The sequence below is a fragment of the Oncorhynchus tshawytscha genome, linkage group LG09 (assembly GCF_018296145.1).
Source record: "Oncorhynchus tshawytscha isolate Ot180627B linkage group LG09, Otsh_v2.0, whole genome shotgun sequence".
Taxonomy (NCBI): domain Eukaryota; kingdom Metazoa; phylum Chordata; class Actinopteri; order Salmoniformes; family Salmonidae; genus Oncorhynchus; species Oncorhynchus tshawytscha.
Genome location: NC_056437.1, coordinates 81952964 through 82241321, shown reverse-complemented (window position 1 = coordinate 82241321; position 288358 = coordinate 81952964). Strand labels below are relative to the sequence as shown.

The 288358-nt window shown below is 43.3% G+C and overlaps 4 protein-coding genes across 10 annotated transcripts; 2 read left to right on the top strand and 2 right to left on the bottom strand.

Annotated features, from left to right (window-relative positions):
• The first annotated feature begins 49327 nt into the window (after positions 1-49327).
• On the top strand, positions 49328-58734 carry LOC112234987 (neuronal pentraxin-1). Its single transcript, XM_024403347.2, has 5 exons — positions 49328-49854; positions 50283-50490; positions 51592-51836; positions 52135-52314; positions 56631-58734. The coding sequence occupies exons 1-5, from the start codon at positions 49393-49395 to the stop codon at positions 56850-56852; spliced, it is 1317 nt and encodes a 438-aa protein (XP_024259115.1). The 5' UTR covers positions 49328-49392; the 3' UTR covers positions 56853-58734.
• A 38197-nt stretch (positions 58735-96931) lies between these two features.
• On the bottom strand, positions 96932-116329 carry LOC112258879 (SEC14-like protein 1). Of its 3 annotated transcripts, none has more exons than XM_024433518.2 (17): positions 116158-116329; positions 115183-115273; positions 105890-106039; positions 105539-105670; positions 103920-104048; positions 103328-103535; positions 103029-103138; positions 102676-102865; positions 100929-101017; positions 100740-100810; positions 100486-100657; positions 100192-100326; positions 99854-99988; positions 99399-99653; positions 97727-97905; positions 97337-97459; positions 96932-97246 (listed from the first exon to the last, which is right to left on the bottom strand). In XM_024433518.2, the coding sequence occupies exons 2-16, from the start codon at positions 115243-115245 to the stop codon at positions 97354-97356; spliced, it is 2124 nt and encodes a 707-aa protein (XP_024289286.1). In that variant the 5' UTR covers positions 115246-115273; positions 116158-116329; the 3' UTR covers positions 96932-97246; positions 97337-97353. The 3 variants fall into 3 exon arrangements, with proteins under 3 accessions (XP_024289286.1, XP_024289283.1, XP_024289284.1); XM_024433515.2 differs by having other exon boundaries at positions 97358-97459; XM_024433516.2 differs by having other exon boundaries at positions 97358-97459; positions 115183-115269.
• A 32935-nt stretch (positions 116330-149264) lies between these two features.
• Positions 149265-236169, bottom strand: LOC112258878 (alpha-1,6-mannosylglycoprotein 6-beta-N-acetylglucosaminyltransferase B-like). Of its 4 annotated transcripts, none has more exons than XM_042327647.1 (18): positions 236103-236169; positions 222287-222399; positions 199609-199756; positions 196812-196921; positions 193572-193645; positions 193076-193243; positions 191874-192038; positions 186315-186484; positions 171251-171382; positions 164526-164659; positions 161842-161972; positions 161034-161039; positions 159628-159783; positions 159377-159523; positions 159070-159186; positions 154699-154773; positions 150530-150801; positions 149265-150219 (listed from the first exon to the last, which is right to left on the bottom strand). In XM_042327647.1, the coding sequence occupies exons 1-18, from the start codon at positions 236138-236140 to the stop codon at positions 150021-150023; spliced, it is 2355 nt and encodes a 784-aa protein (XP_042183581.1). In that variant the 5' UTR covers positions 236141-236169; the 3' UTR covers positions 149265-150020. The 4 variants fall into 4 exon arrangements, with proteins under 4 accessions (XP_042183581.1, XP_042183582.1, XP_042183580.1 ...); XM_042327648.1 differs by lacking the exon at positions 236103-236169 and adding an exon at positions 224562-224672; XM_042327646.1 differs by lacking the exon at positions 236103-236169 and adding an exon at positions 224101-224662.
• A 25806-nt stretch (positions 236170-261975) lies between these two features.
• Positions 261976-268809, top strand: LOC121847247. 2 transcript variants are annotated; one of them, XM_042327645.1, is made up of 5 exons: positions 261976-262171; positions 262306-262384; positions 265195-265434; positions 265891-266199; positions 268031-268809. In XM_042327645.1, the coding sequence occupies exons 1-5, from the start codon at positions 262091-262093 to the stop codon at positions 268381-268383; spliced, it is 1062 nt and encodes a 353-aa protein (XP_042183579.1). In that variant the 5' UTR covers positions 261976-262090; the 3' UTR covers positions 268384-268809. The 2 variants fall into 2 exon arrangements, with proteins under 2 accessions (XP_042183579.1, XP_042183578.1); XM_042327644.1 differs by having other exon boundaries at positions 261977-262171; positions 265195-265503.
• The last annotated feature ends 19549 nt before the right edge of the window (positions 268810-288358 follow it).

The following is a 288358-nucleotide window of genomic DNA, read 5'->3' as shown; positions in this document are numbered from 1 at the left end:
CAATGAGGAGCCAATCCAAACAAACACAGGGTCAATCAGTACAGACACAATGGGACAGGGTTGTTAAGGCAAACATTTATTGGCATTATGTTACACAGGAAGCTCCCTGACAGCATAGGTTTTTGATTCATGATATACATAATTCTTTAACTTCCTGCTCTTCATAACAATACTGCCTATGCGATTGGAAATGGGCAAATACTGTAGTATTAAAACTGTAAATTCAAAAACAAATCCCCCCAAACTGCTAAGCAATAAATTGACTAGCCAACACCATGCAATATAAACGTATAATACAAACGTACAACAGCACTAGGCCACATGCAGACAATTTCTCCAAACAAACAATCTCTCATGGCTTTGTTTCATGTTTGCCAGAGCTCCAGATTTCACTAGTGTTCACAAAGACGTCATCCCTGTGTGTGAGCTGTGTGAGCTGTGCAGCCGTCTTGTCCAAGGGCATGGCAAGGACCATGTTCTCTGTCTATCTTCACCATCTGCTCCAGGAGCCTGTCAGGCTGCCAGCCCAGGGAAACAGGAGAGGCTCAGCCTGCCAAACATGCTGTAATACCACAGCAACAACCACCAGACACTGAGAAACACACTAACTGAGCTACACAACAACTACAGACGCTACCTATCACATCTCCCAAAAGCCTGTGGTGTTTCAAGGTTGGCTGTTAAATATGTGTGAGCCAATGAGGAGAAGAAACTGGAGTAGGTCAAACAAACAGAGAAAATTAGTTCTGTGACTCACCTGGCTGAATAAGGATACATAAATAAGCATCATGCAACTGTGAAAGCCCATGAATCATGATGGGATATACCAATTATAATTGATCTACAACAAATGTGTACAGAGGCTTGCGAAAGTATTCACCCCCTTGGCAATTGTCCTATTTTGTTGCTTTACAACCTGGAATTAAAATGTATTTTGTATCATTTGATTTAAACAACATGCCGACCACTTTGAAGATGCAAAATATTTTTTATTTGGAAACATACAAGAAATAAGACAAGAAACAGATAACTTGAGCGTGCATAACTATTCTACCAAGTCAATACTTTGTAGAGCCACCTTTTGCAGCAATTACAGCTGCAAGTCTACTGGGGTATGTCTCTATAAGCTTGACACATCGAGCCACTGGGATTTTTGCCCATTCTTCAAGGCAAAACTGTTCCAGTTCCTTCAAGTTGGATGGGTTCCGCTGGTGTACAGCAATCTTTAAGTCATACCACAGATTCTCAATTGGATTGAGGTCTGGGCTTTGACTAGGCCATTCCAAGACATTTAAATGTTTCCCCTTTAACCACTCGAGTGTTGCTTTAGCAGTGTGCTTAGGATCATTGTCCTGCTGGAAGGTGAACCTCTGTCCCAGTCTCAAATCTCTGGATGACAAACAGGTTTCCTTCAAGAATGTATTTACTGTATTTAGCGCCATCCATCATTCCTTCAATTCTGACCAGTTTCCCAGTCCCTGCCGATGAAAAACACCAAAAGTGTTTGCTTATTTTTTTCTTTAAGCAATGGCTTTAAGCATTGACTTTTTTCTGGCTACTCTTCGGCATTATGGAAGCTCTGTGGAGTGTACGGCTTAAAGTGGTCCTATGGACAGATACTCCCATCTCCGCTGTGGAGCTTTGCAGCTCCTTCAGGGTTATCTTTGGTCTCTTTGTTGCCTCTCTGATTAATGCACACCTTGCCTGGTCTGTGAGTTTTGGTGGCAGGTTTGTTGTGGTGCCATATTCTTTCCATTTTTTAAATAATGGATTTAATGGTGCTCGTGGGATGTTCAAAGTTTCTGATATTTTTTATAACCCGACCCTGATCTGTACTTCTCCACAACTTTGTCCCTGACCCGTTTGAAGAGCTCCTTGGTCTTCATGGTGCCGCTTGGTTGGTGGTGCCCCTTGCTTTGTGGTGTTGCAGACTCTGGAGCCTTTCAGATACAGGTGTATATATACTGAGATCACGTGACAGATCATGTGACACTTAAATATAGTCCACCTGTGTGCAATCTAACTAATTATGTGACTTCTGAAGGCAATTGGTTGCACCAGATCTTATTTAGGGGCTTCTTAGCAAAGGGGGTGAATACATATGCTCACACCACTTTTCAGTTGTTGTTTTTTTAGGATTCTTTGAAGCGAGTTATTTTTTTCATTTCACTTCACCAATTTGGACTATTTTGTGTATGTCCATTACATGAAATCCAAATAAAAATCCATTTAAATTACAGGTTGTAATGCAACAAAATAGGAAAAACACCAAAGGGGTTGAATACTTTTGCAAGGCACTGTACCTTTCTTTCTACAGCACAATACAAGGCCTGCCATTTTCTAATTTCTATAACTATGTCTATGTCTATGCATTCAGTGGGATAACACTGGGTTGCAGTCAGGTGGTAGAGATGAGTGGACAAGGTGGTTGGCTGACTCAGGTTGACAGTGCTAAATCAGAGGGCCTGAGAGAGACCTAGATGACGGGGAAAGGGCTGCAGTCAGCTTACGTTTATGTCTCCAAATTGGCTTTGTTTGTGTTTGTGTACGTCCATGTGTGTACATGTGTGCGTGCATGTGTTGGTGTGACTGTCCGTGGCCCCCTCGCTCAGACCTGTGGGTGTCTCAGCTGGTCTCTCTCAGCTGAGAGGGGAGGTAATGAAGTGAGACTGTGGCCACCAAGCACTGCCGCACCAGCCCACCTCTCTATTTAACTTCCTCTGCTGTCACAGCAACACACACACACACACACACACACACACACACACACACACACACACACACACACACACACACACACACACACACACACACACACACACACACACACACACACACACACACACACACACACACACACACACACACACAGGTGTTTGCCAACACACAGAGAAGTACTGTAAACACAACATGTGCTGTAGACAGGTGTGTATAAACACACAGAGTTACGTAAGCAGCAGCTGTGAATAAAGATGAAAACATACTCCCACACATGTCATAATCCAATTTACAAACATCAATACATGAACAGACACATAGCTGCTGAACAGATATGCTGTATACTGTATCTCAAAGTGTGCTAAGAGCACATTTAGACTACCTGCCACATTTGGCCTAGATATCAGCTGACATTCATCTCTTTGTAGAGGACATCCATCCATCCTGCAAAATGCCTTTAAGGCTGATAAATTAATGACTTGTCACAATGTTCAATAGATACAGGCCAATGAAAGCTCCATCATCATGTGACCCCATCATGTGACCCTTACAGTTGACCTTACAGGTGACTTTACATGTGCCAGCTATTGTTACAAGGCAGTCACAAACGCCTGTAGCTCCCTTCAGTAACCACGAGCACAACCGTTCCTTGATTTTGACTGTCGGCTTTATTCTGTAGTTTTAGTCAGAATTATCACCTTCCGTGAGAACTATAAAGTAAATGAAAAATACAGTTAAGCACACTCTTACAACCTTATCTTACGAGTGACTTATTAGCTTGGTATAACTCTGAAGTGCTTACATACATAACAGTTTAACCAGCGTTATAACGGGTTCAGATTAAACACATGAATAAAGGAAAAAATACCTCATTGGCTGCTGATTACAGAAGGGAGGAAATCAAACTTCACACTTATTATTCCTGGCATGAATTCACACTTCATCCTAACATACACTCTTCAACCTTTATGAACTACACCCGATGACATGAAAACTTAGCTAACGCAGCGCAGGATTGCCTTCCCTCCAAAAGTGTGTTGCTACAATAAGGATCCCCGTTACAACAGTATTAGCTACGTAGTTCCAATTGTATTATCATTTCCCCCGCACAGCGGATACGTAAACAATTCAAACAAAAGACAACGACATAACCTGTAAGTCTAACTGTCAGTTACACTCCCACCAATCACCGGTGATTTCTGTGAAAGGGGTCTGCAGGTTTCTTGATCGGCTTCCAGGAGGGTGACTGTCTTATGGATGGGCCTCTCCAGATAGGTGGGTTTGGTGATGCGTTTACCTCTCTCATCTAGGGTTGAGTCGCTGATCAGTAACTTGAATCTTCTCACCCGGCCATCCTGTCCCGGGTACACTTCTGTAACCTTTGCCAATTTCCACTGGTTGCGTGGTGCAGTATCATCTTGCAAAATGACAATGTCATTAATCCTTGCGTTTCTTCTGTCTTTACTCCATTTCTGTCTGTGTTGGAGGTTTAGGAGGTACTCTTTCTTCCACCTTGTCCAGAATTCATTGGCTAAGAATTGTACTCTGCGCCATCTCTTGTGGAGATAAAGATCTTCCTTGATGAACTGTCCAGGTGGCGGTAAGATAACTGTGGACTTCATTGTTAAGATGTGATTTGGCGTGAGAGGTTCTGGACCTAATGGATCATTCAGATATTCCGTAGTTAGGGGCCTACTATTTAAAATCGCCATGACTTCATAGAGAAAGGTACGCAGAGAAGCGGTGTCGAGTCTTCCGTCTGACTGATCAAGAGTGGATGTTAAGACACTTCGTATTGTGCGGATTTGCCTTTCCCAAACACCACCCATGTGACTTGAAGATGGGGTGTTCATGATAAACTCGCATCCAAGTTCCTTCAGTCGTGTTTGATCCATTTCTTTCAGGGCGTCCACAAACTCGCGTCTTGCGCCAATGAAGTTGCTGCCTTGATCACATCTGATTTGACGAACATTACCACGTATGGCCATGAATGAACGCAGGGAATTGATAAAAGCGTCGGTGGTTAAGTCGTCAAGCATTTCAATGTGAACTGCTCGGGAGCCCATGCAAGTGAGTAGGAGCCCATAACGCTTTAACTCTCTTCTTCGTCCTTGGCATAGAAAGGTCCAAAGCAGTCCATCCCGCAGTATGTGAAGGGAGGTGCGGTCTCCATGCGTTCCTTCGGAAGATCTGCCATCCTTTGCCCTTCTGTACATCTTCTGAATTTCCTGCATTTCACACATTTGTAGATGTGAGAGGAAACTGCATTGCTGCATCCTAGGATCCATATACCGTTGGATCGCAGCTCATTGATCGTCATTCCACGTCCTTGGTGTCGTACTCTTTCATGATAGTGCTTGACGAGCAGCACTGACAAGTGGCTATCTCTTGGCAGGATTGCGGGATGCTTCACATGGGAATGAAGAGTTGCATGAGCCAAGCGACCTCCCACCCTGAGGATACCTTGCTCATCCAGAAATGGACTCAATTTATGCAACTTGCTTGCTTTATCTTTGGTCTTGATGTTTTTCTGGTGCCTAAGGTTGTGTATCTCATGGGAGAAGGCTGCTTCTTGAACCATCTTTATAATGGTGAGCTCTGCCTCTCTCCTTTCTTCTATGCTTGTAGCTTCACTGGACCTCAATTTTAAGCCTATGGCTTCCTTGACACGTCGTTTGAGCCTGGCAATAGCTTTTACCACTCTTGCCCAGTCTGAGAACTTATGAAGGTGATCTAGTAATGATCTTTCTTCCTTTGCTTGGGTATCATGGACCAGGGATTTCAGCTCTGGATCATTGTCTGAGAACTCTTCCCCCTTGACTTGTCCTTTGGGAAGTTCTTCATGCCAAAGAAAGTCTGGACCTGTGAACCAGTTGGAAGCCATGAGCTGTTCTGATGTGAGACCTCTGGAAGCATGATCCGCAGGGTTCTCTTCAGAGGTCACATATCTCCATTGTTCGGTATCTGTGCTTTGCTTAATGCATTGAATACGGTTAGCTACAAAGACGTGGAATCTTCTGGCTTCATTGTTGATGTAGCCAAGAACTACCTTTGAGTCTGTCCAGAAGTATTCCTGTAGACCTTGTATCTCTAGCTCCTTTTTGAGCATGTCACTTGTTCGAACAGCTACCACCGCTGCTGAAAGTTCCAGTCGTGGTATGGTCGTAACCTTGGAGGGGGCGACTCTCGACTTCCCCATAACTAGGGCGCAATGAACTTCTCCTGCGGTGCTGATTGTTCTGAGGTATGAGCACTCTCCATAACCTGAGGTACTAGCGTCGGAGAAGTGATGGAGCTCATAACTCTGCACCTCCTTGAAACTTGATGGCAAGTAGCTTCGTTGGATCCTTACTTCAGACAAGTTTTGTAGACCTTGGAGCCAGAATTCCCACTGGGAATGTAGGTCATCTGGAAGGGGGTCATCCCAGTCGATTTTGTCACGACACATCCGCTGCAAGATCTGCTTCCCCGCCAGGACAAAGGGTGCCACAAACCCAAGCGGATCATATACAGAGGCTACTGTAGACAACACTCCTCTTCTTGTGAGTGGGCGTTCCTTGACAACTACTCTAAACTGGAACTCGTCTGATGCGACACACCACAGTACACCAAGCGCTCTCTCCATGTGTGGTTCACCCAGAGCCATATCCAGGTCTTTGGCACCCTTGGCACGTTCTTCCTTGGGAATTGTGGCTATAACTTCCTTGCTGTTAGAGATAAACTTGTGCAACCGAAGTTTGCCGATGCTGCAAAGCTCTCTTGCTTCTTTCACCAGCTGGGCCGCTTCAGCTTCAGACGATACGCTCGTCAACCCATCATCAACATAAAAGTTCCTTTCTATGAACTGGATAGACTTCTCGCTGAAGCTTCCTCGTCCTTCGGCAGCAAGATGTTTGAGACCATAGTTGGCGCAACCAGGAGATGAAGCTGCGCCGAACAAGTGGACCTTCATACGATACACTGAGGGTTGAGACTCTAGATCTCCGTTCTCCCACCAAAGGAACCGTAGATAATCTTGGTCTTCTGCTTTCACATGAAACTGGTGGAACATGCGCTCTACATCACACATGATTGCAACTGGACCCTTACGAAAACGACCGACGCCCAGCAATGTGTTTGTCAACTCTGGACCGGTAAGGAGATGATCATTCAAGGACGTCTCTCGAAACTTAGCTGAGCAGTCAAAGACGACTCGTATCTTCCCAGGCTTTTGTGGGTGATAAACCCCATGGTGCGGGATGTACCATGCTGGATGCTTGTTAATTTCCTCTTTAGAGACCTTCTCAGCATCTCCACAAGCTATAGTCTCTTCCATGAATGCTGTGTAGTCCTTGTAGTACTGCTTGTCTCTCCTTAGCCTCCTTTCCAGGCACTTGAGTCGGTGAACTGCACATGTTTTATTGTTCGGCAGATTGGGTCTTTCTTCCTTAAACGGCAGCGGCATCTCATAATGTCCATTGTCCTTACGTCTGATGCCCTCTTTCATTTTCTTCAGGAACCGGATATCCTCTTGAGATATGAGGTCCTCTTCTGCAGCTCTCTCGTTGAAGTCAGATTCAAGCGTCTTGATAATGTCCAGTGTTGTGATTACCTCTCTTACACGTGTTCTACAAACATAGTGTACTTGATTTGTGAGGTTGGAAGAAGATTGAAGGCTTGGCATCACCTGTCTAACGATAACCCGATGACTCACTCCAATAGGGTCGCCATAGTCGATACATGGATTTCCATAGCCGACTATGCTCCAGCCAAGATCTGTTCTCTGAGCAAAGGCTGATTTCCCTTACCAGACACAATTTCTCTTGGAAGGAGAGCCTGGGAGCAGTTGTAGCCAATTAAGAGACCGACATCACAGCTCTGTTGAGGAGCAATCTCCTCTGCAATGTGTTCAAGATGAGACCATGCTCTTGCAGTCTCTGGAGTAGGAATATGATCTCTGTTTGCAGGAATAAACTCTCTCGAGTAGGTCGTTGGCAGAGGGATTTTCTTCTCCAAGTAAAGCCCTCTAACCTGCAAACCAGACAGCTTCTGGCAGGGCACAATGGTATTCCTTGAAGCCATTGTAGAGAGTTTCAATTGGACTGGCTCCTTCCTTGTATTGAGAGCCTTTGTTGTCTCTTCAAGGATAAAGGTGGTGTCGCTCTGGGTGTCAAGAAGTGCATACACGAGAACTTCACGATCTGGCTCACTTGTGGTTGACACCCATACTGGAATGATTGTGGAGGTGTGAGTGTTGTTAATGTCCCTTACGACTCTGTTAGATATGGCCTCACTTGACGCTCTTGTCCCCTTATCTTGTGGGGTCTTCCTATCCCTTAACCTTTCTTTAGTACGATCTTCGTGCAGGCAGGATGGATGCCTCCTCTGACACGTGTCGCAGGTGTTCCTGTTATCACAATCTTTTGAGCGATGCCCAGGCCTTAAACAGCCAAAGCACAATTTATTATCTTGAACAAACTTCTGTCGCTCTGCGGTGGGCTTATCCATGAACTTCCAGCATTTGTGGAGACTGTGACCTGACTTCTCACAGAAGACACAACTAGTAACAGTATCTTTCTCATCAGAGTTAGTTGCTAATACCCTTGCTCCGGGGCTTTGAATCCTTGGCGTCTTAGGTTTTCCATCTTCGCTTGGTTTCAAAGCATGAAGGGATGTCACAGGATTGCAAGCGATCTTTGCTTCTCTCGTGAGAAACTTCACAAACTGACTGAAGCTTGGAAAGATCTCAGTTTCTTCTAAGATGTCTATGACCTTTCTATTCCATCTTGAAGTTAGCCAATCTGGAAGTTTAGCGAGGATCTTTTGGTTTTCATTGCAGTCATTAAGCACCTCCAGGCCCTTATTCTGAGACATAGCAGCCTCACAGCTGCGAAGAAAGTCTACAAGGTCTCTAAGTTCAAGACTGTCCTTGGATCCTATCTTAGGCCATGCATTGAGCTTATCTCTGAAGGACTTGGCGATGAGGAATTTGTTTCCGTACCTTTCTTCAAGAATGGTCCATGTAGCATAGTAGGCTGACTCTGTTCCTAACATAAAGTAACTTTTGATGGCTTTCTTGGCAGGCCCACCAATATATTTTCTCAAGTAATATATCTTCTCAGTTGCTGGTATGTTCTTCCTGTCTATCAGAGTCTGAAAGGAGACCTTCCAGTCAGTGAACGAGAGTGGTTCTCCATTGAATGTTACTGGTTCTGGTATGGGGAGGCGGCTTTCACTGATTGATTCCGCTAGTAACCTGAACATGGTCTTGGTGCCATCTTCTCGCTGTGTGCTTGTCACAGCATGTTGTGGTGAGAGACTGTGAAATGAGCCACTTCTGTGCATGACTTCTTTCACAGATTTGCAGTTAGAGAGTAGTTCTCTCTTCTCGTCCTCTGAGTTTTCATCTTGCTCATACACTTGCATTCGCGCCTTGGCAGCATTTAGTTTCTTGAGCACTTCTAGGCGCTCTAACTCTCTACGCTTATCTTCTAGCGTCCTTCGTCTGGCAGCATTTTCTACCTCTAACTTGACTCGCAGCCTAGCTTCTTCTAAGCTGCGTTTCACAGCCTCAGCTTCTTGCTCCGCTGTCCTCTTCTTATCTTCATCTTCGAGTCTCTGAAGCTCTTCTAGTTGGCGTTCTTGCTTAACCATTACTTCTAAAGCTGCTTGGATAGCAGCAACTTCCGCCGCAGCCTCTTGTCTCTTGACAGATGACACGCTTGAGCGTCTGGAGTTGACCTTTGAGTTGCTATGAGACTGTGAGGAAGCACTTGAGGGCTGATAGTTGAGACTTGACTTATGTGAGAGTTCGGACATGCACAAGGAATTGCTGTCCTTCCAGTGCAACTCTATCTGGTTACTTTGACTTTCTTCCCTGCCTTTTAAATGACACCTTACAGTCTTGATAATAGACATTGTAACTGCTTCACAAGTATCAACTCTGCGTCGTATATCGTTGTCGGGAATGTCGATTTGACGCAAATTTACATAGACAAGGTTTAGCTCTGTAGAGGTATGGCTAATCTTGTTTAAGAGGTCTTCTAGTAGGTCTTCAGAGCAACAGCCTGTCAGTGACAGTTTTGCTTCCTTTACCAGAGCCTTCCACTTCTCATAGCTGACCCTGAAACGATGTTCGAGCTGTCTCCACCTTCCGTTGCGCAATTCTCTGCCCTTTTCAGTTAACCTGCGGACCCTCTCACCTTTTCGTGGCTCTTGTTGTGCTATCTCGTTAGCAGCCTCTGTATCATCATTCACTGGCCGAAGTGACTCCACACCAGTCTGGGCCTCTTCCTGCTGTTCTGTTTGTTCTGATGAAGGCTCGAAGTTTGCGAGGTGTTGCTGCAGCTGCTCAACTTGACCCACCCCATCTCTATCACCTTTGGTGAAACTACCTCTTTCTGACATTCTAAATCAAGTCAAATCAATTCTAGCTAAGGTTTGGATAAGTGAGTAGGTAATTTATACTCTAATTCACTGTAATTTATACCTTAGTACGTGGTATAAACATGTATAATGCTTGTAACAAAGGCTTGAACAAACACCTTACCAAACAATTACACTATTAACTTACAGGTGAAAATAGAATTAATAGGTGTACGCTGACCCTTAATGTTTGTAACTATATATATATTTTTAGTAAGTATCAAATAATATTTTTCAGTAATACACATACCAGCAATACATTAAGATAGAAAGAGCAAATGCATAATACCAGAGTCTTTATGAAATAGACAACTATCTCCAGTCCTTACGAATTGTATTCTTAAAGTCTCTTATTAGCTGTTCACAAGGCTAGGACCACCTTCAAACACCTTGACTTGTACTTGCGTGTCTGACTTTCCTGTTAGTCTTGACCTTATGTTGCCTCACGATGCTTCCTTATGTGGAGATTTTCTTCTTAGTTTGCAGGTAGGTGCAAAACTCTTATCTGGCAGATGACTGGGTCTACCAGGATTTGGGAATCTTGTAGACGTTTTACAGCTGGATGAGATTCTTCTTTCTCTCTTGCTCGTGAAGAGCATTGAGTTCTCACTGTAGCTCCCTTCAGTAACCACGAGCACAACCGTTCCTTGATTTTAACTGGCGGCTTTATTCTGTAGTTTTAGTCAGAATTATCACCTTCCGTGAGAACTATAAAGTAAATGAAAAATACAGTTAAGCACACTCTTACAACCTTATCTTACGAGTGACTTATTAGCTTGGTATAACTCTGAAGTGCTTACATACATAACAGTTTAACCGGCGTTATTACGGGTTCAGATTAAACACATGAATAAAGGAAAAAATACCTCATTGGCTGCTTATTACAGAAGGGAGGAAATCAAACTTCACACTTATTATTCCTGGCATGAATTCACACTTCATCCTAACATACACTCTTCAACCTTTATGAACTACACCCGATGACATGAAAACTTAGCTAACGCAGCGCAGGATTGCCTTCCCTCCAAAAGTGTGTTGCTACAATAAGGATCCCCGTTACAACAGTATTAGCTACGTAGTTCCAATTGTATTATCATTTCCCCCGCACAGCGGATACGTAAACAATTCAAACAAAAGACAACGACATAACCTGTAAGTCTAACTGTCAGTTACAACGCCAATGTTGACAATGCAGCGACACACATACAAAAATACACACACTCACACAGATATCCACACAATGTCATGCTCTCTATTAGGGAACAATACAGCAGGAAATGGGTCTAACTGCTGTCCCTTCGAGGCCCCAGGACCACTTCAGCTACTATAGTATCATATTATGTGTGTGGCATCTCCTCTCTCCCCTCCAGTGAGCCAACTAAAGCTAGTGTCCCTCTCTCCACTCCACTTAGCCAGCTACAGCTACCATCCCTCTCTCCCATTCCAGTCAGCCAGCTACAGCTAGCATCTCCTCTTTCCACTCCAGTCAGCCAGCTACAACTAGCGTCCCTCTCTCCACTCCAGTCAGCCAGATACAGCTAGCATCTCCTCCACCCACTCCAATCAGCCAGATACAGCTAGCATCTCCTCCACCCACTCCAGTCAGCCAGCTACAACTAGCGTCCCTCTCTCCACTCCAGTCAGCCAGATAAAGCTAGCATCTCCTCCACCCACTCCAGTCAGCCTCCTCCACCCACTCCAGTCCGCCAGATACAGCTAGCATCTCCTCCACCCACTCCAGTCAGCCAGATACAGCTAGCATCTCCTCCACCCACTCCAGTCAGCCAGCTACAACTCCAGCGTCCCTCTCTCCACTCCAGTCAGCCAGATACAGCTAGCATCTCCTCCACCCACTCCAGTCAGCCAGCTACAACTAGCGTCCCTCTCTCCACTCCAGTCAGCCAGATACAGCTAGCATCTCCTCCACCCACTCCAGTCAGCCAGATACAGCTAGCATCTCCTCCACCCACTCCAGTCAGCCAGCTACAACTAGCGTCCCTCTCTCCACTCCAGTCAGCCAGATAAAGCTAGCATCTCCTCCACCCACTCCAGTCAGCCAGATACAGCTAGCATCTCCTCCACCCACTCCAGTCAGCCAGATACAGCTAGCATCTCCTCCACCCACTCCAGTCAGCCAGATACAGCTAGCGTCCCTCTCTCCATTCCAGTCAGCCAGATGCAGCTAGCGTCCCTCTCTCCATTCCAGTCAGCCAGATACAGATAGTGCCCCTTTCTCCATTCCAGTCAGCCAGATACAGCTAGTGTCCCTCTCTCCATTCCAGTCAGCCAGATCCAGATAGTATCCCTTTCTCCATTCCAGTCATCCAGATACAGATAGTGTCCCTCTCTCCATTCAAGTCAGCCAGCTACAGATAGTGTCCCTTTCTCCACTCCAGTCAGCCAGCTACAGCTAGTGTCCCTCTCTCCATTCAAGTCAGCCAGCTACAGATAGTGTCCCTTTCTCCACTCCAGTCAGCCAGCTACAGATAGTGTCCCTCTCTCCATTCCAGTCAGCCAGCTACATATAGTGTCCCTTTCTCCACTCCAGTCAGCCAGCTACAGATAGTGTCCCTCTCTCCATTCCAGTCAGCCAGCTACAGATAGTGTCCCTTTCTCCACTCCAGTCAGCCAGATACAGCTAGTGTCCCTTTCTCCACTCCAATCAGCCAGATACAGATAGCGTCCCTCTCTCCACTCCAGTCAGCCAGATACAGATAGCGTCCCTCTCTCCATTCCAGTCAGCCAGATACAGATAGCGTCCCTCTCTCCATTCCAGTCAGCCAGATACAGTAAGCGCCTACAGCCCAAATGATTCATGTCAGAAATTAGCTCCCGGCAGCAGCAGAACAATATACTGTAATTCTCTGGACTGCTCACATGTCCCTGCTATCCACTCCACTCCAACACAACACTGTCCACTCCAAGACAGTCCTGTCCACTCTGACACAACACTGTCCACTCCAAGACAGTCCTGTCCACTCTGACACAACACTGTCCACTCCAAGACAGGTCTGTCCACTCTGACACAACACTGTCCACTCCAAGACAGGTCTGTCCACTCTGACACAACACTGTCCACTCCAAGACAGTCCTGTCCACTCTGACACAACACTGTCCACTCCAAGACAGTTCTGTCCCCTCTGACACAACACTGTCCACTCCAAGACAGTTCTGTCCACTCTGACACAGCACTGTTCACTCCGAAACATCACTGTTCACTCTAAGACAGCAATATGTTACAAACCAGCTCTTAGCCCGCAACAAAGAGGGAGACAACACGGAGATAAGGAAATAACAAACATTTGTATTAAATAAAGTAACCTACAAGTAACAATGATGTGTGTAGTCAGTAGTGTAAGTGAATGGATGAGTGCATAGATGGTGATAATGCTGGGTGTTGAGAGGTGCCAAAACAAATGAATACAAAGAAACCCCAAATTGCCACAACCAAAAACAACGGTGTGTCTGCGTGGAGAGAGTCTCTTCAATGTATGGGGAAAGGTGTATTTATTCCCGGGACACACCCGAGCCCAGGTGTGTCCCATTGCGCTGATGTCCACCCACCGACATGCTATTAAGGAAAACAAGGTTAAAGAGAAAGAATTCGGCAGACAGAGTGGGAGGGTCATCACAACTGTCCACTCCGACACATCGCTGTCTACTCCAACACATCACTTTCCACTCTGCCACAGCACTGTCCACTCTGAGAAAACACTGTCCACTCTGCCACAGCACTGTCCACTCTGAGAAAACACTGTCCACTCTGCCACAGCACTGTCCACTCTGAGAAAACACTGTCTACTCTGAGAAAACACTGTCCACTCAAACACAGCATTGCGCACACATTTTCCACTATAGGACTCAAATCCACTCATGCACATCTCCTCCAGTTCTACATGACCTCTGGTTCAGCTCTCATTCTCTCTGGTGAGAACAAGAACTGGGCCTACCATCTCCTGGACTCTTGCACCTTCCATTGATATTTGATTACCCCTGACCCTGTGCTTCTTCTCATCAGCACAATGTTTACAGATCTGACACTGAAAGCCAGAGAAGTCCATACCCATATATTCTCCTCCTCATATCTATCTACCACAATCACTAACAATCTTCCCTCTCCCCCACGGGCTGCAAATGATTTGGAAAACCCAACAACTTGCTGAGCGGTAGTTTGTGGAGCCGTCAGACCCCCTTCACCATCTCCCCATTCCCCTTGACCCCTCCCCCTCTCTCAATCTGAGAGACCAAGAATCTCTCCAGCCAGTCTAATTGTCTTTCCATATTGGTTGTGTGTGCGACTGTCTGGGTCCCCTCGCTCTGGCCTGTGTGTGTGCCGGTGTTTCAGCTTGTCCCTCTCTCCCCCTCTCTCCCTCCCCCATCCACCCCTCTCCCGCTCTACCTCTCCCCATCCCTCCCTCCCTCCCCCTCCCTCCCTCCCTCCCTCCCTCCCTCCCTCCCTCCCTCCCTCCAGGTGCTCCTTCTTCCACCGTGATTTACACACCACCTCTGTGCTCTATATTTTGAAGAAAAACCTTAAATAAAAATAGGTATTTTTTCAACAGTGGATTGATAGATAATTCAGGGGCGAGGCTGACAGCTGCGTGGTGTGGCTGGAGAAAATCCATGAGGCTACTCTGTCTCCCACTGCCTCCCTCACAGCCCTGTGGCAGCTAGCCTCCCTCCTAGTCTCTCCCCAGCCACACAGCTGTCAACCTCCCACTGAATTATCAATTCACCGGCGACTGTCAAGGAAAATCTATTTGGAGGAATACGCTGCAGCACAAAAACCTGCAGGTTGTGGTCATGTGACACAACAGTAACTCAACAGTGGCTAAATGTGGTCATTAGTATTCTGAGCAGCACTAGTGCCCCCACACACAGCAGAAGTGAGGGATGCTGTATGGGTGTATCTGTTTATTGCACTAACGTTGAACTTAATGCATCTGTGAACACGTTAGAGTTGGCATGGACACAACACAACACAAACAACAAAATACAAATAAACCGATTAGTCACACAGTGCTACAATCTGTGGTTGTCTTCATCTAGTTTGTTTTGAGGTTTTGAGGTAGGGGCAATTTTTAATGTTGCTGTTTTTTTGGGATGTTTTTGTGTTCTTCTCTGTGTTCTTCGCTGTGTTCTTCACTGTGACTCCCAGAGACACTCTTCAGCCCCAACAGGCATCCTGGCCTCAGGGCAATTTGTAGGATTTGGTAAGTACATTTGTTTTCCTCCATTTAGTATGATATATTATGCTACATTAGGTTACGTTATGTTATGAATGGAATAGCAGTCATACAATATCCTACGAATTAGAGGATGTATAGTATCATACGTCTTACCCAATCATATAATATCAAACAAATTAGATGATGTAAGTTATCATGTGTCTTGGAGGATGTAAAGTGTCTCTGAGACCAGGCAGCTTTTGCTTCACAACAACAAAGGACAATTAAACAAGGAGAATTTTATGTTGCTGGATAGGAGAACTAACGACAAAGGTTAGGAGAATTTACGTAAAAGATTAGAAGACTCAACAACTAAGGTTAGGATCATTTGCGTAGCAGGTTATGTGAATACGGTTAAGCTTAGGAAAAGGATTAGGGGAAGGGTTAGCTAAAATGTTACAGTTGTCCCCGATGTGTCTCGAACAAACGTTCACTGTCTATGCCCACCCATCCTCCCCAATCATCATCCCTTTCGTTTCTGTCTTAAGTAACCATACCATTATTGCATGTGTAACATAACATAACATAACATATCATACTTATTGGAGGTTCACACATTTATGTAAAATAGCCTTTGTCTGTCCAGTGAGTCCAGTCTGCAACAGGGTGAATTAATGTGGGCTAGCCGCCGTCAAGCACATGTGGCATTGATGGATACATCTTCATAGAGCTAAAAATCTGGTGACTGAACCTTCGTTCTGGTGACTGAACCTTCGTTCTGGTGACTGAACCTTCGTTCTGGTGACTGAACCTTCGTTCTGGTGACTGAACCTTTGTTGTGTTTCTCATAGGAATCTCACTGTGGGCCATTGAAGGCGTACTGTATAGTAATTGGCTTGTGACTATAGTGTATCCTTTGGCTGGGTCCGTGCTCATACCCATCTCCTAGGTGACAGATATGCTGATGATCTATGGAACTGCTTTGAGAACGGGCCAAGGCTCTCACCACGCCTCTGTCATTGGCCAGCTACGAGACCTCATTCATCAGATGTGAGGTAGTAGTGTAGTAAGGGCTGACCAAAACTTGGCAAAACAAACCATATCAAAGACTATTAGGATCTTCATCTACAAATAGTCCTGTCAAACACCCTGATCGAAAGAAGAAACCAGAACACAGATATACTGAAGTACTGTTGTGCATTTGCAGGTTAATTGCTCTAACTCTAGTAATCCTCCCATCTGAATGGCTGATATGTAGGCCATTGATCCCTGCAGCTGGCTGGGGCCATGTGAAGATCTGGTGGCAGGGCCAGGCTAGAGGCTATAGCCACGCTGTACCCAGTTAGGATAGATTGCCTCACGTCAGCCTGTACCCTGCTAGGATAGGCTGGCTCACCTCAGCCTGTACCCAGCTAGGATAGACTGCCTCACCACAGCCTGTACCCTGCTAGGATAGACTGGCTCACCTCAGCCTGTACCCAGCTAGGATAGACTGCCTCACCACAGCCTGTACCCAGCTAGGATAGACTGCCTCACCTCAGCCTGTACCCAGCTAGGATAGACTGCCTCACCTCAGCCTGTACCTTGCAAGGATAGGCTGGCTCACCTCAGCCTGTACCCATCTAGGATAGACTGCCTCACCTCAGCCTGTACCCAGCTAGGATAGACTGCCTCACCTCAGCCTGTACCCTGCTAGGATAGACTGCCTCACCTCAGCCTGTACCCAGCTAGGATAGACTGCCTCACCTCAGTCTGTACCCTGCTAGGATAGGCTGGCTCACCTCAGCCTGTACCCATCTAGGATAGACTGCCTCACCTCAGCCTGTACCCAGCTAGGATAGACTGCCTCACCTCAGCCTGTACCCTGCTAGGATAGACTGCCTCACCTCAGCCTGTACCCAGCTAGGATAGACTGCCTCACCTCAGTCTGTACCCTGCTAGGATAGACCGCCTCACCTCAGTCTGTACCCTGCTAGGATAGACCGCCTCACCTCAGCCTGTACCCAGCTAGGATAGACTGCCTCACCTCAGCCGGTACCCTGCTAGGATAGACTGCCTCACCTCAGCCTGTACCCAGCTAGGATAGACTGCCTCACCTCAGCCTGTACCCTGCTAGGATAGGCTGGTTCAGACACCTGATGCATGGAGACTCGAGGGGGGTGAACAAATCTAAAGCACCACATGCTATTCCTCCCAGACAAAACCTGATAACACCTTGAAACTCATTTGTTTTGTTGTTCAGGACAGAGCCCCCCTAGGTACATTAGGCCACTGAAGGGCAGAGCAACAGCAGGCAGGCTAACTCAGGGAATAAAAACAACCTACAGGGTTCTGTGTTTTTGTACTTTGGTTGATTGTGTCTGCACAAAGGATAGGCTAGGAGAGGGAGCGATGCCTGTGATCACAGCAAACAGCTCACAGATAACGGGTGGTGTGTATGTGTGTGATCGTGTGTGTGTGTGGGTGCCACTCATTCTTCCTCCTCAGAGCACTTTTTGTCTGAAGGTCTCCCACCTAGCATCAGACCAGGGCCATAGACAAACACTTTCTACTGAGTACCCATTCATTTTCTCTATACCATAGATGCAATGCAGGGTTGGCTGCTTCTTTAGTACTGAACAATTTTGGTAAAGTACAATATCATTTCACTTTTTCACTTTGTATTATGCTAATTAGATAAACTTTCACTGCAATTTCATCGACCTGAATCTGTATGTGACATCTAAATAAACCTTCAATGACAAAATTCTTTATGTTGACACACACGCACACGCACACGCACACACACACACACACACAAATCTGCCGCATGTCTTTCTACTGTGAGACAGACAGATTGTAAGTTCTGCACTGATCCATCCCCAGGATTTACTGTGATGCCTGTGTGAGATACTGCATCGGTATGTAAATGGACAATGGAGAAAGGGATGTTCTAGAGGTAAACTCAACAGTGGGTGGTTTGAATCACACAGCTGTGTCCCTGCAGACTGAGATATATTTATTTGGAATCCTGTGTTTTGACTAAAATATATCCCAGCCAAAATATCAAGCCGAATCATTGGCACTTTTCAGACGTTTTCTCCAAATAAAAACAGAACATTTGTGCATGTTTGTTTTGCCTCCAGCTGTGTGTGCTTGATGCTTATGCATAGATGAAAGGTGGTGGAAGGGCGTTGTTCGCTATGGTGGATCAGAGTATCGGCAGAACACAGCCCACACACAGCTGTGCCGGCTAGGAGAGCCCTGTACACAGAACATCCTCTCAGGGTGGATGGATAGCATGTGGTACAGACACTGCAGGGACTAAGTCACAAACACACACACACACACACATACACACATACACACATACACACCGTACATACACACATACAGTCCCCATAATTCTTAGTTACAAGTACTGTGAAACTCTCTAAATCTCTTTGGGGGGAAACCTTTCTCTTACATAAACATGAAAATGCATAAATGAGATTTATGCTGCATGTGATTTCTTACACAACTGGGCACATACACACTATTTGGAGTGTAGCTGACTTCATACGGAAATGAGTTGGAAAGGTTGCTACTTAAAATAAAACACAAAAACTTCTGAGTCCCTAAAAACAAATTAATTCATTTTCACTTTCATCACCAGAGGGAAAATGGCTTCAATTCTAGTAGCAACATATTTGTTGAAAGGCAGTTACAGTATTTTACAATCCCTAGGACCCATTTCTCAATACTTAGGTCACTTTTTCAAAACCCTTCACACAGTTCTCCTAACTAACTTTCCACTTGGCACAGCAGTTCATTTCACGTTCAAAATGACCTAAAACTACCAAAACACTTCATACATGTCTCAAATCAACTCGTTCTTCCATAACACTAGAAACGGTTGTCACCCAACAAGCACACGTTGTCACTCATAAAGCAATGACCTAAACAGCACTAACAACAGGTATAATTACAAAACAAGAATGACACCTCTCTACTGTTTAGAATTCACTGCAGTATATGTTACAGGAATGAATCAGACATGATGCAATATGCTTCAATATGTTTTATGGCATTGAGTGATTCCAAAAGACAATAATTTGTATATACACCATCTACCGATACAGATACAGTAGCAATACTAGTCAACCCTGTCTTATGCATTTGGCCACAGGTTCTCATCCACATCACATCTTATGTCATCTTGGGCAATACACCTAGGAAATAATCTTTTGGCGTGCCTGGTCCATCCCTGGCAATCCTCTGCAGATATGTCCAGGCATCCAGCATTCATTGCGTCCAGGAGGGACATTTGATCATGTGGATGGTGGTCATAAACCTTCCACCTCCATGAGGAAAATAATTCCTCTATGGGGTTGAGGAATAGAGAGTAAGGAAGGAGGAAAAGTGACATCATCCTGGGATGGACTGCAAACCACTCCGTGACTGTTGAAACCAGCCTCATCCACAAAGATGAAAATGTGGGGTGTTTGCCTGACTTCAATCTCCATGACTCTCTAAAATTAATCCACAAGGCAACATAAGAGTGAGGCTATTACGGTAGTTTACATTATACATTATACATTGCGCTGTTTGGTTTTGTTCCAAACCAGTTCTGTATTTTATAGTCATCTTACCTGGATTTATTGGTTCCTGAGTTGCTTGACTCGTTCAGAGTTCCTCTCAAAGGGGACAGTGTAAAACTGCTTCATCCTGACTTGATGTTGTTTCAGGACTCTAGAAATATTTGTTATGCTTACATTGTCTGCCAACACTCGTCCCGAATCTCTGTGAGTTTTATGCCATTGTTTCTGATGACCATATCAACGTTAGTAGTTTTCTGCACAGCAGTGAAAATCCTACCTCTCCCTCCTGTAGGACGTAACCGTTGGGTCCTAAGCAGAAATACAAAAACGATTACAATTACACACACACAAGTAGGTTTGGAGGCTTTGCTCAGTTTATGTATTGATGGTAATGTAATTGAAAGACTAACACCTGTGTAGGTGTTCAGCTACAATGGGAATCAGCTGTGGTTGGTCTAATTGTTTTGATAGTATTTCATTTTTTAGATTTGGAATAGATTTCAATACAGTATTACTGTATATACAGTATTACTGTATAAATGTAGCAAATGTATGTCTTATTCAATGTTGTGTTATTTTAGATTTTGAACTTAAGTTTAACAGTTTTGAAAAGAGTATGTAAACATGTGCAAATTGGCCTGTAGGTACATAGAGTTTTGGTGGTGGTTGTGTCTGAGTGAGAAAAGAGTTCATGAAAATTGAAAGATGTAGTCAATGAATGCATTTTGTGCCAAATCAATGAAAAATGATCCATAGTTTAGCCCACATAGACTGCTGTTATGCTCACAAAAAGTGACCTAAGTATTGAGAAATGGGTCCTAGCGATTGTAAAAAAAAACTGTAATTTCATGTGGATTCACTTGTATCAAATTTAGCAGACAATGCACTGAGCATCAGGTTGGCTCAGCTCACATTGCGTTTTGTATTGATAGACATCTAATCTCCTACAGCACGTCTGCAGTTTGAGGTGGCATATTCCAGGAATTAGTTTGATGCCGATCCCAAGAATAAGATGAAACATATTGTTATGAGTGTGATAATGAGAACAACATTGACAGCCCTTTCATGAACCATAAGACTAAAGCTCCAATTATAGAGAGAACCTTGGCCCTGCAATAGGTTAGCCAGAGTACACTTCACATTCCTCCAATTAGAGAGCGGACAAATGTTCCAAGGACACAGTGATCTCTGTCAACCTGTACCATAAAGCCTCCTGGAAACAAGGTGTTCCTTTTAAAAACGACTATAGTTGACGGTTTGAAATTTGACCTCGGTGTGCCCTTTGAAGTAGTACAAACGCTAAAGGTTGCAGTTAAAGTGCTGATAGCTTCAATTATTCTCCAACAGAACAAGTATCCGCACCTATTATACCAAAGCCCAGACACTAACTAGACCAGAGCAATGCCGTAACCTAACATAAGTCACATTCTCCAAAAGTCTAAGTGCTGTTTTCTTTCAAGTTGGCAATGTCTTCTGTCCATAGGACCAGAATGCCCTGTCCTTTTGAGGCAACAGAGACAGGACTGAAGTGTTCCTGTATCCGGTCTCCAGAGCCTAGGAGGTCCAGGGGGTCCAGCAGGTCCAGTAAGTCAGACATACACAGATTGATAGGTTGGTACAAAATGGAGCAGGTCTTAGGTCTCTCCTTATCACACACAGGGTCTCTCTGGCACCCTGCCAGAAGTGGTAACACAAGCGCTCCCATAGTACTGCAGTACTTAAAGGCCGTAGGCATCACCTCCACTCAGGGCATGGGGGGCTAGTCTGTCGTCTTAACACATTAGATCCACATTGTCATTCAACAGTCATCAACAGCTCATCAATCAATCAATCAATCAAATGTATTTATAAAGCCCTTCTTACATTAGCTGTTGTCACAAAGTGCTGTACAGAAATCCAGCCTAAAACCCCAAACAGCAAGCAAGGCAGGTGTAGAAGCACTGTGGCTAGGAAAAACTAGGAAGTAACCTAGAGAGGAACCAGGCTATGAGGGGTGGCCAGTCCTCTTCTGGCTGTGCCGGGTGGAGATTATAACAGAGCATGGCCATCAGAGTTTTATTACCATAGCTTAAAGTACCCATCATTTTCACCAAGCACGATATCAGCCTATCATGCTGGTCTGTGTTGTTAGAGTGGGCAGCGTGCTGGCTGATCTGAGGCCCTGACTCTCCTCCACATGCTCACTGTGACCCTGGACCAATGGGGGAGGAGCTAGGACCACCCATAATGTGTTTTCAGAACCAACCCTCCCACCGAGACCTGCACCATGACCCCTCCTACTTAAAAAACACACACTTGTGACTGTGAGTCACCTACACTGGACTGGCAGAGTCAGTGATCAGATAAAGATAGTGAATAGTACTTAGTGATAGAATATGCCCACTGTATTGATCCTGGAACCTCCAGGCCTGTTCACTCCAGGTTTGTCTCTGGGTGTCCTACTCTTCCAACACCATCAATTCAATCCAACAAACTTTAATAAACTGTAGATCTGTGGGATGTTGATGGATCTGTGGGATGTTGATGGATCTGTGGGATGTTGATGGATCTGTGGGATGTTGATGGATGATAAAATACAGATAGGCAGGTTACGCTGTCACAAAACAGCAAGACTAGAAAGCTTGCTAAGAGTGAGAGACCTCTTTACACACAAAATTGACTGGATGAACAAGATGGATGACTGGATTGAGTGAAGTATGCCATGGATGGATGAATCTCATGCTGACTGCTCACCAAATAGCCGCACAAGGAGCAGACAGGCTCTGTGCTTACTATAGTAAAACCACCTAGCTCTCCTCAATAGAACCAGCAGCTCTCTCTGTCCCTTTCTCTCTGCTGAGTCTTTCTTAACCCCTAACTCTGAGTGTGTCCCTGCTGAGTCTTTCTTAACCCCTAACTCTGAGTGTGTCCCTGCTGAGTCTTTCTTAACCCCTAACTCTGAGTGTGTCCCTGCTGAGTCTTTCTTAACCCCTAACTCTGAGTGTGTCCCTGCTGAGTCTTTTTTAATAACTCTGTGAGTCTGCTGGATAACCCCTAACTCTCAGTGTGCTGAGTCTAACTCAGTGTTTCTTAACCCCTAACTCTGAGTGAGTCTGCTGAGTCTTTCTTAACCCCTAACTCTGAGTGAGTCTGCTGAGTCTTTTTAACCCCTAACTCTGAGTGAGTCTGCTGAGTCTTTCTTAACCCCTAACTCTGAGTGAGTCTGCTGAGTCTTTTTTAACCCCTAACTCTGAGTGAGTCTGCTGAGTGTTTCTTAACCCCTAACTCTGAGTGTGTCCCTGCTGAGTCTTTCTTAACCCCTAACTCTGAGTGAGTCTGGCGAGTCTTTCTTAACCTCTAACTCTGAGTGTGTCCCTGCTGAGTCTTTCTTAACCCTAACTCTGAGTGTGTCCCTGCTGAGTCTTTCTTAACCCCTAACTCTGAGTGTGTCCCTGCTGAGTCTTTCTTAACCCCTAACTCTGAGTGTGTCCCTGCTGAGTCTTTCTTAACCCCTAACTCTGAGTGTGTCCCTGCTGAGTCTTTCTTAACCCCTAACTCTGAGTGTGTCCCTGCTGAGTCTTTTTAACCCCTAACTCTGAGTGTGTCCCTGCTGAGTCTTTCTTAACCCCTAACTCTCAGTGTGTCCCTGCTGAGTCTTTCTTAACCCCTAACTCTGAGTGAGTCTGCTGAGTCTTTCTTAACCCCTAACTCTGTGTGTCCCTGCTGAGTCTTTCTTAACCCCTAACTCTGAGTGAGTCCCTGCTGAGTCTTTCTTAACCCCTAACTCTGAGTGAGTCTGCTGAGTCTTTCTTAACCCCTAACTCTGAGTGTGTCCCTGCTGAGTCTTTCTTAACCCCTAACTCTGAGTGTGTCCCTGCTGAGTCTTTTTAACCCCTAACTCTGAGTGAGTCTGCTGAGTCTTTCTTAACCCCTAACTCTGAGTGTGTCCCTGCTGAGTCTTTTTAACCCCTAACTCTGAGTGAGTCCCTGCTGAGTCTTTCTTAACCCCCAACTCTGAGTGAGTCTGCTGAGTCTTTCTTAACCCCTAACTCTGAGTGAGTCTGCTAGTCTTTTTTAACCCCTAACTCTGAGTGAGTCTGCTGAGTCTTTCTTAACCCCTAACTCTGAGTGAGTCTGTGAGTCTTTTTTAACCCCTAACTCTGAGTGAGTCTGCTGAGTCTTTCTTAACCCCTAACTCTGAGTGTGTCCCTGCTGAGTCTTTCTTAACCCCTAACTCTGAGTGAGTCTGCTGAGTCTTTCTTAACCCCTAACTCTGAGTGTGTCCCTGCTGAGTCTTTCTTAACCCCTAACTCTGAGTGTGTCCCTGCTGAGTCTTTCTTAACCCCTAACTCTGAGTGTGTCCCTGCTGAGTCTTTCTTAACCCTAACTCTGAGTGTGTCCCTGCTGAGTCTTTCTTAACCCCTAACTCTGAGTGTGTCCCTGCTGAGTCTTTCTTAACCCCTAACTCTGAGTGAGTCCCTGCTGAGTCTTTCTTAACCCCTAACTCTGAGTGTGTCCCTGCTGAGTCTTTCTTAACCCCTAACTCTGAGTGAGTCTGCTGAGTCTTTCTTAACCCCTAACTCTGAGTGAGTCTGCTGAGTCTTTCTTAACCCCTAACTCTCAGCAGTCTACTACAGCACAACTTTCAGCCTGGTCACTTTGAATTTGCAGAAATGTGCAATATTGCTTTTGTTTGAAACCTGGACAGCGGTTTCTTTGATCGATGCACGGAGGCTTAGGAGGCAGTGCTGCCTGGCACCTGGGAAGAACATTGAGTTTGAATTGAGCGGTGCTGAGCCATGAGGTGTCTGTGTCTCAGTCTCTCTCCACAGTGTGGGTGAAAGGCTGGCTGTACCAGGGAGAATCACATTTTAGTCTTTAGGATGGGAGGTGTCAACTAGATATCACTGGTTGTAACTCAGATTTTTGGGCGCAAATCTCATATATGTATTAATGCATAATGAACCACATTGTCCGAGTTATGATACAATGAGGGGATTCAGTCCACAATGTAGGGCAGCCCAGTCCCCAAAGTAACCCTTATCACTATGCAACACTATGCAAGAGGATGTATTGTCTGCTCAGGATTTCAGTCTTCTCCATGTTGCTCTTGCCAACCCCTATTCTGTTTTGCTGTGGTAACATCCTGTAAGTCTGATTGGATGTTAACTCAACAGTAATGCTGCTGGTCAACAACTCAGATTTTAAATCCAAATAACTCAGATGTTATAGAGTCTCAGATTCATAGTCTCTTTCTCTTTTGTTCCTGACCTGCACTGGTGAGATATACTCTTTCTTTCTCCCTGTCTCTCTCCCTCTCCCATGAGCCATGGTTTCTTTGTCTCTCTCTCTCTGATCATGCCTACAATAATGCCTTGTAATGCTTGTTAATGCTTTGTAACTTAGGCTTTATGCTTTGTATATGATTTCATTCATTTTACAATGTAATTCAATATCTGCCTTTGATATGGACAATTCTTAGTAATTTATTGACCTTTCTCTTATTATAACTCAACACTAGTCTCTTGCATATTGCTAAGTCATCTTTATGGAGTCAGATATTCCGTTTAATAGCCATAATCATATTAATTGCAGATTCTTATTATGGGTTGCATGTGAGGTATAGATAATATTGATACCTAGTTCCCCACTGCACAATAAAGCTGTGTGTTTGTGTAGTGCGGGCCGTTCTTGTACTGTGCTTAGATAATAGTCCGTGCTGGTGCTAGTGGGCAGGAATGTCCATAACTGAGGATCATGAGGTGAAGAGAGAGGCAGTAAAACACATGCCCTCCAGATCTATCGGCTGATGAAAGGAACCATCACAGGCGCTTAACCTCACTGCACCTTGTGACACATCACATGTCTGCTGCCTCCAGTCCCTAATTACAAGTACACTCAGCCACTTTTACACTCCTTCACGACAGAGACTGTCCATGATTTACCAGTTAGCTTTCATTACTGACTTTAAATGCAATATTAGGATGGTTACAGAGTCACTTCTGATAACAGGGTCTATCCCAGTGCTTAATGCACTTCCTCATAACTTGAATGAGGAAGTGAGTGAACTGAGCTGAACAAAAAGGAATGTGATGCATCAAGCAGTGCACACAGGACTACCTGCCTCCTCCCCAACTAGTTCAGTGTACCCTGAATAAGGAACATAGCTTTTAAGAGTAAACACAGTTTTTATGTGTGCACACAGATGCCCCAGGATGTTTATGATGACACAGTGCTGAAGTATGGATACGCACTCTAAAGGTCTGCAGGGACCATATAGCTTTTAGCATTCTGCAATGTAAAACATCAAAGAACTAGCTGAAATAGCATAAGACTGTGATGAAATTCCTCGCTTGCAGCTACCGTTGTCAGCTAAGCCTCTTCAGAACTTATGATGCAACCTGAGCTGATGGTGGGTCTGGTTGGGTGAATTTACTGTAAGTAATGTCTAAAGACAACAGAACACACTGTCAGTGCCCAGCATACTAATAGAGCTGTACTTGTTTACATGTCAACAGCGCAAACAACTGTGTCCTGAGAGAGGAGAGAGGGAGAGAGAGAAGGACAGAGAGAGAGAGAGAGAGAGAAAGAAAGAAAGATTGAGTAGTGGGACAGATTAGTTTGATGTATAGTAGTTGACCGACTGTGCTGCTATGCTCATTACCCAATGAACACACACAGGTGTCAGAGGTCAGTAAAACATGACCTTTAACTTACATTTAACTGGTTCCCTGCACCCCAAGATTGATAGGCAGTGATCATTCGGCCTGCTCCGGTCATTAAGGCCATTACCACTGTAGTCTCCATCGATCGCTGGACTCCGTCCCCCGTATCCCCAGTAGACGATGGATGTCCAATGGACAAAGTTAACACTCTCTCACCCTCCACGCCTCTGCTGCCTCTCCATCACACAGAAACAAGGACAAACAGAGATACTCACAGCAGGTTGCAGGCCACAGGGGCCAATAACAATCAGACACTGGGAAAAAATAGGAGAGAGACAAGCACTGGTCTAAAAGTATTATTCAAAGATGTAGCTGACCCTTACGTTTCATGCATTTGAAAAGAGGTTGGTTCAGATGTTTTGTCAAGGCAATGGGCTTTTCAAGGGTAAAGTCAATGTGCAATATGGCTATGTTTAGGTCTGGTTAATAGTTTGGACTTATACTGTAGAGCTGAGGTCTGTCAGGGAGTTATGATTGATTCCACTGTGGGCAGAGGTTACTGGCTACATTGATCTGATAGAAAAGATACAACTTACATCTGAAGGACACAGTGCTATTTTTACCTTGTTATCAAATAAATAAAGTACAATCTCACAGGAAAGAGAATTATTAGAAAAGTATGCCAGAAGAACAATTTGGGATTAGTAGTATGTCCTGAAATACATTAAGATTTATTCAAGCACTATTGTCTTTCAACATTATCTTTGTGATTTCACTGTAACTTTGAATTCTGATTTGAAAAACATATGTATATTCATTCATGTTCACTAGTTTTGTCTTATTTGATCACTTACTAATCCTAATTAGAGAAGGACTATTGTATCATATTAGCATGTCCACGTAAAGCCCATAAACCGAACCCATTGTCTGAGGAACCCATTGTCTGAGGAACCCATTGTCTGAGGAACCCATTGTCTGAGGAACCTGTTGTCTGAGGAACCCATTGTCTGAGGAACCCGTTGTCTGAGGAACCTGTTGTCTGAGGAACCCGTTGTCTGAGGAACCCATTGTCTGAGGAACCCATTATCTGAGGAACCCATTATCTGAGGAACCCGTTGTCTGATGAACCCATTACCTGATAAACCCATTACCTGAGGAACCCATTATCTGAGGAACCCATTATCTGAGGAATCCATTGTCTGAGCCTGCGATCAAGTATGACAGACATGGTAAACAGGAGAGAATCATCTCAACAGTACTTTAATTCCTTCTCCAAACATCATTATACTGTACCTCTGGGATCAAATAAGCAAACAGAATAAAATAATAAACAGTTATATCTGGAGAACACTGTGTACTAATGTTGCTTTGTTTATTCTACTGGGGTTGGAATGTTAGACGCAACAAGACAAACATAGTCAAATACAGTCAGCCTATAAGGTAATAGTGGGGGTTCCTCCTTGGGCTCTGTAAAAAGAGAGAAGTATTGCGGTTTCAGGTTGAACTAGGTTGAGGGTTGGCCTGCCTCCTCAGGTGTCACTGTCCAGGGTGGTGCAGTGCTGAGGGGACAGCCCTCTCACAGTCAGAATATTGAATGAAAAAATCTTGAAAATACTGCTGATCATATATCCTAGTATAATAATTTAACATGGCAAGCATATTTTTTTCCAGAAACATAGCAGAAACACAGTACTGTATGTCATCTCTGACACAGCATCCCACTTCCAATGAATTCCTATTATTAAAATAAGAGCTGCATGCATAGTTGAACTGCACAGCCTTGCCACACGCACCTACACAATGTCAAGGGCAAGCAGGGAGGGGGGCAGGATAGATAGGGGGCTTCCCTCATCAGAAGTATTTGTCCATTAGCAGGTAGCTGTGATCATTTTGAACAAGTTACTTAACAGGGACAGACCAGCAGGCCTAACTAAATTCAACTCTCAGCAAAGCACTCTTCTCCCCATCACTCTTCTCATACAGTCTACAGGGGTCTAAGGGGAGACATTAGCCTGACGTTACCAAAACGTCAACCACACAGCCAGCTAAAAGCACAATGAGGAGAAAGATAGGTAAGATGGACCCAACAACCCTAAAAGCCTCCCCCTAAAAAGCAGAGACTATTTTTACCCAGTGAATTGCTGATATGGAATGAATGACCGTGTGACGCATGAATGAGTGTGCTTTCCATAGACATCATCCCTTCCTTAAACACTTACACTGCAATTCCCACTCAGTCTCTATCATGCCTCTCTTGATGATGAATGAGAGTCCACTCACATTGAAATACATGAAGTGTCCTGGTTTAGAAACTGTTATGGAAGTGGAAAGGTCGTGGAGGTCAAATGGAATATTGGTCTTTTGTGGGAGGAAAAACCCTAATGATGCAAAGTGCTACACCATTGTGAGTGTGTGGTTTAAATAAAATGGACCCCAGAGAGAGTATAGACGATAGATGTGGAGAATAAATTGGCTGAAAAATGTGACAGTAAAGCTTAATTTCTTCAATCCCTAATGTGAGTCAGAGCTCACAAATAATTATTCAGATTCAAGGGTGACATACACTCACAACGAATCACATGAAATGAAAATGTGCAGATAAGGTCTGCGGTTAAATCCAACTATAGAAAGACAGTGAGTTAAGCTCAGCATTCAGTCATCTAATTACACCATGTCATTACTGAGCCCAGCACCATGCAGACAGATGGAGCTGACAGAGAGGGCTGCCTCGCTTCTAGTCCTTAGGAAACTTTGCATTGCTAGCCCAGAAAATCTTAAGTGTTATTACAAGCAGCCGGGAAAAAAAATAATTGTCACCTAAAACCATCACAAACTTTTACAGATGCACAATTGAGAGCATCCTGTTGGGATGTATCACCGCCTGCTACGGTAACTGCACCGCTCACAACCGCAAGTCTCTCCAGAAGGTGGTGCAGTCTGCACAACTGGGGGCAAACTACCTGCCCTCCAGGACACCTACAGCACCCGATGTCACAGGAAGGCCAATAAGATCATCAAGGACCGCAACCACCAGAGCCACTGCCTCTTCACCCCGCTACCATCCAGAAGGCGAGGTCAGTACAGGTACATCAAAGCTGGGACCGAGAGACTGCAAAACAGCCTTTAGCTCAAGGCCATCAGACTGTTAAACCTCCATTACTAACACAGAGAGGCTGCTGCCTACATACAGACTTTAAATCATTGGCCACTTTAATAAATGGATCACTAGTCACTTTAATAATGCCAATTTAATAATATTTATATATCTTGCATTATTCATCTCATATGTGTATACCGTTGAAGTTTACATACACTTAGGTAGGAGTCATTTAAACTAGTTTTACAACCACTCCACAAATTTCTTGTTAACAAACTATAGTTTTGGCAAGTCAGTTAGGACATCTATTTTGTGCATGACACAAGTAATTTTTCCAACAATTATTTACGGACAGATTATTTTACTTATAATTCACTGTATCACAATTCCAGTGGGTCAGAAGTTTACATACACTAAGTTGACTGTGCCTTTAAACAGCTTGGAAAATTCCAGAAAATGAAATCATGGCTTTAGATGCTTCTGATAGGCTAATTGACATAATTTGAGTCAATTGGAGGTGTACCTGTGGATGTATTTCAAGGCCTGCCTTCAAACTCAGTGCCTCTTTGCTTGACATCATGGGAAAATCTAAAGAAATCAGCCAAGACCTCTTAAAAAAAAGTCTGGTTCATCCTTGGGAGCCATTTCCAAACGCCTGAAGGTACCACGTTCATCTGTACAAACAATACTATGCAAGTATAAACACCATGGGACCACGCAGCTGTCATACCGCTCAGGAAGGAGACGCGTTCTGTCTCCTAGAGATGAATGTACTTTGGTACGAAAAGTGCGACTGCACATGGGGGCAAAGATGGTACCTTTTGAGGAAATGTCCTCTGGTCTGATGAAACAAAAATAGAACTGTTTGGCCATAATGACCATTGTTATATTTGGAGGAAAAAGGGGGAGGCTTGCAAGACGAAGAACACCATCCCAACCGTGAAGCACAGGGGTGGCAGCATCATGTTGTGGGGGTGCTTTGCTGCAGGAGGGAGTCGTGCACTTCACAAAATAGATGGCATCATGAGGCAGGAAAATGATGTGGATTTATTGAAGCAACATCTCAAGACATCAGTCAGGAAGTTAAAGCTTGGTCGCAAATGGGTCTTCCAAATGGACAATGACCCCAAGCATTCTTCCAAAGTTGTGGCAAAATGGCTTAAGGACAACAAAGTCAAGGTATTGGAGTGGACATCACAAGGCCTGACCTCAATCCCATAGAAAATTTGTGGGCAGAACTGAAAAAGTGTGTGCGAGCAAGGAGGCCTACAAACCTGAGTCAGTTACACCAGCTCTGTCAGGAGGAATGGGCCAAAATTCACCCAACTTATTGTGGGAAGCTCATGGAAGGCTACCCGAAACGTTTGACCCAGGTTAACAATTTAAAGGCAATGCTACCAAATACTAATTGAGTGTATGTAAACTTCTGACCCACTGGGAATGTGATGAAAGAAATACAAGCTGAAATAAATCATTCTCTCTACTATTATTCTGACATTTCACATTCTTAAAATAAAGTGGTGATCCTAACTGACTTCAGTCAGGGAATTTTGTTCAAAGATTAAATGTCAGGAATTGTGAAAAACTGAGTTTTAATGTATTTGGCTAAGGTGTATGAAAACTTCCCACTTCAACAGTACTGTATTTCATACAGTCTATAACATCTTGCCTATGCCGCTCTGTCATTGCTCATCCATATATTTACATGTATACATTCTTATTCCATTCCTTTACTCAGATTTGTGTGTATTAGGTAGCTATTGTGGAATTGTTAGATTACATGTTAGATATTACTGCACTGTCGGAACTAGAAGCACAAGTATTTCGCTACACTCACACTCACATACACTGCTAACCATGTGTATGTGACCAATAAGATTTGATTTGATTTGACAGCATCCAACACACATTGACTGGGCATAGGGAGAAATACTGGGAAAGTGGAGATGAGATGGACGGACGGACTGAAGGACATGGGAGAAGCCAGCTAGACAGTGGATGTGCAGAGCATGGATTATTTGGGGAACATAGAGGGAGGGTACAGTCGAGGAGGGAGGTCGGGGTGGGAGGTTGTATCCATTTGTGAGTTTGTTGTTCAACCTGGCCTCCCTAAAAGCCCCTCTTTCTCCTCCGTAAAGGAGATAGAGGAGAGAAGAAGAAGAAGGGGGAATGAAATATTCAACAAAAAGGATATCTATTTTTAGAAGCAGGGGGATAGCTTGAGTTGTATTATTGATGTTGGAGTGTGAGTGGGGCCTCTCGGGCTCTCTGTCTGACAGAAGAAGAAGAACAGGCAGGCCTGTCAGAGTGGACATGTGCATGTGTGTGTGCATGTGTGTGCATGTGTGTGTGCATGTGTGCGTGTGTGTTTGTGCATGTGTGTGCATGCGTGTGTGCATGCGTGTGTGCGTGTGTGTGTGTTTGTGCATGTGTGTGTGTGTATGTGTGAGCATGCGCTTGTGTGTACTCATGGACAGAGGACGCGAGCACAGCATGGGTTTGGTAAGTAGGCACTCCTTGGAATTGAGAAGGATAGAGTGAGAATTATTTTGTTTTTTTAAGATGTGGAGAGGGTGGAAGAGATAAATACTATAAAATAAGAGCAACAAAATCCAAGGAGAAAATAATAATAAGGAAAAATTAAGACAGGCTGAGAGTAAGGGAAATAAAAAAGAGTCAGATAGTAGAGAGAGACAGTGAGCATGTGAGAGACGGAGAGAGGGAGAGAGGGAAGAGGGAGAGAGGGAAGAGGGAGAGAGAGAGACAGTGAGCATGTGAGAGACGGAGAGAGGGAAGAGGGAGAGAGAGAGAGACAGTGAGCATGTGAGAGAGGGAAAGAGAGAGGGAAGAGGGAGAGAGAGAGAGACAGTGAGCATGTGAGAGAGGAGAGAGAGGGAAGAGGAGAGAGAGGGAGAGAGGGGGAAGAGGGAGAGAGAGAGAGAGAGAGAGAGAGAGAGAGGGGGAAGAGGGAGAGAGAGAGAGAGAGAGAGAGAGAGAGAGAGAGAGAGGGAGAGACAGCGCAGGGGCCTATACTGCCTGAGCTGCATTCCCTCCAGACTACACAAGTGTATAAAAAACATCTGCCTCCGCTTTCTGCCACAACATTGTGATTCCACACAGAAGTGGAGTGGGATCACCTGGGTTCCTCTGGTGGTTTGGGGAGACGGGTGTTTCATGTGGAGACATTGATCCTGATCTGTTTTCAGACCAGCCATCGGAGCTGGAGGGGGGAGTTTATTGGACTTCTACAAGACAATAGACAGGTCTGGCTTAATAGCACTGCTCTGAGCACAGTCTGTTAAGGCCAAGATGTTGATGGACAGACTGTCCGCGATCAATTCTAACCCTACTTCCATAAAGCCTTTTGTATTGTGCCTACATCTATTTAGGTTAAAACCATTATCATTTCCACAGTTATTTTCATGCTTTCCAAGCTCAAGGAAGTGAGTGTATCTGTGTTTCTATTCACTCTGGGGTGTACAGTACACGTAATGTATTTCCAATCAGAGAGTTAGTAGATAGTTGCCAGAGACAGAGACAGATGGCCCCTGGTGGTAAGTGGAGCTACCCCAGTGAATCAATTCACTCTCAGTCACTTCTTCCCAAATGATCTTCTCCTACGTTACATTCATATCAGTGAGTTTACACCATCGACTCACAGTCACCCAGGCACAATGAACAGATGCAACGTACATACAGCTCTGATCCATCTCACGCATGTTCAACAGTGCATTCAGTAAGATGCACTTTACACATACAGTACCAGTCAAAAGTTAGGACACACCTACTCATTCAAGGGTTTTTCTTTATTTGGACTATTTTTGCTTATTTGAGCTGTTCTTGCCATAATATGGATTTGGTCTTTTACCAAATATGGTTATCTTCTGTATACCACCCCTACCTTGTCACAACACAACTGATTTGCTCAAACGCATTAAGAAGGAAAGAAATTCCACAAATTAACTTTTAAAAAGACATGCCTGTTAATTGAAATGCATTCCAGGTGACTACCTCATGAAGCTGGTTGAGAGAATCTTTGGATGTCTTGTCTCATGCTTCCATGTCTTCTCCCTGGACCTCCTCAATGTCCACCTCTTGAACATCAGACTCTGAGGGCTCATCTTCACTGTCACTTTCCAACCATGTTGAAGATGGCTCGTTGTCAGACTCAAAAAGCCTCAAATTTGCCCAGATGGCCACCAATTTTTCAATCCTTGCATTGGTCAGCCTGTTGGGTGCTTTGGTGTGTGTGTTCCCAAACAAGGACCAGTTGCGCACGGAGACGGATGATGTTGGTAGGATTTGGAGGAAGATGGAGGCAACAAAGGAAAGAGCCTCAGATCCACAAAGTCCCTTCCACCAGGTGGCTGATGAGATATGTTGGCACAACTGCCATATTGCATCTCCATCCCAAAGTCCTTGCTTGGAAGTGTACTTTGCCAGACTGCCAAGAACCTTACCCTCATCCAGGCCATAGTAGTGATGACACCATGGGCCTTGTTGATCTCTGCACCAGACAGGATGCTCTTGCCAGCATACTTGGGGTCCAACATGCGCGCTGCAGAGTGTATGGGCTTCAGGCAGAAGTCTTCACGCTTTTTGATGTATTTCAGAACTGCAGTTTCCTCTGCTTGGAGCAACAGTGAAGTGGGCAGGGCAGTATGGATTTCTTCTCTGACATCTGCAAGCAGAGTCTGAACATCAGACAGGATGGCATTGTCTCCCTGCAATGGCTACTGCTATAGCTTTCAGGAGTTTCTGGCTGCTTACCACTCTCTCCCAAAATACATCATCCAGGAGGATCCTCTTGATGGGGCTGTCCATATCGGCAGACTGTAATATGGCCATTTCTTGGAGAAACTCCTTCCCCTCCAGGAGACTGTCAAACATGATGAGCAGCTGGGCAGCTTCAATCTGGTTGTCACTCCCTGACCTTAGTTATCTTTGTTTTCTTTATTATTTTGGTTAGGTCAGGGTGTGACGAGGGTGGTATGTGTGTTTTTGTCTTGTCTCGGTTTTTTTGTATATCTATGGGGTTTTGGGTTTGGCTAGGTAAATGTAGGTCTATGGTGGTCTGAATTGGTTCCCAATCAGAGACAGCTGTTTATCGTTGTCTCTGATTGGGGATCCTATTTAGGTTGCCATTTGCCATTTTGGTTTTGTGGGTTATTGTCTATGTGTAGATGCATGTCAGCACTCGTGTTATATAGCGTCACGTTTGTTTTGTTTAGTGGTTGCCTTCATTAAAAGAAGACTGTATGCTTATCACGCTGCGCCTTGGTCTCATCAATATGACGAACGTGACAGAATAACCCACCATAACAGGACCAAGCAGCGTGAAAAGGAGGAGCTGAAATTATGGACTTGGGAAGAGATTTTGGATGGAAAAAGATCCTGGACATGGGAGGAAATACTAGATGGAGCAGGACCCTGGATGCAGCCTGGGGAGTATTGGCATTCTAAGGAGGAGAAATACCGGAGAATAGAGGAACGGTGATGATATGAGGGTACACGGATATGAGGAAACACGCAGCAATCATTTTTTAGCACCAGCCAGGACGTATTGAGAATGGGCATCCAGCCAGGACGCCAGCTTTATGTTCTGGATCTCCAATGCGTCTCCACGGTCCAGTGTATCCTGTGCCTCCTCCCCACACTCGCCCTGAGGTGCGTGTCATCAGCCCAGTACCACCAGTGCCAACACCACGCACCAGGCTTCCTGTGCGCCTCCAGAGCCCAGTACGTCCTGTTCCTCTTCCCCGCACTCGCCCTGAGGTGTGTATCCCAAGCCTGGTACCACCAGTGCCGGCACCACGCACCAGGCTTCCAGTTCGCCTCGGCAGTCCAGAGCGTCCGGCGACAGTACCCAGTCCAGTGCGTCCGGCGACGGGCCACAGTCCAGAACATCTGGCGATGATCCACGCAGCGAGGGTCCCCAGCCCGGGGCCTATGGCGAGGATCCGCAGTCCAGAGCCTCCGACGATGATCCAATGGGTCTGTGCTACAAGAGCGGACTCAGTGTAAAGTAGGGGAGCGGCGTCCAGAACCAGAGCCGCCACCAAGGTTAGATGCCCACCCAGACAGCTTTGCGGCCGGGAGTCCGCATCTTTGGGGGGGGTACTGTCACGCCCTGACCTTAGTTATCTTTGTTTTCTTTATAATTTTGTTTAGGTCAGGGTGTGACGAGGGTATTATGTGTGTTTTCGTCTTGTTTAGGGTTTTTTGTATATCTATGGGGTTTTGGTATTGTCTAGGTAAATGTAGGTCTATGGTGGCCTGAATTGGTTCCCAATCAGAGACAGCTGTTTATCGTTGTCTCTGATTGGGGATCCTATTTAGGTTGCCATTTTGGTTTTGTGGGTTATTGGTTGTGTAGTTGCCTGTCAGCACTGGTGTTATATAGCTTCACGTTCGTTTTGTTTCTATGTTAGTTTTAGTGTTTTCCTTCATTAAAAGAAGAATGTATGCTTATCACGCTGCGCCTTGGTCTCATCAATATGAGGAACGTGACACTGGTGCTCTTTTTTATGTATTTTAAGCGGTGGATCAGCTTAATATTGCGGAAAGAATGTTGCTTCCATCAATGTAATTGTCTGCATCATTTCCAATCCCCCATATTTATTGGGATATATATATATATATATATATACACTAAAAAAATAATATACCATTATTATTATTCCCGGCAAACCCTACCACCAATCCCCCCCCAATTGGGGTAAACTAATAAACACCTCTGCTTTTACCTTCACTTTATACACATTTTACAGACAGTCTACTTTACAATAGTTCTCTCTTGTTTGATGTTAGTCCTTCCTCTATTTCTAATGTCCATCCAGTTTGATTTCTATTTGTAACTATGCTATTTCACAAAAGTTCCGAACCTAATATACATTTTACAGATCCCGTATGTTTTACATTGTTTATCTTGTCATTAGTTCCACCCTTCAGCTCCATTCAACCCCTCCCATCTATCTCTCAACATCATCCATTTTGGATTTCTATTTGCCATATATTTTTCAACTGTGCTGTGATGCTTCACAAAATAATTGAACCTTTCTATTCTCATAGCTTCTACAGATTGTAAATAAAAAAAATTGCTAAAATTATTATTATTGATTGATGGCTTTTCAAATCACCCAGTATTGCTATCTCCAGCGTTAGTTCTAGGCAAATGTTGCAATTCTTCAACTATTCCTGGACCTGTGACCAGAAAATGAGCTACATATGGACAATACCAAAATAAATGATCTAATGACTGCCTCTTCACAGCAGAATCTGCAGAGCTGGGACGATTGTATTCCCCATCTATATATAACATTCTATTAGTTGCAAGAATTTTGTATAGTAATTTAAATTGAAAAATTTGAAGTTTTAAATCCGGCGTTGTTTTGTGTATCATAAACCAATGTGGTGCTCTTATTCTTCTCACTTTGCTTGGTGAGATTGTTATAACTTGATGACCCTTCACATACCTAACCATTTCCCTGGCACTCTTGTAGAGTGCATCCATTGTTTTCAGTGCCATGATGTCCTTGTGGAGCAGATTCAATGCATGAACAGCACAGCCAATGGGTGTGATGTGAGGGTAGGACTCCTCCACTTTAGACCAAGCAGTCTTCATGTTCGCAGCATTGTCTGTCACTAGTGCAAATACCTTTTATTTATTTTACCTTTATTTAACTAGGCAAGTCAGTTAAGAACAAATTCTTATTTTCAATGACGGCCTAGGAACAGTGGGTTAACTGCCTGTTCAGGGGCAGAACGACTGATTTGTACCTGGTCAGCTCAGGGATTTGAACTTGCAACCTTCCGGTCACTAGTCCAACGCTCTAACCACTAGGCTACCCTGCCGCTACCTTCTGTGGTCCAAGGTCATTGACTGCCTTCAGTTGCCTGCAATGTAGAGACTGCCTGTTGTCCCTTGTCTGTGCTCTTGTAAAATACTGGTTGAGGGGTGGAGATAATTATTCCTTGCCCACGAACATTCAACCACCAACCAGAGATGATTGCATTACAATCTGTTTTCTCTATGATTTGCTTGACCTTCACTTGAACTCTGCATCCAGCAAATGAGTAGATAAAGCATGTCTGGTTGGAGGGGTGTATTCTGGGTGAAGAATATTCAGAAATCTCTTCCAATACACATTTCCTGTGAGCATCAGAGCTGAACCAGTTGCATACACAGCTCGAGCAAGACGTTCATCAGCATTTCTCTGACTACGTTCTTCCACAAAAAAAGGACCATGAGCTGTTGCTATCGATAAGGTGTCTGATTCATAATTTTCCCCTTGAATAGAAGTAGAGGGTCTTTTGTCAGAGGTTGCTTGTTGTGAGCGCTGAGGGAACTTTATGCACTTGGCCAGATGATTCTGCATCTTTGTTGCATTCTTCACATATGATTTGGCACAGTATTTGCAAATGTACACAGCTTTTCCATCTACATTAGCTGCAGTGAAATGTCTCCACACATCAGTGCCCATGGCATTTTCCTGTAAAGATTTGAAAGAAATTAGTAAAAAAAGCAAACACAATTCCATGTACAGATAAATAGTTAAGCAGTTAGATTAAACAACTCCTTTGTAAGAAATGTTTTGAAAATGAAACATTCATAGAAACAGGTGAATTAACACTCCTCAGTTAGCAGGCTCAAGCAAGCTAAAACCCACATGGTAGCAAAAGCTAACTAGCAGAAATTGATAACAAGTTAAATTATTTAAACACATTTTGCTGTAGGCAACTATTTACTAGTTAACAAAAAATCATGTATGTCATTTAAAATATACTCACCCCACCCAGTATTGTAATCAAAACTTACCAGAAAGCATGTAGTCCTTGGCTCAGACAGTATAATAGCGTGAGCTCAATAGCATCTCATTAGTGTGCAAGATCTTGAGAATCAGCTGTACATGTGATGGAAGAGTGCACTACACCTGTGATGGACGAATGCATTGTGCATGCAGAAGGTTGCAATTCCATTGAGTTGGGGATAGTTTAACCAAAATATGCCACAAGACCTAGAATTGCCTTATGTGTATCCCACAAAGAAGTTTCACTGTTATAAGCTAACATTTTTGATGAATATAAGCAAAATGACCTTAAATATGCTGGTAAAGTTTCTGACCCTTTTGCAGTAGTTATGTGATTGTGTTATTTCCGCGTTTAAAAAAAATACATTTGCAAAACGTTCAAAAAACGTTTTTTTGTCCTTATGGGGTATTGTGTGTAGATTGATCAGGGGGGAAAAACAATTTATTCAATTTTAGAATAAGCCTGTAACGAAACAAAATGTTGAAAAAGTCAAGGGGTCTAAATACTTTCCGAATGCACTCTATACCATCTGAAAAAACACTGTAACCTTCCCATGACCATCCACTTCTCTCGGGACCTCCAACAACTTGAGACAATGCTTTCCAAGGTAACAATGTGCACTTCCTGCGTTCCATCCATTGCCGCCAGAATATAATTTTGAATAATTGAGATGTAGCAGAAGTCATCCAGGTCAGAGCAAAGAGAACTCTAGAAAACCAGAGACACAGGTTAGTGGAAAACACATTCAGAAGCATTTCACAGAATCTTAAAAGCTACTCTGAATACATTTCTAATCAGCCATACTGAGGAAATCACCAATATGGGCTCTGTGCATTAGGAATCTTTATCTCATCAATACAGTGTGGGTGTTTTTGTATATCAATTACTTTACTGTGAAACTAACTTTGTTCAACATCTTTTTTACCCAGACTTTGGAACACAGTTGACGGACATGACTTCAGCAATTCCATCACATTGGGCACAAGTACCAGACAGAGTGCTGGAGGAAGCCAGCTAGTTTCATTTTGTCTGTCTACATCCATTCATTAAACTGGACCACTTGACAGCTCTGCATGCTTCCTCTGTCTCTCTGACAGGAGACTGCTACATGCCCAGACATGAGATTCCCACCTACACATAACCTGCTGCCAAGAGTTTACATGAGTCATGACTGTATATGAGTTTTGAAAGCATAATATACAACTTTACATTGTGCATACTGTGTTGGATCCAATACCCACAGCAGCCCACAGTATTGGATGTATTTTTGCTATTATGTCTTTTCTGATATCCAAATGTGTAAGAGAGGCTGATAGTGCCTAGAGCTGTGTGCTTCATATTCATGTGATGTGTTTGCACTGTGATCCACCTTTGCATATACTGTACATTACGCTGAACTCTCACCTTAGTTCGGGCGCTTCGTATGCAAAATCCAAAACCAATCGAGGATTACCAGGGTTTGAGCTAAAACTTTGTGAGCGGAGCGTGAAACGTTGGCATGGCTGGATTCATCTGGATTTGTCTAATAAAACATGCAGTTATACTTAGGTAGTCTCATTAGTAGCTGTAGGATACTACTTACACCATACCGTGGCCTACTGGCCTGTAGTACTACATAGTCAAAATATTAAAAAACACGTTTGATTTAAACCAATATCTTACAGAAGCTGCTTATGCGATTTTCGTAGCCAGGTTTCATCTTTGTTTGAGAGCAGTATGAGATTGAAATATAACACCCCCGGCTATGAGAATGAGAGAATGCCTGATGCCTAATTCAAATCATACCTGCAGGTTTAGAAAGATTATCTGACACGGTGTAATCATAAAAAACAAACATTACACAGCAGTTGTCTAAGTTTCTGACTACACTGACTGCTTCAGGGGTGTACACTATCTACAGACAAATCAACTCGTTTACATTCCCTTACAGGAATATGGGCAGGCCAGGGCCATATGATAAATACCATTATAGGGGTACAAGCATATGCCCAAGGTTCACTACACCAGGAAAAGGATCTAAGTCATGAAAGCTAATGATTCATAAATTCAAATCATACACAATAGCCAAGCGTGTAATCTACAGAGGCAAGCTGAGAACATTACTGGAAGTCTGTTTGCTTATTCATGTCAAAATACCACATCAGAAAAATGGCAATGAATAACTTTGTAGATCATGTACTGTACATGTCAGCATTACAAGAGAGGGAGCAAAGTAATGATTGATCATGGCATAGTAAAAGGAATGCATCGCACCGGTATCCCTAGACATTTAGATAACATTCTGCATCTCATCAAATTCCACCACGGCAATAAAAACATTCTGTCTTCCTCATCCAAGTTCGAGTGCATGGCTTAATGTTTCCTACTATCTCCATCAACCCCCCTCTGCACTGCAACACAGAAAGAATAACGTAGCATCAGCATGGAAACGACTCCAATAGCAGATGATGCCTTGGATCATTTTCGGGTGGCCACCTTGCGCAAAGAAAAATAATTCAATGATAACCTTTAATAAAACAAAAGGATACATGAAAAACGTCTTCATCTGAGTGCAGACCATGGGGGAAAGACCAAACAAGAATGAGAAATAAGTAATAACGGAAATGGTTTAATTAGCTTCTCCAAGGCTATTCTTCAGAGTGTTACTACAGACTGTCATTTCCACTCCTCCCATAAGAGGCTCAAAACTGGAGCCCCGGTGACCCCAAAATGACTGCTGTTTTACCTAGTTGGCTGTAGCCCGGTAACTGTCGAGGCAGCTTTAATTGTAGATTGTATTATAATAACATAGTCATGAAATACAGTCCAATAACTGTCTGAGACAATTTCGCTCAGTCTCAAATTGCTGAGGGTTTTCTTTTCAGTTCTCCACCCTCCCCAGCTGCCTGGAAGCCTGGTTCACAGCTAACACCTCCGTTTCCCCCGTCATCATCTGCTACAGTACATGTTGTAAGTGAAGGTATTCAGTAGAGAAGGGTGTGGTGCCCTTATTAATGCATAGAACATGAAAGACTTGATGTGAAATAAATAATGTCACCTAGCAAGCTGCCTGGAGGAAACTGTGGGGTCAGTCAATGTCAACCCTAACCTGGGTACCAGTCTGTGTCATATGCCACAGAGTACAAGCAGTGGAATGTTAGCTAAACAGACTGGTACCCAGGCTATGTCAACCCTCCAAGGCTCAGATTCACGATCTGTTACACTCAGTTACCCAAGGAGATGTACAACGCATTGTTTCCTCCAGTCAAAGGGGAACAGAGCGCCTCCGATGGGCCCTGAGGACTCACAACTAAACAGAGCACTGAGGAGGAGGAAGATGAGGAGGAAAGATAGGAAAGGCCCAAGGGGCAGTCAGTCTTGAATGTGCTTCATGAGGGGAGAGAGGCAAAGAGGAGGCAAAAAGCTGGGGCTACACAATTCCCTTGCCAAGAAGCAACTTACCACAGTGCTTACCATTCATCATCACCATAGACTGCCATCTTATGCACATCAACCTCCATTTAAAAACTGGAAAAAAGCAGAAACGTTGTAGGTGGTGGAAATAAAAACCTCTGATAGCACTGGGTGTGCTCTTTTTTAATCTAATGGCCTCCACCACAGCAGAAGGTGGGAAAGTAAGAGCGATTTGAGGCTGGGTGCCAACATTTGAAATTACAACCATTGATCTCCTGCCTTCCAGAATGTTTCCACGGTGTGTGAATGCATTATTGAGGAGGTGCAGCCTAACAGGTGGGCGGCGGTGCTCTGCTCTGGCAGAATAAGGCTCTATAGTGGTTCTCTACAGGGTGAAGGGAGGTGCTGAAGGAGGTGGTATGAAAGCAGTAAGCATCTGTCTGTATATCTGTATGATATTAGCATCTCCAATTCTATGCATGTTATGTCTGGCTCAATAAACTGCCTTCCAACAACACAGTCAATTCAAATGAGCCCTTTATTATTGCATGCACTAGTGGGCCATAACTAACAGCATTATAAATTCAACAACTGTTGTAAGCGCTTTTCCTCTGTTAAGAGGAGTCAGGATGTTGGCAGGTTTAACTTGATCCACAGGATGTGTTGAATAGAACAGATGAATTATTATGGAGCAACACAGCACTTAAGTGAAGGTATTGTACGCCTGCAGGAAGGAAGGGATGGTGAGACACGGGAGGAGGTCAAGTGATGAAGGGAGGGATGGATGGATGCGAGTTTTGGGGATACCTGGAGCACAGAGGAATGGAGGAGGATGTGGATACTGTTCCGGTGTGTGAAACATATGGGCCAGTGATTTGTTTGTGTGGGCAGCAGAGAGATGAATATATAATGAGTGTTAGGCTCCTGGACATTTAGCTATGCTGGAAAATTTAGTCAAGGGGTCCCAATGGGTACATTACATGTAGGTGTGGATAACAATAATGTTATACATTTTAAATAGAGTGGGCTGTGTTGTCCCTATTAGCTAAAGAATTGGACATTTCTGCAAGTAGCCTAATGTAAATTGGGTAAACAGTAATCAGACTTAAATACAGCAATCAGCTTTTATTTATTTTTCAACCTATTCGATTAAATATAATCACCCAAATCAAATCAAATACAATTTTATTGGTCACATGGTTAGCAGATGTTATTGCGAGTGTAGCGAAATGCTTGTGCTTCTAGTTCCCGACAGTGCAGTAATATCTAACAAGTAATCTAACAATTCAACAACAACTACCTTATACACACAATGTAAAGGGATTGTAGAAACGGCCCATGGAGTTGGTGGAAGAATCCTTTAATTCATGGCCACTTACTCAGCTGGGCCAGGGGCGCTTTAATTAGGTCAGGTGGAAATGTCCGACAGATCTCAACTCATTAAAAGGAGGAAAACGCCATTGCCCGACCTCGCTGCTTTCTCTTCCTTAACTCCGTCTAATCCAGAAGTTCTGTGCGTCCATGAATCCACGTAACTCCACCGAATCTTAACCTTTCATCTGAACTATCTGTTGCGATCGGGAGAGTGGGCCATCAGTTATGGTTTATAGTTATTACCGTGGAGCGAGGCTTGGAGCTCACGTTTCAAACCTATTGTGTAATGTGAATGGCCCTACAGATCATCACAGGCCAATTATGCAATCGATATATGGTTAGTATGTAATGAAATTACATGTACATATAAAGACACTTGAAAGGATGAAATATGAAACGTCATCGTTTACTGAACTGATCGATTCTGATATCAAACTAATGGGGATTAGAGATTGAATAACCGATCACTGTTTTTTATTTTTCTCATGATTATGATACATTTTTACGAGCATAAATGACAAGGATGATTCCTATTGACTTCTTAATGAACTGAATTGTTGAATTCCCTAATTATGTTAATAATGAATGATTGTTGTGATTAAGAATTTGATTGGATACATGTTATTTTGTTTCCTTTGTGATGCAGCACAGACTACTCAGTAAATATACCACTTTATGGTTAAAGGAATTCCTGCCTCAGTCTCATCCATTCCTCTGTCACCTGACCCGTGACCACCTGTTCACCTTCACTGTCAGTCATCCTACCTGTCCTGCTACCCACACAGATGCCACTGATCTTTCAGGGATGGAATAAGAATATGTATATACATGGATGAGCGATGGCCGAGCGGCATAGGCAAGATGCAATAGATGGTATATTTATTTATTTTTATTTAACTAGGCAAATCCGTTAAGAACAAATTCTTATTTTCAATACGGCCTAGGAACAGTGGATTAACTGCCTTGTTCAGGGGCAGAACGAAGGATTTTTACCAAGTCAGCTCGTGGATTTTATCTTGCAACCTTTCAGTTACTTGTCCAATGCTCTAACCACTAGGCTACCTGCCGCCCCATATGTATATACTGTATAATACAGTACATACATATGAGATGATTAATGAAAGATATGTAAACACTATTAAAGTGGCATTACTTAAAGTGAATAGTGTTCAATTTATTAAAGTGGCCAATGATTGAGTCTGTATTCCCTGGCTTAGGTCAGTTAGGATCACCACGTTATTTTAAGAATGTGAAATGTCAGAATAATAGTAGAGAATTATTTATTTCAGCTTTAATTTATTTTATCACATTCCCAGTGGGTCAGAAGTTTACATACACTCAATGAGTGTTTGGTAGCATTGCCTTTAAATTGTTTAACTTGGGTCAAACGTTTCGGGTAGCCTTCCACAAGATTCCCACAATAAGTTGGGTGAATTTTGGCCCATTCCTCCTGACAGAGCTGGTGTAACTGAATCAGGTGTGTAGGCCTCCTTGCTTGCACACACTTTTTCAGTTCTGCCCACAAATGTTCTATGGGATTGAGGTCAGGGCTTTGTGATGTCCACTCCAATAAATTGACTTTGTTGTCCTTAAGCCATTTTGCCACAACTTTGGAAGTATGCTTGGGGTCATTGTCCATTTGGAAGACCCATTTGCGACCAAGCTTTAACTTCCTAACTGACGTCTTGAGTTGAGATGTTGCTTCAATAAATCCACAAGTTTCCAGCCTCATGATGCCATCTATTTTGTGAAGTGTACCAGTCCCTCCTGCAGCAAAGCACCCCCACAACATGATGCTGCCACCGCTGTGCTTCACAGTTGGGATGGTGTTCTTCGTCTTGCAAGCCTCCCCCTTTTTCCTCTAAACATAACGATGGTCATTATGGCCAAACAGTTCTATTTTTGTTTCATCAGACCAGAGGACATTTCTTCAAAAGGTAAAATCTTTGTCCCCATGTGCAGTTGTAAATCGTAGTCTGGCTTTTTCATGTCATTTTGCAGCAGTGGCTTCTTCCTTGCTGAGCGGCCTTTCAGATTATGTCGATATAGGACTCGTTTTACTGTGGATATAAATCATTTTGTACCTATTTGCTCCAGCATTTACAAGGTTCTTGCTGCTGTTCTGGGATTGATTTGCACTTTTCATACCAAAGTACGTTCATCTCTAGGAGACAGAACATGAACCAGACTCGTGGTGGTCTACAATGTTTTTTCTGAGGTCTTGGCTGATTTCTTTTGATTTTCCCATGATGTCAAGCAAAAAGGCACTAAGTTTGAGGGTAGGCCTTTAAATAAATCCACAGGTACACCTCCAATTGACTCAAATTATGGCAATTAGCCTATCAGAAGCTGCTAAAGCCATGACATCATTTTCTGGAATTTTCCAAGCTGTTTAAAGGCACAGTTAACTTAATGTATGTAAACTTCTGACCCACTGGAATTGTGATACAGTGAGTGATAAGTGAAATAATTTGTCTGTAAACAATTGTTGGTAAAATGACTTGTGTCATACACAAAGTAGATGTCCTAATCGACTTGCCAAAACTGTAGTTTGTTAACAAGAAATTTGTGGAGTGGTTGTAAAACTAGTTTTAATGACTCCAACCTAAGTGTATGTAAACCTCCGACTTCAACTGTGTTATAGTATGTAAGAGTTAAACCTCCAATAAGAAAAACAATTGGGTGTGTTTGTTCTTGTATAGTGCCAGAGCAGAGAACAGGGATAAGTCACTACAAAGACTATTAGAGACAGAGCATTTACAACCAACAAAAGTAGAATGACAGTACAATGCAGTGTTCACTATCATCTTTAAAAATATGTATGTTTTATTATCACATACACCAGCTAGGTGTAGTGAAATGTGTTGTTTTACAGGGTCAGCCATAGTAGTACGGCATCCCTGGACCAATTAGGGTTAAGTGCCTTGCTGAAAAAGACTACTGCACTCATAGTTTGAAAAACATTTTGGTTTTGGTAAGAGGCATTAATGTGACTGTAAAATATTTACAGTGGCCTAGGGCTAGTTAACGGAAGAGCGTTAGATAGTTTTGACTTTTGCTTGAGCTCACACGAGGCCGAGCAGAAGATATGCTCCTCCATCTTCCAATCCATAAAAGTTTGGTGAAACATTTTACATCATCAACGACTGTAAATTGTGAATTCCAACCATTTCTCATGACAGCATTACTTCACCCTTTCCAGGTTTACCCCTTACAGCCTGTTATGAAGCACTCAGACAATTACATAACCATAAATGTAGTCGTCCATTCCATCTCTTGAACGCCCCAGAAGAGCTGAGAACAAAGATTTTTCCCTTGGCTTTTTTTGGTGGCAGGAATCAGTGGACACAGACGTTATTTTTATTATGGCCCCCTAGCAACCTTGTGTTTACACAATCAATAAATGTCATCCTACCCATTTAATTCCTTGTACACATCTGACTTATTTTCATCTAAGAACAGAACAATCTGATCAGAGGACAACCGCAATGGTCAATGAGGATGGAATAGATGCAGGAATGTCACATTTAGTTCAATGCGCAAAACCAAGAACAACTCGCCCTCAGTTCAGCCATTATACATATACAAGACAAAAGTATGTGGACACCTGCTTGTCGAACGTCTCATTCCAAAATCATGGGCATTAATATGGAGTTTAATATGGAACATTGCTGCAGGGTCTTGCTTCCATTCAGCCACAAGAGCATTAGTGAGGTCGGGCACTGATGTTGAGCGATTAGGCCTGGCTCGCAGTCTGCGTTCCGATTCATCCTAAATGTGTTTGATGAGGTCAGGGTTCTGTGCAGGCCAGTCAAGTTCTTCCACACCAATCTCAACAAATCATTTCTGTATGGACCTGGCTTTGTGCACGGAGACATTGTCATGCTGAAACAGGAAAGGGCCTTCCCCAAACTGTTGCCACAATGTTGAAAGCACAGAATAATTTACAATGTCATTGTATGCTGTAGCATTAAGATTTCCCTTCACTGGAACTAAGGGCCCTAGCCCAAACCATGAACAATAGCCCCAGACCATTATTCCTCCTTCACCAAACTTTACAGTTGGCACTATGCATTCGAGCAGGTAGCGTTCTCCTGGCATCCGTCAAATCCAGAATTGTCCGTCGGACTGCCAGATGGTGAAGCGTGATTCATCACTCTAGAGAACGTGCTCCAAAGTCCAATGGAGGCGAGCTTTACATCACTCCAGGAGACGCTTGGCATTGTGCATGGTGATCTAATGCTTGTGTGCGGCTGATCTGCCATGGAAACCCATTTAATGAAGTTCAGAGGCAGTTTGGAACTCTGTAGTGAGTGTTGCAACCGAGGACAGACAATCTTTACGCGTCCCGAGCTTCAGCACTCGGCGGTCCTGTTCTGTGAGCTTGTGTGGCCTACCATTTCGCAGCTAAGCTGTTGTTGCTCCTACTTCACTTCACAACAACAGTACTTACAGTTGACCGTGGAAGCTCTAGCAGGGCAGAGATTTGACGAACTGACTTATTAGAAAGGAGTCATTCTATGACGGTGCCATGTTGAAAGTCACTGAGCTCTTCAGTAAGGCCATTCTATTGCCAATGTTTGTCTATGGTGATTGCATGGCTGTGTGCTCAATTTATACACTTGTCAGCAATGGGTTTGGCTGAAATAGCCAAATTCACTAATTTGAAGAGTTGTCCACACACTTTTGTATATATAATGTACGCTTTGGCATTCAGGTGCAGCACTTACAGCATTCAAAGTAAGCACTAAACACATATAGAATCTTCATCTCAATAACTTGGACTGGGATCATTGCTCAGGGAACAAGTTGCCTGTAGGCACAAATCAAATCAATCAAATCAAATCTAGGATCACTTCCCGATTAAAATGTGTTAGTGGAATGAGTTTCCCTGGGGATAGAAGGCGTAATTTGTGAAGTCAGTGAAGGTGTTGTAGGTTTAATGCCTGTCCGTCCTCCATGTCCTTCCATCACATAGACTCACATTGTCCATTGCACTGTACACATTCTGCAGTTGCCTAAAGTAAATCCATTTTAATCTAAGCTCCAATATGTTTTCATCACTTATTCAAGTTGTTTTCATTTGATTTTCAACACTGATATAATTAATAAAGGCTGAGTAGGCAACCAAAAAAGTAATATTGCTCTCCCTGAATAATTGAAATAGCAAAAGGCTAAGGGATAGATTAAGTCAATTTTATGGACCGAGTTATTGAGATGATTACAAATTCTGCATTCAAATACTGCAGACTGTGTTGACACTTTGCAGTATTGTTTTGCTTTCACCCCCGCTCCCCACCCCACCCCCCAAAATAAAGTGTCATGGATGTAGCACACTCAGGGAATCAGTGCACAAGCCTAGAGGCCCGAAGGGCCTCACAGGCTGACACCCCATGGGACATCATTCTGGTTATTACCACTGAGTCACTTACAAACTACCATGCTTGTGTGAGGGGCCTGATTTAAGGTGGACCAGCTTGACAACAGATGAAGAAGATTAGGAACATATTAATTTAGAGCATTCAATTATTTTCAAGTTTCACCAAAATTTTACTGTACAAGAAAAATACATGCAATGTACCAAATAAAGAAAACCACTTAACAACATCCTAATAAACCTGGGTATGACAGTCAAAGAAGTGCAGCTATTGATGATAATACAACTGCTGCTAGTGTAATTATATTGATGTTAATGGCTGTGCTGGCTGCTGTAAACATGCAAACCATGTTATCTATTATAAATATTGTAACATGAGAAAATGTATATGGGGCTATCAGTGTGACAGGTCACAGGGGAATCAGCCATGCTGTGGAGGGTCCCTGAACTTCCTTTCGGTGTTCTGTCGGTTTTGCCTATATGCACAAAACGAACACAGCTGACTCTCCTGATACCCAGTAATGTCATTGCTGTTTACCAATCCACAAATGTTTAATGAATAACACACATTAAGAAATGACAAATTGTCGTCGTGATGAATGATTTAGCATCCGGGAGCCTCGAGTTTCATCTTTGAGCGTGAGGCTCCTTCCAACTTCACTTTGAGAGGCGATTAAGCTGTGAGAGTGCGATTCCTCCCCTCCTCTCCGTGATGGGGTGAATCTGATCAGCGCAGACCACGCGCCCTATATAAACCGGGCGCGCGCCACAGACGGATTACAACAAAAAGCGACAGCTCCGTGGCCCTGAAGTCACTCGCAACACACCACCGCTGCTCCTAAACCAAATGCAACACAACACACACGGCGAAATGCAGACCATTAAGAAGGCAATCTCTTGGAAACTTTTTATACTTTCTTACTTATTCGTGGAGGGTTCGTGCCAAGACTTTGGTGGTGGTCAGACTCAATTTATTTGCACGTCGGTGCCCAAGGATATGGACATATGCGCCGCTACCTTACAAAACAGTATGCCTGGAGAGGATTTGAAGACTACTGTGATGCAGCTCCGGGAGACCGTCCTACAGCAGAAGGAGACCATTATGAACCAAAAAGAGACTATCAGAGAACTGACTTCCAAGTTAACTCGCTGTGAGGGCCAGAGTGCGCCCGAGCCCGGACCTGGGGGAAGGAGAAAAGAGACTGGGACCAAAAATACTATGGGGGATGTATCAAGGGGTCCCTCGGACACTTTGGCGCAACTATCGCAGACTTTACAGTCTCTAAAGCAGAGATTAGAAAATCTCGAGGTATGTGGAGAACCCTAATCTTAACGAAATAATAGCCTTTATACATTTCACCAATCATTTGGGGTGAAAAACGACATGTTTACAATATGGCCTAAATCACGTTGCACTGTCTTGTCCAACTCGCACTGCCGCCCTCGTACTTTGTTTATCACATTTACTTCCAGGGGTGAACAGCCCTCCACCATATAGGTTAATACTCTGCACTAATCGTGAAATTTAACAAGTCATGCTGAGAACAGACACATTGCCGGAGACGAATTTATCTGCTTTATGTAGGCTACCATGTTGCTAACTCCACAGGGCAATAAACCTTAAAGAAGTTAATCTGGCATTAGCTTTACGATGTCCCTCAGCATATGGGTTGTAATGTTTCTCAGTATTATTTTAACGTTTTTTTATTTTTAACTAATCATTATTTCATTCCACAGCAATTCAGTCGGAACAACAACTCGGTCCAGGCGAACAGTCTGAAAGACCTGCTACAGAGTAAAATCGACGATTTGGAGAAGCAGGTGTTATCCCGCGTGAACAGTATAGAAGATGACAAGCCTGGGCTGCGGAACGAGACGGAGCAGCGCGGTAGAGTGGAGTCGACTCTCACATCCCTGCACCAGAGAATCACCGACCTCGAGAAAGGTGCGAGCTCAAAAACGCGCCAAATACTTGGCCAGCATAGATTAACTAATTAGTATCGCCGTTTAAAAAACAAAAACGAGCTATTCTGAAAGACCTTTCAAATCCAACTGAAGTGGTGTTTATTACTCATGAATAGATCCATGTCAATATACGAAATCAATTGGTAATATGGCTGGTGTCCATTGCATGGCAGGGGGGATGGGATCCAGCGAATAGCTGCATTGCTTTGCATATCCAATTCCACAAAGATGTGTGGCTTAAGGTGATTTACTGTTTAAGGCATCTGTAAAAAAAAAATAAAAAAAAAGGGATGGTGCAACCTTCTGTATTCAGCACTTTTCCCTTAATCAAAATGGTTAAATTCTATTGTAACAGCCGTCTCCACTTGCACCACTAGCCGTTTGAGCAGAGCAAAGTTCGCCAGGACCCTATGGCGTAACGCTCCAGCTACTTATAGCGGGCAACAAACACTGTTGTAAAGTTCCGCTGAGGGAGGGGTGAGGAGAGACCAGGACCGCTATTCCAACCCCTTTGCTCATGTGATGCCTATCATGCCGCAGAAAAAAACGTGGAACTACAAGAAACAGAATTTTGTTGTATAACTACATTGATCAGTCAACCTTCAGCAGCAATCCGTTGGAACCCTCCCCTGCACATTACCTGATGCTCAGCGACATATTTGACAACCTTCAAAAAAGTAAAACTCAAATCCTCACGTTCATCTTGACCTGACAATCACAGTTGGTTGTTAAAGACAGGACAAATGTTCCACCATTGATGTCCAACAAATTGGTGTCACTCACATAGCAGATATAAAAGGCTCTAACTTCTATACAGTGCTTGACTTGGTGTGAAATATATTTCTGTACTAATTTTGGGTGCTAGTACTGTTTATATTTAGGTTCAGGAGCACCACAATATGTCTTAGCTAATATTCTATAAGAAGAACAGGAGCTCAAGCAGTAGAACATTTGAGGTGCCAGTACTCAGTACCGGTCAGCTCCTGCCCAAGTCAAGGACTGCATCTATAGGCCTAGGCTAGCCCACAATAATTATTGTGACAGGTGGCATCTTTAACCTTGTCCTCTGTTTTGTTTACAGGTCAGAAAGAAAACAGGCCCCTGGATAAATTCCAGTTGACATTCCCATTGAGGACCAACTACATGTATGCCAAAGTGAAGAAGAGTCTCCCTGAGATGTACGCATTCACTGTCTGCATGTGGCTCAAATCCAATGCATCCCCAGGGGTGGGCACGCCGTTCTCCTACGCAGTGCCAGGGCAGGCCAACGAGCTGGTGCTGATTGAGTGGGGGAATAATCCTATGGAGATACTCATCAATGACAAGGTATACTCACATGTTATTTTACATGATGCATATATCACCAACAGTATACAAAATATTATTTGAAAGCAGAGTATTGTATCAAAATTATTCTTAATATATGAACATGCTGATTGTAGCATGAATGCCTGCACTGCAAAATACAAAGAAATGTCATTTTTGAATTAGACTACACTGCCTAAAAAAGCCTCAAGCGTTTTAATAAGTATGCAAGGTAATTTATTTTAGTTTGCTGCAGTGATAAAAATGTAAAACACTCCACCCATGCATATACTAAAAAAAATACTGAAATCCATTCCAGGTAGCTAAATTACCATTCATTATCAACGACGGGAAGTGGCATCACATCTGTGTCACATGGACAACTCGCGATGGAGTATGGGAGGCTTTCCAAGATGGAGTCATGAGGGGTAGTGGAGAAAACCTTGCTCCATACCATCCAATCAAACCACAAGGTGTTCTGATATTGGGACAAGAACAGGTATGTCCATTACAATTTTAATGGTCCGTTTTTAATCAATAAACTTTGGTACCTTAGGTCATAATATCAAAAGGGACATGGCCTATAGCATAAACATAGCATCAGTCAGACCTTGAGAGAGGAACAGGCTTATGCATTAATTAAAAACCTGAGCCGCTGACTCTCAGGTTCCATAATAAGATGGAGGAATTACCCCATTTAGGCATGAATTTGGATCAATTATCAAATTAAATCAATCAAATTAAATAATATTTGTCACATGCTTCGTAAACAACAGGTGTAGACTAACAGTGAAATGCTTACCTCCAGGCCCTTCCAATCAATGCAGAGAGAAAAAAAGAGAAATAATAGAAAAATAAACAAATAATAACACAAGGAATAAATACACAATGAGTAACAATAACTTGGCTATATACACGGGGTACCAGTACTGAGTCGATGTGCAGGGGTACGAAGTCATTGAGGGAGATACAGTGCGTTCAGAAAGTTTTCAGACCCCTTCTGCTTTTTCCATATTTTGTTACATTACAGCCTTATTATAAAATGGATTAAGAAAAAAACTTTCCTCATCTACACACAGTACCCCATAATGACAAACTAAAAACAGGTTTTTAGAAATTTTAGAAAATGTATTTAAAAAAACAACAGAAATATACATTTACATAAGTATTCAGACCCTTTATGCAGTACTTCAGCACCTCTGGCAGCAATTACAGGCTTTAGTATTCTTGGGTATGATGCTACAAGCTTGGCACACCTGCATTTGGGGAGTTTCTCACATTCTTCTTTCCTTCGATCCTGACTAGTCTCCCAGTCCCTGCCACTGAAAAACATCCCCACAGCACGATGCTGCCACCACCATGCTTCACCATAAGGATGGTGCCAGGTTTCCTCCAGACATGATGCTTGGCATTCAGGCCAAAGAGTTAAACCTTGGTTTCATCAGACCAGAGAATCTTGTTTCTTATGGTCTGAGATTCCTTTAGGTGCCTTTTGGCAAACTCCAATCGGGCTGTCATGTGCCTTTTACTGAGGAGTGGCTTCCGTCTGGCCACTCTACCATAAAGGCCTGATTGGTGGAGTGCTACAGAGATGGCTGTCCTTCTGGAAGGTTCTCCCATCTCCACAGAGGAACTCTGGAGCTCTGTCAGAGTGACCATTGGGTTCTTGGTCACCTCCCTGACCAAGGCCCTTGTCCCACGATTTCTCAATTTGGCCAGGTGGCCAGCTCTAGGAAGAGTCTTGGTGATTCCATACTTCTTCCATTTAAGAATGATGGAGGCCACTGTGTTCTTGGGGACCTTCAATGCTGCAAAAATGTTTTGGTACCCTTCCCCAGATCTGTGCTTCGACACAAACCTGTCTTGGAGCTCTACAGACAATTCCTTCAACCTTTCTGTTTTATATTTTAATACATTGGCAAACATTTCTAAAAACTTGTTTTTGCTTTGTCATTATAGGTCATTGTGTGTAGATTGACAGAAAATCTATAATTTAATCAATTTTAGAACAAGGCTATAACGTAACAAAATATGGATAAAGTCAAGGGGTCTGAATGCTTTTCGAATTCATTGTATGTACATATACAGTAGGTAGGGATAAAGTGACCAGGCAACAAGATGGATAATAAACAGTAGCAGCAGCATATGTGATGAGCCAAAAGAGTTACTGCAAAAAGGGTCAATGCAGATAGTTAAATAGTGAACCACTAGCTCCCCGGATTAACTATTTAGTGAACCAATAGCTCCCCGGACTAACTATTTAGTGAACCAATAGCTCCCCGGACTAACTATTTAGTGAACCAATAGCTCCCCGGACTAACTATTTAGCAGTCTAATGGCTTGTAGTAAGCTGTTCAGGGTCATGTTGGTTACAGACTTGGTGCATTGGTAGCGCCTTCCATGCGGTACCAGAGAGAACAGTCTATGACTTGGGTGGCTGGAGTCTTTGACAATTTTTAGGGCCTTTCTCTGACATACACAGCCTGGTATAGAGGTCCTGGATGGCAGGGAGCTCAGCCCCAGTGATGTACTGGGCCGTACGCACTACTCTCTGTAGCGCCTTGTGGTCAGATGCCAAGCAGTTGCCATACCGGTGATGCAGCCAGTCAAGATGCTCTCAGTGGTGCAGCTGTAGAACTTTTTGAGGATCTGAGGGCCCATGCAAATCTTTTCAACCTCCTGAGGGGAAGAGGAATTGTCGTGCCCTCTTCACGACGGTGTTGGTGTGTGTGGACCATGATAATTCCTTAGTGATGTGGACACCGAGGAACTTGAAGCTCTCAAGCTGATCCACTACAGCCCTATTTATGTGGATGGAGGCATGCTCAGCCCTCCGTTTCCTGTACCCACAATCAGCTCCTTTGTCTTGCTGATGTTGAGAGAGAGGTTGTTGTCCTGGCACCGCATTACCCCTAAGGTGCAATGTTGAGGGTCAGAGTGGTGGATCTGTTGTTCCCTACCCTTACCACCTGGGGGCGGCCCGTCAGGAAGTCCAGGATCCAGTTGCATAGAGAGGTGTTTAGTCCCAGGGTCCTTAGCTTAGTGATTGGAAGGCACTTTGGTGTTGAACGCTGAGCTGTAGTCAATGAACAGCATTCTCACATAGGTGTTATTTTTGTCCAGACAGGAAAGGGCAGTGTGGAGTGCAATAAGATTGCATAATCTGTGGATCTGTTGGGGTGGTATACCAATTGGAGTGGGTCCAGTGTGTCTGGGATGATGGTGTTGATGTGAGCCATGACCAGCCTTTCAAAGCATTTCATGGCTACAGATGTGAGTGCTACGGGGCAATGTCATACGAATTATAGGATGTATATTGTACGTCTTACCCTGCCGTACAATAGCATATGAACTGAATTTAGACAGGCTATTTCGCATTCTTGGGCACAGGGACTATGGTGGTCTGCTTGAAACATGTAGGTATGACAGACTGGGTCAGGGATTGGTTGAACATGCCAGTGAAGACACTTGCCAGCTGGTCTGTGCATGCTCTGAGTACACGCCCTGGTAATTAGTCTGGCCCTGCTGCCTTTTGAATTTTAACCTGTTTAAAGGTCTTACCCACATCGGCTACGGAGAGCGTGAACACAGTCGTCTGGAACAGCACGTGCTCTCATGCATGGTCCAGTGTTACAAGGCTTGAAGCAAGCATAGAAGGTATTTAGCTTGTCTTGTAGGCTCGCATTACTGGACAGCTCGCGGCTGGGTTTCCCTTTGTAATCCGTGATAGTTTGCAAGCCCTGCCACATCTGACGAGCGTCAGAGCCGGTGCTTTGCCTGTTTGATGGTTCGACGGAGGGCATAGCGGGATTTCTTATGTGTCCGGAATAGTGTTCTGTTCCCAAAAAGTGTCAGCTCTAGCCACTGGGAGTGTGGGAAATGATCCTTTTTACTCATGAAACCAACATAGTCTCGGGGCAATTCGTATTATTCTGTCGGTAAATCTGTGACACTCCATTTAGTATGATATATTACATTATGTACGTTACATTATGAATGGAATAGCGATCGTACAATATCATACGAATTATAGGATGTATATTGTACGTCTTACCCTGCCGTACAATAGCATAAGAACTGAATGAAGTATTTTATACTACACTTTGGGGGACGTATAGTATTATACGTCTTTCTCTGGGACCAGGTTGCTTATTGCGCCATAACAACAAAGGAGAATTATGGGGAGAATTTATGTTGGTGGTTAGGGGAACTAACAACAAAGGTTAGGATAACTTTTGTAAAAGGTTAGGAGAACTAAAATGACACTGGTTAGTGGAATTTACGTAGCAGGTTGGGTGAAATTGGTTAAGTTTCAAAAAAGAGTTAGGGGAAGAGTAAGTTAAAATGCTACAGTTGTCCCCAATGCGACTTGATCACACAACCTTTGGATTGCTAGACAGTTGCAGATTACTCCCATCCATCCTCACCAACCAATCTCCCTTTCTAGCTAAAGTAACTACACCATTACTAGGTATCATATGTCTTGGAGGTGCTCAGAAATGCGTAAAGTATGAGGCAAGGCTGACGAAACAGGGCAACCCCAATTCTGATTTATCAGCTCACACTGCAATGGCAAAATGAAAAGACGTTTGCATGGTAACGTGATTCATTAGTCAAAACAGTAATCTGGATAAATGAAAAAGTCTACTAATTTGATATATGAGCTATCGTTGGTTTCTTCTAACAAGCCACATGGATGGACGCATGGATAAATTATTTAATGCACAAATTAACTCCAAAGGTTAACTTGAAATATTGTTTTCCTTTGTGTTAGCACAATATCCATCTTCATGAATTCAATATTATTTTCCACAGGATACGCTTGGAGGGGGCTTTGATGCTACACAAGCTTTTGTTGGAGACCTGGCGAATTTTCATATCTGGGACCGGAAGTTGTCTATTGGAGAGATATACAACCTGGCAACTTGCAGCAGCAAAGCGCAGATAGGCAATGTGTTTTCGTGGTTGGAGAGCAGCATTGATATTTACGGAGGAGCCTCCAAGTGGACATTTGAGGCTTGTCGTCAACTGAACTGAACTGCAGGGAAAAGTGAAAAGCCAATGAGAAAGCATCTGTTGATAATGCGTCTGATTTGATAGATAAAGAAGCATTTATTTCAGTAAATGACATCTGGATTTGTTATAGATATTGAATTCTTTATGTGTGGACACTTACTAGATTTCTACCTGTCTAAAATAAGAATCTGACCTTGTTCATCTTGGATATTTCAGTTAGATAGTTTTGGCATCTGGTTGGATGCTTCAAAGCGCTTCGTTCAACTGGCCGGTTTGTTATCTCATGGTCTTCAGAGCAATTGACACATACAGGCCAGCATATCACCACAACGCAGTGCAGACGCAGACAGCACTCCCCGACAAAGGACCACTTAGAACGTCCACCATCAATAGAATTGGTGACCATGTAGTTGTCCCCAACGAGGAAATCAGGGAGGGGACTGGGGATCTGTCTCCGTCCGTTAGTACATTAGTGCGTTTGTACATTAGTCACGCGTGACATCTCAGACAGCGCTGGCCTGGTTGTGACAAAACGTGAATGATGCGTCTTGCGTTAGATATTTGGCATTTACAAAATTACACTGATTGGCCAGATGATGGCGCTATAACAAGAAATGTTTCAAATGCAAACTTTGAAAGGTCATGCCCATTACCCCATTTGACCTATAGTCATGAAATTCGGTACATATGTCCCTCTCCTCAAAAGAAACAAATTTGCCTCAGGGACCAATAAGCTTCACCATTCTGGATTTCCATTATTTAGAATTTTGTGAAAAACACTGAAAAGCTACTCTTCTAGCACCGAATGAACGATCTGCATGAAACTTGATATGTGGCATCCATGACAATATTTTCCAGACTAATACCTAAAACAACATGGCCACTATTGACCAATAAATATTCACTTGGGCTTGGTCTGGCAAAAATTAGTCAAGGATATTTGTATTGTAACAAACACTGTCAAGACTCAACATATGACTCAGAGTGATGAGTCTAGCTAACCCACAAGATATCTCAGACACCACTGGCCCGATTTTGGGTAAATGATGCCTCTTGCCATAGAGATCTAACATTCACAAAATTACACTGATTGGTCCAAGAGGGGATGCTATAGTAATCAACTTTATGTACGTTAGTCACACACGATATCTCAGACACCACTGGCCCGATTTTAACGAAACTTGGGTGAATGATGCGTCTTGCCATAGAAATCAGTCATTTGCAAAATTATACTGATTGGCCCAAGGGGGGTGCTGGATAATTTGTGGGGGACAACATGCTTACTGTTGCCTTGTTTTTATTGGACTGGGGAAACGCATTTCAACCAATCATGCGATTTTGTTTATATTCCCACTGCCTGGGATTTTCACTGTGAACGACAGGTAGACTTGAAAAGGAATGTATACTTACACGGTTATGAAACAGGCACAGCTTTCTGCTCTATCGCTATCGTTTCTCGATCACCACCTGCTTGACGCAATTTTGTGTAAAGAATGACATCTTTTTTGCCAACATACAAGCCTGGGTGCCTTGGGATGTTGAAATAACTCACATTCATTATGATTTGCAAAGTATTTTGTGTCGTATTTATTTTCCTGTAGGCCTACAACGAGATTTATTTCCAAAAGGGATGTTTATTATCATAACACATTGCGTTGGATAATAACATGATTATTGTACTTAAAAGCAATTCATTGAGGTGTTTGTACTTTAATGGGAATGTTATCTGTACAGTAACAGCATGACTTAACTAATTGCTGGAGCAGCATCAACAAAATCTGCTTTTACTATCCTCCTTTTGGGTTGAGATTTTATACTGTATTGTTATATGCTCAAAGCATGGCAACACTGAAATATGAAAAAGTTCTAATTTTTTTAAATAAAATTGTGATACCTGAATCTACCCCTGTGTGAGTGTGACATTCCTGTCACAGAGTAACCCATACATGTCACAGGACTACAAATGTTTTTGAAAGCATATGAGAGTCCTCTTACATTTCTCTATAGTCTCAATTAACATTGTGAAACCTATTGTCAAGAATCAATGGTAGGTTCAGAGACCTCTGTACACAACTCCCTTTCATTTCCTCATACTAGATACTGTATGCACAGACTGAGAGGCATTGAGAGGCCTGGGTTTCAGTGTGTGGCATCAGTGGATGAACCGGGTCGGTGGTGTAACAGCACCCTAACAGAAGCCTAAAAGTTGAACCCTAAACGTTGTGGCCAGGACCCGGAGAGGATAGAGAAGGTCAACACTATCTGCCTCCTCCTTTAAAGAAAAGCTAGTCCTCATTACCACTGGATAAATCTCCCGGCCACCGCGACCCAGACATCATCTCAAGGTGCATTCCATTGCCACCAAGGTGAAGGGCTACCTGGGAAATATTCTGTCCTCCTGACATAAAAATACACACACACACACACACCAGTATTCCTGAAGCTTGATGTCTATTAGCAATAGCTTTGAGTCGACGACAGGTAGAGAGGAGTGTAACTGAGATACGCAGACGACATGCCCATTTCCCTACATACATTCCTTACATACAAACACTTGACTGACATGAGAATAACGTCCAATTATAGTAAAGCATGACATCAGGTGTTCAGCAACATACCAAAGTGTAGAATAAAGGGGTCCACTCCATCAAAATAGCACTTGGTTGTTACACTTTGCATAAGTGCATAAGAGGGAGTGACGGCCTAGGAACAGTGGGTTAACTGCCTTGTTCAGGGGCAGAACAACCATTTCTTTTGACCTTGTCAGGTCGGGAATTAGATCTAGCAACCTTTCGGTTACTGGCCCAACGCTCTAACCACTAGGCTACCTGCCGCCCCATTGCAATGCATCCTGTATCCCATATACAATCACAGAAATACCATGTAAAACCGCTAGTATATGGTTCCATTGGCAGGGCTTGACCTATAGCTAGTAGGGTTCACGAACTCAGTAATGAGGCCAGGTCGATAATTCATGGTTAAACCACCTCAGTTGAGTGGTGGGTTTCCCATGATCCACCTCTGGGACATGGAACACATCTGAAGTCTTTTCCCCAGGTGCCATCCTGCTGTAGCCTATACATATCCCATAGCCATTACTGCCTGAGTGACCTCAGCCTCTGCGTGGCCCCTGGAGCACAGGCCAGAAATAGACCAGAGATATAATAGGTCAACCTTGTCTTCACCTCTGGACCATGTTTGTCTGGTCCAGATCAGGCTTTTTTTGGTCTGACCCAAATCCTGGCCCAGATGTTTTGAGGTGTATTTTTATCCTAGCTGGACAGGAGGGACTCTGGTCAGTACTACGTGGCCAATAGCACTACTATTCGGATGTAAGGTTCCTATCAGGGTCATCTCCTCCACGTCTGTTTGTCCTTATTATATCATGGTCTGAAATGTAACAACCAACTCCAGTCTTTCACCATATTCAGAGACACCTATTCTCTCTCCCTTGGCGTGATGCAGTAGGAGCAGTACGAATAACACTGGGGCGGTAATGAACAGGTAAAGGCTGGTAGCTGGAGGCTCCTGGATAACAAGCTCACAGTGCTGCACTGGGAACCCAATATCATACTACAAGTGTACTTTAGCATCTCATTGCTTGAACTTCAATCCACAACTCGAAGGTAACTGGCTCTCAACAGACGGTCAACAAACCAGTAATATCTACCATGCTCCACACAACAGTACGACATATTCAACTATATTGTACATTATAAACTGGGTGGTTCGAGCCCTGAATGCTGATTGGCTGACAGCTGTGGTATATCAGACCGTATACCACGGGTATGACAAAACATTTATTTTTACTGCTCTAGTTACATTCGTAACCAGTTTATAATATGGTAACCAGTGTATAATAGCAATAAGGCACCTCAAGGGTTTGTGATATATGGCCAATATACCATTGCTAAGGGGCCAGGCGTTGCGTCGTGCCTAATAACAGCCCTTAGCTGTGGTATATTGGCTATATACCACACCCCCTCGTGCCTTATTGCTTAAATATACCCTGTCCCTGACCCTTTGACTCACACTCCACACTGGCAAGTCATCCCATTCACAGCTAATAAAGCATTTGACAGGTGATGTGTGAGGACGAGTACTGCATACAGTTGGCCCACTCAGAATGATCTGCCCTAAATTATGAATTGTATTTGTGTTTGTACCACTATGTTATTCTCACAGATGCCTGGTCCGCTTGACCAGCTTGGCCGGTTTGCCTGTGTGACCTTGCCGTCTGCATCCAGCTAGCTATGACTGTATGAAGGTGGCAGCTAACAAGATCTCTCTCTCCTGCCATCTTCCACCTGCTTTGAATACATATTGAGAAAAGGCCAGGCACTGTCCCACCAGTGATCAGAGCCTGATGAAAAATGCATGACCAGGGTGGGTAAACAGCTCCTCAATGTGGGTCAGCAGAGAAGAAAGGAGGAAATTATGCAAAGGTCATATTGATGTTGAATATGATCCTCACTTCTTGTGATATTTAGAAAAACCTTGGGAGGTGCGTATTAGATTGTTGATAAGAATGTTGCTCCGTGACAGTACAAGTGGTTAGAGTAACAGAGCTTCTGATAGGTCAGCTGCAGAGCTTGGAAAAACATGACATCATCAGAAAGAGGTCATAGAAGCACTACATCCAGTATGACTCTCTGTCATTAGTCAAAGTATCAATACCCCATGTGGGTGGGATTGGCCTTAGACCAATGGGAGAGTTTCCTAGAGAGGCTGAATGAAGGGTGACCCTGAGAAGTCCAATATCACCAATTACCATTGATGTACACCCTCCCATTAAAGGCCTTGTGAAACTCCTTTGTAGTTAGTTTAAAACTCCTTCCCAGCTCATTTGAGCAAGCACAAGCAGTAGATCACTGTTTCAATCAAATCGTATTATGCTAAGCATTTCTGGTCAGCCTTATTAACTATGTACCCTATTCATAATTGCACAGCATTAGCAAACCATTCCCATTCATCTCTCTGGTAATTATTTAATGTTGGATTACAGCAGGCAGAGCTACAGTGGATCCCCACTGACTGTCCATAACAGAGGCCAACAGAGCCCTGTGGTAGACTGGCGGAGAGACAAGACAAGAGGCATTTGTAAGGCAAACTGAAACAGAATATACATGAGACACATCCATATTCACCCATAATCTCGCAGCCTTCTCTATGGCTGTCAGACTCATGCTCAACACTCCATGTCACTGAATGAATAATTTATTTCATCCCGGGAAGCAAAGGAAATTCTCCTCCAGATTTCTCTTCTGCCAGTGCACCATCCAGCCACTCAGATTCACTACTTCTTCCACCGCCGCAGTCGACGCTTTGCCTCTCTGGGGAAATACAAACACAAACATTAGACTGGGCAGATTCCTTTGAAGAACCCTCCCCGAGCTATCCCAGATAGGCAGGTATCTGATATCTTCTCTAGGGGTAAAGTCATTTTGGACTAGTGCCTTTAAAAGCTAGTTCAGCGTGCTTTACATACAAATTACCTGCTCTTAGCACCAGGGATGAATGTCACTGCAGGTTGTATGAAATCATCAGCACAAATAAAATGTGGGGAGTATATAGATGGTAAGTATCAAACTGCAGCACCCTCAGAAGACACCATTTGAGCAGTTCAGTGGGTTTTGGGTCGTGGCGTCTCTGGGGGCCCATACAGTTTGTCTTGTCTAAAGGATGACAGTGCAGATTAATTGGCCAATCCAGCCCACTTCCTGTTGTCTCTTCCTCCCCTGGCACTGTGCCACACTGCAGCTCAGTGCCTGCTGGGAGGCCACAGCTCCCTAGAGGGGGTAGCAGAGTGCTGTTGCCACCAGGGAGAGGGGAGGGGAACACATGTTATGTTGTGTGTCCCCCACCATCCCCCCCCAGTAGGAGTAAAAGGGTCTACTGGGATGGGTGTTTAGAGACCAAGTGTATTGTAATACCATACACTTGCCTTGATCCTAGATCAGCTTTGCAGAAGCCCCCCCCCCACCCCGACCCTCTGGCTGCCTGCCTGCCACTGAGAGGCCTTAGCCACGGGAGGTGTATGACAGAAGCCGACACCACAGGAATATTTTTCAAGACATTGCCACAATCTCTGCACCCTTTGGGAACGATGCCAGGGGCTGTGTTCCATAATCAGGTCAATCAGAGACAGAACACCTTCCCACCATCTCTCACCCCCACCCAGCACACCACCCTGCACCTCCTCACCATTCCTGGGTTTTGGCACAGAGCACAGCCTACTGGTGCCCTGCTATGTGTGTGAACATACAGAGAAGGTGTGACAGGGCTGGTGCCAGAAGGGGGGAAGGAGGGGGAGCTTCACACCTAACCAGGCAGAAACAGAAACAGGTGAGCTATACTGACAATTCTATGTGTCTGAAAAACAGGAAATCAACAGCAACTCTCATGCATACAAAAAAACAGAAACTATAAATTAGTGGCAGCAGGCAGAATGTGAACAAAGTTCAACATCTGCTACGTTGGGCACATTGGTCCTTTTCATAAGAACCCCAACAAAAATAAAATATGAAGATAAGAACAAAAGCTGCAACCTTAATCATTTTTCTAGGACTGAAAATTGGGATCTCGTTCCAAAGGATTACAACTTCAAATGAAAACAGATTCTGTTGGGAAATGTTTTCTAAAGTATGACGAAAGCTAGCTGCAAAGCCAAAAGAGAGAGAAAGAAGTACTCTAGTCTCTAGAACACAAGGGATGTTTGTACCACAGTCTCTTCTGTACTGGATGGAACTCTTTGAAAGAATTTAGAGATTTTAAAGATTTCATAGGGCTGAGTCACAATCAACCCAGCCCAGACAGTGTTGATAACTTGGATTAAATAGTGTCCAGGAGAAGATGTTGGCCAGAACCACATACAGTACCACTTCTACACAATGGAGGACAGACACATAAATGGAAGTACAGGGCAGGCAGTGTTAAAAAGACCAGCCTGTAGTTTCAGCACCCCTGAACTATTAGTTAGCTGTACTCTCCCAACACCCCTTATTTTCTTATTAGTGGTACCTACAAGTCACCCCACTTGTATCAGCCAGTCATAGTTCACCATTCCCATGCAGCTCACTGACCTCTGCTGCTGCCATCAGAGTGAGATCGTGGTCAGACGAGGATGGATGTCTTGGACTGTTCCTCACCAAGTGTAAGTACTGTTGACATGTCATTGGTATTTTAGTTGGGTGTGGCAAAGGCAGTCGAGATATTTACCAGTTATTCCTTTTCCATGTGTGTCATGCTATTCCTAGCCAGCTAGCCTAGTCATGCTAGCTCGTCTACGCTCCTCACGCCTTGTTTAGGATAGCCTATTCATATTATTATGTTCATATTGTCTGTGTACTTGTAGTCGTATTTATTCAAATCAAATCAAATTTATTTATATAGCCCTTCCTACATCAGCTGATATCTCAAAGTGCTGTACAGAAACCCAGCCTAAAACCCCAAACAGCAAGCAATGCAGGTGTAGAAGCATGTAGAGCCTTGTAGAGCCTTTATGTAGTGCTCCTGTGCACTAGTCTAACAAGTAGCCTCATTTAGCCTTAGCCTTCCTCGTGTGCAGTAACTATTCCACAGTGGTCTCGTGCTCATGCAGAATCTGGTTGCATAACGGTCATGTGTTCAGTTATATGCTTACCAGTATTTGAATCTTTATGCTGTAACTGCATTCCATTATTGTTTCTGTATTAGTAATCAGTAATTGAACATTGTAGTGCATAGATGTGTGTATTGATGTGCATACTACGCTAAGCCAGTCTATTGGTTGTATACAGGCCATACTACTATGATACGACAGGACAGGCCATAGTGTATGCTAAGCTAGTTTATTAGAGGCCATATATATCTGTGTATGATATTGTCCAACTGCGCTACTGCCAATGCTCTGTATGGTCATTACTGGAATCTATCTTAATTTCTTCATAGAACCACTCTTATACACTCACTTTTACTGTGAGCCATCATTACAGAGGAGTGCAGGTATGCAGGTATTATGAGAGTATGCTAAATAGACATTCATGTAGAATGCAGGTATTATGAGAGTATGCTAAATAGACATTCATGTAGAATGCAGGTATTATGAGGGTATGCTAAATAGACATTCATGTAGAATGCAGGTATTATGAGGGTATGCTAAATAGACATTCATGTAGAATGCAGGTATTATGAGGGTATGCTAAATAGACATTCATGTAGAATGCAGGTATTATGAGGGTATGCTAAATAGACATTCATGTAGAATGCAGGTATTATGAGGGTATGCTAAATAGACATTCATGTAGAATGCAGGTATTATGAGGGTATGCTAAATAGACATTCATGTAGAATGCAGGTATTATGAGGGTATGCTAAATAGACATTCATGTAGAATGCAGGTATTATGAGGGTATGCTAAATAGACATTCATTGGGGGTAAGAATTGTGAGATGGATAGAAAGGGATAGGACAAAATCATTCAGAGAAATTTTTTTAGATAAATGAAATATTTTGAAGAAAGAAGTGAAGGAGACAGTATTCACTCCTAACCTCATCAAAGCACAGAACCATTCTTCCTTACTCACACTTCAGATTTTCAATATTCAGGAGACTTATAACAATTTCTGTATTGTAGTAGTGGTGTGTTTTATAGAATGTAAGACTATCGAGAGGGCCAGTCAATGATCGACCAGAATAGACAACCTACCTTGAGACATTCTTATCTGTAAAGTGAAAGAGTAATGTATAACCATTCTGAATCACAAACCACAGGAGATTGCGGCATATGTACTGTTGGGTAACCATGACTGTCTAAAGGATATAATTGTAAATCTTAATAACACAGGGATATATTTTCAATGAGTTTCATCATGTAATTATTTTTAGATGAGTTTCCTTATCTTCTGCTGAAAGCCTGGTGCTTATTTTTGAACGGTGAGAGTAATGCAATCATTGAGAGATTACAAAGTTCCAAGAAGCAGACTGATGTTTCCAAAATATTCATATGCACCACAAACATCCACCCAAGTGATACTTCACTTCTCTGAACTCTGTGCGCACAACTGCCTTTTCGGGTGACTTGACGCAACCGGCATCATCATTGGCAGTCTGAGACACACACAGACTGCGTCATCACCGTCTCTCCTCTATGAATAATCCATGTCCTCAGATAATCATACCCCCCCATGCTACTGAAGTGGACGTGAAAACAGTCAAATTTACATTAACTAAAATTTACAAAAAGTTATATAACAGTTTTAGAGTTTACGACAGCCCTGAAGTTATCTACGTCAATAGGAAGATGAGAGTAGAAGTGACTGAATAATTGTGTTGTCCTTTTCCTCAGGGTCAAGGACACCTGGCCTTATGAGACAGAGACGGTGGCCCTGCTTAGCACTTAGCTCCTGGCCTGGTGACATCTCTGTCTTCTGATGGGAATTAGCAGAACACAGTGATCAACACTGACTCCCACAGACCCAGAGCTGGCCCAGAGCAGGCCCCTGTAGTCACAGACCCAGAGCTGGCCCAGAGCAGGCCCCTGTAGTCACAGGCCCAGAGCAGGCCCCTGTAGTCACAGACCCAAAGCTGGCCCCTGCAATCACAGGCCCAGAGCTGGACCCTGCAGTCACAGACCCAGTGCTGGCCCCAGAGCAGTCCCCTGTAGTCACAGACCCAGAGCTGGCCACTGGAGTCACAGACCCAGAGCTGGCCCACAGCAGGCCCCTGCAATCACAGACCCAGAGCTGGCCCCTGCAGTCACAGACCCAGAGCTGGCCCTGCAGTCACAGACCCAGAGCAGGCCCCTGTAGTCACAGACCCAGAGCTGGCACAGAGCAGGCCCCTGCAGTCACAAACCCAGAGCAGATCCCCTGTAGTCACAGACCCAGAGCTGGCCCCTGCAGTCACAGACCCAGAGCTGGAACCTGCAGTCACAGACCCAGTGCTGGCCCCAGAGCAGGCCCCTGCAGTCCCAGACCCAGAGCTGGCCCCTGCAGTCACCGACCTCAGTGATCCCACTGCTCCAAAGGGTCAAAGTCTCATTACTAACTTCCCAAGTCAGCATACATTTTTTGTCACGCTATGTGGAGACCATTATACGACATCCAATGGTGTGCTTCTGCTGGAATGGAAAATTATTTTAACAATGTCCCCTCTGTCCCTGAACAGTCTCTGCAGGTCTGGACAGGCACACACACTGACTCACTGTAACACAGCTAATGAGAGGTGTGTGTGTGTGTGTGTGTGTGTGTGTGTGTGTGTGTGTGTGTGTGTGTGTGTGTGTGTGTGTGTTAGAAAGAAAGTGTGTGTGAGAAAGAGAGTGAATGTGAGTGTACCTGCAGCTCCTCACAGACACATTGATTCCATCTCCCCTTGTCAATCCCCCCTCCCACCCTCTACATCTCCTGGCTGCATTCCCTCACACACTGCTCCTTTCCTCCACTGTCATTCTGCCTCCTCTTACTACAGTCAATAGAACAACATGGCTGCTCATTATGGGATTGCAATGGTAGAGAGTCTCTGGCAGCATGGACACATGGAACACCAGCCAGCTTCACAGATACAGCAGGTGAGCCTACATGATGTTTACAGTGATTATACTATATGCATTCCAAGACAATGTGGACACACTGGACAGGGATGTATACAGTGATGATGCTATATGCATTCCAAGACAATGTGGACACACTGGACAGGGATGTATACAGTGATGATGCTATATGCATTCCAAGACAATGTGGACACACTGGACAGGGATGTATACAGTGATGATGCTATATGCATTCCAAGACAATGTGGACACACTGGACAGGGGTGTCTTGATCGGTCTATAGGTTTGAGGACATGGTGACTGCCTGGTCCCATTTCTTAACTTAAGACCATTTACAGTGTGTGGGTAGCTATTGAGAGCCTGGGTGAAGTGATCCATTAGAGTGTAACTAGACTATGTCATGTCCATCTAATTGGCAGTTCAGTGGGAGCCAGGATGATCATTTTACTAATGTGCTGCTACAGCCATTAAGACACCACAGAGATAATCAGCTGCCAATTAATGCCTCTAATGAAGAAGGACTGGCACCACTAGAAATTACCCCAGGTCAACTCATTGGGGAAGAATACTGGGTAACATCAAATCAAACTTTATTCATCACATGCGCCGAATATAACAGGTGTAAACCCTACCGTGAAATGCTTACAAGCCCTTAACCAAGAGTGCAGTTCAAGAAGAAAATATTTAACAAATAAACTAAAATAATAAAAAAGTAAAACTATAAAATGACAATAACGAGACTATATACAGGGGGTACCGGTACCGAGTCAATGTCTGGGGGTACAGGTTAGTCGAGGTAACTTGTACATGTTGGTAGGGCTGATAATAAACAGTGAGTAGCGGGTCAGATGCTGAGCAGTTGCCATACCACGCAGTGATGCAACTGTTCAGAATGCTCTCAATGCTGCAGCTTTGAGGATCTAGGGACCCTTGCCAAATCTTTTCAGTCTCCTGAGGGGCCCCAGTGTTGAGGATCTGCGTGGCAGACGTGTTGTTGCCTACCCGTACCACCTGGGGGTGTCCCGTCAGGAAGTCCAGGATCCAGTTGCAGAGGGAGGAGTTTAGTCCCAGGGTCCTTGGAGGAAATGTTTTTGAGTGATGGTATGTTTGGCTACTGGAGGAGTCAGACAAGGAGAAGTGTCATTGTCTGTCCTTCCTATTGTAACAGTGTCACTCAAATAACGTCTGTGTGATTCTGTGAGTACAGTACACTCCACAGTCATTGTCCTTGGGATATGTATTTTTGGTCAGCAAAGAAACATCCAGACGTTAGTTGTCTCTAAACAAAACCCCATTACTGATTTTCTATACATTACTGATTTTTCTAACATTCACTCAAATATACAAAAACACATTGAAAACCATCTTGTAAGTGAATGAACACACATTTAATCTGCACAATTATGTGAGATGAATGGTGTGTGTGTGTGGTATCTAGTGTGTCAGAGTGCAGATGATTGGTGTGTGTGGTGTCAGAGTGCAGATGAGTGGTGTGTGAGTCCAGTGGATGATTCATTAGAAGACTTAATTACCTTGGTGGTTAGACACTGGGACTGGGCTAGAGCGTGCGACACTATCTGTGTCACAGCCACTTAAGCAATAAAGACAGGATAACTGATCGTGAAGCCTGTAGACGTCATCGCCGAGCAGCGCTGGGGGACCTGTGACAAGGATGGAGGGAGAGGAGAGGAAGAAGGATGGCAGCGGCTAACTGTGCCTCTCTTAAGAGCATACAGGACAGATGAGAGAGAGGACTGTGACATGAGTTGGTAAAGAATGAAACAGGCTTGGGTTGTTGGACCACAGAATAATAATGTACTACTCCTCATCCTCATTCAAACTTAACAGCCTCCCTGTGGGACATGGGAAATAGGAGACTTGAACAATTACATGCCCTGTTTGCCCTTTTCATCAGTGACTCTCATAGGGCCATCTTTCTAGAGCAATTGTCATTGTCAAGGAAATGTCAATAAAGTTAGGTTTCTATTGAGTACAGACCGAAGCCCCTGTGTGTTTCTCTGCAGTACTGCATGGAGCAAAAGATCAGTGCAATTAGGCATAGTCTCTGACACAGGTGGATGGAGAGAACACACTCTGGACTAATGATCCAGGAAAATGGCCTTTAGTAAAATTACTCTGTGTGTGTGTACGTGCGTGTGTGTATCCATACAAGGTGACTCAATCTATCCAAACACCACCCTGCTCTGACAGCAATACCCTGGATAGACACAGAACATATTAAATATCTCCGGGGCCAGAACCAGAGCTTCCCACCAACAAAGAGACATCAATCATCTGGAGGCCGGGTCTGGAGCCACCGGGCCAAATCCAACTGAGAGACTCCATAGCAACTCCATTACAGAAATATGGAGCAGTCATACTGTACCTTGCTAAACAATGCATACCAGCACAGGGATGACCTCAGCAGAGTATAAGTACCAGTTCTGCCCCACAGTCCTGGTGGTGTGAGTCATCACAGACACATCATGTAACAAAACATTTGGCTCCTGACTAAGATACGTAAGCCCTGTTTATACCTGGTTCTAACATGTGTCCTATGTTCTGATCTTGTCCACATTCTGATTGTACCAACATTTTTAGACAGGTGTAGATAATTAAGACGCATTGTGATCTGATTGTTATCAGATCTTATAAGTGTTAACAGACAAGATCTGATCTTGTCTGTTAACACTTATAAGATCTGATAACAATATGTTCACAATGCGTCTTAATTATCTACACCTGTCTAAAAATGTTGGTACAATCAAGAGTGCAGGAAGCGTGTACTATGTTTAAACGGGGAAAACAAAATCCAGTAGAATCAAAGTTCAGTAGGCTACGGCAGGTCAAGGTGAGTCAAATTCGAAAGATGTGCCTTTCAAGTCAAAAAGTGAGATGAATACATATGGACAGCCTTTCTAGGGATGGTGCCCAGTAGGAACCTGGGAGTAAACAGTGTTCACGTAATGCACAAAGAATGTGTTTGCAGTGACAACACAAAATCTCCATTGAAGATACTCATTGCAGTCAGAAGCATGTGGCCTAAGACAGATTGTTCTCTGTCTGATCTCAGTCAGCACTACTCCTGCTCTACATAAGCCAGGCTCTTGGACAGCCTCTTGGTTCTGAGAGGGACTTGACTGTCAGTCTCAGCCCACCAGAGGAATAGTGACAAAGCTGATGAAGGCTACTGAGAGCTGAGCTGCTGATGAGACAGATGCTGAGGGTGTCAGAGACCCAAACTAGTAAACACAGTTTAGAGATGCTCACATGGCTGCTGTGGAAGACGGGGAGAGTGGCACGAAGGCTGGCACTGAAAACTGGTTGTCTATTAAGCCTCTAAAAGTAATGTTAAATAAATGTAATAATACAATTCAGTATCTTTATTAAAGAGGCTTTTACAATGAATGAGTGACCCATTTGAGTTACTTCTGAAATGATTACATATGATCATTGAACTAGAGCACATTCAAAACACATTTGACATCAACCCTGCGCAGGTCCTAAAACCTGGCACAGTGATATTGAATAATCCCTGGTATGACACAGGCAGAGGAGTGGTGTGACACAGCAATAATCCCAGGACGTGGCTCTCACCCCAGGTCACCATAAGGACCAGCTCCTAATCCAAGGTCACTTTCTCAACCAACCAGTCTGGTCAAAACATAACTATGTTACAACAGGACAATAACTGAATACATGGGGAAATGTTCCATTAAACTGCTATCTTGGATTGTAGAGTTTGTTTACAATATCAGGCTACATACACTACAAACAATTTATGATAGGCTAAATCCATTTACAGCAAGACAAGAACACATTCCCCCACAGATTTATTGTGAGAGTCAAACTGTGAAGAAATACTGGACTTGAAAGTGAGAGACAGTGCCATAAAAATGCAAATCCAAGGTAATTGTAGAGAAGAAGCAAAACAAACCAGATTATTTCATTTTGGACAGAGTGAATTAATTCCTTATTGATGTTACAGAACTGACATCCCTGTGGCCTTTTACCAAGTTATGTGTAGTAGATGTAAGGACAGATGCAGTATTTGAGACTTTTGTTTTCAAAACATACTCTACTTTAGAATTTCATAGAACTTACTACTTGATATAAAATTACATCTATCACTCGTTGAAAAGTTCAGTCCTTTTGAGGAGAACTAGTTTTGCTTCATTGCATTTATAATGTAGATTCTGAATAGGTAAGTAAACCAGCTCCAGCAAGACCTGTGAAGAAATAATAGGCACAAGTACTGAGGATCTGTCCATAGCCCTGCCTAGGCAGTGTGGTGCTGAAGGACAGCCTTGACACTCATTGCTGTCCATGGGCCTGTGGAGGTGCTGAAAGGACAGCTCTAAGATGAGTCTCTGTGGTCCCACAATCACAATTAAATGTTTTGTTTTGAGTGACTCGGTGTGTTGTTTATTCAAGGTCAAAGTTCTGAACACCCTCCTATCTTGATCCCACTTTAGTGCATAATATCAACACGTTTATCAGATTTGATGGAGAAAATAATACAAATTTAAACCTTTAAACAACTCTTTTTTTATGCTGTCATGCAGCGTGTTTGCTGTATCGAGACGGAAATTCAGAGAGCTGTTATTCAATTTCAGTAAGATCAAACAAAGGCCTGGTATGAAACCAATCTCTCTCTCATTGTGGTAAATATCATTCTTCCCTGCCTCACAGAGAAAAATATTTTCAACCCACACCAACTGTAAATGAGGACAATCCATAGCAATTCACTTTCTTAGATGTGTGCAACACACTAACAAGTGTCCTAACCCCAGCCCCTCCACAGCTCAGTGCTAAATTGTGTCGTGACTGAACTAATCTCCAGCTCATAAATCAAATATTCATGAAAAAAACAGGTCAGCAACGGCCGTTCCAAATTCTATGGACGTAGCTGTTTTGATAATCCCACAATGGCTACAATAATTTGATATCGAAATGACATACACTTATACGAAAGGCCTGGAATGAGTCGGTGTTATCATGGAAAGTGTATCCTTACAGGCTTTACAAAGTAAACTGAACAGTGAAAACTGTTTAAAGCTTTTAACTAATAGTGGGTTTATAGAGATACAGACGTCTTATGACAGATAACCAGGCTTTGATACAGGCCCAGTAAGACCAACGCAGCACTCTATCCCACACAAGACGAGCCCTATGGGCTGGGTCAGGGGCCCATTTAATCCCTGATGGCGTGACTCACTCTAGTTATGTTATTGTCTCGTGGTGCCTGCGATGCCACAGCTTAACACTAACACAGGGATTATTGTTTACGTTATTTGATTCTTTCATAATTATTTCCCCGTGGGAAAAGCCTGACATGCTCCTCCAACCTTGACTACCTAGGTCAGCTTTCAATTCAGAGACTGAAATATATACTTCAGTTAGAGAAGAGGCTACCATCTGCATTTCACACAAAACTGAATCATTATTTTGAAGAAATGGTTCCATTTGAATCTATTTGCATTATATGCTCTAGTAGAGCAAGTTGCAAAGACATAGGATCAAACTCAGTGAATTACTTTAAACTGGACTTCACTGGCTCACAAACAGACAAAGCACTCACAAATGGCAAAAGTTTGTGCTGACATCAGCAAATGCAGTCGAAGAAGAGCAAACATTTTCCCTCCAAATCCTAGTAACCAATTTTGAAGGAAGGCACAAAAATATCATGACCCCACATAAACATTTAACTGACATGTTTTCCTGCTGCAGAATACCTGACATATCTAGCCTTTAGAGGGCCTCTGCTGCTTTAATATTGATCATGCTCTGCTGAGGGGAAAACTCATTTTGCAGAGATGGGGTGGGACTGTGCTCCCCAGGTGCCTGTTTGGGGGGGAAGAGTGTTTGACCTTGAAAATGGAATATGGCAGGCCTGGTAATTAAAAGAGCTTCTCCCCTCACTTAGTTTGGACAACAGAGAACTATTTCCAGAACCTGACCTCTCACTCCTGACTGGAGTGGTGAGGAGTCTACCATGTCTGGAAGAGACTTCCCCATACATTTTCTGGATTCAGGTTCACTCAAACATCATTTTAAGCTTTGTTTTACTATTGACAGTTACAGCTGATGTGTATATCAATTTGCTCTCCTTAAATATTTGCCATCTGAATTATATGTTTCAGTCTCTGAATTGTTTTAATCAAACTTTTCGCAGCCTGCTCTGAATATCAGTGAATAAAAACTACAATCTGTGTCCTGAATTAGCCTGGGTGTGCATGTGCACCCAGCTATATCCTGTCCCAAGCTTGTTTTCCCTGGCTAAACTAGCTGAACTACAGTGGTTTTCATTGCCAAACTTCATAAATACTGTACCTTCCACTTAAAAACTCATTTGCTAGTTATAGGATCATGTAACTAAGAAATTCGCTGGAAAGAGACTTGATTTATGATTTATTGATTTGTGGAATAGTCATGACTGGTTCGAGACTACCTGTTGTGTCGTAAGACAATGGTGGGGAAGGATATCATTGTTTCTTAACGTGAATCCAAGTACAGTTTTGCGATCCACCGCCATCATTGGCGTAGGTTTAGCTGACTGAGATACATACTGAGATACAAGCATCCCTCTCCCCACTTGGCTCCATGGGATATGAAGTGATTTTGCCAACACAGCCAGATATCCACACAGACTTGTACCCTTAACTTTTTTTACACTGACTATCTGATTTGTTGATTAAATCTGACTTTATTAATATAACGAGCAATCCAGGAATGTCATGAGTTCATTGACACGAGAAAACTAGAGAAAATAGCAACTCTACAGAGTGCCAATGGCTATAATGAATGGCTGAATTACTTTTGGACACGAAGGGTCCACGGAGCTCCTCCACCTCACCACTCTATGCCAGTCTGACAGGGAGTTGTTTAGGGTTAGTTTCTAGCTCGTCTAGAAAACAGACATCTGTCACTGAGAGGACATGGAGGGCAGACAGCTTGAGCTACAGTAAAATAAAAGTATGTGAGGAATTGCATGAATCAGTAACACCTCTAAGTTAGACTGTACTTGCAAAATGTTCATACTTTCTCTCTGCCATTTTCTCCAAACCCTTAATTCAAGACAACTCTTACACGTTAAGGTGAAGTAACTTTGCTGGCATGTGATGGCAGGCAAAGTTAACGAGGAAAGGCTGTGGGACCCAGAGACGGACAGCAGTACTGTATGTTAAACATGACACACTGTCAGATGCAATAGTCATTGTAGTCCTCTCTGCTGAGCTCTTGGTTTCAGAAGTGGGACAATATGAGAGTACTGTCCAAGGTAACATATCCTTGCTTGATAAACACTTCATGGCGCTCCTCATCAATCAAAGCCATTCTACCGTGTATTCACTCATGTTTTTCTTCTCTTCACAAAACAAATGGGAGTAGTGCTCTAACAAATGAATCTAGGCTGCAGAGGAAGGTGTGCTGTAAAACAATGAATCATATCGACGCCCACTAGACGTTACTTGTGCAATCACACTCAGACACATGCAGACGCAGACACACACCTAGATACATGTATGTTACACCATGGATGTCATTGGTAGAGGAATAGCATGAGTCCAGTGCCTTTAACTCACGGGTGACTCATACTGTACCTTGTAGGAAAGAAAGGGTACACATGCTGTTTTCCTTACAAATGTAATAGATGGGGTTATTTTTTCCCTTGAACCAGGCTACTGTGTTGTGTAGGGTAAACTAGCTGTGGGTAATGGCACATGTGGGAGGCCTTCTGAGTGGAGGCTGGTTACTGATACATAAAGAGGATTGCAGAGCGTGAATGTGTTCCTGGTGCCTCGTCATGGTGTTCGTTCATCGTTATGTCTGTGTGACTCTGGCATCAGTCAGCCCCCTCTCTGTTCTGCCATTCAGACTCTGAGTAATGGCCTGGGTGACAAAGCCTGTCTGGGTGCCATTTGTGGCCAGCTTCACTGACTGGAAGAAGAGTGAAGTGATGATTCTTCCCAAAGTGGGGGATATTTAAAGATCAGAGCTGGCTTCATAACCCATGGCCTGGCCTGGCCAAAGATGTGGGCAAGCCTAGGGTAGGGTACGTATGAAATCTACTGAGTTGTTTTGTAAATTATTGTTTTGTAAATGATTATTTATGCACTGACCTGTAAGGCATCTGAACCAGTCAAGTGTTACTAACATGTCAAAGAGAACCCTTGAGAGTTCACCAGTCCACATACTTTGTAAAACATGTTATCATACAACACCAATGAATTAAGAACCTTTCTTTGCCACATAACAAACTGCTATTTCTTCAGACTATTATAGACTGAAGGATAACAAATCAAAACACTGGTGTATGTTCACTACATTCAATGACCATACTTCCACCATCATTATTAACTACAGGCAATACAACAGCTCAGCATTAACCCTGCCATACCTCAGACGGTAACCATTAATAACCACAGAGGATTGTTCCTCTAATGGGAGGGATTTTAACTTAATGTCACTGGACTCCTCAGCAAAGTCAGGGTAACTATCAGTTCCAATCGCTAATGTTTCTAATGCCCACTGACTTTCTATCCAGTCATTAACCCATTTACAAAACATTAGAATTGGTGGTGTTTCTTGGTTTGAAAAGCAAGGCAAATACATACTGCAGCAACCCTGGTGAGAGTAAAATGTAAGACACAGGTAAGGGAGATCCTGTCCGATGATATAATATTTTTCAAAACGCAAATAGATAAGGACTATTTACTTTGACTGAAAGGAGGTGCCGATACTCAGCTCCGGTGAGTTCCTGCCCAAGTCAAGAACTGAGTATTTACCCGTTTATCATAAATCACATATGCTGGTGTTATCTACATAATTTGCACAACAGCAGGTGTCAGCTGCCAGCACAGTGTTCTGAAAGGAAGGTTTGACTCTCTTATATACCTGGAAGACAGCAAAGGTAATCCAAAGCATTCTGTTTACATCGCAGACGCATCTGTTTGTGTCAGGTGGATGAGACAGGTGGCTCCAGACATGTAGAGAGGGAGGTGTGGTGTGTGCGAATGTGTCCACAGAGGGTAGAAAGTTGTGCTACAATCATGCGATGTCATCTGGGTGGAGCAGAGCACACACAAAGCATCTGGTCCTCAGCACAGAGAGAGGTTTGATAGAGATCCCAGAGTCCCAGAGCAGAGTACAGCCTAATCTCTACCAGAAGGTACTGCGCCTGGAAACAAAATAACACAGATTGCTCCTCATGGACCCTGTATATACACGTTCACACATACAGTACATGAATGGAAATGAACAAAGATCCCTCCCATTCACACACACACAGTTTTCCCTTTGACGATACACAAATCACAATCTTTTCGGATGTGATGGAAGCACTCATCATAATAGACAAAGGGAACCATCGTAGCTACACTTAGCATGATGGATTTTAGCTCCACATTCATTAATAGAATGGCTGAACATTGTCGCGCCATTGTAATAACATATCTGCTGCTATTGTGCCAATTTAGTTACAGATATGCATATGATATTCTAATGCCTTTAGAGGCCTTGGATCTCTCTCTCTTCACCTCTCAGTGTGCAGCCCTGTCCTCCCCCTCCTCGTCTCATATTGGTATTCCATCTCATGTACTTCAGATCTTTGCCGTTGTTCTTTTTGTCACTGAAGATTCTATTCACAAAGGCTCCAACAATGCAGCCGAGGGGGAGGGAGGGGGCGGCGACAGCAGCCTTCATCTGTAAACTACTCAAAAGCCCCTCATACTTACAAGTGCTGAAAACATCAATGCTTCCATCTCTGGTTTGTGATAAACATCAAACATGTCCAAAAGCAAAATGTACACTGTATAAGTTCATTTATGCTTTGGTCTTCTGTAAACAATGCCCTCACGTCCGTCTCTTTCAAATGCAAACATACGATGCACACATGCATGCACACACACGCGCACAAACACACAGAAAGAAAAACATGTTAGTTGGTGTATTTCTATCTGGTTTACCGATCTGATGGTTGTTTTGTGTATCAACCATGTGTCATTTACAGTATCTTTATGCGATTGAAAATTCCCAACCATTTTGAATTCTAATATGTTTCTATGAGAAATGTATAAATGCTTATACAACGGCTGGCTTGGAATTCCCTTTGTTAGAGCCTCTCCTGCCCATGATATATGAGACAACATACACATGGCTGCATTCATAGTGGCATCGTTACCTAGCAACGCACTACGCTACTACTTTTACAACTACTAGTCTTAGCACCTGTAACTCGCCATGGATGATTTTAAAGTTACTTTTTAAACGTTTTATTATCCACTAACGTTTAATGAATGGTGCCAACAAGAAGAGGAGGAGGAGGATATTAAAGAAATGAAACAAGAAGAAGAGTTAGTAAATGTAGCATCACCTTTTGTTGAAAAATGGATAGTTTGGGAAATAATGTTGATCTTAATGCTGGTAACTCATTGTATAAAAGCAATAATATACTCGAGTCCGTGTGTTATGACATTTTTATCATGGTAACATGGCCTCTCATGTATTATTGCTTAAATAGATCATTTCCAGTAATAGCTTCCAGTAAATGTTCAGATAAATTCTGGTAATATTCTCTCCTATTTACAACCCTACTCCGTGAATCCTTCCTGACCTTCTACCGTTGTCCTCAGCTACCCTGTACTTCCCTCACTGCTGGCCTGGGTATTTTAATCAACCATCCCATTTACACTCCACCATCCATCCATCCTGTTCCCACTCCTAATGCCATTATAGTTGAGGACGTAGCAACGCTGGATCAGTAGAACAATCAAAAAGAATCCAGACAGGAGTCAACCCAGGATGTCTATCTTCTCCCTGTCCTCTTCCTCCCAACACCACGCAGCCTTAACACTACTCCACACAGTCTCCCCAGTAGGATCTGCCCATACAAAGAAGACATCTGACCAATTACTTGCATATAGAGGAGTAGAACTGGATATGTGATTGTTTCCACACACCGTGATGAGCAGAGTGATGCTTTCCTTGCCTGGCTGGTTGGAGGTAAAATATTGATCCATGGGATAATACGGCAGCAGGATACTGTGTAGGAAAACATGAGATGGCTCCCAAGTCAATAAAGCACCACCTTCTCCTCAGAAGGCTATTTACTGTGTAATGGTGCTGAAAGACACCTGGTTCCACACCTCATAGAGAGGGTGATGTGTTTTATAGGCTACGCCTCAGCCCTCAATGGGTGAAATGAAAACACACTCAACTGACCCACATTGAAATGCTGAAAGTGTTTCTGGGAAAAGCCCTAATGTAATGAAAATGCTGAGTTCATCACGGGTTTGAACAACAACTAATCAAACAGCAAGCACAGCTTATAAATAATCATGATGAACAAGCATATACTGTATGAGAGCAGTCATAAATTTTCTTCCATTAGTCTTGTTTTTGATATCAACAAAAGTGAGAACAGCAGGAATAATATTCTGTAATAATCTATACCAAACAAATAGCAACTGCTATGATGGAGCTCAGTTCAAACACAGATGGTGTATTAACAATGCTAGGACAGGTTAGAGAGTGTTCAAACCCAGACTCTACACCCTTGACAAGTCATTAATATCAAGTCCCCCTTCATTCATTGATATAAAGCGGTCTCCACCCCTCACATGCATTGGTCAGCCCTGGACCAATAGTTGGAGAGGTCAAAGTAACATATCTGCAAGGCCAGTTATTCCCAGAGTTGTAACCTTAACAGTACACTCTTAGCACCTTTTTTTCTATCTAGAACCTTAAAGGGTTCTTTCAGCTGTCCCCATAGAACACTTTGAAGAACCCCTTTTGGTTCCAGGTAGAACCCTTTCTACAGAGGGTTCTACACGGAACCCAAAAGGGTTCTACCTGGATACCAAAAAGGGTTCTTCCTAGAACCAAAGAACACTGGAACCCGTTTTTCTAAGAGTGTAGCTGTGAGACCAAACAGCACAGCCAGCCCTGGCAGTAGTAGCAGGCAGGTAGAGTTTGGTACTTAGACCTCCAATTAGTCAGGCTTTCAGTCAGGTAGTCAGTCAGTCAGCCAGTGTGAGGAAGAGTGAGCTGGGCACTGCCTTCAAACTGTCGTTCCAGCCTCACCCCACTGACCCTCATTCCCAGACTCGCCCAGGTGCCCGCTTGCATTGCTGTGCAATTGAACCCTGGTCTGACTAATTTGGGCCACAGGAGCAAAACCCATAAATCACCTTCCCCCACTCTGTCTGTCACTAAAAAAAACTTCCCCGCCAGCTGGGAAGCACAGCTTGGCTCGCAGGTTAGCAAGACAGGAGAAGAAAACAATAACTCCAGCAGGTATTACCATGTTATAGACTTGATAGGCTGGCAAGATTCAGAGGGAGGGCAGCAAACATGGGCGCCACTGATTGTTTTATTAATAGCGAATTGATTGTAGCTCATAAAAAAGATTGATTGATTCAGGTATTAAAAAGGCAGTTCACTATCCTCAACACAAACAATATGCCTATTGTTTGTTATCCAGACCTTGGTAAAGTATCTGTTAAACATCTGTACATTTGGCACATGGTCTTCAGTCTATAGGTGTGAGGTGGGAGCCACAAATAAACAATATAGGGCTAACATAGATAGGAAGCCTAATGTAAGTATCGAGAATACAGACCCTAGCCTGATCAATTCTAATATCCGTCACATCTTATCAGTAGATTGCACCTACGATTCCCACATAAGGCGCCAATCATGGCTCATGCTTGACTAAGTATGATTTATATGTGCACACTCGTGCCTACACTCCCCTTGGACACTCGTGCCTACACTCCCCTTGGACACTCGTGCCTACACTCCCCTTGGACACTCGTGCCTACACTCCCCTTGGACACTCGTGCCTACACTCCCCTTGGACACTCGTGCCTACACTCCCCTTGGACACTCGTGCCTACACTCCCCTTGGACACTCGTGCCTGGACACTGCCTACACTCCCCTTGGACACTCGTGCCTACACTCCCCTTGGACACTCGTGCCTACACTCCCCTTGGACACTCGTGCCTACACTCCCCTTGGACACTCGTGCCTACACTCCCCTTGGACACTCGTGCCTACACTCCCCTTGGACACTCGTGCCTACACTCCCCTTGGACACTCGTACCTACACTCCCCTTGGACCTACACTCCCCTTGGACACTCGTACCTACACTCCCTTGGACACTCGTGCCTACACTCCCCTTGGACACTCGTGCCTACACTCCCCTTGGACACTCGTGCCTACACTCCCCTTGGACACTCGTACCTACACTTCCCTTTGACACAGTGAGCACGGTTAGATGCACACAATAATACAATTATTGTGGATAGTCACATTCATATATTAGTTTGTTTAAAATGTTTGCATGCTTGGAAGAATAACAATTTCCCTAATATTACTGTTTACATGGACACATCTGAAATCAGGCTACTGATGGGACTTTTGATAAATGCAGAAAAAAAATCGACAATCAAAATAAACGTTCTACCACAGTGACCATTATATGTTTTGGAATACTATTTGATTCTGACTTTGGACATATAACGTTTGTATGTGAAAACAATTTCTAAGAGAGAGAGAGAGAGAGAGAGAGAGAGAGAGAAACTTTCAGCTTTTCCGAACTCACTTCAGTCGTCCATTAGAGGGAGGCTTGTGTTACCAGTGCTGGCACATGTACAGATCAAATATACCGCAGGAACCGCAACCTAGACTCACACATGCTGCTATGAGATCCTGTGGTATAATGGCAACAAAAAAAACATACTTAACTAATTCAAACAGATGACAGTGCATGGCATGAAACCAGCAATCCGAGCACTTGTTGTTAAGCAGGCTGAACATGTGTCATTCGGACAACTGCGATGACAGCAGGGGGAGAGATGGGGCTCCAGCTTGGAGGGTTCAGATCGGAACAGACACCTCAATAACATCATTGATTTAATGACACTTTATTTTAAGGGTCCGTAATAAACCATTTATATGGCATGTATAAAGTGTGTTTTAACCATTTATTAATCATTAATCGCATATTTATAAACAATTTACTAATCATTAGTAAAGTATTTTTGCAGCCCCTAATCTAACGTGAGCGCTGTTTATGCTTTATTAATACTTTATAAATGTATTGAGTGAAGTGTAATTTCTCACAAAAAGATGGGCATGCTATTGGTAGACATTCCAGCAGCACCTGGTCAAGGAATAAGCACACAACATAGGATATTTAAGGAAACATATATACATTTGTGAAGTACCTTACTAACTTTTTTTGCAGGAGTAATGAATAGTAAATGGTGAGCAAACTGTTGGTAAATGCCTTATAAATGGTTTATTACGGACCCTTAAAACAAAGTACTACCATTGATTTTCAGTGAGCAACAAACTGATTGGATTCGTAACTGAATCTTCAAATCAAATGTTTAAACGAGACAGGTTGTTAGCGGTGAACTGCCGTAGTTACACAGCAACATGTAGTCATTGAATGTCTTGAACACAAAGAACTGAGGTGGAAGCACCCAGATCAGGACACAACCTTAGTGTAATGGGGCTGGGCTAGATAATAACACTGGTAACTGTTCCTTTCTATTGCTCTGCACAAGGCAAGCCTCATAGGTCTGGGGAAACTATTCAAACTGAAATTACATTTTAGCACTGCAGCCCTCAGGAACATTACAATGGAATTCTGCAAATTTCCAACACTCACCTGAGGCAAAGACCATAATGAATTTTTATTGTTCTGTGCAGGCAATCAGTACAGAATTGAGTAAGGACTGTGAGCATTTAAAGCCACAATGGATCATTTCCATTTCTGCAGTCAGAGAGGGGGAAAAGGACAGTGGGGGTCCATTTTGAATCATCTCCGTTGTCACACAATGGGACGAATACACTAACCTCAGCACAGTTCAAGTCAACCAGGAAGATATCCCAAATCCCAAAACTTTTTATCAAAATCCTCTCATATATCAGGTGTACATCTGCATTGCAGATCAGTAGTGTACTACATCAGTCACTGTGCATGCGCCACTTTGAAGACTTCCTCTCTAGCTCTAATCACGTTGAGTAAGGGAAATCTCCAGCCTTGGCATGAGCACACCGTACACCGGTCCCTGCCACAGAGGGCCAGTCTGAACCCTTTCATCTACTGAGAGTGTGAGATGCTTTTAATCCGAACCCGGCTGCCCTTGATTCTAACTGACGCTAGGATCAATCAGATTACACTGAAGCATATGCTGGAACAAAGGAGAGGAACGCCAAGGAATCTTGTCATACTATTCGCTTTACAAGTACAAGTTATGGGATACAATTCTGACAGTACTGCTAAGAATAATGTAAACTGCTGCTTAAGTATAGGTTACAAACTTCCAGCAATTTAAAGTGATGGTACTGTACTCAAGGACTGACCCCCCTCACCCCTCTCTCTTTCTCTGTTGTGATTAACCAGGCATGGTCTAATTGTCTCAGTTGAAGATCCAACAGACTGATCTAACCATAGAGATCCTATTCAAATGCTATTATTATTCTAATTCCTAATTCTATGGTTCTAACCATGAACTTGTTGAGTCATGCTCAGAATGATTGAAATGCCCACCAATGGCACTCAGTCAGTTTGTGATCCAAAACAATATATTAATGCAGTGGATGACATGACAGGAGTGAGAGAACAGGGTCTGACAGCCAGACAGAAACGTTTGCGTCTGTAAGATGTGGATAATAAAGTGGAGATAAAAAGCTTTGTTTGACTACGTGGAAAAAGAAACCCATAGGATATGCATGAGGTTGTTGGGCTCACTGCTCAAGACATTTCTTATGAGAAGACTGAGGAGGGCTTAGAGACGACAGAAAAAGATAGATGGAGAGAGAGAGATCATGAGGACATACAGTATTGTACAGACACAAACGTGGGGTATGGTTGGCTGTGATGTACACAGGGCTCCTGTCTGGTGCAGAAAAGCAGAGAGGTGACATCTGGTCCAGACATTGCTGCAGTGCAGAGTACAGAGCTGCTGATGAAGGGAAACAGCACAACCAGGTGGCTGAAAAACAGATTAGCAGCTTGCTCAACCACAGAGCTGTAGTTGCTCCCAAACCCTAACACAACGATGGCATATCAATATTTGGCACATCTGAATTATATTCCTGTACTATCCAGTATATCTAACTGTGGCTTAAAATGTTTTGGATTAAAGCGTTGATTAATGCTGATCAATTATTTCCTCAGTTAGGCTGTCCTACATCCTACCAATAGATATCACTCTGTCGAGCACTCCATCACTACAGTTTCCCACTTTGATAACAGGGGGATTCACATGGAAATTGACAGGTGAGAGCATGATCTTATTATGCTATTTACAAGGTCACCTAGTCCTCCTCAACACTGGACGTTAACGAGCCTTTTAACTCCGTTTACTGTAATTCCTCAGCACTCCTGGATTTACAGGACATCATAGAAATCAATTGTCAAGTCAGACGTTTGCTCTCTATAACCTGGACGGGACCTGCACATTTCATAGCGAAATGCTTCCAATAAAAAAGCCAGAAAATGTGGTTGAGCGAGGCAATACTGGGGTATATTAATGTACTCCCTGTTTAGTGCAGTTCAACACGTTGTTGTGTTGGTCTGAGAGGAGGTCTGAGAGAGGAAGACTGAGAGCCCATTTGGATCTGCTTAGTTTTATCAGTGCATCAGGGTGTAATGGCAATTTAAGGGAACAGGCTTGAAAGCATTTGCCTTGAGATGCTGACAGTGCAGAGGTTCATCACTCAATACGCCCAGCCACAGAGCCTAGTGATGTCCAGTGAGGACACACACAGGGTGTCAACGAAATAGAAGTAGCAATGTGTTCACTCAGATCAATTCAGTCAAGAGGTAGTTGAGTTATTTCACCTGATCCAGAGAGCAAATTGAAGATGACAAGGGAACTTTATATGTTAAAGATTGGTCATGTGAGGACCAGCCATCCATAACATGTCTCTCGGTGCTCGTCTGCTAGACACACAGGCATGTTAACCATCAGGGTAACCATACAGCCAGAGCCATCGAACAGATGCACCATGTCTCCTATCAGACCTGCAACATTGAGTCCCACTATATGCTCACCGCTAAACCACACAGCATCCATCATGTCTGCTGTGGTGAGCCACTCCTCCTAGCCCGCCTGCTGAGAGTGACTGGGGGAATAGTAAATACTATGTACACACACTGACAAAAGGCCATTTCCCATGATCCATCAGACTTAGACGACTTCTTTAGATGGGATGCATGAAAACATGGAGTATCCAGACTAACGCTAATATCAGCTTTAAAGAGAACCTGGCAGCAAGATCAAGTCTCATGGGTAATTGTCTGAGATGTATATCTAGCGGTAAGCCCCACCCTCACTCTCAGGCTCTAACTGGCTTGTTGGGAGATAGGTGATACAGACACACTACCATGACCAGATGACCAGACTGGACACCTGCAGTTGTACAGCTCCGAGTGAAAATAACTCTCTATTGAACGCAGATTGTGTTTACAAATAACATATAATATAGAAAAAAGATTGAGCCCAGCTAAACAGTGATTAAACATGTTGAATAGGCATGTGTAGTAATTCTCTGTCTCCTCCGCCAGATCATCAATCAGACAGGATTGTCCTTTCCACAATAAGTGCATAATAGGTTTAGCCGATCAACACTGCACAAAGACTCTGGATGTACAGTCTTATCCTATCTTGACAGGCTATTTACAGCAGCCCGTTCAGGCTGCATGGTGATGGGGCTCAAGTCTTCATCCCTGTCAAGAATTCCCAGCCAGCCAATATGGGTAGTTATTGAGTGTGGAGCTTGTTCATTTCCTAAACAGGCCATTACTGGCAAGAACATGGTGGCAGAAATCTAATGTAATGTAATTCTGTGCCAGACAGATTACATTTTCCCTTCAAGCACTGCAGGGCCTGTCAGACTCCATCTACTGTCAGTCTGCTGTCAGAACCACTCTTCTCACAGTCCCCACGGACAGACAATAACAACAGCCCCATCTGCATCTCTGGGAAGAATGACTGTTCCTCTTTTGGACAGCAGAGGAAACGTTGGGTGCATCTCAATTGTCTACAATGGCTTCCTCTGTCCATCTCAGTTCCTTGCTTTGCACTGATTAGAATGAGCAGGGCAGGTGAAGCAAATTCCCAACAGACACCTTTAACTGTTAACCTGTGTTATAAGATTAGTTCAGTTGAAGGAGAGGAGACGAGGGGAGGAAGCCACTTTAGACAATGAAGATGTCCCCCCTGTCTCTATGAATATACAGCCCAATAACCCTTCCTGACAAGAGTCTACCCATACCACTACCCTGGGCTACAGCCCCTCAACCAAATGGACAATTAGTGTCACAGTGGATAGCAAATTGGGCCAACGGGCCTATCAGTCTCCTCCACTGGCCTTAACGATGTGTAATCAGGCCCAAACTGATGTTGTACTTACTGTCAGTGGGCCACATAAACACCAGAGGAAAGGCATCCCTCCATGGTCTGAAATGAATGATCTTAAATCAACAGTTATGATGAAGCAGTTTGTTCATACAAGCCAGGAAGACACGCGGGCCACAAACACAGACAGATTGAGTTGGTTGCCAGCGTGCATCATGGGAGCGGTTACGGCCTGGCTTACAGTAACGACCTCATCAGTATAGAGAGAGGGTGCGGACATCATCGCTGCCAAAAAGCGTTTACCTCACAGAGCTGTGCTGCTTCTACCTTCTCTCACTTCTCCCTCCCGGGTCTCTGCTTCATTACAGCTGCATGGAAAGTGCATCTAAGGGCTCAGTACAGGTAACTGCCAAAATAAAGGAAACACCAACATAAAATGTCTTAATAGGGTGTTGGGCCACCAGAACAGAGTCAATGCACCTTGACATAGATTCTGCAAGTGTCTGGAACTCTATTGGAGGGATGTGACACCATTCATCAACGAGAAATTCAATAATTTGGTGTTTTGTTGATGGTGGTGGAAAACGCTGTCTCAGGCGCTGCTCTAGAATTTTCCATAAGTATTACATTCGGTTAAGATCTGGTGACTGAGACGGCCATGGCATATGGTTTACAACGTTTTCATGCTCATCAAACTATTCAGTGACCACTCGTGCCCGGTGGATGGGTGCATTGTCATCTTATGGGGGCATAGCCATGGTAGCCAAAATAATGGCCTGCCCAGCATTTTTATTCATGACCCTAAGTATGATCGGATGTTAATTGCCTAATTAACTCAGGAACCACACCTATGTGGAAGCACCTGATTTCAATATACTTTGTATCCCTCAATTGCTCAAATGTTTCCATTATTTTGGCAGTTACCTGTACAGAACACTTCCAGAGATTGCAGAACACAGTTGAATACTTTTTACCCATAGAGACTGAGAAGGGGAAGAGTACTCTTTACCCATAGAGACTGAGAAGGGGAAGAGTACTCTTTACCCATAGAGACTGAGAAGGGGAAGAGTACTCTTTACCCATAGAGACTGAGAAGGGGAAGAGTACTCTTTACCCATAGAGACCGAGAAGAGGAAGAGTACTCTTTACCCATAGAGACTGAGAAGGGGAAGAGTACTCTTTACCCATAGAGACTGAGAAGAGGAAGAGTACTCTTTACCCATAGAGACTGAGAAGGGGAAGAGTACTCTTTACCCATAGAGACTGAGAAGGGGAAGAGTACTCTTTACCCAGAGACTGAGAAGAGGAAGAGTACTCTTTACCCATAGAGACTGAGAGAGAAGGGAAGAGTACTCTTTACCCATAGAGACTGAGAAGGGGAAGAGTACTTTTAGAGACTGAGAAGGAAGAGTACTCTTTACCCATAGAGACTGAGAAGGGAAGAGTACTCTTTACCCATAGAGACTGAGAAGGGGAAGAGTACTCTTTACCCATAGAGACTGAGAAGAGGAAGAGTACTCTTTACCCATAGAGACTGAGAAGGGAAGAGTACTCTTTACCCATAGAGACTGAGAAGGGAAGAGTACTCTTTACCCATAGAGATAGAGACTGAGAAGAGGAAGAGTACTCTTTACCCATAGAGACTGAGAAGGAAGAGGAAGAGTACTCTTTACCCATAGAGACTGAGAAGAGGAAGAGACTGAGAAGAAGGGAAGAGTACTCTTTACCCATAGAGACTGAGAAGAGGAAGAGTACTCTTTACCCATAGAGACTGAGAAGGGGAAGAGTACTCTTTACCCATAGAGACTGAGAAGGGGAAGAGTACTCTTTACCCATAGAGACTGAGAAGAAGGGAAGAGTACTCTTTACCCATAGAGACTGAGAAGGGGAAGAGTACTCTTTACCCATAGAGACTGAGAAGGGAAGAGTACTCTTTACCCATAGAGACTGAGTACTCTTTACCCATAGAGACTGAGAAGAGGAAGAGTACTCTTTACCCAGAGACTGAGAAGAGGAAGAGACCCTGAGACTGAGAAGGGAAGAGTACTCTTTACCCATAGAGACTGAGAAGAGGAAGAGTACTCTTTACCATAGAGACTGAGAAGGGGACTGAGAAGAGGAAGAGTACTCTTTACCCATAGAGACTGAGAAGAGGAAGAGTACTCTTTACCCATAGAGACTGAGAAGAGGAAGAGTACTCTTTGAGTACTCTGAGAAGAGGAAGAGTACTCTTTACCCAGAGACTGAGAAGAGGAAGAGACTTTACCCATAGAGACTGAGAAGAGGAAGAGTACTCTTTACCCATAGAGACTGAGAAGAGGAAGAGTACTCTTTACCCATAGAGACTGAGAAGGGAAGAGTACTCTTTACCCATAGAGACTGAGAAGAGGAAGAGTACTCTTTACCCATAGAGACTGAGAGATGAGAGACTGAGAAGGGAAGAGACTTTACCCATAGAGACTGAGAAGAGGAAGAGTACTCTTTACCCATAGAGACTGAGAAGAGGAAGAGTACTTTACCCATAGAGACTGAGAAGAGGAAGAGTACTTTTTACCCATAGAGACTGAGAAGAGGAAGAGTACTCTTTACCCATAGAGACTGAGAAGAGGAAGAGTACTCTTTACCCATAGAGAGAAGGGGAAGAGTACTCTTTACCCATAGAGACTGAGAAGGGGAAGAGTACTCTTTACCCATAGAGACTGAGAAGGGAAGAGTACTCTTTACCCATAGAGACTGAGAAGGGGAAGAGTACTTTACCCATAGAGACTGAGAAGGGAAGAGTACTCTTTACCCATAGAGACTGAGAAGGGGAAGAGTACTCTTTACCCATAGAGACTGAGAAGTACTCTTTACCCATAGAGACTGAGAAGGGGAAGAGTACTCTTTACCCATAGAGACTGAGAAGGGGAAGAGTACTCTTTACCCATAGAGACTGAGAAGAGGAAGAGTACTCTTTACCCATAGAGACTGAGAAGGGGAAGAGTACTCTTTACCCATAGAGACTGAGAAGGGGAAGAGTACTCTTTACCCATAGAGACTGAGAAGGGGAAGAGTACTCTTTACCCATAGAGACTGAGAAGGGGAAGAGTACTCTTTACCCATAGAGACTGAGAAGAGGAAGAGTACTTTTTACCCATAGAGACTGAGAAGAGGAAGAGTACTCTTTACCCAGAGACTGAGAAGGGGAAGAGTACTCTTTACCCATAGAGATTGAGAAGGGGAAGAGTACTCTTTACCCATAGAGACTGAGAAGAGGAGATCACTGGATTAACAGACAGAGGGCTAAGGAGAGTGGGACAGAATAGTGGCATTGTTGAGACACCCAGCCACTAAAACAGACATAGTCACAGGCTCCAAAACAAAAGCCCCTGACAGGTGTCCTGCATGAGACGGGAGAGAAAAGGGCCAACAGTCAACCTGCCAATCCCCAAGGATGCCCAGAAGCTAGCTGTCCTGAATCTCTCTCTCTCTTTATCATCCGACCTCCAACCCTTTCTTTTTCTCTATTTCAGTCATCCACCTTGTCCCAGAGTATTGAAGGCTGCCATGCAGCCCGCAGCCTGCCGATACAATCAGCCTGTGTTCACTGAGGCTTGGCAGGTAAGCCGGGGGAAGAAGGATGTCTTAGACACCGCCCTCTCCTCCCTTCCCCACAGTCTGATTGGCCCCGCTGGCAGAGACAGATCTGTCCAGGTAATCACAGCAGACTTTTCCCTCCTCTGCACCAACCATGGTTCCATCTAGACTGAGCTCATTCTAATGGGTCAGGGAACACAGTCTGATTGGCCCCGCTGGCAGAGACAGATCTGTCCAGGTAATCACAGCAGACTTTTCCTTCCTCTGCACCAACCATGGTTCCATCTAGACTGAGCTCATTCTAATGGGTCAGGGAACACAGTCTGATTGGCCCCGCTGGCAGAGACAGATCTGTCCAGGTAATCACAGCAGACTTTTCCCTCCTCTGCACCAACCATGGTTCCATCTAGTCTGGGCTCATTCTAATGGGTCAGGGAACACAGACTGAGAGCAGACTGCTCTGAGCTACACAGCTGGGCTCTCAGTCTACCCATGCAGTCCACGTACTGACTGTCCTCATACACAGGTAGCCAATAGCTTTTCAGCCACTGTTTTGTTACTGCTTTAAGTTCTGCTTTAGAAAATCACTAATCTGTTTACAGAAAATCTGCAAAATAATATTCTAGCTATATTGACTTTCATGTCTTGTCGTAAGTTCAGAATGTTTTTCAGTTAGTCAGTACCTACTGTAATTCAAAGAGTGTACATTTCTCTATTGCTATTTCACAACATACCAACCTGAGCCATTAATAATTGAAGAAACAATATATTAATGAGCGGAGCCTGGCATTCAGGCTGAAATTGATGGGTGCCCCAAGTCAGGGAAAATGGATGGCTTGATGTTCTCGTAACATTTAGGAAGGGCCAGCCTATACCTGACGCACCAGTCCTGCCCTCGGTTTAAGGGGTTATGGAACGGAAATGTCAAGTCTGGATGGCGGTCGACCAAGAAAACACACCAGAGAAATAACACCAGGACTGATCTTCAGGAACCAATAAAAAATGTGACTTAAACATAACAGAGACAGTTAGCTGCAAACAAGGGCAATGCTTGGAAAATTGTCCTAAATTGAGGATAGATTGATGGCACTATTGTTCCAGGGAAAGCAATGCAGTAAGCTATGAAAGATAGGATGAGGAATCACAGAGAAATTGACTTGACTGTATCTATCTTGTTGTGGACAAATTAATCAGGCCATCATAGTGTATTACAGAATATGAGTTTGGTTATTAGACAGCTTTTAAAACAACTGAGATACTCAATGTTCTCTGAGAATATGTGTTCACATGGTTAAAAACTGTGATCAGTATTCTCTTTTTAGACTAACCTCAATCAAAGAATCAGAGTTGTAGAAACTTTAGACACCGAATACTAACACGGCACATGCATTACCTTAAACATTTCTGTTCAACTTCTTCTTCCCTAAAATTATTTACCAGACTCATCCGGAATTCTCCTTTTCAATTAACAGGAAGGTCAGGCTTTTCAGATGGAAGCGAAGGAAACACATCCCTGGGTTTTAATGAGAAGCCACACTCTGGAGCATGACTTTCTAGCCGTCTGTCTGGTTACACTGTCTTAATATGGTCACATGGAGCACAGGACTGAGAGATGGAGAGAATGTACAGTGCCTTGCGAAAGTATTCGGCCCCCTTGAACTTTGCGACCTTTTGCCATATTTCAGGCTTCAAACATAAAGATATAAAACTGTATTTTTTTGTGAAGAATCAACAACAAGTGGGACACAATCATGAAGTGGAACGACATTTATTGGATATTTCAAACTTTTTTAACAAATCAAAAACTGAAAAATTGGGCGTGCAAAATTATTCATCCCCCTTAAGTTAATACTTTGTAGCGCCACCTTTTGCTGCGATTAACGCTGTAAGTCGCTTGGGGTATGTCTCTATCAGTTTTGCACATCGAGAGACTGAAATTTTTTCCCATTCCTCCTTGCAAAACAGCTCGAGCTCAGTGAGGTTGGATGGAGAGCATTTGTGAACAGCAGTTTTCAGTTCTTTCCACAGATTCTCAATTGGATTCAGGTCTGGACTTTGACTTTCTAACACCTGGATATGTTTATTTTTGAACCATTCCATTGTAGATTTTGCTTTATGTTTTGGATCATTGTCTTGTTGGAAGACAAATCTCCGTCCCAGTCTCAGGTCTTTTGCAGACTCCATCAGGTTTTCTTCCAGAATGGTCCTGTATTTGGCTCCATCCATCTTCCCATCAATTTTAACCATCTTCCCTGTCCCTGCTGAAGAAAAGCAGGCCCAAACCATGATGCTGCCACCACCATGTTTGACAGTGGGTATGGTGTGTTCAGGGTGATGAGCTGTGTTGCTTTTACGCCAAACATAACGTTTTGCATTGTTGCCAAAAAGTTCAATTTTGGTTTCATCTGACCAGAGCACCTTCTTCCACATGTTTGGTGTGTCTCCCAGGTGGCTTGTGGCAAACTTTAAACGACACTTTTTATGGATATCTTTAAGAAATGTCTTTCTTCTTGCCACTCTTCCATAAAGGCCAGATTTGTGCAATATATGACTGATTGTTGTCCTATGGACAGAGTCTCCCACCTCAGCTGTAGATCTCTGCAGTTCATCCAGAGTGATCATGGGCCTCTTGGCTGCATCTCTGATCAGTCTTCTCCTTGTATGAGCTGAAAGTTTAGAGGGACGGCCAGGTCTTGGTAGATTTGCAGTGTTCTGATACTCCTTCCATTTCAATATTATCGCTTGCACAGTGCTCCTTGGGATGTTTAAACCTTGGGAAATCTTTTTGTATCCAAATCTTGATTACACACAGGTGGATTGTATTTATCATCATTAGTCATTTAGGTCAACATTGGATCATTCAGAGATCGTCACTGGACTTCTGGAGAGAGTTTGCTGCACTGAAAGTAAAGGGGCTGAATAATTTTGCACGCCCAATATTTCAGTTTTTGATTTGTTAAAAAAGTTTGAAATATCCAATAAATGTCATTCCACTTCATGATTGTGTCCCACTTGTTGTTGATTCTTCACAAAAAAATACAGTTTTATCTCTTTATGTTTGAAGCCTGAAATGTGGCAAAAGGTTGCAATGTTCAAGGGGGCCGAATACTTTCGCAAGGCACTGTAGCCTGGGGTGCCGAAAGAGAAGAGGGAAAGAGGCAGAGAGGGACATAGAAAAGCAAACACATACAATGAGACACCCTATTGACATCAAACAGAATGAGGCACAGTAAATCAGGTATAGCTAGCTATTCAACATGAATAACACACAGCATACAGGAAACAAAGTGCAGAGTGGCAGCAGTGACATGACGGCATCACTCTACTCTATATCAATGGCTTCCTAAGAGATGTACATTTCAGCCAACTCTGGAAAGTGGCACATGGTATGGAATCATCCCCCCAGCACTATGCTCATAATAGATCAACAAATCAATATCAGTGACTCATCTTGGCAAGATGGCAGCACTCCCCAGCACTCCCAGCACTCCCCAGTCTGGACTGTGTGTGCATCCTCAGCATACGGTCTACAGAGGTCCACTCTAACCGCTGTAGCATGTCTATGGTTGAGGTGCCACTGCAACATGGCCAATGCATACGCAACCGTGGAGATGGTGGTTGACTTCAGGAAATAACCTTCACCATCTCTCCCCTTTAAAATCAATGGCTCATCTGTAAGCATGGCTGATACATTCAAATTCCTGGGGTCCATCATCTCCCACAACCTCAAGTGGGAGGACAACACCACAGCAATCGCCAAGAAGGCACACCAGAGGAAGGTTCAGGTCAATTATGACCCAAACCTCCCACCACCTGGTTCATGATGATCTTCTCATTCATGGACTATGTACCCTGCACTATCAACCTAGCACCCTGCCCTATCATCCTAGTACCCTGCACTATCATCCTAGTACCCTGCACTATCATCCTAGTACCCTGCACTATCATCCTAGTACCCTGCACTATCATCCTAGTACCCTGCACTATCATCCTAGTACCCTGCACTATCATCCTAGTACCCTGCACTATCATCCTAGTACTCTGCACTATCAACCTAGCACCCTGCCCTATCATTCTAGTACCCTGCTCTATCATCCTAGTACCCTGCACTATCATCCTAGTACCCTGCTCTATCATCCTAGTACCCTGCTCTATCATCCTAGTACCGCACATTGGTCTTTGTACTCTCTACACGTCCACATATGCACCAAACTCATAGATATTTCCCACCGCACATCATTCAGTACATTTAAAAAAGAAAAAAGGTAAACATCTCTTCATACATAATTTAAAATGTAGCTTAGTGTTTAGTGAAACTTGTAGTTCTTAGCTTACATAAGACTGCACATACCGTATGTTGATTTGTGTAAACTCTGCTTCTACAGGTTGTCTGTATATCTTGTATATTGTATACTCCGTGCTCTTACATTTATTTATTTAACCAGGTAGGCTAGTTGAGAACAAGTTCTCATTTACAACTGCAACCTGGCCAAGATAAAGCAAAGCAGTGTGACACAAACAACAACACAGAGTTACACATGGAGTAAACAAACGTACAGTCAATAACACAATAGAAAAGTCTGTGTGTGTGCAAATGGAGTAAGGAGGTAAGGCAATAAATAGGCCATAGTAGCAAAGTAAGAACAATTTAGCAAATTAACACTGGAGTGATAGATGTGCAGATGATGATGTGCAAGTAGAAATTCTGGAAATACTGTTGTGCAAAAGAGCAAAAAAGTAAATAAAACTAAATGGAGAAGAGGTAGGTAGTTGGATGGGCCATTTACAGATTGAGGTGGAGCTAGTTTGTCTGTATATCTTGTATATTGTACATATACAGTTGAAGTCAGAAGTTTACATACACTTAGGTTGGAGTCATTAAAACTCATTTTTCAACCACTCCACAAATGGATTGTTAACAAACTATAGTTTTGGCAAGTCGTTTAGGACATCTACTTTGTGCATGACAAGTAATTTTTCCAACAATTGTTTACAGATTATTTTAGTTATAATTCACTGTATCGCAATTCCAGTGGGTCAGACATTTACATACAGTAAGTTGACTGTGCCTTTAAACAGCTTGGAAAATTCCAGAAAATGATGTCATGGCTTTAGAAGTTTCTGATAGGCTAATTGACATTATTTGAGTCAATTGGAGGTGTACCTGTGGATGTATTTCAAGGCCTACCTTCAAACTGCCTCTTTGCTTGACATCAAGGGAATTGTAGACCTCCACAAGTCTGGTTCATCCTTGGAAGCAATTTCCAAACGCCTGAAGGTACCACGTTCATCTGTACAAATAATAGTACGCAAGTAAAAACACCTTGGGATGATGCAGCCATCATAACGCTCAGGAAGGAGACGCGTTCTGTCTCCTAGAGATGAACGTACTTTGGTGCGAAAAGTGCAAATCAATCCCAGAACAACAGTAAAGGACCTTATGAAGATGCTGGAGGAAACAGGTACAAAAGTATCTATATCTACAGTTAAACGAGTCCTATATCAACATAACCTGAAATTACGCTCAGCAAGGAAGAAGCCACTGTTCCAAAACCACCATAAAAAAGCTAGACTACGGTTTGCAACTGCACATGGGGACAAAGATTGTACTTTTTGGAAAAATGTCCTCTGGTCTGATGAAACAAAAAATAGAACTGTTCGCTCAATGATCATTGTTATGTTTGGAGGAAAAAAGGGTCGCTTGCAAGCCGAAGAACACCATACCAACCGTGAAGCACAGGGGTGGCAGCATCATGTTGTGGGGGTTGCTTTGCTGCAGGAGGGACTGGTGCACCTCACAAAATAGATGGCTACATGAGGGAGGAAAATTATGTGGATTTATTGAAGCAACATCTCAATACATCAGTAAGGAAGTTAAGGCTTGGTCGCAAATGGGTCTTCCAAATGGACAATGACCCCAGGCATACTTCCAAAGTTGTGGCAAAATGGCTTAAGGACAACAATGTCAAGGTATTGGAGTGGCCATCAAAAAGCCCTGACCTCAAACCCATAGAAAATGTGTGGGCAGAACTGAAAAACTGTGTGCGAGCAAGGAGACCTACAAACCTGACTCAGTTACACCAGCTCTGTCAGGAGGAATGGGTCAAAATTCACCCAACTTATTGTGGGAAGCTTGTGGAAGGCTACCCAAAACGTTTGACCCAGGTTAAATAATTTAAAGGCAATGCTACCAAATACTAATTGAGTGCATGTAAACTTCTGACCCACTGGGAATGTGATGAAAGAAATAAAAGCTAAAATAAATCTCTATTATTCTGCCATTTTTCACATTCTTCAAATTTCACATTCTTCAAATAAAGTGGTGATCCTAACTGACCTAAGACAAGGATTTAAAAAAAATGTTTACATTAAATGTCAGGAATTGTTAAAAACCTGAGTTTAAATGTATTTGGCTATGGTGTATGTAAACTTCCGACTTCAACTGTATATTGTATACTCCGTGCTCTTACATTGAGGCGGAGCTAGTACATTGAGGCGAAGCTATTTTGTCTGCCTGTATATTGTTTATTGTGGCAGTACCATTTCACCAAGTTAAATTCCTGTACATGTAAATATGTTTGGAAAATAAAGTTGAATACTAATGTTTATCGACAGCTTGGATATGAGAGATTTGGTTGAACCCAACTCAATGCGGCTGGTTACCCGATCAAGAGAACGGAATTAGACTGTAAAGGGCACAAAGTTCAATAATTAACTGGCCAATGAGACTTGAGGAAGTGTGGCCCCGAGCCGGAGTTTGTAGACAACATGTGTCCCAGGAGGTCATTAGAGCGGAATTAACTATTCAGCTAACATCCCCCTGGTAACAACAGACAGCACACTTCCTGTTTTACCAACACTGACAACCCAGCAGGGAGCCCAACAACCAAGCACTGTCAAGCAGGCCGCCTCTCAACCAAGCACTGCGGCCGCCAGCCATTTGATTGTGTACGTATCAGCAGCTACTGTATAACACAATACAGTCAAGGGCAACGGAACAACAAAAGGAAAAATAAATTAGTCGGTTTTAGCTAGAGGCATCTTATGAGTTTATGGAAATTAAAAGTTTTATGTAAATCACAGCCGACTGCAAGGCCTCGCGCAAAACCACAAAGTGGGCGAAGGAACGCAATACTGCATTTAAATTAGCGGGGAATAATAAACATGTAACAACCCAGTAGCCTGTACCACCTCGTTGACGCAAGGTCAAAAAGTGTTTTAGAAAAGACATGGCGGAGGTTTAGGAACCTCTCACAGTAATATCGCTGATCGCCATATCAGTTATAACTTATGTCTTTCTCTATTTCAGCAACACAACTTTAAAAGGTTGAGTACCAAAGGAAGGAGTGGCAGAGTGGCTGGTAAGACAATCACTGGCTGGAGAAGGGCTACTGTAGTATGGTTGTGTGTAGCACCGTTCCTCATGAACACACTGACATCCTATGGTGAATAAGGGTAACTTCAACAGTACCATCTGAAACAGTAGTCATCATTGTTATTACATAAATGCTGAAAATAGGAAGTGCTTTATTGTTCAGTTTCAATAAAATGGGAAACATTTCTGTCACTTCCCTTAAAAAAGAAAGAATAATGGTATTGAAAGAAAGAAGAGGATGATGATGGTTTGCAAGACATCTCCATGTGCATTTATTCATTCAGCAGATGCTCATATAGCAGATGTTCCACTTCCAGAGCAATCTTAATGTCACTAATTATAGATACAGATTAAAAAATGTACATGTACATTTTAATAATATATTCCAGTGCTTTAAATGCAAGTACTAGAAGGTGCTCACAGGTAGGAACTCCAGTGCTCCACCACATGGCATAAAGGATAGGCGATCCTTGTTCCATACAGTTCATAACACTTCTCTCATCCCATTGGGTAAGGTTAAGTCCTCATTGGCAGGTGTTGGTACAGCACTGGTTTTTCTTTAAGGCAACAGGGCAGAAGTCAACAGTATCAGAAGTCAGTTAGATCCTAAATGGGATCTCCATGTTGCAAAACTCAAACTCCTTCACCTCCTATTGGCTGGATGCTACCTTGATACGGTGGAGCTGGACTGTGATTGGCTAGAGGTGGTGGTAGCGGCACTCAGCTGGGAGAAGCCACTGTGACTGGATTCCAGACTGGTCATAGAGCCCCTGGACAGACAGACAGACAGGCAGACAAACACACAGACAATAGATTAAATATCCATCAAACACCTTTTTCGTAGAGCACTGTTTCCTTAAGAATCTTTATAAACACTCTTATAAATGATCACAAATACATTTTCCCCACACAACTACACACTGCCTAAAAAAACAAGCTGGCCTAAAACATTTACTCACTGACATGCAGCAGCCCTACACACTAGGCACCACCATAACAATACACTGTGTTATACAGTATAGTGAATGGTGACTGACCTGAAGTCTTCGGAGCCCAGCACCTCGGTGTAGAACATGACCTTACACTTGTGGGAGGAGACCTGCAGGGAGGCCAGCACGTCGTCCACCCGGGGCAGGCTGGAAGTAGAGCAGGCTGGGGAGCAGTGGAACCGCCACTGGAGGATGTAGAACCCGGGCCACCGCGTCACATGGGAGCCCTGGGGAGAGGAGGAGGGGACAGGTGAGGTCAAGGGTCAGAGGCAGCGTTTCCATTCAAACGCAGGCTATAGCTAATAGTAAATTCAATATCTAAATGACAGACTTTATGTAATAGAAACCCGTTAGAATTCCCTCACATGTAGGCAAATACTTTTGAAGGCGTTGCCCACTGCCGAATGACACCACATGGAAGTGACTGCAATGATTATTGAGCTACGCAAGGAGGAGGAATGATAGCCTACAAATTGAAAGTCAGCTCCTTTGCATGTCTCCCTCTGGCTACTGGACCAGGCATTAGATTAGAAGAGGGAAGCTAAATGACTTCATCTAAATTCTCCTCCTTGCTGGACTTTTATGACATCTCTGTAAATGGTCTATTAGAGAGATTCATCTAGCAAAATGTAATAAAACACTTGAATATTTATCCTCTGTATTACCACAGCTTTGTCTGTTAGACTCACTGGCACGGAAACTTAGCGGGACGGTACCAGTTGATAAAATGTTGCAAGTTTGCTAGTGAGAGTGTGAACTGAAGACAGACAGCCAGAGTAGACAGGTGATGGGATTGAAAGACAACCTGAACCAACTTCCATGCGTTGCAATGTTTTTAGTTGTCGGCTTTTAGGTATATGTCCACAAGCCAGCAATTACCAGCTAACAGAAACACTGGTCAGAGACACTGCCAAGGGATGGAGACCAGTTATGAGCACTGCACAGAACTCCTATTGACATCAGTGGATGTTTCTGTTACACTCACGTCTTAGGATTCAGATCTGAGGTTGGTGGTTAGTTTCCGCAGTGGTATATTGTAATTACTTCGCCACCATGGACTATTTGCCTACACTGTATATAGACTTTTTCTACTGTATTATTGACTGTGTGTTTTTACTCCATGTGTAACGATGTGTTGTTCTGTGTGTCGAATTGCTATGCTTTATCTTGGCCAGGTCGGAGTTGTAAATGAGAACTTGTTCTCAACTAGCCTACCTGGTTAAATAATTTTATTTAAAAAATAAAATAGTGGTTATCATGTTCGCCTCACACACGAAAGGTCCCCGGTTCGAAACCCGGCGGAAACATATTTTTTGGGGGCTCCCGATTGGCACAGCGGTCTAAGGCACTGCACCTGTAGTGATGCTAGAGGCGTCACTACTGACCCTGGTTCATTTCCAGGCTGTATCACAACCGGCCGTGATTGGAAGTCCCATAGGGGCATACAATTGGCCCAGCGTTGTCTGGGTTTGACCGGGGTAGGCCGTCATTGTAAAATAAGAATTTGTTTTTAACCGACTTGCCTGGTTAAATAAAAGGTTAAAAAAAAAATATACAAATAAAAAGTTGTACATGTTATCATGAACACATATATTCGGAAACGTTCAGAAACACAACCAATTGAACAGACCCACTTACACAAATCCAAATGAGGTACTACCAATCATCAGACCCACCTGTACCAGCTGTGGATGTGACGGTGGCTGTTTCAGTCTCTTACCTGAACACTCTCTCCCTCCTTGCAGGTGAGTGCTGTCTCCACCATACTGTAGTCTTGCCCCAGAATCCAGGATCTGTCAATCAACTGCATGTTGTTGGTGGCTGGCGACACGATGCTGCCATGGGCCCCCTGGACGTCCCTCTTGGGGGGCTGGGGCGCCCTCCGGGAGTGGTAGATGTTGAAGATGACGTCCCCTTTACACACGTCAAAGTCCCAGGTGATCACAGAAGAGGGCTCGGAGATTTCGATCAGCAGCTGGAAAAGGATCGGTAGTGAGTGAACACAGTAAGACAAAACTACAGACAAATGATCGTTAAAATCACTGTGATGGGTTTTTATAGCTTTTTGCTGTCACGTATTTCTCCACTAGGGGAAGCAACCTAACCCACTGTTTAAGCGCAGTCAACTGAGAAGCTGGAAAACACATACTGTAGTTACTGTTTAGATCAGGTTACCTCATGTGGGGCCCCTTTGAAGACACTGGCAGTCTTGTAGATGGTGTCTGTCCACAGCCGCAGCTCCTCACTTTCCAGCGCCTCTGCTGTCCTGTACAGAGATTTGGGGACCATACCTCCTTCAGGGATCTCACACTGGATATGACATGACAGAGGACACAAGAGACACATCAGCCCCCAGTTCTATCAGCACACATAGCAAGGAAAATGTCTAATAAGATGACCCAATGTTAACTGTATTATGTACTAGCAGCATTGGCAAATATGAATTCATATGCATGTAGAAGGGTACTGTCTACAACAGCCAGATGAGACTCCGGTCTGCCAGAGAGACTCACCAGGCAGTCTCCTCCCAGGAAGTCAGGGATGACCTCTCTATCGATGTAGTCCACCAGACCTCCAGGCCCCTGGTAGTCATTTGCAGCATACACCAGGAACTTCTTCCTGGTATTCTCGTCAATGAATGGACTGACCTGAGAACAGTGTACAGACAGTCGGGGTCAAAGGTCGTCTCATATGTTTGCTCTGCACATGCAATTGAATACAACTGAACGTGATCAAGTTGGAGAGAGAGAGCAAAAGCACTGTACAATGTAATGTACACTACAATGTGTGATGTTAAAGGCTCTCACCAGGGTCCAGAGCACAGGGAAGACCCGTGGAGCCCTCAGTATGAGCAGACATCCCAGGGTCTCTGGGTAGTTGGCCTCCACCACCTCTATGATCCTCAGCAGGGCTTTAACCCCCGGACGCCACAGGTGACGCATGTTTAACCCCTCCAGGTCCACCAGGCACGTCCAGCAGCTGACAGACACAGGAGGGTTATAGGACATACTGTATTCAGGGATGAGAGACATAAGAGGAGTGAGTGTGAAATGGTAGCTACCTGATGGGTCGGCCAAAGACTCTGGTGTTCTCTTCACAACGCCTCAGACCTTCCTCGTTGATTGAGAGGACCTGAGGGAGAGTGAAGAGGTGAGAGGTTAGGGGAAGGGAGAGCATTTGCAAATAGTATGTGTTTATGTATTTATGTGTGTGCTTATACCCAGCATCTGGATGTGTGTGTCATACTCACTTGTCTCAGAAGGGACTCCTCGCCCAAGGCGCGTACTAAACCCTTGGTATCCATTTGACCGAGTCGCAGAATATACAGAGGGCATCCATCTATAGACAGACGAGGACACAAACACGTGACCTCACTGTTAAAGCTACAAGAGGATCAGTAATGATCATGACATTAAACAGACGCTGAGAGTATTCAGGTAAATCAATAGAGAAACCGAGTCAGATTGTGTTGACCATAATCACATCAACAGTATATACATTTACAACTCACATTAAAGTCATTCATGTAAATATAGGTGTTTTACTACCAGCTGTATTTGCTTTTAGGTGGGGGTTGTTGTTATTATGGTTACTATGGGCCATTTCCTGGTCTGAGGTCCTAGATGTCCGATTGGCTATCAGCTAAGTGGAGATAATGGGTTATTTCCTCTGCCCAGATCTTACAATGCCTGGACAGGTATTTTACGTCTCTGCTAACCACATCATATGCTATAGCAATCTGTCAGTTGCTGACACAGCAGGAGAACGCGACCAACAGCTACCCGTCTGACTCATGCCCACAGACTGGGAGATTTCCCTTGACACATAGTAGGCAGGTTTCCATTGACCCAGGTTTATACAAATATAAAAACCTTGTGGCAGTGTAATGGAAACAGCAGCTGTAGGAGAAACGTTCTCAAGATCAACAACACTGTATCATCTGTTGGACAGGGGCTGATTTTTATTTTGTCCAACATTCTTTATTGTGACAAATGATAGAAACGGTGCTTTCAAATAAATAATGATTGCCCAATCATTTTGACGGTACGCGGGTCATGAGACGTCATCATGTAACTATAAATCTCCACTCCACATTTCACTCTAAATGCCTACTGCTTGCTAAATCAAAATGTTCAACTATACAAATAATGTTTCTTTGCAGGACAAGAATGCCTGAATTGCTTTGCCTTGCTTTTCTGGTTGTTTCACCATTCAACTACTTCTGAGCTAAAGGAGTGCACGTTTCACCATTCAACTACTTCTGAGCTAAAGGAGTGCACGTTTCACCATTCAACTACTTCTGAGCTAAAGGAGTGCACGTTTCACCATTCAACTACTTCTGAGCTAAAGGAGTGCACGTTTCACCATGGCACAGTCCGTGGCATACATTGGCACATGAGAAATATTAGTAATTTCTTGCATTCTATCCATGCTGACTTTTGCAAGCTACCTGAGACATGAAACGGATCGGTGGGAGTGGGCATACAGGCTTATTATTAAATGCACAATTTGCAAAAATGGATAATGAAAACAATTCAATCACTTAAATTTGTGTTCAACACTAGGTTTTTGCAAAATATCGTATTTTTAATTTTCTAGGTGTGACGTCATTACGTCCAGCTGTTTTTATCGACACAAAACAGTTCAACGGAAATGCATCATAGCAGGCAATTGTTGCAACTATTTTTTATGCAAAATGCCCAAAAAATTAACTACAAATAATCACTGGACAAGTTCATGGAAACAAAGCTAGTGATGTCACTTCCAGAGAAGCAACCAGACATTACAGTTAGTCATTACCAATACATATAAGAGCTGGGATACATTCACTAGAAACCAAGCGGAAGAAAACAATGTGAAACTGGTGGTGCAGTACTTCCTGAATTTGTGCAATAAGAACACTACTTTCACATTTCAAAATATATTTTCATCTTCTGTCTGTGCCGTTGAACACAACCCTGCCGTTAAAACCCGATCCTGCTCCGAGAGGAACATACCTCTGTCGTGGTGGTGCCAGCCCCCGGTGTAGTAGTCGTGTAGCAGCTGAGGTCTCTCCCAGGAGTCCAGCAGGAAGTCCACCTGGTGCTGCTTCCTCCAGGAGAGCGACTGACACAGGATCTCCCGGGCCTTCTCCAGGTTAAAGTCCCGGGCCCGCAGGAAACGCAGCACGTGCTGGTCCTTAGGGATCTAGGGGAGGGAGCGGAGATTGTGTTTATTCAGATGTTGTGGTGTGTGTGAGTCGGATGTGAGTTTTACTTACATCTATGTTGTTTGGATTCAAGTTTTGCTCTTGTTTGCAGCTATTTGAGTCAGAGTTTGAGTGTTAGGTGTGTTCATGCACGTGTCCAACCTTGCCCTTGTGGGTCTCCTGCAGCCACTGGCGTAGTCTTATAAGACAGCTCTCCTGCAGTGGCGTCAGGTCTCCTAGGTAACGCCTGATGTAGTCTGCATCCAACTTGTCTGCAATCGAAACACAGACACAGTCAATTCACACACATACCCAAATGCATACCCACAGTCTACCAGCCCAAGGCAAGGCCAGAATGTTGGCTTTCAGAGCCAGTGGAATGGGATTGGGACTTCAGCCATGACAGATCCTTCAGATTGTGTGTGTTTATTATTGTGTTGATTCTGACTCGGAACACTGACCATCTGGGGAGCCAGCCGGTAGATCTGTGGGGCTGGCAGTGGGGGTCTCTTTGGCAGTGGGCACAGGGATGGCAATGGAAGGAGCACTGGTGAGTGGCAGCTGGAGCCTGGCAGTGGGTGGGGGGGCCTGAGGGGGGCTCCAGCGGGGGACGTGGGTCACCCCCTCATCCTCCAACTCCTTCAGGTAATACTCTATGATCTCTTTGCCCTGGAGGACAGAACACATGACTGCATAAGGACAGTACAGGTAGCTAGTGTAATGAGCAAACACTGTGGGCAAATACTGCAGGTTTGTTTAGACACGAGCCTGGCCGCATAAGAGCACAGCCCATTGCGTGACAAAGCTGAGCAGGATATATGGCCCAACAGGCAAATGTGAGAAGATCCTGGTTAACACACTCAGTTTACACAAATCTGCCAGACTGGATCACAGAAGGCCTGGAAATAGACTGCGCAAGCATGCTCATATAACACTGGGTCTATATGGGGGAGCAGCATGCTGGATGATGATGGTATATCCTATAGCCTCATCCATCCCCCACACTGACATGATACTGTACTCACATGCTCACAGACTGACACATGAACACACCTTTTTAATACTGTTGGCATATTGCTTCATGGCTAGCTTCTCGGCCGCGTTCTCAAAGCCAAAGAAGGACTTGATGTCCAGACTGGCTGTCTGCTCGAAACACGTCCACTCCTCATTCTCTGGGTGAACCTGTGGAGGAAGCACAACTCATCACAAAACAGACGCCAAATGGATGAACCCTTTACACTGGTGGGAATTGGCCTATATGGATTGGGCTAAATTGAAATGTTTCTTACAGAAGCATATGCATAAGCATGGTAGCAATTGAAAGGGAACAGTTTGGAGATGGCGAAATTGTTAGGCCACAACCATTACACTGTTGATTTTACATTTACTATATTTTCAGCACATTTGTTGATCAAATCTGAAAATACGCTGGATACATTCAGTAACATGAGATTATTCCTGGAAAATGTGGGTAGGTGCAACATAAGAGGAAAAAAGTGACAAGGGTTTGAGTGAGAGGGCTAACTGACGTCTCCACGCGACCACACACCTCTCCACAGTGTGCAGTCCCTACGTAACTTCCATGCACTTAAGACTCAAATAACAGTCCTCAACTATGAGGCGCTTTATTTTGGCTCTCTTGGCAGTTGTTATGTAAGGAACACAACCCTGCATTCCTACCATCACAATGACTGTTGTTGCTTACACAATCCAAAAATGTCCCATTATAAATCGCAATCTCGGTCAGATGGGCATCGATTAAAAGCTTGTTCTATTGTCACCATGACTAGCTAAGTTATAAAATAGGATTTTACAGTGTTAGGCTTTCACAGGGTAACTCATAGAAAGAGATGGCAATGTTGGTACACATAGAAAAGAGTCACGCATGCATTCACGTACGTGTTCCACTGAGAGTTTTCTTCACAATAGAACAAACATCGTCTCATTCTGTTCAGAACAACCAGGGTATGATGCCATGTCATCTGGTAACTGTACATCAAACATAGTGATCATAAACACTGACACTGTATATGACATGAGTTTTATGATGAAACGTGATGTGCACATTTGGACTCACGGGTGTTTGGCTTGTATGACATCAAAGCAGTATGTATTACCATCTTCAACGTCTCATCCTTAAAATACACCGAGCCCTTAATTTACAGCATTTTCCTCACTCAGACAACTAAAAATTTGCACAAGTTGTCCAATTAGCAGGAGGGATGGGGGCAACTTCCTGTCGCATGCTGTGCTCAAGTTCAAAACCCATACTGAGCTGTGAAGTTCAGAGCCTGAGCTCCGACGTCATTAATAGGCGCTTATCAGTCCTCAAATCTGACTATTTCAACCCATATATGGGTACGAGTATAAAGGGCTACAAACCCTGTTGCAGTGATAGAGAGAGTATGTCTGTGTTTACACAGGCAGCTCAATTCTAATATATTATAATCACTAATAGCCTTCACACATTTTAGAAAGAGTGTCAAACACACACAACTACTATATGTTGCTAGTCTTTTGACCAATCAGATCAGCTCTGAAAAATATCTCATGTGCAAAGATCTGATGTGATTGGTCAAAAGACCAATGAGTGTAAAAAAATGATCAGATTTAGGCTGCCTGTGTAAAACGCAGCCCATGTAACCAATGATTATTATAGTTGTGGGGCACACCGTGTAGTTGCAGATCTCATGGACGATGACTCTGTTGGAGAAGGTCTCGTTGACGACCTCGATGTGCAGCGCCCTCTCCCTGCGGTCCAGAGTGTTCTTATGGATGAAGTACAGGTAGTCCACACCAGCCATCTAGACACACACAGTAGACCACGGTCAATCAACTCTGGACAACACTACCACAACAACATCAACACAACGTCCCTACCAGGATATTCAGGTCTGAGGGGAAATAATCACTAATAGCATTCACATTAGAAAATAAGAGAATCAAACAGACACTATTATACATTGCTAGCTTGAGTAGCTTCCCTGCTCAAGGGAAAAGTTAAAGGTGAAAAGGTAAGATACCCTTTTGAACAGCCGGGGGGCGTCTGCCTCCACCTTACAGCGCCTCTCAATGAACACAGTGGCTCCGTCATCACTGTGCTCCTCCTTCACCACCTCACTGTCCACAAAGATGGGGATCAGGGGGCAGTTTGGAAACCTCCGTACATAGGCCTAATGGGAGAGAGGGAAGGAGGAAGAAAATATACAATATTACTCACATGATGAAAACAAAACGCAATCCATGACATAAAGTACTTTCTGGGTTATAATCACTTTGATCAAAAAAATGTGTATAATGTCCACCCTAAGGCCACTGTTACTGTTTTTGTTTCCATGGCGAAGCAGAGGTGGGGGGAGTTGCGCATCAAGGTAAAACAAATTGCATTACATGCTGCTGTTCTATCACGCCTGCAATGATGTCCGACAGAAAAACAGTCTGTTGTTTGCAGAAACGGCTTCGTTGTTGTAATATTGCAAACGGACGTGGCAGTTTCAACATGAAGGAGTCCTGCTTTAAGTGCTGGTAATCAAACAGCAGTCGTCTGGCTCTTTAAAGTGTGCTCTCTCTTTGATTGCATGGCTTATATGACGACCAGGCCAAGACAGACCTACCGGGCTTCCTCTGTCAAGATTGGCCCCCGGACTGAGTGATATCTTTATAAATCTGCTGAGGCCCCTGGAGGACTCCCTCTGGACAAAGGTCACCAGATAAGTTAGTAGGTCATGTGACAATCACAGAGTCCAACCAGAGTCAATGTCAAGAGCTGACAAAGTTATGTCACACACACACACACGCACACACCAGGCCTGACTAATACAAAGAGCACCCATGTTGATTACACATGATGGTTCTCAACTGAACTCTACCTGTAACTCAATGAGTCCCACTGTAACTCTAGCGCGTTTTGGACTTCTACCCCTTTTAAACATGTGTTTCAGCTACAGACTACTGGGTTGTACCATTGGATTTGTCAATTTCTACTCTGTGGTAATAACCACGGGGGGGGGGGCTGGGTCTTTTATACAAAAATGGCTGTAGAGTTTGAATGGTTTGAGCTACAAACTATAAAAAGCTAAGACTCTCACAAAGATGTTTTGCCCTATGACGCTCACAAGCTGCACATGAGTCGTTAGATTTATTTCATGTAACCTTTACTTAAGGCAAGTCAGTTAAGAACAAACTCTTATTTACAATAACGGCCTGCACCGACCAAACCCTAACGATGCTGGGCCGGATGTGATACAGCCTAGAATCGAACCAGGGTCTGTAGTGACGGCTCCAGCACTGAGATGCAGTGCCTTAGACCGCTGCGCCACCCGGCCGCCCAGTGTCTACATAGTGTCTATAAAACTGTAATAAGCTCACAATGTTGTTGTCCAACTCCAGACTCCACAAAGTTGTCATTGACTTGTTGGATATTCATTTCAGTCTGCAAACAATTTCTGTACGTACAGCATTCGTATAAATTCATTTTATCAGGTTTTTGATTTGGCGGACCTTATTGTCCCCAACAAGGAAATTTGGGAGGGGACTTTGGATCGGTCTCTGTCCAGCCGTCTGTCCGTACGTTAGTCACACACAATCTCGACAGCACTGGCCAGATGTTGATTAAACTTGGGTGAATGATGCGGCATTTACAATGCATCTTTCGTGGAGGACAACATGTTTACTGTTGCTTTGCTATTGACATTTGTCAATAAAACTCATGAATGCAACGGTTTATTAAAAATTGTTTAGTGTTCTACTTGTATTATTATTATACTAATTGTTTAGTATCCCTGGTTGTCCTGAAAAGAAAATGGTCAAACACTTGACTGCGAGGTTAAATATAAGGGCTGCACATGCAGATCAATGAAAGTCAGATAAACGAAAATACCATTTTTGCTGGAATCTGATAGGGTGAAACCCCAAATTAGCACAATGGTGCAGAGTACACGGAGGTCAATCTGCTGACACACACATAAAAACACCCACCCTTTTCAGAGTCACTATCTAGGTTTCCGTCCAATTGGCGACAGATTTTCATGCAATTATTAGAATAGAACATTTCCCACCAGTGGTGTTTCCACCAAACTGACTTGTTGTTGTGGATAAAAATCAGTTTGTGATCACGTAGTGCACAAAACATGTATTTGTTTTGCTTAAGTTTTAATGTACCAAATAAAAATGTAAAGTTCAATGCATTTCTGTGGCATTTTCAACTCTACTAATATTTCTGTCACAAAAACTGTTGTATTAAATAGAAAATGTGTCTACTCTGGTCTTGGTACATGTGGTCTAGCCAACAGCTCACAGATACAGTGAGGGTAGGGTAGGCTACATGATGAGTTTACTATGGATAAGACCGAGAATATTTATATTTGTCATATGGCAGTCAAGCACTGATCATGTCACCAGAATGAAACCATCTATATTTCATCAATATTTATTGGAAAGGAGCATCAATCTCATCATGGTGTACTTTCACCCCCCTGTGAAATTCATAACTTATTTCATCTGTAGCCTAATAAACTGCATGGTTTCCCAAGTAGTAGTGGGAGAACCACATACCATAACATGGCGTGACTTCAATATGATGGTTATTTTATAAATATTTACGCATAAAGGAATTTCCAACGCCATTTCTCGCATAATTCATTTTACAGATACAAAAAGATCCCAACGAACAAATGATCTGAAGGCATTTATAAAATTGGACCGGTACTTCCTGTTTCCATCATAACGTGGTTAATGACAGTGCAACAGTGCAAGTCTTTATGGATCAAACAAAGCTGGTGTGCAGACTGATCGATAAAATGACGAGGCACGAAGACATCATCCGTGAATATTGATTGAATAACATGACAGAAGGATATACAGTTGATTACAGTTACACAACCAAGACATGTAACTACTATCTTCCAATGCTTGGGAACATAAGATACGGAGTCCATTTCCAAGCCAAAACACTAAAGTAGTATATAGGCGTCAATGCATAAACCAAGAAGCTTACAGTTAGATAGTTGGGTGCATTGTCCATCGTCTCTAACAGTGCCTGCATTCAGAAAACCAAACTGCCTCAGACGTTCTGAGCCTACATGCATATTCTAAATATTTAGGCCTAAATCTTGATTCAGGATAGATAAAACATATCCATTATTTTGTGTCTGGATTTTGTGTTATTAGCAAACGATATTGGCTTCCTGTTAAGGCTAGGGCTGATTTCAAGGTTTTACTGGTAACCTACAATGCATTACATGGACTTGCTCCTACCCATTTGGTCCTGTTGTACATACCTAGACGTACGCTACATTCACAAGACACAGGCCTCCTTATTGTTCATAGAGGTTCTAAGCAAACAGCTGGAGGCAGGGCTTTCTCCTATAGAGCTCCATTTTTATGGAACGGTCTACCGATCCATGTGAGAGACGCAGACTGGGTTTCAACCTTTAAGTCTTTACTGAACACTCATCTCTTCAGTAGGTCCCTATGATTGAGTGTAGTCTGGCCCAGGGGTGAGAAGGTGAACGGCAAGGCACTGGAGTGACAAACCACCCTAGCTGTCTCTGCCTGGCCGGTTCCCCTCTCTGCACTGGGATTCTCTGCTTCTATTGTGGGGGCTGAGTCACTGGCTTGCTCATCTCTCTCTCCCATGCCATCCCTAGATGGGGTGCATTGTGCTAGGCTTTTTTCCACTCTACCCTACTTGAATGGGTTGAGTTACTAACGTGATCTTCCTGTCCGGTTTTGCGCCCCCTCAGGCTCGGGCGGTGGGGGAGATCTTTGTGGGCTATACTCTGCCTTGTCTCAGGGTAGTAAGTTAGTGGTCTGTTGATATACCTTTGGTGGTGAGGGGGTTGTGCTTTGACAAAGTGGGTGGGGTTATATCCTGCTTGGTTGGACCTGTCCGGGGTAACTTTGGACGGGGCCAGTGTCTCCCCCCCATGGAAGCACATTGTTTTCATGACGTTGTCAGCTAACCCATCTACGGAACCCTGACCTGTTCACCAGACGTGCTACCTTGTCGTGCTGCTGATCCAGTTTCTGCTGCTCTGCCTGCGGTTATGGATCCCTGATCTTTTCACTGGTCCTTGAACCGGACCTGCTGTTTCCATCCTCTCTCTCCGCACCGGCCACCCCTCAGAGCCTGGTTCCTCTCTAGGTTTCTTCCTAGGTTCCAGCCTTTCCTGGGAGTTTTTCCTAGCCATCTGCATTGCTTGATATTTGGGGTTTTATTCTTATTCATTCCTTTACACTTGTGTGTAAAAGGTAGTTATTGTGAAATTGTTAGATTACTTGTAAGATATTATTGCATGGCCGGAACTAGAAGCACAAGCATTTCGCTACACAAGCATTTCGCTGGCATTAACATCTGCTAACCATGTGAAGGTGACCAATAACATTTGATTTGAATATGGAAAACAAATCTGTTTCCATAAACGTTCCCGAGAACGGAGGAATGTTGTCGTCAGTGATAAGCGGTAAACCAACATGCCAGGTTTGGTGTGATGATGGTGTCAGGACAGGAGTGATACTGTAATGGCTGTCAGTGGGCCAAACCAAGGATCAGTCAGTGGGACGGTCAGTCAGAGGACAGAGGAAGCCTCTAGTCTGGCTAGGCCCTCTTATCTAGTGTGAACTGCTGTCATTAGAACAGGCTTTTTACAGACTGTCAGTTGATTTAAAAGGTTGTGGGGCTGCCGATCTTTGAAGTGCCTTTGGATCACGCTGACAGTGTGTGAATGGAAGTATAACAAAAAACATTCCCAGATATTTAACAGATGTTGCTGAGACTAGAACTCCTGGGGGTCAAAGGTTGGGTTTTTTGGTATTTGGTGAAGCAGAGCCACGGCTGCAGTTAGAGAAAGAACAGAGCACCTGACTTCCACTGTAATCAGGTTGCGTAACACAGGACACTTACAAAATAAACCATTTCAGTGTTTTTAACGAGCTAAGCTTTTGTTCGGTAATGACCTTTTCCAGAGCTGACCTTTTTATTATACAATGTAACTTGCTTCTGGCTTAATAGATAACCCCAAAGAACAGGAAGTGGCACAGCGTCTCAAACAGAGCAGAAACAAGGTAAACAGATGCCGAGCCAAGAGCTTAAATTCAAGAGTTTAGAAAATAAAAGTGGATATGAATCATAAGATATACTGATTGCATTTTAATTGACTTTGGGCCAAGCTATTCACCGTAAAACACTGAGGCTGTGCACTGAACAGATGTGGGGGTTGATATGATATAAACAACCCTTCATACAGCGTGTTCTGTCTGAGGGAAACTGTACTAAGCCACAACTTCCCCCGGATGGAGCAGTCCTATCAGCCCTAACAGGGCAGACTAGCTGTGGCAGTAGGCCAGGCAGCAGACGGGACCAAGCACAGCGAGTAGAGGCCTAATGACACCCAGGGCTTAGTTCAGAGAGCAGCCAGTCAACCACAGCTAAGCAGGAAGTCACAGTGGGAGCAGCAGACACAGACAGTACTGTACAACTAGGCCCAGGGGAGAGACGAGAAAAGATAGAAATGAGAGAAGAAATGATAGGGGAGGAGGAGCGGCGACTGGAGTACTGCTTGGTCTGTGTCACAAGTCAGAATGCAACCCATAACAGAATGAGAAGACTAGCACATCCAAAATAGATAACCTTCCCAGGCAGCCACACCAAGGCATGCTCTTAAACATAAAACCCATACAGCATGATGGGGCCTCTGACAGATGATCCTGAGACAGACAGCTGGTGGCGTGGTGAGAGAGGCAGACTATGGGAGGCTCATACAACTGCATAGAGCCATGGCTACATGGAACTCTATTCCACATCAGGTAACTGGAGGTAACTGATGCAAGCAGTACAATTAGATATAAAAAAAACAGATAGAAATACACCTTATAGATCAGCGTGGACTGAAGAGACACACAGGCACAGACACATGATAAGACACGCACGTACACATGGATTTTGTGTTGTAGATATGTAGTAGTAGAGTAGTGGCCTGAGGGAACACACTTAATGTGTTATGAAAAGTGTTATGGAATGTAATATTTTAAATACTATATAACTGCCTTAATGTTGCTGGACCCCAGGAAGAGTAGTGGGAGATACTTAATAAATATCATGGTTAAAACATAGATTGTGTTTTGGGCCTGACTTCCCCTCCAGTTAGGATCTGACTGTTAGAACACTGTGCCCCAACCCACCCCCACTCTGTCTGAAGCCCTGCGATCTGATCTCTTCACTGAACTGGGATTAGAAGACTGCTGACTTCCTGCCAAGTCACAAGATACACATTTGTATTTATATATATATATATACACACACACACACGCACACACACCCGTTCAAACGTTTGGGGTCACTTAGAAATGTCCTTGTTTTTTAAAGAAAAGCACATTTTTCTAAATTAAATAGTACCCGCAAAACACCAGTCTCAATATCAACAGTGAAGAGACGACTCCGGAATGCTGGCCTTCTAGGCAGAGTTCTTCTGTCCAGTGTCTGTGTTCTTTTACCCATCTTAATCCTTTCTTTTTATTGGCCAGTCTGACATATGGCCTTTTCTTTGCAACTCTGCCTACTCCATCCCGGAGTCACCTCTTCACTATTGACGTTGAGATTGGTGTTTTGCGAGTACTATTTAATGAAGCTGCCAGTTGAGGACTTGTGAGGCATCTGTTTCTCAAACTAGACACTAATGTACTTGTCCTCTTGCTCAGTTGTGCCCTGGGGCCTCCCACTCCTCTTTCTATTCTGGTTAGTGCCAGTTTGCGCTTTTCTGTGAAGGGAGTAGTACACCGTGTTGTACGAGATCTTCAGTTTCTTGGCAATTTCTCACATGGAATAGCCTTCATTTCTCAGAACAAGAATAGACTGACAAGTTTCAGAAGAAAGTTATTTGTTTCTGGACATTTTGAGCCTGTAATCGAACCCACAAATGCTGATGTTTCAGATACTTAACTAGTCTAAAGAAGGCCGGTTGTATTGCTTCTTTAAAATCAGAACAACAGTTTTCAGCTATGCTAACATAATTGCAAAATTGTCAATTAGCCTTTTAAAATGACAAGCTTGGATTAGCTAACAACGTACGCCTATGTAGATATTCCATTAAAAGAAATACAGATAAAATTAGCCGTTTCCAGCAACAATAGTCATTTACAACATCTCAACCGTATTTCTGATCAATTTGATGTTATTTTAAATGGACAAAAAAAGTGCTCTTTCAAAAACAAGGACATTTCTAAGTGACCCCAAACTTTTGAATGGTAGTGTGTGTATGTATGCATGTGACATTGTGGATTGGTGTATTTCCTATGATTTTTGCAACCATCTGCAGAACTACTACTGTATCAGTACATCTATGCAGTGGTGATCGGTGACTGAAATCAAGAATGATGTATATTACAGCAGGGCAGGTGGAAAAGCTAATATATGGTATTGCATTTAACAGAGAGCATCTCTTTAGTCAAGGTGCCCGCAAAAATACTAAAGGCAAAAATTTACTAATTAAATCAAATCAAATTGTATTGGTCACATACACATGGTTAGCAGATGTTAATGCGAGTGTAGCGAAATGCTTGTGCTTCAAGTTCCGACAATGCAGTAATAACCAACGAGTGATCTAACCTAACAATTACACACACACAAGTGTAAAGGGATAAATAATATGTACATAACGATACATGAATGAGTGATGGTACAGAACGGCATAGGCAAGATGCAGTAGATGGTATCGAGTACAGTATATACATATGAGATGAGTAATGTAGGGTATGTAAACATATAAAAGTGGCATTGTTTGAAGTGGCTAGTGATACATGTATTACATAAAGATGGTAAGATGCAGTAGGTGGTATAGAGTACAGTATATACATATGAGATGAGTAATGTAGGGTATGTAAACATTATATTAAGTGGCATTGTTTAAAGTGGCTAGTGATATATTTTTTACATATATTTTTCTATTATTAAAGTGGCTGGAGTTGAGTCAGTATGTTGGCAGCAGCCACTCAATGTTAGTGATGGCTGTTTAACAGTCTGATGGCCTTGAGATAGAAGCTGTTTTTCAGTTTCTCGGTCCCTGCTTTGATGCACCTGTACTGACCTCGCCTTCTGGATGATAGCGGGGTGAACAGGCAGTGGCTCGGGTGGTTGTTGTCCTTGATGAGCTTTATGGCCTTCCTGTGACATCGGGTGGTGTAGGTGTCCTGGAGGGCAGGTAGTTTGCCCCCGGTGATGCGTTGTACAGACCTCACTACCCTCTGGAGAGTCTTACGGTTGTGGGCGGAGCAGTTGCTGTACCAGGGGGTGATACAGCCTGACAGGATGCTCTCGATTGTGCATCTGTAAAAGTTTGTGAGTGATTTTGGTGACAAGCAAAATTTCTTCAGCCTTCTTCACCACGCTGTCTGTGTGGGTGGACCAATTCAGTTTGTCCGCGATGTGTACGCCGAGGAACTTAAAACTTACTACCCTCTCCACTACGGTCCAGTCGATATGGATAGGGGGGTGCTCCCTCTGCTGTTTCCTGAAGTCCACGATCATCTCCTTTGTTTTGTTGAGTGTGAGGTTATTTTCCTGACACCATACTCCGATGGCCCTCACCTCCTCCCTGTAGGCCGTCTCATCGTTGTTGGGTTAGAGGCGTGCATGGCCACGCAGTCATGGGTAAACAGGGAGTACAGGAGAGGGCTCATAACGCACCCTTGTGGGGCCCCAGTGTTGAGGATCAGCGGGGTGGAGATGTTGTTATCTACCCTCACCACCTGGTGGTGGCCCGTCAGGAAGTCCAGTACCCAGTTGCACAGGGCGGGGTCGAGACCGAAGGTCTCAAGCTTGATGATGTGTTTGGAGGGCACTATGGTGTTAAATGCTGAGCTGTAGTCGATGAACAGTATCCTCACATAGGTATTCCTCTTGTCCAGATGGGTTAGGGCAGTGTGGTTGCGATTGCGTTAAATCGTACTCTTACGGTTTCATACTCAATAATAAATATGATAGTGTTATCTGCTGCCACGACTAATTAGGTTGGGTGAACAGAAATACCGCAGACTGTTTCCAAAACAAAAAGGTGGATAAACAATGATCTCACCAACAAAACACTAGAACATGACATAATACAGTGTATAGAGATATATTGTATGAGATGAGATAGGTTTCTATGCAGCCAAACCACACTTTGTTCCTGCAGCACAAAACACTGGCAGTCTGACTGCCTGGGCGTCTGGGTCCAATTTGCACATGAGCACTGCAACCTCTCACAAACATCCCTCACTACCCACCTACACATATACGCATAGACAAAGCAGCAGCCTAAACACACAAATGTACATAACTTACCGCCATTATCAGCTCAAAGGGGTGTTTGTAGACCCTTACAGGTGACTGGTATTGTTGCACCATGGCTGTAGCTCAACCTCTGGCGCTCTGCCTTGACATGTACAATAGACAAACCCTAGTGTTAGTTAGAGATCACTTGACACAGCACTAAAGAACTGTAACTAACAAAACATCCTCTGTACATCATAAGTTCACATCATCATGAAGCAAAGGTCAGAGGAATGGGATTTGTAAAGACAACAAAGAGAAATGCTGTATCATCAGCTCTAAAACCAACTAGACAGCTGGCCTGGTGCAAAACGCTTGATTGTCCTCAATTGCAAAGGCACTATTATTTAGGTCATAAACTGTAGTAGCTGATTGATCGGTTAACATGCTGAGATCAACGGTAATCACAGGATGATGACCATAATGATACAATCAGCTACTGAGCCAGACCAAAATCATTTACCTAGCTGGGATTTGAGAAAAGTGGCATCTATCATCTGGGCTAAGCCTACAAACTCACAGTGGCATTGTGTTATTTTCTTATTTGTAATGACGTTAGTCCATTTTATACAGTGAACAGCTGACACAGATACAGTACAGTAGACTAGCTGTAATTTGGACTTCAAAATAAAGAGTGACTTTGATGGCATAGATTTCTAGTTATAAAAACAAAACATTTACAATAGTACATTAGCTACACTAATCACACTTTCAGGAAATTCCCTTGTGCACGTTATATCCACTAATTGAGTTCATGAATAATTGTATTATAGATCATAACTATTACAATCCACAACACTAGCTTGCCTGTTTCTCGAGTGATAAGCGGCAAGTTATTTATGTCTCTTGACAACTTCATTTTGATGACAGTCAAATCGGCAAAAAATTATAATTTAGATGGTCGACATTTTCAGAACGAATTCTACTCCCTCAGACATTAGCGAAATGACTAGGCCTTACACGGCGAAAAATTTACCTAAAACTTACCAGATCGATGACTATCGGAGATAAGTCAAGTGAAGTTTGTCAGTAGACGATCTACTTATATTAAATCCATGGTACACTCCAACAAATACGTAAATAAAGCGACTTTCTGAGACGGGTTTGATGTTGAATCCAAGGCAAGCGGCCGGCGTAGCTAACGCCGCCTCTTTTGACTACGTCACATACTTGTGTAACATATTGTCATGGAGCAGTGTGTTTTTCAAGTGAGGATAGACATTACTGGGAATAAGCTAAGGTAACATTGTTGAAACCGTTGACAGAAAAGTAAAAGGTTGCAACATTGTATATGCTGTCATGAATAAATGAAACCATCATTAGTAGCCTATCCTAAAAAATATATGTGTTTGTATGGAAATATACAGATGTTAATCAATATAATTTCAGCTTTTGATGTATTTTGTTTTAATTAGTTAGTTACAGTAATAGTAAAAAACAAAGTGACTCAAATATGATCAAATGTAACTTGATCAAGGGGAATATACTGTGTGAACTGGTTACATTTTAAGAAAACGGTCTGTAGATGGCGCTAGAGATTCACTGTTAACACTGCATCAAGACAGTATAGCTGTTTCCATTCATTTGTCCAGAGATTTTTTTGTCAACATAAAAAGTTTGCATAGAGAATACACTGAACAAGAACAGCAACGTGTAAAGTGTTTTTCCCATGTTTCATGAGCTGATATAAAAGATCCCAGAAATGTTCCATACAAACAAAAATATGATTTTGCTCCAATTTTGTGCATAAATGTGTTTACATCCCTGTTAGTGAGCATTTCTCGTTTGCCATAATCCATCCACCTTACATGTGTGGCCTATCAAGAAGCTGATTAAACAGCATGATCATTATACAGGGGCACCTTGTGCTGGGGACAATAAAAGGCCACTCTAAAATATGCAGTTTTGGCACACAGCACATTGCCACAGATGTCTCAAGTTTTGAGGGGCCGTGCAATTTGCATGCAGACTGCAGGAATGTCCACCAGAGCTGTTGCCATGCCAGAGAATTGAATGTTCATCTCTATACCATAATCCACCTCCAACGACGTTTTAGAGAATTTGGCAGTACATCCAACCGGCCTCACAACCGCAGACCACGTGTATGGCGTTGTGTGGGCGAGTAGTTTGCTGACGTCAACGTTGTAAACACAGTGCCACATGATGGCGGTGGGGCTATGGTATTGGCAGGAATAAGCTATGGACAACAAACACAATTGCACTTTATCGATGGCAATTTCAATGCACAGAGATACCCTGACAAGATCCCAGGGCGGTACAGGATGTACAGTGACGTTGCGTAATTTAGAGCAGATGGGGCCGTTATTTTGGCATTAATACACATCACATATCAGTTTGCAAACAATGTTTACAAAAAGTTTACAAAGCCGCATACAAATATGGTTTCTTTTTTGCTTTCTTGAGTAAGGCATCACCAAAATGCAGATGTTTCAGCCTAGCTCAGTGCTTTCTGTGGTGGACAGCCAGCAGAATATATGGAGGGTACGGGTTGGTAATGTTCTCGAGTTGCGCAGTTATTGCCTCAGTGTTCTGGCACTCATGGGGACACTACGTCACCACAAAATTTACAGGTAGAGCTCGAAAATTCAAGCCCATTGGGTGCTGCCATAGACTTACATTAGAAGTGCCCATCCAAGAAGGCTCAAGGTCATTGGCCATAGATAAAATTACATCAAATCAAGTTATATCTACCGTAGCTTTGATTGCGTTGATCATGTCATACTTTCAAAAGCTAGCAAGCTAGACAAGCAGTCATCATCATGCATCATGTTGGCAATCTACTGGCAGTGGTGTAAAGTACTTAAGTAAAAATACTATAAAGTACTACGTAAGTCATTTTTTTGTATTTTTGACAACTTTTACTTTACTAAAGAAAATAATGTACTTTTTGCTCCATACATTTTCCCTGACACCCTAAGGTACTCATAACACTTTGAATGCTTAGAAGGACAGAAAATGGTTCAATTCACACACTTATCACGAGAACAGCCCTGGTCATCCCTACTGCCTCTGATCTGGCAGACTCACTAAACACAAATAATTTTGAATGTTCAATCAACTCAGAATTCCAAGTCTGAATTTCTTGCCTCTTTCTAGAGCCCACAAGAAGGACTGCCACACCATCTTCCTGTTCAGGTGTGCAAAGCACAACAAGGTGAGTCCAAAATGTATTTTATGCTGCTGCATAAATGAAGAAATATGCCAAGGAGAAAGTAATACCATAGTTTTTACATCTCAAATGTCAGTAGAAACCACATTTGTTTAAGCAAGTCAGCCATATCAGCTACAGTGGCAAGAAAAAGTATGTGAACCCTTTGGAAATACCTGGATTTCTGCATAAATTGGTCATACAATTTGATCTGATCTTCATCTAGGTCACAACAACTTTTGGAATTTTGGACCATTCCTCTTCACAAAACTGTTTCAGTTTAGCAATATTCTTCGGATGTCTGGTGTGAATTGCTCTCTTGAGGTCATGCCACAGCATCTCAATCGGGTTGAGGTCAGGACTCTGACTGGGCCACTCTAGAAGGCATATTTTCTTCTGTTGAAGCCCATCTGTTGTTGATTTACCTCTGTGTTTTGGGGTGTTGTCCTGTTGCATCACCCAACTTTTGAACTGTTGAACTTCAATTGGTGGACAGATAGCCTAACATTCTCCTGCAAAATGTCTTGATAAACTTGGGAAATCATTTTTCCGTCAATAATAGCAAGCTGTTCAGGCCCTGGGGCAGCAAAGCAGCCCCAAACCATGATGTTGGGAGGAGGTTGATGTACTGTGCCTTTTTTTCTCTACACACAGTGTTGTGTTCCTTCCAAACAACTCAACTGTAGTTTCATCTGTCCACAGAATATTTTGCCAGTAGCACTGTCGAACATTCGGGTGCACTTTTGCAAACTTCAGATGTGCAGCAATGTTTTTTTTGGAAAGCATTGGCTTCTTCCGTGGTGTCCTCCCATGAACACCATTATTGTTTAGTGTTTTAGTGTCATAGACTCATCAACAGAGATGTTAGCATGTTCCAGAGATTTCTGTAAGTCTTTAACTGACACTCTAGGATTCTTCTTAACCTCATTGAGCATTCTGGGCTGTGCTCTTGCAGTCATCTTTGCAGGATGGCCACTCCTAGGGAGAGTAGCAACCGTGCTGAACTTTCTCCATTTATAGACAATTTGTCCTACCGTGGACTGATAAACGTCAAGGCTCTTAGAGGTACTTTCCAGCTTTATGTAAGTCAAAATTCTTAATCTTAGGTCTTCTGAAATCTATTTTGTTCAAAGCATGGTTCACATCAGACAATGCTTCTTGTGAATAGCAAACTCAAATGTTGTGGGTTTTTTTATAGGGCAAGGCATCTCTAACCAACATCTCCAATCTTGTCTCATTGATTGGACTCCAGGTTAGCCGACTCCTGACTCCAATTAGCTTTTGGAGATGTTATTAGCCTAGTGGTTCACATTCCAACCTACACTGTGAATGTTTAAATGATGTATTCAATATAGACAAGAAAAATAAAATCAAATAATTTATTAGTTTATGTCTATGTTTGTCTATTGTTGTGACTTAGATGAAGATCAGATGAAATTTGATGACCAATTTATACAGAAATCCAGGTAATTCCAAAGGGTTCACATACTTTTTCTTGCAACTGTATATTTTTTAAAAAGGCAGTAAATGAGGCTGAATGAACTGTTTCGCTGCCAGACATGGCTCCGCTGATAGCCAGGTGTAGCGGTGGTAAGGTGTTGGGACTTGTGTAGGCCCTAACACTCTGTGGGCACCGCTTGTCACCATTATAGTGCAATTAATGTATTGTGTAGTGCTGTGTTGTGTAGTGGCTTTGCTGGTATGCATCAAAACATAAACGACCAATTTTCTTCAGTTATTAATTAAATTGTTTCAAGACAATACATTCACTTACTGGCTATGTCCATTGAGAACCTCTTTCATTGAGAACTGCTAGAGGCACCATTACTGTATCTGTATGCTTAGTTAATGTACCTAGACTATGAAGACCTCTGTACTGTCTTCTCTAAAGAGTAACAATAGTTTTCGTTGATATCACTGACGATTAACCCAAAAGTGATATTTTGTATTTTGTTACGTTAATTCTGTTTATTTTCTTTCCTTCTTAACTTGGTATAGATTATGGGAAGAACACAGCTGCAGAGATAAGAACTGGTTAATGTGGCAATAGCACTTATCTTGTAGTGCTGCCTTTTACAGCTTGTTTATATCTCTTAGTGAGGGTAGAGAGAAATACAATAACACCTCTGATTTCTGTGTCTTTTTTTGCCACATACACTGACTAAACATAATAAATTGACATAGGTCAATAGTTCATTGTATACCATTCATTTTGAGGTGATGAGGGTTCCATGTCCAGAAATTATCTACCAATGATATCCCGCCTAGCAACCAACCTTGTCCAATCCTCTCTAAATGTAAGAAAAGCTTGGCACAGTGAACCTCTCACCCTATCAGCCCCGTATACAAGAGCAGAGCTGCAGATCCCAGCAGCTTTTCACCATGTTAGTGCTCCACTGTTTCTTCTGTCTCTTCAGCCTTGCTGTAGGTGTTCTGTCTGGCCAGGATGGAAAGCTTTTCCAGGGCTCCTGCTCCATGGGCTGGTACAGCTCTAATGGCCGTTGCTTCAAGTACATTGCCATGCATGTTGATTGGGCCAATGCAGAGTCACACTGAGTGTCTCAGAAAGCTAACCTGGCCTCTGTTCACTACCTGGATTAACACTACATTATAAACAACCTGATCAAGATCTACGACCCAGCTGAGAGTCTCACCTGGATCGGATTGTGTAACATCCACAAGGAGGGCAGGTGGATGTGGTCTGACGGCTCCCAGGTTGACCCACTGGAACGAAGAGCAGCCTAGATAATGACCAAGACACTGAAGACTGTGTTCTCACTAACTGGCCCGGTGGAATGCAATGGAATGATCTCAAATGTTCCAACCTGTTTGCCTTTGTCTGTGCCAACTGACTGAACTAGATGGCCATAGAGGTGGAGGATACTCAGACTGTGTCTGAAATCTGCCTTAATTTTCAATAATAAACCCCTTTTATTGAACAAATGTTGTTTGTGTTGTTTGTCACAATAATGTCTTGAATTATATAACCCATTTTTTTAAATAGTCCTCATCATCACATTGCACTCAGTTGTAAAATGACAGCTCACCAAAAATGTACATAGTTTTTTATGGCTATGGTTGCAGCTGTCTTAACTGTGTGTGTCTGGACATTCTTTGCCTCAGCCTGGCTGTGGCCTTGGTTCTGGCTCTGGCCCTGGTTCTGGTTAGTAGAATGGCTCTTAAGGCAGCATCTGCAGAGGGATTCAAAGCTGCTGGATCAAAGATGTTCTGGCAGAAGCAAAAAAAAATATTTGCATAGAGCAGGTGCAGGAAGGGGGAATGGAGTTAAAACAGTTAGAAACTCTCTTCCAGTCAGCTCAAGTCTAAGTGTATAATGCCATCTTGTGCTACTAAGCCCTCCCAAAGATCTTCTAGACAAAAAGAGACTGCATCATAACATAACACTGTTTTGGCATTGAGGGGCTTTTATCTGATAACACAGCCCCTGGTTTTAGATCAATTGAGTGAAATTGTGCCATCTTTGGTATCAGTTAAGAATGCTTTAAAATACAAATGGCCAAAACAAAGGCAGAATATTACTTCTCGCCCAGCTAGCACATAACGTTCTGAAAACCATATGTTTCTTAGCGTTTGGTGAGAGCGTGTTTGTCCTATGGTTCTTTTGCATACAATCTTCCCACAACTTTCTGGGAATGGTGAGAAAGTTGTGTAGCTTTGGAACATTCTCAGCACATTTAAGGAACTTGACAAAAAAAAAGGTTATTTTCTTGATATTTCATTACTTTAACAGAACGTTTCCTAAAGGTTCAAAGATGGTTACATTTAATTTCAATTTGGTAATGGTCTAGGAAGTTTGTCCAACTGGAATGTTCTAAAATAGTTCAGAGAACATAAGGAATAACGTTCTTCTGTGGAAGTTTCAGTAATTCAGCATAACGTTTCCTCATGGTTCTATTTAAAGTCATATTCTCAAATTATTCCTAGAACGTTAAGAACACTTTCCATAAAAAACACAAAACTTCTGTAACGTTCTAAGAAAGTTATTTAAAAAGATACACATTCCATTCTTCTCAACATCAACAAAACTCTATCCTTTATCTTGTTAAGTGGGTTCAGGTTTGTTGGCTGCGTCCACTAATTGGTCACACCTGATCCTAATGAGTGCTTGATTCCTTTGAAATGAGGTCTGCTTGGATAGACTAAAATTAACAACTTTGTACGAGTTTAAAAAAAACATATCATGCTAGCTTCATCCTGGAGGCGCAGTGAACTAATTCCATGGATAGAGAACAGAATATCTACAATAAAAAATCTAAATTTGTTTAAATGATTGATGCCTAAGCAAATGAATTTCCATGTGTTCTATCTGTGCTTGGAGGTTAATCCAAACTAAGCTAGGAGTTCTAATAAAAGTCTTACTGAAACATGATCTCAGAAAGAAATTGAATTACCTTCAAGTAACCTATAATTTCCGTTCTCAGCACAAATGAATAAAACCTCTCAGGAAATCTTTCAGTGAACCACAGTAAAACATTCTCACAAACTCCCTAAAAATGTACATTCCCAGAACAGGTGAAATTTTCACTTCCGTTCTCAGAACATTTTAAAAAACGTTGCGTTTTACTGGTCAGGAACCATATGGCTTTGTTCCAGAACTAATGGAAAAACTCAAACGTACGTTCACACAACTTCCAAGAAACCAAATATTCTAACTGGGGCAATATGCCATGGTTTTCAGGAGGATCCTGGTTGGGTTTGTGTGTTGACAAACCTCCCTTCAACATACTGCACAAAATAAATTAGTGGAGGTTACTTAACAGCTGGAACAGCAGAGGAAAATGCAACAATGTATTTCACAGTCCTGTTTCAGACTCTATTGACCTGGTACTTAGTCATAAAATCACGTGGTACAGTAACAGTTTGTACATTGTTATTTACCAAACAATACAGAGGGCTATTTTCTCCATGAATCCCAAAGAAACCAAAAGGTAATTATAATAATCATAATTTTGACCTAGTCATCTTCAAAGAAAATTCCAGGTAAATGTCAGACTGTATAATAAAACACCGATGCATAAATGTTATTTTTAAACACCACTGAAGTGCACAGCTGGAGCCTGTGATGGGCTGGCCATGCCAATATTTGAAGTATGCTTCGGCATTTTTCTGCTATTACTCACACAACTGCATTTGCTTGTCAACACAGATAATGATCACTTGAAAGACGATCGTCTGAGTAAACAATAAAGCTCTATATCTCTAGAAATGTCATTAAGGTAGCCACAGCACCAACAGATCTATTCTCTTTCTCCAGCCTTCCTGTATTAACCCATTCATTGCACACATACGGGTATAGCCCCCATCCCTTGTTCTCTTTTATGTCGGGGTTACTGTTTCCTATCCCCATTTTGAAAGCAGCTCAGTGAGCATCTCTGTAGACAGTCCTGTCCAAAGGGAGGTTCCAGACCTGCAGTAATACACTCAGTTCCTCTCTCCCCTCCAACCTGACCTTATCATCCTCATCACAGACATATTATCTCTCCTGTCTGATTAGCTGTAATTCTGCAATTGGCTCTAATTGAATGTTGTCCTCCCCTGTACGCCACCTCCAGATCTCACACACATCCAAAGCGTCACGTCTCACACACACACACACACACACACACACACACACACACACACACACACACACACACACACACACACACACACACACACACACACACAGAGATTGTGTATTTTCTGTTGTCACCATCTTTGTTTGTATCTTTGCTCCGTGTAATTCTCCCTCATCTTTACCATTGTCAACAGAGGAATCATGAACATCTAGGCAATAGCAACCTTAACAAGTGATGTTCATGTCCTGGGTGACACCATCCTGTTTCATCTCCTTATTCTAGTCTTTAAGTTCCCTCTTTTAATTAGCAGCAGTGAGTCAGTGTGGTAGATAAGGCTTTCCCCTGGTGATTCAGTGTCACCATTGTGCTTTCTTTCAGCTCAGTATAGTTCTCTGTGTTTCTCTATCGTAGTTTTGGGGAAGATACCCTAAGGGAAGTCAGTTGAAATAATAACTAAAGCCCTCTCAGAAAACGAAAAATACAAAAGGTTTTGAAGGAATTTAACTCACTTCAGAACCAACAGTAAACTTGTTCCAAAAGCCTCACACTGTGGAATGGATCATTCAAAATCCAATTAAAATACCCCCTCACTCACTCTCAACAAACAGCCCAGGAAATCCCCTCATAGAAAGAGAATGTGTGTGTGTGTGTGTGTCCAAGATGAAAAGTACTAATGGCATCAGAGTGAGAGAAGTGTGCCCGAGGCTGAACTGACTCAGGATGATAGCCAGTTGATCTCTATCAATAGCTAATTAAAACAATTCCCGATAGACACACAAACACAAAGTCTAAAATGTTTTTGTCTCATTACAATCCCTTTAATTGTAGAGAGCTCTTTGTCTCAGTATGAAGCTGGAGCCTGTTTGTGTGGAGTGATTGACAGCTCGGTGTAGAAGGCACAGATCTAGTAATTACTTCAGAGAGATTGGGGTTTCTGGTTTGATAGCTTGCCTTGCTTTTAAATTATGTTCAGTCTTCAATCAGGTAATTAACTAGTTTCGCCCAGCCCTTCTTTGTTCTGCAGAAACAGCTTCTTCTACATAGATGTGATTTCTTCTCTGAGGTCCTTTTGAGTTCAAATATGAGGGAATTACTATTTAGTGCCAATAGCCAATGAGTCATTGAAGAAAGTACTGCAGCTTAAAGCTATGTCCAAGAGCGTTTAGAATAATATTTTTACAGTAGTGCGCACTGATGAACTCATAATTGAGGAAAGGCTATCTGACCATAGTAGGTAAAGGTTACACCCAATGCAAATACCCATGATGAAGAGAGATTCTAATGAAAGCAATTTCAGCCGTAATAATAAACAATATACAGTATGTAGGGGCTAGCGCATCAGGAAGATTACACTTCAGTGTGTGTGCAGTACAGGTCAAGATATATGAAGGAATGAGCAGAAGCAATTTATCAGTCCCTTAAACCCAGTCAGCCTTTTTTCTATGAGTGAGAGGAGTGAGTGATGGGGCTAATCTCTCCATTCAGCAGCTGGTTTGATGGGGGGGTGGCAGTGAAAGAAGCCTGACCAAACACCAATAGCATGGCGCTGTCCCCCGTCCGTCCTCCATGTCCCCTGTGAGACAGACAGCACACCATCGGTGATCAACTGGGTGATTGACTCAGGGTTCATTTATTGTACAGTGACTGTAGTTAAACTACAGTCCACTAGAGGTCCTTACACCATAGTTAATTTAGGACTCCCAGGCAGGTACTTTGTCAATGACAAAAAAAACTGCATAGTTACCATCTGAGAGATTTGCTCAGCCACACACACAAACTCACACTCACACACTCCCAGCAAGCTGGTAAACAAAACTATGATTCTTTCAGACTTGCAGCAGCAGTGTTCAAAGTAATGCACGATGCCAAAGACAGAGGCAGATTGTAGCATAAGAATGATCTTGTCTGGGTGCAGGAGGTTCAATCTCTCAAGGAATAGTTTTAATGATCTATTATCATTACTTGTATATTGAAGAGGCCAGAAAGCACTTACAGAAATAATCATATATTATAATTCCTCCATGGATGGTTCATTAAGATATGGCTGCAGTACAAATACTCTGTTTTTAAGCGGGATTATTTCTTCCCTCAGTCAGTGCCACCCCCACACTAACCTCTTACTGTACATGCAACATGATGTTCCAACAGCAGTCAGGAGTCTAATCTGAAGTGATGTCTGATGGGAAAGTAATTTCTGCACAAGGAGAAAGAGGCCAAGAATGAACACTTACATAAATTGCAATTGCTTGACAGATGTAATTAAGTTATTGATGTGTATAAGCCTACATTAAGACTGATACCCACTTTAAAAAGGTCAGGGTGGATAAGTGGTCTGGGAGGGGGGGCATTTACTGTATGTGTGTGGGTACAGGAGGAGACTTAGAAGACATGGGTGACATTAGCCAAACAACATGGAGTCCAAAGTACCAATACATTTACACTAATGGATGTGATGTGAAATGTCGCTACATATTTACAGTCATGGTACATTGGGACTGCTTGTCAAGTGTAGAATGGGTCAAATATATGGTGAAAATGTGTGAAATTGTGGGAGTAATAATTAAATAATTTATCAATTTCATTGTATTCCCATTGTGAATTCATGCAACATATGTAATTTGACTACATCAGTGCATTTGTTACGATAAATTAATATAAAGTACAGTAATTTGTTAAATGACAAGTATGGTATTTGTGAAAGTGAAACCATTGTTGAAATACAATAAAAGACTGAGATAATGGAAAATAGAATGAGTTGAGAGCTCAAGGGAGGCCTGCTTGGTGGAGAAGATGGCAGACAAGGAAAAAAGGATGAAAGTAGTAGAACATATTATGAATAAATATGGAGTGGGGATTGCACAAGGCTTCTGGAAGATCTGGTAAAGGAGAAGATAGTGCATAAGGAAAAAAGTGGAATATGTTTTGAGGGAATATGGAATGGAGGATCGCACAGAACTTTTGGAAAAGCTAGAGAAGGAAAGTGAACGTGACGAGTGAGGGTGAATTCATTGTAGTGGCAGGTGCAGTGATGACCGCTGAGAAGCGAAGCAGGCTGCTGAGGAAGGTTGGCTTCAAGTGCAAAAAGTAGGATACCTGCTCTAGTAGCTCAGAGATGGAACCTGAAGAGAGTATGGAGGTAGTATATGCGTTGAGGCCGCCGAGTTTGGGCCTCATCCAGAAGATGAAAAGGATGATTCTGGCCAAGTGGGAGTGAGATTTGTGGATCCTTGCATTTTGACTGATCCATATTGGGTGGAGAAGAGGTTGGGGACTGTTGAGTGGTGAGTGTAACTCGGGAGTGGACTAGTGATGATTTATTGTGTTTCTTCAGTCCAGAGGGAGCGGGTGCTCCGGATCACGTGATTAGGGAAAATAAATGTGTCTTGGTTTGCTCTTTGGAGCACGGCTCCATTGAAAGGAGCAATATTGGGGTGGCATTAAGTGTTAAGGAGGATCAGTTGAAATTGAAGAAATTCTTGGTATCTGTGATACCGGCCGTTTGGTGCGACACAGATCCGATGGAGAGTGTACGAAGAAGACATTGTCTGTCCTGCTGAGTTTTGATGTAGAGTCTTTGCCCAACAATGTCATGTACGTTATCCCGTGAGAGCATTGTTCAAAAAAATACTGGTGTTTTAGTTGTCAAGTTCATGGGCATGTTGCAGCAGTGTGTAGGAGGGAGATTCCTAGATGTGAAAAGTGTGCAGGAGGTCATGAGACGAAGGAATGTGTAGTTTCGGTGGAGAAAGTTGTGTGTGTTAGCTGTGGGGGTGCCCATGGGGCTGGACATTGGAGGTGCTTGGTGAGAGAAAGGCAGGCTGAGTTTGCTATGGTTAGACTTGTACAGAAAGTGTCATATGCCGAAGCAGTGAAGAGAGTGGTAGAGGAAGATTGGTACAGGGTGAGGGATACTTAGATGATTCCTGTGAGTAGGCAGAGACCAAGCAAGAGACATGGGAAGAATATGTGCTTCAGTAAGGTGGGCTTTTTAGCATTCATAGCCATGGTGGTCAATTGTAATGCAGAAATGGATCAGAAGTCACAGAAAATAGAGGTTGTGGTGGAAGAGAAGTACTTGGAATTGTGAGGATTTACTGCAGAATAGTTGCAGGGGGGTTTGAATGGTAGTGTTCTGTCCTCTCAGACCATTGGTCTCAAGTAGGATTAGATAGGGTTAAATAGTGGAATGGTGGTGGTGTTTTTTTAGAGGGCTAGTAGTTGGCAGGACAATTTTCCTTTTCCCCAATTTTGTATTACCAAATCAAGAATTTAATGTAAGTAGGCCGTGCGTGAATGGCCACACACACCAGTACAGTAGGTGGCGGTGTATGCACCTAAAAGTTGGATGCGAGCCGCCAACCAAATCCTAAAGAAGAAATAGAACGAGAGATATCTGATCTTGCTCTGTTTGAGGATTTGACACTCCACATTTAGAAGAGAGGGCAATTTTAGAGACAGGTGGGTCTTTCTGCAAAAAGTACAGATTGTCTCAGAAAATATTGTTTCCAAAAACCCAATCGTTAGGATTTTTACAGAGATTTAAGACAAACACAAAAAAGGCAAACACATGTCATTCCGGTGCACATCCAAGCGCTATCCACCCCCAGGTTTTTGTTTTTTGGCAACGGCACTTTTCAGTAGGAACTTGCCGATAGGCATCTCACAGCCCTCGATGAGCCAATGTTTTGGATGCAATCATCAGCAAAAGCAACAGTAACACATACAATTTCCATACACCATCGCACAACAGGTTGGTCAAGAGGGGTTTCTTTGCCAAGATGCCATGGGTTCCCAAATACGAACGGAGCGATAGACGGCACCCACACCCAAAACAAAATTACCATCACAAAACGGTTTCAACTATGTGAACAGAAAATTCTTCCACTTTTTATGTGCAGGTGGTGCGATGCGTAAAATACACTGCTGAGTGTGGTGGCAAAGTGGCCCAACTTGTTCTGCAGAACAGCAATGTTGGCCTACACGCCTACAGGAGAGAGCTGTTGAGGATGAATGGCTTATTGGTGAGTGTTGCCTTCTCATTTAAAGTATATTTTCCATTGCTAAAGCAACTTGAATCGTCAAATGGTCCTCTTTGTAGCTATGTTTTAATATTTACTGGTCAAGCCACAACTGCAGGGAGCCAATTAAAACATTTTGGTTGTACTCAATCTCTGACACCAGCACCTCTATTTCAGTCTCAGAAAAGTAAAAAAAGATATTTGCTTTTTTTGGTTGCGCCTTTCTATTTTATGGTACGGTGCTGTATATTCCGCACGGGCTTTAAATGGATGATTTGACAATATGTTTAATTAGGGGTCATGGTCAACTACTGAGGCTGAGAACAATTGGTATTTATCAATTATTTATCTTATTTACAATGACAGCCTAGGAACAGTGGGTTAACTGCCTGTTCAGGGGAGATTTGCACCTTGTCAGCTCGGGGGTTTGAACTTGCAACCTTCCGGTTACTAGTCCAACGCCCTAACCACTAGGCTACCCTGCCGCATATGAAGCATGTAGGATTGTTTGATAAATAACTTTCTATGTGTACGACTATTCTAAATTCCATTCGTAAGTAGTATTTTAGAATAGTTTAACAATATTGATAAATGAGGCCCATGGCCTGTTTAAATTTCATTGATAGCCTCAGAATATATTAATAGTGTCATGACGTTGGCCTGGGGGTAGGTTTATGACAGTCATAAATACCTCTTTCCCCCTTTTTCCTCTCTCTACCCTACTGATGTGAAATTTGAAAACCCCTTGGTTAACATAGAGATTCTAGGAACATCGGAAGGTGGGGGGAAGTTAACTATATTCTGGTAATCTGACCAATTGAACATATGTGGTGGTACTTAACGAATATGATGTCAGTTCGGTTGTCATCTGGGACATTCTCATCAATGATAGGATGACATAAACGCTACAGTGGAAAGTCTACACATCAGAGTTATCGGATTCACATGGAATTGTTTTTCAATTTAAATGTTTGAATAGAAAATTATTGGTGAAGAGATTAAATGTAATTTTAGCTTCCAAATGAGAGATGGGTTTTCATAAGGTTAGGGCTCTGCTCAATCAGTGGCCCGCCCCTGTGAAGAGACATAAAACTTTTCAGACACACCCTTCTCGCTCCACTATATAAAGCCTTGATGAAAATGTAACCTCCTGTTCCAAGTACGTGAGGTCTGCAGCCTCTGCGTTAAAAGGACTAACATGTCAACTACAGAAATAAGCCAACCTCAGCGTGAGCTTTGGTTTGCGAATGGTATGAACGTTGAACTCTTATTCACTACAGAAGTGATACCTCCTAGCCGTTGAGTTAGCAACAGCAGCTGCAAACGCGGGCTAGGAAAGAACAGACAGAGTATCCCGTCTACCACACAACGACATTACTACAACGTATACAATTGACCAAAGACATTCTTCAAAGGACAAAGGACTCAAGGCAACACGGCCTTCCATCTACCACCAACCTACCGAAGCGCAGCTCAGAGTAAATATTTATTGCATTTTCCTTTTACAAATGGGCGGTAATTTAGAATGCATAATATACTGTATTTACGATAGCACAGCTTCTCCCTTTGTCCCTCAGTCTTCCCGCTCTTTCACTCAAACCCAGCTCCTTTTCTTTTATGTAACCAGCTGTCATATCTGTTCCACCCGCTAGGGACGTTTTCCTTTATGACGTCATTTGTAATCAAGTTATAATTAATTCTGTGTATATGTAATTCTGTGTGATTAGTTAGGTATTTGGTAAATAAATAATTAAACCCAATTTTGTATTGCTGATTCAACTTGTTAGCCAGGGTTAGTGAAGATTTTACAACTTTCAGATGAGACTGCTATTGATGTAAAACATTACTAGGTCTTTAAGAGTTTATTCGGAAGATAACAGCTCTATAAATATGATTTTGTGGTGTTTCGACACTCTAGTTAATTACATTTACATGATTAGCTCAATCAGGTAATATTAATTACGGAGAAAGGATTTTATAGAATAGCATGTCATATCACTTAATCCGGCATAGCCAAAGACACGACAATAGTAAATCCATAATGTGTTGGTTTTCAAATAGCGAGATGATTCAAATTTGTTAAACTCAAAATTAAAATTGAACTTCCTTCAATCTCTTCCGGATCAATCATGATGAACGCACAAGTCCTTCCACATTCAAATGAGAAAGATGTAGCCTTCAAAGGGCTGCCCGGCCATAGTAAGCGAAGTCTGCCAAAAGACCAGAGAGAGAGAGATGAGCTCACTCCATGTCTGTCAGCTCGGCTTTATCTCATCAGGACATTAATACACTGGGCACCTGAGAGGAGTCAGAGAAGAGTCACGCATTGTGACCTTTTCTCAAACAGCGGCTCAAAGACCTCAATGCCTTTTATAATGGGCCACTCTAGTCTGCTCACCTAGATATCTACAGTAATGGAGAGCCTAGAAGATTTAGCTCTACTCACCATATTATTCCATTCAATATTTTAGTCTGCATAGTAACCCAATGTAACATGCCGGACCACAGGTAGTCACAAAGAAACAGGCATTGACCATAGCTAGATAAGCTTTCAGATGTATGTGTTTATCAAGTATCAAGTGTTTATCTGTGCTGGCTCTAATTAGCAGGCCCTGACAAGCTGGGTGACAGCTGTTTCTGCTGCAGCTGAGGCAGCCTTAACCAGCGCAAATGAGATCAATTAGGCCTGATCAAAGCAGGAGATTACAGCTGTTTGTGAGACGGGCCTGAGTCGTGCCATCCTAATTCATTATTCAGCCTGCCTCTGCTCTGCCACCCAGGCACAGACGCCCATCATTCAGGCCCTCTACGTCAGCGCAGACAGGGAACGGGTGAAGCATAACATTAACTGTTTTGTTTGTTTTTCAAGTTATCACGCACTTATTTCCTTTGGGAATAGTTTTTTAGAGTAACCTTATTTACAAACTTGGTGGCGTGGTTTTATATATTTTAATTGTTGGTTATTTCTGGGGCTTTGCTTGGCTTGCTTAAGTGACAATAGCAGATCAAAAACCGTCCACTGGGAATAAGTGTTTGAAACCAAGCGGCAATATTCATTTTCTTGAGGCGAAAAGGTGAATTGAATAGAGAGAAAGACAGAGCGAGACAGAGGTGTGTTGCAATGAGGAGAGAGACAATCCATAATCACACGGTTCACTATGTCTCCCCGGGAGATCCATCCTTAGTGAGATTGCTGCAGTCACTTCTAAAGCTTGGCCATCTCATTTGGAGAGATCAAAGGGGATCAGACAGTATCAGAGGCTGGCGGAAGCATCTCCACAATCAGAGCAGACGACTGGTGACTACTGATCATCTTTGCTGCGGCTTCACAGTCTACAGGAACACTGTCATTGTACTGAGGTTCTATCGAGTTCTGGATCAATCCACTACATGCTGAAAATCAAGGATAAATATATGCCGGGCATACAATTAATCATTAATTAAGGTAAGAGCAGTGAAAAACCTCCCCCCCCCCACTCCTAGCTAGCTTCCTTTAACTCTCATAGTTCAGGGGCAGCACGGAGACTGAATGGGACTTTTTTGTTTCACTCTCTCTCCCTTCCCTTTCATTGAATTGGACCCACAGCTGTGCCCTGTTCCCTGTGGCTGCACCATGTAAAGTGGGAGATACTAGAGTTCTCTTCTGCTGCGTTGCTGTGTCTGAGGATGGCTCTGGGGATATGCCTGCCAGTATGTAGTACAGCATATCCCTTCTCTCTCTCTCACACACACTGACTCCCCCTCTCACTCCATCAATCCACAGCATGCTAAATAACTCATGAGAACAAGTGGGCTGGAAACAAGCTGGCTCTGAAATTCACACAGGCTTTGATCTATACCAAGACTTTTACATCAAGGATCTAATTGGATGGATTTCAGAATTTTGCCATTCTGTGAATCCCGTTTGAGGCTTCTTTCCTTCATATATTCTGGATTTGGATCAGAAAACATCACTCACCCTGTGCTGTTTTCCTTTGAATGTGAAAGTTATATTGCTTGAAAGGGTTTCATGAGATCATTGTTGGGTAATGAGAGTATATTTCTGACCGGTCAGTTCAAGACAACCTGGTGTGCTGCCAATGGATCAGTGGTGCTGAGACTTTGAATAAGTCCAAAGCAATAGCAAATACCCACTGGACACAAACGTCAATTCAATGTCTATTCCATGTTGGTTCAACAAAATTGTATTGACATGATGTGGAAACAACATTGATTCAACCAGTGTGTACCCAGTGGGTAGGAGTGTCTTCAGTTTACCTCTCTCCTGTTCTCACTTATTCAGTCTAACTCTCTTCTTCCACTATTCTAAACTCAGCAAAAAAATAAATGTCCTCTCACTGTCAACTGCGTTCATTTTCAGCAAACTTAACATGTGTAAATATTTTTATGAACATAACAAGATTCAACAACTGAGCCATGAACTTAAGAAGTTCCACAGAAATGGAATAATGTGTCCCTGAACAAAGGGGGGGGTCCAAATCAAAAGTAACTGTCAGTATCTGGTGTGGCCACCAGTTGCATTAAGTACTGCAGTGCATCTCCTCCTCATGGACTGCACCACATTTCTGGACATTTCTCGGGGGAATGGCCCTAGCCCTCACCCTCCGATGCAACATGTCCCAGATGTGCTCAATGGGATTGAGATGTGGGCTCTTTGCTGGCCATGGCAGAACACTGACATTCCTGTCTTGCAGGAAATCATGCACAGAATGAGCAGTATGGCTGGTGGCATTGTCATGTTGGAGGGTCATGATGAGGGAGGAGGAAGGAGGATGTCTTCCCAGTAACGCACAGCGTTGAGATTGCCTGCAATGACAACAAGCTCAGTCTGATGATTCTGTGACCCAGACCATGAAGGACCCTCCACCTCCAAATCGATCCCGCTCCAGAGTACAGGCCTCGGTGTAATGCTCATTCCTTCGACGATAAACGCGAATCCGACCATCACCCCTGGTGAGACAAAACCGTGACTCGTCAGCGAAGAGCACTTTTTGCAAGTCCTGTCTGGTACAGCAACGGTGGGTTTGTGCCCATAGGCGACATTGTTGCCGGTGATGTCTGGTGAGGACCTGCCTTACACCAAGCCTACAAGCCCTCAGTCCAGCCTCTCTCATCCTATTGCGGACAGTCTGAGCACTGATGGAGGGATTGTCCGTTCCTGGTGTAACTCGGGCAGTTGTGGTTGCCATCCTGTACCTGTCCCGCAGGTGTGTGATGAGGACAATCAGTTGTCCATCCTGTCTCCCTGTAGCGCTGTCTTAGGCGTCTCACAGTACGGACATTGCAATTTATTGCCTTGGCCACATCTGCAGTCCTCATGCCTCCTTGCAGCATGCCTAAGGCACGTTCACGTAGATGAGCAGGGAACCTGGGCATCTTTCTTTTGCTGTTTTTCAGAGTCAGTAGAAAGGCCTCTTTAGTGTCCTACGTTTTCATAACTGTGACCTTAATTGCCTACCGTCTGTAAGCTGTTAGTGTCTTAACGACCGATCCACAGGTGCATGTTCATTAATTGTTTATGGTTCATTGAACAAGCATGGGAAACAGTGTTTATACCCCTTACAATGAAGATCTGTAAAGTTATTTGGATTTTTGCTAATTATCTTTGAAAGACAGGGTCCTGAAAAAGGGACGCTTCTTTTTTTGCTGAGTTTATTTTCCACATCTAAGTGACTATTTTACTCTTTTAATCCCTCACTCTTGATTTCTGTGCAGTTTATATGCCATTATTTTCATTCAGCCTCACGTGCCCCTCTTACTGTGTTCCCTCATTCTTTCTCTGCTTGTTTTCCCTTAGCGTTCTCCTTCTCATCTCCTTTCTCCATCAATACAAGTGGACTCAGACATTTTGGCAGGCCACTCAGACACCAGGATCATGTGAAGGGAATGTCTTGGGATTTAGAAACCTCTTGTCTATCTACCTGTATCTTCTCACTCTCTCTTTCTCTCTCTCGGCTCCACCTCTCCAGACAGTCAACAGTCACCACGCCACACTCTTTTCCTAAAATCCAGACCACAGATGCTCTTCAGTCCTTCAGCAGCACCTGATTTACCACTGAGAGTGGCTATACCGTCTGTGTGTCATGCTGCTAGATCGCAGTCTATAAACTCTGTAATTGTGTGACCTTTGCAGTGACAGTGTGTCTGTCAGAACAGTGACAGATGCAGCATGAATAGACTGGTCCTGGATCTGCCAGCTGGCCCGAGCTGCACAGACTCACCTGTTGATGGGTATGTCTTCTGTCCTCAGCTCCTTTCCACTGTCAGTTAGCACACACCTTTACGGTTTGAGCTCCAGCTATCATTCCACACACCTTTACGGTTTGAGCTCCAGCTATCATTCCACACACCTTCACAGTTTGAGCTCCAGCTATCATTCCACACACCTTTACGGCTTGAGCTCTAGCTATCATTCCACACACCTTTACGGCTTGAGCTCTAGCTATCATTCCACACACCTTTACAGCTTGAGCTCTAGCTATCATTCCACACACAACTATTTTGGGTGGGTAGCATGTGTGCAGGATGGCATGCACCACTGAGCCTGCTTGATCGGATAGCATGTACCATAGTATACGTCAGTGACCAGGCTGAGTGACATCAACCATAGATGACAACAGAAGAGGAGTGAAAGGGCATTTTGAGTGAGTGGGCTGATATTTGAGGGAATTTTCCTGGAGAGCCTATTTCCTCAGATCTGTGGAAGACTTTGCTGCCTCTCTGACTTTGGAAAATATAAATGTGTAAATATAATACATATAGCCCAGAGAGAGGTATCCAAAATGAGAATGATTGGTGAATATCCCCTTCCAGATTAGTTTTAGCCCATCATTTCAGGCCAAATGAACTTTAACAGTAGTTGTGATTTGAAAATCTCTGCACTCGCTACCGAGTCAATCGCCTTGGATATGACCCTGAGCAGGGAAGCAATTAAGTCAGCCAGGATGGAGACTGCATTAGCCAATGTGATTACCACCTTTACATATGAAAATAACCCCCATCCGTAGAGGTGAACTGCCCGAGTGTCCGGCGGGGTGACTGACAGATTGCTAATGAGGTGAAGAGGCAGAGACACGGTCGGGTCCAAACCCAACCTTCCTCTTTTCGGATGCCTCTAGGCAGACTCAGCACCAGTGGCCCAGATCTGGATGATACTACCCAGCTCGCACATTTGGTTCCTTGGGAGTTGTGGGAAAGTATGTTTTTGGTTTCCTGTTGGTTCTGGGAACAAAGCCATATGTTTCTGACCAGTAAAACGGAACGTTTTTTTTATACATTCTGAGAACGGAAGTGATCATTTCGGCTGTTCTGGGAACATTTATTTGTAGGTTGCTGGGAGGTTCTGAGCATGTTTTACTCTGGTTTCTTGAAAGAAAATTCTGGGAGGTTTATTAACACTTTGAGAACGGAATTTATAGATTATTTGGAGGTTTATGAATAACTTTCAATAACACAACTAGCTTATTTCCTCAGGCATTAATAATGCAAACATTTATTTTTTGTGACATGGCATCAGTGAAATTCAAACCTATAGTCATCTGTCCTCTATCCATGGAATTAGTCCACTGCACCACCAGGATGGAGCTAGAATGCCATTTCTTTGTTGCATACAAAGCTGTTCCTCTTAGTCATTAAACCAGACCCCATTTCAAAGGGAAACAAGCATTCATTAAGATCAGGTGTGGCCAATTAGTGGGCGAGGCCAAGCAACCTGAACACACTTAACAAAACAGAGGATAGAGAGATTTTTGTTGATGCTGAGAATGTTATTTACAAATATATACATTCCAATCTTAGAACGTTCTCTGAACGTTACAAAAATGTTCTTGTGGTCTTTATGGAAAGTTTTCTTAACATTCTTGGAACAATTTGAGAACATGACTTAAAGTAGAACCATGAGGCAACCAGTAGGAAACGTTACAATGTACTGAAATTCTGTTGTTCCTTAACGTTCTCTAAACTATTTGAAAACATTCCCAATGTCAAACCAGTTGGAGAATGTTTCTAGAACATTACCTGAATTGAAATTAAATGTAACCATGTTTTAACCTTTAGGAAACGTTCTGTTAAACCTTCTTGGCGCACCCATCCCGTAAGCGGGATCATTTTCGTCAACATCCGCTGAATTGCAGAGCGCCAAATTCAAATTAGATTACTAAAAATATTTAATTTTCATGAAATCACAAGTGCAATATAGCAAAACACAGCTTAGTTTGTTGTTAATCCACCTGGCATCTCAGATTTCAAAAAAGATTTACAGCGAAAGCAAACCAAGAGTTTATGTGAGGACATCTCTCTCAGCAGACAAAACATTACAAACAGCTAGCAGCCAAGTAGATTGGTCACGAAAGTCAGAAAAGGAATAAAATGAATCGCTTACCTTTGATGATCTTTGATGTTTGCACTCAAGAGACTCCCAGTTACACAATAAATGTTCCTTTTGTTTGATAAAGATTATTTTTATATCCAAAAACCTCCATTTGGTTGGCGCGTTGTTTAGTAATCCACAGGCTCGTGTAGGTCACGATGGGCAGATGAAGAATTCCAAATAGTATCCAGAAAGTTCAAAGAAACATGTCAAACGTTTTTTATAATCAATCCTCAGGTTGTTTTTACAATAAATAATCGATAATATTTCAACCAGACCGTAGCTTTTTCAATAGGAGAGAGAGAGAGAAAATGTCTGCTCCAAACTGTTGGCGCATGCAAAACTCTGCTGGTGCCCAGCCATCCACTCACGCGATGTGATCGTTCTTGCTCATTTTTTAGAATAAAAGGCTGAAACTATGTCTAAAGACTGTTTACACCATGTGGAAGCCATAGGGAAAGGAGTCTGGTTGATATCCCTTTAAATGAAGGGAAGGCATGCAATGGAACAGGGAGTTTTCAAAATAGGAGGCACTTCCTTGTTGGATTTTCCTCAGGTTTTCGCCTGCAATATCAGTTCTGTTATACTCACAGACAATATTTTGACAGTTTTGGAAACTTGAGAGTGTTTTCTATCATAACCTGACAATTATATGCATATTATATTTCTGGGCCTGAGAAATAGGCAGTTTCATTTGGGTACGTTTTTCATCCAATCATCAAAATACTGCCCCCTACACTCAACAGGTTACAGTAATGAAATACCAAAAAAATGACATATTTTTGTCAAGTTCCTTAAATGTGCTGAGAATGTTCCAAAGCCAAGCAACTATCCTGCACCATTCCCAGAAAGTTGTGGGAAGGTTGTATGCAAAATAACCATAGGACAAGCATGCTCTCACCAAGCTCTAAGAAACATATGGTTCTCAGAACGTTATATGCTAGCTGGGTATAGTCTAGAGCTGGTTCCCCCCTGTTTAGACTGCTCTCTCTCTACCTACCTGCCTGCCATGTGTCTTGCCTCTGGCAAGTACAGACGTAGACAGGGATTGTGTCTGCATGATCTGGGTCCTGCATTTTTATACATGCTATAAATGTTTTGGTGAGAATCACATTACTGTATACGTTATTGTCATATGTGGGTGTGCATGAATATGCAATATCCTAATTTGCATTTGGGGTATTTTTCTACACACAGACTTTTAATGAGCTCTGCCCCCCAAAAATACCAAATTTGGTTCATCAAGACCGGACCGAATCTGAATCAATCATATATTTCACAAGTTTGGACATCAAAGTACAGCACAGTAGAGCTTAGTACAGGACAGCGCAGCACAAAACAGAGTAGAGTTTAGTTTAGTACATTATAGTGTACTCAACTCTAGTGTTCTCTACTGTGTACTGTACTGAACTCTTCTCTATTCTATTATACTCTACTGTGCTGACCTCTACTGTACTGAACTGTAAGCTACTTTTCTTTACTCTGCTGTACTGTACTGAACTCTACTGAACTCTACTCTACTGTATTGTCCAATTGAAAAATGAAAAAAAATCCAGAAAATCCCCAAAAATCCAGAAAATCACATTGTAGGATTTTTTATGAATTTATTTGCAAATTATTATTTGGTCAATAGCAAAAGTTTATCTCAATACTTTGTTATATACCCTTTGTTGGCAGTGACAGAGGTCAAACGTTTTCTGTAAGTCTTCACAAGGTTTTCACACACTGTTGCTGATATTTTGGCCCATTCCTCCATGCAGATCTCCTCTAGAGCAGTGATGTTTTGGGGCTGTTGCTGGGCAACACGGACATTCAACTCCCTCCAAAGATTTTCTATGGGGTTGAGATCTGGAGACTGGCTAGGCCACTCCAGGACCTTGAAATGCTTCTTACGAAGCCACTCCTTCGTTGCCCGGGCGGTGTGTTTGGGATCATTGTCATGCTGAAAGACCCAGCCACGTTTCATCTTCAATGCCCTTGCTTATGGAAGGAGGTTTTCATTCAAAATCTCACGATACATGGCCCCATTCATGGCCTCTCTCATCTTTTTAAGTGGGAGAACTTGCACAATTGGTGGCTGACTAAATGCTTTTTTGCCCCACTGTATATAAAAAAAAATCTCCTTATTTTTCCAGGTAAGTTGACTGAGAACACGTTCTCATTTACAGCAAAGACCTGTGGAACAGTTACAGGGGAGGGGGGGTGAGTGAGTGAGCCAATTGGAAGCTGAGGATGATTAGGTGGCTATGAGGGCCAGGACACCGGGGTTAACACCCCTACTCTTCGATAAGTGCCATGTGATCTTTAGTGATCACAGAGAGCCAGGACACCCGTTTAACGTCCCATCTGAAAGAGACTGAACCCTACACAGGGCAATATCCCCAATCACTGCCCTGGAGGATTGGGATATTTTTGGGGGGACCATAGGAAAGAGGGCTGACTACTGGCCCTCCAACACCACTTCCAGCAGCATCTGGTCTCGCAATTAGGGACCGACCAGGACCAACCATGCTTAGCTTCAGAGGCAAGCCAGCATTGGGATGCAGGGTGGTGTGCTGCTGGCATATGAACTTCACATGTTGGGTCTTTTTACATGGAAATGACCAGCAGCAAACCACAGCTCATTAAATAACATTAAGAAAAACAGGCCAATTTCCCTCCCCCAATGCACGCTTTACTCAGAGAGAGCCAGACCAGTCACCCTCCATTAAGAAAAGGAACCAATTTCATTGTAGACGCTTTGCCAATTAAGGTATGTGAGAGAACACATACAGACACGTGAGTCAGATTCATTTGAGAGAGCAGGTGAGGAAGCCATTAGGGGTGTGTGTTGCATCAATCAAAAGGGAAGGCTGCTGGTATGGGACATGAGGAAGCAGCTTTAACCCCACTGTCACGCAAAGAAAAGCACCACAGAAACCAGAGCGAGGAGAAGAGAGTGGGAGGCCTAGCCAGCAGTTTAGATAAAGGTGATTAATCCTAGCCTGTGACTCTCTGTGGGGAAGTTGGCCTCCCTCGCTTTGAATCATGCCGTTTCATGGCCACTGTATGGGCTAATTCACTGATGGAGAAAACACATTCAACTGGTTGACCGGTGGCTGTCCACTCTACTTTATACTGAGCTTACATATTGTTCCTTACCTACAGTGCAGCCAGTACACCATGTTCTGTATCTCTTTTAATTTCTTTTATATTTCATACTGAAAGCCTTGGATTAAGGGTTCTGATTATTACTGATTACTATTACCATTATGTATTATCCTGTTACTAGTCACTTTCTACCTCTGTTCACATGTACATATCACTCTCAATTGCCCCAGTACCCCTGCACATTGTAATAATGGTACTGGCACTGACCTGGATATAACTTCCATTCTCCTGTTTTGTTTTTCTTCTCTTATTTCTTGTGTGTTTTCCTCATCTATATTATTACTGCATTGTTGGAAAGATGCTGCAAGTAAGCATTTCACTGTGCTGTTATACACCTGCTGTATTCTGTGCGTGTGACAATACAACTTTGAAACTGAAGGCTAGAACTATTGTATTTTAAGGACGGGACACGGACGCATACAAGAAGTCCTGCTACAACCTCCGTCAAGCTATCAAACTTCTGAGCTTCTGAGTTGACCTTTATATTTTCTTCTTATGCACACTCACATTCCAACACGCATACAAACTCACTCTATCCTTTGCTCTCACACACATAATATGCACATACATTTACACTGACTTTACACATGCCCACTCACATACAATCATCATATACGCTGCAACTACTCTGTTTTATAACATATCATGATGCCTAGTCACCTAGTGGAGCTAGGTGACAACTGTAAGCTCACAGAACGGGACAGCCAAGTGCTGAAGCAAGTAGTGAGTAAAAACTGTTTGTCCTCGGTTGCAACACTCACTACCGAGTTCCAAACTGCCTCTGGATTCAACATCAACAAAATAACTGTTAGTTGGAAACTTCCTCCAATGGGTTTCCATGGCCGTGCAGCCGCACACATGCCTGAGATCACCATGCGCAATGCCAAGCGTCGGCTGGAGTGGTGTAAAGCTTGCCGCCATGTGACGAGGGTGGTATGTGTGTTTTTGTCCTGTCTAGGGTTTTTTGTATATCTATGGAGTTTTGGTATTGTCTAGGTAAATGTAGGTCTATGGTGGCCTGAATTGGTTCCCAATCAGAGACAGCTGTTTATCGTTGTCTCTGATTGGGGATCCTATTTATGTTGCCATTTTCCATGTTGGTTTTGTGGGTTATTGTCTATGTATAGTTTCCTGTGTCAGCACTAGTGTTTATAGCTTCAATGTCCTTTTGTTAGTTTGTTTAAGTGTTCTTCCTTTAATGAAGAGGAATGTATTTGTATCACGCTACGCCTTGGTCTCCTCGTTACAACGAATGTGACATGTGGCAAGGCTTGCAGACTATTACAGATTACAAAGGAAGACCCAACCGTGAGTTGCCCAATGATGCCTCCTTCCCAGACGAGCTAAATGCCTTATGGCTCGTGTTGTTTACCTCAAAGCGAGCATAGGTGTGACGGTTCCCACTGTTCCCGGGCGACTATGCCATCTAGCTCTCTATGGCTCAAGGGGGGCAAGACATTTAGAAGGGTTAACATTTGCAAGACCAGGGACCAGACGCAATACCAGGGCATGTGCTCAGAGCATCCACGCCCCACGCCCATCGGGGCTGTAGTGGAAGTGCCTTGGTGTACACATATCTTAGTGAATATGGTCCATACACATCCACACAGTCGTGAAGAGGGCACAAGAGCACCTTTTCTCCCTCCAGAGGCTGAAAGGTTTGTCATTGGCCACCAGATCCCCAAGAGGACTTACAGCTGCACCACCGCAAGGATCTATAGAGAGTGGAGCGGACGGCCCAGTTCATCACTGGGGCCGAGCTCCCTGCCATCCAGGACCTTTATACCAGGCAGTGTCTGAGGAAGGCTGTTAGTATAATTTAATTATGCCAATGTGGTTTCATCAATTGAAAGCACTTAATCTATTTTTATGAGAATTTGTAAGATTTCTTGTTTGCATAAAATAGACGCAGACCAGTTTTTAAATAATAGGTAATAGAATTTATTCTCGGAGCGCGCTACCACTTAAACACATGCATCAGTTTATATACAGATCATGACGTCATTTCACTGCCTTAACCGAATCCCCTCCTCTCGACCGGGACAAAGTAAGGTGAAAAGTTCATTCTAACTTACTAACACACTCCCAGATAACTTTTGACCCCTCAACATTATCGATCACCACTGAACTGACAGTTTTAATTAACAGAAACCCTAGGAATGCACTCACTGCCTTATCTAAAAACCCCAGAGCTAAGTTTCAGTTGGGTCAACCATAGGCTAACGACCTTATGTTTTACACAGTCCACAACCCATTTGTTTCTGCCTAGTTGGAATGGTTTTTCATTAACTTTTTATTACTCCTTGTCACACAATCCCTTCTTATGAACTCATATTGTCAATCACTTATAAAACAATGTATAAGTTTACCTAGATACAATTCTATTTAAAATGGGGATATTGTTTATTCATTTATCAATAATAAATTCAACAAAGGCCCAGAAAATTGCAAAAGACTTCAGCCACCCAAGCCATGGGCTGTTCTCTCTGCTACCATCTGGCATGCAAGTGGTACCATAGCATGTTCCGAGACAGCTTCTGTCTCCAAGCAATAAGACTGCTGAACAGCCAATCAATGGCTATCCGGACTATCTGCACGGATTCTATGCGCACACTCACACTGACACACATGACGCACACATATTGACGCCACACACATAACACACACATACTGATGCCACACACACGATCACACATCATATACGCTGCTGCTACTTTTTACTCTTATTATTATCTATCCTGATGCCCAGTTACTTTACCCCTGCCTACATGTCCAAATCTACCATGTATGCCTGCACATTTAAATGTTATTGGTACTCCTTGTACAGTGCATTTGGAAAGTATTCAGACTCCTTGACTTTTTCCACATTTAGTTACGTTACAGCCGTATTAAAAAAAAGTCCTCATCAATCTACCCACAATACCCTATAATGACAAGCAAAAACAGTTTTTTAAACATTTGTGCAAATGTATTAAAAATAAAAACAGAAATAACTAACTTATTTGCTATGAGAATTGAAATTGAACTCAGGTGCATCCTGTTTCCATTGGTCATCCTTGAGTCCACCTGTGGTAAATTAAGTTGATTTGGACATGATTTGGAAAGGCACACACCTGTCTATATAAGGTCTGTTGAAAGTGCATGTCAGAGCAAAAACCAAGCAATGAAGTCGAGGGAATCGTCCATCGAGCTCCGAGACAGGATTGTGTCGAGGCACAGATCTGGGGAAGGGTACCAAAACATTTCTGCAGCATTGAAGGTCCCCAACAACACAGTGGCCTCCATCATTCTTAAATGGAAGAAGTTTGGAACCACCGACACTCTTCCTAGAGCTGGCCACCCGGCCAAACTGAGCAATCGGGGAGAAGGGCCTTGGTCAGGGAGGTGACCAAGAACCTGGTGGTCACTCTGACAGAGCTCCAGAGTTCCTCTGTGGAGATGGGAGAATCTTCCAGAGGGACAACCATTTCTGCAGCACTCCACCAATTAAGACTTTCTGGTAGAGTGGCCAGATGGAAGGCACCTAATGACTCTCAGACCATGAGAAACCACATTCTTTGGTCTTATGAAACCAACATTGAACTATTTGGCCTGAATGCCAAGCGTCACGTCTGGAGGAAACCTGGCACCATCCCTACGATAAAGCATACCACCATGCTTTATCATAGTAGAATGGTAGAATCATGCTTTGGGGATGTTTTTCAGCGGCAGGACTGGGAGACTAGTCAGTATCGAGGGAATTATGAATGGAGCAAAGTACAGACAGATCCTTGATGAAAACCTGCTCCAGAGCACTCCGCCCCAGTCTGAGGTCCTAAGGTTCACCTTCCGACAGGACAACAACCCTAAGCACACAGCCAAGACAACGCAGGTCATTGTTGTAAGAATCGGACCAAAATGCAGCATGGTTTGGGTTCATCATCATCATTTAACGTGAACCTGCAAAAAACAATAAAGAAGAAAGAAACGAACGTGAAGCTATGTAGTGCTAACCAGCAACTATACACAAAACAAGATCCCACAACCAACAGGTGGGAAAAGGCTGCCTAAGTATGATCCCCAATCAGAGACAATGAAAGACAGCTGCATCTGACTGGGAACCATACCAGGCCAACCTAGAAATAAAGAAACTAGAATGCCCACCCTAGTCACACCCCGACCTAACCCAAAATAGAGAATAAAGGATCTCTAAGGTCAGGGCGTGACAGCAGGAGTGGCTTCGGGACAGCTCTCTGAATGTCTTTGAGTGGCCCAGCCAAGGCCCGGACTTGAACCCGATCTAACTTCTCCGGAGAAACCTGAAAATAGCTGTGCAGCGACACTCCCCATTCAACCTGACAGAGCTTGAGAGGATCTGCAGAGAAGAACGTGAGAAACTCCCCAAATACAGGTGTGCCAAGCTTGTAGCGTCATACCCATGAAGACTTGAGACTATAATCGCTGCCAAAGTTGCTTCAACAAAGTACTGAGTAAAGTGTCTGTATATTTATGTAAATGTGATATTTCAGTTTCTCGCATTATAAATTTGCAAACAATTCTAAAAACCTGTTTTGCTTTGTCATTTTGAGGTATTGTGTTTAGATTGACAAGGGGAAAAATCTATTTCATCCATTTTAGAATAAGGCTGAACATTTTTAAAAAGTCAAGGGGTCTGAATACTTTCTGAATGCACTGTACAGTGGTAAGAAAAAGTATGTGAACCCTTTGGAATTACCTGAATTTCTGCATAAATTGGTCAGCAAATTTGATCTGATCTTCATCTAGGTCACAACAATAGACAAAATATAGTGTGCTTAAACTAATACCACACATTTTATTGTATTTTTCTTCACTATACTGAATACATCATTTAAACATTCAGTGTAGGTTGGAAAAAGTATGTGAACCCCTAGGCTAATGACTTCTCCAAAAGCTAATTGGAGTCAGCTAACATGGAGTCCAATCAATGAGATGAGATTGGAGATGTTGGTTAGAGCTGCCTTGCCCTATAAAAAACACTCACAGAATTTGAGTTTGCTATTCACAAGAAGCATTGCCTGATGTGAACCATGCCTCAAACAAAGAGACTTCAGAAGACCTAAGATTAAACATTTTGACTTACATAAAGCTGGAAAGGGTTACAAAAGTATCTCTAAAAGTCTTGATGTTCATCAGTCCACAGTAAGACAAATTATCTATAAATGGAGAAAGTTCAGCACTGTTGCTACTCTCCCTAGGAATGGCCTTCCTGCAAAGATGACTGCAAGAGCACAGAGCAGAATGCTCAATGAGGTTAAGAAGAATCCTAGAGTGTCAGTTAAAGAATTACAAAAATCTCTGGAACATGCTAACATCTCTGTTGACGAGTCTACGATACGTTAACACCAAACAAGAATGGTGTTCATGGGAGGACACCACAGAAGAAGCCCCTGCTGTCCAAAAAAACATTGCTGCACATCTGAAGTTTGCAAAAGTGCACCTGGATGTTCCACAGTGCTACTAGGAAAATATTCTGTGGACAGATGAAACTACAGTTGAGTTGTTTGGAAGGAACACACAACACTGTGTGTAGAGAAAAAAAGGCTTCAACAGAAGAAAATATGCCTTCTGGAGTGGTCCAGTCAGAGTCCTGACCTCAACCCAATTGCGATGCTGTGGAATGCCCTCAAGAGAGCAGTTCACACCAGACATCCCAAGGATATTGCTTAGCTGAAACAGTTTTGTGAAGAGAAATTATCCAAAATTCCTCCTGACCGTTGTGAAGGTCTGATCTGCAACTACTGAACATATTTGGTTGAGATTATTGCTCCCAAAGGAGGGTCAATCAGTTATTAAATCCAAGTGTTCACATACTTTTCCTACCCTGCACTGTGAATGTTTACACGGTGTGTTCAAGAAAGACATGAAAAAGTATAATTGTTTGTGTGTTATTAGTTTAAGCAAACTGTGTTTGTCTATTGTTGTGACCTAAATGAAGATCAGATACATTTTTATGATCAATTTATGCAGAAATCCAGGTATTTCCAAAGGGTTCACATACCTTTTCTTGCCACTGTATGAAGCTTCATTCTTGTGTGTTTAATTTCTCGTGTTTTTATTTTGTGTATTGTTGAGGAAGAGCTTGTAAGCATTTCACTGTGAGGTCTACCTGTTGTATTCAGTGCATGTGACAAATACAATTTGTTTTGATAAGACCTGTAAGGTAAGCTGAAGGAGGGAGTTCGGTGAGCCAGAACTACTGCATGGCATTTAAACGACCCTTTCTACGTTTGGTTCTTGACCATGACAGTTGAACTCTCTCCAGAAAACAACACACTTGTAAAATCAAAGACAGCCTCTTGAGAGTCAAGACGCTCCAACCTGTGCTGTTGGCTTTCTACAGTCTAATCCTCTTATCTCCTGACCAGCAGAGATGCACTGTAGCTTATGAGATAATAATACATTATAGACCTCTCTGCTTCTTCAGTCCACTTTCACCTCGCAAAGTTAGTTAATCACAGTTAAACCGCTGCTTAACACATGGTGGAGTTACACCAGCTGGGGAATGTGACCTGGCTATTACCTGCAGCATTAGAGAAACATCTATGGTCTGTAATAGTTATGTCATTGGCAATGGTAGTGTGAGGGGATTGGGTTTTTCTTTAGTGATTACAGAGTCAGGACCTCAGATGAACATTTCAATCAAAAGGACGGTTGGGCGAAGGGAGAGCCTCCCCACTGGGCACAGACGTCAGTCAGTCTAGTTTGGATTTACATTTGGTTAAACTAACACGAATTCAACGTGAACTCAACAAAAAAATATCACCATGTCATTGAATTTAGGTTCAAAGTTAGGAAAAGGAAGGTAAAAGTCAGGAAAAGCTCATCGGCTCCCTCGCCCCGTTCCCATCTCTATCCTCTCCTCCTCGCCATCCACCATCCTCCATCCTTCAGTTCTCACTCCTGTCTGTGCTTTTTCAAGCTAAAGTTCAACTTGAGTTCACAGACAGGAAAATGATGATTAGAATGGGCTTAAATGTGTCTCTCCATTAAACTCAGCTGACAATGGAGTATAAGCACCTTCATTAAGCTGGCAAATTCCAATCATCGTCTCTCAACATATCTCATTAAAACCTCTCTTATCTTGGCTAAGAGTGTTCAGCATTTCTGGAGCAGGTATGATGAGTGTCTTTCACATCACCTCAGCCATTTTGTTCATGTCAGGCTAGCGTGGTAGAAAAAGTTGGCGGATTAATTCTGGCACTATAAAATGTCATTAAATCCCCTATCACCTAAATCATGTAACAAAAACATAGCGTACAATATGCCGCACCAAGTCAACAAAGCAGTGTACTGTAGTTGTGATTCGAGTCAGTAGTAGATATATCTACTGGACAAAACATTAAATGAAGAAAGACCCAATTGGAAAAAGTTTCTCATTGCAGATTGAAATGCACTTCAGACTGCATATATTTCACCATTCCATTAAAAAATGTACACTGTTGGACAGAATGAGCCTTTTTAATATCTGGACGAACTGCCACAAAACACTTGTGCAGACATGACGTTGGCGATAAAAGTTTGATATAGCTCTCAGGACTATGCATGGCCTGGTTCCCAACTCTGTATGGTAGACACCTGTTTGAAGTTAGAGCTTGCAGGTTTGCCTGTAGACATCTTCCCCTTCTCTTTTCAGGCCTGAAGGTAGGTTCATCTTTCTCATTTCTACCGTCTCTATTTTCCCCCTGCAGAGTTTACGAGGCTCTCTGTTACCTCCAGAGAGGAGTGATACACAACCTGGTAATGGCATCTTAATCAGGACAACCACAGGAGGGAGAAGACCATTGGAGGACAAACAGGAGTTTGGAACGAAAACTTTGTTTGGTCATCAGAGCAGATTGTCTGATGTGTCAGTTAATGTCATTCTCTGAAATGATAGAATCAGTCATGTGTTTTATGAAGGAGTGATCTACTTGTCTATACCAGTGGAAGAATCGTAAAATTCACATCAGATGTTGTAGAAATGTCTCCGTCAGTTTCCTCACTAAATCCATATTGGTGCCTCTATATCAAAATCTATGTAAATGAATACGAGTACATTATTGGCAGCCTCAACAAGTGAATGATGACGTTCATTTTACACCCAGGTCAGGGAATGGGAAAAGTTGATGAGAGCTATCAACCCTGTTGATTGCAAAGGGATAATTGAATGATTGTCTACAGTATATGGGCTTTCTCAACATCTACCTACAGCTCAATCTCCCAGGCAGACTGGGGCATGGACCGGCTCCCCTGCAAACTCACTTTACTGGGTCTCATCATGGTATTGGGGTATGTCAACTGTGGACTATAAGTTTGTGTTTGACGGTTACTTCAGTAAATCATTGGTGTCTACAAGACTGAAAATCCTGAAGTCAGACAGACAAAAATAGCAAAGAACTGTAGAGCTTCTGGTTGTGGTGAGATGAGTGAGAGGTGGGATCTATTGCACCAAGAGCCATGGATAAGCCAACACTACTCTCCGTCCCAACAGAACTCACTAAGATCTGCACCATCTAAATGCAGCCTTCCACCCACTGGCGACCTTCTCACAAATTGTCTGTGGGTATTTAGGCACCACTCCATGAACTGAATGAGTCCAAGCCAACAGTGCCTGCAGAGAAATCACTAACTCTGAAAGAAGTCATTAGAACATTCTTTTCCATTTGGCTTTGTGAAATTGACCAAAAAAGATGGATGACAGCTTTACACTCAATTGCTTTTCTAAATCTACAGACTCATTCATGTCTCAAGACGTAACCTGGCTCTGTTTTAGAGTTGTACCAGAGAAGAGTTGTACCAGAATGTTTCAATTGTCTTTTTTATTAATCAACACATATGTACAAATATACTAATGTATGAGACATGGAAAATATTACATCTAGTAGTGCATCTACTGTACAAATATCCCAACTGCATTATGATCAAAGTATTTCACAGAACATTACATTCTATACAGTATCTGCATGTCACTTGAAGCAATGCAGATATTAGCAACTATAGCATTGTAGTACAATTATCAGGGATATCTTTTTGAATCCCCTCATTTCTGTGTTCCTCATAACTCCACCCCCCTAACATTCCTGTTGTTGGACCCAATGTAGTCCATAAAGACTATTGTAAAACGTTCACCTTATAGCAGCGTCATCACTTTAGCAGGGTACAGTACAATCATGCATTTCCCTGAGATGCATTATGTCAGCCACACGTCTTGTTTGGCAGCAATTTTGTGGGTTTGGCGACCGGGTATTCTAGTAATTTCAGAATTGCCAATGCACTGAGCCTCCGGTCAGAGCAGCAGATAGGGAGTCTCATTGTAACATTATCCAGCTGTCCAGTTCCGTGAAGCATTCCCCCCTGTGCTATAATGATACCAGCAGTGATCTTTTGTACAGCTGCTCCTCTACCCCCCCATGGCGACCGACCCTACTGGTTCCTCTGTGTCACCCACAGTGACCTCCAGCAGGGCCATCCTCCTCAGTGTCCCTCCCACCTATAAAAAGGGCCCCTGGGATGGCCAAGGCTGAGGGAGTGGTGGCAGGTCATCTTCCCCCAGGTGCTGGTCACAGTCATAAGCAGTCCCTGCATAGCGCCACCTGGCCCTTACGGTAGTCCCTGCAGGGACAGAGGCGGTGGTACTTGTTGTTGGCCCCGGCACAGCTGAACAGCAGAGGGTCTTTCTGGAGGCCACACTCACTACTCTCCACTGAGAAGGCTGGGAAGATGTGGTTGAGCTCAGCCTCCACCCCCTCACACTGCACCTCCAGCCTGGGCGGAGACACCAGAGAGATATTTCTTTATATATCATTATTCATATTAAGTCATGTGATTGACATTATAATCAATGTTTTAAAAAAGGCTTCATAAATGGCTATCAATATTCATTACACCAAAGCACATTGGGTAGTGCATTAGAATGAGGGAGGATATTCAGAAGAATTTAAGATGCTCATATTCATTGTTTGTTTCCTCAGTGATTGTGCTGTATAATATGCTGAATGTTAAATTACAAGATGAATATTGTGTAACAGATGGTGGTGTGATCACATGGTGGTGGAGGGAGGCAGCAGCAGCTCACCCACTGAAGGCCTCTTTGATATTGACGAAGCGGTAGAAGGCGGGCTCACAGATCAGGCCTGCGCTCTGGCACGCATCTATACATGACTGGCCCTCCAGGGAGGCCAGCAGCCTCAGGGCGCTAAGCGGGGGCCAGGAGGGGGGAGTGCTGATGTTGGAGGCCCAGGCCAGAGCACTAGAGTTGGGCAGCAGGACAAAGGGGCTGGGGGGGCTGCCTGGCCAACTGCTGGAGGTATTCGCTGAGGGAAATGGAGCTTCGGGTGCACAGAATTCCTGCAGAGTACAATACAACAGAATAACTACACAATCTGGCTATTGTGTAGTTAGTTAATCTGGCTATTCAGCATTACATTCATCAATCAATTCTACTGTAGCCTACATTCAGCATTGAAGCGGCAGGTAGCCTCATGGTTAGAGCGTTGAGCCAGTAACCAAAATACCCAAGCCGACAAGGTGAAAAATCTGTCGGTGCCGTTGAGCAAGGCTTAACCCTCATTTGCTCCAGGTGGGCTGTACTAATATGACTGACCCTGTAAAACAACACATTTCACTGCACCTGTCCTGTGTGTGATTCAGCAACTATACATTAATTTATTTGCTATACACATTGCCTTCCAGCCTCCTGGGATAATATGAATATACAGTACCAGTCAAAAGTTTAGACACACCTACTCATTCAAAAGGTTTCTTTATTTTTACTATTTTCTACACAAGTAAAATAATAGTGAAGACATCAAAACCAGGAAATAACACATATGGAATCATGTAGTAAACAAATCAAAATATATTTTATATTTGAGATTCTTCAAAGTAGCCACCCTTTGCCTTGACAGCTTTGAAAACTATTGGCATTCTCTCAACCAGCTCATGAGGTAGACACCTGGAATACATTTCAATTAACAGGTGTGTGTTAATTTGTGGAATTTCTTTCCTTCTTAATGCGTTTGAGTCAATCAGTTGTGTTGTGACAAGGTAGGGGTGGTATACAGAAGATAGCCTAATTTGGTAAAAGACCAAATCCATATTATGGCAAGAACAGCTCAAATAAGCAAAGAGAAATGACAGTCCATCATTACTTTAAGACATGAAGGTCAGTCAATATGTAAAATTAATAACTTTTAAAGTTTCTTTAAGTGTAGTCGCAAAAACCATCAAGCACTATGATGAAACTGGCTCTCATGAGGACCGCCACAGGAAAGACCCAGAGTTACCTCTGCTGCATTAGAGTTAACTGCACCTCAGATTGCAGCCCAAATAAATGCTTCAGAGTTCAAGTAACAGACACATCTCAACAACTGTTCAGATGAGACTGCGTGAATCAGGCCATTGTCGAATTGCTGCAAAGAAACCACTACTAAAAGGACACCAATAAGAAAAAGCGGCTTGCTTTGGCCAAGAAACACGATCAATGGACATTAGACTGGTGCAAATCTGGCCTTTGGTCTGATGAGTCCAAATTTGCGATTTTTGTTTCCAGCCGCCATGTCTTTGTGAGACACAGAGTAGGTGAACGGATGATCTCTGCATGTGTGGTTCCCACCGTGAAGCACGGAGGAGGTGGTGTGATGGTGCTTTGTTGGTGACACCGTCTGTGATTTATTTTGAATTCAAGACACACTTAACCTGCATGGCTACCATAACATTCTGCTGCGATATGCCATCCCATCTGGTTTGCATTGAGGGGGACTATCATTTGTTTTTCAACAGGACAATGACCCAAGACACCTCCAGGCTGTGTGAGAGTTATTTCACTAAGAAGGTGAGTGATGGAGTGCTGCGTCAGATGACCTGGCTTCCACAATCCCCCGACCTCAACCCAATTGAGATGGTTTGGGATGAGTTGGACCGCAAAGGGAAAGAAAAGTAGCTAACAAGTGCTCAACATATGTGAGAACTCCTTCAAGACTGTTGGAAAAGCATTCCAGGTGAAGCTGGTTGAGAGAATGCCAAGAGTATGCAAAGCTGTCATCAAGAATCTAAAATATATTTTGATTTGATTAACACTTTTTGGTTTACTACGCTTACATATTCTTTCATATGTTATTTCATTATTTTCTACATTGTAAAAACTGAGAAAAACCCATGAATGAGTAGGTGTGTCAGAACTTTTGACTGGTACTGTATATACACACATACCGGTATACATAATTTTGATAGCAGGACTCTGTAAAGTCCATTATCCCTCTGAAGAGTATGAATCCTAAGCAACCTGCCTACACATAGTTTGAAGAACAACATAGCTACTGTATGTGCTGGAAACCCTAGGTAGAGCATGGGTGAAAAAGGCAATGTGGTGCTCATGGGAATTTCCTTTATTTTTTCAGCTTTCAGACCAATGCCTATTCTCAATTAAAACCTTGTTTTTAAATTCCAAGGTTTTTACACTGGAAGGTGATTATGCAACATTATTACACAACATAATTAAGCAATAAGGCCCGGGAGGGTGTGGTATATGGCCAATATACCACAGCTAAGGGCTGTGCAACATCTCATCCATTATTTGTATCAGTTTGAATCACTTTCAATGGGGGCATTTATTTTGAAGGTAAACCGCAAATTCCACTATTGTGGCTAGCTTCACACAGGTGTACGAGACAGAGTTGAAAAATATCTAACACTTGGCAGAGTTGTTAGTTTGGCACTGTGTAAGAGTGTCCTGGAATGTATTATGGATATTAAACTGATGCGTTTCTCTGATGCTAGCAAACATGGATTTGCACCGCTTACATATTCTTTCAGAAATGCTACAAGAAGGTAGCATCTTTGGCACTTAACAGACAGAAATGAGCACATGAGAGCGATAAATGATAAATTGACAAAAAACTGTTACACCTACAAAATGTAGTCAATTTGGCATTTTTTAAATCCCGATGGTCGCTTTATGGACACTATAGTCCCGTTTTAATCCGATGTCTAGAATTTTAGCTAGGTAGGCACAAGACATATTCTGCTATGTGGTTCTCAGTAACGGCTCATGACAAGAGGCGGGGAGTGTGTTGAGTACCTCCAATCAAGTTGATTTGCGAATTTTCATTGAGATTGGTGTCATATTGGCTTAGATATGATGGTTGGGAGATTTGAATTTAACACTGAACTATCGTCATGTCTATAATACAGTTATGCCACCAATAATCAAATGAGTTTCAGGCAGGAATCAACCCTGGGAGAGCACCTCCCCCAGTCGGTCCTATTCATAAGGAACAGGTAATAATATTTCTGCGACATCTTCCTCTGACCCCCAGTCCGGTTCATTAAACAGGCTCCCAGCGCCCTGCTGCAATAACCAGGCCTCCTCCACTCCACCACACCACAGTCCCCCAGCCCTGGGCTACTGCTCAACAGGAAAACAGGGCGAGCGATCAGACACCTCATCCGGAATCTGTGTGTGTGTGTGTGTGTGTCATGAGAAAGCAGTATAAAAATTCTCAATAAAGAATCCGTGAGGATCATGGGGGTCAGTGCTGCCCACGGAGGAGGATAGAAGGGTTGTCGCTGATTGGGAGTCTGGGCTCGTACATGCCAGGCGGGCAGTCTCAGTCAGTCACAGCCCACTGAGCACACTACTCTGTGTGTGATGGACAGATGGGGGAGTGGATCAGAGCTGGGCATAGGCCACCCCATTTCCCATTTTCTCCCACTGCCTTAACCAGACTGGAAGACAAGCCCCTCGGTGCACCGCACAAATCATCTCAGCATGATGAATGTACTGGAGCATGACAATGTGTGTAATTGTGCAAAGAAATATTAAAAAGGCTTTTAGTGTGTGCGTGGTTGTGTGTGTGGACGTGTTTAACTATACTTGTGGGAAGCAGAAGTCCCCACAAGATTAATAAACAAAAACATTTGACCGACTGGGGACATTTTGTTCGTCCCCACAAGGTCAAATGCTATTTCTAGGTGGTTTGGGTTTAAGGTTAGAATTAGTGTTAGTGTTAGGTTTAGAATTAGGTTCAGGGTTAGTTTTAGGGTTAGGGAAAAGAAGATTTTGAATTAACTGAATTATGTGTCCCCACAAGGTTAGTTAAACAGGACTGTGTGTGTGTACGTTCGCTCTTTTATATGTATACAGTACAGTGTGACTTCATCTTGCCTGCGCATAAATAAATGTGGATGAGGTTGGCTGCACCATCTCCGGGGTAATGAAGGCCGGTGTATGCAACACAAACCCACCTGGTTCTGGATGTAAGCATGCACTCTCTCCAGCATCCCCTCACAGGTGTACTCATAGGGCAGATATGGCTCCACCTGCAGAAAGGAAATCATACACCGTCACACACCATCGGCTTTAGACCTCTAACACCACAGCCATAATAGTACTGCAACGGTTTACCGTTAATCAAAGCTGACGTATTCATTAAGGTCACTGTGAACGGCTTCATTATGAGCTGCTTCATATTAGAATCAATGACCTCATACATCACAGGTGACAGTCTTTGACTTGATTTCATTACTCTATTAACATCGACTACATCAATATGACAAACAATGGATTAAGCTGACAGTCGACCACAGGTTATGTACGAGCTGCTAAACCGAATGTCTGAATCTTTTTAACAACTCACTGGGAGGATGTGATGACCATCCCACTTTTGACCTTTACCAGATGATGTGAAAACGTTCTCCAGAGCTGGCACATTTCATAGAGTTACAGATTAGAACGTATGTTACATACACGACAGCTGCTGTGACACTGCAGTGAAAACAGCACAGCGAAGGCATCTCTTTTCAATGCAGCAGTAAACACACGTTAGTCATCAGTGTCAAAGGATGAAGTCTGCAGGTCAATGCTTTCTATTTTGCTGTTATCCAAAGCCTATTTGGGTTCGATTACATAAATAATTAATGATACATGTTGGAGTGGGAAATGTTCTGTGTGATGGTACTGTAGTCCCATTCCACATCACCTAACCTAAGATGTCTGTGCCATTTAAAAGAGATCTCATTGTTTACCATCAGGCCTCTCAGAGGCACTTGGGCTTTTAAACTGATAAATGGTTCCTTTTAGCATTCACTTCCTTTTAGCGCTCACTTACTCGTTTATTTCATCTGAGTTTAATGAAATGTATCTGGCACCTCATCATCTATTCCAGAATGCAATTTGCCTTTTGGGCATCTTTATATAATGGAAAGAAAGGAACAGGAAAAAAACTGCTCTCCATGGAGTCGGAATTGAATTCAGCTTTAGAATACATTAACATCTCTAAACCGACCACATTTACTGCATACATACTCATCATATCTGACCAGTATACCTGATTACAATATCACCAGTGGTGTAAAGTACTTAAGTAAAAATACTAGAAAGTATTACTTAAGTCGTTTTTTTATGGGTTATCTGTACTTTAATTTACTATTTAAAGAAAATAAAAGAATGTACTTTTTACTCCATACATTTTCCCTGACATTTTCCCTGACACCCAAAGGTACGAGTTACATTTCAAATGCTTAGCAGGACAGACATATTTGCCAATTCACACACTTATCATGAGAACAACCCTGGTTATCCCTACTGCTTCTGCCTCAGTAAACACAAATTCTTGGTTTATGAATTATGTCTGAGTGTTGAGGTGTGCCTCTGGCTATCTGTAAAATAATAAAACAAGAAAATCATGCCACCTGGTTTGCTTAATATAAGGAATGTGAAATGATATATAAGTATAATTAAAACCAAATCCTTTTAGACTTTTACTGGGTGACTTTCACTTTTACTAGTCATTTTCTATTTAAGTATCTTTACTTTTACTCAAGTATGACAATTGGGTACTTTTTACACCAGTGAATACCACAGGGATTAGTATAGTTGTTCACCCGCATTGGATCAAAGAGGGGACATGTTTTTCTTCACCTTCAGTGTGTACTGTATAGCACAGTGCATTTGGAAAGTATTCAGACCCCTTGACTTTTTCCTCATTTTGATACAGCCTTATTCTAAAATGTATTACATTAATTTTCCCCTAATCAATCTACACACAATACCCCATAATGACAAATCAAAAACAGATTTTTAGACATTTTTGCAAATGTATAAAAAAAATTGAGGGGGGGAATATCACATTTACATAAGTATTCAGACCCTGTTTTACTCAGTACTTTGTTGAAGCATCTTTGGCAGTGATTATAGACTTCCGTCTTCTTGGGTATGATGCTATAAGCTTGGCACACAAGTATTTGGGGAGTTTCTACCACTTCTCTGCAGATTCTCTCAAGCTCTGTCAGGTTGGTTGGGGAGCATCGCTGCATAGCTATTTTCAGGTCTCTCCAAAGATGTTTGATCGGGTTCATGTCCGGGCTCTGGCTGGGCCACTCAAGGACATTCAGAGACGTGTCCCGAAGCCACTCCTGCGTTGTCTTGGCTGTGTGCTTAGGGTCGTTGTACTGTTGGAAGGTGAACCTTCACCCCCAGTCTGAAGGTCCTGAGGGCTTTGGAGCAGGTTTTGATCAAGGATCTCTCTGTACATTTCTCTGTTCATCTTTCCCTCGATCCTGACTAGTCTCCCAGTCCCTGCTGCTGAAAAACATCCCCACAGCATGATGCTGCCATCACCATGCTTCACCGTAGGGATGGTGCCACGTTTCCTCCAGGCTTGGCATTCAGGCCAAAGAATTCAATCTTGGTCTCATCAGACCAGAGAATCTTGTTTCCCATGGTCCGAGAGTCCTTTAGGTGCCTTTTGGCAAACTCTAAGCCGGCTGTCATTTGTCTTTTACTGAGGAGTGGCTTCCGTCTGGCCACTCTACCACAAAGGCCTAATTGGCGGAGCGCTCCAGAGATGGTTGGCCACTGTGTTCTTGGGGACCTTCAATGTTACATCATTTTTTTGGTATCCTTCCCCAGATCTGTGCCTCGACACAATCCAGTCTCGGAGCTCTACGGACAATTCCTTTGACCTCAGGGCTTGATTTTTGCTCTGACTTGCATTGTCAACTGTGGGACCTTACTGTATATAAACAGGTTTGTGCCTTTCCAAATCATGTCCAATCAATTTAATTTGCCACAGGTAGACTCCAATCAAGTTGTAGAAACATCTCATGGATGATCAATGGAAACAGGATGCACCCGAGCTCAATTTCGAGTCTCATAGCAAAGGGTCTGAATACTTGTAAATGTAAAATGTGCCATTTTTTTATTTGTAGTAAACTTGCTAACATAAAAAACTGTTTTCACTTTGCCATTATGGGGTATTGTGTGTAGATTGATGAGGAAACTAATTTATTTAATACATTTTAGAATAAGGCTGTAATGTAACAAAATGTGGAAAAAGTCAAGGGGTCTGGGGCCTCCCAGGAGGCGCAAAGGTTACCCAAGGCGTCACTACAGACCCGGGTTCGATTCTAGGCTGTATCACAACCAGCCATGAACGGGAGTCCCATAGGGCGGCGCACAATTGGCCCAGCGTCGTCCAGGTTAGGGAGGGTTTGACCGGGGGGAGCCTTACTTTGCTCATTGCACTCTAGTGACTTCTTGTGGCGGGCCAGGTGCCTACAGTCTGACCCCGGTCATCAGTTGAACGGTGTTTCCTCCAACACATTGGTGTGGATGGCATCCGGGTTTAGTGGGCGGGTGTTAAGGAGTGTGGTTTGGCGGGTCATGATTCGCTTCTCCCGAGCTCGTTGAGGAGTTGCAGCGATGAGACAAGATCGTAATGGGATATGACGAAAAAAGTGGGGTAAAAAATTCATATTACAAAAAATGTCAAAGTCAAGGGGTCTAAATACTTTCTGAATGCATTGTATATCAACATAATGAGAAGTGCTTGTGTCCTGTATTATTTGGTTGTTTTGTTTTCCTCCTGCCCCTCTCCTCCACTCCTAACCCATTACATGCACGTGTTCTACCACAGCATTACGTCAAGTAGATGCTCCGTTTTGGTTCCCTCAGCATCAAGTCTGGGCTATATTTAACCTACCATTATTCCCCGTGTGTTGGGGGATCGATTGGACGTACCTTGCATGTTGGCCTGGCGACAGATTGAGCACAGCATGATAGATTAATATCATCTCCAGTAGACAATGGTTAGTGCCTGGAGAAGACAGTATGGGCCCTCTGGAAGACTGCCATGCTAACCCAGGTGTCTGCTGCCCAGTTTACCTACTAAGCAACTCCATCTCTGAGGCAATTAGGACTAAAGTCCTTGGAAAGAGCCAGCTATGCAGTTTGCAGTTACACTGGATCCTGTGACTAACAGCTCAATTAGCAATGTGAGAGAGAAGTGGGTCACAACTGGAAATACAGTCTGTGGGAGAAGAGATTATATACCTCCACGGCACCATTAATCATATGCGTAGGTAATGTTAATACTCAAGACTTTCTTTAACATGAGATGCAGTGAAGATAATACATCTGAAAGGTCATTTGTCTCTGAACAGCCACGCTTATCTCTGTGAAAATCATGTGGTCCTCTGTAGCCAGAATAGTGGGCTTGATTCCCGGGACCATCCATACTTAAAATGTATACACACATGACTAAGTCGCTTTGGATAGAAGCGTCTGCTAAATGGCATATATTATATTATCATCTCAAGTGAAATTAGCATACTAACTTTGGTCCTCATGATGTCCCGTATGGCAGACTCAAACTCTTGGGAGTTGTTGAAATCCACCGTGATGACATGTGGCCTGCCTATATACTGCTCAGCATAGGGATGCTGTGAGGAGACCTGATGGAGGAATTAACACAATACTATATCAGTCAATACAGTCTCCATCCAGACAATACATGGACACAGCCATGAGCAGAGAAGCACACGAGTCAGGTTGAGGCCTACCTTGCACTAATTCACAGACTAACATTCATTTTCTCGACAGTATGGAGACAGTCCACTGCCACCACAGAGACAACCTGCTCACCTGTCTGGAAGTGGGCTTCCCTTTGAAGAACTCATGGTTGAGGGAACTGTGAGACGGCTTAAACATGGGCTGCAGGAAGATGCAGCCGTTGGCTATGGCCTCTAAAGGGGCTGGCCCTTCGTATGGGAAGCCAAACCCAATGAAGAGCTTGTTTGAAAGAGGAAAAGAAAAATATGAACCAAACTGCTGCTGTTTACTGGCAACTTGTACTTGAAGTATATTATGTAAAAAGGTATTGAAACCCTCCATACCTTGGCCTTTCTGAGCAGCTGTTGCAGCTCTTGTTGGGGCAGCAGGCCGTGGTTTTTGACAAAAGCAGGCACCTCTGGGGGGCGCTGTGTCTCATAATAGACAGTCCCATGGATATCCATGTAGCGGTGCAGAATGGCCAGGAACCTTTCCTTACCCTATGAGTCAATGGAACAAATGGTTAGGACGGACTGGGCACACAGTATAATCTACCTGTCCCCCCCAAATATGCAGAATGTAACTCCTTTTTTTAACCAATTCTGTAAGAGTTCAAAGTTCTTCTCAAACAAAGTTATGTTCAGTGTGTTGGTTGCAGGCATAACCAAGACCGGGGCAAACATGTTATTCATGACATTGGCTGTCAGCCTCTTCTGCTTAGAGATTCCTCCATATTATATGTGTCACCCTCCTGGGACTGAAGAGCAAGGAGAATGTGCTCAACCTGTGAAGGCTACAGTAGCATGGAGGTAATCTCTCTAAAGAGTTTTAAAAAACCTTGACTGATAGGCCTCTCACCCTGGAGAGCTTCTGATTAGTGCAGGGCAGTGTGGACAGAAGCCTGTATGACTGACTGTTACTAGGATTAGTGGGGTGGCTACTGGGGCCTCTGGTGCATACAGACTGGCATAGCCAATTAGAGGGGTGATCTGATTTCCTACACCAAGCTACAGCAGCACCAGGGGCAAATGACACGAGAATGGCCATACCTTGGCTACAGCAGCACACTGGTCGCTAATCATAGAGATGTATTGGGTGAGCATGATTTACATATAGTGGTGAGAATGTTGTACGTTTCAAATCTTCAGTGGCATACTTAGCCTAACATAGAACATTTGTACTGAACACAATAGAAATACATATGCATGAGCTTTCCCTCTGTAGACTAAGAACCCTTCTACCAACAGTTGTAAATAGAACCACTGATGTCATTGCAGATGCTCCATATAAAAGAGCACACAAAGTAAAACTATCATTAGTAGAGAGCTGACATTCTGAGTATTGATTAAAACTCCACCTTTTGTATTTTCCTAAACCTGTTATAGGGCAGCAGTTTATTGATCTGACAGGGGGGTGACAGAAGATGCAGATAGACCAGGATGAACGCATAACAAACCTCAGGCCTTTTTATAAAAACCCTTGTATCTTTATGGTAGATAAAGATGATTCACCTGAAACATCTTTCTGTGTCTGAAGAGCTAAAGCTGCTGACTCATTCCAAAATAATTGTAGTTAACTGTCTGGCACATTTAATGGAACATTAACGCATTCATTGTGCATGAACAGTATCAATCTCTATAATAGGAATCTGCAAGGAAACCAAACACCAGGGTCAGTCCATACTACGGCTCAATGTAAAACAAAGTTTCAGAGGGTGTCAATCATTGACAGGAAGTGCAGGTATCCTTACTTGGAGCTGGAGATGATCCATCAACATGGCATGAGAGCAGAATAGGAGGAAACCATGTGGGAAGGAGGAAAGACAAGAGAGAGTGAATGGGAGAGATAAAATGATTGTCATTTTTTTCTCCTTGTGGACATACAGCTGTAATACAACACATAGCTGACAAGCATGTGAACCGGAGAGCTGAGGATGATGCCAGAAGCAGTGAGGGGTAGTCAGTGTCGAGGGAGAGCCAGACACAGATGGCATTCACACTCATAAATATTATACCTCGCACGCCGTACCTCAAACTGTTCAGAGTGAGGGGGAATTCAATAAGCGTAGAGAGGGAGAGAACAAATGCAGCTGATTCAACCACGGGGAGGCGGCCAGACACATCAATAAGTGATGCCTTTTTCCTGTAGCTTGGAGGGAGAATTTACGCTAAACAAAAACAATTGCCGCTTCCACAACACTCACACCTCTCTGGGTGTACATACATATACCTAGCGGATTGAAGTGTCATGCTTGGCAGATAGGAGAGAATAACTTAGGCACGTTTCAGCTTGTCTCTGGAAGTGGGGTGCACTCCATTTATCACATCATGACAGAATACACTGCAGCGTATAACAGACTGCTGACTGTTGTGTAAATATGTTCGAGACGCCACCTCAACTGGACTGCACATCTTAGTAGGGAAAAAGTCATTTGTTTGTTGATATCTTGTAGACAGGAGCAGGTGATACGCCCATTGGGGTGTCAGTCAAATGCACTCTCAGCAATATGGTTTTCTTTAGAGGTTCTAGAAATTGAACATTTATATCCATATGATCACCTTCCACATGCTGGCCTCTTTGCCGTACACCACTGCCATGCTGTCCACCTTGTTCCTCTGGATGCTCAGCCTCTCTGTGTCGTTCAGCTCCTCAGCCACAAAACCCATGAAGGAGTTGTCGGGAGTGTGTGCTGTAAGGGACGAACATAGCAAAGTGTCAAGCTCAATAAGTCAAAGTCAATGTAACGACGTGCTCTGAGAGTCGGGAAGCAAGTGCAGGGAGTGTTTTAATAAAATAAACAGAACATAATACAAATACAAAACAAGAAAAACTAACAGCACACAGACATGAAACAGAAACAATAACGCCTGGGGAAGTAACCAAAGGAAGTGACATACAGTTGAAGTCGGAAGTCTACATACACTTAGGTTGGAGTCATTAAAACTCAAACCACCCCACAAATGTCTTGTTAACAAACTATAGTTTTGGCAAGTCAGTTAGGACATCTTACTTTGCACATGACACAAGTAATTTTTCCAACAATTGTTACAGACAGATTATCTCACTGTATCACAATTCCAGTGGGTCAGAAGTTTACATACACTAAGTTGACTGTGCCTTTAAACAGATTGGAAAACTCCAGAAAATTATATCATGACTTTAGAAGCTTCTGATAGGCTAATTGACATCATTTGAGTCAATTGGAGGTGTACCCGTGGATGTATTTCAAGGCCTACCTTCAAGCTCAGTGTCTGTTTGCATGACACATGGGAAAATCAAAAGAACTCGGCCAAAATAATTGTAGACCTCCACAATTATGGTTCATCCTTGGGAGCAATTTCCAAACGCCTGAAGGTACCACGTTCATCTGTGCAAATAATTGTACGCAAGTATAAACACCATGGGACCACGCAGCCGTCACATCACTTAGGAAGGAGACGCGTTCTGTCTCCTAGAGATGAACATACAGTACTTTGGTGCGAAAAGTGCAAATCAATCCCAGAACAACAAAGGACCCTGTGAAGATGCTGGAGGAAACAGGTACAAAAGTATCTATATCCACAGTAAAACTAGTCCTATATCGACATAACCTGAAAGGCCACTCAGCAAGGAAGAAGCCACTGCTCCAAAACTGCCATTAAAAAGCCAGACTAGGGTTTGCAACTGCACATGGGGACAAAGATCGTACTTTTTTGGAAAAATGTCCTCTGGTCTGATGAATCAAAAATAGACCTGTTTGGCCATAATGACCATCGTTATGTTTGGAGGAAAAAGGGGGAGGCTTGCAAGCTCAATAACACCATCCCAACCGTGAAGCACGGGGGTGGCAGCATCATGTTGTGGGGTTGCTTTGCTGCAGGAGGGACTGGTGCACTTCACAAAATAGATGGCATCATGAGGCAGGAAAATTATGTGGATATATTGAAGCAACATCTCAAGACATCAGTTAAAGCTTGGTCACAAATGGGTCTTCCAAATGGACAATGACCCCAAGCATACTTCCAAAGTTGTGGCAAAATGGCTGAAGGACAACAAAGTCAAGGTATTGGAGTGGCCATCACAAAGGCCTGACCTCAATGTGTGGGCAGAACTGAAAAAGCGTGTGCGAGCGAGGAGGCCTACAAACCTGACCTCGTTACATCAGCTCTGTCAGGAGGAATGGGCCAAAATTCACCCAATTTATTGTGGTAGGCTACCTGAAATGTTTGACCCAAGTTAAAATTGTTTAAGGCAATACACTCAATTAGTATTTGGTAGCATGTAAACCTCTGACCAACTGGGAATGTGATGAAAGAAATGAAAGCTGAAATAAATAATTCTCTCTACTAGTATTCTGACATTTCACATTCTTAAAATAAAGTGGTGATCATAACTGACCTAAGACAGGGAATTTTTACTAGGATTAAATGTCAGGAATTGTGAAAAACTGAGTTTAAATGTATGTAAACTTCCAACTTCAACTGTATATAGGGCAGGTAATCAAGAAAGTGATGGAGTCCAGGTGAGTCTGAAGACCCGCAGGTGCGCGTAACGATGGTGACAGGTGTGTGCCATAACGAGCAGCCTGGTGACCTAGAGGCCAGAAAGGGAGCACATGTGACAGCCAAACACTAAACTAAATATTGACATTCAGTTTCAGATGAAAGTCAGAAGCATGTTGAGTAAGTTATAGGAATAAAGAAACAGTGGTTAAAGGAATTGATTGGGCCAGCTGGGACCACATCACCTAAGAGAAGGACAGTGGTCACTCTATAAACCAGGAAACAAAGCAAGGCCTGAGTGTGTGGCTTGCAATTACAATGTGTATTTCCAAAACAGCAGTACTTCCACAGAAGCTATGCTCACTGAGTTAATTGGAAGACCACAAACACAGCTGAAGTCTCCTCTCCTTCCACTGATCCCAGCTGGATGTTTGAGCTCTGCGTGCGTGCCAGTGAGAGCCTATGGTGCTAAGTTCTAGTGTCTAGCTCTAGGCATCTGTTTGGCCACAACTGCTGTTACCCTCCCAGGCTCCTTCTCATCTCTCTGACCCTGAGCTTCCACTATGAGAGGCCAGAGGCCCACACAAGTGCCCCACAACATATGTGCCCACACACACACTCCAAAAGCCAAACCTCCACTAAAATCCCTATTACCCTTTCCCACTTTCTCTCTTTCTGAGGTTGATACCTGATAAACAAACGCAACACCATTCCCCTCACATCCAGTGTCAGAAGAGAGATTATGCTCAGAGTTCACTCACGGAACATGGTCATGTACTGCCTGCAGTTGAGGTTCCAGTAGCCCCAGTTGGTCCTGTAGCCATGCAGGGTGGCGTAGTCCTCATGGTTGTATGCCGGCTCTGTGCCAAATGTGTCAATCACACGGATGTGGCACCTGAGAGACAGAGGAAAGAGGTGGGAGAATGAATGGGTTCTGTATGTCAAAATAGCAGAACATAGATAGACATTGCCTCCTGTTGCGATGATAGAATATTTATCTGGTAAAAGCCCATAACAAGCAGTGGTATGGGAACCAAGCCCAGGAGACTTGAACCGTAAAGTAGTCAAAGGTGATGGATGTCACCGTGCCTCTCCTCTCCCTCAGTGTGCTGGGCTCAGCCTGCCCTCCAGGTGGGGGGAAATTGACTTCAAATCACAAGCTGCTAGGCTACTATACACCACAGGGGAGATAAATGGAGAGCTCTTACTCACAGCAATGCAACCACCTCCAAACATCGCAAGTATACCTCCCTTCTTTGGTGGGTCTCTGACATTGCTGGGGCATAATGTGTGAGGGGCTGCTTCCTAATAGGCGGCTCTTAATAATGGCTGGAACAGAGCAAATGGAATGGCATCAAACACTTTGGAAACCGCTCCAGCCATTATCATGTGGTCATCCTCCCCTATTAAGGTGCCACCAACCTCCTGTGTTGGACAATGGATGAACATACTCCAAACTTTTAACATTTTTATAATCCATCAGATATTGACTGAATTATAGCTCATAAAACAGTATAGCGTCCGTCCCTCTCCTCGCTCCTCCCTGGGCTCGAACCAGGAACACATCGACAACAGCCACCCTCGAAGCAGCGTTACCCATGCAGAGCAAGGGGAAAAACTACTCAAAGTCTCAGAGCGAGTGACGTTTGAAACGCTATTAGTGCGCACCCCGCTAACTAGCTAGCCATTTCACATCGGTTACACCAGCCATTAGGCTGATAGGCTTGAAGTCATAAACAGCGCTGTGCTTGTGAAGAGCTGCTGGCAAAATGTACGAAAGTGCTGTTTGAATGAGTGCTTACGAGCCTGCTGCTGCATACCATCGCTCAGTCAGACTGCTCTATCAAATCATAGACTTAGTTATAATATAATAACACACAGAAATACAAGCTGTAGGTCATTAATATGGTCGAATCCGGAAACTATCATTTCGAAAACAAAACGTTGATTATTTCAGTGAAATGCAGAACCCTTACGTGTTTTATCTAAGGGTTGGCATCCATTAGTCTAAATATTCCTGTTACATTGCACAACCTTCAATGTTATGTCATAATTATGGAAAATTATGGAAAATTTGTTTGCAATGAGCCAGGCTGCCCAAACTGTTGCATATACCCTGACTCTCCGTGCAATGAACGCAAGAGAAGTGGCACAATTTCACCTGGTTAATATTGCCTGCTAACCTTTCTGTTAGCTAAATATGCAGGTTTAAAAATATATACTTCTGTGTATTGATTTTAAGAAAGGCATTGTGGTTATGATTGATTGAATGTTTTTTATAAGAGTGATTATGATTGATTGATTGTTTTTTATAAGATATATTTAAATGCTAGCTAGCAACTTACCTTGGCTTCTACTACATTCGCGTAACAGGCAGGCTCCTCATGGAGTGCAATGAGAGGCAGGTGGTTAGAGCATTGGACTAGTTAACTGTAAGGTTGCAAGATTGAGTCCCCCGAGCTGACAAGGTAAAAATCTGCCGTTCTGCCCCTGAACAAGGCAGTTAAACCCACCGTTCCTAGGCCGTCATTGAAAATAAGAATCTGTTCTTAACGGACTTGCCTAGTTAAATAAAGGTGTAAAAAATATATATATATATTTTTGGACACCAATTTCTTTTTTATGTAAAAAAAATATATATATATATATATTTTTTTTAAACAAATAATTTAAAAATCGGCAAAATCGGTGCCCAAAAAAACCGATTTCCGTCTGTTATGAAAACCGGCCCTAATTAATCGGCCATTGCGATTAATCGGTCGACCTCTAATCCAGAGCATCCCAAACATGCTCAATGAGTGACATGTCTGGTGAGTATGCAGGCCATGGAAGAACTGGGACATTTTCTAGGAAATGTGTAAAGATCCTTGTAACATGGGGCTGTGCATCATCATTGTGAAACATGAAAGGTTGATGAATGGCATGACAATGGGCCTCAGGATCTCGTCACGGTATCTCTGTCCATTCAAATTACTATCGATAAAATGCAATTGTGTTCTTTGTCCGTAGCTTATGCCTGCCCATACCATAACCCCATCGCCACCATGGGGCCCTCTGTTCACAATGTGAACAGCAAACCGCTCGCCCTCATAACGCCATAAACGTGGTCTGCGGTTGTGAAGCCGATTGGACGTACTGCCAAATTCTCAAAAATGACTTTGGAGGCGGCTTATGGTAGATAACATAAAAATGTATCCGGCAACAGCTCTGGTGGATATTCCTGCAGTCATTGCACGGTCCCTCAAAACTTGAGACACCTATGGCATGGCATTGTGTGACAAAACTGCACATTTTAGAGTGGCCTTTTATTGTCCCTAGCACAAGGTGCACCCTGTGTAATGATCATGATATTTAATCAGCTTCTTAATATACCATAGCTGTCAGGTGGATGGATTATATTTGCAAAGGAGAAATGCTAACTAACAGGGATTTAAACAAATTTGTGCAAAACATTTCAGAGAAATAAGCTTTTTGTGCATATGGAAAATGTATGGGATCTTTAATTTCAGCTCATGAAACATTGGACCAACACTTTACATGTTGTGTTTATATTTTTCTTCAGTGTATGAATACATTAATATAAAAGGTGAGGAACAGGGCTGCAACCACCAAACACTTGCTCTGTCTACCCTACCTGCTCCGTCTATCCTATCTGCACTCACCTGCTCTGTCTTCCCTATCTGCACTCACCTGCTCTGTCTACCCTATCTGCACGCACCTGCTCTGTCTACCCTATCTGCACGCACCTGCTCTGTCTACCCTATCTGCACGCACCTGCTCTGTCTACCCTATCTGCACGCACTCTGCTCTGTCTACCTATCTATCTGTCTATCCATCTGCACCTGCTCTGCACCTGCTCTGCACCTGCTCTGTCTCTACCCTATCTGCACGCACCTGCTCTGTCTACCCTATCTGCACCTGCTCTGCACCTGCTCTGTCTACCCTATCTGCACTCACCTGCTCTGTCTACCCTATCTGCACTCACCTGCTCTGTCTACCCTATCTGCACTCACCTGCTCTGTCTACCCTATCTGCACTCACCTGCTCTACCCTATCTGCACTCACCTGCTCCCTATCTGCACTCACCTGCTCTGTCTACCCTATCTGCCCACTCACCTCTGCACTCACCTGCTCTGTCTACCCTATCTGCCCTCACCTGCTCTGTCTACCCTACCTGCACTCACCTGCTCTGTCTACCCTATCTGCACTCACCTGCTCTGTCTACCCTACCTGCACTCACCTGCTCTGTCTACCCTACCTGCACTCCCCTGCTCTGTCTACCCTACCTGCACTCACCTGCTCTGTCTACCCTACCTGCACTCACCTGCTCTGTCTACCCTACCTGCACTCACCTGCGCTGTCTAGACTGCCTGATTAATAACGGTTGTTGTCACATTCTCTTGCATAATTCAGCAAGTGTGTCAATAGCAGGTTACCCTCGGATAAAAGGGTATCAACACGATTACGCCCATCTAAACATACTTTACATTGTTTGCGAGATCAGACATAATATCACTATAATCCGAGTTCATTTTCAGAAATTGCTTTCATTTCAGTGCATCTAACTTGTAAACATTTCAACTGTATTAAATTACAACTTTTTCAATTCCACAAATAAATTTACACCTATCAAAATAAAGTTATCTTCTCTTTCTTGTGATGTAAGTGTCGAGACGATACGTTCAATTCCAGATGAAGCTTTAGTGTTCTTCTCGATTCAACTAACAGCCAATGTATCCCATTGAGCCCATTTCAACCATTACCGGGGTGTGTTTGACATGTCTTTACAAACATTTCCGTTGTCGTAACATTAACGGGGAAAAAACGACAGGTGCAAGCAAGAGTATGAACAGTCACAAAAAGCAATCAGTCCACGGAGATTTATGTAACAAATGGATTTTGCAGCCCTCAAACACAGGAAATAGATGGCTGAAAAAAACAGATCCTCAGATTGGTGGGGCATGCTCTTCGCTACTTTAGATTAGATGAAAAAGAAGAAAATAGGAAGGATAGGGAAAGGAAGAAGGACAAGGAAAGGAAGAAGGACAAGTAAAGGAAGAGGACGGACAGGGAAAGGAAGGATAGGGAAAGGAAGAAGGACAAGGAAAGGAAGAAGGACAAGAAAGGGAGGACGGACAGGGAAAGGAAGGATAGGGAAAGGAAGAAGGACAAGGAAAGGAAGAGGACGGACAGGGAAAGGAAGGATAGGGAAAGGAAGGAGGACAAGGAAAGGAAGAGGACGGACAGGGAAAGGAAGGATAGGGAAAGGAAGGAGGACAAGGAAAGGAAGAGGACGGACAGGGAAAGGAAGGATAGGGAAAGGAAGAAGGGGGATAGGGAAAGGAAGGATAGGGAAAGGAAGGATAGGGATAGGAAAAGGTTGAGGAAGGATAGGGAATGGAAGCCATTTGAGAATACTGAGAGGGTGAGTCGAGCATGGAGCATTGTTTTATCTCCCAGCTTCCTCAGCTCTGCATATCCAGACTGAAGGAATCAAGGGATATTATCAGATCTGGTTGATTTATCAGTGTCCTGCATCTCTAAGCAGTCTGGGGGGCCTGCAGAGGAAATTAAAGTATTAGCCTGGACAGTTGATACACATCGGTTAATCAAGTGACCTTGAGTGTGCTTCATTGTGTGATCGCAAACAATAGTGTGTGCACTTCAAATATTGTGCTGTGTTTGCATGTCTCTATCACAGGAGGCTGCTGAGGGGAGAATGGCTCATAACAATGGCCGGGAAAAGGAGCAGATGGTTAGCAGGTGTATGATGCCATTCCATGTGTTTGATGTATTTGATACCATTCCACTCATTCCGCGCCAGTCATTACCACGAGCCCGTCCTCCCCAGTTAAGGTGCCACCAACCTCATGTGGTCTCTATATTAATATTAGTATGTTTGTGTGTGTGTGTGGGCGCGAGATAGGGTAGGGCAGTACCCAGATTTGCACACCCTCATACCATTCCTGTACCACACCGGGGTATACTGTGTTACAGGCAGTGCACACAGTAGATGCAGCTGGAGAAAATGTATTTGGCTCATCTTAGATAGTTAAAGGTAGACTGAGTGAAATTATGTTGCCACGAGCAGCATCGCAGATAATGTGATGAGCGAGATGCACGACTTTGCTTTCACACAGTCACACAACATGTGCACAGGTTCGCTTCCCACTTTTGTAATGTGGTAGCCACAGGACAAAAAAGGAGAAGTTGAGACTCACGCTTCAAAGCTCTTAGTTGTCGTGGAAATTGACCACTATGCTGTATTCTTTCTGCATCTTTGACATATTAATGTCTACTTTGAACTTATAGTTAGTTATAAGCAGTGGGGTAGCTTTAGGGTGCACATGCAAGTGTGCTGATGTTTGAGTGTATGCATGTGTATAATGAGCTAAATGGAGGTTGTGGAACAGGAAATTGAATATGCAGCTAGGGACAAAACAGACTGGAACACTACTCCACAGTATAATGTAATATAACAGAACAGATTTATCACACCCCAGACATATTAGTTTCTCTCCAACCAAGAAATGGAAACATTATCATTTTCACTTTTACAATCCTATCACTTAAAATTGTCCTGCAATAACTAGGACCAATAATTACATGTTTTATTTGCTTAGTCGACACTTTGCGGGCCTCAGGCAAATTCCTGTACATTGCAAAGTTCAAAATGTATACAGAGAATTCAGGGGCTTTAAGCGGGACTATTTCTCCACTGTGCTACTTAGCATTTCTATTAGTCAATCTGGGACTCATTATTTACCCAATTGATCACTGTGTGGGCTGCTCTCATGCAGATTCCCCCTGGAAGTGCTATGGTGACTCACAGGGGACCAACCAGCTGACCAAATACCAGCCAATAAGGGCAGCAGGCCAATAAGCCAATGATTCACCAGCACAACAGAAATGCCAGCAACAAAGAAACACACAGACAGTTTAACTTAAGCATCACATGGACAAGTCTGTTCCTCCTCCAGAAGAGATTAATTCATTTTTGATATGGTGCATTGTACATTCCATGCCTACACTCACAGTAAGCACACACCCACAAACACACATACAGTTGTGGTCAAATATTTTGGCACCCTTGCACGATTCACAAATTCTTCTAAAATAAGACACTTAAAAAACCTTTGGTGTTCACACGTGTATTTCTTTGATTTAGAACTGCACAGGACCAAGAAAGAAAAAAATCTAAACTGAAATTGAGATTTTTCTCTTCAAGTAAAAAAAAAAAAATGGCCTGGACGAACTTATAAAATATTCTAATTAATTTTGTTGGAGGCGAGTGATTCTCGTTTTTGTGTAATCTATCTCACCTGTGTTAAGTTGCAGGTGCCTACAGGGTAAAAATTGCCATTCAACCAGTTTTGAAAAGAGAAATCAGAACATTCTGCTCCATTGCACTGCATTGTAAAGATTTTTGACCGCAACTGCATATAAAAAATATTATATATTATACATATTATAAAAACCCACTGACTTGTACTTCCTCAGAGAGAGACCCATGTGCTGCCTCATCTGCTGCAGGCCATGGTAGTCTGTGTAGATGAGGTCAAAGGGCAGAGGTCCTGTCAGGGGGCAGCTTCCTCTTCCAGGGGGGACCCCAAGAAACCTGCACACACACACAGAAGCTCGGCTTAGATACCACAAACATGTCACAACACAACTTCATCACTGTACATACAGTACCAGTCAAAAGTTTGGACACACCTACTCATTCAAGGGTTTTTCTTTATTTTTACCATTTTCTCCATTGTATTATAATAGTGAAGACATCACAACTATGAAATAACACATATGGAATCATGTAGTAACCAAAAAATTGACAAATCAAAATATATTTTATATTTGAGGTTCTTCAAAGTAGCCACCCTTGGCCTTGATGACAGCTTTGCACACTCTTGGCATGTGTTACTTCATAGGTTTGATGTCTTCACATTTATTCTACAATGTAGAAAATAGTAAAAAGAAAGAAAACCCCTTGAATGAGTAGGTGTGTCCAAACATTTGACTGGTACTGTACGTCCACTGTCAATATGAGAGGAATGTATATTAACAATCAACACAGAGAATGACAACAGACTTGGAAAATAAATACTACACATTGTCCAGTTCCCTATAATATAAGTAAGACTGTATATCCACACAATGAAGGGAACAAGACACAGTAAAAAAGCAGCTGAAATACTCTGCCCCTGTAAAAAGCAGGGACATACTCTGCTCCTGTAAAAAGCAGGGACATACTCTGCTCCTGTAAAAAGCAGAGGACATACTCTGATCCTATAAAAAGCAGGGACATACTCTGATCCTATAAAAAGCAGGGACATACTCTGATCCTATAAAAAAAGCAGGGACATACTCTGATCCTGTAAAAAAAGCAGGGACATACTCTGCTCCTGTAAAAAAGCAGGGACATACTCTGCTCCTGTAAAAAGCAGGGACATACTCTGCTCCTGTAAAAAGCAGAGGACATACTCTGCTCCTGTAAAAAGCAGAGGACATACTCTGCTCCTGTAAAAAAGCAGGGACATACTCTGATCCTATAAAAAGCAGGGACATACTCTGCTCCTGTAAAAAAGCAGGGACATACTCTGATCCTATAAAAAGCAGGGACATACTCTGCTCCTATAAAAAGCAGGGACATACTATGTTGCTGTAAAAAGCTGAAATGCCTTAAGGGGGGTAATTGTAATGCTCTGAAATGGCCTGGAAGTTTCCATAAATGTTGTGTGCCATCTCCCAAGTGGTGTGTGTGAGAGAGAGATGAGGAGCCCCCGCCATCAGAGCTCCCAGGTCTAGTCACGTCAACTAAATGTGTCGGGTGTAAGGGGAATGATACCAGAAGTCTGATAGGTGGAGGTGCAGAAATGTTCCTAATTCAGCCACTGCTTTGCTACTTGCTCTATGTGCAATTAGTAGAGAAATTAAAAGGTGTACGTGTTGCCGTGAGCAATAAAACAAGCAATGCATCTCAGCTCACCTCAAGAGGTCTAAGCTTTTTAGACTTTCCACACTAAAAACTGTATTTTCATGAAAACAATCACTTGCTTGCCAAAATGGAAACAAACACATTTTAATTTATTTCCCTTTGTAAAACCTTCTCTACACCAGCCACCTGGCTCGGAAAAACACATGCAGTCTTTGTAAAATGGCCAAAGGGATTTTAAATAAATGTTTCAAAACAGAGGGTGGACCCTGCTTGTCATTCACATATTCTGATGTCTGTATTACCTGACTCACTCATAGGAGTGACTATCTCAATAACCATTGATGTTGTTGATTATTAAACCATATCAGTGACCCACAATCACCTCAGAGAGATAACGGATAGGCAGGCAGTATGTACAGGGATATCTAAACACCTGATTTACCATATCATTGCTGTCCGTAATGCATGGCTGAGTAGGGAGAAGCTTCCAAATGACACCCTGTGGAAGAGGTAGTGAGGCATTGGAATGAAAATGACAGCTATCTGCCTCCTATCCAGACTTTTATCTCTCTGGCTGTCAGAAATGCACATGGTTCTGCAGCTACAACTTATGCTAATGACCGTAACACCAAGAATTGGAGTCCAGGAAATTGGCCACTCGTTACAATTTCCAGAAATAGCTGGGGGGAAACAATAATGACAGAGTCTTCGTGTTCTCTGACTGACTGTGAAAGTCTAAGTTTTGCTATTCAGCTCAGGAGCCTCAAATCAAGCACCACACACACTGACATTAGTCCAGGATACAAGGTAAACATGTTAATTGCAGGTCTTGATTAATTCCTCCAGATTCCACTTTACAGAGTGGCTAGGTTTCTAATGTTGGAGTGTTCTTCAGATGCAGTGAGATTGCACTAGTCAGCAGCCAGAGTAATTGCTTCCCTTTGCTAGAGCCGAAGTTTCAGGAGGCTGTCAGACACAAAATGGCCCCTGCAATCAAACGGTTTTCAGCTGAATTATGTCTGCCTCTAAATTATACGATTTGTTTGTGATTGCACAGCAGACGGGAATATTGTCAACACATTGCCTTTTTAAAGGGAGATGGACAGCCTCTGTGGGAGAGGAAATGTAATTGCAGGGGGAGACAGGGAGAGCAGTTCTGTAAATGACATGGTATAAGCAGAGGTAGAGATAATGGTAGCTAAAAGATGAGATGTTATCCACCTCAATATTCAATGCAACTTATTTTTATACTATCAAACTAGTTGAGTTTGTTGAATAGTTGAATTTGACCCAGATCTGGTCCATACAGCACAACACGTTTGTCCATAATGTGCATTCTGTAGACACAATCTTGTTGATAACATATTAACCTGATTGCACAATTTCCAGGCTAAGTTGTATAGATCTATGTAGATGAAGGATGACAGTGTTTGTGTGGTTTATTTAGATGCTTTGCTGTGTGGTCTTCTGAATGTGTTCATGCTCACAGCTGTTCTAGCAGGGCTTTGCGATAACAGCAGAAAGGCTTAGACTGCTATTGTAGAAACAGTGTGAATAAACAGACAAACAGTCAACACACACACACACACACACACACACACACACACACACACACACCTGCAAATAAAAGCTATCGATTTTGCTTTTGTTTGCTCAACTGATTTAGTCGGAATTGCAAACTGGTGGAAACAGGCACGGTAGAATGTTCCTCTGCAGTAGATTTGATAATGAGCAGAGAGTCTTTGTCAGCCATCCCTGCTTTAGACTAGAGCTTCATCAGTCAATTGTATTGTCATGACGTTGCCCTCTTTGGACACAGTGAGCACCATCCCCCTACCTCTGCACCATCTCTCTCTGTCTCCTTACACCCAGGCTGCTGTGGTCAGAGAGGTTGTAAATTCCTGGAGGAGACTATCTCCTCATGGCCACCGTATAGAGAGTGAGTTTTCATAGAGAGAACAAAGGAATTTCTTCCACCTCACAGAACTGGAGGTCCAAACAATATTTATGTTCTGGGCCTCCCGGGTGGCGCAGTGGTCTAGGGTACTGCATCGCAGTGCTAGCTGTACCACCAGAGACTCTGGGTTCGCGCCCAGGCTTTGTCGCAGGAGGTCCGGGAGGTCCGTGGGGTGTCTCATCGCGCACTAGCGACGCGATGAGACACCCCACGGACCTCCCGGTCGTGGCCGGCTGTGACAAAGCCGACTAAATCAATTGTTCTCTCTATGAAAACTCACTCTCTATACGGTGGCGGGCCAGGCGCAGTGCACGCTAACCAGGTCACCAGGTGCACGGTGTTTCCTCCGACACATTGGTGCGGCTGGCTTCCGGGATGGATGCACGCTGTGTTAAGAAGCAGTGCATGGCTTTCGACCTTCGTCTCTCCCAAGCCCGTACGGGAGTTGTAGCGATGAGACAAGATAGTAACTACTAACAATTGGATATCATGAAATTGGGGAGAAAAGGGGGGTAAAATTCAACAACAAAAAATATATATATTTATGTTCTGGAGAAGGTATAAAAGATCGTTGAAGAATCCAGCTACGAACTGGTCCGTTTGGTACAATTTTGTGAAACTCATGAGAGACAATACCATAATGCTGTTTATACAATAGCCTCAGTTATGAGGCTTACATCTAGTTGTTGTACAAACTGAATGAGTAAAGATGATACTATTTGTGAAATGACGGGTGCTATGTAACGATGTTAATGTGAGAGAATTGTATTTCTGTTTAAAGTTTCACTAAGTCATTGGCACGCCCCCAGGGGCACAGACAGGACCTGGCGTCATGAGAACACCCCCAGGGGCACAGACAGGACCTGGCGTCATGAGAACACCCCCAGGGGCACAGACAGGACCTGGCGTCATGAGAACACCCCCAGGGGCAGACAGAACCTGGCGTCATGAGAACACCCCCAGGGGCAGACAGGACCTGGCGTCATGAGACAGCCCTTTTCTATGTTCCCAATAAAACCCCCACCTGGGTTTTCTATCACCAGACCAGCTTACCTCGATAACGAGAGGGCCAAGGTTTGAGATCAGACCAGCACCTCTATCACAGAGGGAAATAAGGGTTTGAATAGATTGCTGAATCTTTTAACCATCCCACGTGGTTAAACTCTTAGACTATCGATAGGAACAGGAACTTCCTTTCTGTCCACCAAGCTGCGATACCGGTTTATCCCATTAGGGAAACTCCGTTATCATTTCCTTGTAACTATCTACGGTTTGTTTATGCATTTCTGTGAATTACTTAGTTAGTAAATAAATGATTTAAGACAATTGATGTATTGATGACTCATAGTGAAGAATGGGTTCATGCAGATAACCAACTATTTACAACATTTCGAATGAGACTAGCGTGAGATAAAGAATAATTCATTAATTCGAGGACGAATTGATCAGATAATAAATATCTTAAAGTTATATTAGGAAAATTATAACTTTGTAATCTGAATATTTTTCTTGGTGCCCAGACGTCCTAGTTAATTACAGTTACATGATTAATCAGCTTAATCGTGTAACAATAATTACAGAGTTATTTGATAAATAGTTTTAATGATGGCAAAAACACGACAGTATAAAGGCATACAAAAACAAAAAGGGGTCTTCACTCAAGAGTGGATTCAATTCTCTTTGCCTGCACCTCACTCAAGAATACAGAGCACTAGTCAAGCAACTTGTATGGATGTATGCCTGTGTGTGCATCCAAACAGCACCCAAACACAAGCCTTGTACACTTCACCTGACTGAAATTAATCTTATTGCAGTGTGGGCCTGCATAGTAACCGAAAGACCTACAGTAAAATCATACCCTGTGTCTGGCATTCAAATAACTCAACTTGGACAGTTTGCATTTTTGTCGGGTAGTGTCATGTTTTACTATTGGAAATGAACACGCCAGGCTTAATTTCAAGCATGACTGCTCCTAAATGGGGGGATTTGCCCCCACTATGGTCTACTGTGGCAAACTTTCACTCCCAAAATGGCATTGGCATGCCTCACCCTTCTCTCTGTGTGTGTGTGTGTGTGTGTGTGTGTGTGTGTGTGTGTGTGTGTGTGTGTGTGTGTGTGTGTGTGTGGAGGGATTTGCTCTGTATTTTATTAAGGACAGATATACTGTAGCAAAGTCAGAATGGTCAATCTAATACACCCCCACAAGGGAAGTGAAGGAGCTGCGAGACATTCTCTCACCTTGAAAAGCTAGAGAAGTAATTTAACCTCACCATGGCTCAAGCAGTGGCATACCTACCTTCCCTGGGGGCAACAGTAGATTTAACAATATACAGCTTTCTATTCTATTTTATATTATGACACATGTAGTGTATCTGACATCTGTATCTGTTCTAAATACTGTGGCTTCACCTGTGTATAGGGCCTTGTGTCATGTAAAAATCTTCCCTGCGTGAAAAAGTTCCCAATCGTTCCGATTGTGACATCATGTTGTAAAATTCCGTACAGCGTCAAAACGTTCGTTCGGATGTTCGGATGTCTCTCTAACACACCCATGACACCTTGCAGCAGTTCAGACAGGTGGAACTCATCTAACCCACTGAAAAGTGGCATTTATAACCTTGAATATCACATTTCATTTAATTGTATTAGTCACATGCTTCGTAAACAACAGGTGTGGACAACAGTGAAATGCTTACCTTCCCAACAACGCAGAGAGAAAGAAAATAGTGAAATAATAGAAAAGTTAAACATGTAATAGTAAAAGTAATAATAAATACACAATGAGTGACAACTTGGCTATATACACAGTACCAGTACCGAGTCGATGTGCAGGGGTATGAGGTAATTGAGGTAGATATTTAAATAAACTAGGAATAAAAAACATATAGAACATTAGCAGAAGCATATGTGATAAGTCAAAGTTCAATGCAGATAGTTAAATAGTTAACCACATCGCTACCCGGACTAACTATTTAGCAGTCTTATGGCTTGGGGGTAGAAGCTATTCAGGGTCCTGTTGTTTCCAAACTTGGTGCATCAGCACAGCTTGCAGTGCGGTAGCACAGAGAACAGTTTATGACTTGGATGTCTTGAGTCTGACAATTTCTAGGGCTTTCCACTGACACCGCCTGGTATAGTGGTCCTGGATGGCAGCTAGCTCGGGTCCAGTGATGTACTGGCCTGTAAGCACTACCCTCTGTAGCGCCTTATAGTCAGGTGCCAAGCAGTTGCAAAATCAAGTGGTGATGCAGCTCTAGAACTTTCAAAGAATCTGAGGACCCGTGCCTAATCTTTTCAGCCTCCTGAGGGGGAAGAGGTATTGTTGTGCCCTCATCACGACTGGGTTGGTGTGTACATCCTTAGCTATGTGGACACTGAGGAACTTGAAGTTCTCGACACACTCTACTACAAGCCCTGTTGATGTGAATGGAGGCGTGTTCGGCCCTCCATTCCCTGTAGTCCACAATCAGGTCTTTTGTCTTGCTGACATTGAGGGAGAGGTTTTTCTCCTGGCACCCCACTGCCAAGTCTCTGACCTCCTCCCTATAGGTTCTCATCGTCGTCAGTGATCAGGCCTACCACCGTTGTGTCACCAAAAACATAATGATGGTGTTGGAGTTGTGTGCAGCCACACAGTCGTGGGTGAACATGGAGTACAGGAGTGGACTAAGCACGCACCCCTGAGGGGTCCCCGTGTTGAGGTTCTGCGTGGCGGATGTGATGTTGCCTACCCTCACCGCCTGGGGAGGCCTGTTAGGAAGTCCAGGATCCAGTTGCAGAGAGAGGTGTTCAATCCCAGGGTCCTTAGCGATGAGCTTGGAAGGCACTTTGGTCTTGAACGCTAAGCTGTAGTCAATAAACAGCACTCTCACATAGGTGTTCCTCTTGCACAGGTGAGAAAGGGCAGTGTGGAGGGCAGTGTGGAGTGCAATAGAGATCCCCTCATCTGTGGATCTGTTGGAGCGGTATGCAAATTGGAGTAGCTCCAAGCTGTCTGGGATGATGGTGTTGATGTGAGCCATGACCAGCCAAGCATTTCATGCCTACAGATGTGAGTGCTACAGGGCGATAGTCATTTAGACAGGTAACCTTGGCGTTCTTGGGCACAGGTATGGTGGTCTGCTTGAACATGTACAGTATGTATTACAGACTGGGTCAGAGAGTGGTTGAAAATGTCAATGAAGACACTTGCCAGCTGGTCAGCACATGCTCTGAGTATGCATCCTGGTAATCCATTTGGCCCTGCGGCCTTGTGAATGTTAACCTGTTTAAAGGTCTTACTCACATTGGCTACGGAGAGAGTGATCACAGTCGTCCAGAACAGCTGGTGCTCTCATGCATGGTTCAGTGTTGTTTGCCTCGAAACAAGCATAGAAGGCATTCAGCTTGTCTGGTAGGCTCGTGTCACAGAGGAGCTCTTGGCTGGGTTTCCCTTTGTACTCCATTATAGTTTGCAAGCCCTGCCACATCCGACAAGCATCAGAGCCTATTCGATCTGTTGTATTGCCGCATTTCCTGTTTGATGGTTCATCGGAGGGCATTGCGGGATTTCTCATAAGCGTCCGGATTAGTGTCCCGCTCCTTGAAAGCGTCAGCTCTAGCTTTTAGCACATTGTGGAGATTGCCTTTAATCCCTCTTCTGGTTGGGATATGTGCCTACGTACATACGGTCACTGTGGGGATGTCATTGTGCACTTATTAATGAAGCCGGTGACTGATGTGGTAAACTTCTCAATGCCATCAGATAAATCCTGGAATATATTCCAGTCTGTGCTAGCAAAACAGTCCTGTAGCTTAGCAGCCGCTTCACGGACCACTGGTACTTCCTGTTTGAGTTTTTATTTAAAGCATGAATCGGGAGGATTAAGTCATGGTCAGTCAGATTAGCCAAATGGGGGGTGAGGGACAGCTTTGTATGTGTTTCTGTGTGTGGAGTAAAGGTGATCTAGAGTTTTTTGCCTCTAGTTGCCTCTAAGTGACATGCTGGTAGAAATTAGGTAAGAGGGATTTCAGTTTTCCTGCATTAAAATAACTTGCCACTAGGAGCACCATTTCTGGATGAGCATTTTCTTGTTTGCTTATGGCCATATACAGCTTGTTAAGTGTGGTCTTAATGCCAGCATTGGTTTGATGTGGTAAATAGACAGCTATGAAAAATATAGGTGAAAACTCTTGCTAAATAGAGTTTACAGCTGATCATGAGGTATTCTTACTCAGGAGAGCAGAATCTTTAATATTACAGATTGCGCGCCAACTGTTGTTAACGAAGAGACACGCACCTCCCTCTTTGAGTTTACCCGACACTGCCGTTCTGTCCTGCCGGATGCATAGAAAAAAACAGCGAAATGTATATTTTCCATGTCCTAGTTCAGCCACAACTCAGAGAAAGACATATTACAGTTCTTCAGGTCCCATTGAACGTATAGTCTCGAATGGAACTCATCCAGTTTGTTCTCCAGCGATTGTACGTTCGCCAATAGAACGGAGGTACTGTATTTATTAGAACATATAAAACAATGATTTAAGAGATAGATCAGATAAAAGATGTGGTGTGATAATGTGAGAACAAATGTATAATAATTGCCTTGTGAGACCCCATGAGGCAGTATTGCACACAAATGCACTAAATCTGCTGTGTTCAGGGCTTTAATTGGATATATGCAAATCCCTGCACACTTGGAGAGAACAGGGGGATTACATTTGCAGTTATGGAGCTGAAAATGAGCAGCAGTTGAATAAAAAGCAACACATGCACACGAACAAACACACACACTAGAGTCTGACGCACACACTAGAGGAAAGACATCTGGGGCTGACTGTCCTGCTGTGAGTTCGGCAGGAGTGGGAGAGAGTAGGTGAAGAAAGGGGGAGGGGGGAGAGAGAAGGAGCGGAAGAAGAGAGGAGGATGGACTGGCACCCCATGAGAAAAGAACCAGCTACATGCACCAGGCCATCTTGGTGTATCCCACTGAGTGGACTGGCCACCTGCACTGTGCTGCCAGATATCAGAGCGAGAACCTTATACTGTAGCTGAGCAGAAGTCTATCTAACAGAGAGGAGGAAGTCAGACGGTGAGGAAAATTGGCCGTGGCAGATGCCGTGCCACATTCACAGGAAGGAGGCCGGGGTGGGGCCATGGGGTGCAGAGGGCTCAGTGTGGAAGAAAAGAAACGGGCAGAGAGATGGTAGTGGCAATGTGGAGACCTGCTTGGCAGAGCAGTGCCAGGCATAGTAATGAGCCAGTTGCGAGAGTTGGGCATAAGAGACTGAGAAGCTGCCTCCAACAACAAAAGCACAGCTTCCTCTTAATGTGGAACACCCACTTGTTATGCTATTTCCGCACTTTTATTCACTGATTGCTTATTGTTAGTGTTGAATGTCGACCGCCCACTTTTTGGCTCTGTACAGTCAGTCCTGTGAGTCAAAACCTCAATGTGGAGAAGACTGAGTGGAGCTAGCAGACACTACTGCAGCTACTGTGAACTGTGTTTGAGCTCTCCTGCTCCATGTCGACTGCAGGATATATACAGTATACAACGGCTGTTCATATTTGGTCCTATTTTTCAAAATACAGGGTGTGTCCAATTAAATGTCACAATGTTCAAGTGGAACAAATCAAAGAGCAATGTTACAATGTAAATATTTGTATGAACATAACAAGATTCAACAACTGAGACACAAACTGAACAAGTTCCACAGACATGTGACAGAAATATGAATAATGTGTCCCTGAACAGAGGGAGGGGGTCAAAATCAAGTCAGTATCTGGTGTGGCCACCAGCTGCATTAAGTACTGCAGTGCATCTCCACCTCATGGACTGTAGCCAGATTTGCCAGTTCTTGCTGTGAGATGTTACCCCACTCTTCCACCAAAGCACCTGGAAGTTCCCGGACATTTCTGGGGGGAATGAGCCTAGCCCTCACCCCCCGATCCAACATGTCCCAGACGTGCTCAATGGGATTGAGATCTGGGCTCTTTGCTGGCCATGGTAGAACACTGACATTCCTGTCTTGCAGGAAATCACACACAGAACAAGCAGTATGGCTGGTGGCATTGTCATGCTGGAGGGTCATGTCAGGATGAGCCTGCAGGAAGGGTACCACATGAGGAAGGAGGATGTCTTCCCTGTAACGCACAGCGTTGAGATTGTCTGCAATGACAACAAGCTCAGTCCGATAATGCTGTGACACACCACCCCAGACCATGACGGACCCTCCACCTCCAAATCGATCCCGCTCCAGGGTACAGGCCTCGGTGTAATGCCTCCTTGCAGCATGCCATAAGGTACGTTCACGCAGATGAGCAGGGACCCTGGGCACCTTTCTTTTGCTGTTTTTCAGAGTCAGTAGAAATGCCTCTTTATAGCGTCCTACATTTTCATAACTGTGACCTTAATTGCCTACCGTCTAAGCTGTTAGTGTCTTAATGACCGTTCCACAGGTGCATGTTGATTAATTGTTTATGGTTCATTTAACAAGCATGGGAAACAGTGTTTAAACCCTTTACAATTAAGATCTGTGAAGTTATTAGGATTTATACAAATTATCCTGAAAAAGGGACGTTTCTTTTTTTGCCGAGTTTACAATACAGCATATAGTAGAGGGAACTAGCAGCGATTGCAATATCTTGCATCCATATGTTGTTTACTGTAGCGATTCAAACTGGATGAAAACTGACATGCAACACTCAAAAACACACCATGTAGTCCTTTGCTCTCAATCTCATTTAGGCATCACACTACGACTCTTGGATGAAGTCGAATCCCTCTCGCTGCAGCTAAATCAAGTCACATGATTCTATCATGTTATCGTGCCGTGACCCAAATGCTTTGATCACTGCGAACGATAAAACTCTGCCCTCAACTCTGATTCTGTAAAAGTGCTGCGCACTGCAACATATTGTAAACACACAGCAATCTGTTTTTAACAGGGATGCTTTAGATTGGCTTTTCCAAGCCGAGAAACAAAAGCACATTGTTGGAAAGGCTGGAGGGTGAGAGAGCGCAGTAGCACTTGCAGGCACACACAGCAGCCCCCATTCTGGAAGCCTAATCAGCCTCAAAGGGTGATTTGATAGGGGTAAAACGACAGGGAGAGTTATGTTTCTTAGTGCCTCCTTCCCAAACACATAGTGGCTGTGCTCTTATCGATGCTATTTCTGATTCCAGATCAGTTTGAACTCACTCGTCATTTATTGCACGGCTCTATCATGCATCTGATTGGACTCGTGCGGAAGGTTCAAATGATGTATGTTCCTCATATTGTGGAATCACCCCCTCCCTTTCCCTCTCTCTCTCCTACTGGTCTCAGAGGGTGGAGGACAGAGTCTGTGAAGGTGGAGACAGACAGAGCTGCTGTAGCAGGGGGGTTCTCAGTATTCTCCTGGCCCTGTCGTCACTGCAGAGCCAGCCAGCTCTGTCAGGCTGTTATCCCCTCCCTCTCTCCTCTCGCCTTTCTCTTCCTCGGGTGTTGATAAGCCATGCTCTGGTGCTGGCTAATTACTCACGTCGCTCTGGGAGGAATAGGGGGGAGATCCCCTAGAGGAAGTGACAGCTGTCTGCACTGCTTGGCTAACTGCCGCCGGGCACCTTTAGCACATGTGATGCTGTTCCTGACAAATATGATGTCACAACTACTGAGGCTCCCCCTTCAATTAACCTCACCTCCCTTGACAGAGACTGGAGCGTCATCACTTCCTCCCATCCCCACTCTCAGCCTAGTGACTCATCTGCCCGTCAAGGCAACACAGCAGAGGAAGAGGGTGACCAATAATGGGATGTTTCCATTTTTTAATGTTAGTCTTTTAGCAGAAGCTCTTATCCAGAGTGACTTACACTGTAACATAGAAAAACACACTGCACCATCCCCAACTACTACCACAACTTGACCTACCGCAACAGAAAAATGGGCTTACATTAATCATGAAAATATACAGATGAAACAGTCCTTGGAGAATGTCTTTTCCAGCTGTTTTTCTGTTCAAGGCGGACTTGATGAATCTGGCTGCATGCAGAGGAGCGTCCTCCTCTCTGTCCAAAAATATCACTAAAAATATACCAAAGCAGCTTAGTTAAGCATCTGCAAGCGACGTGAGCCAGAAGCTTATACCGAGAAAAAAGACCCTCAGCTGAAGTAGCGAGTGGAACGGAGACGTCTGAATAAAAAAAGATTGTATGAAAAAAAGAGAGCCAGAGGACTAGTCCATAAAGCTGGCAGGGGAAGTGACAACCACTCAAGCAAACTGCTGGTTTCATCCAAACCACCAGGTACTGTAGCTACTATTAATCTATATCTAACTTAGAGTAGTAGTAGCTACAGTATCTGGTGGTTTGGATGAAACCAAGCAACCCATGATCTGCAAAGCAACAATATCAACCATCCTCCTCTCATAACAGCCGCTGCAGATCATGGGCTATTAGGATGACATGTTTCCCAGGCTGAGTGGGGGAGATAGGAGGATGAAATCTAAATAGATACAACCCTAGGGGAATCTGTGGGAGCTCAACCCATATAGCAATCTGTCAACTTAATAGTCAGAGATAGAGAGAGAGGGAGGTAGAAATGGAGAGAAATGTCAGATTTTCCTATTCATTAATGATCCTGGAAAGAAATGTATTGGACATTCAGCATCTCTTCTATTGGCCAATTTGAGAAGATAGGATCATAAAAAGAGTGGGAAATGTACTGCGTCTCTTTTCTCTGCGAGAAAAAGGGGGAAATGGTCTGTCTGATAAATCCAATAGGCTCCAATTTCAACCTTCTATTATATTTTCTCTAAGGCTGCACATTCCATTTCCTGACAAATAGAGAGCTGCATGGGCCTTACAGTAGACCATCACATTCACATATACCAATAAACAAACACACACACACACACACACACACACACACACACACACACACACACTTTCAACCTTTGGAAACAGAGCCTCTTGGCTTTAGCACAGCTCCAATTTGTTTCTGATTGACAATTACTGTCAGTCTCATGCGGTTTCATCAACATTCACAAGACACATTCCCTGTGGTGACTGAATGCAGTAATTCAATACTCCATGACACCAATTAGTGAGGTAAATAATAGCGTGGGCAGAAGAGGCAGAATCCCATCCGCTCTCACTGATCTCCAGTCTACCCTTATCAAAGCCGCTTTCTTCAAAACTCCCATTTGAGATCACAGGGAAGCTATAACTCTGACGCTTCCCCACAGTGAGGAATATGTGTTCAATAACAGAAGCCACACCATATGCTGCCTGTCCAATTTCTCTCAGCCTCACGTCTGCACTGGCAGGAATCGACAATATCCAATATCTCCAGTCCGACTTAAACACTGCGATTTAGACCAGGGCGGGTGAAACTGGGAAAGGGTAAAAGATAAAAGGAGAGGCAGGGACTGGGTCCTCCAAGACGTTTATGGCATTTACTCCCAGATTGAACCATCTGCTCTCTTAACTCCAGCAGTCACACCTGGCCGACTTGAAAATCAATAGCGTTATCTTTTCAGATGGATAAATAAAGCCTTGGTTAGACCGGATGTTGCTCTGTGGCCCAGCCAGCCACTGCTATCAGTCTGGGGTCAGTAAGCTGGGAGAGGAACACATAAACGCTGTCTGTCTAGGGTCAGTGAGCTGGGAGAGGAACACATAAATGCTGTCTGTCTGGGGTCAGTGAGCTGGGAGAGGAACACATAGATGCTGTCGGTCTGGGGTCAGTGAGCTGGGAGAGGAACACATAAACACCTTCTGTCTGGGGTCAGTGAGCTGGGAGAGGAACACATAAACGCTGTCTGTCTGGGGTCAGTGAGCTGGGAGAGGAACACATAAATGCTGTCTGTCTGGGGTCAGTGAGCTGGGAGAGGAACACATAAACGCTGTCTGTCTGGGGTCAGTGAGCTGGGAGAGGAACACATAAATGCTGTCTGTCTGGGGTCAGTGAGCTGGGAGAGGAACACATAAACGCTGTCTGTCTGGGGTCAGTGGGCTGGGAGAGGAACACATAAATGCTGTCTGTTTGGGGTCAGTGAGCTGGGAGAGGAACACAAACGTTGTCTGTCTGGGGTCAGTGAGCTGGGAGAGGAACACATAAACGCTGTCTGTCTGGCGTCAGTGAGCTGGGAGAGGAACACATAAACGCTGTCTGTCTGGCTGGAACTCTAGTCCACAGAGACAGGTGGCTTATCAGGGTGAGACCAAACACACTGTGTGGGAATGAACCCTAAGATGGGCTGCCTTATACATGGTTACACATCACCTAAAAAAGTAAGACGGTATAAATAGAGATATGTTTATAAAATATGTATGACATGAGTGCCAGAGAATTTAAGCTTGTTTGTTCATCCAAATGTGTGTGCAAAAAAACATCTCAAAGTGGAAAAAATATCATGATGTCACGACAAATCACATGACTCTCAATAAATATATGTCACAGGACTAGAGCATTCGTGAGGGGATTAAGAATTGACAGAACAGTTCGAATGGCCACAGTACGGTTCTCCCTGGAGCAATCCATGGTGCTGAAAAAGTCCTCTCTCATGCATGACTTTATATAATCTGAGCCAGAGGAAGAAGTTCTGAACCTCTAGACTCAGTCTGAATACTGTGATAGGTCCCATCCTTACATATTGATATAGACATAGATAGAACATGACATCATCTGACTCACCCCTGCAGCTCCTTGAGCGAGACAGAGATCTTGAGGTTGTGTCCCAGGATGTGCAGGGCTGTGAGGATGTCGGCCCACTGGACCATCTCTCCCAGAGGACCTCCCTTCAGGACCTTGGGGCTGAACACGTCCCCTGACTCCTCTGTCAGGAAGCCTACGTGCACCAGGATCTGAGAAAAAAACAGAGGGTTGAGGGGTTGGAACCATAGGATTGAATTGTTTTCGGTCTCATTCTGATGAGCTCCCAACTAATAGGACTGATCCATGGTTCTTATCCATAGCGATCTATATTAGCTTCATTCATGTCTGTACATCTCAGATCCCCCCAAAACCATTGGTCTTGGAATAGAGATAAGAGAGATGAATTGCAACAAACTGAATATTTATGCTAAAAGACAGGAAGAGCCATGAAACATTCATCCCCAAGCAAATCTTGAAAAACACCATTTCTGAATCTGGAATCTGAATAGTGATTGATCTGCTGAAGATAATTAATATGCCTAATGGTACAAGACTGTTTTAATTGCTGATGGGAGAGGATGGGACTTCCAGCCTGTTAACTGTGTAATGAAATCAGACTGTGTGATTTCTCAACAGATGGCAGCCTTTAATTCTTCCCCAGTTACTTTTGACTCACAAAACTTTCTCATCTTACTTCTAAAGAGTAAAGTAGCTAACCACTCTGGGGTTCGTGCTCCAAACTAGTTTAACCATTCTCACTAAAGATGGAAGAAAACGAAGGCCTCAGTGAAGGCAGACAACACAGACCCATTGAATATTGCACAATACAGGGAAATTGCTAGAGGACAAGATGACTGCACAGTCCACGCTCAATACAAAGAGGGAAATCGATGACAATCAATTGCGATTTATTGCTCTGCTTTCGTTAAGAGTGGACGCAACACAAATGCCTCACCATGACCAGGCAGAAGTACCGCAACAAGCCCCCTGCATCTATGATGCCAGTGAATCCTGATGTCACTGTAGTGCCATGGTACTCATGCCAGCCACACAATACTTGTCACGTCACCATAACTACATGAAATAATTCATTTTCAAATGACTACAAAAGGAATTGGAAGTTTAAAAAGTTGTCTACAGCAATTTTGCCTTTGTGAAAGCACAGTTCAGTGTAGAGAGAAAAAGACAGAAAAATCAAGGTTGCAGACAGAGAGGAGAGAGACAGGTGGGGTAGACGGCTGCTGTCTAGTTCCACTCCTCCGTGAAGTCTCCCTTCAACGAGTCTATTTCCATCGGCAGATTATCGTTCTCTCATCTGCGTTTTCACAGCAGCGCAGCAGTTCCTTCTCGTCTGTTTTATGAACACTGTTCTGTCAGAGACGCTGCAGCCAAGCCCAGAGGGGCCAGTTAATGGACAGAAACTATTACTGTTGAACACACCGTTAAAAAAAGAACAAAGAGACTCTTCTTTTTGGAGGCTGATCAAGGAACAGGCTTGGGAAGGATGCTGTGTGTTGACAGCGCTGGTGCTGGCTTATCCAAGCTAATCTTATCCAACCTATATGTTCTGAAAGCATCTCTTGGCCAAAGACCAGACTGGCCTGCTTTCCCAAAGCAAAGCAAACACCTATCAATCCATGCGTCTCATGTTCACTCAGGCGTTTGAAGTTATGAGCCTCTTTTTAACTAGAGAAGGATTAAAGGAGTGGGGTTTGCACAAAGAGAATGCTCGGAGTGGTAAACTCAAAGAATACTGCAGTCAATCTATACCTTTCCTTGGTTTTGTGAATAATTCAAGCTTCAAGTTTTTAACGCCATGTGCACAAGTACAGTGAAATGCCTTTCTTGCAAATCCAGCAATATAGTAATCAATATCATTATAGCACTAAAAATAACAAGGTAGAACAGAAACACATGAGAAATAAAAATAGAAAGAACACAGTTTATAAAGGGTCAGTTCCAATGTGCAGGGATACTGGAGTGAAATAGGTAGATATAGGAGGTAAGATGACTAGACATCAGGATGATAGAGTAGCAGCAGCGCAAATTATGATTGTATGTGAGTGTGTGTGCATGTTGTGTGTGTGTGTTGGAGAGTCCTGTGAGTGTGCATAGGTGTCAGTCTTGATGCCCCGGTACTGCTTGCCGTGCAGAAGCAGAGAGAACAGTCTATGGCTTGGGTTGCTGGAGTCTTTAATGATATTCCGAGCCTTCTTTTCATACTGCCTGTAGAACCTTTTGAGGATCTGTCATGAGGGCCCATGCCAAACCTTTTCAACCTCCTCCCTTCTCTCAGCACACATCCAAGCTGCAGGTTAAGTTTAAATCTAGACTTGGTTTCCTCTATCGTAATCGCTCCTCTTTCACCCCAGCTGCCAAACTAACCCTGATTCAGGTTACCATGCTAGATTACGGAGATGTCATTTATAGATTGGCAGGCAAGGGTGCTCTCGAGCAGTTAGATGTTCTTCAGCCATCAGATTTGCCACCAATGCTCCTTATTAGACACATCACTGCATTCTATACTCCTCTGTAAACTGACCATCTTCTGCATACCCGGCGCGAGACCCACAGGTTGATGCTTATTTATAAAACCCTGTTAGGCCTCACTCCCCCCTATCTGAGATACCAACTGCAACCCTCATCTTCCACATACAGCACACGTTCTGCCAGTCACATTCTGTTAACGGTCCCTAAAGCACACTCATCCCTGGGTCACTCCTCTTTTCAGTTTGCTCAAGCTAGCGTCTGGAAAGAGCTGCAACAAACACTCAAACTGGACAGTTTTATCTCAATCTCTACTTTAAAGACTCAATCATGGACACTCTTACTGACACTTGTGGCTGCTTTGTCTTCTATGCCTAACAAGGTTTGTGCTGCTGCTATGTTGTTGCTATGTTGTTGTTATGTTTTTTTTTAACCTTTTACTTTTATTTAACTATTTAAATAGGCAAGTCAGTTAAGAACAAATTCAGTCTACCGGAGAACAGTGGGTTAAACAACCTTGTTCAGGAGCAGAACAACATATTTTTACCTTGTCAGCTCTGGGATTCGATCCAGAAACCTTTTGGGTACTGGCCCAACGCTCTAACCACTAGGCTACCTGCCAGCCCTGCTGTGTTGTTACCATGTTGTGTTGCTGCCATGTTGTGTTGCTGCCATGTGTTGCTGCCATGTTGTGTTGTCTTGGGTCTCTCTTTATGTAGTGTTGTGGTGTCTCTCTTGTCGTGATGTGTGTTTTGTCCCCGCAGGAGGCCTTTTTCCTCTTGGTAATCCATCATTGTAAATAGGAATTTGTTCTTAATTGACTTGCCTAGTTAAATAAAGATTCAATAAAAATATATAAATAAAAAAGGTGGAAGAGGCAATGTTGCGCCTTCTTCACGACTGTGCATGTGTGAATGGACCATTTTAAAGTCCTTAGTGAGTTGAACACAGAGGAACCTGAAGCTCTCGACCCGCTCCACTGCAGCCCCATCGATGTGTTGATCAGCTCCTTGGTCTTACTGTCGTTGAGGGAGAGATTGTTGTCCCAGCAATACACTGCCAGGTCACTGACTTCCTCCCTGTAGGCTGTCTCAACGACGCCAGTGATCAGGCCTACCAACGTTGTGTCGTCAACAAACTTGATGGTGTTGGAGTCGTGCATAGCCACGCAGTCGTGGGTGAACAGGTAGTACAGGAGGGGACTAAGCACACACCCATGTGGGGCCCCCATGTTGAGGGTCAGCATGGCAGAGGTAATGTTGCCTACCCTCACCACCTGGGGGCGGCCCGTCAGGTGTTCAGTCCCAGGGTCCTTAGCTTGGTGACAAACTTTTAGTGGACAATTTTGAACGCTGAGCTGTAGTCAGTGAACAGCATTCTCACATAGGTATTCCTCTTATCTAGGTGGGTGAGGGCAGTGTGGAGTGCAATTGAGATTAATTGTCTTTGGATCTGTTGGGGCGGAATGCAAATTGGGGTGGGTCTAGGGTGTCTGGGCTGATGGTGTTGATGTGTGCCATAACTAGCCTTTTAAAGCACTTCAGGGCGGTAGTCATTATGGCTTGAAGCCTTAGAGTTCTTGGGAACAGGAACGATGATAGTGAATATGCCTGCCAGCTGATCTGCGCATGCTCTGAGAACATGCCCTTGAGTACTGTCTGGCCCCGCGTCCTTGAGAGTGTTGACCTGATTAAAGATCTTACTCACGTTGGCCTCGGAGAGTGAGATAACCCAGTTCTCTGGGATGGTGGGGGCCCTCGCGCATGAAACGGTGTTGTTATGGTCGAAGCGTGCATAAAATGCAATGAGTTCGTCTGGAAGAGAGGCATGGTTGGACAGAGCACGTCTTCCTTTGGAATCCGTAATGGACTGTAGCTCCTGGTGTCGGAGCCTGTGTATTATTATACCACCTTATAGTCCTTTTGATATTTTGTGTAGCGGGACTTCTTGTACTTGTTCCTTTCCTCAGCTGTAGCCTCAGGGCTGTCTGCGATAGCCCTGTGTGCGGTATCCTTTATCTTAGCGCCAACCTCCGTGTTAATCCAGGGCTTTTGTTTGGGGAAGCAGTGACCCTTCACTATGGGGACAACGTCGCCGATGCATTTCCTTATGAAGCCGGTGACGGAGGTGGTTCGCTCGTCAATCTAATGTTATTCACTTCACTGTGAAAGGAAAATCAGCACAGGTACTGTTTAATCCATCTAGTGCACTGCAGACAAGCACAGACATGTAAACACACATGCCAATATTATTCTGAGGTTGATTTATAACCTTTTATGACATTACGAAAAGGTTTTCGACACAAAGGGCAGGCTTGGGGAGATTTTACAGTCATTGTCATTTCATCAGTGATGGTAAAGCAGTGTTCCTCTATTCAGGCTCCTCCACCACTCTTTGAAAATGTCCCTATAAATGTTAGGCTGGTTAAAGAGCACTAAAGACAATACATCCCAGGCCTGCTTTCTTGATAACGGCTGGTCAGTCTCCTCCTTACAAATCTACTTCTCTCAGCCATTCACAGTAACACCACTCACAGCAAATGGGTCCGTAATCGCTAGTGGAGAAAAACGTCACGACTGTAATGTTCATGAAGGCCACCTCGTCTTGATCCATCTTTTGTCAACCTTCCATCTTGTTGTTGTCAGTTGTGTGTCTGCCTACTTTTTCGGGAATCAAATATAGTAAACCAAAATGGGCACCTACCTGTACAACATATTACTGGCCTGCACTGTCATGGGAAGAGATATGAGTTAACTGTCAACCTTTTGACTCATAGCAAAGACACAGAAACTCTCTCTCCCTCCACAGTCACCACACACTCACCCTCTTCTGCTCCCTCCACAGTCACCGCACACTCACCCTCTTCTGCTCCCTCCACAGTCACCGCACACTCACCCTCTTCTGCTCCCTCCACAGTCACCGCACACTCACCCTCTTCTGTTCCCTCCACAGTCACCACACACTCACCCTCTTCTGCTCCCTCCACAGTCACCACACACTCACCCTCTTCTGCTCCCTCCACAGTCACCACACACTCACCCTCTTCTGTTCCCTCCACAGTCACCACACACTCACCCTCTTCTGCTCCCTCCACAGTCACCACACACTCACCCTCTTCTGCTCCCTCCATTGACTCCTCAGACTGTCATCTAGCCTGCGTGCAGCCGAGGCCCACTGTGCAGCCAGCCTGCGCATCCTTCTCTTCATGAAACTCAGAGACTCCTTCCCCGTACCCACCTGCTCCAGGAGGGCCCCGATGTCTGACCGGAATGCCGCCTGGAGGACAGGAAAATTGAGAAAAAAAATTCTCCCCTTACTATGTTAATCACTTTGAGCACATAGAAAAAGCTATGAATTAGTCCAATACATTAACCACTTAATACATTAAACACCTCCCCAAACCTGTACAAAATAGCCACATGGTAACCACTAATATCCAGCAGCCCTACTTGGAGTTGAGTGGAGATGGGTGTTATAGGAGTACAGCTCTCCCTGTCATACCCATTCCCCCTGGAGGCAGGGCTCCCAGATAGTGTTGCCTGAGGGACTCCTGCCTCATGCTCATAAACAGGCTGCCTTCATTTCACTCCGCGTGTTTCCCAGCCTTTTATAATCGCTGGATCACAGTGCAATCCGAGCAGCCAAGTGCTAATCAATGTTGTAACTGCATAAGGGAGCACAGAGGACTTATAAATGACACATAGACAGTCACACAAAGCTCTCCGTCTCTCTCTCACACACACACACACAGTGGGGACACACAATCCCTCTTTCTTTCCACACACATTCTCTTGCTTATGCACCCATACAAAATCAATATGAGATGCATTACTTTCGCACTACAAGTTAATTATTGTTTGGAAAGCAACTTGTAGGTGCTTCTGTAAACGCAGAGGAACACCTGAGAGAAGTCACAGGATTAGTCCAGCTGGATCCAGGCAGGTAATTAGAATCCATGATTAAGCTGCACAGATCATTGAAATGAGCAGCCGCCCCATTGGTGTGTAGTGTACAGCGCTCCGGGGTGCAGCAACGAACTAGAACACCTGGCCCTGGTGGACCCAGAAATAACTGGAATGCTGCTCTCACAAGAAAAACAGCAACAACCATGATTCAAGGCAGAGGGAGAATAGACTCTGTGAGTGACTGTATATCCACACTCCCCTCCCAGGAGACTGTGTGCCAGTCGGATACAGGGAAATTAGAGTGGAGATGAAATACAAAGACTAGTATCATAGACACAAACTCTGTACACACACACATACACACTATAGCAGCCCTGTAAACAGCCCATGCCAACCCAGCTATCCCACCTGTTTCTTGGGGAAAGGTTTGTGTGTGGGTGTGGTGGTCTGGTTCCTCCAGGTCAGAGGGGGGCAGAACCACTCCACCTCACTCAGGTAGATGAGGAAGGAGCAGTCGGAGCCGTCCACCCCATAGAAGGCATAGCAGGGGTCTGAGGTCCAGCGGGCACGCATCCACTGAGGGAAAAGGTCAAGGGAGACTCAAGTAATGATAAATATATACAGTATCTCTATGTATCAAAGGAGGTCAAAGGGGTCAAATGTCAGTGTATAAATGAATGTATTATAGCTAAGGAACCCATGAAATCTGACTTGGACTTGGTCAAGGTCCTTTCATTGATCTGAACACAGCACTAGACATTGATCCTTGTGAAACAAGGCAGGGTTGATTGAAGCTGATCATAAAGCTGGAGTAGCAAGGGTAATAAACAGTCCAAGAGCAAAAGGACATAGGGACCGTGGGATCAGGAAAACTACTGTGAAATTGCATGACATGCGGACTTACATCCACCTTGCTGGGGCAGTCTGGGTAGTGAGGGTCTTTGGGCACCTCACACTGTCCTGTTGCACCATCCTTAACTGTGGGACAAAAACACATGTATTAACAACAAACACGTCCCTATGGGCAGAATCCTTAAAGTACCTGCTCATAACTTTGCTGTTCAGCCCTATGAGGATAGTGTGGAGCAGTTGGGGCAGAAACCAGAAAAGCTTTTCAACAGGTCATACCTAAAAGGGAGCATATATTGGCTTTAGCACAAGTCTCTTGTATTAGAACAGAACTCTCCTGGCCATTGGGATAGAACAGAGCGTTAGACAGACTGTTGGGTTAGTTAACTCTCCTGGCCATGGGGATAGAACAGAGCGCTAGACAGACTGTTGGGTTAGTTAACTCTCCTGGCCATGGGGATAGAACAGAGCGTTAGACAGACTGTTGGGTTAGTTAACTCTCCTGGCCATGGGGATAGAACAGAGCGTTAGACAGACTGTTGGGTTAGTTAACTCTCCTGGCCATGGGGATAGAACAGAGCGTTAGACAGACTGTTGGGTTAGTTAACTCTACTGGCCATGGGGATAGAACAGAGCGTTAGACAGACTGTTGGGTTAGTTAACTCTCCTGGCCATGGGGATGGCCAGACTGTTGGGTTAGTTAACTCTCCTGGCCATGGGGATAGAATAGAACAGAGCGTTAGCCAGAGAGCGTTAGACAGACTGTTGGGTTAGTTAACTCTCCTGGCCATGGGGATAGAACAGAGCGTTAGACAGACTGTTGGGTTAGTTAACTCTACTGGCCATGGGGATAGAACAGAGCGTTAGACAGACTGTTGGGTTAGTTAACTCTCCTGGCCATGGGGATAGAACAGAGCGTTAGACAGACTGTTGGGTTAGTTAACTCTCCTGGCCATGGGGATAGAACAGAGCGTTAGACAGACTGTTGGGTTAGTTAACTCTACTGGCCATGGGGATACCCTTCAGACTCTGCCTGGCCATGGGGATAGAACAGAGCTGTTAGACAGACTGTTGGGTTAGTTAACCCTCCTGGCCATGGGGATATCTGATGCCGTTAGACAGACTGTTGTTAGTTAACTCTACTGGTGGGGATAGAACAGAGCGTTAGACAGACTGTTGGGTTAGTTAACTCTACTGGCCATGGGGATAGAACAGAGCGTTAGACAGAAGTTAACTCCCTCTCTCAGAGCCCAGTCTCACTGGCCTAGAACAGAGCGTTAGACAGACTGTTGGGTTAGTTAACTCTCCTGGCTAGAACCCAGACTGTTGGGTTAGTCTCACTGGCCTAGAACAGAGCGTTAGACAGACCCTCTGGCCATGGGGATAGAACAGAGCCAGACTGTTGGGTTAGTCTCACTCCTCCGTTCCCCTAGTCTGGGGATAGAACTCTCTCCCCAGTCTAGACAGACTGTTGGGTTAGTTAATAGCCACTTCTGAAAGCCTGGCTTCCCTGATCTCTGCCCCAGTCTCACTCTGCATCCTTGATTGATAAAATCCCCTCTCTCCCCAGTCTCACTCCTTCGTTCCCCTCTCCCCAGTCTCACTCCTTCGTTCCCTCTCTCCCTAGTCTCACTCCTCCTCTCCCTAGTCTTCCCCTCTCCCCAGTCTCACTCCTTCGTTGTTCTCTCTCCCCAGTCTCACTCCTCCGTTCCCCTCTCTCCCTAGTCTCAGTCCTTCATTCCCTCTCTCCTAGTCTTCCTTCATTCCTCTCTCCCCAGTCTCACTCCTTCTCCTTCCGTTCCCCTCTCTCCCCAGTCTCACTCCTTCATTCCCTCTCTCCCTAGTCTCACTCCTTCATTCCCTCTCTCCCCAGTCTCACTCCTTCATTCCCTCTCTCCCTAGTCTCACTCTTCATTCTCCCTCTCTCCCCAGTCTCTAGTCTCCTTCATTCCCTCTCCCCAGTCTCACTCCTTCATTCCCTCTCTCCCCAGTCTCACTCCCTTCATTCCTCTCTCCATAGTCTCACTCCATTCCCTCTCTCCCCGTTCCCTCTCTCCCCAGTCTCACTCCTCCGTTCCCTCTCTCCCCAGTCTCACTCCTTCATTCCCTCTCTCCCTAGTCTCACTCCTTCATTCCCTCTCCCCAGTCTCACTCCTTCATTCCCTCTCTCCCAGTCTCACTCCTTCATTCCTCTCTCCCCAGTCTCACTCCTTCATTCCCTCTCTCCCCCCAGTCTCATTCCCTCCTCCCCAGTCTTCCTTCTCTCTCCCCAGTCTCACTCCTTCATTCCTCTCCCCTCTCTCCCCAGTCTCACTCCTTCATTCCCTCTCTCCCTAGTCTCACTCCTTCATTCCCTCTCTCCCTAGTCTCACTCCTTCATTCCCTCTCTCCCCAGTCTCACTCCTTCATTCCCTCTCTCCCCAGTCTCACTCCTTCATTCCCTCTCTCCCTAGTCTCACTCCTTCATTCCCTCTCTCCCCAGTCTCACTCCTTCATTCCCTCTCTCCCCAGTCTCACTCCTTCATTCCCTCTCTCCCTAGTCTCACTCCTTCATTCCCTCTCTCCCCAGTCTCACTCCTTCATTCCATCTCTCCCCTGCCTCCCTCCCTCCCTACTTGTCGGCAGCCAGCTCCAATTAGCCTAATTAAAGAGAGCAGAAGCTGTTCCTCTACCAGCGTGCCGCCAAGCCTGGGTGAGCGCAATCACAGACAAAGGATTAGCAGCCATTCTGTTTGATTACCATTATAACTACAGCAGTCACAGTGTGGAGCGCTAACACTAGCGGTGTCACTAAATTAGCCAGGGGATTAGGTTCTGGTAGCAAAAACAGTCTCTACAGAATAGGACATGTCTGCTTTACTCAATGACAAGGCAAATAATGACAATATGCAAAGTCTATAATTGGCTTTCTAATGTGTCGGCTAGTGGAGTTAGTCTCGCTTTGCATGTAAGTAGCGTACTGTATCTCTTGCTCAAACAGAACAGGAGCACAATGAACTGAGCAGAGGACAGCTAATTGAAGAAAGCTGACAGTCTCAGATCTTCTTAACTAGAGGGGAATTCATCAGCATACACTGAACATCATGTAGCGTTATTTATAATTATGCTGAGACAGGGAGATGGAGGCCTCCTGCAGCATAGCTCTCTTCACAAAGACAGGAATGGAGACTCATCATTTGAAGTACTGTCATAAATGCTGCCTGTCATGTTCAATAGGGTCTTATAGTGTGGCAGACATATACAACTACCATTCAAATGTGAAGAGTGGTCGGATGTGTGTGTGTGTCTCTTGTACCTCTGTTGGTGGCCAGGCTGCGCTGTAGGATCTGCTCCACCTTCACAGCCATGTCAGACATGTTCTGGGCGATAGCCTGGATCCTCTCCACCAGACCAATCGGCTGGATCCTGCCAACACACACACACACACACACACAGGGGAATGACCATCAATAGGGCAGGCACAGGTGAATGAAGTGTTAGGCATGTCTTCTCTTTCTTGCTGAACATTTCTGCCATCTCTTTCCCCATGACAACCCACCGGACACACACTGGTTGAATGAATCGTGCTTTTCTAGTCATTTCAATGAAGCTATTTTGAAATAGATGTTGAATTGATGTCTGTGCCCAGTGGGAATGCACATTCAATCTTTATCCTTTATCTCAATCCTTAAACTCCCTGGACACATCTAGAAAAAGAAACATAGAAGGCTACTTCTTTCATCTAAGTCCACCCTCCTACAGTATACGCTTACTGTTTCCTCCCAAAAGAGAATTAATGTATTTATTTTACCTTTATTTAACTAGGCAAGTCAGTTAAGAACAAATTCTTATTTTCAATGACGGCCTAGGAACAGTGGGTTAACTGCCTTGTTCAGGGGCAGAACGACAGAGTTGTACCTTGTCAGCTCGGGGATTCGATCTTTCAACCTTTCGGTTACTAGTCCAACCCTCTAACCACGAGGCTACCTGCTAATTGAGCTTCAACAAGTAGAGGAAATGCTGATTGCGTGGAACTTGGTTGGAGCGTGAAATAAAAAAGCTTTTAAACTCTGACACAATTTATTTGTTGAGGTGAAAATGTGACTCAGCACATTAAAGCCAGTCCCTGGGAGACTGAGAACAGAGCGCAATTAGGTTGTTAGCAAATCCCTTTTATGGCAGCTGACTGCCATGGCTTGTTGTTGCCATGTTAGTGTTGGCAAAACAAGCAGAAAAAAAGAGAGTGAGAAAGAAAGCGAAAAGGACACAGCAATAAAAAGAGGGAGTTAGCCCTGAACTCACAGCTATCTCAGGCACTAGCAGTGAAAACTGGAAGGTGCCCAGGGAACTCCAAGCTGAAGCATTATGGCAGTGTGAACATTAGGAACTTGCTTTGGCTCCCTTCCGATAAAGACAGAAATCTCAGCCCTCGCTGATGTAGCATGAAGGTCCAAAGAGGCACAGAGATTTCCAGCTGTCTTTATGGAGCCATGATGATTGTGTATAATCTCAATGCAGTCAGTCAGCCGCCTGGGCCCCACAGTATAAAAGAACAGTGCTCCTGTGTGTGCTGTAGAGAACTGAGGACTAAACGTTCTCACGGGCATAGCCATGGTTAAGCAAGGCCTCCGAGACAGAATCATCACCAGTCCATTCAGCCTCTATCTGTTACTTCTATACTGGGTCTCCCCAAGGCTGCTGTGACCTGGTCATGGAAACTGAAGACCCTCCAATAAGGAAGGATGCTGGTCTTAATGAGTACTACTGTTCTACTAATGTACTCTGCAGAGCTGAAGACACTGTTTATCAGGGAGTATCAACCAGAGCCAAATCAATAGCTGGGGTCTAACAGCCCTGTCATATCAATGAGACGCTGACTGTACACAGTGGTCAACACTGGCCTTTTGCTTTTGTTCAAACTGTACAGTTTTATCTAACATATCCATTTAAATGAATGGTTGGGAGTTTTTGGTTGTTGAAGAAATGGGCGATGGTCTAGACCAGTGTTTCTGGAATAAGTGTATGAGCATGGGTGTGGTATGTGTGTCTAAAATGCTGCATTACTTTGCGTAAAATCCCACTCTAATATCACTTGACACTACGGGCAACTGTTAGCCATCACTTCCTATTCCCTCCTATGAGGCAGCATGTCAGAACAGATGAGAGCCAGACACAGACAGAGCGGTCCTCTTCACAGCACCAGACTGCAGCACAGACTGATCAGTATAGGAAACATTCCTGTGGCCAGACAGAGAATCCTGTCCTCCCTCTATAGAACACCACTAATACATTTACAATGGGTGTCTGGCCCTGGAGAACCATATACAGCATTAAAAAGAGAGAGAGAGACGGCTGATTCCTTTTTAAAGACCTAACAGTGGACTCTGAATGGCTCTGGGTTCTTTGTTTGCATCTGTTAAACTGCACCTTGGCTGAATTCTGAGCAGGTCACCAAGCAGACTAGACTTTATTACCAGAGGCAAACTACTGAAGCCTAGAGATGCTCCCCCTTTTTCATAATCGCTTACAGTTAGGCTGACTTAAACAGCAATGAATGGCCTCTTTCCGGCAACATTTAGGAAGAAAATCCTCATAATTTCTATAGTACCTTTCAAGGAATGTGAATAGTGAGAGTAATTTATGTTCTAACAATACTGTCTACTCTGGTGTTTAGAATCCATATCAAACATCCACAACTCTGCATTCTGGCAGTTAGCGCAACTCTCGGGCATAGTTTGAGCCGGGATTATTTTCCTGGTGTGAGACAGTGAGTGTAGGATCAGGGATGTCCAGAAGGGATGGTCAGAGTGTCAGACACGGGCAAACCTCGGCAGGAGGGAGCCTCTCAACCCCCTGTACGAGAGAGGTCCGTTGCCATGGAGACAGAAGAGCAAACTCCAGGTTGTTAGCCTCTGCATGTCTGGCAGCGCAGCATCCGTGTCTGACTGTCCATGTCCACCCAATAACAGGGCAAATCGATAGGAAAATGTTGAGACTAATGAGACAACGTCTAGTTTAAATATCCTCCAATTATTTGTTTATATGCAGACAAATATATGCATACACCAGACATTATGTAATGGCAGGCCTGCTACCAAACCCCAGAACCCTACCTGTCCAGTGCTGAGCTGAGCTCATCCAGTCTGTGGGAGTCTGTGGTGGTGTTGCCCAGTTTGGACAAAGTGTCCATCCTCTTCATGATGACCTCCAGCATATCACTGATCTTCCTCAGCACCCCGCGAGACTCTGGACCTCCCAGCACTGCCAACACACAGACACATACAGTAGGTCAGATAATAAGAGCACAAGGGCAGGGGTCAATTCAATTTGAAGGCTGTCAATTCAGGAAGTAAACTTAAATAACAATTCAAAATATGGAAAAACTGCATCTATTTTTAATGACTTCTCAAACTGAGGACTTAGAAGCTACTTTTTTCAAAAATGTTTCAATGTTTTTTATTTTTTATTATTAAAACCACTTCCTGAATCGACTGCCTTCAATTCATCCCTGAAGAGCAAAATACAGTTAAATCGAGTACAGGCGTAACTGAATGACAACAGAGACAGAATACAATATGGAATTTTATTGAATATTTTTGGGTAGGATAGTTTGGGGTAGGCCTCGTCTCAGAGAAATGTTCCTCAGAACCAGATGCTGATGACAGGTTGCCCTATGCTGGGCAGCTGGCATCAAACCCCCCCACCCACTGGGAGAACGGGGATCCGATGACGGGCCTTCAGTTGGTGGTGGTGGGGAGGTCGTTGGAAGACTGTTGCTGTTTTGCAGTGGGAGACGCAAGGTTTGAGATTCATGACCATAGACCCTTTTCCAGTACACGACACACTGACTTCACGCACAGACGCACGAGACGCTTGGCTGCAATAAGAAAGCCATCGCCATCTGCGCCTAGATTTTTTTTATTACTTCCAAACAAAACAAAAAACATTTTGGGGTTCTCTTATGCTTACAATGATGTTTTGATTCTTGCTTGAACAGTCGCTAAGATTATATTTGGTTGTGATTTTTGCAAAATAACTATTTTGGATGCAACAGTTGTTAGCTAGAATGCTAACGCTCATTGATATAGTCTGTAGCAAAAGCTAACCAATTGTACTGGTTAAGGTTGAAGTGTTTTCTAAGTATAATGCAGTTGATTTGCGATGATGACACAAACCTTATATTAAGCAGGACATTCCACACGCTAGGCTTTTTTTTGTTGCTGGCTTTCGATAAGAACCCCGTGTTCTGCAACCAACTTGCGCTCATCGCCCTCGTGCGGCAACGTTTGCAAACACAGAAAGGGGTCTACTGGTTGAAAGAGATTAAAGTAATTATTACACGAGTGAGTCCATAGGTTAATCAGCAACCGTGGTGGAATTGCCTTAGTGTGCCATGATCATATAGGGTGAAGTTAATAGGTGAATGACATTCCACACGCTTGCTAATAGTAAAGGAGAAGGAGAGACCTGACGCTATGCTGATGAGGTCAAATTGACACTACCCTATAAATACCGGCTATACTGATGAGGAAATGTTATAGGCACTACCCTATAAATACCAGCTACAATGATGAGGTAATGTTATAGGCACTACCCTATTAATACCAGCTATAATGATGAGGTAATGTTATACGCACTACCCTATTAATACTGGCTATACTGATGAGGTAATGTTATACGCACTACCCTATAAATACCAGCTATAATGATGAGGTAATGTTATAGGCACTACCCTATAAATACTGGCTATCCAGGCCCCCGGCCTGATTGGTGTCACAGTTTTCCCCCATCATCTCTAGCAAACACACCTGATTTAAACTAATTGCATTTTTAACTGAAGATCATGATTAGATGATTATTGGAGTCAGGTGTGTTAGCTGGGGCAAAAGTGTGACACCAATCAGGCCCCCGAGGACTGGAGTTGCCCTGGGCTATGCTGATGAGTGAGATAGTGATGTGAATTATGTGAGTTTACTCGATGAATGAAAAGTGACAATCCATTCAGTCCAGCCTTACTGATTGAATGTTCGTAAACTACATTACTTTACACACACAGAGAGACAGACAGACAGACAGAGAGAGAGATAAGTGATAGAGATCTGTTGTGTGGTTAACTGCTATATTGACAAAGAGAACTGCCAGTTAAATCAGACACGTTGGAAGTACAAGCACCATTGCCTCTCTCATCCATACTGTCAGAATATCAGCATCATCCAAAATAAGTTAAACTAAACAATCAATCCCTGGGCTAAGTACAACACAGAACCTAGGGGACAAACCTCCTGCTTCCCAACTCCCACGGCCTATCCATTCTCCAATATGAAAATTAAATTAAATCTAGAATCGGCTTCCTATATCGCAACAAAGCATCCTTCCCTCATGCTGCCAAACATACCCTCGTAAAACTGACCATCCTACCGATCCTCGACTTCGGCAATGTCATTTACAAAATAGCCTCCAACACTATACTCAATAAATTGGATGCAGTCCATCACAGTGCCATCCGTTTTGTCACCAAAGCCCCATATACTACCGACCACTGCAACCTGTACGCTCTCGTTGGCTGGTCCTCGCTTCATACTCGTCGCCAAACCTACTGGCTCCAGGTCATCTACAAGTCTTTGCTAGGTGAAGCCCCGCCTTATCTCAGCTCACTGGTCACCATAGCAGCACACACCCGTAGCACGCGCTCCAGCAGGTATATTTCACTGGTCACCCCAAAGCCAATTCCCCCTTTGGCCGCCTTTCCTTCCAGTTCTCTGCTGCCAATGACTGGAACAAACTGCAAAAATCACTGAAGCTGGAGACTCCTATCTCCCTCACTAACTTTAAGCACCAGCTGTCAGAGCAGCTCACAAATCACTGCACCTGTACATAGCCCATCCAACTAACTCATCCCCATACTGTATTTATTTAGCTCCTTTTTGCACCCCAGTATTTCTACTTGCACATTCATCTTCTGCACATCTATCACTCCAGTGTTTACTTGCTATATTGTAATTACTTCGCAAGTATGGCCTATTTATTGCCTTACCTCCCTTATCTTACCTCATTTGCACACACTGTATATAGACTTTCTACTGTATTATTCACTGTATGTTTGTTTGTTTATTCCATGTGTAACTCTGTGTTGTTGTATGTGTCAAACTGCTTTGCTTTATCTTGGCCAGGTCGCAGTTGTAAATGAGAACTTGTTCTCAACTAGCCTACCTGGTTAAATAAAGGTGAAATAAAAAAATTTAAAAAATGAAGCTCAATGCCTTTTCAAAGGCTGCGTCACAATACAGATTCACTCAAGATTGAATTAAGATTGAATTATGAATGCAAGGTATTGCAGACAGATGTTTCATGAATCTCTCAGCCAGGCCCCAGGTATTTTCGGTGCACCTTGACAAAACAACATGCAGGAGTTTCTCTATTTTATTTATTTAACCTTTACTTAACTAGGCAAGTCAGTAAGAACAGATTCTTATTTACGACGACGGCCTACCAAAAGGCCTCCTGAAGGGGACGCGGGCTGCGATTAAAAAATTTAAAAAACACCTTCATTTGACCTTCATTACTGAGGCAGAGAACACAGCGACCAACAGGAAGGGAACAAATTAGGCTAACATTTTTGTTTTTTCCTTCTTTCTCAGCTCCAATTACCCATGACCCAGAGAGAGCAAGGGAACCAGAATGATGCTGTTAGCCCTCACCTGGTCAATGAAAGAGCCCGTAGCTATTAGACCAGGGTCAACTCAGTTCTCCACCACCCCACACTCACATGTTACAGCCATGCTCTCCCTTATGTTTACCTAATTACTCTGCTCTAACTCCACAATGGAGATTTTACAGTGAGGGAAAAAAGTATTTGATCCCCTGCTGATTTTGTACGTTTGCCCACTGACAAAGAAATGATCAGTCTATATTTTTTTTTCAATTTAAAGTTTTATTAAGTGTTCTTGTTTTTCAATCAACCAACAAAACACATTCCACATTCACAAATGTGACAGGCTTAAAGAAAAAAAAGAAGTTAAAATATATAATAATAATAAATAAAAATAAATAAAAAACAATAAAAATAAAAGATTAAGAAAAATGTTTTTTTTGTATATATATATATATATATATACAATATTATATATATATATATATATATATATATATATATATATATATATATATATACACATATACACATTGGTGCAAAAAGTATTTAGTCAGCCACCAATTGTGCATGTTCTTCCACTTAAAAAGATGAGAGGCCTGTAATTTATCATAGGCACACTTCAACTATGACAGACAAAATGAGGAAAAAAAATCCAGAAAATCACATGAGGATTTTTTATGAATTTATTTGCAAATTATGGTGGAAAATAAGTATTTGGTCAATAACAAAAGTTTCTCAATACTTTGTTATATACCCTTTGTTGGCAATGACAGAGGTCAAACGTTTTCTGAAAGTCTTCACAAGGTTTTCACACACTGTTGATGGTATTTTGGCCCATTCCTCCATGCAGATCTCCTCTAGAGCAGTGATGTTTTGGGGCTGTTGCTGGGCAACACGGACTTTCAACTCCCTCCATAGATTTTCTATGGGGTTGAGATCTGGAGACTGGCTAGGCCACTGACCATATGACATTTGATATGACATATATCATATGACATATATCATCTGACCATATGACATTCTCCCAATCTTCTTCTGGATCATCCAAATGCTCTCTCGCAAACTTCAGACGGGCCTGGACATGTACTGGCTTAAACAGGGGGACACGTCTGGCACTGCAGGATTTGAGTCCCTGGCGGCGAAGTGTGTTACTGATGGTAGGCTTTGTTACTTTGGTCCCAGCTCTCTGCAGGTCATTCACTAGGTCCCCCCATGTGGTTCTGGGATTTTTGCTCACCGTTCTTGTGATCATTTTGACCCCACGGGATGAGAGCTTACGTGGAGCCCCAGATCGAGGGAGATAATCAGTGGTCTTGTATGTCTTCTATTTCCTAATAATTGCTCCCACAGTTGATTTCTTCAAACCAAGCTGCTTACCTATTGAAGATTCAGTCTTCCCAGCCTGGTGCAGGTCTACAGTTTTGTTTCTGGTGTCCTTTGACAGCTCTTTGGTCTTGGCCATAGTGGAGTTTGGAGTGTGACTGTTTGAGGTTGTGGACAGGCGTCTTTTATACTGATAACAAGTTCAAACAGGTGCCATTAATACAGGTAACAAGTGGAGGACAGAGAAGCCTCTTAAAGAAGAAGTTACAGGTCTGTGAGAGCCAGAAATCTTGCCTGTTTGTAGGTGACCAAATACTTATTTTCCACCATAATTTGCAAATAAATTCATTAAAAATCCTACAATGTGATTTTCTGGATTTTTTCTGGACACACACACACACCCATACACACACACACACACACATATCCTACATACCAGTCTATAATTTTAATGGTAGGTTAATTTGAACAGTGAGAGACGAAATAACAACAACAAAAATCCAGAAAACGCATGTCAAAAATGTTATAAATTGATTTGCATTTTAATGAGGGAAATAAGTATTTGACCCCTCTCAATCAGAAAGATTTCTGGCTCCCAGGTGTCTTTTATACAGGTAACGAGCTGAGATTAGGAGCACACTCTTAAAGGGAGTGCTCCTAATCTCAGTTTGTTAACTGTATAAAAGACACCTGTCCAAAGGAGCAATCAATCAATCAGATTCCAAACTCTCCACCATGGTCAAGACCAAAGAGCTCTCCAAGGATGTCCAAATACTTTTCCCTCCTCACTGTATTAACTAAAGAGCACACCCAAGTCAAACAGAATGTTGAATCAATATAACCAGCTCTGCAGTTAAATGAGATGTCACGTCCTGACCATAGAAAGCCTTTATTTTCTATGGTGGAGTAGGTCAGGGCATGACTGGGGGGGTGTTCTAGTTTATTATTTCTATGTGTAGTCTAGTTTTTGTATTTCTATGTGGGCCTGGTATGGTTCCCAATCAGAGGGAGCTGTCTATCGTTGTCTCTGATTGGGGATCATATTTAGGTAGCCTTTTCCCACCTGTTTTTTGTTGGATCTTTTTTTTGTATTGTTGCTTGAGAGCCCTACAAGGCTGTACGTTCGTTCATTTGTTTCTCTTTATTGTTTTTGTTGCTGGTTCACATTCAAATAAATGATGATGAACCCAAATCACGCTGCGCCTTGGTCTACCCATTTCGATGAGCGTTGCATGAGAATAGTACAGCTTCTGGTTAACAAGCTGTTGAAAGAGGAGTGTTCCTTTTAGGTCATTGTACCAGAAGTCTAGATACAAAACTAAATAACAGCCTTATCCTTACCCATGTCTGACAGTCTGAGTCGTTAAGAACACTGACACTGACCGACACAGCCCCAAAATGTTGTGATTATGGTGTGAATGAAATAGAGCTTAACCTTTATGTGGTCATTCATCAAGCATATTAGGCTCTTAAAAATGCATTGTGTGCAGACTCACTTGCTTTCACTGTCAGACTTCATTTGTCACCGTCTACGAGAAAGTCACCTTCGCCAGAAAAAACTAAACTGACCATAAATTAAACCACACAACAAAGCACTTAATCAGGGGGGGGGGGGACTGATTAGAATGGAATTGATCTTCCTGCACGGGAGATCTAGTGTGTGTGTGTGTGTGTGTGTGTGTGTGCACAAGTGTGCCCGTGTGACATGTGTGTAAATATACAGACACGCTTTTGTCTAAAATGTCTTCCTTTCATTCTGTCATGGTTACATCTTCCATACCGGTCTAGAGTGAATAAATAAAACAGGCTAGATAGGCTTCTCTTCATTCACTAAAGCTGACAGCAGGGGCTGTTCATACAGTTGAAGTCGGAAGTTTACATATACCTCAGCCAAATACATTTAAACTCAGTTTTTCACAATTCCTGACATTTAATCCGAGAAAAAAATTCCCTGTCTGAGGTCAGTTAGGATCACCACTTTATTTTAAGAATGTGAAATGTCGGAATAATAGTAGAGAGAATTATTTTTTCAGCTTTTATTTCTTTCATCGCATTCCCGGTGGGTCAGAAGATTACATACACTCAATTCGTATTTGGTAGCATTGCCTTTAAATTGTTTACCTTGGGTCAAACGTTTCGGGTAGCCTTCCTTCCACAAGCTTCCCAAAAATAAGTTGGGTGAATTTTGGCCCATTCCTCCTGACAGAGCTGGTGTTACTGAGTCAGGTTTGTAGGCCTCCTTGCTCACACATGCTTTTTCAGTTCTGCCCACACATTTGCTATAGGATTGAGGTCAGGGCTTTGTGATGGCCACTCCAATACCTTGACATTGTTGTCCTTCAGCCATTTTGCCACAACTTTGGAAGTATGCTTGGGGTCATTGTCCATTTGGAAGACCCATTTGCGACCAAGCTTTAACTTCCTGACTGATGTCTTGGGATGTTGCTTCAATATATCCACATCATTTTACTTCCTGATGTCATCTATTTTGTGAAGTGCACGAGTCCCTCCTGCAGCAAAGCACCCCAACAACATGATGCAGCCACCCCCGTGCTTCACGGTTGGGATGGTGTGTTCTTTGGCTTGCAAGCCTCCCACTTTTTCCTCCAAACATAACGATGGTCATTATGGCCAAACCGTTACATTTTTGTTTCATCAGACCAGAGGACATTTCTCCATAAAGTAAGAGCTTTGTCCCCATGTGCAGTTGCAAACCGTAAGCTGGCTTTTAATGGCGGTTTTGGAGCAGTGGCTTCTTCCTTGCTGAGCGGCTTTTCAGATTATGTCGATATCGGACTCATTTTACTGTGGATATAAATACTTTTGTACCCGTTTCCTCCAGCACCTTCACAAGGTCTTTTGCTCTTGTTCTGGGATTGATTTGCACTTTTCGCACCAAAGTACATTCATCTCTAGGAGACAGAATGAGTCTCCTTCCTGAGCGGTATGATGGCTGCGTGGTCCCATGGTGTTTATACTTGCGTACTATTGTTTGTACAGATGAACGTGGTACCTTCAGGCGTTTGGAAATTGCTCCGAACGATGAACCAGACTTGGAGGTCTACAATTTTGTCTGAGTTCTTTTGATTTTCCCATGATGTCAAACAAAGAGGCACTGAGTTTGAAGGTAGGCCTTGAAATACATCCACAGGTACACCTCCAATTGATTCAAATTATATCAATTAACCTATCAGAAGCTTCTAAAGCCATGACATCATTTTCTGAAATTTTCCAAGCTGTTTAAAAGGCACAGTCAACTTAGTGTAAGTAAACTTCTGACCCACTGTAATTGTGATACAGTGAATTATTAGTGAAATAATCTGTAAACAATTGTTGGAAAAATTACTTGTCATGCACAAAGTAGATGTCCTAAACAACTTGCTAAAACTATAGTTTCACAAACCAAAATTTGTGGAGTGGTTGAAAAATGAGTATTAATGACTCCAACCTAAGTGTATGTAAACTTCCGACTTCAACTGTACATGCATAGAATGCACATCAATTTAAATAAATTCCCAGACTGGACCAGTTTGGCAACAACATGCCTCAAAGGAGAGGGAGGGAGATCTGTAATGTACAGAAACACTTCAAAGAACATCTCCCTTATTTTCCTGGCCCAACAGTAATGCTGGGGATTGAAATAATTCAAGAATAGGAAAAAATTACTATGTAGAAGTTCATAATTCAATATCAAGAGTAATTCTATTGATGCATTTGTTCAACAGGGGAGCATGAGGCGCATAGAGACGATCTCTCAACCAGAGTCGAGGCTATAAAGCAGGTGCCACGTTCCAGGGAGGCTCTCCCTGCCGCATTGAGGCTAAACACTGCTCCTGGGCTATGAGTCTAGGTGGAACTGGAACGTAGCTTCACAATAACGACGTTTCTCACACGTCTCGCCCATAAATCATCATTATGGAAACTAACACCCCTCCCACGCAGTACATTTTTGAATGATTTTATATATGTTCGCAATCTATTGTTCATCAGCTACCTCTATTTATTGCTCCAGCGACTAGCCTTCCCTGGAGGTGAACGGGCTAATGTGTTTTCACCAAGTCCTGCGCTGTTAGTGGTTTCAGCAGCCGGTTTGCTGATAGTATCTGTGTGCTAATGTGGGCCGGTGCCATGTCATTCCTCATCTACTGGTTAATAAAGGGCCCATTTAACAAGAACTAATCTCCTTTAACGACTCCATTTCGTAAGTGCCACAACACAATCGATTTTATGAACAAATTCTAATTAGATCGCCATACCGTAGCAAGCTGAGAGCGGAGCACTGGTCGACTAGTCTCATTTCACAGTCACTGTGCCTCCACCACTGGTTTGAAATAGCTCGCCCCAAATGGGACTGGTCACATAGATGGACAGCAAACAGACTTTCACTTTATTTTAGTTTTTATGGCTCGCTGTATAATGGGTTGTTAGAAATGGGAAAAATAATTTGCTTACATTCACCACTTTTTCTCATAACACTGCGTTGTGTTTCTTGCCAGCTAGGATGAGAAACATCTGTTCATAGGAAGAATTAATTAGATCAGTGTAGTACCTTCCCGAGCAGCTTTGCATGAACAGTTACTAATTGTCTGCTCTCTCATTGACTTTTAGTAGGGACACATTAACGTTATAGGTCCTGAGAGTCTGGCATCTGAACTACAACGGTTTCCTGCAGCCGTCATCAGAGCCTCTGAGGTGAGGACAGATAAGTTCAGGAACCAGAAGGGCTCCCAGTGGGTTAATAAGGCATGTATGACTCAATGGTGTGCAGTGAATATTGCCCTGGTTGGCAATATAACGTCATAGTACTAATCAAATTCCAACTTGGTTTATTGATCACTCCAGCTAAGATTAATTTAGCTGAGAGAGCTTACTGCCTGGACACTGTTAGTTCTGAATCTGAGCCGCATGTAATTTAGATTGAAATACAAGTGTTCAGATAGATGAAAGCCTTGCCAAAGGGCACTCCCACATAAGTTATTATTTAGCGTTTCATCCAGACCTTTTCAGAAAAGAACATGTCCCTCTCTGCGAAGCATTGTAAGAGCCTGTGTACTTCTTCTTACTGAAAATAATATTAACCTTTTACTGCAGTGGGCTAAATCAGGGTCACACCGAGTGTTTCTTGGTAGTCTTAAACAAATATACTTTGAAACAAAAGTATACACCTCACACAGATGGTTATGGGCTTAAAAAAAAAGAAGACACCTGTATGTACCATGTCAGATGTAGAGTTGAGATGTATAACATTTTGAGTTTACATCCCAATATTACACTTTATATACAGAAGACTGAACTATAGCAACATTTTTTTTTAAATAATGTTTATTAATTATGGAATTATGACAAATATTAATAACATTCCACTTGGGAGGCCACTAGAGGGCGATTTGGTCATTTGACTGCAGGAAACTACAAGAGCATGAGACATGCTATGCGTCATTGCGAGCTAACATAACAATCATGAGCAGTCATCCTCCTAGTTTTTGGGCAGTAATGCTCATCAATGGAAAATTGGCAAAAGATAGAAAAACACATCCACCATTGTGGAGTAGACAACAGTAAAGCATCATCCATGCCCTGTGTGTGCATACAGTACGCTGTAATCCAGTAAGGCTTCAGACACACAAACATGATACAGTTTAATGCTTGTGTTTGCCAAGCCATGCTTTGCCTAATGTCAACCTCTGTGTTGCCTTTGCTACTGTGGCTGTCTGTGGGCATCCTTTCCTCAGCCTCCTGTGGTGGGTGTGGACCTGGGCTGACACTCCAGCAGCATCACAGAGGGATGGCTCTGTATTGTGTCTCATCACACTGCGCTAATCCTGCAGACACACTCGCTCCAACATCCGGATGATGGTTTTATTAGCCTTGTGAAAATCACGCATTTGTTATTTAAACCGCGGGTATATGTTTGGACTGATTAAGTAAATTCATGACTTAATCGTGAGACGAAATCAATACCTGCAAAGTATGTGTACTAGATGGCTAAGTGTGTGTGTGTGTGTGTGTGTGTGTGTGTGTGTGTGATGAGATGCCAGGTGAGGGGGGAGTAGAGGAAAAAGGACTGCTGCTGAGGAGAGAGAGAGTAGGATGAGAAAAAGAAAGTGGTAGTTTAGGGTTGGGAACTGCCAGGGACTTCATGGTATGATATTATCACCATACTTAGGTGCCAATAAGACATGCATTGTAATTATCACGATTCTACAGTATATGTACTGTGTGAGAGCAAAATTACAAGATTATGTTATAATACTGTTATTGCATCAAATGGTTGTTTTATGCAACAGAATAGAGTTCTTAGAACTCTATTGTGTCTGTGAACTGAGAGTGGGCCTCCGGGGCTTAGTGCTGACAGTAGATTTATGATGCCTGAGGTGATAAACCTAACCAAAATCTTTCTATTTACTTCGGATCTGGAATTCCTCAACTGAAGCTAGCCAGCTAACTACCTACAAGCTATCAGGAAACCATTGCTAGCGGTCATCAGCTAACCTTTAGCTCGGAAAGCTCTCGCCAGTTCGAACAACGTGACTCAAAGCAGAGCATAACGGACCTATCTCTCTCCATATCCCCGGATTCCTACCGCAAACTCTGAATATTTTCATCCGGATCTTCGCAACTAGCTAACTGCAATCCCGGGTGACCACTCCTGGCTAGCATTTCCATCCCGGAGCAAGCACCAATTAGCCTGAAGCTAGCCCGGCCAGGGCTCCTGTGCTACCACCGAACACACATAATCTGCCAGGCGCGACGCCCGCTGAAGGCCCATTCTGCTAACCTGCTAGGCCTGCTAGCTACCTAGAGGTACTTGGAACCCTACTAACTCCACGACTGGTCTATCAACATCACCGCACGAAGAGGCAAAAACAAACATACCCCCATCGCGACGTCCTGTTCCTGGTCTACAAACTGCTAGCTTGCCTGCTCTGGTCTGCTAACTGCTAGCCTCTGCTAACTGCTTGCTTGCTAACCCGGTCTGCTAACTGCTAGCTTGCCAGCCCTGGTCTGTTAACTGCTAGCTTGTTTAACTGTTAGCACCGGCCTGTAAACTGTCTGAATCGCCTTGTTCCCAGTCAGCCCAACCACTCACTGGACCCATATGTTCACTTGGCTACACATGCCTCTCTCTAATATCAATATGCCTCGTCCATTACTGTCTTGGTTAGTGGTTACAGCAGGGTAGCCTAGTGGTTAGAGCGTTGGACTAGTAACCGGAAGGTTGCAAGTTCAAATCCCCAAGCTGACAAGGTAGAAATCTGTCGTTTGGCCCCTGAACAGGCAGCTAACCCACTGTTCCTAGGCTGTCATTGAAAATAAGAATTTGTTCTTAACTGACTTGCCTAGATAAAGGTCAAATAAAAAAATACTGTAGAGCCTCTAGCACTGCTCAATATGCCTTAACCAACCATGTTGTCCCACCTCCATATGTGATGACATCACCTGGTTTAAATGTCTCTAGAGACTATATCTCTCCCATCATTACTCAATGCCTAGGTTTACCTCCAATGTACTCACATCCTACCTTACCTTTGTCTGTTCACTATGCCTTGAATCTACGCTATCGTGCCCAGAAACCTGCTCCTTTTACTCTCTGTTCCGAACGTGCTAGACGGCCAGTTCGTATAGCCGTACCCCTATCCTACTTCTCCTCTGTTCCTCTGGTGATGTAGAGGTTAATACAGGTCCTGCAGTGCCTAGCTCCACTCTCACTCCACAGGTGCTCTCATTTGTTGACTTCTGTAACCGTAAAAGCCTTTGGTTCATGCATGTTAACATTAGAAGCCACACAAATTATCAATGAACCTACCAGGTACAACTCCAAATCTGTAAACACGGGCACCCTCATAGATGTCATCCTAACTAACTCGCCCTCCAAATACACCTCTGCTGTTTTCAATCAAGATCTCAGCGATCACTGCCTCATTGCCTGCATCCGTAATGGGTCTGCGACCAAACGACCACCCCTCATCACTGTCAAACTCTCCGTAAAACACTTCTGCGAGCAGGCCTTTCTAATTGACCTGGCCAGGGTATCCTGGAATGACATTGACCTCATCCCGTCAGGAGATGATGCCTGGCTATTCTTTAAAAGTGCCTTCCTCACCATCTTAAATAAGCATGCCCTATTCAAAAAATGTAGAACTAGGAATAGATATAGTCCTTGGTTCAATCCAGACCTGTCTGCCCTTGACCAGAACAAAAATATCCTGTGGCGTTCTGCATTAGCATCAAATAGCCCCTGTGATATCCAACTTTTCAGGAAAGTTAGGAACAAATATACACAGGCAGTTGGGAAAGCTAAGGCTAGCTTTTTCAAACAGAAATTTGCATCCTGTAGTACTAACTCAAAAACGTTCTGGGACACTAAAGTCCATGGAGTATAAGAGCACCTCCTCCCAGCTGCCCACTGCTCTGAGGCTAGGAAACACTGTCACCACTGATAAATCCACTATAATTGAGAATTTCAATAAGCATTTCTCTACGGATGGACATGCTTTCCACCTGGCTACCCCTACCCCGGCCAACTGCCCTGGGCACCCTCCACAGCAACCCGCCAAAGCCCCCACCATTTCTCCTTTATCCAAATCCAAATAGCGGATGTTCTGAAAGAGCTGCAAAATCTGGACCCCTACAAATCAGCCGGGCTAGATAATCTGGACCCTCTCTTTCTAAAATGATCTGCCGAAATTGTTGCAACCCCTATTACTAGCCTGTTCAACCTCTCTTTCGTATCGTCTGAGATTCCCAAAGATTGGAAAGCTACCGCGGTCATCCCCCTCTTCAAAAGGGGGTGACACTCTAGTCCCAAACTGCTACAGACCTATATCTATCCTACCCTGTCTTTTTTTTTGTTAAACAGATTACCGACCATTTCGAATCCCACCGTACCTTCTCCGCTATGCAATCTGGTTTCAGAGCTGGTCATGGGTGCACCTCAGCCACGCTTAAGGTCCTAAACGACATCATAACCGCCATCGATAAGAGACATTACTGTGCAGCCGTATTCATCGACCTGGCCAAGGCTTTCGACTCTGTCAATCACCACATTCTTATTGGCAGACTCGACAGCCTTGGTTTCTCAAATGATTGCCTCGCCTGGTTTACCAACTACTTCTCTGATAGAGTTCAGTGTGTCAAATCGGAGGGCCTGTTGTCCGGACCTCTGGCAGTCTATGGGGGTGCCACAGGTTTCAACCCTCGGGCCGACTCTCTTCTCTGTATACAACAATGATGTTGCTCTTGCTGCTGGTGATTCTCTGGTACACCTCTACGCAGACGACACCATTCTGTATACTTCTGGCCCCTCTTTGGACACTGTGTTAACTAACCTCCAGACGAGCTTCAATGCCATTACAACTCTCCTTCCGTGGCCTCCAACTACTCTTAAACGCAAGTAAAACTAAATGCATGCTATTCAACCGATCACTGCCCACATCTGCTCGCCCGTCCAACATCACTACTCACTACTCAGACTTAGAATACGTGGACAACTACAAATATCTAGGTGTCTGGTTAGACAGTAAACTCTCCCTCCAGACTCACATTAAGCATCTCCAATCCAAAATTAAATCTAGAATCGTTTTCCTATATTGCAACAAAGCATCCTTCACTCATGCTGCCAAACATACAGTCGTAAAACTGACCATCCTACCGATCCTCAACTTCGGTGATGTTATCTATAAAATAGCCTCCAACACTCTACTCAACAAACTGGATGCAGTCTATCACAGTGCCATCCGTTTTGTCACCAAAGCCCCAAATACTACCCACCATTGCGACCTGTAAGCTCTCGTTGGTTGGCCCTCGTTTCATACTCGTCGCCAAACCCACTGGCTACAGGTTATCTACAAGTCTCTGCTAGGTAAAGCCCCGCCTTATATCAGCTCACTGGTCACCATAGCAGCACCCATTCGTAGCACGCGCTCCAGCAGGTATATCTCACTGGTCACCCCCAAAACCAATTCCTCCTTTGGTTGTCTTTCCTTCCAGTTCTCTGCTGCCAATGACTGGAACGAACTGCAAAAATCTCTCAAGCTGGAGACTCATATCTCCCTCACTAGCTTTAAGCACCAGCTGTCAGAGCAGCTCACAGATCACTGCACCTGTACATAGCCCATCTGTAAACAGCCCATCTATCTACCTACCTCATCCCCATACAGTATTTATTTATTTATTTATTTATTTATCTTGCTCCTTTTCACCCCAGTGTCTCTACTTGCACATTCATCTTTGTGTCGGGGCTCTCCACAAATCATCTAGGGGTGGTTCGTCGACCAGGCATCGTTATTGCAGATCACTCACATCATTCACTTGTGTGTGACCTGCTTTCCTTATTAATAAGTGAATAAAGACTAAGTAGAACTCTGACTTGTGTAATAAGTTTGTCTCTCCTCATTTGATAATAAAGAAATAACCACCACAATTGTGATTTGATACTTGCGATGTTATTGCGATTTGATGTTCCAAACATAATGCCCATTATATGTCTGCTGCAGAGGAGGCTGGTGGGAGTAGCTTCAGGAGGACGGGCTCAATGTAATGGCTGGAACAGAGTCCAACATGTGGTTTCCATATGTTTTATGTGTTTGATACCATTCCAATAATTCCATCCTAGTCTTTACAATGAGCCTGTCCTCCTATAGCTCCTCCCACCAGCCTCCTCTGGTCTGCTGCAGAGAGACAAGAGAGAGCATGAGAAAATTAGTTTTGATCAGTCAGGGAAATAAAAGTGCTGAAGGCATGTTGGCTCACTATTTAAAAAGGAGAGAACAAGCTATAAGATGAAAAATATAGGTTTTAGCATAGGTACAGCCAACTAATGCTACCTACAGTAGCAAAAAAGAGACAAATATTGATCAAATCTATTCAATGTCTTGGCTATAACATGCATAGGCAGACACACATACCATACTGTATTGAATTGCTGGTGGTTTCTGCATAAAACATATTTATGCATATCCCTATTGACAATTAGCCTTCAGTTTTTCCTACGGTTTTGTACAAGATTGTGTACAACTGAGAAATGTTGGTACATATAACTCGAGAGTACTGTGTGTGTGTTGTTTTCCTGGTTGAGGACCCTTGGGGTGTCAGACCCTCCCCCCTTCCCCTCTCACCTGCTAGATGGGTAGATCCCCCTATCCCTGCTGCTCTCACTCCTCATACGAATATTCATTAACAGGAGGACTGATTGAGATTGAGTTGCTCTAGTGTACCCGGCAGCCATGGGGGAGCTGACAGAACCAGAACCTATTAGAGCCAACAACCTATGTCACTTATCCTCTCTCTCATTGCACCTGACAGCCCAGAAAGAGGAAACTATCTGTCTATGCTTCTCCACGGCTTCAATTAAAAACCTGCCTCTTCCTCCTATTAAGCCTCCCTCTCCCTACAGACAATATACACAGACACAAACAAACCCAAAACACATTTTAGGAGAACCACAAGCAAGTTGAAGGCCAGTCTTCATTGGTATGAATGGCAGACATAAGGTGGAACTAGATGGGGAGCTTTTATGTAGATACTAACAATGTTTACATTCAGCATTCAGTTCACATTTGACGTCCCACCACCACCATTCTTATGTTCTGATAGAACGTGTGGCCCGGTATTTACAAGGTAAATAAGAAATCGGACCCCACCAACAACACAAAGAGGGGAACCGCTGAGTCAGGGACTCTGCACAAGGACCTCTGATAGGTTTCTGATTCAATGTAATGTACACACATCCAGTTCTCTCACACACACACACACACACACTCCTTCAAACAATACAATACATACTGACTACTGTGTTCAGCATTAGGCATTCATGTGTGCCATTCAGAGGGTGAATGGGCTAAACAAAAGATTTAAGTGCCTTTGAACGGGGTATGGTAGTAGGTGCCAGGCGCACTGGTTTGAGTGTGTCAAGAACTGCAACGCTGCTGGGTTTTCACGCTTAACAGTTTCCCCTGTGTGTAGCAAGAATGGTCCACCACCCAAAAAACATCCAGCCAACTTGACACTTGGGAAGCATTGGAGTCAACATTGGCCAGCATCCCTGTGGAATGATTTCAACACCTTGTAGAGTCCGTGCCCTAACAAATTGAGGCTGTTGAGAGGACAAAAGGGATGCAACTCAATATTAGGAAGGTGTTCTTTGTATACTTGAACACTCCAGAGAACTAATTCATAATTTAAATTTGAAATTTTAGTCATTTAGCAGGCGCTCTTATCCAGATTGACTTCCAGTTAGTTATACAACTTTAAAAAGGTTTGCACTGTAATTTTACATAATAGTTTCTCTTCTAGAAATAATGTTTGTGAGAACAAGGAAAATCCCTAAATGACTGCGACAGTGTTTTCATTGGATGAAGGTTCGATCAATCAACACAGAATCAAGATGACTAAATCCTTTCAGTTGCTCAAGATGAGGAATCTTTGAGGTTTCTCTCCTCTCTCCTCTGCAGAACCCCATGCCTTCTTACCCTGGTGGATGCCATCAGATCTGCTAGGTATCAAAAACATTTGTACAGCCTCCCTACCCGTAGAAACATGGTATTTTCCTTCAGCAAAATGTCACTGCCTATCATATAAAATAGAGTGAGAAAGATATGTACAACATGGCTGTCGTGAGCTTTTCAAAATCCAACAGAAAAGCATCAGTCTCTTTGTCTGGCCACCCTGATGGAAGCTCATGTCTTCTTTAGTCACAGCAGCTCACCTCAGTACAGCCTGCTGGACCTCCTGCAGTGTCTCTCTGTCCGTGGGGACTACACAGCCTGCTGGACCTCTTTCACTGAGGCAATTGATTTTTTTAGAGACCTGTACAGTAAAAAGTCATGTCTTCACTTCAGTTAATTGCTCTACTTTAGGTAGTGATGACTGCTGAGCTACACAATACATGGTCTATCGTTGTCATGAACGCGTCACTGAACACAGCTGCAGTGGAAGTCCTTGCACTTTGATGGATTTAACTGCATTATTAGCATTTCATTGAACACATTGTGACAAGATAGCCATGACATTGAATGGAGGTCAAATGAGATTTTCACTCGTGTACATCCTGCAAAATAGTTCATGAGCTCTCTCTGTTTCATCCTCACTTTAGTGGCTCCTGCCCAACCACTGTTTTCTGACGCAATACGTGACTTACTATGGGTTACAAGATGTAGGGGAAAACAACATATGTGGTGAGAGTTCATGAGTTATTACCCCTCACTTGGCCTCCGGGCCTAATACGTGTGTGAGCCAGTCTACTTCCCTGGCCCCATATTAGCGCCAGACTCCACCTGTTAATTAGATGTGTACCAACATCCATCAGTGGCATTTTGCTGAGAGAACACCTTAGGCCTAGTACACAAACACACTGTTAACAGTGACTGAGTGAATAGACACACAGAAGCTTCATAATGGGTGGTTCCTTAAAGGATGCTACAGTGATGTAACCTAGCTCTGAGTGTGTATAGCGAGTCTGATAGAATAGCTACTCAGATTGAGTCTGTGGAACAGCACAATGGAACTTCTGCCTCATCTCTCAGCAGTACAGGTGGGATAGACAAAATGTTTACATCCAAACTACTGTATATCAACCATTTAAACAGCATCAGCCTGCCAAGGGAAATCTTGGAGCTCATGAACTTTACCCTTCCTCCATCTACCCAACAACCAGGCAGGGCCACGTTAATAGCCCCTATGGAAAAAGTGGTCTCCGTGAGGGAGGGCTTCAAAGACATAATTAGAAGCCCCTGGAACACCTCTGCAGCCTTTAAGATTGATCCTCTCTAACGTTTCCCTCTTTTACGCCTTCGTCCTTTCCAGGAAATAGTCCCCCACCACATCATTAGTTTCACGTTCCATGAAAGACCACCTGCATAATGCAGGAGAGCATTTATTGGTATGACTCATGTGCTGGAGGCAGCTCTGCTCAGTGGTCACTAGCTAGCCCAGTCACAAAGTCATACAACCCCAACCACACTGCTAACCCTAATGCCTAACACTAACCTAAATGTTGTTTTCATTCATTTTTACAATATAGCTAATTTTGACTTTGCAGCTGGCACATCTAGTGGATATCACTCAGTTCTGCATCACGGACAAGACTCACACCCAAAAATGTTAACCTGCACCAATAATGGGGTAAATGTTTGTACAGACATTATTTCAGTGGTCTACTGGGTGTAGCCAGGTGAAGCAATGGGACAGAAGAAGTAAATAGTACAATATTGTACTATCAATAAGAATTGAGCAACAGCAGTCACTGAGAATAGGCTACAATATATTGAGTGGTATTGATGTTGACTCAGACAGGTCTGAATTGAGACATATCAATAAGTGGAGGTAACTGAAATGCAAGATTCAAACACGGTCTGTATGAAACCTTAGGAATCTATTCTATTTCATTGTTGGGTATCAATTCTGTATAACATTGTGTATATCCCCAGTGTGGTCACTAATCCAACCAGGGAGAATCCTACAACAGAGCCGGTATTGCCTGCTAATTATCTCCCTGTCCACACAACAAGCCCATAAAGCCCTAGACAAACAGATCATCCAATGTAAATAGCATCAAAGCTTGCATAGTTGGATACTATACAGACAGGATCTGGGAAGAATCTACAAACGATTCATTGATTTGTAGTCCTCCCACTAGCCTACAGCAGCATCATTTATTGTATAGTAGTATACTGTATCTACTCAAATTTAATTTAGACTTCTCTGAAAGAACATTATGGACAACATGTTATGATAGGCTCCGGCTGCCTCTAATGACTGTATTGTCTATAATGAACAGAAAACAGTGGACTGTCCTAACACAGTTTTGTTGAGGCTTTATCTTGTGGTTGCATTGCAAGTGAGTTCCATTATAAAAACAAACTGCTGAGGGAGTGAACTGTTCACTGGGGAACGCCTTTCATCAAGCATCCTTCTCTTCCCTACGTTAGAAACCAGTCTGTTGGTTTTCCTCATTTCTATACTTCCTCTCCCTTCCATCGACAGTCGTGGCCAAAGGTTTTGAGAATGACACAAATATTAATTTTCACAAAGTCTGCTGCCTCAGTTTGTATGATGGCAATTTGCATATACTCCAGAATGTTATGAAGAGTGAACAGATGAATTGCAATTAATTGCAAAGTCCCTCTTTGCCATGCAAATTAACTGAATCCCCTAAAAACATTTATACTGCATTTCAGCCCTGCCACAAAAGGACCAGCTGACATCATGTCAGTGATTCTCTCGTTAACACAGGTGTGAGTGTTGACAAGGACAAGGCTGGAGATCACTCTGTCATGCTGATTGAGTTCAAATAACAGACTGGAAGCTTCCAAAGGAGGGTGGTGCTTGGAATCATTGTTCTTCCTCTGTCAAGCATGGTTACCTGGAAAGAAACACGTGCCGTCATCGTTGCTTTGCACAAAAAGGGCTTCACAGGCAAGGATATTGCTGCCAGTAAGATTGCACCTAAATCAACCATTTATTGGATCATCAAGAACTTCAAGGAGAGCAGTTCAATTGTTGTGAAGAAGGCTTCAGGGCGCCCAAGAAAGTCCAGCAAGCGCCAGGACCGTCTCCCAAAGTTGATTCAGCTGCGGGAGCAGGGCACCACCAGTACAGAGCTTGCTCAGGAATGGCAGGAGGCAGGTGTGAGTGCATCTGCACGCACAGTGAGGCAAAGACTTTGAGGATGGCCTGGTGTCAACAAGGGCAGCAAAGAAGCCACTTCTCTCCAGGAAAAACATCAGGGACAGACTGATATTCTGCAAAAGGTACAGGGATTGGACGGTTGAGGACTGGGGTAGTCATTTTCTCTGATGAATTCCCTTTCCGATTGTTTGGGGCATCCGGAAAAAGAGAAGACAATGTGAGCACTACCATCAGTCCTGTGTCATGCCAACAGTAAAGCATCCTGAGACCATTCATGTGTGGGGTTGCTTCTCAGCCAAGGGAGTGGGCTCACTCACAATTTTGCCGAAGAACACAGCCATGAATAAAGAATGGTACCAAAACATCCTCTGAGAGCAACTTCTCCCAACCATCCAAGAACAGTTTGGCGATGAACAATGCCTTTTCCATCATGATGGAGCACCTTGCGATAAGGCAAAAGTGATAACTAAGTGGCTTGGGGAACAAAACATACAGATATTTTGGGTCCATGGCCAGGAAACTCCCCAGACCTTAATCCCATTGAGAACTTGTGGTCAATCCTCAAGAGGCGGGTGGACAAACAAAAACCCACCAATTCTGACAAACTCCAAGCATTGATTATGCAAGAATGGGCTGCCATCAGTCAGGATGTGGCCCAGAAGTTAATTGACAGCATGCCAGGGTGGATTGCAGAGGTCTTGAAAAAGAAGGGTCAACACTGCAAATATTGACTCTTTGCCTCAACTTCATGTAATTGTCAATAAAAGCCTTTGACACTTATGAAATGCTTGTAATTATACTTCAGTATTCCATAGTATCATCTGACATAAATATCTAAAGACACTGAAGCAGCAAACTTTGTGGAAATTAATATTTGTGTCATTCTCAAAACTTTTGGCCATGACTGTAGATCTAAACTCCTCATCTATCAACTATGGGTGCATTCATGAGCTCTACTAAAAGGCTTATTACCATCACAGTCAATCTGGGATATATTTCTATGCTCAGTTGGTCTAATACGTAAAACGATCCCCCATTTACTTGGCCCCTAGCCTTTTTACTCCCGCTTGCAAAACACAAATTGTGTGTGTGCGCAGGTGCACTAAAATACCCTCATCACTAAAGCAGATTGCACAATCAACAGGCTCTCTGTGTCACTCCTGGGGCCAGAAGTAGCTGACTTGGTGTCTACTATCCTGGTGCTGCTCCAATGAACACTGACCTCCATCCTGCCCATTCATTACACACACACAGGCTCAGGGTTTACTTAGCCTGGCTTTCCCTGGTTGGGTAACAGGCAGTGTTTAATGAGCTGAGGGCCAAATGCCTTCCCTAGACTGCAGCCTGTGAGTGGTTAATTTATCAGGCAGCGTTCCAGCCTTCCTCTGCCTGCCCACGTCCCTCTCCCTATCTCTGCTGGGGTTGGCGTGCAGCACGGAGGATTACATTGTATGAAGATTATCCACCACTTATGGATTTTAACCACCGTTTGGAGGACAGAGAGGGATTCTGCTTTAGATCAGGCTTTCACACAGACAAACAAACAGTCACTAGAGATTCCTACTGTACTGTGTATTATCACTGCACTGCAGCAGCATTTTAGTCTACAAGCATGCTGAACAAACCATAAAGCAAATCATCGGTAAAACAACAAGGCACAGGAATAATTCTGAGTTCTCTTGACTTTCTATTGTTCTGTTGGGTGGTTGTGTCACCTGATAATGCCCACATTGCCCAATGAGGATGAGACAGTGTCAGAGTGTCAGGCTGTAATAAAGCTGAGAGGCAACAGTACCCAAGCTAACATTGACTCTTCTAAATGATCTGTGCACTGTGATATAAATGCAGGGGCACATAGAACAAACACAGATAACGTGCTCCGAAAATTAAGAGCCTGCTTTCCCAGAGCACGGAACACTGACTAGGGTGAATACTAAAGACCTGGAGGGGGTGACATCTTAGCAAGACTACAGGGAGGTGAGGGGAGGGTAACAAGACCCAAGCCCCCTAACCCCCACCTGGTGAGCAGCAGACTGATGAGGTCTGTCAGCCGGCTGCCTGCAATCAAGGCCTTCTGCTGCACTCGGCATGTTCTTCCATGTTCATTGTGTGCAGAGAACGTATGTAGTCAGAGAATGCCAGGCTTTACCGAGAGAGAGACGCTGTAATGTCTGTATTCTGGAGCTTACCTTCGGCCCGCATGGTGAAGGGAGTGTCTCCGGGTCGCTTGGCCGAGAACTGTCCCCCCAGGGAGGTCATTAGGAAGCACAGGCTGAAGAAGCCGATCCCCGCCACAAAGATCCTGCAGGGACAGGGACCAGGGCAACCAGGAGACAGAGAGCAAGACTCAGGGTTAGAACTCAGGGGGAACAATAAGAGAAAAACGAGGGAGTTAAGGCAGGGGAGAAGAGAAGAGGGGGGGTCAACTGTCAGAATGAAAGCAAAAGAGCTGTACAGTACAAAAGGAATAATGGGGCACAAGAAGATGATGCAAAATAACAAAGAAACTTAAAGATGACAAGTTTGAATTCGATGGCCATTGGTCTAATGCGTTGCAATTATTTTCATGGGGGTAGTCAGGTGCACCTCGTATAGCTCGGCAAATGGGAGCTGACGGCATCATGAAAACAAATGCTTTTACTTTGGTTTTTTTGAGTTCACTTAGGTTTCACTTAGTGTTTTGATCCCATCACTGCATTTCTTGCCATTTAACAGAGTGCAGAGAATCCAATTGTCAAGACTGATTGATAATTCATCCATTTCTAATCATCATTCTTAACTAATCTACCTACGGCAATGCTGGGGATCTGGTTGTGGACAAAGGATAATGGCATATTACATACAGTACATGGGTCTTGTGTTCAACACAATGTATGAAAAGTCAACTGAAAAATGATAACATTAAGGATTACATTTGCATATGTGTGACTGCAACCACAATCTCTGTAGACATTTTCAAATGTTCAGAATGGTGGGTGGAAATGAATGCTCATAACAGATGCCTTTCAAACTGTAGATGACATCCTTGCATGAGAAAAGTGATCCACTGAGAAATGCTCAAGCTCATGCAAATGTGGAAATATTTGAAACCATTCCGGTCCATTCCTCCAGAGGAGAGCTGCTGGATGGAGAGCTAGATTGACATATTACACACCACAGCTCACATCACTTGCTGCTCATTTAACACAGGTTATGATATTGCTTTCTTTCTTCTCATCCCAAGGGTAGCCCTTTAAAAGCGAGCTTCATTTAATTCAGAGGTAATATTACACTCTTACTGCCTAAGAGCGATGTCATACTCCATCACTGTCCAATATTTGGGCTAATGGTGAAGAGCTGAGTGTTGTGCTCATGAAAGCTAAAACCAGTGTGTTCAGAAATACAGAAAACTAGTTGATATCACCTCCTGTCAGCTGATCTGTACCTTTGTGTGTTTGCATGCCACTGAACACATTCTACACACCAATGAATTCACTCACAGTAGACACTAGGCACAAGCCTAACTGCCTTTAGAGTGCTGGCAGAGTTCAGGTTTACCATAGTGATCAGAGTATGCCCAAGAGCTCTGAAACAATGCACTGATCTATATTGACTCAAGTGTCAAGTGCATAGGCCTACTGTATAGGTACATGCATGTCATTCTGTGTACAGGGGAAAATACATGCAAACTACTGTAGTAATATGTAGTTCATATTCAGTCTTGTTGTGCACTATCTGCAATGCACCTTGATCCGTTATACAGTTAGCCTAGTCCTTGCTTTTATGAGGTTGTCATAACATATTTCTGACATGACAGATCCACTTTCACACCTCTATGACACCACAGGTGTGTACTCCTGTCAAGGCAACCTGACCCCTGTGAGTTTGTTGTAGTCTACTCATGACGTTCCCATTTTCATGTGAACTCATTTTTTTCATCTCAATTTCAGACTTAGGCTACACAGAGAGAACACTGCCTGTACGTCGAGACCACGAGAACAGTAGCCTACATGTAAATGCTTACCTGAATGGTTTGAACGTCAGAAGACATCTTCTCACCATAGTTGAATAGTCTGTGTTCACAGCACTCATTTTCCGGAGAAGGAGAAAACGCAAAGAGCCCACAACATTGTGTATATTTCACAAAGTGTCCTAAGCGCAAACATAAATAAGTAATTATGAATGAATAGAGCTTTAAAAATATCGATACATCGACTTCGGAATCGGATAACCAATACTGCACGTGCTTGGTTTAGTAAAGTTCGGACGGAATACACTCCGCTTGCCCAGCTGCATACAATAGTTTGCTTCCGCTGAGTTTAAATTAGACCGTAAATTAACCCTGACTCCGGAGTCCTAGCCGTTCTGTTGGAAAAACACAAGTAATATTGTTCACTCCTCTCATTGTTAACATGGTAAACGTGTATGTGTTTCAAGTTGGGAAAATGGTAGCAGAGTTATCGAGCATAAAAGTCCATTGCTCACCAGTGAGCACACAACGTGTGCTAGGCTCTATTCGCTTTCTGGCTGTGTATTTCCAGATTGTGCAAGTAGCCTAGATCTGTCTTCAGTGCAGCGCCATCTAACGAGTGATACATACAATCAAAAGTTTCAGTATTGCAGGACAAATGACTCCTGTTTTCATAAAAAATGTCCCAGTCAGCTCTGCACAGAAGCCTAAATCAAAATAGCAGTGAATTAATCTCAAGAATAGAAAGCCAACATCATAGATAGCCTAGTTCCTACAGTTTTCATTTAAAAGCACACAAGCTATTCAATAAAAAAAATACATGTTTAGTCTTTGGACAGTGTAATTTACTTTAACCTTTCATACCAGATTTTTTCACATCCGTTGACGCCTTGGCCTACTTTTTTACTTTCAGCACCATGGCCAGTTCCCTTTGCCGTCAGCAGCTGAGCAGACATAAACTCAGCAAAAAAAGAAACGTCTCTTTTTCAGGACCCTGTCTTTCAAAGATCATTTGTAAAAATTCAAATAACTTCACAGATTGTAATAATAACTTCACATCATTGTAATAAACGCAGTTGACAGTGAGAGGACATTTCTTTTTTTGCTGAGTTTATCAACAGCAGCACTCAATGGTCTGAATGGGAGGACACTCAAACCAAGTCTCTTATCGACAGCTGCAGTGTGACTGGTAGGACTAGGACCTCTTCACTGACTAGGATCAGTGAAGAGTTTGCACCTGTTAGACTAGCCTGCTTTGGATCATTCTATGAATCCAATTGCTAAGAATCTACTCTACTATTCTAATATACAGCTAGGTAACTATGGGCAGAAGTTACTCACAAAGTTGAACGATCTCACCTTTCCACAATGTATTCTCTATCCTCCCTCTGGCTTTTTGTAACCTAGTAAAAATGTTTTATATAAAATATGATAACTAATGATATGAGACCTGAAAACTGGAGGAGAGATAAATGAAACCGATTGTCACAATCCCTAGATTTCATTCAGACACCCATGAAAATCAACATGTCTGTGACCAGCCTGACCACTTGTGCTCCTGCACTTGCAGGACTAGTAAGAGAGGAGAGAGAGGAGTATGTCATTGGGTTAAGGCAATAAATCACAGAGAAGAGACAGAAAGACAGAGAGGAGGCAGCCATTCTTGAGGTCACCCAGGGCCATCCCTACTATGACAGAGAGCAATCTACATCCCTGCTGCTATGGAAACCATTTTCATGCAGTCCTATGAGCCCTGAATCAGACTGACACGACAGGGCTCTCTGGCAGGCCTGGTACGGTCATGGTGTGGAGAATGGCATTATACCCAAGCTCTGGCTTCAAAGGCATTGACAGTCAGCTCACATTCATTTAAGATGACAAGTTCAACCCTTCACATTATTTTGTGAAAAAAGGAGGAAGGGAGGCGCTGCTAAGGTACACAATAGTAGGTTTTCATAGACAGAAGCTGCTAAGGTACACAATAGTAGGTTTTGGTAGACAGAAGCTGCTAAGGTACACAATAGTAGGTTTTGGTAGACAGAAGCTGCTAAGGTACACAATAGTAGGTTTTCATAGACAGAAGGATAACATTCATTTTCTCGACCTTGACATCAGTAAAAATGACAACGTTTGTTTGCACACATCAATCTTAAGGAAGCCTACCGATGGGAATACCATTCTGAGGGCAGACAGATTTCACCCCAGAAGGCTAAAAGAGAACATTCCATATGGCCAATTCCAAAGAGTCCGCAGAATCAGGAAAAAGACTACAGCTGAATTGGAGAATCGCTTCTTGAACCACGGTTACAGCGCTCAGGTCCTGAAAGATCCAGGTATAATGGCCAGACGACTTGATAGAGAGAACATGTTGCAAAGGGGAGCGCCTCGTGATGCACCAGAGAGTGTACTTTGGTACAAAATATAGCACTGAAGCAGAGAACATTAAAAGGAACATAAAAAATAATTGCGGAATCATCCAAAGTGATACGCTACTATGCAAAGTCTTCCCAGAGCCACCAGTCATAAGCTTTAAGAGATGTCCCCCCCTAAATTACAAACACAAGTGCGCCATACGGGTAGGCAACGAAGATTACCCCATGGCAAGGCACTACAAGTCCTTACACCATGGCAACCCTGCCTCCCTACAAGCTACGGGTATTGATCATGTTCCGGCCTCAATTAGAAAATGGGACCGTCTTAAACAGCTAAACCAAAGGGAAAGTCTTTGGATTTACAACTACAGGCCATTTGGTACCCTGGTTTAAATGAAGATATGGATTTACAACTACAGGCCATTAGGTACCCTGGTTTAAATGAAGATATGGATTTCTCATCTTTCCTGTAGGATTGTAGGAGGTCCCTTTGCTGTCATCTAGTGGACATATTGCTCTATTTCCCTCGGCTATGTTTAGACTGCGGTGGTCCATGTCTGCTGTGATCTAGTGATCTAGTGCCATCCTCCTATTCTTACCACTTTGCCCAGTCATATTCAAGGTTAGAACTACTTATCTAGAGGTTCTGATGCTTCTAGCTGTGATTTGCATTTTGATAACATATCTACAGTACTTCACTTTTTTATGTGTATGTTATTGCTTACTAGGTGTTGTCCCATGAATTCTGTAACCACTCCCTCTTCAAATCAGGGTTTATTGGAAAAAGCTGTTCAAAAGAGGACATTGCATTATCATATTTTTGTACTACCTGACGAAGGCCATGCAGCCAAAACATGTCAGAGTTTTTCATCTTTGTTTGCATTGAACATGCCATACAATAAATGCATTTTAATTAATTACATGAGCAGTGCATTGGTCCCGCTTTTAATTTATGATGACCTTCAAATGATTTGTTTGGACAGGAAGGAAACTCATTGCAGAGCAGACTGACATTTGTAGCAGGATATGTCAGGACGAGATACTGTGTGTGTGTGTGTGTGTGTGTGTGTGTATGCATCAAAATTGGCTTTAAGTCATAACATGTTAGTACTGCACAACCTTCAGGACCTGGTGTACTCAGTCACAGTGCTCAGCACAAGCCATATAGTAGAAACAATAGAGCCCTAGCTAATTCTCTTTGTTCTATCTGCTGCTGTTGCTCACTACTCTGTAGTTTTATCTCAGTCTGCTTTTCATGTGAGTTCACAGAGGGAAAACCCCTCTGGGAGGGCAATAGAACTCTTAAAAGTGATTACTTTATGTTGAGCTGTGACTGTGTTAACTAGAAAAGATACTATGTTTGTGTTGTTTCACAATCCCCGATCATGTATCATCAAACTCCTTAGTTTCACTGTCATTAACAAAGATGAAAAATCAATAGCTCTCTTTCACTGAGACTTTCTAGCTCTGATCAGAATGGAATAAAACACAGTTTAGTGGTGAGTGGCCTACACACAGACTGTAGCTCTGATCAGAATGGAATAAAGCACAGTTTAGTGGTGAGTGGCCTAGATACAGACTGTAGCTCTGATCAGAATGGAATAAAACACAGTTTAGTGGTGGCCTAGATACAGACTGTAGCTCTGATCAGAATGGAATAAAACACAGTTTAGTGGTGGCCTAGATACAGACTGTAGCTCTGATCAGAATGGAATAAAGCACAGTTTAGTGGTGAGTGGCCTACATACAGACTGTAGCTCTGATCAGAATGGAATAAAACACAGTTTAGTGGTGAGTGGCCTACATACAGAGAGTAGCTCTGATCAGAATGGAATAAAACACAGTTTAGTGGTGGCCTAGATACAGACTGTAGCTCTGATCAGAATGGATTAAAACACAGTTTAGTGGTGAGTGGCCTACATACAGACTGTAGCTCTGATCAGAATGGAATAAAACACAGTTTAGTGGTGAGTGGCCTACATACAGAGAGTAGCTCTGATCAGAATGGAATAAAACACAGTTTAGTGGTGGCCTAGATACAGACTGTAGCTCTGATCAGAATGGAATAAAGCACAGTTTAGTGGTGAGTGGCCTACATACAGACTGTAGCTCTGATCAGAATGGAATAAAACACAGTTTAGTGGTGAGTGGCATACATACAGAGAGTAGCTCTGATCAGAATGGAATAAAACACAGTTTAGTGGTGAGTGGCTTAGATACACACTGTAGCTCTGATCAGAATGGAATAAAACACAGTTTAGTGGTGGCCTAGATACAGACTGTAGCTCTGATCAGAATGGAATAAAACACAGTTTAGTGGTGGCCTAGATACAGACTGTAGCTCTGATCAGAATGGAATAAAACACAGTTTAGTGGTGGCCTAGATACAGACTGTAGCTCTGATCAGAATGGAATAAAACACAGTTTAGTGGTGAGTGGCCTACATACAGAGAGTAGCTCTGATCAGAATGGAATAAAACACAGTTTAGTGGTGGCCTAGATACAGACTGTAGCTCTGATCAGAATGGATTAAAACACAGTTTAGTGGTGAGTGGCCTACATACAGACTGTAGCTCTGATCAGAATGGATTAAAACACAGTTTAGTGGTGAGTGGCCTACATACAGACTGTAGCTCTGATCAGAATGGAATAAAACACAGTTTAGTGGTGGCCTAGATACAGACTGTAGCTCTGATCAGAATGGAATAAAACACAGTTTAGTGGTGGCCTAGATACAGACTGTAGCTCTGATCAGAATGGAATAAAACACAGTTTAGTGGTGAGTGGCCTACATACAGAGAGTAGCTCTGATCAGAATGGAATAAAACACAGTTTAGTGGTGAGTGGCCTATATACAGAGAGTAGCTCTGATCAGAATGGATTAAAACACAGTTTAGTGGTGAGTGGCCTACATACAGACTGTAGCTCTGATCAGAATGGAATAAAACACAGTTTAGTGGTGAGTGGCCTATATACAGAGAGTAGCTCTGATCAGAATGGAATAAAACACAGTTTAGTGGTGAGTGGCCTACATACAGACTGTAGCTCTGATCAGAATGGAATAAAACACAGTTTAGTGGTGAGTGGCCTATATACAGAGAGTAGCTCTGATCAGAATGGAATAAAACACAGTTTAGTGGTGGCCTAGATACACACTGTAGCTCTGATCAGAATGGAATAAAGCACAGTTTAGTGGTGAGTGGCCTACATACAGACTGTAGCTCTGATCAGAATGGAATAAAACACAGTTTAGTGGTGAGTGGCCTATATACAGAGAGTAGCTCTGATCAGAATGGAATAAAACACAGTTTAGTGGTGAGTGGCCTACATACAGAGAGTAGCTCTGATCAGAATGGAATAAAACACAGTTTAGTGGTGAGTGGCCTATATACAGAGAGTAGCTCTGATCAGAATGGATTAAAACACAGTTTAGTGGTGAGTGGCCTACATACAGACTGTAGCTCTGATCAGAATGGAATAAAACACAGTTTAGTGGTGAGTGGCCTACATACAGAGAGTAGCTCTGATCAGAATTGAATAAAACACAGTTTAGTGGTGAGTGGCCTAGATACAGACTGTAGCTCTGATCAGAATGGATTAAAACACAGTTTAGTGGTGAGTGGCCTACATACAGACTGTAGCTCTGATCAGAATGGAATAAAACACAGTTTAGTGGTGAGTGGCCTACATACAGACTGTAGCTCTGATCAGAATGGAATAAAACACAGTTTAGTGGTGAGTGGCCTACATACAGACTGTAGCTCTGATCAGAATGGAATAAAACACAGTTTAGTGGTGAGTGGCCTATATACAGAGAGTAGCTCTGATCAGAATGGAATAAAACACAGTTTAGTGGTGGCCTAGATACACACTGTAGCTCTGATCAGAATGGAATAAAACACAGTTTAGTGGTGAGTGGCCTACATACAGAGAGTAGCTCTGATAAGCATGGAATAAAACACAGTTTAGTGGTGGCCGAGATACACACTGTAGCTCTGATCAGAATGGAATAAAACACAGTTTAGTGGTGAGTGGCCTACATACAGAGAGTAGCTCTGATCAGAATGGAATAAAACACAGTTTAGTGGTGGCCTAGATACACACTGTAGCTCTGATCAGAATGGAATAAAGCACAGTTTAGTGGTGAGTGGCCTACATACAGACTGTAGCTCTGATCAGAATGGAATAAAACACAGTTTAGTGGTGAGTGGCCTACATACAGACTGTAGCTCTGATCAGAATGGAATAAAGCACAGTTTAGTGGTGAGTTACAGAGAGTAGCTCTGATCAGAATGGAATAAAACACAGTTTAGTGGTGGCCTAGATACACACTGTAGCTCTGATCAGAATGGAATAAAGCACAGTTTAGTGGTGAGTGGCCTACATACAGACTGTAGCTCTGATCAGAATGGAATAAAACACAGTTTAGTGGTGAGTGGCCTACATACAGACTGTAGCTCTGATCAGAATGGAATAAAGCACAGTTTAGTGGTGAGTGGCCTAGATACACACTGTAGCTCTGATCAGAATGGAATAAAACACAGTTTAGTGGTGGCCTAGATACAGACTGTAGCTCTGATCAGAATGGAATAAAACACAGTTTAGTGGTGGCCTAGATACAGACTGTAGCTCTGATCAGAATGGAATAACACACAGTTTAGTGGTGGCCTAGATACAGACTGTAGCTCTGATCAGAATGGAATAAAACACAGTTTAGTGGTGAGTGGCCTACATACAGAGAGTAGCTCTGATCAGAATGGAATAAAACACAGTTTAGTGGTGGCCTAGATACAGACTGTAGCTCTGATCAGAATGGATTAAAACACAGTTTAGTGGTGAGTGGCCTACATACAGACTGTAGCTCTGATCAGAATGGAATAAAACACTGTTTAGTGGTGGCCTAGATACAGACTGTAGCTCTGATCAGAATTGAATAAAACACAGTTTAGTGGTGAGTGGCCTACATACAGACTGTAGCTCTGATCAGAATGGAATAAAACACAGTTTAGTGGTGAGTGGCCTATATACAGAGAGTAGCTCTGATCAGAATGGATTAAAACACAGTTTAGTGGTGAGTGGCCTACATACAGACTGTAGCTCTGATCAGAATGGAATAAAACACAGTTTAGTGGTGAGTGGCCTACATACAGAGAGTAGCTCTGATCAGAATTGAATAAAACACAGTTTAGTGGTGAGTGGCCTAGATACAGAAGCTCTGATCAGAATGGATTAAAACACAGTTTAGTGGTGAGTGGCCTACATACAGACTGTAGCTCTGATCAGAATGGAATAAAACACAGTTTAGTGGTGAGTGGCCTACATACAGACTGTAGCTCTGATCAGAATGGAATAAAACACAGTTTAGTGGTGAGTGGCCTACATACAGACTGTAGCTCTGATCAGAATGGAATAAAACACAGTTTAGTGGTGAGTGGCCTATATACAGAGAGTAGCTCTGATCAGAATGGAATAAAACACAGTTTAGTGGTGGCCTAGATACACACTGTAGCTCTGATCAGAATGGAATAAAACACAGTTTAGTGGTGAGTGGCCTACATACAGAGAGTAGCTCTGATAAGCATGGAATAACAGTTTAGTGGTGGCCGAGATACACACTGTAGCTCTGATCAGAATGGAATAAAACACAGTTTAGTGGTGAGTGGCCTACATACAGAGAGTAGCTCTGATCAGAATGGAATAAAACACAGTTTAGTGGTGGCCTAGATACACACTGTAGCTCTGATCAGAATGGAATAAAGCACAGTTTAGTGGTGAGTGGCCTACATACAGACTGTAGCTCTGATCAGAATGGAATAAAACACAGTTTAGTGGTGAGTGGCCTACATACAGACTGTAGCTCTGATCAGAATGGAATAAAGCACAGTTTAGTGGTGAGTGGCCTACATAGTAGCTCTGATCAGAATGGAATAAAACACAGTTTAGTGGTGGCCTAGATACACACTGTAGCTCTGATCAGAATGGAATAAAGCACAGTTTAGTGGTGAGTGGCCTACATACAGACTGTAGCTCTGATCAGAATGGAATAAAACACAGTTTAGTGGTGAGTGGCCTACATACAGACTGTAGCTCTGATCAGAATGGAATAAAGCACAGTTTAGTGGTGAGTGGCCTAGATACACACTGTAGCTCTGATCAGAATGGAATAAAACACAGTTTAGTGGTGGCCTAGATACAGACTGTAGCTCTGATCAGAATGGAATAAAACACAGTTTAGTGGTGGCCTAGATACAGACTGTAGCTCTGATCAGAATGGAATAACACACAGTTTAGTGGTGGCCTAGATACAGACTGTAGCTCTGATCAGAATGGAATAAAACACAGTTTAGTGGTGAGTGGCCTACATACAGAGAGTAGCTCTGATCAGAATGGAATAAAACACAGTTTAGTGGTGGCCTAGATACAGACTGTAGCTCTGATCAGAATGGATTAAAACACAGTTTAGTGGTGAGTGGCCTACATACAGACTGTAGCTCTGATCAGAATGGAATAAAACACTGTTTAGTGGTGGCCTAGATACAGACTGTAGCTCTGATCAGAATTGAATAAAACACAGTTTAGTGGTGAGTGGCCTACATACAGACTGTAGCTCTGATCAGAATGGAATAAAACACAGTTTAGTGGTGAGTGGCCTACATACAGACTGTAGCTCTGATCAGAATGGATTAAAACACAGTTTAGTGGTGAGTGGCCTACATACACACTGTAGCTCTGATCAGAATGGAATAAAACACAGTTTAGTGGTGGCCTAGATACACATTATCTGGCCTCCGTCCAGCATTTTCCCCCACAGCTCTTCTGCCAGACATCTGGAAGAAGAGGGGAGCAAGATTGGAGAGTTGCAGGGCATCCCGTCCTATAGGGAAACAAAAGCTGTGACTAACCACTGTGACACAAGAGGGAACCAAACCTCAACAGACTCAGCCTTATTATGAGTAGAATTTTATATTGAGAAAGGCTGAGTCTTTTTGACAAGGTTTGTTGTTTCACAGTAGTGTAGTTCATTTCACCCCTCCACTGTGAATAATTCCCAGATAAATGTCTGGTATAGTATGAGACATCATTAAATTCATTTTCCAAACACTTACATATTTCCACTTGTCTCAAAAGCTATTCAAGTTAACCTTCTTTGTGACCTACACTAAAACCAATTGATTGAAATGACAAAACTGCTAAAGCACTTTTGAAATGGGCCAGCAAATCATCACTCTGGTTCTCAAGTGCCATCCTCAGGGTTTTCCATTTCCTGGTGATTCTATACTTTTAAAGTCAAATTACACCCCCTGACTTGATATCTCAGACAATTAAATTTCCTCAGTGGGAGAGTTGAGAGTAACAGAGCGTGACAAGGAACTATGATGTTCTAGGTGCAATGACAACAGAAGTGGCAGTCAGACATTTGCATATGGTATAAACACCCTGGGACAGGCTGAAGCTAATTCAACTGAGACAGATTGGAAGAAAAATACCTCTTTTATCAGGCAAGTCAGTTAAGAACAAATTCTTATTTTCAATGATGGCCTAGGAACAGTGGGTTAACTGACTGTTCAGGGGCAGAATGAGAGATTTGTACCTTGTCAGCTCGGGGGTTTGAACTTGCAACCTTCCGGTTACTAGTCCAACGCTCTAACCACTTGGCTACCCTGCCGCTCTGATGTCCTAATGGCATCGTAATGATGACTAACCTAGCTGGTGAGGGCATATGATGAAAATTACATCTCCTGTCAACAAATAGTCAACTCCAAATATATAATTTCACCAATAACAATTAGGCTATAGAAAGCTCATCACAGCTAATGTTTGTAACTTACTTCCATTAAAGTTGGAAAATAAATAGAAATTAGGAGATGAAGTGAAGAGTCAACACATTGACCTACTGTAATTCATCCTGGGTTTGATTCCTTATTAAGGGAACTTACTAATACAAGCTAATGACACTGATAGACAGCCAACACAGTGATGTGCTGCCAGTAGCACGATGACTCATGCTGACAGTCAGAGGGAGACCTTTATTCTCAGGGGCTCTATCGCCTCCATCACTATGGGCTGATTCATCATGTCCACAGTGGTCGATATGGCCACACGCAACTGGATAGACAGCACTCTGTCTGCAGTGGCTCAATGAAGACAATATGTTTCAGTGTAACATCCCACTGAGCACACTACGTCATTTCAACGTGGATAACTGATTGGGTCCTATTTGGTTGAGACATTGATAAATGAGATTACAAACTATTTTCACCTACTAAAAAAAGACAGACAAAAGTTAGTTGAATTTCCAATGTGTTGCTTCCAATCACTATGCTTTCAACCATCTTAAAGCACAGAAAAGTTCAAATGGGAATACAATGTCAGATATTTTGTATATATATCTAATAGCAGAACCAAATGACCTGGGCCCAGTTTCCCAAAAGCATCTTAAGGCTAAGTTCGTAGTTAGAACCTTCGTAGGAGCATCGTCCCAATACCATCGTTGCTAAAGTTGCAATTGAAATATACCAACTGCCTCAGACCACTCAATTTACCAACTGCCTCAGACCACTCATACTGCCTCAGACCACTCATACTGCCTCAGACCACTCATGCTGCCTCAGACCACTCATACTGCCTCAGACCACTCATAGAACAGCTACGTCTGTCGTTAGACGCGTCTTTATACACAGAAGATCTCCGCTAAACATATAAACCAAGATGTTTATCTGAAGCTCTGTGACCACTGATAACTTCACAACGAAGTTGACCACAAGTATAAAGTTGCCAATGTCTTTGCAATTGTTACAAACAAGCGAAGGATAAAAATCAGCTTAAAATGAAAACCGAGATGACTGCATTAAAATACAAACAGCCTACTTACTGTAGGCTACATAGACCCAGTGACGTGTATTCATGGATGCCAAGGAAAGCCAGGCTTCCCCCAAAACATTTACAACAACAACAAAAAACATACAAAATCATTTATCTTTCGTCTATCTATCTTTCGTCTGTCTCAGTATGTGTAGGGTATCTATCTGATGCTGTCTGGTCAGAAAGGGTATGACATTGTTGCCGCCAGTAGCATTGAATGCAAGGGAAGCCAGCGAGCATTTGGCATCCCTTGATATAAAACAAATAAAATAATAACCAATCAGCGTTGAGCTAAACTGAGTGAGCTCAGTTGTGTATGGTGCTGGCGCACAAAAAAACATGTCAAGGGAAGCCAGTTTGGATTTGCCCAATCCAAACTACATTATTGCAGAAAAAAATGTATGGTTGTGTTGTTTTCCTCTGGTGGCTATCTAACTAGCTAGCTAAAATCGCCCCTATCCTAAATTAGCCATCGATGGAGATATGGATTTGGACTTGTGGTTTTACTTAATTCTCCGTACTGGCCAATGATTGGAACGACGATTCTGATCTAACCTTAAATTAAACCTTGTGCCCCTGGCCTGAGAGGATGGAAGTTCAATATGTAGCTAGATGTAGATTGCTAGTGTTAACAAGCAGGCATGGCGTATCGTTGCCCACGAAAGGAAGTTAGGCTAGTGAGCAAGTTGCATACAAAGTATGTGGACACCCCTTCAAATTAGTGGATTTGGCTATTTCAGCCACACATGTTTCAGCCACACAAAATCAAGTTCACAGCCATGCAATCTCCATACACTAACATTGGCAGTAGAATGGCCTTACTTGTTACATCTGCTTCTGCCATGCCCTCTACTGCTCATCCTGTGTCACAGTGCTCTTTCCCTCACTGTGTGTGTGTGTGTGTGAGATTGTGTGGGCGGAGGCAGGTGTGCTGGAGTCAGAGCAGATCCCCACCAGCTGCAACCTGTTCCATAATCAAGACCTCTACAAATACTCAGTCCTGCCACTTCCACACTGCCAGATCGTAATATCTGCTCAGTCAGTCTACGGTTCTAGCCGTTTGTTACTATTTAGATCATGTTGTGCATGGTTTCCCTCTCTGCTACAGTTCTGCCCGCTCTGACTGGTCCCTGTCTCCTCATCCTGCTACTCTGTCCTGGATTCGCACTCTACTGTTCCCTTGGATTCCCCTCCAGACCTGCTTACCCTGTCCTAACTCCTCTCACTCCAGCCTCAGCCTCCGCACCAGGTTTCCTGCAACCCGCCCAAGCTTCCCCTGGCCTACACTCCGTCTTCCCCGTGTTTCAATAAATACCTTGGTTACTTCATCCCAGTCTCTTCATCTGAGTCCGATCTTGGGTTTCCCTGTTCCACTCCGCGTAACATTACTGAAGAGCTCAGTGACTTTCAACGTGGCACTGTCATAGGATGCCACCTTTCCAACAAGTCGGTTCATAAAATTTCTGCCATGTTAGCGCTGCCCCGGCAGCTGTAAGTGCTGTTATCGTGAAGTGGAAAAGTCTAGGAGCAGCAACGGCTCAGCTGCGAAGTGGTAGGACACACAAGCACACAGAACGGGACCGCTGAAGCATGTAGCTCGTAAAAAATTGTCTCTCCTCGGATGCAACACTCACTAACGAGTTCCAAACTGCCTCTGGAAGCAACATCAGCACAAGAACTGTTCGTCAGGAGCTTCATGAAATGGGTTTCTATGACTGAGCAGCCGCACACAAGCCTAAGAACACCATGCGCAAAGCCAAACATGAGCAGGAGTGGTGTAAAGCTTGCTGCCATTGGACTGGAGCAGTGGAAACAGGTTCTCTGGAGTGATCAATCACACTTCACCATCTGGCAGTCAGACAAACAAATCTGGGAAACCTACCTGCCCCAATGCATAGTGCCAAATGTAAAGTTTGGTGGAGGAGAAATAATGGTCTGGGGCTGTTAATGGTTCGGGATAGACCACTTAGTTCCAGTGAAGGGAAATCTCACCTCAACAGGATACAATGACATTCTAGACGATTCTGTGCTTCCAACTTTGTGGCAACAGTTTCTAGGAAGGCCCTTTCCTGTTTCAGTGCCCCCGTGCACAAAGCGTGGTCCATACAGAAATGGTTTGTTGAGATCGTTGTGGAAGAACTTGACTAGCCTGCACAGAACCCTGACCTCAACCCCATATTTTTGTTCAGTGTACATCTTCGGCCATTGTAAGAAATATATATAGATAAAACACTCGTAAGCCTAAATTCCATCGCTATTGGGAAACCAGGCCCTGGATTGCAGTTGAGATTACATTAAAAGTACATGGTGCAAGAAGATCAATGCCGGTTGAGATTCTGCACAGACTATTACAGCAATTGTGAAGATCTCCAAAGACCTGTAATGACCTATGCATGCTGTCTTGAACATGCACGCTTATATGATTACATAAGAAATGTATAGTTACAGTAAATTCCAAATGTGGCCATGGATGTGTTACTAATTTTAAGGTTGAATGTTACATTCGTTTCTAAGATAACTTTAGGCTAAGGTTATTTACTGTAATACGAAAGTAATATTGAATTGTATTTGGTTGACAATTCACCCAAATATCAACATTTACAGTAGATTTATCTACTGCTTGGATAGTTCCATCTGAGCCTGTTGTGACTTGAGTGAGGACCCAAAAGCAGTTTAACAAAAACAGAGTCCTTTAATGTAAAAACACAGGGAAGACATAGATCCTCTTCAGATGTAGAAAATGGCAAAATAGACAACCCTCAGAGAGGGCGACAAATGAAACAGAAAGTCCTTCTGATATTTACAAAAGAGTCCCCTTCTTAGCAGCAGAGGAGAATAGCTGGTTGCGGCGACAGACTGCTGGTCTCTCTGGGTAGGCGCGGGTCGTAGCGGACAGAGGTACCTGATCACACGTAGCATCAGAAGAACAGGCAGATTCCGACAGGATGGGACAAGGGTGAAGCAAACGAGACGATAGTTTGGTTCTGGCATGAGAAACTCAAACGAGAATCTGACAAAGAAAGAAGCAGGAACAGAGAGAGAAATAGAGACCTAATCAGAGGGAAAAAGGGAACAGGTGGGAAAAGGGTGAACGAGGTAGTTAGAGAAGATGAGGAACAGCTGGGGGAAGGAGAGGAAGAGAAGGTAACCTAATACGACCAGCAGAGGGAAACGGAGTGAAGAGAAAGAACAGGAACAAGACATAATATGACAATACATGACAGAGCCACTGGCTTAATCCCATTCTTGTCACTTTTTATTTTTGGTTGAGTTGGAGACATATCCAACATATCATTTGTTAACCCCCTAGAGTTTATTGATGCACAGGTGCGTCCATCTAAGTAACATAATACAAAAATATCCATCAAAATCAGTAAATTTAAGGTGGAGATTCATTGCATGGGCTGCGTTTTAATCCACCGCATCTGCCTATGGCGGCATTCTACGGGGGAAGGTGGCCAAGCTACAGCACTGTTTGTCAGACCATGAAACATTCCATAAATTGGTCTTCTCGTGAAAACATCTGTAACGCTACAGATGTTTTCACGAGAAGACCAATTTATGGAATGTTTGGCCTACAAACTAATATGGAAAGAGGAGACTCTCACGATGGTAGTCTTTGTTTTTCTCTACAAAGTTGAGTACCAACTTCTGTTTGTAGCGTCCAAACCATTTGTGCTACAAACTAATGTGACCCCCACTGTGGAAAAGGGAGATTCCCACGAACAGGATGGTGTTCTCGGTTTTGCTCTATGACCTCCACAAGTGTCACAGGACTCATCTGAAGGTAACCAGTAGCGGTTAAAGACATTCATGGAAGTATGGAGGTAGTTTTGTGCCTACCACAAAAAAAGGGTTAAATATGTGTAACAATATATATATTTCCTGAGATTTCTTATATCACCTAGATATACACGTAGGACAGACACTTCAAACCCTTATTCTTTATGATTTACTTTTTGACTGTCATTTTTGCCATTTATTCAATGCGTTTCTATGGGCTGTAGTAGTGAAGGCCAAATTCATATATTGTTTTTGCCTAAATGGGTCTTAAAATTCTATATTAAATAGCTAAAATGATCCATGGTATGACCATCTTAAAACAATTCCATATGTCAGCTTAGACCCCCAAGGTTTTAACTTGTCAATTAGTTAAAATGCTATTCATTGTATTTCTAAAGCTATTTAATTCCACTTTGTCTACAAAATAATCATTGATATGTTGGATTCACATCTCCATCTCAACCAACAATAAAAATTATAGAATAGGAATAAATTAAATTAAACTTTAAATTATGTCAATTATGTCAAGATTTAGTCATATTCTTTAACTCTGACTTTTGGATGAAAATATACATTTTTTATTTGTAGACCAACTGGAATTAAAGCCAGTGTCAGAGATGGAACTATCCAAGCAGAAGATACATCTCCTTCAAATGTTGATATTTGGTTGCATTGACAACAAAACACAATTCAATATCACTATCATTACATTTCAAATCAACCAGAGCTTGAAACCCTAGGCTTATTGTATTGTCTATTTTTAGTTGAATTCTGGATTGAATTCAACCAATTGTTGTTGGTGACTTTGCAAATCTATACAGGTGTAAATAACATCCTTGATGATTGATTAAGTATGGTCACATTTCATTTTCTCTGTTAAACCTTCCCTGTGGAATAACTTCAATAGCAACAGTGAATCTATTTAGTTTTTAAGTAGAGATCTCTCAACAATCATTCTCACGATAGCACTTTGGTAATAGTCTTGGGTATAACCTTGGATGGTAGACCAAAAGGTAGCTGTAGATACATTCATTCATTCATTCTCCAGCAGGAGGTGCTGCCCAGCCTACCTGCCCAGGTATAAATTCAACATATTTTATACACAGTATGTTTGTTTAAATTTGGTTACCATGATAACATAATCCTGTGGTTGAAATTTCACCGTAATTTTTTTTTTTAATCCAACAAATTTTCCGCATAGATTCGTCACACCTCATTGACAAATTAAGTTGAAATAATCAAATCAAAATATATTAGTCACATGCGCTGAATACAACAGGGGTGGACCTTACAGTGAAATGCTTACTTAACAAACAATGTAGTATAAAAAGATACGGATAACAAATAAAAGTAACAAGTGTTAAAGAGCAGCAATAAAATAACAATAGCGAGACTATATACAGGGGGGTACCGGTACAGAGTCAATGTGCGGGGGCACCGGTTAGTTGAGGTAATATGTACATGTGCAGTAGCTAGAGTTATTAAAGAGTAGCAGCGGTGTAAAAGGGGGGGGGGGCAATGAAAATAGACTGGGTAGCCATTTGATGAGGTGTTCAGGAGTCTTATGGCTTGGTGGTAGAAGCTGTTTAGCCTCTTGGACCTAGACTTTGCGCTCCGGTACCGCTTGCCGTGTAGTAGCAGAGAGAACAGTCTATGACCAGTGTGGCTGAAGTCTTTGACAGTTTTTAGGGCCTTCCTCTGACACCGCCTGGTATAGAGGTCCTGGATGGCAGGAAGCTTGGCCCCAGTGATGTACTGGAATGTTCGCACTACCCTCTGTAGTGCCTTGCGGTCAGAGGCCTAGCAGTTGCCATACCAGGCAGTGATGCAACCAGTCAGGGTGCTGTCGATGGTACTGCTGTAGAACCACTTGAGGATCTGAAGACCCATGCCAAATCTTTTCAGTCTCCTGAGGGAGACTTTTTTTTGTGCCCTCTTCACGACTGTCTTGGTGTGATTGGACCATGTTAGTTTGTTGGTGATGTGGACCCCAAGGAACTTGAAGCTCTCAACCTGCTCCACTGCAGCCCCGTCGATGAGAAGGGCGTGCTAGGTCCTCTTTTTCCTACAGGGAGACAAAAATCATGCATTAACTTGTATTAAATCAAGACCAACACCAAGGTTCAGGTCAGTCAGGGTTTATTCTCCATGCTACTGTTGCTCCTGGTTGTGCACAGAGTGGAAAAAGACCTCACTTAATTCAATGCCAATAAACATTTACCTCAGGTGGAAAAGGAGGGGCACTTGGGATAACACGGATCAGGGCCAAGAGAGAGAGAGAGAGAGACATATACAGTTGAAATCAGAAGTTTACATACACTTAGGTTGGAGTCATTAAAACTTGTTTTTCAACCACTCCACAAATTACTTGTTAACAAACAATAGTTTTGGCAAGTCGGTTAGGACATCTACTTTGTGCAAGACACAAGTAATTTTTCAAACAATTGTTTACAGACAGATAATTTCACTTATAGTTCACTGTATCACAATTCCAGTGGGTCAGAAGTTTACATACACTAAGTTGACTGCCTTTAAACAGCTTGGAAAATTTCAGAAAATGATGTCATGGCTTTAGAAACTTCTGATAGGCTAATTGACATCATTTGAGTCAATTGGAGGTGTACTAGCTTTAAGCACCAGCTGTTAGAGAAGCTCACAGATCATTGCACCTGTACATAGACCATCTGTAAATAGCCCATCCAATCTATCTCATCCCCATACTGTATTTATTTATTTATCTTTATCCAGTATCTGGGGTGCAGAGAGAATCACTGACATGAATCACTAACGAGAGAATCACTGACATGATGTCAGCTGGTCCTTTTGTGGCAGGGCTGAAATGTAGTGGAAATGTTTTTGGGGATTCAGTTCATTTGCATGGCAAAGAGGGACTTTGCAATTAATTGCAATTCATCTGATCACTTCATAACATTCTGGAGTATATGCAAATTGCCATCATACAAACTGAGGCAGCAGACTTTGTGAAAAGGAATATTTGTGTCATTCTCAAAACGTTTGGCCACGACTGTACTTCCAAAGTTGTGGCAAAATGGCTTAAGGACAACAAAGTCAAGGTATTGGAGTGGCCATCACAAAGCCCTGACCTCAATCCTATAGAAAACGTGTGGGCAGAGCTGAAAAAGCATGTGCAAGCAACGAGGCCTACAAACCTGACCCAGTTACACCAGCTCAATCATGAAGAATGGGCCAAAATTCACCCAACTTATTGTGGGAAGCTTGTGGAAGGATACCCCGAAACGTTTGACCCAAGTTAAACAATTTATAGCCAATGTTACCAAATACTCAATGTAAATGTCTGACCCACTGGGAATGTGATGAAAGAAATAAAAGCAGAAATAAATCACTCTCTACTACTATTCTGATATTTCACATTCTTAAAATAAAGTGGTGGTCCTAACTGATGTACGACAGGGAATATTTACTCTGAATAAATGTCAGGAAATGTGAAAAACTGAGTTTAAATGTATTTGGCTCAGGTGTATGTAAACTTCCGACATCAACTGTATATATAAATATATATACATAGATATACAGTGGGGCAAAAAAGTATTTAGTCAGCCACCAATTGTGCATGTTCTCCCACTTAAAAAGATGAGAGAGGCCTGTAATTTTCATCATAGGTACACTTCAACTATGACAGACAAAATTACCAAAAAAATCCAGAAAATCACATTGTAGGATTTTTAATGAATTCTTTAGCCAATTATGGTGGAAAATAAGTATTTGGTCAATAACAAAAGTTTATCTCAATACTTTGTTATATACCCTTTATTGGCAATGACAGAGGTCAAACGTTTTCTGTAAGTCTTCACAAGGTTTTCACATACTGTTGCTGGTATTTTGGCCCATTCCTCCATGCAGATCTCCTCTAGGGCAGTGATGTTTTGGGGCTGTTGCTGGGCAACACAGACTTTCAACTCCCTCCAAAGATTTTCTATGGGGTTGAGATCTGGAGACTGGCTAGGCCACTCCAGGACCTTGAAATGCTTCTTACCAAGCCACTCCTTCGTTGCCCGGGCAGTGTGTTTGGGATCATTGTCATGCTGAAAGACCCAGCCACGTTTCATCTTCAATGCCCTTGCTGATGGAAGGTTTTCACTCAAAATCTCACGATACATGGCCCCATTCATTCTTTCCTTTACACGGATCAGTCGTCCTGGTCCCTTTGCAGAAAAATAGCCCCAAAGCATGATGTTTCCACCCCTATGCTTCAAAGTAGGTATGGTGTTCTTTGGATGCAACTCAGCATTCGTTGTCCTCCAAACACGACGAGTTGAGTTTTTACCAAAAAGTTATATTTTGGTTTCATCTGACCATATGACATTCTCCCAATCTTCTTCTGGATCATCCAAATGCTCTCTAGCAAACTTTATACGGGCCTGGACATGTACTGGCTTAAGCAGGGGGACACGTCTGGCACTGCAGGATTTGAGTCCCTGGCGGCGTAGTGTGTTACTGATGGTAGGCTTTGTTACTGTGGTCCCAGCTCTCTGCAGGTCATTCACTAGGTCCCCCCGTGTGGTTCTGGGATTTTTACTCACCGTTCCTGTGATCATTTTGACCCCACAGGGTGAGATCTTGCGTGGAACCCCAGATCGAGGGAGATTATCAGTGGTCTTGTATGTCTTCCATTTCCTAATAATTGCTCCCACAGTTGATTTCTTCAAACCAAGCTGCTTACCTACTGCAGATTTAGTCTTCCCAGCCTGGTGTAGGTCTACAATTTTGTTTCTGGTGTCCTTTGACAGCTCTTTGGTCTTGGCCATAGTGGAGTTTGGAGTGTGACTGTTTGAGGTTGTGGACAGGTGTCTTTTATACTGATAACAAGTTCAAACAGGTGCCATTAATACAGGTAACGAGTGGAGGACAGAGGAGCCTCTTAAAGAAGAAGATACAGATCTGTGAGAACCAGAAATCTTGCTTGTTTGTAGGTGACCAAATACTTATTTTCCACCATAATTTGCAAATAAATTGATTAAAAATCCTACAATGTGTTTTTCTGGATTTTTTTCTAATTTTGTCCGTCATAGTTGAAGTGTACCTATGATGAAAATTACAGGCCTCTCTCATCTTTTTAAGTTGGAGAACTTGCACAATTGGTGGCTGACTAGATACTTTTTTGCCCCACTGTATATATATATACAGTGGGGAGAATAAGTATTTGATACACTGCCGATTTGGCAGGTTTTCCCACTTACAAAGCATGTAGAGGTCTGTAATTTTTTTCACGGGTACACTTCAACTGTGAGAGGGAATCTAAAACAAAAATCCAGAAAATCACATTGTATGATTTTTAAGTAATTCATTTGCATTTTATTGCATGACATAAGTATTTGATACATCAGAAAAGCATAACTTAATATTTGGTACTGAAACCTCTGTTTGCAATTACAGAGATCATACATTTCCTGTAGTTCTTGACCAGGTTTGCACACACTGCAGCAGGGATTTTGGTCCACTCCTCCATACAGACCTTCTCCAGATCCTTCAGATTTCAGGGCTGTCGCTGGGCAATACGGACTTTCAGCTCCCTCCAAAGATTTTCTATTGGGTTCAGGTCTGGAGACTGGCTAGGCCACTCCAGAACCTTGAGATGCTTCTTACGGAGCCACTCCTTAGTTGCCCTGACTGTGTGTTTCGGGTCATTGTCATGCTGGAAGACCCAGCCACGACCCATCTTCAATGCTCTTACTGAGGGAAGGAGGTTTTTTCATGACGCGGATTGTGTGTTCTGCCTTACAAACAGGACAACGGAGTGGATTCCATGCAGCGACCCAAAAAAACGACTCCGAAAAAGAGGGAAACGAGGCGGTCTTCTGGCCAGACTCCTGAGACGGGCACACCGTGCACCACTCCCTAGCATTCTTCTTGCCAATGTCCAGTCTCTTGACAACAAGGTTGATGAAATCCGAGCAAGGGTAGCATTCCAGAGGGACATCAGAGACTGTAACGTTCTTTGCTTCACGGAAACATGGCTCACTGGAGAGACGCTATCCGAGGCGGTGCAGCTAACGGGTTTCTCCACGCATCGCGCCGACAGAAACAAACATCTTTCTGGTAAGAAGAGGGGCGGGGGCGTATGCCTTATGGCTAACGTGACATGGTGTGATGAAAGAAACATACAGGAACTCAAATCCTTCTGTTCACCTGATTTAGAATTCCTCACAATCAAATGTAGACCGCATTATCTACCAAGAGAATTCTCTTCGATTATAATCACAGCCGTATATATCCCCCCCAAGCAGACACATGGCTCTGAACAAACTTTATTTAACTCTCTGCAAACTGGAAACGATTTATCCGGAGGCTGCATTCATTGTAGCTGGGGATTTTAACAAGGCTAATCTGAAAACAAGACTCCCTAAATTTTATCAGCATATCGATTGCGCAACCAGGGGAGGAAAGACCTTGGATCATTGTTACTCTAACTTCCGCGACGCATATAAGGCCCTGCCCCGCCCCCCTTTCGGAAAAGCTGACCACGACTCCATTTTGTTGATCCCTGCCTACAGACAGAAACTAAAACAAGAGGCTCCCACGCTGAGGTCTGTCCAACGCTGGTCCGACCAAGCTGACTCCACACTCCAAGACTGCTTCCATCACGTGGACTGGGACATGTTTCGTATTGCGTCAGTTAACAATATTGACGAATACGCTGATTCGGTGTGCGAGTTCATTAGAACGTGCGTTGAAGATGTCGTTCCCATAGCAACGATTAAAACATTCCCTAACCAGAAACCGTGGATTGATGGCAGCATTCGTGTGAAACTGAAAGCGCGAACCACTGCTTTTAATCAGGGCAAGGTGTCTGGTAACATGACCGAATACAAACAGTGCAGCTATTCCCTCCGCAAGGCTATCAAACAAGCTAAGCGTCAGTACAGAGACAAAGTAGAATCTAAATTCAACGGCTCAGACACAAGAGGCATGTGGCAGGGTCTACAGTCAATCACGGACTACAGGAAGAAATCCAGCCCAGTCACGGACCAGGATGTCTTGCTCCCAGGCAGACTAAATAACTTTTTTGCCCGCTTTGAGGACAATACAGTGCCACTGACACGGCCTGCAATGAAAACATGCGGTCTCTCCTTCACTGCAGCCGAGGTGAGTAAGACATTTAAACGTGTTAACCCTCGCAAGGCTGCAGGCCCAGACGGCATCCCCAGCCGCGCCCTCAGAGCATGCGCAGACCAGCTGGCCGGTGTGTTTACGGACATATTCAATCAATCCCTATACCAGTCTGCTGTTCCCACATGCTTCAAGAGGGCCACCATTGTTCCTGTTCCCAAGAAAGCTAAGGTAACTGAGCTAAACGACTACCGCCCCGTAGCACTCACATCCGTCATCATGAAGTGCTTTGAGAGACTAGTCAAGGACCATATCACCTCCACCCTACCTGACACCCTAGACCCACTCCAATTTGCTTACCGTCTAAATAGGTCCACAGACGATGCAATCTCAACCACACTGCACACTGCCCTAACCCATCTGGACAAGAGGAATACCTATGTGAGAATGCTGTTCATCGACTACAGCTCGGCATTCAACACCATAGTACCCTCCAAGCTCGTCATCAAGCTCGAGACCCTGGGTCTCGACCCCGGCCTGTGCAACTGGGTACTGGACTTCCTGACGGGCCGCCCCCAGGTGGTGAGGGTAGGCAACAACATCTCCTCCCCGCTGATCCTCAACACTGGGGCCCCACAAGGGTGCGTTCTGAGCCCTCTCCTGTACTCCCTGTTCACCCACGACTGCGTGGCCACGCACGCCTCCAACTCAATCATCAAGTTTGCGGACGACACAACAGTGGTAGGCTTGATTACCAACAACGACGAGACGGCCTACAGAGAGGAGGTGAGGGCCCTCGGAGTGTGGTGTCAGGAAAATAACCTCACACTCAACGTCAACAAAACTAAGGAGATGATTGTGGACTTCAGGAAAGAGCAGAGTGGAGAGGGTAGCAAGTTTTAAGTTCCTCGGCATACACATCACAGACAAACTGAATTGGTCCACTCACACAGACAGCATCGTGAAGAAGGCGCAGCAGCGCCTCTTCAACCTCAGGAGGCTGAAGAAATTCGGCTTGTCACCAAAAGCACTCACAAACTTCTACAGATGCACAATCGAGAGCATCCTGGCGGGCTGTATCACCGCCTGGTACGGCAACTGCTCCGCCCTCAACCGTAAGGCTCTCCAGAGGGTAGTGAGGTCTGCACAACGCATCACCGGGGCAAACTACCTGCCCTCCAGGACACCTACACCACCCGATGTTACAGGAAGGCTATAAAGATCATCAAGGACATCAACCACCCGAGCCACTGCCTGTTCACCACGCTATCATCCAGAAGGCGAGGTCAGTACAGGTGCATCAAAGCTGGGACCGAGAGACTGAAAAACAGCTTCTATCTCAAGGCCATCAGACTGTTAAACAGCCACCACTAACATTGAGTGGCTGCTGCCAACACACTGACAATGACACTGACTCAACTCCAGCCACTTTAATAATGGGAATTGATGGGAAATTATGTAAATATATCACTAGCCACTTTAAACAATGCTACCTTATATAATGTTACTTACCCTACATTATTCATCTCATATGCATACGTATATACTGTACTCTATATCATCGACTGCATCCTTATGTAATACATGTATCACTAGCCACTTTAACTATGCCACTTTGTTTACATACTCATCTCATATGTATATACTGTACTCGATATCATCTACTGTATCTTGCCTATGCTGCTCTGTACCATCACTCATTCATATATCCTTATGTACATATTCTTTATCCCCTTACACTGTGTATAAGACAGTAGTTTTGGAATTGTTAGTTAGATTACTTGTTGGTTATTACTGCATTGTCGGAACTAGAAGCACAAGCATTTCGCTACACTCGCATTAACATCTGCTAACCATGTGTTTGTGACAAATAAAATTTGATTTGATTTGATTTGAGGTTGTTGGCCAAGATCTCGCGATACATGGCCCCATCCATCGTCCCATCAATGCGGTGCAGTCGTCCTGTCGCCTTTGCAGAAAACCATCCCCAAAGAATGATGTTTCCACCTCCATGCTTCACAGTTGGGATGGTGTTCTTGGGGTTGTACTCATCCTTCTTCTTCCTCCAAACACAGCGAGTGGAGTTTAGTCCAAAAAGCTATATTTTTGACTCACCAGACCACATGACCTTCTCCCATTCCTCCTCTGGATCATCCAGATGGTCATTGGCAAACTTCAGACAGGCCTGGACATGCGGTGGCTTGAGCAGGGGGACCTTGCGTGCGCTGCAGGATTTTAATCCATGACGGCATAGTGTGTTACTAATGGTTTTCTTTGAGACTGTGGTCCCAGCTCTCTTCAGGTCATTGACCAGGTCCTGCCGTGTAGTTCTGAGCTGATCCCTCACCTTCCTCAGGATCATTGATGCCCCACGAGGGGAGATCTTGCATGGAGCCTCAGACCGGGGGTGATTGACCGTCATCTTGAACTTCTTCCATTTTCTAATAATTGCGCCAACAGTTGTTGCCTTCTCACCAAGCTGCTTGCCTATTGTCCTGTAGCCCATCCCAGCCTTGTGCAGGTCTACAATTTTATCCCTGATGTCCTTACACAGCCTTCTGGTCTTGGCCTTTGTGGAGAGGTTAGAGTCTGTTTGATTGAGTGTGTGGACAGATGTCTTTTATACAGGTAACGAGTTCAAACAGGTGCAGTTAATACAGGTAATAGGTGGAGAACAGGAGGGCTTCTTAAAGAAAAACTAACAGGTCTGTGAGAGCCGGAATTCTTACTGGTTGGTAGGTGATCAAATACTTACTGTATGTCATGCAATAAAATGCAAGTTAATTACTTAAAAATCATACAATGTGATTTTCTGGATTTTTGTTTTAGATTCCGTCTCTCACAGTTGAAGTGTACCTATGATAGAAATGACAGACCTCTACATGCTTTGTAAGTAGGAAAAACTGCAAAATCGGCAGTGTATCAAATACTTGTTCTCCCCACTGTATATATACGTTTGGCCTGAGGGTTTCTTTTGTCAAGCCTCCCCACTGATAAGAAAAGGGCATCTTTCTGCATTTCAGCACTGTTTGCTGCTTTATTGTGGCTCCAGGCGGTGAGGGGGAGATGAACAAAGCCGTTTCCAGAGATGGAATGCTCTTCCTCCCCTTAGACCAGGTTAAGGGGACCCGGGAACACTTCTACCCATCAGCGATATTACCTGCAGGCAGGGAGAGAAGAAACTCACTGAACTGTGTACTCAAAATGCCAACCCTCATTTTCAAGTTTGATCACAATTCTATAGTTATGAATCATAATTCAAACAAAGGGGGAAAGGTTTTTTCTTCATTCCATAATGATATGATGGTGCTGTGATTTGCTGCACCAAAAATATTATCATGCAATATGATATGAGTATTCTTTATGTTGTTGATCAAATTACTCAATGGCATTACAATACATTTCTGACCAAAACATAATGATTATGTTATTCCTAGGTCATACTGTAAGAATCATACTTCTGCCTTCCTAGAATATATTGTACTGTGCTATATATGAATCCCTGTATAAAGGAAATGCAGATCAATCAGCCAGGCTTCTGCTTCATCTGTCATGCTTTGGACTATGGCTGGTGGATGGGGATTTGTTCACTACTCAGGTACAGATGTAGGATCTTAATTTGAGCCAGATAGCTAGAGAAGGAAAATAATCCTGCAGCAACAGTTATGTGAATTGTTATGTGGATTATATGGACATTTTTTGTAGGGGTTGATACATTGTTCATTAGGGCAAATCAAGTCTGACATTTTAAAGTGGAAATATGAAATTTAGAAACATTTTTAAAACTCAAACACACTACAAGTTTACAAATTCTCAGCAACAAAAAAGTGATCAAATGAAGATCCTACATCTGTACACTGTGCGGCACAGTGACACATGAAAGGGAAATGGCTCTGAAGGTTTGGAGTCTCTTTCCTTCCTCTTTTTCCTTTGTATTCCACCTGTGAGGAACAGGCTGGTTTTATACCCCAGAAGAATACCTGCTGAATGCGGTGCTGACGTCTGTATAGACTACACTAAATAAGAAGCACTGTGCTGTACTCTGACACATATATTGAAAAACAGAGATGTCTGAGATCTGACAGCACTACTTTAACACAAGTAACTTCTTTATTTACACCAACTTGTCTCTCAAGAGAGTGTAGGACTGGATGGAAATGTGACATCGCTAACTGAACCTCTCCCCTCCTCCTCACCAAAAGCACTCAGAGTGTAAGATTCCTCAATATTCAACCAATACACACTTGTCCTCATTTGCACCTGGTTCTGGTTCCTCTGGTGTGGCTATGTTGCATTGATTCACACCAGTCTAGAGATGTCAGTTTGCTTCACCTTGTGAGGAGAGTCTTTAATGCTGTGATCGAGCCTGTGCCAGGACCAAGCTGTTTAACCCCAGTGTAGTCTTAACATGTTGTATACTCCCCTTGTTCTAAGGTTTAAAAAAAGACCCACCTTCACTAAAACCCTCAAATAAAGCAACTTAATTGAATTTTAAACCCCAAGTCTATTTTGCATGAAGAAACAACCTGTCACTCATCACAATCTTTGTGAATATGTGGGTTTTCCCTCTTCACAATGCAGAAAGGCTGCATTTAATCAGTGGACACCACTCGTTTTTTATTATAACACATCTGTCATAATTGTTTTCTTTACTAAAGTAGAGGTTCATTATTATTATTATTATTAAGAGATAGCACTTGTATAGCCTAAGAAAGCAGAAATGTGCAGATAGTAGTTTTGAATGCATTTTATTGAAAGGAAACAATAATAGTCTTGAACTTTTATGTCAACATAGTGATATTTAATTTATTTAACCTTTATTTAACTAGGCAAGTCAATTAAGAACACATTCGTATTTACAATTATGGCCTAGGAACAGTGGGTTAACTGCCTTTTTCAGGGGCAGAATGACAGAGTTTTACCTTGTCAGCTTGGGGATTCGATCTAGCGAATCCTTTCGGTTACTGGCTCAACGCTCTAACCACTAGACTACCTGCCGCCCCATATATTCTTATACTGTACAATGACGAATTCAACTACAAAATACTAGTCTTCTCACATTTGTTTAACCATTGCCCCCACCCACAAGGTGTATAAACAACAACAAATAATAGATACAAAACAAAAACGTGAAGAGCATAAATCAATCAACTCTAATTAGCACATGTAGGACAGTATGCAAGTGTGTGTGCATGGACTTGGCTGATGTATTTCTCACATGTTCAGCACATACTATTTGTTGTACAGTCCTTCTTTGGGGGGCAGAATTGACATCTCCTCCTCTTGCCTGCCCCAGCTGCAGCCTCAGGTGGATCAGGAAAAGCTGCAGAGGCTGCTGTGCGGGGGAGGCGCTCATTTATTTGAATGTGTGGGGTTACAAGTGCCTTTCCCAGCTGCTCCAGGAACACCCTCCTCTTGTTCAGCTTATCAGGCATCCAGGTAGGGTTGATCTTGTTCCATATCATGAAGGCATTGTATGAGGACACATCAATGATGTTATGGAAGATGACCAGGCGCCAGCGGGCAGTCATCCTCCTACAGCTGTTAGTTCCAATCACCTTGTCTAGGTTGTCCGCGCCTCCTTTGTTGTGGGTGTAGTCCAGGATGTTGGCTGGCTTCCTGTCCTCACGATCACTGAGCTCAGCCGTTTTGTGCAGTGTGCTCAGGAGGACCACATTCTTGTTCCTCTTTGGGAGGTAGGAAACTAGAGTGGTGGTGGGGCTGAAGGCAAACTTTGATGAGAAGGGGGAAGCTCAGGAATGTTTTTTGTAACTGTTCCAACCATGGTGATCTTCCTCTTCAGGAGCTGCTGGTTGACTTCAACCAGTAGCACATACAGTGGGGAGAACAAGTATTTGATACACTGCCGATTTTGCAGGTTTTCCTACTTACAAAGCATGTAGAGGTCTGTAATTTTTTAATCATAGGTACACTTCAACTGTGAGAGACGGAATCTAAATCTAAAATCCAGAAAATCACATTGTATGATTTTTAAGTAATTAATTTGCATTTCATTGCATGACATAAGTATTTGATCACCTACCAACCAGTAAGAATTCCGTCTCTCACAGACCTGTTAGTTTTTCTTTAAGAATCCCTCCTGTTCTCCACTCATTACCTGTATTAACTTCACCTGTTTGAACTCGTTACCTCTATAAAAGACACCTGTCCACACACTCAATCAAACAGACTCCAAACTCTCCACAATGGCCAAGACCAGAGAGCTGTGTAAGGACATCAGGGTTAAATTGTAGACCTGCACAAGGCTGGGATGGGCTACAGGACAATAGGCAAGCAGCTTGGTGAGAAGGCAATAACTGTTGGCGCAATTATTAGAAATTGGAAGAAGTTCAAGATGACGCTCAATCACCCTCGGTCTGGGGCTCCATGCAAGATCTCACCTCTTGGGGCATCAATGATCATGAGGAAGGTGAGGGATCAGCCCAGAACTACACGGCAGGACCTGGTCAGTGACCTGAAGAGAGCTGGGACCACAGTCTCAAAGAAAACCATTAGTAACACACTACGCTGTCATGGATTAAAATCCTGCAGTGCACGCAAGGTCCCCCTGCTCAAGCCAGCGCATGTCCAGGCCTGTCTGAAGTTTGCCAATGACCATCTGGATGATCCAGAGGAGGAATGGGAGAAGGTCATGTGGTCTGATAAGACAAAAATAGAGCTTTTTGGTCTAAACTCCACTCGCCGTGTTTGGAGGAAAAAGAAGGATGAGTACAACCAAGAACACCATCCAAACCGTGAAGCATGGAGGTGGAAACATTCTTTGGGGATGCTTTTCTGCAAAGGGGACAGGACGACTGCACCGTATTGATGGGAGGATGGATGGGGCCATGTATCGCGAGATCTTGGCCAACAACCTCCTTCCCATGACAACGACCCGAAACACACAGCCAGGGCAACTAAGGAGTGGCTCCGTAAGAAGCATCTCAAGGTCCTGGAGTGGCCTAGCCAGTCTCCAGACCTGAACCCAATAGAAAATCTTTGGAGGGAGCTGAAAGTCCGTATTGCTCAGTGACAGCCCTGAAACCTGAAGGATCTGGAGAAGGTCTGTATGGAGGAGTGGGCCAAAATCCCTGCTGCAGTGTGTGCAAACCTGGTCAAGAACTACAGGAAACGTATGAGCTCTGTAATTGCAAACAAAGGTTTCTGTACCAAATATTAAGTTCTGCTTTCCTGATGTATCAAATACTTATGTCATGCAATAAAATGCAAATTAATTACTTAAAAATCATACAATGTGATATTCTGGACTTTTGTTTTAGATTCCGTCTCTCACAGTTGAAGTGTACCTATGATAAAAAATTAGACCTCTACATGCTTTGTAAGTAGGAAAATCGGCAGTGTAACAAATACTTGTTCTCCCCACTCTATGTGCTACTGGTTGAACTCAACCAGCAGCTCCTGAAGAGGAAGATCACCATGGTTGGCACGGTTACAAAGAACATTCCTGAGCTTCCCCTGCACTCCTCGCAAACAAGGGGGAGACAGGCCTTCTCAAAGTTTGCCTTCACCCCCACCACCACTCTAGTTTCCTACCTCCCAAAGAGGAACAAGAATGTGGTTTCTTATTGTGTCATTGTGTGTGTGTCTTTGTGGTGTGTAAATTATTTTATATCTGCCAAGTCAAAAATGACCCTAAGACAATCTTTGTACTCTGGTGGTGTACAGCTTTCATGGAAATATGAACAAAGGTGTGTAACGCTCAATGAGTGAATGGGTGTGGAATCAGGCGCAGAGAGCAACGGATGCGGGAAAAAGACACCCTTTAATGTCCAAAATCAAAAGAACAAAATAGTATTACCCAACACAGGCGTAACTATTAAAACAAATAGTACCCTTAGGTAAAATATCAGGACAGTGAGAAAACCCAACAAAACACTAACACCTCTCACAAATACAGAAGAACAAGTCCGCACAAACAGAAGCGGGCTAAACAAACTTAAATAACCCCACCCTAACAACCAAACAATGAACAGGTGAAACCAATTAGACAAAACCAAACGAACACGGAACAAAGGATCGGTGGCAGCTAGTAGACCGGCGACGATGACCGCCGAGCGACACACGAACAAGAGGGGGAGCCACCTTCGGTAATATTCGTGACACGCAGCGTGCCGACGCCGGCCTCTGGGACGACCCGGGGGCCGAGGCGCAGGGCGATCCGGATGGAGGCGATGGAACTCTCTCAACATAGATGGATCCAGAATATCCCCCACCGGGACCCAGCACCTCCGGACCATACCCCTCCCAGTCAACGAGGTACTGCAGGCCCCTCACCCGGCGTCTTGAGTCCAGAATAGCTCGTATCGTGTACGCCGGGGACCCCTCGATGTCCAGAGGGGGCGGAGGGACCTCCGGAACCTCACCTTCCTGCATGGGACCAGCTACCACCGGCCTGAGGAGAGACACATGAAACGAGGGGTTAATGCGATAATACGAAGGAAGTAATAATCGATAACAAACCTTGTTTATTCTCCTCAGGACTTTAAATGGCCCTGCACACTGCGGACCCAGCTTCCGGCAGGGCAAGCGGAGGGTCGAGAGCCAGACCCTTTTTTTTGGGTCGAGAGCCAGACCCTGTCCCCTGGTGCAAACACGGGGGCCTCACTGCGGTGACGGTCAGCGCTCCTCTGCCGTCCATTCGCCTGACGTAATGACTCCTGGACGGCCCTCCAGGTCTCCTTAGAGCGCTGCACCCACTCCTCCACCGCAGGAGCCTCAGTCTGGCTCTGATGCCATGGCGCCAGGACCGGCTGGTACCCCAACACGCACTGAAATGGTGACATGTTGGTAGAGGAGTGGCTTAGTGAATTCTGGGCCATTTCAGCCCAGGGGATGTATCTCGCCCACTCCCCTGGCCGGTCCTGGCAATACGACCGCAGAAACCTACCCACCTCCTGGTTCACTCTCTCCACCTGCCCATTACTCTCCGGGTGATACCCTGAGGTCAGGCTGACCGAGACCCCCAGACGTTCCATAAATGCCCTCCACACTCGGGAGGTAAACTGGGGACCCCGATCAGAAACAATATCCTCGGGCACCCCGTAGTGCCGGAAGACATGGGTGAAAAGAGCCTCCGCAGTCTGCAGGGCCGTAGGGAGACCGGGCAACGGGACAAGACGGCAGGACTTAGAGAACCGATCCACAACGACCAGGATCGTTGTGTTTCCCTGAGAGGGGGGAAGGTCAGTAAGCAAATCCACGATAGATGGGTCCACGGCGGTTGTGGAACGGGGAGGAGTTGTAACTTCCCTCGTGGCAGGTGCCAAGGAGCCTTACTCTGGGCGCACACCGAACAGGAGGAGACATAGAATCGCACATCCCTCACCAAGGTGGGCCACCAGTACTTCCCCCTAAGACACTGTGGAGGCGCAGGTTCCTCCCTTAGCACCCACTCGATTCCACCTCCCATACTACTGGTGCCACCAGCTTAGCCGCCGGAATGATGGGAGTAGGATCGATGGACCGGTCCTCAGTGTCATAGAGGCGGGACAGCGCGTCGGCCTTAGTGTTGAGGGAACCTGGTCGATATGAGATCGTAAAACGAAATCTGGTGAAATACATGGCCCACCTTGCCTGACGAGGATTCAGTCTCCTAGCTGATCGGATATACTCCAGGTTACGGTGGTCAGTCCAGATGAGGAAAGGGTGCTTAGCCCCCTTAAGCCAGTGTCTCCACACCTTCAGGGCCTTAACCATAGCCAACAACTCCCTGTCCCCCACATCATAATTCCGCTCCGCTGGCCCGAGCTTGTTCGAAAAAAAAGCACAGGGGCGGAGCTTCGGTGGCATACCCGAGCGCTGTGAGAGCACCGCTCCAACCCCAGCCTTGGATGCGTCCACCTCTACTATGAACGCCAAAGAAGGGTCCGGATGCTCCAACACCGGCGCCTCGGTGAACATGCGCCTTCAACCTACGGAAAGCTCCGTCTGCCTCTGCCCCCCCTTCAGCAGTGAGGTAATAGGAGCTGCTACCTGACCAAAACCCCGGATAAACCTCCGGTAGTAATTGGCAAACCCTAAGAACGGCTGCACCTCCTTTACTGTGGTCGGAGTCGGCCAATTACGCACGGCCTTGACGCGGTCACCCTCCATTACCACCCCCGAGCTGGAAATGCGATAACCCAGGAAGGAAACGGCTCGTTTGGAAAACTCACATTTCTCCGCCTTCATGTACAGGTCATGCTCCAGCAGTCGCCCAAGAACCTTGCGCACCAGAGACACATGCGCGGTGCGTGTAGCGGAGTAGATCAAAATATCGTCAATATACACCACCACACCCTGTCCGTGCAGGTCTCTGAGAATCTCGTCAACGAAGGATTGAAAGATAGCTGGAGCATTCTTTAACCCGTACGGCATGACGAGGTACTCATAATGGCCAGATGTGGTACTAAACGCGGTTTTCCACTCATCTCCCTCCTGAATACGCACCAGATTATACGTGCTCCTGAGATCCAGTTTCGTGAAGAACTGCGCTCCTTGAAAGGATTCCACTGCCGTAGCGATGAGAGGTAGTGGGTAACTAAAACCCACCAATTGAGACCTCGATAATCAATACACGGACGCAAACCACCATCCTTTTTCTTCACAAAAAAGAAACTTGAGGAGACGGGTGACATGGAGGGCCGAATGTACCCCTGTCCCAGAGCTTCCGTGACATATGTCTCCATAGCCAATGTCTGTGGTAATTGGGTCGCTTTCTTTTTACTGAAAGCGATAGCCAAATCGGCATACTCAGCGGGAATGCGCACGGTGGAAACCTGGTCTGGACTCTCCACCGTTGTCGCACCGATGGAAACTCCTACACACCTGCCTGAACACTCATCAGACCACCCCTGGAGAGTTCCCTGTTTCCACGAAATCGTCGGATTGTGAATAGCTAGCCAGGGAACCCCCAGCACCACCGGAAACGCAGGTGAATCGATAAGGAACAGACTAATCCGCTCCTTATGATTCCCCTGCGTAATCATCCCCAAAGGAATTGTGGCCTCCCTGACCAGCCCTGACCCTAATGGTCGACTATCTAAAGAGTGCACGGGAAAAGGGGGTTCTACCTTAACTAACGGAATCCTCAACCTCTGAGCGAGTCCGCAATCTATAAAGTTCCCAGCTGCGTCTGAATCGACTAGCGCCTTATGCTGGAGAGAGGGAACAAATTTAAGGAAACAAATTAATAAAAACATGTGACCAGGAAACAGGAAACTCTGGGAGAGTGTGGTGCTGACTCACCTGGGGTAACCGAGGAGTGTTCTGTCTGCCCTCTCGACTCCCAGATGAACTCCTTCAGCACCGACCTGAAGTGTGCCCTCTCTGGCCACAACTGGTACAGGAGGAGCCTCCTCCTCCGATCTCCCTAGATGTGGCACCTCCTAGCTCCATCGGGATAGGAGCGGGAGGGTCAGGAGGTGGAACTAACAGGACCCTTTCAGAACGTCCGCGAGCAGCTAGCAGATGGTCTAACCGTATCGACAGGTCTATCAGTTCATCCAGGCTGAGCGTAGTGTCCCGACAAGCCAGCTCCCTGCGGACGTCCTCTCTCAGGCTACACCTGTAATGGTCTATCAGGGCCCTGTCGTTCCACCCTGCTCCAGCGGCCAAGGTCTGGAAATCCAGCGCGCTCCTCGTCCCCTGCCGGAGATGGAACAACCTCTCACCCGCCGCTCGGCCCTCCGGAGGGTGATCGAACACGGCCTGGAAACGGCGGGTGAACTCCGGGTAGTCGCCCCTCGCTGAGTCGGGCCCGTTCCAGACAGCATTGGCCCACTCCAGGGCTCTACCCGTCAGGCAGGAGACGAGGACACTCACGCTCTCCTCGTCCGAGGGAGCCGGCCGAACGGTGGCCAGGTAGAGCTCTAGTTGTAACAGGAATCCCTGGCACCCTGCCGCCGCTCCATCATACTCCCTCGGAGGCGTGATACGCAGAGCGCTGACACCGGATCCCACTGGAGGAGATGGTAGAGTTGCTGGTGGGAGGGTAGGTGGGGTAGTAGGGAGACCACTCCTCTCCCAACGGTCCATCCTCTCCATCATTTGATCCATCGCTGATCCGATGCGATGGAGGATGGACGTGTGATGAAGGACTCTCTCTTTCATCGTGGGGAGAGGGGTGGTCGCTGCTCCTGCTGACTCCATAAGAATGGTGCGGGCTTCTGTAACGCTCAATGAGTGAATTGGTGTGGAGTCAGGCGCAGAGAGCAACGGATGCGGGAAAAAACACGCTTTAATGTCCAAAATCAAAAGAACAAAATAATATTACCCAACACAGGCGTAACTATTAAAACAAATAGTACCCTTAGGTAAAATACCAGGACAGCGAGAAAACCCAACAAAACACTAACACCTCTCACAAATACAGAAGAACAAGCCCGCACAAACAGAAGCGGGCTAAACAAACTTAAATAACCCCACCCTAACAACCAAACAATGAACAGGTGAAACCAATTAGACAACCAAACGAACATGGAACAAAGGATCGGTGGCAGCTAGTAGACCGGCGACGACGACCGCCGAGTGCCACCCGAACAAGAAGGGGAGCCACCTTCGGTAATATTCGTGACAAGGTGATGTTTCACTTTTTCTAATGTTGGGGTCACTCTAGGAAAAGTTATCAAATTTCAAGTTGAAAGAAATATAATTTAGGTTTTTTTTCTCTGCTGTTAAACATAGTGGCAGGTCATTTTTGACCCTTAAGAAAACACAAGGGTTAGGACAGATTCTGTTTGTCTGTTATCTTAGCTAGAATTCAGAACCAACTTCACAGTACCCTGACTGACAAACATTGTCTGTTTCACAAGACAACTAAAAAGGCAGATGAGATATGCTGGGTGTGTACAGACACTGCCAAAATACATTTGTTAAAGAAGGTTGCTGTGGTGTAACAACTGCAAATCAAATCAAATCAAATTTATTTTTTTAGCCCTTCGTACATCAGCTGATATCTCAAAGTGCTGTACAGAAACCCAGCCTAAAACCCCAAACAGCAAGCAATGCAGGTGTAGAAGCACGGTGGCTAGGAAAAACTCCCTAGAAAGGCCAAAACCTAGGAAGAAACCTAGAGAGGAACCAGGCTATGTGGGGTGGCCAGTCCTCTTCTGGCTGTGCCGGGTGGAGATTATAACAGAACATGGCCAAGATGTTCAAATGTTCATAAATGACCAGCATGGTCGTATAATAATAAGGCAGAACAGTTGAAACTGGAGCAGCAGCACGGTCAGATGGACTGGGGACAGCAAGGAGTCATCATGTCAGGTAGTCCTGGGGCATGGTCCTAGGGCTCAGGTCCTCCGAGAGAGACAAAAAAAGAGAGAATTAGAGAGAGCATATGTGGGGTGGCCAGTCCTCTTCTGGCTGTGCCGGGTGGAGATTATAACAGAACATGGCCAAGATGTTCAAATGTTCATAAATGATCAGCATGTTCGAATAATAAGAAGGCAGAACAGTTGAAACTGGAGCAGCAGCACGGCCAGGTGGACTGGGGACAGCAAGGAGTCATCATGTCAGGTAATCCTGGGGCATGGTCCTAGGGCTCAGGTCCTCCGAGAGAGAGAAGGAGAGAATTAGAGAACGCACACTTAGATTCACACAGGACACCGAATGGGACAGGAGAAGTACTCCAGATATAACAATCTGACCCTAGCTCCTGACCCTGACCCTAAACTACTGCAGCATAAATACTGGAGGCTGAGACAGGAGGGGTCAGGAGACACTGTGGACCCATCCGAGGACACCCCGGACAGGGCCAAACAGGAAGGATATAACCCCACCCACTTTGCCAAAGCACAGCCCCCACACCACTAGAGGGATATCTCCAACCACCAACTTACCATCCTGAGACAGGGCCGAGTATAGCCCACAAAGATCTCCGCCATGGCACAACCCAAGGGGGGGGGGCGCCAACCCAGACAGGATGATCACAAAGTCCAAGACATGCTGCAACCCACTGCCCATTATGTTCATTCAGATGTTGACAGATATGTTATATAATATCCCGTCTGTATCCAGTTGGCAAATATGGAAATTTGCCCAGGTAGCTGTGGTCTTAAGCAAACATTAGTACTAGAATTTTATTTGACAATAGTAGTACATTCTTGGGCAAGTTATGACACTGGTAGACTCCTGTTGCAATTACATATAACTGAGTTTTTAATTTAATGTATACATTTCTCCATATTGATGTTCACTCATTTGGAAAAAGGCAACTTATAACTACTACCACTGTGATGTCACATGGTCAATGTGTAACTCCCATATGAATGAGTCAGGGAGTGAGTAATTAAGGGGTGGGCCATGCGAATCTCCCTCAGGACACTGACAAGGCTCTACAAGCCCTAGTTCCCTCCTCACACAGGTAGGAAAGAGGTCAGTGTTTCACAACCCTGACCTGTGATGATCACTATGAAATCTGAGCACATTAATGATTATCTTCCACATAGAGATTATCATTGACAGAGTCACCACCACAGTCAATAACATTTATGAGGAAGGCAATGTTCTAATTACCTCCCAAATCACTAAAGGGCCATCATGATGATATCGTCCCATTTCTTTTGAAGGGTAATACTTTTATTTGTGCTGCTATCAATGAAGTTAAAGATTTGAATGCAGCCACTAAGTGGAAGTTGACTTTCTGCCTTTCATACACCAGCAGTCCAATTGTAATGCTGCGAGGATTTGACATAGTCTATAATTACAGCTGAAAGCCTATATGACTGTTGGAGGTTGATGCGTTCTCTGGCAAGACCCAGGAGACATTTGATTATATCTGTGTCATTAAACGGCAAAGTGCTTAAAAATCAAATAAACATGGCAATAAAAGTGGTTGAGTTTTCTTTCAGATTTTTTTTTTAGGTTCATGAAACAAAAGGAAGTGTGATAGTTGAATAATAGCTGTGAAAGAATTCAATGTGAAGGTAAACTTGAGATTTCAGAAGCAGTAAAACTCTCAATCTGAGAGGGATACAGTATGTAATTCAACTGTAGGAATAGATTGTTACTCAATCGCTCTTCCCTCAGACAACAGCATGTCTTTCAGTGAGTCAAGGACAATTAAAATACCCTTAGTTTGTCAAGATGTGTCGGAGGAACTACATTTCAATCTATTTTCAATACAAGTGGGTGGACAGATTCTATAGAGTATATTTCTCTGAGAGGGGGTGTATTGCATGGTGACAGAAAAGCCAGAGACAAGAAGAAATGATGGATAAGTGAGAGTTAAGCAACTTTGACCTTCAAGACTTCAACTAACATTGTTTTTGTCTGGTCCAAACTCAGTATCCTATAATTCCATTTGAGGATACTAGGGGAATCTGAGGAAAATGTTTACGGGGAAATAAAAGGCAAGTTTGAGGGTACGTGAGTGTTCTAGTATCACTCCAGATGTTATTCTTGGACGAAATGAAAGTCTCAAGAAATATACAAGAGATGGAAGATTATAAGCAAGGTTATAAAAAACACAAAAGTATGAAATGTATGGAATTCAAGGGCAACATTTTACAATAAGATTCCCTTTATGTCATGATTAGTTTGATAAGAAGGGGGGAACGCAGTACTAATTATTGTCCCTGTTAACTGAAATAAACAAGAAATAGAACATCATTTCCATATAAGGGAATAAATCAAACAAGGAGTTTATAAAAAATAACTAGAGGCCTTTCCAGATGACTGACAAAAGTGAAACTGAAAAGTAATCTGAAGCTGCTGCAATTGCCCGAACAATCAGCATAGTTCCTCACTCAAACCAGAGCAAAAAGGCCAGTCTGGACATGTTATAGGGCAAACCTGACACTACATGACATTAGGCATGAAAACAAACCCAGAGGAATGATCCATGTTATCGTATAATTGAGATGAGACACTCTCTGGCTCAGAAATGTGCAAGACCTAAACACAGCTTGAGGTTAGTTCAAGTGCTTTAAATCTGTATGAGTAAACCACTCACAGGAAAAGAGAGGCAGGAAGTCATAAACAGAGAAGACTGTGATTTTAAGAGCTTTAACAAGATGGTGAGTAGTACTGCTATAATACATATCAGAAAGTAACCATGTGCTTTGGATTGGATCCTCTCTCTCTCTTTAGAGACATGTGTTTGAGCTGTGAACTGTGCCGTCTAAAGTAACTCATGTCAATTTAAATGCAGATGAAACAACAGAGAAAAACAGAGGTCATTTTTGTCTGGGTCTTAGCCATCTGGCTCTCTTCAGTTGTCAACAGTGAAAGTAAGTGATTTTTAACATTGTGAGACAGTGCACAAAAACATATTTTGGCTGTTTTTTACCAGACAAAAAAGCTGCTTGAGGGAGCAATCTCTTGTCTTTTAGTAAGGATGTGTCACATCCAGCAAATACAGAAAGTACAGCCATATTTCAAATAATTTTGGGTAAGATTCTGCTATGAAAGAACTATAAAGTAAAAAACATTTTTGGTTCAAAAGATTCATGCTGTCTGGCTAGGACCTTGATAAAGTGAAAGATGGAATCTGTAGTACTAACTTGAGAAGACCTGAGTAAAGATGATCTGCTTTCTACAGAAACAAACTTTCTTCAAGTTCTCACAACTCATTCTTTCCTAGCTGAACTGGCTATGGGCACAATATGCACTTAACAAAAATATAAACACAACGTGTGTGTTGATCCCATGTTTCATGAGCCGAAATCAAAGATCTCAGAAATGTTCCATACGCACAAATAGCTTATCTCTCAAAATCTGTGCACAAATTAGTTTACATCCCTGTTAGTGAGCATTTCTCCTTTGCCAAGATAATCCATCCACCTGACAGGTGTGTCATATCAAGAAGCTGATTAAACAGCATGATCATTACACAGGTGCACCTTGTGCTGGGGACAATAAAATAGCATTCTAAAATGTGCAGTTTTGTCCCACACCACAATGCCACAGATGTCTCCAGTTTTGAGGGAGCGTGCAATTGGCATGCTGACTGCAGGAATGTCCACCATAGCTGTTGCCAGATCATTTAATGTTAATTTCTCTATTAAATCGAGTGCAATGTTGTTTTGGAGAATTTGGCAGTACGTCCAACTGGCCTCACAACCGCAGACCATGTGTAAACACACCAGACCAGGACCTCCACATCTGGCTTCTTCACCTGCGGGATCGTCTGAGACCAGCCACGTGGACAGCTGATGAAACTGCGGGTTTGAACAACCAAAGAATTTCTGCACAAACTGTCAGAAACCATGTCAGGGAAGCTCATCTGCGTGCTTGTCGTCCTCACCAGGGTCTTGACCTGACTGCAGTTTGGCGTCGTAACCAACTTCAGTGGGCAAATGCTCACCTTCGATGACCAAGAAGTTGGAGAAGTGGGCTCTCCACGGATTAATCCCGGTTTCAACTGCTGATCGGACAGACAACAGACAGCGTGAATGTGGTCGTTTGGGCGAGCAGTTTGCTGATGCCAACGTTGTGAACAGATTGCCTCATGGTGGAGGTGGGGTTATGGTATGGGCAGGCATAAGCTACTGACAATGAACACAATTGTATTTAATCAATGGCAATTTGAATCCCCAGAGATACCGTGACGAGATCCTGAGGCCCACATTCCTAGTCGATCACCAAATATTTCTGTAGAAAAGCCAACGAACGATAAAGGCTTGTGTTCCTTTTTTAAAATCGTGTTGAGCGCACCGGTTAAGCAAAGTGTTTCCATGAGACAAACTCAGCCTACCCGCAGGACCGGCAAATCTGTGACTAAATCGAGTGCACCTATTGCGCTGCCCAATCGGATAGCTCAAATCACGGTGGCTACAGAGCTTCCATGACCCTGGCCACAGCAAAGTTTAATAGGCTACTAGCGTACGTAAGATTTTATATATTTTAAAACCATGACCACAGAGAGACTGTCAACGAATACAGCAAAGAGCTGCTGATTTTATGAGTGAGTTCATGTTTATATTCAGCACTGTCACTGTTTTTATTCAACACAATTACAAAACGTGCTTCTCCGTACTTCTGCTCGGGCTGCAATGAATGAGTAGCCAAGTATCGATAGCCCTGCGTTTTATTATTATTAGCAACTCGTCGTGTCGATTTTAATATTAAGGAATAATTTAACTTTCTCTGGTCATAGGAACAACAGGAATTTGTGCATGAGGCAGATGTGGTACGACTCGAGTTTCGCCATCAGGTGGAACACGGTGTCCACTCTCTCTGGTCAGTCTCACCGGAGGAAAGGAAGGAGAGAGCAGGGACCGTGAGAGGTGATTGGGACAAGTCTTTAGAACGGTCATCCAGCTTGGAATTCCAAGTCGGAAAACTCGGGCATCTTTCTAGAGCTTCAACTTTTCGACCTGGAGATCACTGACGTCGTGCAGGTACCACCAGTCCAGTAAAACAAAAAAACAAATTATTTGCCTCACAAGTGCTAAACCAATTGATCTATTTTGTTATCAAAGCTCGAGTTCGAAATATAATATGGTCTTTGGCAGGCCAGTCATATAGCCAATATGCTGTGATAATGTTCTAGTCCTACGGCCCAAACCTCCTTTCTACAACTGTTTGTGAGGTTAATGTAAAAAAGCAGTAGATCTCTGCTTGCTTTTTGACTGCCAAAGTGATCTTGACTCAGAAAAGGTTGGTGACCACTGCTCTGGATGGACGTGTACGACAGCGTGTTCCCGCCAATATCCAGCAACTTCGCACAGCCATTGAAGAGGAGTGGGGCAACATTCCACAGGCCACAATCAACAGCCTGATCAACTCTATGCATGAGCCAAATGGTGGTCACACCAGATACTGACTGTTTTTTGATCTACGCCCCTACTTTTTATTTTATTTTTTATCTGTGACCGACAGATCCATATCTGTATTGCCAGTCATGTGAAATCCATAGATTAGGGTATAATGCATTTATTTAAATTGACTGATTTCCTTATATGAACTGTAACTCTGCAAAATCCTTTAAAGTGTTGCATTTGATTTATTTTTGGTCCGTGTAAATAGTGTGTGTAAGCATGGAAAGCTTCCTATACCTGGCGATATAACAGTTTCCTCTTTATCCATTCATTCACAGGTAAAGTGGAGCTGAGAACCAGTACTGAGGTAAAGGCTCAGTGTGATCAGAATGTGTCCCTGCAGTGTGACATCATTTCATCGAGCCCACTCAAGATCATTCTCTTTTCCTGGGTATGGAAAATGAAACAGCTGTGTGTGGTCAATGCCACTGGTGTATTCTCCTTTCCTGGCGTCCAGTGTGACATCACAAACAACACCCTCACACTCAATCTGACTCGGGTGATGCCGTCCAGTCAGGGTAACTACACCTGCAAACTGCGCTCCAACCTAACAATCACAGCTGCCAACACCACTGTGACAATGCAAGGTCTGTATACACAGCACAGCCATTGAAGAGGAGTGGGGCAACATTCCACAGGCCACAATCAACAGCCTGATCAACTCTATGCATGAGCCAAATGGTGGTCACACCAGATACTGACTGTTTTTTGATCTACGCCCCTACTTTTTATTTTATTTTTTATCTGTGACCGACAGATCCATATCTGTATTGCCAGTCATGTGAAATCCATAGATTAGGGTATAATGCATTTATTTAAATTGACTGATTTCCTTATATGAACTGTAACTCTGCAAAATCCTTTAAAGTGTTGCATTTGATTTATTTTTGGTCCGTGTAAATAGTGTGTGTAAGCATGGAAAGCTTCCTATACCTGGCGATATAACAGTTTCCTCTTTATCCATTCATTCACAGGTAAAGTGGAGCTGAGAACCAGTACTGAGGTAAAGGCTCAGTGTGATCAGAATGTGTCCCTGCAGTGTGACATCATTTCATCGAGCCCACTCAAGATCATTCTCTTTTCCTGGGTATGGAAAATGAAACAGCTGTGTGTGGTCAATGCCACTGGTGTATTCTCCTTTCCTGGCGTCCAGTGTGACATCACAAACAACACCCTCACACTCAATCTGACTCGGGTGATGCCGTCCAGTCAGGGTAACTACACCTGCAAACTGCGCTCCAACCTAACAATCACAGCTGCCAACACCACTGTGACAATGCAAGGTCTGTATACTGTATAGGAATAATGCTCCATATAACTCATGATGATGCTGTTGTAGGATGAGAGCAATTGCAACAATGACACATGTAGGCAAGTCAGACCAAATATTACACAAATATGGCAATGAACTTGTTAGACCCACTCCAGCTACAGTGCCTTGCGAAAGTATTCGGCCCCCTTGAACTTTGCGACCTTTTGCCACATTTCAGGCTTCAAACATAAAGATATAAAACTATTTTTTTGTGAAGAATCAACAACAAGTGGGACACAATCATGAAGTGGAACGACATTTATTGGATATTTCAAACTTTTTTAACAAATCAAAAACTGAAAAATTGGGCGTGCAAAATTATTCAGCCCCTTTACTTTCAGTGCAGCAAACTCTCCAGAAGTTCAGTGAGGATCTCTGAATGATCCAATGTTGACCTAAATGACTAATGATGATAAATACAATCCACCTGTGTGTAATCAAGTCTCCGTATAAATGCACCTGCACTGTGATAGTCTCAGAGGTCCGTTAAAAGCGCAGAGAGCATCATGAAGAACAAGGAACACACCAGGCAGGTCCGAGATACTGTTGTGAAGAAGTTTAAAGCCGGATTTGGATACAAAAAGATTTCCCAAGCTTTAAACATCCCAATGAGCACTGTGCAAGCGATAATATTGAAATGGAAGGAGTATCAGACCACTGCAAATCTACCAAGACCTGGCCGTCCCTCTAAACTTTCAGCTCATACAAGGAGAAGACTGATCAGAGATGCAGCCAAGAGGCCCATGATCACTCTGGATGAACTGCAGAGATCTACAGCTGAGGTGGGAGACTCTGTCCATAGGACAACAATCAGCCGTATATTGCACAAATCTGGCCTTTATGGAAGAGTGGCAAGAAGAAAGCCATTTCTTAAAGATATCCATAAAAAGTGTCGTTTAAAGTTTGCCACAAGCCACCTGGGAGACACACCAAACATGTGGAAGAAGGTGCTCTGGTCAGATTAAACCAAAATTGAACTTTTTGGCAACAATGCAAAACGTTATGTTTGGCGTAAAAGCAACACAGCCCATCACCCTGAACACACCATCCCCACTGTCAAACATGGTGGTGGCAGCATCATGGTTTGGGCCTGCTTTTCTTCAGCAGGGACAGGGAAGATGGTTAAAATTGATGGGAAGATGGATGGAGCCAAATACAGGACCATTCTGGAAGAAAACCTGATGGAGTCTGCAAAAGACCTGAGACTGGGACGGAGATTTGTCTTCCAACAAGACAATGATCCAAAACATAAAGCAAAATCTACAATGGAATGGTTCAAAAATAAACATATCCAGGTGTTAGAATGGCCAAGTCAAAGTCCAGACCTGAATCCAATCGAGAATCTGTGGAAAGAACTGAAAACTGCTGTTCACAAATGCTCTCCATCCAACCTCACTGAGCTCGAGCTGTTTCGCAAGGAGGAATGGGAAAAAATTTCAGTCTCTCGATGTGCAAAACTGATAGAGACATACCCCAAGCGACTTACAGCTGTAATCGCAGCAAAAGGTGGCGCTACAAAGTATTAACTTAAGGGGGCTGAATAATTTTGCACGCCCAATTTTTCTGTTTTTGATTTGTTAAAAAAGTTTGAAATATCCAATAAATGTCGTTCCACTTCATGATTGTGTCCCACTTGTTGATTCTTCACAAAAAAAGACAGTTTTATATCTTTATGTTTGAAGCCTGAAATGTGGCAAAAGGTCGCAAAGTTCAAGGGGGCCGAATACTTTCGCAAGGCACTGTATGTGAATGTTACTTGAGAACTACTCAATACTCATCCTATTTTTCCCACAACATTGCAGAGTGCCTAAGGACATCTGAGCACAAAGTGTTCCAGAATGAGTCTCAGGTTGAGTGCCAGTTATTTGGAGTTTACCCAGAAGGCACAGTACACTGGTTCCTGGGCTCTGAGAATATAACAGAGTCCGCAAGCACCAAGAGCCAGCTGGATGAAGAGGGGCTGTTTGATATAAGGAGTACCCTGCCTACCCAGGCTGGGACTGAGCCTTACAACTGCTCCTTGTGGATACCTAGTAGTGGAACCTACAGCTCTCACAAACAGCTGCACTACTCCAGAGTGATCTCTTCAGGGACAAAGACTAGGAGCAGACTGCTGTTGGTCTTCATCCTGGTTGGACTCATAATCATAACATAGGACTACTCATGGGATGGTCAGGAGGTTTTTTACTGAACATGGGAATTCGAACTACAGTAGGGAAAGGGGCTTTCCTGGTCATGGCACATCTACACAGGATGGATCAGGGCCTTTCTCTTACTGAGTGAAGAGAAAGCAAACCTAGACTGCCATGGCCAAAGTGGATATATGTTTTCACTTTTTATACTGGGAAGCAAAATATCAAAGTAATTACAATAAATAAAATTGAATTTTAAACTGAAAATGATTGTACATTGGGATTTGAGAATACTGTATGAAGTTTTCATTGTTTGTCTTCAACGTTATACACTTGTTTAAATTGCATTGCTTATTACAGTAGTAGAATACTGCTTCCTGGTGGTGAAAGTGTTTACTGATGGAAATAGTATTGCTGTTAGATGCGTAATAAAGATATTCTAAATTGTATTGTTGAATTGACTGATCTTGCTTATTTAGCCTGTCAACTTGTTGCTGTGTTTTACAGTCAGAACTGATTAGACTGATTTATATAATAATCAATGCAATGTCAGAACATGGCTAGAAGGAACACCCCCTATCCACATCGATGGAACAGTAGTGGAGAGGGTAGCAAGTTTTAATTTCCTCGGCATACACATCACAGACAAACTGAATTGGTCCACCCACACAGAAAGCATCGTGAAGAAGGCGCAGCAGCGCCTCTTCAACCTCAGGAGGCTGAAGAAATTCGGCTTGTCACCAAAAGCACTCACAAACTTCTACAGATGCACAATCGAGAGCATGCTGGCAGGCTGTATCACCGCCTGGTACGGCAACTGCTCCACCCACAACCGTAAGGCTCTCCAGAGGGTAGTGAGGTCTGCACAACGCATCACCGGGGGCAAACTACCTGCCCTCCAGGACACCTACACCACCTGATGTCACAAGAAGGCCATAAAGATCATCAAGGACAACAACCACCTGAGCCACTGCCTGTTCACCCCTCTATCATCCAGAAGGCGAGGTCAGTACAGGTGCATCAAAGCAGGGACCGAGAGACTGAAAAATAGCTTCTATCTCAAGGCCGCCAGACTGTTAAACAGCCACCACTAACATTGAGTGGCTGCTGCCAACACACTGACTCAACTCCAGCCACTTTAATAATGGGAATTGATGGGAAATGATGTAAAATATATCACTAGCCACTTTAAACAATGCTACCTAATATAATGTTTACATACCCTACATTATTCATCTCATATGTATACGTATATACTGTACTCTATATCATCTACTGCATCTTTATGTAATACATGTATCACTAGCCACTTTAACTATGCCACTTTGTTTACATACTCATCTCATATGTATATACTGTACTCGATACCATCTACTGTATCTTGCCTATGCCGCTCTGTACCATCACTCATTCATATATCTTTATGTACATATTCTTTATCCCCTTATACTTGTGTATAAGACAGTAGTTTTGGAATTGTTAGTTAGATTACTTGTTGGTTATTACTGCATTGTCGGAACTAGAAGCACAAGCATTTCGCTACACTCGCATTAACATCTGCTAACCATGTGTATGTGACAAATAAAATTTGATTTGATTTGATTTGACATGTTACTGTGTGTTCTGGATTCTAAAATACAAGTTGTATTATACCATAGCAAATATAGTCACCCGTGTTGTTTTCTGTACTAGTTCTCAATTTAAAAATGCGCCAGACCACTGAGGGAACTCATGACATTGACAGTTAATGAATGAGGACCCATGGTCATTCAAATTGCATTTCTAGTTCCTTCTCAGTGTACCACAAGGAGGCAGAGTCATCCCACCAGAGAGGACATTCAAACCAATCATACGCAACTCTTCTCCCTCTGCATACAAACACACACACACTCATGCTGTGTGAATTCCAATCCAACTGTTCTGTATAAATCAACACTTTGATGTGACACATTTCCCATCCATTTCCTCTACGCCAATGTGGGGTCTCCTGCAAAGTGAAGGAGTGGAGGGTAAAATGTCTCATTATAAAACACTCATGACTTCTGTGGTGTCAAACTCACATCTCTAATGCATTATCCAGGTGCGAGGATATGTAAACTGTTTTAGATGGACTGACCTTGTTGCACATGTGTGGGCTGCTGTGAGAGATACCTGTTGAGTACACAGTATAACAACACATTCTGCATTCTTCTGATAAATAGATACATTTCCCCCGACAATTGTGAGGATTCCTGCAAAGTGGGATGTCATTATCAAACACTCATCAATATGATGAGTCCTGTTGTCCCAAACAGGGCATGATCAGAAATATAGTTGAAGTGTTTTAAATCGATTGACAGTTTGTTTCAGTAAAATCAAACATTACCTAGAAAGGAGATGATGGTCATTGGCCTCCTTTTGGCAAACCTGCTCCAAGGTGTAAAAAGGTCCGCAAGGGGCTTTAGTTGTAGCCTAGTCTGTATAGATTTAACGCAACACAGCGGTTAAGAGAACCACATCTCTGTTTAACTTGACTTGACTGGAAGACAAATTCCTGTTTGTGATGTAGTTTATAGAGTTTCACTGTAATATACACACAGACAGATGGGTGCATGGTGAGTGAACAGACTAAAAAAAGATAACACCTGCTTCCACATAGCATTAGGGAGACCTGACATGGCTATCCCTAGAGCACGGTGGTGGGACAGGCGGTTAAGGGCTGAGACTCAGCGATGCTGGTCCAAAGGCTCCCTAGAGAGAGTAGAGAGGCAGGAGGAGAGGTCAGCCACTGTGGACAGAGTAGAGGGTGAGTCGGCTCAATAGGCCAAAAACAACACGCTCCAGCAGAGCCACCACCCAATCAGACACTGAATCAATAAGAGAGAGAGGAGCGAAGACCCTGGTTCACTAAGCATGAGTGAAAGGACATATGTGTGTGTTGAGGTGTGGTGAAGTGGGGTGTTAGACTGCAAGTCTAAGGAAGATAAGAGTTTATTTCTGGCCTGGCGTATGGGTCAGTAGTCAGCTCCCAACGGCTGGGGCTGGCATGGTTGACAATGGCTAGCTACAAACCAATGTGCGACATTGGCTGGGAATAAGGAAGTAATTGCAAGTAATTGGTGTGTGGTTGAGGGATACATGGTATGCTTCCTTGTACATATTTGTCACATGGTATAGGAACACAGAATGCAGAACACACACACTACATAATGTAGAATATTCACTGCACACACCAAAGCTTCTCTGTATGTTTACAAATGTATTTTATAAGTGTTTATGTGAAAATAAAAGCTTAGAATGAAAATATGGTAGATCATTTCATTGTGCCCTCACTCTTTTCTTTTCAATTAGCTAATAGGGGAAAGTTCCTCTTGTGTATTTTTTATTAGTTCAATTACTTGCAGTGTTCTGCTATTTAACGAAAACTATTGTGTTCTTCAGCTCTCATAATTTCAACAACAACATCTGTTTGCTACACAGACTTGTCTTTTAATGCTTTGGCTTTATTCAATTAATGTAGAAGAGAAAACTCTTCCCCACATTCATTTACCATAACTAAGAGAGCTATCTGATGAGAATCAGCAAATCCAAATGAACTTTCCCAAGCCCAGCTAGACTTATATCATCCCTTATAAACCAGTCCCGCTGAAGGCTGGAAAAAGAGAGGCTTTGATAGGACTGGTTTATAAGGGATGATATAAGTCTAGCTGGGCTTGGGAAAGTTCATTTGGATTTGCTGATTCTCATCAGATAGCTCTCTTAGTTATGGTAAATGAATGTGGGGAAGAGTTTTCTCTTCTACATTAATTGAATAAAGCCAAAGCATTAAAAGACAAGTCTGTGTTTGATGATAGTACTCCATAGCATCCATAGTGCTACACAACACTTCATTCACAAAGAGTCATGCACAGAGCATCACTGTATGTTATGTATTGAATTTGTCTTCTATATGGAGACAATGTTCCAGTCCAAGCCCTTAAAACGTATTGTACTATGAGAGAATAAACTAGCCTATCAAACACAACCTCTTGGGCAGCATCTCTGTAACACGAAGGCAAGGTATCTGACATGTGGGTGCATTTTTGACCCAACTCACGACTCTTGACTGTAAGTTCCCCACCTCTTGACATAAGGTAAATAGTGGGAATTATTGTGGGTTAGAATGGAGGACCTTGGGGTTTTGTGGGTTTCTCTGAGGATGGTCTATCTGTGAGGTCTGGATCACTGATATCCTGGCCTAAGATAAGAGCTGGGCTGGGGCGATGCTTTCTGCCCTCCTGGATACAGGCAGCTGTTGGATGGGAAGCCTGTTGCCATGGTGAAGTGAAGCTGCCGATGCCTTACACTGCAAGAGGCAGCAGGCTGTACTCTCTCTCTCTCTCTCTCTCTCTCTCTCTGTGTTTTTCTTTTTTATAGGTGACTAGCAGGAGAGTTTCTTTCTCTCTAATTTCTCTTTCTCACTAATTAGCCGATGGAGGAAAAAAATACATTATGTTCCTCAGGATCAGTTACGTGTGTACTGATGTTTCTCCATCATGAAATCGCTAACAGAGACACTACCTGGGTAGAGAGATATACAGTACAAGAAGACTTGTGGTTTGTTGCAGAGCAAAATGACAAGTGGGGTAGAAAAGCAGGAGATGTGCCCTATGGATTATTGTCCTGCTGAAATGATCCCTTATTACTCCATGACTGGAGTGGCCTCATCAAGTCTGCCTTTGTTGTATAATGCTCTATTCAGTCTTTCCCCAGCGCACACTGATTTACATTATTATTCTGTAATTGAACAGGCACAGACAAACGTCAACTGATTGATTGCAGCGTACTTAACAGCCACACATTAGCTTCCTCGGCGGTACTGTATTGGGGGCAGCGGCAGTTACAATCAGCTACAATCAGAACCCCACAATGAAAACTGGGGTTTATAAAAAAGTTAATTTCTACAAGTAGTCAACAAAACTCCAGTGGATATTAGTACTGCTGTTTAGAGCTATGGTCCACCGCAAAACTCAGCACACTGTCCTTGTCATTACACAATATATCATGTTTTTGGTGGTGTGTACATAACATTGGGGAAAAACACAATCACACACCTGTGCACACACACACACAGAGCGGCCAGGTTCCACGAGGGGGCAAAAGGGGGCTTAGCCCCCTCAGTTGAAACTTGTGTCACCTCATGTCTCTATATAAAAATAGCAAAAAAGTTCAAATGACTGAGTGTCATGTTGGCGCCAAATCTGTATCAGCACAATTAACAGCACGCCGCAGTGTGTGTAGGGGGCTATGGAAAGCCACTGGGGTGGTTAGGTATGACTCCTTTGGGTTTCCATAAAAAGCGTGAAAAAAACGCTTCTCATCTCTGGGGTAGGCTATGTGAATAACGTGATGCGCCTGCGCGTGATTTATAAGGGTGGGGCCAAGTTTACCGTTGAAGCAAGCTTCACTCAATTCTGCCTCATGCCCCACCACTACAGAGTTTAGCTACTTAGCAAGCTGTAAAAACCGTTAGTGTCATTAGGTTTAGCTTATTTAGCTAGCTCAAACCAGATAATCCGCCACTGTCACGGTGGATATCAGAAATGGGTTTCGCCAAAGTTTCCAAACAAAGCCAAAAAGGAGAAGGAGAGCAATGAGCAGCAGCATCAAACCACCGAGGCCGCCACCAAGCCCAGCAGAGATGATGCTTCCGAGCTCCAAATAGCTCCGCATGCAGAGTCTTACCCACCCTTCCACAAGCGCCTCCAGGATAGTGCCTCCACAACCCCTCCACCTGCAACTGTTCCTGATGATCTTGGAACAGAGGAGACAGCCCAGACTAGCCTAGAATCCTAACCTAGCCATAGGATTTATGTCTAAAAAACTTTCATTTAATAGCAACTGGTTCATAGAAAGAGTGTAATACTCAATTACTGCAGAATTGAATATAATTCCAATGCAAGAACCCAAATGACGCCCATGGGTATAGCTACATATCGGTGTGTTTCATCATAGAACTACATTCTATTATGGTTTTCATGGTTGTAAATTAAACTGTACGTATTGGAAAAGTGTTTATGGTAGGCTGGCATTGCTTAATTGATTACCTGGGTCGAATTTGATCCAAAAAAGTGTGTGGTGCCAGATGTTACTATGGAATACTGAAGTATAATTACAAGCATTTCATAAGTGTCAAAGGCTTTTATTGACAAATTACATGAAGTTGAGGCAAAGAGTCAATATTAGCAGTGTTGACCCTTCTTTTTTAAGACCTCTGCAATCCGCCCTGGCATGCTGTCAATTAACTTCTGGGTCACATCCTGACTATTGGCAGCCCATTCTTGCATAATCAATGCTTGGAGTTTGTCAGAATTTGTGGGGTTTTGTTTGTCCACACGCCTCTTGTGGATTTACCACAAATTCTCAAAGGGATTAAGGTCTGGGGAGTTTCCTGGCCATGGACCCAGAATATCAATGTTTTGTTCCCCGAGCCACTTAGTTATCACTTTTGCCTTATGGCAAGGTGCTCCATCATGCTGGAAAGGCATTGTTCGTCACCAACCTGTTCCTGGATGGTTGGGAGTGTCACGACTTCCGCCGAAGTTAGTGCCTCTCCTTGTTCGTTCGGCAGTCGTCGTTACCGGCTTTCTAGCTGCCACCAATCTACGTTTCCTTTTTCCATTTGTTTTGTCTTGATTGTACACACCTGGTTCCCATTACGTTATAATTTCTTCACTATTTAACCCTCTAGTTCCCACATTGTTTTGTGCGTGCTTGTTCTTTGTTTAGTGTTTAAGAATTCTGTGAGCTGGTGTATTTTCCCTGCGTGGAAATATTTGTTGTTTCTCTTCGAGTAAAGTATTTTACTCAGTTCTGTGTCCTGCGCCTGACACCGTCCTAACCGCTGCACATTGACACTTGACAAGGGGGAGGTTGCTCTCTGAGGATGTTTTGGTACCATTCTTTATTCATGGCTGTGTTCTTAGGCAAAATTGTGAGTGAGCCCACTCCCTTGGCTGAGAAGCAACCCCACACATGAATGGTCTCAGGATGCTTTAATGTTGGCATGACACAGGACTGATGGTAGCACTCACCTTGTCTTCTCCGGACAAGCTTTTTTCCAGATGATCCAAACAATCAGAAAGGGGATTCATCAGAGAAAATGACCTTACCCCAGTCCTCAGCAGTCCAATCCCTGTACCTTTAGCAGAATATCAGTCTGTCCCTGATGTTTTTCCTGGAGAGAAGTGGCTTCTTTGCTGCCCTTCTTGACACCAGGCCATCCTCCAAAAGTCTTCGCCTCACTGTGCGTGCAGATGCACTCACACCTGCCTGCTACCATTCCTGAGCAAGCTCTGTACTGCTGGTGTCCCGATCCCGCAGCTGAATACACTTTAGGAGACGGTTTTGGCGGTTGCTGGACTTTCTTGGGCGCCCTGAAGCCTTCTTCACAACAATTGAACCGCTCTCCTTGATGTTCTTGATGATCCAATAAATGGTTGATTTAGGTGCAATCTTACTGGTGGTAGTATCCTTGCCTGTGAAGCCCTTTTTTTGCACAGCAATGATGACGGCACGTGTTTCCTTGCAGGTAACCATGTTTGACAGAGGAAGAACAATGATTCCAAGCACCACCCACCTTTTGAAGCTTCCAGTCTGTTATTCAAACTCAATCAGCATGACAGAGTGATCTCCAGCCTTATCTTCGTCAACACTCACACCTGTGTTAATGAGAGAATGACTGACATGATGTCAGCTGTTCCTTTTGTGGCAGGGCTGAAATGCAGTGGAAATGTTTTTGGGGGGTGATTCAGTTCATTTGCATGGCAAATAGGGACTTTGCAATTAATTGCAATTCATCTGATCACTCTTCATAACATTCTGGAGTATATGCAAATTGCCATCCTACAAACTGAGGCAGCAGACTTTATGAAAATTAATATTTGTGTCATTCTCAAAACGTTTGGCCACAACTGTACTCGCCATGTCTGAAGCGGGCCTATAGGCATATTTATTTGGCAAGACAGCTGTGCATGTCTGCATCTCAGTAATAGGCTGTGGGCTGTTTTGGTTATCTGGATCTCCATTCACTTTTTCTTTACTGTGTTTGTTTACTGTTAATGTAACTAGCCTAATTATAGATTGTCTTTATCCATCTGATATTATGTTAATGTAACTAGCCTAATTATAGATTGTGTCTTGTCTTTATCCATCTGATATTATGTTAATGTAACTAGCCTAATTATAGATTGTGTCTTTATCCATCTGATATTATGTTAATGTAACTAGCCTAATTATAGATTGTGTCATGTCTTTATCCATCTGATATTATGTTAATGTAACTAGTCTAATTATAGATTGTGTCTTGTCTTTATCCATCTGATATTTAGTTTACTCTTAATGTAACTAGCCTAATTATAGATTGTCTTTATCCATCTGATATTATGTTAATGTAACTAACCCAATTATAGATTGTGTCTTGTCTTCATCCATCTGATATTATGTTAATGTAACTAGTCTAATTATAGATTGTGTCTTGTCTTTATCCATCTGATATTATGTTAATGTAACTAGTCTAATTATAGATTGTGTCTTGTCTTTATCCATCTGATATTATGTTAATGTAACTAGTCTAATTATAGATTGTGTCTTTATCCATCTGATATTATGTTAATGTAACTAGTCTAATTATAGATTATGTCTTTATCCATCTGATATTATGTTAATGTAACTAGCCTAATTATAGATTGTGTCTTTATCCATCTGATATTATGTTAATGTAACTAGTCTAATTATAGATTGTGTCTTTATCCATCTGATATTATGTTAATGTAACTAGTCTAATTATAGATTGTGTCTTGTCTTTATCCATCTGATATTATGTTAATGTAACTAGTCTAATTATAGATTGTGTCTTTATCCATCTGATATTATGTTAATGTAACTAGTCTAATTATAGATTGTGTCATGTCTTTATCCATCTGATATTATGTTAATGTAACTAGTCTAATTATAGATTGTGTCTTTATCCATCTGATATTATGTTAATGTAACTAGTCTAATTATAGAATTTGTGTCTTTATCCATCTGATATTATGTTAATGTAATTATAGTCTTTATCCACTAGTCTAATTATAGATTGTGTCTTTATCCATCTGAATCTAACCAGGGTCTGTAGTGACGCCTCTAGCACTGAGATGTAGTGCCTTAGACCGCTGCACCACTCGGGAGCCCACTACCCTCCCACTCATCTGTCTCACATGCCAAGGAGATGACTTCTCAAAAAGACACATTTCTCTTTCCATCCATCCACCAAGGCAATTCTGTGAAACACACCTGTCGTACTATTGGAAGAGCGCATCACCATACACCCATCACAATTATATTTCTCCCGGTGGCCATACACTCCTGCACAAAAAGACATCACTCCAATCTATGAGTGCATAACCCCAACCTATGGCTAACCATTAACCGACTCAGTTAGCCATGCTGTATGAGATTGAAAAGCAGACAATAGCTTGTTGTCTTGGCACCTGAGATACATTGGGCAGATCTTAAAATGCCAGTGTCCAATTATGTTTGCTAAAAAAGGGAGGAAAACTCATTTTCAATCACTTACTGTAGCTGCCATGGTTTTGCTTGTTGATTTAAATAAAGAGTTCAACAACGCTTAGTGGGAGTCGAAGTGATTGTGGTAATTAAGTCTACAATCTGTTCCCTCTAGTTCTCCTGTGTATTTCTGCCATTCACCTGCTCTGGACCTTTTATTTTATACTGGCTTGATTTTATCGCTGAATCATCTACATGGGACTCCTAATCCTTTCTTTTTGAGATGGTGTGTGTTGACTAGTTACTACCTGTAGCTCTTAGTTCTCACTTCCATGGAGGCTAGCTGGTGCTGAAAAGGCGTCAGTGTCGGCACTAAGCTGAGCTCCCCATGGATCCTGCTAAGTGCCTCGTATCAGTCTTCCAGGCATTCAACGCTAAATCCTGCTGAGAGTTCAATAAATCCTCACTCACTTCATCACACCGTCAATAATTTGACAAAGGCTTCTGAAGTGGGAATACATGTACAGTTAAATCTTGATTCGATAAGTACTCAACCCCCTGAGTCAATACATGTTAGAATCACCTTTAGCAGTGATTACAGCTGTGAATGTTTCTGGGTAAGTCTCTAAGAGCTTTTCACACCTGGGTTGTGCAAAATTTGCCCATTATTCTTCTAAAAATTCTTCAAGCTCTGTCAAATTGGCTGTTGATCATCGCTAGACAACCATTTCCAGGTCTTGCCATAGATTTTCAAGCAGATTTAAGTCAAAACTGTAACTCAGCCACTCAGGAACATTCACTGTCTTCATGGTAAGCAACTCCAGTGTAGATTTAGCCTTGTGTTTAGGTTGTTGTCCTGCTGAAAGGTGCATTAATCTCCCAGTGTCTGGTGGAAAGTAGACTGAACCAGGTTTTCTACGATTTTGCCTGTGCTTAGCTCTATTCCATTTCAGAGATGAGGTAGTCATTCAAAAACCATGTTAAACACTACTGCACACAGAGTGAGTCAATGCAACTTATTATGTGACTTGTTTTTTGGGGGGGACTCTATTGTTCCATGTAGTGAATCTGTTATTCAATGCGTTTGAATGGACTAATAGCAGTAAGGCCAAAAATAATCTTTCATCAATAATAATATAGATTTTTTTTAAGGGGTCTTAAAATTCAAAATCAAATAGGTAAAATATCTTAAACAATCCCATATAGCTTAGTAGAACCCCCCTTAGACAGGGCTTAGACTCTTATGGGAAAAGCACATTTTTACTCCTGAACTTATTTAGGCTTGCCATAACAAAGGGGTTGAATACTTATTGACTCAAGACATTTCAGCGTTTCATTTTTAAATAATATGTTGTTTTTTAAAAATCAAAAAACATAATTCTATGACATTATGGGGTAGTAGGGGTGCTGGAAGTGTTGCAGCACCCCCTGATAAATATATTTTCCCCTGAACAGACATAAATAAAAGCATTCAAAATACTACACCAGAAAGCATAATTTAGCCACAGAGGATCATTAGCTTCTAAAACAACAAATTGCTGTGGATTAAAGATTTATCACAAGCACTTACAGTTGGGAAGGCCGTAATATGAGCTGCACACGCGCCAAATATAGAACAGCTTGTTGTGTTGTGGCCAGAGGCATCATGCCCATTATTAATGTTTTATTAATTCTTAACTAAACTTCATTTTTAAGCCCATATTTTATCGTAATTATTTATAAAAAGCCACAGGAGGCTGCTGAGCAGAGGACAGCTCATAATAATGGCTGGAAGGGAGTGAATGGAATTAAACAAATGGTTTCCATGAGTTCAGAAGTTTGATACCACTCCAGCCATTACTAAGAGCCTGTCCTCCCCAATTAAGGTGCCACCAACCTCCTGTGCTGTCAACTGCATAGTTTATGCAGCAGTATCATCAGTGGAGGAGGAGAGAGTGTAGAGCAGGGCTCTCCAATCCTGTTCCTGGAGAGCTTCTGTCCTGTAGCTTTCCACTCCAACCTGAATTTGATTAAGCTATGTAGCCTATTGATTCCTTCTTGATGAAAGATAAAAACAAAAAGGTTTTGTTGTTTCTCTGTAATAATAGCCTCCTAGCAATTTTATGAAGATGGCTTTAGCTAGCCAGCTAGATCTGTTCCTGATCTCCCAGCCTCATAACTAGCTACCAAACCATTTCAGGCTGTCAATCAAGTTAAGAGTAGCTTGCCTATCTTAGCTGGCATTCCTTCTGGCAATGTTGCTAGACTATAGAAAAGCAAGCAATTAATAAATAAGACTCCTTTCAATATTTTACCCAGATTTGAGCAAAAATGCATAGAAGCATATTTAGGGTTATGATACTCTACAACAGTGTTGCAGTTGTACTAAACAACTAAGGAAAATAAGTTCTCAAATAATCAGTGTTCATCAATTAAAATTACAATTGAACAGGTTAAAAGGTATGCTTCGATAACCTACACAGAAAAATATACATATTTTTTACATAGAATTGGGCATAATGATTATAGTTCTAGATTACAGGAAAAAGCTGTTACAGTTGTTTGAAAAATGCTAAATGATCTATCTTCTGAAGGGGGTGGATCAGCACACCTACGGACCACACTCATCCATCCACACAGACTTTGTGTCCCCTCTAAAATAATGGGTGCATGACGCCCCTTGTTGTGGCCATAGACATATAATCCATAGAAGGGTTTTGGAACCTCTAACCCTGGCAATTTGACTGTTAAACTCATGGGTTCACTAACAATGGCTGCCAGTCCTGACTTGAATGGGATCTGCAATCTATGGATTATGTTTCTTTTGTTGGTTGTAGCTGTCATTTGCCCTTTCGCAAATTTCTGAATACAATCACGAGAAAAACATACCATTTGGAAAGCCTACTGCTGAAAAGAGAAGACTAATCTGTCTGAAGAAGCTAACAAATGTATCCCTTCCACCCCGGTATATAAGCATTCTCCCCTCTCTATGTCTCCAATGTCTTTAGCACATTCTTATCACTCAGAGCCAGCCGTGTCTTTCATTGTGGGACGGAGGGCATTGAATGGCTCCTCAGGAACCTGGCTAGGTGCCCAACAATAAATGGCAACGAAGACCTTATTTAAATGGGCAGACAAACATAATTAAGTTCCAAATAGCAGCATGTTGATGTACACAACACTAGGTTTTCCAGGCTTTGAAGGATAAGAGTCCTGCATGGTTATGTTTTTATTTAACCTTTATTTAACTAGGCAAGTCAGTTAAGAATAAATTCTTATTTTCAATGACGGCCTAGGAACAGTGGGTTAACTGCCTGTTCAGGGGCAGAACGACAGATTTGTACCTTGTCAGCTCGGGGGTTTGAACTCGCAACCTTCCGGTTACTAGTCCAACACTCTAACCACTAGGCTACCCTGCCGCCCCATGTGCACAATGTAAGCTTCAAATCTAAGGGCAGATATAAATAATATAATAATAACATAATAAAGAGAAAATCTTGCCGAGAACACTTAGCTGCTTAACGTCATCTCACATCAGAGGGCAACATCCTCTAGCTGCAAAAACAGCCCTCACAATGCATAATAGACTGTATTGCTCACAACAACAGCACTAAATCTATCATAAGTTTTTTTGTGATAATCATCCATCTCTCTTAGCTGTGCCCTGGCTACATTATGCATCATGGCTGAACAGCATCCATCTCCCCTGTATTAAGCTTTTGGTTGAGATGAGTTGCATTGCCTAAAAGCAGGTCATAAATACATACACCACACAGTGGATACTGATCCTTGAGGATACTGGATGTCAAAGACAGGAACATAAGGTGACGGATAAGAACATATACCTGTTAAAGGCCCTGATTAAGCAACATACGTGCACCCCTCTTTTCCATAACAGAGCTGAATATGTAGGTCAGAGGCCCTGACCTCTGTCAACATACTGATCATCACAAAGCCTCATAACCCACACAGGTCATACAGCTAAGTCTATATTGCAGAGAGCTAAGGGTCAAACCACGTGCTTTGTTCCTCTGTGTTGAAAATCTTAAACATGTTGGTATTACATGAGCTTCTACATCTACAGGTTAAACCACTTCAGATTCATGGACATCCTCCACCCTCTCAATCACACACAACACAATATGTCTGGCCAATGTGCTTGTGGTGGGAAGCTTTTATAAGCATGTTACAGTATTAGTGACCACGTTGAAATAACACAACATCTAATTCCCCTTGTGTTATGATGGTTAAGTGACACACGTGATGCTCTCATGGCCAAATCCAGCTCTTCTGTCCTAATTGTTTTATTTTGCTGACGGCGCCTAGCTGAGCCATCTGGCTGAGTGGTTGTGAAGGGCGTAGCTGGGCAGCTATCAAACAGATGCAGTAAAATTATTTATATACTTGAGCTGTATAAGTGGGGTCAAGAGACACGATAGACAGAAAATTACAACTAATATTATGCCATTTAGCAGACGCTTTTATCCCAAAGCCACTTACAGACATGTGTGTATACATTTTACATACAGCATGGGTGGCCCGGAATTGAACCCACGACTTGGTGTTGCCAGCGCCATACTCTACTGACTGACTTCATGAAACGGAAGTGACTTTAGAAACGTATGACACCGGAGGGGATAATCCCTAAAACTCTTGATTGAGTCTACCAAGGTTATTCACAAAAGGATGACATTCCTGCAGTATGGCAAAGAAATAAATCACATTTCCTCTTATTCAATCTAAATCAGTAAACCGCATTCAGAGGATAAGTTCAAGTAACTACAGTGCCTTCTTCACACGGAGGAAAGTCTTTTTTTCAGTTCTGTCCCTACTTTAGATCCATTCAGGGAAAGGCTACATGAGTGTACAACAATACATCTACAATCTTTGTGGTCATAATGTCCCAACCAAGCCAACGGGCTACTGCTGATAACACACTGTGTGGCAACAGCAACCCATTGACACATGCAAGTGGCTGACATTGTCACTGACCTTAGGTCTTTTGTTATGTCTTTGTTTTAGTATGGTCAGAGCGTGAGTTGGGTGGGTTGTCTATGTTCCTTTTCTATGAGTTGGTATTTCTTGGTTTGGCCTGGTATGGTTCTCAATCAGAGGCAGCTGTCATTCGTTGTCCCTGATTGAGAACCATACTTAGGTAGCCTGGTTTCACTTTTGAGTGGTGGGTGATTGTTTCCTGTGTCTGTACCACATGGGACTGTTTTGATTTTCGTTTGTTCATTCACGTTGTTATTTTGTATTTTTGTAGTGTTCAGTTTTCTATTTTAGAATGGACACTTACCACGCTGCACATTGGTCCTCCGATCCTTCCTACTACTCCTCTTCGTTACAGACATCACTACAACATGGTTCATTATTTTGCCACATTAGACAAGGTGATGTGCCTCGGAACCCAAACAAAGATCAGTTCATTATGTGTGGACAATGCACTGGAACCTTAATGCACTTCAGTGTATTAGCAATTTAGTTCAGTGCTTCCAGTCTAGGCCTCAACCAGGTAATGCGGACCGTGTGTGTGTGTGTGTGTGTGTGTGTGTGTGTGTGTGTGTGTGTGTGTGTGTGTGTGTGTGTGTGTGTGTGTGTGTGTGTGTGTGTGTGTGTGTGCGCGCACAGTAGGCAGAAGGCAGTCAGTCACACAAGGGGCTGCAGGTGAAAGCTTATTAAGTAAGGCTGAACTCATTGACTGCTAAGCAGAGTCAGACATGAAACATCACAGATTCCCTATCACATGACCAGGGTCAACAAACACTAAGTGGGTCACTCTTAGGCCATGCTGTGACCCAGTGGAGATTGTAGAGTTCCGTTCAAAATCAGTACCCTACAGCTAAATGACAGATGCTGGAGTCATTTTTACTTTAGCCTGTGCATTGCATTGTTACACAACTAAACCCTCAAGTGATTATTTGTTAAGCTTATCATTTATATATACCTATATCAAAGTATTTAAAGTATGAATACAATATCCTGGTAACATTGCCCTCAAACCCAATGGTGCAACATCAGAGGGAGAGAAAGTGACAAGAGTAGAAAGTAGTAGGACAGAACTAACCCTTGATTACAAAACACGGTTGTCCCATGTTTCCAATTGATATTTTCCAAGAGCAAGCAAAGGCAAGGAAGGTGGCAAAGACAACCTCTTTATGTAGGAAAAAACCTTGAGAGGAAGCAGCCATTTGCAGGGGAATCTCATCCATCCTCTTCTAGTTGACCAGATAGAGCTTTGATTAGAATGTGTTTTACAGTGAAACTATATTCCCTGCCACTTATTACATTTTATACAAGGCATTATAAAGCTATGAATAAATCCATAAATATTACTAACAGATACATAGCCATGAGTGCTTATGTGGAATATAAAATATGATAACCATGTTTGTGTACTCAAGCGTAGTCCATCAATCTTGGTAGCCTCTAAAGCAGGACTTTACACTGAGTGTACAAAATATTAAGAAACTGTGAAAAACCCAGCAGCATTGCAGTTCTTGACACAAAACCGTGCCTGGAACCTACTACCATACCCTCGTTCAAAGGCACTTCCCATTCACCCTCTGAATGGCACACATACACAATCCATGTCTCAACTATCTCAAAGCTTAAAAATCCTTCTTCAACCCGTCTCCTCCCCTTCATCTACACTGATTGAAGTGAATTTAATCAGGGACCTTAATAAGGGATCATAGCTTTCCCTGGATTCCCCTGGTCAGTCTATGTCATGGAAAGAGCAGATGTTCTTAATGTTTTGTAAACTCAGTGTATATAGACATATGTATTATTTTGATTCTCGGATGGTACTGTTTGGACCTTACTCCCTAAAGTTGTTTGGGTCAAACTAACATGCTGCTAATGATCTGACCTCCAATAGCTCTCCACATTAAATGTGCCATAGCAGTTTGGCATATGCCTTCATATATCCTGCCAAGCTCTTTCCCTGAGGTTATATCTAGCAGGGAAGGAACATGGAGTAAGTCCACCGTGACCTGGTAGAACCAGGTATTTCATAACAGAGCATCAAGGGATATAGTGAATGGATGTTATGTAGAAACAGGTCATGAGGCCTGGAGGAGAAAAACACTCTAATGCCCAGCTTTGCCTGCCCTGCTGTGATTCTTGGGAGTCCCTGCAATCAACATTATCCAATGTGGATACAAAACATGTTGTAGACTGAGCCTCTTCAGGGCTCTGGGGTGGATCATTAGCCCCACTTCAAACTGAAAGCCAGACGTAGGTAGGTGTTGTTTACTGTATCCTAGGGTCATCTCCATGTTTATTTGTTTTTCCAAGAAATAAAAATGTAGGCCTATAGGGAAGAATCCATCTATGGCTAGTCAGAGGGCCATGTTTTCTTTGTAAATACATTTGATCATAAATGTGCTGTCTAGGGTCTCCATGGTGACCAACAGCAGTTGTGAGGTAACCATGCTTTTATGAAAGACCCGCGGCCTACTGTTGAGCCTCATTCAGAATCAGGCTTCACCCAATCAAATCTTGTTCAGTCTCTGAGCCTCAAAATTCAATTCCACATACATTACATCATCCTATAAGGTCTTGCTCCACTCGATGCTTGTCAAATGGAATAAATCTTTGTTCTAGATCAACGTGAGCATTAGCGGCTTTGAAACCTAGGTCATTGAAAACTTGATGAGCGATAAAAGGACTGTCTATAATCTTGTAATAGAAGCTCTTTAAAATACAAAATGAACTTTTGTATACTTTTTAGCTAGTAGCTTTGAAAGTAGCACTCACAAGCCAAAAATGGTCCCCAAAAATTGCATACTACCTCACATATGTGCAGATAGGTGCACCACGTCATCACTCTCTCTATCTCTTGCTCTCTCTGCTGTGTCCACTGAGCCGTTGGGCCACCCTGCAACTTCATTGGATAATGCTGGGCAGGCCTCTTGCTAGCTGTCACTCAAATGGCAAGGGGCTGAACCTCATTGACTGGAACTCAAATTGCTAAAGGGCTGGCACACATGGTCCAAGCTCGCAGTACTCTGAATGGCGGGCACAGCTTCCAGAAAACAGTCACCTTCAAACTAGGGATTTCGTGGCTAATTGAGGTTAAGACAGAAATTACGCTCATAGAATATGCATGTACGAATGTATGAACAACACATTGATACATCTAGCCCAAAACAGGAGGTTTAAAAAATACTTACTTAATCGCCAAAGTACCAGTGCATGTCTTTAATTTAAATAAAACAGCATATTCAATGAACTATGTATGATATGAGGAAGTAATCTGATGGGACACAGACAGTCTGGTGGTGAAATATCCTCCTGACCTTGGTCAGAGAGGAAGAGGTAAAGCGAGAGGGATAACTGGGCCCAAAATCTGTCTTCTCGAGTAGGTTGTGTTTTGAAAGTATTGAATTTGGTTAACAAAAAATGTAATGGCTTATTTCCTACGTGTGGCTTATTTGATTGAATAGACATTTTCGTAATGCCTAGGTTGTTACGAGTGTACTGATATAAGTAGGACACGTGACATCCCGGCAACTTTTAGAACAAAAAAAACGTTATATCGGAGTTGTACCTGTTGTTCATGTGCATATCTGCCCTCTCATTGGCTAGAATAGTCCCACCTGATCTTTGCCTGCTCCCGAATGCCTTCCATTTTTGAAGTAATTTATTTTCATTGTTAGAGCGGCCACTTGAGTATCTGGTAAATATAATCGATAATATGTGCCTTGGTTGGCTCTAGTGTTGTGATGATGCTCCTCATATGAGAACAGCCTCATCATACCCTTGTAGTCACTGACGGAACGTCATACTTCAGAGAGAACGGCACTCTGAGATGAGCTGCAGCAGCACGTCTGTCTGCTTAATAAAGTGGTAAACCTAGATCAGCAGATAAAACGCCCCTGCCATGCTATAGTGCCTATGCTAACAATAAAGCAAGGATGCAAGGTCATGTTTGTGTACCTTACAGGCTAACCGTTTAACAGACAGAGAAAACATGGACCATGTTTTAAAGTACAAACAGAAGAAAAAAGAAAGTGTGACAGATTGATCGAAATGCCACCATGCAGATAGTGACATTCTGCTGAAGTGTCAACCCACTGACCTTGAAAGGTGAACCTAACCACAGTCCTTTAGTTAGTAATCATAGCAACGGCTGTTTCCCATCCATGCAGAGCTAACAACTTTTATTTGCTTAGGGAGTAATTCCTTTGGCTGATTTTCATTTCCCTAAAAAATAACTGATCAAAGTCAGGTCCCATCCACACGTCTACCTAAAACACATTCTGATCCACTATATCCCTAGTGCTGATGGTCAGTCCATGTCTTAAGACTCTAATAGAATCTAATCTTCACAAGGTTTTCACACACTGTTGCTGGTATTTTGGCCCATTCCTCCATGCAGATCTCCTATAGAGCAGTGATGTTTTGGGGCTGTTGCTGGGCAACACAGACTTTCAACTCCCTCCAAAGATTTTCTATGGGGTTGAGATCTGGAGACTGGCTAGGCCACTCCAGGACCTTGAAATGCTTCTTACGAAGCCACCCCTTTGTTGCCCGGGCAGTGTGTTTGGGATCATTGTCATGCTGAAAGACCCAGCCACGTTTCATCTTCAATGTCCTTGCTGATGGAAGTAGGTTTTCACTCAAAATCTCACGATACATGGCCCCATTCATTCTTTCCTTTACACGGATCAGTCGTCCTGGTTCCTTTGCAGAAAAACAGCTCCAAAGCATGATGTTTCCACCCCCATGCTTCACAGTAGGTATGGTGTTCTTTGGATGCAACTCAGCATTCTTTGTCCTCCAAACACGACAAGTTGAGCTTTTACCAAAAAGTTATATTTTGGTTTCATCTGACCATATGACATTCTCCCAATCTTCTTCTGGATCATCCAAATGCTCTCTAGCAAACTTCAGACGGGCATGGACATGTACTGGCTTAAGCAGGGGGACACGTCTGGCACTGCAGGATTTGAGTCCCTGGCGCCGTAGTGTGTTACTGATGGTAGGCTTTGTTACTTTGGTCCCAGCTCTCTGCAGGTCATTCACTAGGTCCCCCCGTGTGGTTCTGGGATTTTTGCTCACCGTTCTTGTGATCATTTTGACCTCACGGGGTGAGATCTTGCGTGGAGCCCCAGATCAAGGGAGATTATCAGTGGTCTTGTATGTCTTCCATTTCCTAATAATTGCTCCCACAGTTGATTTCTTCAAACCAAGCTGCTTACCTACTGCAGATTCAGTCTTCCCAGCCTGGTGCAGGTCTACAATTTTGTTTCTGGTGTCCTTTGACAGCTCTTTGGTCTTGGCCATAGTGGAGTTTGGAGTGTGACTGTTTGAGGTTGTGGACAGGTGTCTTTTATACTGATAACAAGTTCAAACAGGTGCCATTAATACAGGTAACGAGTGGAGGACAGAGGAGCCTCTTAAAGAAGAAGTTACAGGTCTGTGAGAGCCAGAAATCTTGCTTGTTTGTTATTGAGCAAATACTTATTTTCCACCATAATTTGCAAATAAATTCATTAAAAATCC

Excerpts from the sequence above, each read along its gene's own strand:
- LOC112234987 (XM_024403347.2), top strand. The coding sequence starts at position 49,393 with ATGCAACACAACACACACGGCGAAATGCAGACCATTAAGAAGGCAATC. Across the intron at positions 50,491-51,591 it reads AATCACCGACCTCGAGAAAG|GTCAGAAAGAAAACAGGCCC; the intron begins GTGCGAGCTCAA and ends TTTTGTTTACAG. Across the intron at positions 51,837-52,134 it reads AGATACTCATCAATGACAAG|GTAGCTAAATTACCATTCAT; the intron begins GTATACTCACAT and ends AATCCATTCCAG.
- LOC112258879 (XM_024433515.2), bottom strand. The coding sequence starts at position 115,245 with ATGGTGCAACAATACCAGTCACCTGTAAGGGTCTACAAACACCCCTTT. Across the intron at positions 100,811-100,928 it reads AGGAGTCCCTTCTGAGACAA|GTCCTCTCAATCAACGAGGA; the intron begins GTGAGTATGACA and ends ACTCTCCCTCAG. Across the intron at positions 97,460-97,726 it reads CTGGGCTCCGAAGACTTCAG|GGGCTCTATGACCAGTCTGG; the intron begins GTCAGTCACCAT and ends CTGTCTGTCCAG.
- LOC112258878 (XM_042327646.1), bottom strand. The coding sequence starts at position 224,168 with ATGAGTGCTGTGAACACAGACTATTCAACTATGGTGAGAAGATGTCTT. Across the intron at positions 196,922-199,608 it reads CTCAGCTCAGCACTGGACAG|GATCCAGCCGATTGGTCTGG; the intron begins GTAGGGTTCTGG and ends GTGTGTTGGCAG. Across the intron at positions 192,039-193,075 it reads AACCTTTCCCCAAGAAACAG|GCGGCATTCCGGTCAGACAT; the intron begins GTGGGATAGCTG and ends CCTGTCCTCCAG.
- LOC121847247 (XM_042327644.1), top strand. The coding sequence starts at position 262,091 with ATGAGTAAACCACTCACAGGAAAAGAGAGGCAGGAAGTCATAAACAGA. Across the intron at positions 262,172-262,305 it reads TTAAGAGCTTTAACAAGATG|ATGAAACAACAGAGAAAAAC; the intron begins GTGAGTAGTACT and ends ATTTAAATGCAG. Across the intron at positions 262,385-265,194 it reads TTCAGTTGTCAACAGTGAAA|GTAAAGTGGAGCTGAGAACC; the intron begins GTAAGTGATTTT and ends ATTCATTCACAG.